The sequence below is a fragment of the Opisthocomus hoazin genome, chromosome 3 (assembly GCF_030867145.1).
Source record: "Opisthocomus hoazin isolate bOpiHoa1 chromosome 3, bOpiHoa1.hap1, whole genome shotgun sequence".
Classification (NCBI taxonomy): Eukaryota; Metazoa; Chordata; class Aves; order Opisthocomiformes; family Opisthocomidae; genus Opisthocomus; species Opisthocomus hoazin.
Genome location: NC_134416.1, coordinates 10884095 through 11172452, shown reverse-complemented (window position 1 = coordinate 11172452; position 288358 = coordinate 10884095). Strand labels below are relative to the sequence as shown.

Here is a 288358-nt window from a genome sequence, read left to right as displayed (position 1 = left end):
TGTAAGGAGGATCTTTTCAGTTTGGCAATGCTGGAAGGGAAAGGAAAAAGATGAGACATTTGTCATCACAATTCCTGTTACCATTGTGGGGCCATATGTGATTCTACATCAGAGAGAATGCTTGAATACTTACAGACTTGAAATACTAAAGAGTAAGATGTTTAGCAGTTACCACTTCTGCCCAGTTTTCATTGGATAGCACAACTGTCTTCTCCTTAAACATCTGTTTGCAATGTGGGAACATAAATGGCATATCTTAATTAACACTGTAAAATCTGAATATTCCTGATGGTCCATAAAATCATGATCCTCTAAACACAAGAAAGTGTTTTTTTTTGAAAAAAGAGACATCCTGTACAAATAAGCACCTGCGAAGCATAAACATTTCCCAAATGTAAAAAGAAATGGGAGTTAATAAGTTACAAGTTTTAAAATAGAAGTGGCTGATAGAAAAAGGTAAAGAATCAGTGGAATAGCAAAAATTTCCAGAATTAGAGGCAATAAGAACAAACATTTTAGGAGAGGAAAAAGAAGCTAAGGTTAGGTAGAATTCATTTACTGGATACAGATATAAAATCATGTAATAAAGTAAATACAAAATCTTAAATAGCAATGCAAAATGTTCAGCAAATATTCTTGTTCTGTATTTGAAGGACACAAAACAAAGAAGAAAACCCCAGCCCCAGTCATGTTGTGGATTAAAAATAATTTTTACTATTCATGTCAGAAGTTATGAAGCGACATTTACTACCCAATTTCTTCAAATAAACAAATTGAGAAAATAATTTATATTTAAGAGCCAAGAAGGGCTCAGATGAGTATTACTCTAGCCCTCTGTGGTTAGTTGGTAATTAATCCTGGTAAACACCAACACCATATCATCAGAGAATCTTCTTGTGATTCTTAAGGTTAGAGAGAAAAAGGATAAACCAGAGAAGATCAGTCAGCCCGCTGTTCCTTATGGGCGAGACAGTGGGTCAGTGAATTCAGGACTTGGTCAACGAAGAGCTAGAGCTTAGGAAGGTAATTGATGCCAGGCAAAATGGTGTTAACTGAAGGTCCATCTTGTTAACCAAGTCCGTTTTCTCTTTCTGATTAAGATTATAGGTTTGGATGATCAAGACACCTGTGCTCAGGTGATACCTTTGGATTTCTCCAAGGTGCTTCACTTACTGCTGCCTGACACACTGATTAAAATTTTGCATTAAAAAGAATCAACAGGGCACAAAATAGATGGATGAAAAATCGGCTCATTGACAGACCTTGAAATGGAGCTATTAATGTATTAATGTAGCTGCTCCTGAGTGCAGGCATTCATACAGGACTTGTCTGGACACCGGCTCTTAATCTGATACCATGTGATGTTTTCATCACTGATGTAGCAGTTGATAATAAATATTTGCTGTTAACACATGTTTTGAGGAGGATGTTTGGAAATGTCAACTGTTTTAGTTTTCATCCAGAAGATTAAGTCTTGTATGGCCTAATCAAGGCACAAGGACAGAAAGGAAAGAAAACGAATGCCTCCACAGGGCATATGTGAAAAAGGAGAGTACTTTTGTAGGAGAATGATACTTTCTTTGGACACAACATTGGGTGGTTCATTAACAAAATATTGTGTCCAACTGAGCTGACCATCCTTCCGGACGGATATGGAAAAAAGAGAAAAAGTCCAGAAGAGGTCAAAACATTAAATGAGTTAGAAAATGACCCTTCATTTAGAAGGACTGAAGAGCACAATCTATTCAAGTCGTTCAAGAGAAAGTGGGTATGAGGGATTTGGTCGGTCCTATCTGCATCCCCGGAGACTGTTAAGAGCAGACATCAAATGCATCAGCAGTTTAGGTCATCCGTTCCTGGAATAAGATGAACCAAGAGACCTCTCAGGGTCCCTCCCAGCCTTGACTTCTATGATGTTGTGACATGCTGAGTTACAAATTAGAAAAAAATGGCGATGTCCTAGTTTTGAGACTAAATAAACCTTGGAGCAGCTACCAGCAAAGGTGCTGAACTCGCCCTTGCTTGAAGTGTTTACAAGGATATGAGCTATCTCTGTTAAGCATATGCTTAGTCCAGTTTTTGGGAAGAACACAATGGCCTGTGCCACCCCGCAGGATCCTGGTGGACCCACTGCCTCCCAGTCTTGCAATCTGACTGTTAATCTATAGGAAGGGAATATTTCTGTCAACATGCGTTTGCTACTTACACATCCAAGCATCTTCTTCCCTGATCAGCTTTATACGTAGTACCTGAGCATCTCACTGTCTTCTATTAATTTAATATTCACTACCCTAAGGTTAAGTGTATTCATGATGCTTCTTCAATGTACAGCACTAGCTTCTCGAAGTTACCTTTAAAACTATAAATCTGGACTTTTCTCAGGGCTGAGGTAATCTAAAAAGCCTGATGGGGTGGAAAATGTTCAGCTGTATCTTCAGGCTGCACTGTGTATGTCTTGAGGTCTTGGACACATCTCCACTACTTCCTTCTGTCACTCTTCATGTATGGCTTGGGGCTTCTTGTAAGGTAGTATTGCAGATTTCTTCCAAAATGCTTGTGTCAGGGAAATCTTGCTACAGCTAGATGTTTTCAATTATTTTGGAACTTTTGCATGGTAAGATAAAGAATATAGATGTTAGAACTGAATCTTCCTTATTTAACAGAAGTGTGAATAGCGTGGTGGTTTTGGCAGACCTAGGGCTCAGCACTGCGCAGTGAGGAGGAGCTGCAGCCAAACTACTGCTCTGCACGTTGCAGCCTCTCCCTGTCCCTGCAATGGGCTGCCACAATAAACCACTCCCAGTGGTTCTGGTTTCCCATTTCTTATACCCATTTCCGCAAGAAGGACATATCTCTGACATTCTAAGAAAATTCAGTCATCATTGGTAAAATTCCAAGAAACTAAGTATCTTGGAAGAAAATTAACTTGCCTTTGCTTCTGAGTAGTCATGCAGTTATTATAATACAATCTTGTTTCACAGCTCTAGTTTACTACATTATTTAATGTCTATAAAGCAGGAAGTAAAGTGCACACTTCTATTCCTTTGCAGTACCCAATGATCAGAAATATTCTTACAGTCTAGTTCCAAGAAATAATTGCCTGATTTTAGTTTGTTTGGTAATAACTCAATCCTAAATTATTGTTATTTTTGCGTGAGAGAATTTTCTTTTCTTCTTGTGCTTTATTTTCTCAAGTGATATCTCAAGCAGTGTCATCCTGTAATAATTTAACAATATGGCAAGGCTAGACAGTTACACTCAGAAAAACATATGGTAGGTTTGGATAATGCCACAAATTGTGATGCAGAGAACACAATAAACAAAACTCATCCTCTCTGCAAAGACTCTTTTGCAAGATTTCCTCAAAGGAACTCCTGAGACTCAAATAATACTATGTGTACCAATACTGATTAAGGGGTCCAGCAGGCTAAGAGGGACCATTTTCTTTTCAATGCAGTTCCACTTGGCCCTTGTGACTCATTGAGAAAAGATAGAACTATTCTCATTAGTCTTTTGCCGTTTTTTCTGTCCTTGCATCAGCATTTTTCCCCTCAACAAGCAGAAGATACAGCACAAGGCTGCTCAGTTAGTAAACCTTTTTAAAAGGACGGATGCTGTCTAATCAGTGTGCATACTCATTTTGTTTTCTGAATTCATTAGTAGGTCTCTAAAGACAACTTTGAATTTATTACTTCAGGAATAATTATTAGAACTATTAAGGCTCATGGTACCTGATCTCCTGCTGACAATGTTTCCATTGTAAACATCTTAAAGCAAAGTTGATAACTTAGTCTATTGTGTACTACAAAACCTCATTCCCACTGATTTCAGTGGGAGCATGGTAGCATCAGTTGATTCCTACTGATTTCAGTGGGATGTTAGAAGCCATCTAAATAGGAATTAGCATCTTAATTACTTTGTTACAGCAGGGGCTTTAGGGAATAATAAAATGGATTTCTGTTATAAGCTGAGAGCTCATCAGCAGGAAAGAACTAAGGAGAAGAAAGGCTCGTAACTGTCAGATAAAAGCTGAGCATGAGCCACAAAAATGATGCAGCTGTGAAGAACACAAAGGCAGTCCTGGAGGATCTCAAGAAAGGTATTTCCATCAGGAAAGCGTGAATTTGTGCTGCATACTGCACAGTTCTCATCATCCATTATAAAAGGAAGATGAATTTATACTGCAGGAGTCACAGAAAGAGGTCGTGACAGACAGAAGGAAGAGTTCATCATTTGAAAAGAGTCTGACTGAGCTGGGGGCTTGTCTGGTCTTACAGAAGGAAGAGTGAGAAGGGATGTGGCTGCTAGCTATAAATACACCAACGGGTGAACACCAGGGAAAGATCAGAATGAATTAATCTGAGGGATATAACTAGAAGACCAATTAGGTACCGACTCCTTATGAAAAAGTCTGGGCTGGAAGTTAGAAGAATGCTTATAATTGTTGCTACAGGGAGATTTTGGAAAACCCTCCAGTAGTGGTAATGAGGACAAAAATCCCTCCTGTTATTTTTTAAGCTGAAATATGATCAGCTTGTGAACTGAACTCCATGATATGCGGCAGCTGGGGATGAGACTTGGCTCAGGAGATCCTTCCAGTCTCCTGTTCTTAGGGGATACTCAGGATTGTTTAAACACAGAATTTTCATCCTCTGTGTCTCAAGGAGGCAGGAATTTACAGTGGGGGCTAGTTCCTGACAGCATTTTGTATGTGAGAAGAGCCTGGACCACAACAAACCTTGCCACCATCTCCAGTGTGCCCAGTCCAGGGAGACTTCCCATTTTTCTGGGGTACAGAGTCATCCCTAAGGATGACTGAGGAAAGCTCAGGACTGTAAATAGAGGCCAGTGCCATCTTTTAAAAGACTCAACAAAGATGCTGCTGCAAGAAGTAGGACAAATGAATGAAAAATGAGGATGAAGCCAGTTCTTTCGCAAGAGATGGGAAAGAAAAACCTGTCCTGCATGTTCCTTTGGGACTATTTGTCTTGTAAAAAACCAGTGCTTTCTCTCACTATTTATTACTGCGTGTTCCTGAAATAAGAAATACTGAATCTGGAACCCAAGGTGGTAAAAAGCTTTGTATGTGTTGAAACAGTCTCATGGCTATCATTCTGACCTGCTGGTTTTTGTTCTGTTATTTTGGGAACATGTCACAGAGTGGTCAGGTCAACCCTGGCTCCCAAGCTAGCTTGCTCAGCTTGGGAGACCTGTGTGTGTCCAGAAGGAGACTGCTTGTATCTTCACAAGCTGAATATAGCTTGTGAAATCTCATCATTTCCACTGAGCCTTACAGTGCTTAGACTTGCACAGCTCAGGTGGCTGTCAAATGAGGCTTTAGGCAGAGCTGCTAATGACCTTGACAGATGGGCAGTACTAGACCAGCTCTGAATGAACAACATTTTCCATTTCAACATGTTTCACTCAGTATAGCGCAGCTCTGCTATGATCTCTGAGTTAAGGAGGCTGAGAGTGAGGCATGGTGGTAGCTTACAAGAGCCTTCTTTAATTAAAGAGAAAGTACCTGTGTGAAGGTATTATGGTTCTTGGTTTGTTGGACATATCTAACTACTATTTTCAGTCATCCTGAGCTGTAGCTCAGACTATTCAGCTTTCAGAAGCTGAAATTTGCCTTTAGTAATTACAGCTAAATAAATGATTTAATATTCATTGCAGTAAGGACATGTACAGAAGGTGTTCATTGTTGATCATATGATCAGACAAGTATCCACTAGGGACAATGTGCCTGGCCACCAGAACATTCAGAAAAAGAAAAAATTCCTTTTAATTATAGTATTATTTCTTAAGTAACACCCAGCGGGTCCTTAGGCAAACTGGGCTCATTGTGCTAGATTTTGTACAAACGCAACATAGCAGGCAGGAGTTTGGCTCAAAGGCCTTCATGATCCAAGCAATAAAAATGTGAAAGTGGGCCAGAGATGCTGGTAATTAGCCTATTCTGTGAGCCTTGCTTAGTTGTTGTAAGAGTTCCCCACTGTCTGTGCAGATCTTAGGAAAGGAGTCCTGATCTGACTCATTTATCACCCCTTTCTGTTTCAGACGTCAGAATTTTTTAGGCATCTGTTGCACCTGTACGTGGCTCTGAATGGGACTGTAACTGGACATAGATAAAGTGGGATTCACCTCTCCTAGCTTGAGACTCCTACACAGTAGAGCACTGCCCACTGGAGACACAACCTCTGCTCCTTGCAGTCAGTGAAAAAATACAGCATCTTTATGGCATGTCATGCCAGAATAGATGCCTAAAGCAGGCCAGACAAAGCTGTCCCTGGAAGTGCCCGTTTCTTTCTGTCAACTGTAAAGGGAATTCAGATGTTGACACCTGTGTGAGGGTGCCCTCCTCTTCTTTAGGCAAACTGTATGCTGTTGCAAGACTGTATCCAGATTTGGTTTGTTCCTTGATGGTAGATGCATTTTTCTTTAATTCCTTATAACTGACAGATTTTCTCGTAATGAGATGATCACTCGCATGACCTGGAGCAGATTAATACAGCTCTTAAACAGATTAAAGCTTCTTTGCGTGTTGTTGAAACCAGAAATATAATACAGAGAAATAGGCTAGAAATACAGAACAAAAAGCAACACAATAAGTGTCAGAAACATGCTAGTTGCTCTCATATAGCATGTGGAAAATAGTTGGAGCACAGACATTATGATAATGGGGGACATATAATTTGTCAGTTTGATATTATCAGCAAATTAAGCAACACAGAATTGCAGTTAAAGACCAAAGAGTTAATTGAAGCTCTTTGTAGCTCATAGAGGCTTTTCTGTAACTGCACTGGGCATATTGCATCAAGTTCTCACTACTGGAAATTAGAAGGCATTCAGGAGAGCAGTAAAAATGACTAGGGGCCTGAAATTACTGACCTAGGAAGAGATGGTGAGATAGATTAAAGCACATCCTTGAAAAGATGAAATGATGAGCTAATTGTTCCACAAAGGGCTCCACATGTGGTTTTCCACACCACGCAGAGCTTCAGAAGACCACAGTGAAGGTGAATGCCAGTTCTGATGTGCGTGTTACTAATGTAAAAATCCAGCTTAATCCAGAAACACAAGCTTTTTTCATTTCTGATGCCTTCTGACCCTGAAATGCTGTTTTCGTAACCACAAACCCAAGGTCTGGAAAATCCCTTTGAATTTCTTCCTTCAGATGCTTCTTTTCCAAGTACTCAGTGCCTTTCTCTTAGGACAGAAACTCAGATCATATTGGTGAAACACAATGCTTTTAAAATCTTTATGCAGTACTGGCACAAATGGTTCATTTCTCTTCAGGGGCCCTTGGGCAAAGTTCCTGTATATGTCAATAGAAATTCAGTGATTAGATTGAAGTGAAAATATTGTCCCAAGCAAAGAAACTTTTTTCACAACTCCGAATTTGTCACTGCTCTATTTTGGGGTTTAATTGCCACCTAGAGCATTTGGATGCCAACAGAAGTCAAAGAATTCATTTGTAAATATTTCACCAATGCCAGCAGCAAGAGCCTCTAAAAATACACAGTAGAGGACAAAAGGCCAGGCTGAACTCAAACTTAAATCTAAAAATGCCAACAATCCAGTGAATTAATTTCCTGGTTGATGGTATTGTTCTGAGCAATGATCGAACTGCAGCAAATCAAACTGGAGGACTCGGTATTGTCATCGTGCACGGTCCCTACACAGGTGGTAGAAAAGTGCACTGATAAACCGACTGTTTTTCTGGAGGGTGAGTAGTGTAGGGCAGAGAACTTGAAGCTGGCTGTGAATTCTTTGAAGTAGGAATTATTATTCACAAGAGCTAGCTGTTATAAATAAACTAAACCACATCAAAGCTGTGGAGGTTGTGTAAGTATCCTAACATACCCTTGGCTTTCCAGAACCCACAGGATCTGGACTGGGCAGGCCTGAGCCAAAATTACAAGTGCAAAGTCAGGCTGCTCTTAATGATCATGCCGTGTTTCAGCATGATGCAGGAAAAAGGAAAAAAAAGTTTTCAGTTTACTGTCATGGTGAATCCTACCTTTAATGTAAATTAGGTCCAATCCAATTCTTTTGCATGTACTTATGTCACTGTGGAGTTCACGGGATTTAAGCAGGAGTCATTCTGCAGTGTAAGCATAAGGCTTAGTGCTCTCTGAAATAGAGATGCTTTCCTGGAACTTGATTGAAATCAGAAAGAGAAAATACTAAGACTGAAAAGAAACACTATGATTAAATAATCTAATATTCTCTCTGCCAGATGCCATAAGATATCACCCACAGGATCCTGCGTCACATATGTACTTCTATGGAGAGCTGGAACATGATTTTCTTCTTGATTTAAAAATCTGCTGTGACGAAGCTCTGGCCTTGAGTTAATTATGTCAGTGATTAGTTATACTGTCAGAACATTATAAAGTGCCTTATTTCAGCAGTTGTTTGTCACTCTGATTATGAAAAGAAGAAACTGTTGCAAAACCTCAGTGCCTTTTAGGGACAAATGTATACCTTAAGAGGAATTCCTTGAACACAGAACCCACTAACCTACTCCTCCCTCCCTCCCTCCCACTTCCTCACTGGTCACACCTTCTAAAATCATTAACTCCTTAGACCTGGGTCTGTTCCTCTGGTTTTTTATCTAAACCATCTGACGTGCTTGGTCTGTTATATTAGTAAGAGTTGATTTCAAAGTTCAAGGCTTAGAGCCATAGCTCTAAATAGGAAAGAAACCTAAGGGAAGAATGATACAAAAGAATATTAATTAATGGACTAGTGAAAGTCTTCTGAACTTCCAGTAACAACTACCAAATAGCCTTACTCTAAATGTGATCCACGTTTAGATCCACATCCAAGCTCCCAAATAGCCTTGCTCTAAATATGATCCACATTGTACTTGTTCCACGTCTGCTGTGTAGAAAGCTTGGTCTGCTAGGCTTCTTCTGGGCAGTTAAAGTTCAATATCATTCTATAAATTTGAAATGTCAAGTCAGATCAAAGGGTCTAAAGCCATCCAAGGAGTGTACTGCAAACACTGCATGCTAAGTGCCCGCAGGTTTTCACAACCTGCCAGACAGATATCTTTTGCCTGTGCACACACTCACAAAAGCCAAAGAGTCATTAAGGAGGGAGGAGGAGGGATAATTCTCTACCAGATCATTCATTCATTCTCCAGGGCTGACAAATTTGCAGGTAGCGTCAGCAGATCCACTCTCTTCTGCAGCATCCAGTGTTAAGCACACTTACAGTGGTCAAAAAAACAGCGTGTCACTATAGTTCAACATCTTTAAAACGACAAGTGCCCTGCAGTCCTGTGGCAGTGAATAATAATAAATTCCTGTAAAGGCGAAATAGCAAAGAGTCCTTCTGTTAATGTTATCCCTGAGCTGGCTGCTCTGCACTGTGTGCTCTCCACGGACCTACTCCTATTCCTTCTTCAGAGGCATCAGCAGAGAATCTGTCTCCTTTTTCCCTTTGGAAGAGGACATGGTCAAATCCTGGCACCTGTGAAGCTTGTGGGGATTTTGCTGGGGTACTCTGAAAGGCTTTGGGACAGGGTAAAACAATAACCCAATTCTATTAGCTGTGTCTTTGTAGGTGCACTTCTGAAAGAGATTGATTAAACAAGTGTACTAGGTATCAAAGGGTTACTGCCAACATCAAGTGTGTTTGAAAAGTGACCTTTACCACTTCATCAGCTGGGAGACCTGAAAAAGGCCTGTGTGACTCATGTGGTGCTCCGGGAAAGCACAGCTACTAGTTTTTAAGATGACAGAGTGACTCAAATTCACACATCACCTTTTCCCTTTCATGTGTCCTGAGAAATTGAAACAATTTTAAAACATTAGTATGGTTTTCCTAGATTAACTTTTTTTGTCTTCACTTACAGAAGAAATCTTTAAACTGAATGTGATAAAATGTGACTGTCGGTTACTGAGTTGTTATTTTATTTGACACTCTGTTCTGTCTTCTCTGTTCCTTTCCTGCCCTGTCTTCTCTTTTGACTTCAGTTTCTCATTGGGTTTCCCCCTTTGATTCTTTCCCTGTTCCTCTTTAAATTCTTCCCAAAGTAAAGACTGAACACAAAAGGTCCAAATTCTAATCCAACATTTAAAATCACCAAGCTAACAAGAAAATGTTCTGCGAATACACTAGAAATATAAAGAAGGAAAAGAGAATGCATAGCAGCCCACCATTTAATGGGAAGAACAAAAAAAGGGGTTATTGCAGAAAAGGCTGAAAATAATTGACATTTTTGCTTCACTTTTCTCCACAGAACAGATTACCTATGCCTAGCTATATGACAAAATTAATTCTAACAGAGAGATTGAAATGCAAATGAGATCAAGGAGTGAACCAAAAGTGAATGGTTATTTATATGAAATAGGTGTGTTCAGCTCAGCGGGGCCTGATAAAATTGAGTGGATTTAAGGAACTAGTCGAGGCAGCTCTGAATTGTTGGTGATTATCTTTGAGAACTCAGCAAGGGCACTGTGGTCCCAGAGGACTGGAGGAAAAGCGTACATCGTATCAAGGATTTCAAGATCAGCTAGTTTAACTTTGTCACCTAGGTAGGTACCAGTAAAGATTATTAAATAATCAGTTTCTGCAGGCTTGTAGAATAATAAAAAGATGCTTAAAAAGCAAGGAACAGAAACAATAAATTGGGCCAAACTAATTTAATTTCCTTTTTTGAAAGAGAATTGGAAAATTGTGTGGACACAGAAGATGAGATCTGTTCAGTAAATTATATGTCCAGCTTCAGTGATGCTGTTGATCATCTCCCAATCACCAGAAGGACGTAAACTAGGAGAATACAGTTTAGAACCCTGACAGCCAATGTTCACCGGCACAGGACTGGGACAGGATAAATAATGTCTTAGTCTGTTCTACTTCATTTCCATCAACTCATTTTTCATTAAGAAGGTTCTAGGTTGGAGACCAGGGTCCAAATTATGTCAGTGGATGTAAATGCAGATTGAGGAGCCACGGAGATTTTCACTGCGAAAGAGAGCTTCAGGGGGGCCCAGTCCAGGCTCGTGTGCTTGTCATTGTTTTTGTGAGTGATTTTGATGATGAAGAGGCATCATGATCAGGACAGCTGAAGAGACCCCTGGATTGAAGTGGCCTGTAAGCTCTTGGTAGGAGATCAGCCTTGAAAATAGTCCTGGTGAATTGGAGAAGGTGCCTGAAACCATTCAGATGAAGTTCAGTGAAAAGTCAGGAGCTAAGTGTTGTACTTTGGGAAGAAAAATGTACAAATAATAAGTGGCTAATGCTTGCCTTAGTACAACAACTGCCAAAAAGAGTGTGGTGAGTATAGTGGATCACAAAATGAATCTATGTTAAAACGAGATGGTGTTGCAAGGTTAAAAACTTTCTTCTGTGAGGTATTGAGCAAGGTTCTTGATGTAACACTTAAGAGGTATCAGTTACAGAATAATTTAAAAAAAAAAAGTATAAGCAACATCAAAAGAATCCAGATGAAATTCGCAGAAACAAATGAAGTTGGAAAAGGTTGGAGAAAGTATGTTTGTTAATCTTGAAAAGAGCAGGTTAAGTCATGGTCAGTCAGTGTACAAAATGGCATGCTGAGGCCAATGAGAATGTCATCATTTGCACTTGTGGTAGGATAAGAAGAAATCACTTCACTTTAATCAATTTAATCATCTAGGAAAAACTAAATTACATATTAGGAAAATATTTCAAAATATGAAAGATGCAAAGCACAGACAGTGTGCAGATTCTGTGGGATCTTCTTCACTAACAATTCCAAATCGCAGCAGGACAAAAATTTTTCAGGCACGATCTAAATATAAATAGCTGTTCTTAGGGTAAAATGGTCTATTGTCATTCCTTCTGGTCCTATACTTCCATGCATGCATGATCAAGTGACGCAATGAATTTACCTATCCAAGATGGCTGCATCCATATAAAACATAGTCAGGATGTGATGAAGAAGGAGAGAGGATGGAGTGGCTGTGTTGCAACGTCAGGAAGGAACTGACTGTTCTCTGGCTCATAGGGATAAGAACAGCAGAGCCCTATTTCTTGAGACTTTTTAGGTATGGCTTGCACAGTGCAGCTTGTCCTGTCTCTGTAAACATTCCGTTGAAGCTATTGGGTTGGAACCGAAAAGAGAAGTTAAACTGAAAGCTTCAAAGAGAGAATAGAGAATACAGACAAATCCAAGCGATAACTCGTAGTAAGCCTTGAAGAATGAAAGGAAAGGGATAGTGCAGTGGAGGAGAGAGGATGAAAACAGTGGCCTTATGGCCATGAGCTGGTAATCAGGAAGGGTACAAAAGGAGTCATGTGATGTCCGTGTTTCTTCAGCATGGTGATTCAGAAGGTCATAAACTTTGGATAATGAAATAAAGTGCACACAATCTTTCCTTAGAGCTACAGTGTTCTTCCTGGTACCCAGCTTTGCCCAGTGCCCACACCTAATATTTAAGTTCCTGATCTTCTACATGTCTTGACTATCTGTACTTCATTTTAGAGAAAGGCCAAAATAAGCTTGGAAATACTTGTCAAATATGTGTCTATGCTAAAAGCAAAATACAAATACTGTAGTCATCTGTGGAGTTCAATATTCCAGACAAAAGGGGTGCAGTGGTCAGGCTCTTCTGAGGGACAAGGACCCCTTTAAACACCATGATTCAGACTCACTGATAGCATCGGAAGTCTTGGGATGGAGGGGTTGTAAGTAGGTATATTTTAAGTAGTTTGGCACATGACAGTCTGGAACAGAACATGGATCTCCTTACTCTGAGGATTAGCTCTGGTTTTACATTTTAAACTGCTGTGAAGTAGACCAAATCTAAATTTTTTGTAATGACTTTCCATTCTAGCATCAATGAAAATCCTTCACAACTGAGGTCTATTGACCTAAACCTATTAAAATTCTATTTCTATTCCATTAACTCTGAAAGTATTATTGCACTTCTACTGGCTCTTTCCTTGTAAGACTTATGTTTCAAGGCAATTTTTGAAAGCAACTTTTAATCCAATCTATTCTATTCTTGCATGATTTTTTTTTCTTCTCTAATGAATACTAATGCTGGCAAAGAACTCAAGGCTTGACCCAGAAATAAATTTATGCAAAACCAGCTTGTACACTCTTGCTTTAAACCTAAGGGGACAATAGTCAAAGTCACTTCACTTCGATTTCCACTACGCAGATTAATTAATTTGTGTTCACAAAGCATTCTGAATATTTTGGCTAGTGGTGCTTATATAAGTGCTAATGTTAACATTGTGAAAAATTTTTTTCCTAGTCTATTCCAGTAGACATCAGAGTCAGAAGGGAAACCCACTGAAATTAGTGGCTAGCTTGATGGTATTCTGGGACAGCTGATTATTACCAGTAATTATTGGGCAGGAAGGTGAGATGAAATTGTACTGAACACTTTCATTCTTTGATTGTTATTGACACGACTGGCACCGATATAACAAAGGTCTAAGATTTTCAGGTAAGTCAATGTCTCACACAGGTAGTGTTTGGGGGTAGAGCGGTTGATATTCACCTACCATTCTGAGATATGGTGGAGTAACTTACAGTTTCCTGTCATGTTCATGTTTTCCTATCCACAAATTCTGCACAAACCGCCAAACAATGTTTTCATTGGTCCCAGAGGACTGGAATTTAAGTGAATTGTTGTATTACGTTTGTTGGGTCAAAGGAGAAGGGACGCTCCACCAAGATGTCTTCATTAAGAACCCCTACTGGGAGAGAATTGTGGTGGAGCTGGGAGGTTTTTAATGTCTATCTTTACTTAGGGAGACCCTTGCTCCTTTCTCCAAGCCACAGCCATTTTTCAAGGGTAATACATTCTAAGTCTACTTAGAGTTGTAGTGTCCAGCTCTTGCAATGGTCAGCTTCCAAGACCACCCAGGCTGTGGAGCAGTGTTGAAAAACAACATCTCCTTGGCCTTTCATTAATGCAGGGATGATTCAAGCAGCTCAGATTTAAAAAAACTCAAACAAATCAAAAGCAACAAACCATGAAAAGCTCCAATGGACAACATAGCTGAAAAAAAATCCATGTTTTTCACACAGACATAGCAGATTTATCAGACCTCACAAGTATCTTCTCTCTAAGTGCACCAGACGTTATGCACTGGGTCATGGGACTTGGACAATATGCTGGGTTATGTGATGTTTGGCCTGGGCTGCCTTCTAGTGGTATATGTTCAGCCAGTCTCCGTGGTCTTCTTCAGCAAGGGGCTTTGACCCTTCTCATGAGGGTATATGTGTTGATACGTTGTCTGTTTTTTATTTATGCTGTCTGACAAGCAATGCAATGCTTGTATACAGCTGGTCAGAAAACACCCATGAAGCAGCCACAAGACAACACACCAGAGCACAAAGACTCTCAGCTCTGACTTGCCTTACTCACTAACCATTTCATTGTGTTGTGTTGCAGATTAGCTAATTGGCATTATGATTTGTTCCCTCACTTACAAAGGCAAATCACAATTCTGGTATATGCCCACCCATACAATGGTTCTTACTGTTGTTTCAAAAAGCACATAACAATGTCAGTTAAATTCCATGTATTCTGTTTCTGCTAAGCCCTAAATTGTAGTCTTAAGTCCTGTCCATGTTGGACTTCTCGAACTTTAGCATCACACACAAGATTTGTGTAACCATCTTCTCTGTTTGAGGAATTCCCCTGAAGAACAGGTTTTCTCACTACCAGGACTCATACTCATTACCAGGTTCACAGTCAGGGCTTCTTTTAACCCAGCTTTCTGTTTTCATGGCACATCAGCAGCTGTGGCACAAGCCTGTGCCCGTCTTCTACACTGTGGTGAAGCAGCGCATCCTGCATGGTCCCCTTAACAGGAAGGATGAACCTGGGAGGTCTGATGAAGGCAGTGGCTGGGAAGTCCTGGCTGTTATGTTAGGTATGTCCTACCTGTAAGGTGACATGAAGCAGCAGACAGTTGTGAGCCTCATGTTTAATATGTGAGGCTCTGCAGGTCTGTTGTAGCTGTGTATGCCTTGGTAGTAACAGTGTTACTTCATCTGCAGTAATTGCCACTTGGTCTAAGCGAGCTGATGGAGCTCATCTTCTTCTCTGACCTTATAACCTGGTCTGACAGAAGACATGATGTCTTCCCCAATATTTGCTTCCCCCTACGTACTTGTATAAACAACTGCGTTCCTATTTATAAACCTAAGTACTGCACTGCTCAAGAGCCTCATAGACAATTTTGGCTTGTATTTTACTTGGATGTAAGTGTGGTCTCCCTCATGTAGTGTCTCCAGGAAGCTCTTTCATGCGCAATATGGAAGACAAAGCAATATCATTCTGCTGTTACTATTTACCTTCAAGATACAGACACTAAAAAGGCTTTAAATATCAGCTTTAAACCAGCCCGTTAATTATTTTATTGCTGTAAACCAGCAATGGGGAACAACAGGCTGAAAGGAAGGAAATAATTAGAAAAAATAATAGAACAATTTAGTATTTCTTTATATAAAGAAAAACGGACTCAAGCTTGTCAGTGTGCCATTTATTAAATACTATCTTACTTTTGTTTTGCTATTTACGTCAAATGCCAAAGAACCTCTGACCTGGCAGCGATGAATGGAAGTTTTCTGGCATGCAGCACCACCGAGTTCAAAAGGAACAAATGTGATCAGGCCCAGTAAAACACGTTTCCTTTTTCATTGTATGCAACCTCTCCTGTGTGTTTATTTAACTTCCCTCTAGTCATACAAGGCAGACTTTATGAGATGTGAGGCTACCTGGTAGCCTTCTTGCAAAAACATTGCTGTTTTAACCCATCTCAGCAACAAGAATGTCTTCAAAAGAGATATTTGGCTTAATACAATCTTTACTTTCAAGGTAGGCCAAGGTTATAGCAAAAATGCTTAGATCTTGTATGGTGAATTATCTCCAGGCTTGAAAGCACTTTGAAAAAGAAAGATTCTTAATACTAATAAATCAGTTTTCAGATGGGGACAATGAAGCAAAAAAGAAATAACTTTCTTTGGTAAGCATGTCAGTGGCAGAGCCAAGAATAAGACTTATTAGCATTATACTCTGAGGGATCTTAACCAACATTAGACTATAAAATTCCTGAAAGGGGATAATTGTAGTTTCAGTAGAGCTATGATGTTTTACAATAGCTGAAGAGTGAGGCATTTCTGCAGAAGCATTACCTTGCACTTTGCACTAGGGAACAACTGATTAAACTAGGCCTTTGGTGCCTGTTTATGTTGAGTCATAGCAGACTTGTTAAAGCTTACCTGTTCCTGAATCTCAGCAAACTAATAAATAGGTGTTCTGGGGTAGCTTGGCCATGATCTGATGGACATGGGCTGCCCTCAGGCAGAACAGGCAGTTGGAAGGCGCTTGACTGCTGCTATAAATAACAAGTGTTATTGCAAGATGTCCTCTGTGTTTTTTATGTGTGAAGGCAATGCTGTTAGGATAGCAGCCCTAGCCTGAGAAAGTCTTCTGTAAATGTAGGGGTATTATGCAGTAATACCCCAAATGCACATGAACGTACTGCATTGTTGGGAAAGTAGCTGAAGTATTAGATTTCATCTGCAAAACTAAGGTGATGGCCTTTTTTATGGAATCAATGTCTGGGCAGTATAGCCTACTGAGAAATGAGAACTTTTGATGTGAAATTAAGCATTTTTTAGATGAGGAGCTATGGCTGAGAGTCTTCAGCTCTGAAAACAGCTTCCTTTTTCCTCCTGAACTTCTGAAATGGCTGGTCCTTTAGGGACAGTGTTATGTCCCTGACAGTTTCAAGCTACAATGAATTTGCAATTGGTGGGTAATTCCCTCCTTGCCCCTCACCCCCAGACAAGAAATTGGTGGTTAAGCTGAGTGACTTTTTTAAGGCTGCTCCCTGTAAGCCCACGGCAAAGAAATGGAGTGACAGTAGGGCATGGTTAGGATGTCCTTGTGCAAAGCCACTAAGTGTTGGGCTCTAGGCTAAGCAAATATTTGCTAAAAGAAGCAGTAATGGTTGTAAATGCCTGGAGCAGGGAGGGAGGTGTGAGAGGAGGCCTGACTATGAGATGGGGACTGACTGCCAGGGAAAAAGGTCCCGGAGGGACTACCTTGGTGTACCCTTTCCCACTCCATTTTCACCCGTCTCCCCATTGATGTGGCAAGCATACAGGTCATAATATCCCAGTTACTGTTGGAGACTGAAAAGGGCTGATATTTCCAAATTTGGGCCCTGGTATAGCAATGTGCCAACTCCTGTCAGCTGAGTGCAGAGATCACATCACACTAATTGTTTGAACTCTGCCACTGCTATGCCATCTTGTCCATATCCCTGAGAGAAGGTGGCAACTCAGCGTCCCACGGGCCTGCACAAAATTCAAGGCTGAAACTACGTCATCCAGCCACTGTTTCAGCCCACACTGCATCCCACAGGGTTAATATGATACCACAGATACATGGCACTTGGCCACGTGATGTTGAATTACAGCTTTAAGCAGTGTTTGACAAACCCTACCAGAAGTTAGCAAATGTGGTTTGGTCCTTCCAGTCCATCTGTCATAAAACAGGTTACACAAAATGCAAGCTATTTCTTAAAAGAGCCATTTGGGATATTTCTGAGGAAGATTTAGCTCTGCAGTGGTCACCTGAAAGTCCCTGACCTCCACTAGCTGTCACTCTGGTCTCTTATAGCCAAATCATTTCAAATCCTTAGAGAGAGGTTAATCGCCTCTTCCAAATCCTCTCTCTTTAGTCAGTTTAGGGCAACTTGGATGTCAAGATTGCCAGGCAACTGCTTGTGCACTTTACCATCTTGCTGAGTCCCAGGCTTTGACAACTTGCTGTATTACAGGGAAAACATCTTAATTGCATATGATGTATGAAAACCTTGATGATTTTAAATGTTTAGTTTTCAGTTTTGGTGAATGTCTGCTTGTTTTTGAGTGAGAACTGGCAGAACAAGCGCCCGTTAGCTTCTTTGGATGTAACATTATTTCTGCTTCACACCAGGAGTTACTTTAGCAGGGACAGGGAGGTGTTAAAGAGCACCCAGGTCCATTTTGGCAGCGGCAGTTGCTGCTGCACCTTGGCCAGAGTCTGCTTATATGACTCTCAGTGCAGCCATAGAGATACTAGCCCGTGCAGCCTGGGGGTCCTTCAGGATAACAGCCCCTGTCTCTTCAGCATCTCTTCAGATTAGGGTTTGACATATATATGCAAGGAGAGACCACTAAGAGATGCCCATTTTCCCAAATCCCTGTTTTGGTGCAAGGCAGCAAGAATGATTGCAGGCAAGTAATGGCCTGATTTAAGCAACCTGATAGAGAGGAATATCTACCTCTGGTGAGACCCTGCACCCTGCCATTGTCCCTGGCTCGTCTATGGGGGGGTCTGTCTGTGGTGGCCCTGTGGCAGCCTGAGGAGAGCAGCGGGGTTTGAAATGACCTGTGCTAACATCGAGGAAGAATGGAGAATGGAACAACAGCAGAAACAGGAGAAGACAGGAAGAAGCAGGAGAACTTGTGGTTGCCTTTCGTCATAGGGGGAGAGGAAAAGCATTTCTTTCTGAGCAGCCTCAACTGGCCCCAAACTGTTCTAACTCCACAGAAGGTCTGTCTTTATTTTTTTCAGTGCTTACTTAGGAAAACCGAATCACGGTCACCAGAGATGCTCTAAAAATATCCAGGCACATCTCCGGACTGCTCTGGGGAGTCAGTGCAGGAGATGACAAACGAGGCTCAGACCACAGCAGATCCCAGGTCAGGGCTGCCAAACGTTGCCTCCCTCATTGCTTTAAGTGTGCGAGCAATTCAGACGTGCTAACCAAAACTACGGAGCAGTAACTTGTCCTTCAGCTAGGTTGGAGGAAATTAAAAGGATAAAATTTCTCAGCCTATTGCTTTCATTTAGGCAAACTTTGATCTTCTGTCTATCTTCCGAAAAAATCACCTAAACCAAACAGTGACTTGTGGTAATTGTGTCTTTTTCCTGCACTCTTTTCCCCTTGCCCTGCCCTACCCTTTTCACTCTCATTTTTCCTGCATAAATAGAAAGAGTAAGTTTGTCCTTAAAGAAACTGAAATATCAGTTTGTACATGTACATCTTGGCCTCTACACCTTTGTGTTGATTCATACTGGCTGGTAAATCAATCTATTTTTCTAATTACTAGATTTAATTACTATACATGAAACCAGTTTGTAAAGACAACATTTTCCTGTATTATTACCTCTATGGGAGAAGAGTTTTTGATATTACTTTCCATACTGTTAGTTATACTTTTTAACAAATATATATTTATGCATGCAGATAAACACCTGAAAATGATCATAAAACCTGGGAGAGGGAGGCATGAGGAAGACAGGAGAACAATTCAAAACAGGGATGATCCTGTATGTGTGTCTAGTGACTGTTTTCTGCTTTGTTTTTTTTTGCAATGACTGATGCAGAAGGTCCCTATTAAAACATTTTGGCTGATGTACCAAGTCATAGACAGTCTGACAGAAGTGGCAAGTGGAGCTGTTTATCTGAGCATGCCCCATGTGAACAAACTGCCACAGCAGAATCAAGAAGGTGATATTGCACTCCCATGTGGTCTCCCAGTGAAGCTCCATGTACTATTTTGCTGCACTGACAGGCAGCCAGGTTTGTATTTGGGACCTTCGGCCTTGCTAAAGGAATTCCTTTGGCGTTCTGAGGTGGTGATTTCTTTGCATCTGCTAGCCAGGCTGGGAATGTGAGAACTATCAGATTCAGCTGATAGACCTCAGTGAGATGGCAAACAAGAGACTCCTTCTGGAACTGGTGGAGAAAAGAATGTCTGGGAAGGAATCATGGAAGAAAGTTCTCAGTCTGGTGCCTGGTACCACTTTTCCACTGATTGGAGAGAACCTAGAGTTTGTGATGGATGAAGTCATGGGAGCAGACTCTCACCCTTGGCACTAAGATTGAAAGAACCTTTGTCTCTGTCCTCTGTTCTAGTCTTCTGCTTGGGAAAGCAAGTCTCCAGTGCCCCAGGGTTGACACATGCTTTATCAATGTGCTGAACCTTCTCTCTCCCATAAGCAGTTGCACCTGTTCACAACTGTTTGTGTAAGCAACGTTTGGAGCTTTTCACTCCAAAACAGCAGCACTTTCTGTATCATGGACTCAGGCTTGCTTTGCTTTATGGAGGTTACTTCCTCATGGCTACCTTGTCAGCGTGCATCAGCTTGGCAAACAAGGTGTTTGTTGAAAGGAGTAACAGTGCACATATATTTAGAAGGAGGGCGCCTAGATAGATGGTTCTGATCCAAAGTGACTAATTGCTTCTGATACAGGACTGGGAGGCATTTGCACCAGTGGTTTCTGAAATTCTGCTGTTCCTGGTGTCGTGCTGACAGGTAATGAATGAGGGTGCTGCTGAACAGGGATATAAACAGAAAAGGTGGCAAGTTAAACTTTATCACAGTTAAAAACAAGGAGAGAAAACAAATAGAGATCAGGGCTTCAGAAATGTAAGAGGACAAAACTGTGTAGAGAAGAGAAATGTTACTGTCTGTCTTCCAGGATTGCAATAAAACAAGTGATAAAATGCACAGGTATTGTGTCATTAATATGAGGTTCCAAGTGCTGTATGAGCATTTTAATTAATAGCTCACAGAATCATTGTGAGCCAGAACAGCAGCATCAGCCTTTTATAACCCACATGCACAGGAGAATTCAATCTGCTGTTTGTCTCTTCAAAGAGGAGAGAGAGATGGTAGACACAAATCTTCGATGGGATTTTTTAACGTACAGAATTCCATTTTCCTGAACACAGGAGAAATTTCATGAGTAACAACATCCCTAGTCTCTGTTTAAGAACCACCCCAGCTCTTAACATAGAAGTTCTTAATTCTCTCTCCAGGATGACCTCTCGGACTCGTTCAGCATGACTCTCACTTCTTTATGCCCCTGGATTTCCTCCCTTAACCCTTGCTCTGCTCCACTTCTTGCTCAAACACTCCTGATATGAGAGTCAGTAAAATTTCACTCCACCTCAGTGTACCTGTCTTTCTTTCAGATAGTGATATATATGGGATGGAACTGTTACTGTTTTATCTTTTTATTTTCATAAGGAACTTAGGTGTTCCTGCCAGTAGCCTGCAAATAAAAAGACGATGAAGGCCCTATATTTCTTATCTGGGTCGAGTGATTTCCTAAATGCTTGGGTCACCTGCAAGCTTCTCAGTTTTTGAGTGGCTGGGAGAAATACCCCTGAAATCAGGATGTCAGCCCTTGGAAGACCTTTCTTCTTCCTCAGATTTCCAGATTTCTGTGCCTCACATTGCAGCCACACAGCTGCAGCGATTCCTGGATGCTGCTGGATGTTTCTGCTTTTCCACCTCCCTCCCAGACCACTCTTTGTTGCAGGAGCCATCAGATACAGCTCTGCCAGCCTCTTCTTGTGCTCTCTGCCTCCACTGGAAAATTAGGTCGTGAGGCATTACAGTTGTTACCCAACAGGTTCAGAAAACCCGAAGTGCTCTTACACCTTCCTTTAATCATTAACTCAGAAGACCAGTCTAAAATGGAGATGAAGAAGATCCTTACTTCGAGAAGCCTTGGTGTAAAAGCCTTTGATGTCAGCAAAAGTCTTGCTTTCACTGGGACTGTAGGGCTGTTTCTTTGACCCCTTCTTTAAGGCAGTCAATCTCGGACTGACTTTCTACTAGTGAATCATCTGTGTGCCCCCCAAAGGGCAATTTCAACTTAAACAAATGTGATGGATAATTTTAGGAATGACAAAAACTGTGTATTTCCTAGGGGCAATGTCCTCATCTGACAGTCACAAGGGCATGGAATCTTGCAGCAGGGGCAAGATGCTACTATGTTCCTCTTCCACCAAATAGTGCTCTGACACTCAGCTCACGCATAGAAGGTGCTTTAGGATTCAGGGTAGGGGGTTAAATCATGTCTCCTCTCAAGCCACTGCCATGGCCAGTAGACCACAAAACTTCTGAGCATGTGGGTCTCAGTCTTGTCAGTTGTTTGGCTTCCCAGGGCCTGAGACACATAACTGGCAACATGAAAAAAATGCTTGTCCAAACACTGTTTTCAGGGTCCCCCATATCTCAGTGCTGCACATTTTGGGAGCGCAGTTGAACAGCTGTACAGTCAAATGCAAATGAGATGTTAATTAAGAGGGAGTAAGTATGAGAATTTTTCTCCCCTCTTGTTGTAAGTCCAGGAGGGGGTGCTCCCCTTTTCGTTGGTGACGCCATGGCACCTCCCCTTCTGCATGCTGTACCCTGCAATGAAATGGCTGGGATTACATAAGCTCAGCACCTGTAAAAATAAGAACCGATCATTTACAAAAGCCGGCAATGAGTGCCTATCAAAGAGATTTCTGACAGCGGCCGTGTTGCGTAGGAAAGGGTTTGCATGGCACAATAATTCTGTCAAGTTGTCCCAGTGCTGTAGAGACATAGTAGACAGAAATGGCATTGACTGTGCTTTAGAAACGCAGCTGGTCGTGTTCCTCTTCCTGGCAATGCTCTCCAGGGATGCTGGAACAGGAGGGAGATGGCAGTGAAGTGTCAGTGCTGGTGTCAAGGCACAATCCACACTTAGCTGACGCCAGCAGTAGTGCTATCCACTGTGCCAGGAGAAGCCATCTGATTAAATATGAAACAATCACAGGGCATTTCACTGCTCAGTGGTGTTTGTTTGGGTGGAACAGTGTTGTTGTTTCAGAAAAAACCTTTTCTCGCTCTGTCAGGGCTTGGATGGGAATGAGACTTAAGAAAAAGATGTCATATCAGTGCTTGCCTGGTGAGAGCTCACGAACAGCACAGGAACAGTGGCAGCACACCCGGATGGAGGGTTGCAAGCTGCAGAGATGAGGGCAGGGCTGAGACCCTGATGGATCCACTTCCCTAGACAGCTGGCAGCTTCCCCTAAACCTGGTTCCTTTGGGTACCAGGGCATCCCCTGACTGCTTCTAGCGAGGGCTGTAAGACTCCTCACTGTGCAGATTGACTCGCGAAGATTTCCATCTCTCCCTGGCAGCAGGCTGGAACAGTCAGCTGTGTTACAGCCTGGGCTTAGCAGAGGAGCAGCAATTCCCGCGGCGAACCAAGGCAGGCTCCAGCAGCTCTCTTGCGAGCCCTAGTGATAGCAGGACCTGCCTGCAGAGACAGGGCCTCTGAAACAAAAATCTGCTCTAGCAGCGAGGACTTAATAGGAAATTATGCTTCCTATGCTAAATGGGTTTCTTTTTCCATCCTCCTCTTCTTCCTCCCTTCCCCTGAGAAGATCGAAATGCCAGAGCACATCACTGACCTCCACAAAGGTCTGCAGAGCCGAGAGACTTGTATTACATTCACACCCAAGATACGGATAAGAAAGGGGCCAAGGCAGTAAACAAAAAGGGAAGGCAGAGCTATATGAAATAAATATTTCTTCCTATGATATCCAAAATGCCACAACATTTGTATTCATTGTGGACCTGCTAGCAGAGCCATTTAGTCCCCCTTCCACTAAGCTGGACACATGCTTTCATCCCATGGAGAATGGTTGTGTAGAACAAGCATGGGCACCTCACTGCTGTCCTGAAGGGGGCTGCAGTTCCTAGCCAAAACCTGACTTTCTACCAGACTTCAGAGTAGAAACAACTTGATGTTTTTATGAGTTTTATTTATTTTAGAGGACTTTGCTCTTGCTTTTTATCATATATTCACTCTAGGCCTCAGAAATCACGATGCCGAGTAGTGATAAACACTGCAGGTAGCCCAGGTGGCTTCCTTCTCAAGTAATGTTTTTATAACTGCAGTTCTGCTCTACAGGCAAGTCTGGTTCAGGAACTATGTCTTCTCCCCCAAAGAAGGTGGCAAGATCAACAGGCCAACTGCAGGGCATCTACACCACTGCACACAGCATGGGCAACAAACAGAAGGACCTGGAAGCCACTATGAAGCGGTAAATCTATGACACAGCTGCAATCACGGAAACAAGGTAGAACGACTTGCATAGGTGGAGTGCTGCAATGGGTTGCTACAAAATCTTCAGAAAGGGCTGACAAGGAAGGAGAGGTGGTGGGGTAGCTCTGTATGTTAGGGAGTGTTTTGATTGTCTAGGCCTTGAAGATGATGATGACAGGATTGAGTGTTTATGGTAAGAATCAGGGGAAAGGCCACCATGGCAGACATGAGAGAATCACAGAATCACAATATCACAGAATGGTAGGGGGTGGAAGGGACCCCTGGGGATCATCTAGTCCAACCCCCCTGCCAAAGCAGGGTCACCTGAGTTCTGCCATTCAGCCAGTTCTCAATCCACCTCACTGTCCACTCATCTAGCCCATGCCTCCTGAGCTTCCCTGTGAGGGTGTTATGGGAGACAGTGTCAAAAGCTTTGCTGAAATCAAGGTAGACAACATCCATCGCTCTCCCCTCATCTACCCAGCCAGTCACGCCATCATAGAAATAGATCAGATTGGTCAAGCATGAATTCCCCTTGGTGAATCCGTGTTGAACATGCCTCATGGTAACCTTTTTTTCCTTGACTTGCTTGATGATGACAGGTACAGTGAGGTGTTCCATCACCTTTCCAGGGATGGAGGTGAGGCTGACCAGCCTGTAGTTCCTTGGGTCCTCCTTCTTGCCCTTTTCAAAGACTGGAGTGACATTGGCTTTCCTCTAGTCCTCAGGCACTTCTGTTGTTCTCTAGGACCTCTCAAAGATGATGGAGAAGGATTCAGCAATGACATCTGAACTCATGGGTGCATTCCATGTGGGCCCATGGATTTGTGGGTGTCCAGTTTGCCTAAATGATCTCTCACCTGATCCTCCTCAGCCAACAGGAGGTTTTCCTCTCTATAGGCTTTCTCTCTTGCCTTATGGTGGGAGTCTGTTGTTGACCACTCAACCAGGATGAAGAGACAGATGAAATATAGTCTATAAGCAACTGGGAGAAATCTCACAATCATTAGCCCTTGTTCTCGTGGGGGACTTCAACTTACCAGATGTCTGGTGGAAGCACAATACAGCAGAGAGGAAACAGTCGAGCAAGTTCCTGGAGCGTGTGGAAGAGACCTTCCTGACACAGATGGTGAGTGAGCCGACTAGGCAAGGTGCCCTGCTGGACCTGTTTTTTGGGAACAGAGAAAGACTTGTGGATGATGTGATGGTTGTAGTATGTCTTGGGAATAGTGATCACAAAATGACAGAATTTTCGATTCTCAGAGAAGTAAGGAGGGATGGTAGCAGAACCGCTACCTTGCACTTCCAGGGCGCAGACTTTGGACTGTTCAGGAGACTGGTTGACAGAGTCTCTTGGGAAGCAATCCTGAAGGGCAAAGGAGTCCAGGAAGCCTGGACATTCTTCAGGAAAGAATCCTTAAAGGAGCAGGAACAGTCTGTCCCTATGTGTTGAAACATGAGGCAGCAGGGAAGAAGACCAGCCTGGCTGAACAGAGAACTTTAGCTGGACCTCACTTAAAAAAGGAGAGTTTATGACCTTTGAAAGAAGCAGCAGGCCATTAAGGAGGGCTACAAGGATGTCATGAGGTTACTTGGGGAGAAAATTAGAAGGGCAAAGACCAGCTAGATCTCAATCTGGCTACTGCTGTAAAAAACTATAAAAAATGTTTCTATAAATACAGTAGCAACAAAAGGAGGGCTAAGGAGAATCTCCGTCCTTTATTGGATGTGGGGGGAAACATAGTGACAAGGATGAGGGAAAGGCTAAGGTACTTAGTGCCTTCTTTGCCTCAGTCTCTAACAGTAAGACCAGTTTTTCTTGGGGTATCCAGCCCCCTGAGCTGGAAGATAGAGGCAGGGAGTAGAGAGAAGCCCTTATAATCCAAGATGAAATGGTTAGCGACCTGCTACACCACTTTGACACGCACAAGCCCATGGGGCCAGATGGGATCCACCCAAGAGTACTGAGGGAACTAGTAGAAGTTCTCACCAAACCACTTTCCATCATTTGTCAGCTGTCATACCTAACCGAGGAGGTCCTGGTTGACTGGAGGTTAGCAATAAGGGCCGGAAGGAGGATCCCGGGAACTCCAGGCCTAGCAGTCTGACCTTGGCACTGAAGAAGGTTATAGGGCAGACCACCCTGAGGGCCATCAAATGGCACGTTCAGCACAACCAGGAGATCAGGCCCAGTCAGCATGAGTTTGTGAAAGGCAGGTCTTGTTTGACTAACCTGATGTCCTTCTGTGAAAAGGTGACCCACCTAGTGGATGAGGGAAAGGCTGTGGATTTTGTCTACCTGGAGATTAATAAAGCCTTTGACAGTGTTTCCCACAGTATTTCCCTGGAGAAACTGGCTGCTCACTGCCTGGATGGGCATATTCTTTACTGGATGAAACACTGGTTGGTTGGATGGACAGGTCCAAAGAGCTGTGGTGAATGGAGTTAAATCCAGATGGTGGCTGGTCATAAGTGTTGTTCCGAAGGGCTTGGTTTTGGGGCCAGTTCTGTTTAATACCTTTCACAGAATGGTAGGGGTTGAAGGGACCTCTGTGGGTCATCTAGTCCAACCACCCTGCCAAAGCAGGGTCACCTACAGCAGGCTGCATAGGACCGTGTCCAGGCGGGTCTTGAATATCTCCAGAGAAGGAGACTCCACAACCTCCCTGGGCAGCCTGTTCCAGTGCTTCGTCATCCTCAGAGGGAAGAAATTCTTCCTCATGTTCAGGCGGAACTTCCTGTGCTTCAGTTTGTGCCCATTGCCCCTTGTCCTGTCGCTGGGCACCACTGAAAAGAGTCTGTCCCCATCCTCCTGACACCCACCCTTCAGATATTTATAAACATTTATTAGCCCCCCTCGCAGCCTTCTCTTCTTCAAGCTAAACAAGCCCAGCTCCCTCAGCCTCTCCTCATAGGAGAGATGCTCCAGCCCCCTCATCATCCTTGTAGCCCTCCGCTGGACTTTCTCCAGTAGCTCCTCATCTTTCATGAACTGGGGAGCCCAGAACTGGACAGAGTACTCCAGATGAGGCCTCACTAGGGCAGTGTAGAGGGGAAGGAGGACCTCCCTTAACCTGCTGGCCACACTCCTCCTAATGCATCCTAGGATCCCTTTAGTGTTCTTGGCTGCCAGGGCACACTGCTGGCTCATGGTCAACCTGTCGTCCACCAGGACACCTGTAGAAGACTGCTACAAACTGGTTTTGTCTTGACGTTGCCATTGTCATCTCTTGGTGCCCACTGGAAAGAAACCGCCACAACGACCTGCAGGAAAGCACTTGCGCACAGAGTAGCGCGTGGACGGGCAAGAATGAACTTGTCTAACCGGGCAGCATGCATGGCACGAACTGCACATACGTGGACATGCTCTGCGCATGCACAAATGCCCCTATAAAAGGGCAGCACATGCTCCTCGCTGCCCTCTTGCTCTCCTCCTCACTGCCTCGCTGCTGGGCTCCACCCTCACTGGGGCCTCCACGTCTGCACAGAGACTGAGCCGACGGGACATTGCTGGACATCATCGAATCCTTGATGGTGGTAAATGATCCACTCCCCCTGCACTTATTTTCCTCGCCCGCTGGGGTTTTTCCGACTTTACTCCTTGTTTTTTCTGTCTTGTCTTCTCCCCGGCCCCCCGCTGCCGTCCTCGCCAGACCTCCGATTCCCGGTTCACCGAAAATAAAGTTTACAAGGTTGCACGGCATATGACTGCGTTTGCATCTTAATCTCGTCTCCTGGGATCGCATCAAAACCTTCCCAATATCGGATCGGGACAACACCCAGGTCCCTCTCCACAGAGCTCCTCTCCAGCAGGTGCACCCCAAGACTGTACTGATGCATGGGGTTGTTCCTCCCCAGGTGCATGACCCTGCACTTGCCCTTGTTGAACCTCATCAGGTTCCTCTCTACCAAATTTCCAGCCTGTCCAGGTCACGCTGAATGGCAGCACAGCCTTCAGGTGTATCCACCACTCCTCCCAGTTTTGTGTCATCAGCAAACTTGCTGAGGGTACATTCTAACTCTTCATCCAGGTCATTGATGAAGAAGTTAAACAAGACTGGCCCCAGTACTGACCCCTGAGGGACTCCACTCGTTACCGGCCTCCAACTACACTCAGCACCGCTGAAGACAACACTCTGAGTTCTGCCATTCAGCCAGTTCTCAATCCACCTCACCGACCATTCATCCAGCCCACACTTCCTGAGTTTCCCTAGGAGGATGTTATAGGAGACTGTGTCGAAAGCCTTTCTGAAGTCTAGGTAGACAACTTCCATGGCTCTCCCCTCATCTACCCAGCCAGTCATGCCATCGTAGGAAGCTATCAGATTGGTCAGGCGTGATTTCGCCTTGGTGAATCCATGCTGACTACTGATAACCTTCTTTTCCTCCGCTTGCTTGATGATGACCTCCAGGATAAGCTGCTCCGTCACCTTTCCCGGGATGGAGGTGAGGCTGACCGGCCTTTAAGAATGATCTGAATGAGGGGATTGAGTGCTCCCTCAGTAAGTTTGAAGATGACACCAAGTTGGGTAAGAGCATTGATCTGCTTGTGGGTAGGAAGGCTCTGCAGAGGGATCTGGACAGGCTGGATCAGTGGGCCAAGGCCAGCTTTATGAGGTTCAACAAGGCCAAATGCCGAGTCCTGCATTTGAGTCACAACAACCCCATGCCAAGCTACAGGCTTGTGGAGGAGTGGCTGGAAAACAGCCTGGCAGAAAAGGACCGTGGGGTGTTGCTTGGCAGCCGGCTGAACATGAGCGAGCAGTGTACCCAGGTAGCCAAGAAGGCCAGCGGCATCTTGGCTTGTATCAGGAATAGTGTAGCCAGCATGAGGGGGTCACCTGGTCATAGAAGGAGATCAGGTTGGTCAAGCAGGATGTGAAATGGGTAAATTTAAAAAGAAAATTGGCACTGGATTAGGCAGGTTGTGGTCTTGTGTAGTATTGGCCACTATATTTATATTTTTACCACAATAAAACAAACGAAAAAAGAGGTTATATTTATATTTGTACCATAATAAATGAGATCAGCATTTGGCAATAAAATATGCTCTGAATATGATTAAACAAGCCTCCAAGTCTTCTTTAAATAAATAGATATCTTCCATCTGGCTAATCCTAGGTCTGAAAAGGTAGGTTCTTTCCTGAGGAACTTCCAGAACTAACAAGTCTGTAAGTTCAGAGTTTCTGCTTTGTTCTCAGCCAGCTTCTTTTTTTATTGACAGTATCTGGGCTAGCTATAGGAATAGAGCAACAAATCTGTTCCTCCTGGATTTCTAATTGCTGCAGCCTTCTAAAAATCTGTCTAGCAAGGGTACTGAATTTATCTTCAAGAGTGAAATAAAAGTAGTTTGGAGAAAAAACAGTTGAACACAGGCCTCATTTTTCTTTTAATACAGGCAGCAAGATGCTTCTCATTGATCTAAACCCAAGGAAAACTAGATCTATGTAGAGCTATGGATATGCCTCATCTAGGCCTAGGCACAAGTATCCAAGCAGACAACTCATCATTCCAGGAAAAATCACCAGGTTTACTCCAAACTGAATGTGAAAAGAGACACAAATGTCAACTTCACTTCATGTCAAGACAGTTTTCTTTATTGCTGTGACCATCTTGCTCCTTACCCAGTGATAATCCAGCTCCTGGTTGAGCTCACTAATCTGGGATACTCTAAAGAATTTATAGACATTTGTTATATCTCCTAAAACCTGTATATGGGGAGCATAAAGTAACAGGTAGGGAAAATGAGGACAGAGAAATTTTAAGTTCTCAAAGCTACTTGCCTGCTCTGCTTTAAATCAGTGGAGGAAATGCCTGGTCTTAGTTCCAGCTCTTTACAAATTATCATCCTCTCCCTAACAGAAGGGCAGATCCCTTCAGCTTGTGTGAATTATCTCCATCCCACAGTATCCCAGCTGAACATCACCTCTGGTTCTCTGTTGTATCTCCCACAGTTAGCAACTAACAGGGAAGGAAAAGCAGTCCAGGCGTTGCTAGATGAGGCACATCTTAGTCCTGTCTAGTTGCACAGGGTTGACAGAGCGTACAACATCTTCCAGGGCTGAGTCAGGCCTCCGGTCAGCACTTGGAGAAATGGCTACTCCCCTGATGGCCCAGTCTGGGGGACCAAGGAGAAAAAGATTTGTGGGTCCTTCTCAAAACACAGTCTTGGTTTTTAGTTTTTTTGGGGGTTTAGGTTTATTTTAAGGTAAGAAAATGAGAGCAATGAAATTTATTTTCAAGAAACCGCTTTTATCTTGGTCTGGTTAAAATATTTCCAGGAAATTATACATAACAGGACAGAAAATATCCAACGAGTAGCATTTAAAGCTCAACCAAAGCCTTTAACATCGAATAATAATACAAATCATATTTAGCATCTAATGTAGCCCTTTTTACTTTCCATGTACTTTCATAGCATCAACTCATTAATCCTCATAACTGCCAAAAAAGTGATATATAGATGAGAAAACTCCTGAAGAAAATCTCTTAAGAGGTCAGATTTAAGGCTATGAGATGACTTTTGGCTTTTTTATAGAACTTTAAATACTTGAAGTGCCGTGACAAGATCTGCAATTATTTCATGAGTAAAATATCTGTTTATCAAGTGCAAATATGCACTTACATATATACACAGAGAAGAGAGAGTTTGAGGAGGAACGACAACATTTAGCAGCTTGTAAATCTCATACAGAAATGTATAGGGCAGTGCCACCTGCCTCGTGGCTGATTTGAAGGTGAGAGGTACAAGCCCTTGTCCGATCTTCCTTTCTGCAAGCCAGACCTAGAAACTGTTGTGAAATAACAATGAAATGGCCATTATCAGGCAGTATGAAGATCTGCTCATAAAACCAGCCTGTAGTTTTAAAATAGTTTTTGGCTCTGTTCCTCTTGTGGGATTCATATTTCTGCTAAATTAAAGTCTGACACAAACGCTGATATATTAAGTCACATTTTGTTATAAAAACCCCTTTGTCTCTTTGGAAATACAAAATATAGTCTCATCTACCCTTGTTATCATCGATTATTTTGGCTATTCATGAGCATAAGGTTTTACCTGCTTATGATAACCTCTGTCATGAACCTCCAAGGTGTTTTGCATGCAACTTCAGGCCTGGATACATTTTTCAAGATCTCATATTTCACCTAGTAGTTTTAGGGGGCTGTCAGATTTCTAACACGGAGCTTGCTTCCCTCCCCAGATACGAGCTATTTCGGCGTTCTATGTTTTTCTTACTTTCCCTTGTGAGCCAAGTTTTCTCTAACAGCCAGATGGCTGCTAGAAAACAGGAAGGCCTGTAGGTGGTCTTTATGATTAATATTTTAGTAGATTGGTACAGCTGCTTATTCGATGGTCACATAGAGATTATGTCAGGCTACAGACAACATGCAAATAACTAATAAACAGCGACTGCAAATATATGCATTTTTAAAATTTGTCTTCATTTTGATCTGCTGCTTATAGCAGGAACAAGAGCAAAGGACTTTATAACACTTCTCTTTTTAAAGCTGATTAGTTACGTTTATAGCTTCAGTCAATAAATAGATTGAACCAAGCTGGTCTTCTGAAGTCATAATTATAAATTAATCACGAATACTCAGCCAGGTGTGAATCACTTTGAGATGTGAGAAGTACTGCATTAATCCACTGACAAAGTGAGCAAGAGAGGGATTATTTTACAAGCAGGTATTCACAACTTCATATGAAGGATGTAGATCAGTTTAGTACCACTCCCTAGCACAGGTACTCCCTCTCTGAGCATCTAACAGCTGGCTGAATTGGATCCGTGGCCAGATGGTCAGCTCCTTAAGTGGGCAAAGCAACATAGAAAAACTCTGAAGAGGCACAAGGAGAGAAATAGTGCAAAATGAAGCAGATGGGATACAATCTTTTCACCTCGCTGGAAGATTCAAGACAGAAACAAAACAAGAAACTAAACAAAATTGCTCTTTGGAGCTCTAAATGAATCTTACTTGGCCAGATTGCAAAACATACAGCCTGTACTCCTATAATATGTATTTTGGTTTTTTTATGAAGTAAGAATTTCAGAATGGGTAATCTTAATCTGTATGATTAAGACTAATGGATATGTCATTTGTTTGTATAAAAACCATTATTAAAATTTAAGACAACATACATTCCCAATAATTTTTTTTTTAATATTTATAAAGGTAATTTCAGGGGAAAAGCAAAACATAGACAGCGAAACAGAAATGGACAGAAAATGCACACAAACCCCATTATGTCCATCTTTACCATTAAATAACTCTGTGATTATGGTTAGTTCATAAGTCTCAGTTAGAATTGCTTGTTAAAGAGGTCTATCTGAGGCATTTGGCTTCATGGTGGAATTAACGTTGAGGTTGCCTCCTATATGCAGTTTCGTACCCTCAATATCTACAATTCAGATTAGACTGCAGTTAGATTTAGCCCTAACTGTTAATCAACTGCTCTACTGGCTGTGGACTTAGCTGAACAGGAGTCTTGAATATTGAGCAGTTTTAAGTAGAACAGTCTCACTGAAGCCAGTGAAAGGACCTGTGTGCTAAAGCAGGTGTGTTAGTAAATCTAAGGTGTATCTATGTCTAGGTATGACATCCATTTTGTTCAGTGGATTAATCATGTTTCTGCTTTGGCCTAAGGTGCAGATATTCATTATAGCTGCTTGCTCAGAGAAAGTAAGCTTGATGTCTTGTTGAAGAACAACATAGGGATACCATCAGGCTGTGGTGTGTTAACAGCTGCCAGTCACCCACCAAGTTGTTTTCTCGCTCCCCCTCCTCAACAGGACAGCGGGGGGAAGTGAAAAAGCTCGTGGATCGATTTAAGGACAAGCTTATGGGTCAGTTGAGGGACAGAGAGATTACTTACCAATTACCCTCACAGACAAAACAGACTCAATTTGGGGAAGATTTATTTAATTTATTGCCAATTAAATAGATAAAGTAGGATAGTGAGAAACAAACCCTAAACTAAAAACACCTGCACTGCCCTCCTTCTTCCCAGGCTCATCTTTGCTCTTTCTGGACTCTTCTACCTCCTCCCTTCATGAGTGGCACAAAGGGCTGGGGAGTGGGAGTTGTGGTCAGTGTATAATGCTTCATGTCTGCTGCTCCTTCATCTTCACACTCTTCCCCTGGTCCAGTGTGGGGTCACTCCCATGAGGTATAGTTCTTCACAGGCTTCTCCAATTTGAATCCTTCTCACAGGCTGCAGTTCTTTGAGAACTGTTCCAGCATAGGTCTTTTCTGTGGGGTGTAGTCCTTCTGGACTGAACTGCTGCAGCATGAGTCTCTCATGGGCTGCAGCTCTTGCCACAAGACCTGCTCCGGCATGAGCTCCTCTCCTTCGGCCCGAGTTCTTGCCAGCAGCTTGCTCCAGATCAGAGTCTCCATGGGGTCACAACTTTCTTCAGGGCACGTCCGCCTGCTCCAGCATAGGGTCTGCCATGGTCTGCAGGTGGATATCTGCTTCACTGTGGACCTCCATGGGCTGCAGGGGGACAATCTGCATCACCATGGTCTTCTTCACAGGCTGCAGATAAATCTCTTCTTCGGCTCCTGGAGCACCTCCTGCCCCTCCTTCTCCACTGACTTAGGTTTCTGCAGGGCTGTTTCTTTCACTTTTTCTCACTCCTCTCTCACAGCTACTGCACAGTGCTATTTTTCCCTTGCAAAGATCTCTCTGTAATACGTTATCACAGAGGAGTCACCAACATTGCTGAAGGGCTCAGCCTTGGATAGCCATGAGTCCGTCTTGCCATGTCCTGTCTGACATGGGGGCAAGCTCCTGGTCTCAACCCACAGAGGCCACCCCTGCAGTCATCCACATGTCCCCGTCCCCTCCTCCAACTTTGCCATGTAAACCAAATACACAGGGAACAGTCTAGAAATATTAGCTTTGGTTGTCCTTCAACTGTCTTCTCAATCTTCTGGAATAAAAGGCTGTCAATCTAGTGGCCAAGTGGGAGATCTATAGGTTTTCAATCTGGACACATGCATACATGCTAGAAATAAGATTAGAAGTGCTTCTTCAGGTGGACTGTCTTGTGGACTTCATGTGAACAAGAACTGGTAGAAAGGGAGAAGGCAAGTGGCACTCTGTGCAGCCTGAAATCTTGGAAGATTTATAGCTAGAAAGTTGACTCACCAGTCAAAACTATGGCATGGGATTCTTGTTGTTTTTCAGATGTACACATACCTCTTTCCTGCTCTGAAAAAATAAATCTTGCTCTGCTGTGTCATTGCACTATCATACGGTCCAAACCCACAACAAGGTTCCCACTGAATGGAGGGCTGGGTAAGCCCTAAACAGTTTAGGTCTTCTCAGGATAATAGTCCACATGCACCACAAGGCAACAAACATAGATTTAGATATAGCCTCTACAGTGCATGCAGAACATGTCCAGTCAAAAACCAAATGACGAGTGTAGAGGCAGCCCTTTCTGAGGCAGCCACATAGAGACAGAGCACTCCTTCTTTGCACCTACACTGGATCAAATCTTCTGGAGAGCAATGATACCACACATGTCCTTGCATGGCTGGGTTTTGGCAGCATGCTTGAGAATTCACTGAAAGAGAGCCCTGGGGTGGCTGCAGTATAATCTGGAAGTATCAATTGGATATGACAGCATGGATCTCACTCTGAAACCCACATTTTTTTTTAAGCAATGACTGTTTCAGTTCATATTTGCAAACTGTCAGCTTTGCTGGAGGAGTCCCTTTCTTGGATGTTCTTTAGCTTATCATTTTCCATGACATGTGTTGCACTGTAATAGTAGAAGTGTTATCCTGAGAACAGTGTTTTGTGGGTGCTCTCCTGCAAAATGAATTTTCCTCATCCTCAGTTCTACTGTCACTTAGCAACCGAGAGGATAACCAATAAAATTCTAAATATTATCTTGTCAAGGAGATCAAAACACAAAAAGCACACTGGAATTGTTCGGGACATTATCTCTTTTTTTTTTTTTTTTCCCTTGCTTCAGCACCTCTCAGTGGCAGATGCACAAAAAATTGCTAGTCATAGTGCATTTATACTGCAGTGTAAGGATCTGGAAGATAGCTTCAGTGATGAATGCCTTTTAACGTTCTTTAAGTCAGTAATGGTCCAGGTAGATATGAAAGTGGATCTGCTGAAGGCAGAACTATTGCTTAGCATAATAGCACTTGTAATATCCTTTACCTCCTAATGTTGCGATGGGATCAAAGGTTTTGATCACAGAGATCAGGGAAACTTCACCTGCTGGAAGGGTTATGTGGAGAATATAGCAAGATTAAATCTGTGCAAGAGCTTTAGAGAAGCAGGATATAACAGAAGGGAGGGACTGTGGAAAAAGAGTTGGAAAAACTCAGTCCCACTGTCTTAACCCATTGTTACTGCCATGTGATTTGGCTTCCTGGATCACTCAGGCCACAGAATTTCACTCAGTGATTACGTTTCACAGAATGAGTTAAAAACCATCTTTTTAGAGAGGTAGAGTGGCACAGAGTATGCATTTAAGGAATGATGGTTATTTAATGGTGTTGTAAATAAAGGTTTTCAGTGCTTAATTATTCATCAAAACGTGCTATTTTATTTCCATCTGAATTTGCCTAGCTTTAAAAAAGATTGCATTCTGTCCTGGTCTATAACATTAAAGAATCTTTATAGTGATCATCTTTTTCTCATGGAAGCATTTATGCTGTCTTAAATCATCTGCTCAACTTCCTTTTTGTTAAGCTTCTCAGCCGACCTTCTTTAGTCTAGCTCCCTTGTGCGGTCTCCAACCTTTGCTTAGACCGTTCTGGAACCTTTGTTTCTTAAAGACTAAAGAAAATGAATAAAAAAAACCCCACAAACTTTATGGTTGGTGGAATCCACCATTCTCCAAGTGCAAACATTAGCACTGGGCTCAGTACCCTAGCACTGAGCTCCTCACGCAAAGATAACACTTTCTTCCTTTTCCTGATCAGCATTTTCTTTCCACAATTGGGTATGAGGCTTGGTCTCTTTAATTATTTATTACAAAAAGAGTCAGTGGTCATCTGGTTACCCTCAGGGAAGTTTGAGCTGCCTTTTTTAAAAACACAGTTCTTTATTATGAAAGTGCATCTTAGTCACTATGATGAACATTGATATAGCCTGTGTTAAATGATATATTGCACGAGTCCATCTTGCGTATGTTCTAAATCACTTGGTATAATTCATCTTCCCTTAGATAAACTTCTCAGATTTTGGGTCGTTCTACATCTTTACTGCTTGCTGTTTCAACATTTCTTCTGGCTAATAACCAGCGGTCATAGCCTATGAGGTTAGAATGGACTTCTGTAGGTCCATCCCACTGAACACAGGCAAATAATATCTAAAAAAAGTCCCACTCAGAAGAGGTTCAGTGGCTGCCTCACTGAGGACACTGCAGTTTTACAGCTTGCAGCAAGCAAAGGCAGGCAAAGGTAGGACCAGCATCTGCTCACCTTGAATTCTTAGTGCGAGCGATCAGGTACCTGTTTACAACTGGAACAGTTGGAGCTCACCTTCAGTACCAATCCCCAGCAAGATCCCAGCTCATGCTTTTGAAGTTGGAGGCTTTTGGGGACCAAACAATTTCACAGTTGTCCCCTGGCACTCTACTGGGATAGTTGGCATAATTTAAGACAGACAACAGCTCCCCCATGATGTGACTCCTAGATTACAGAAACCGGTGGCTCAAGCCCACAAGGCTTTCCATGACAGGAGACAGTTAAAAAGCACAAGCAGCTGTTGCCGTGGAAGACTATGTTGGCATCACAGCAGAGGACTGTGCAGGGGACTGTGCAGAGGCATTACAGCCTCAGGCCTTACAAGTGAAGTTGATGATCTCAGTGTTTTCTACTAAAATCCATGTGGCTAAGCTTAACTGATTCTGACAGAGTTGTTTCTTATTAAACCGGGAGAAAATGAATAGGCAAAAACACTTAGGAGTGTGTCTGTAGTTCAGAATGTCATTAAAGTAAATGAAGAAAAAGCAAAAGAAGACATTTCTCTCCGTTTTCCATTCCATTAATAGCAGTTGTGCTGCCCTTGGAGGCCCTGAGGTCTCTGCGAAGAAAAGATTACTGTCTCCTTTCTGCAGGCTAGGATTCAAAAGGCACGGAGATAAGATGACTTGGGGAATGTCACATGATCATCATTAAGTATATGAATTGCAAAAACCCACACAGATGTCTGACTTTCATTTCTATGCATTGCTTGATGGATAACTCCTCCATTTATTCAGGAAACACGTAGGGTTACTGTAACTGACAAGTGATTTACTTCAATTCCTATTTGTACCCACATGAAATACAAAATGAATCTGTATGCAAGAACTCACAGGACAATGTCATCTCACTTGTAAGATGATATTATGGGGGAAAACAGGCTTTCAGTACATTTTCCTCATAATTTGCCACAAAAGACCTGCCTGATCACTTCTTCTCTACTGCCTAACTTTGAGGTTCTTATACCCCTAAGCAGGAAAGAAGACCATGTTGTCAAATTTCCAGGATTTCTGGGTAAAGTTGTGATGGATTACCCTAAGCCGATATTCACCTCGTGTCAACCTGGATTCATCGTGGGATGCAGTTAGTATAACAGGGGTATGCAGCATTAAGAAACACTGGAAGCGTCCCAATTGCATGCCTTTTTTCTGTGTCTTCTGAAACTCCATGCCTAATCTGACATCTCTTCTTTCTGTTTTGGGCTTTTCTTATTTCCTCCCTCCCTCATTTTATTATTCTGCCACTCTTCGATTCTCTCCACTATTATTTCCCTTTGATTTTCTCTCTTTTGGTTGCTCCGTCTGTCCTGAGGGATGGCAGCCATTTTATTTCACAATTTGATTAATTCCTTCTAAGATCAGCTGAGCAAAAGATTTCTTCCAACTGACAGTTCAGTCCACCTAAGTGGGATAGTTGCATCAAGTAGGGCACCACTTGGTTTCCCAGCCCATGACCCTTAGGCAGTTGCCTCAAGCATGTTTCTTCACTCTGGGGATGAAATCACTTCCCGGAGATCAGTGTTTCTGGCAAACAGGACAGAAGCATGAACCACCAGGAAGAGCTGGAGAAGGAATTCTAAATAAGTACATCACAGCATTATAAGCTAGCAACAGATCCGTTCGAACTCCTTGGCCATTTCTGTTCTCCTACTATTTACTGACTCTAATGGGCTTAGATTCTTTGTGCGCAGTTTTATCTCCCCATGCCTTCCTCTTGGAAGCTCCTGGGAGCTTCGTGGCTCCATAGGTCCTGGGAGACCACTGTTAGCCTAGAGTTGCTAAATAGCTGTCACAAAAGAGCCAACTCCAGCAATCCTTACACACATAAAAACCCCTCCTACTGATTGCCTAAATTGACTCCTACAGTGAAACAAGAGAAGAAAATTCTGTAGCTGCTGTCCTTTCCACTTGACAAATACAGAGTGAAATAGTAAAATGGGAGCAGATATCAATAATATTAAGGATAAAAGGGCATAGCAAGTAGCAAGAAGTCCATGTGCAGGGATGATCCTTATTCCTGTTGTTTATATGGCAGCTGTGCTTTCCCCAGGGTGACCCATATTCCCATCAACCAGCACTTCCTAAACCTGGTGGGAGGAAGAACCTTCCCTCCTGAGATGATAATTTCATGCCTTTGTCTTGCCCTGCAGTCTGTCATCCTGTAGCACCTGTGATGTTGAAAGCCAGGGTGGGATATCTAATGTTCCCTGTATGTGCATTTATGAACTATGAAACAAAAATGAAAATTGGCATTTCTGTGCCGTTGGCTGGGGGTCACATTTTGGATGAATGGTGCCCTCATTTATAACAACTTTAGTGAAAAGAGCCAATATGAAACCTCATAAGAGGTTTCTGTCCCTTTTTGATAGTGGCTAAACAACAAAGAATGAGCAACTGATGTTCTCACATTAAACATCTTGTTCAATATTTAAACATCAAGGCCTAAATTTTTAACATGGTGCAGAAAGCTTCATCTGTGTGCCTCCCGTGAAAGGTATTAGGAGGCATGGAGCTAAATCCCACTGCACCACATTTAATATTTATCCCTAAATGCTTCTGCTGCTGCTGAAGAGATCTGAGCACATTTCACTTGCTAAGGCTTTCAGAGGCATTCCAATATCACCTAGCTGATTATGCTGCTTGCAAAGAGCATATTAACTTTCTGCCTTGCAGTGCAATAGGGGCGAAAAAGCAAAACACTTGTGCCAGGCTGCAGGCAATGAAAGAAGTTTGTAAGATATAAAGGAAAATCAGACATTTGAGTTAATCAATCCGGCCTAAATAATTTAATATACTAATCCAACAGGGCTAGATAAAAGATAAAAGACGAACAAACAGAGCCTGTGTATCTTGTATCCTGTATTTTCATATCTTGGCTGCAAGACATGCTTCTTTTTTTGTTATCCTTTATTTAAGTTAGGTGTGCCTATGCAGCTTCAGACCTCAGATTTTCATCAAATCTCTGACGAGGCAATGGCATGTACTTGTTCTGTGCTAGATCATTTGAGTCAGTTTTACAAGCTTCTTGGTTCCCACTAGTGTCTGGGGACAGCTGTGACAGTTTTATATTCAACACAGTGTATTTTTCCCTCTGCATTTCCTGAGCTGTGCAATTCACTTGATGGAGGAAAATCCATACCCATCGCCATCCCCCAGACGGCTGGAATAGAGAGAAGGAAGCCTGGTGTCCTCCATCACGGCTCTCCACCTTGTGATGCAGTGTCAGGCACGGACTGCTAGTTTGAGGATGCAGAGGAGCGCAGAGCAAGATGAAGGGTTGCCCCAATGGGTTAGGGTGTAAGAGGGAGGTGGGGAGAGGAAGTTTGCTGTTGTACCAGTATGAAGTCTGTGGGCTCTCCCACTTCAGCTTCTTTTAGTTTACAGATACACTGAGAAGTGTGGCTGTAGCACTACATGCTTCCCGTCCTGTGCTTTTCTTCCCCAAACTGCTGAGTGAATGGTGTAAGCTCATAGTATGGACGGTTTACAGGTCTGGTCTTGAAGCTGCATTCAGCAGTGCAGGTGTAGCCTATTTTCCTTATATTGTGAAAGATCCCTTGTGAAGCCTTGCCTAAATTTTCTCTCCTTGGAAGTAGGTCATCAAAGGTACCTTGATTCAAATAGTTCCTACCCTGTGCTGTTGAGACCAGTCGCAGAAGTAATCAGATGGCATTTGCAGATTACTGAAGAAACCATTATAGGGCTACAGCTGATTAATAAGATGTATCAATCAAAACAGTATATGGATTATTATCTAGTAACTGAGCTAGTGATCTATCAATTAAGAGATTTCAAGAGTTACAAATTTATGTAATCGGGGTTATCTGTGTTTTGTTAAATTGTGGTTAATGGAAACTCTGAGATAGACTTTATAATTATGCTGAATCTTCAGTATAATATAAGAGTAACAAACACTAAAACATGTGAGGAAGTGAGACAGGGCATTTAGTGGGGCTAATTGCTATACAGTATTTAACAAGTTTGTTTCAGGGTGTAGCTACTTTTTTATCATTATGTTTATAATTTTTTAAGATGTATGAGGAAATGAACATATGATTCTTCTGCATCCCTAAAAATCAGCATTTTGAATGAAAATTAATGCTTTTCATAAATGTATTAGTAAGTTATCCTGTGGAAGCGTCCAATCCACAAAGCCAAGGAAATACTACAATCTCAATCCCAAACACTGGGTGTTTTTCCCACAAAAGTGAGTCTGTGGGGCTTGTGCCCCAGTGCAGGGTGGCTACTTGGGTACTTACACATGAGGTGGGAAGAGGAGGGCTGATCCTACTACAGTTTCCAGGAGAAGACTTCCTTCCTCCCCTCAACTTACTCTCTCCTCGGGATTGTTATACCTCTGAGTCAGGTCAGCCTCTTAGAATCATAGAATCATAGAATGCTTTGGGTTGGAAGGGACCTTTAGAGGTCATCTAGCCCAACCCTCGTGCAGTGAGCAGGGACGTCTTCAACTACACCATGTTGCTCAGACTGCAGTCCAACCTGGCCTTGAATGTTTCCAGGAATGCGGCCTCCACTACTTCTCAGGGCAATGTGTTCCAGTGTTTCACTCCCTTATCATAAAAAATTTCTTCCTTATATCTAGTCTAAATCTACCCTCTCTTAGTTTAAAGTCATTATTTCTTGTCCTATTGCAACAAGCCCTTCATCTTTAGGTGGAGCCAAGAGACCACTAAGACATACCACTAATCTTGTGGTCTGACTGTTATGTATAGAATCTGATAAGATAATATCATTATCTTCAGTGGCAATGCCTGCAGCAATGAATCAAGAGGGGTATGAGCTGTAGTCTGCTGCTATGGTAGAGACTTGATATGGGATCTATCAAATAAAGAACAAAAAGCAGTGGGAATCAAATTATACCTCTGCAGCTGCAGTTTTTCAATCACTGCTAATAACTGTGCAACGCACTGTATTTCATTTTGCCCATGGTCTTCCTTACATGCTCCCCTTAGCAACTGGCAGTATGACTAGAATATGGTCCTATACATTCTAGCGTATTGAGCTTTACTGAGTGTTTGCATACACATTTGAGACTTGTGAGAGCACTGCTTTGTTTTGGGACAGCACATTCAACAGTACTCCTACGAAACCTTTCAGGAACCTGCATGAAGGCAGCAAAGGGTGTGCCGCTGTGGAGGAGAGGAACTAGCTAAAGCCGTAGCACTTTTATGTTGCCAAGCTTTCATTGTTCTGTAGTTGCCTCCCTGCAATGACCAAAGCCTGAGGAATTACAAAGGTCGTGAAAGAAAAAACAAACCACACACAGGCTGTCTCTGAAAAAATCTATGTGTGAAAGTGGAGAGCAAAATCCCCTGCTAAGGCCATTACTAAATTATTCGTCTGAATTTGAATTTCTATGGTTGGATCGAGTCTTTTGGCTCAGCCATATGGTTTGAGGGTGGTTCACTGAACCTCCTTAAAAGAGCCATGAGGAAGTTATCACATTAACATTGCAATTCCTCCTTTGCTGCTGTCTTGGTCTGCACAAGAAATAAATTGTCACATTCCTTTCTGGCATGCAGCAGTTCCTATGGGTGAAAAATCACTATCAAGAGGAAAAATGTGTTATTTTTAATCCTAAAATTCACAGAAATGACCACACAAAGTGAGGTTCCATCTGGTCTCACAAAGCCAGAATTGAAAGTAGTTTTAAAAGATCTTCTATAGTGATGTGCAGCTAAAATGTTCTTTTTCTCCATTCATTGTCATTCATTACTTTCACCTAAGATCAATCACATAACCAGTCAGTCACTCTTGAGAGCAAGGTCATAATTTCCTCCACAAGTGGAAAAGATGTTATATATCCAAGGAGGTGCTCTGAATCAAAGCCACCAGAAACTGGAAGGATAAGAGAAAGTTAGACAGACGGTTACTCTTAAACCACATTTTAATTTATAAGGTAGTGAGCTCTGCAAACTAGATTCATGTAAGACAGGTAAGCCATCAAACACAAGAGAGTAAGTAGCCCTGGCCAACAATGAAGGGCTGTTGACCAAAAATGGAACATCAGTCAGAGCTGTAATCAAAGATTAAGAAAAACTCTAGCTGCAACATCTTCTCGTAAGGCTGCTGATTGGAGATGTGGAAAATTATATTAGGAAGGCAATAAACAATTCAACCCTTAAAGGAGTAATCAAACTGTAAATTTTAAAATTAGTTTAGTCATAGCCTTGGTGAAAGCTCATTCCTAGGGCTCTGTAACTATCTCATATAATTCACTGTGCATTTTAAACCCACTTCATTTATTTTGATTTGTTTTATATGTTAGCAATAAATCATCATAGCTTTTATCTTCAGCAATAAAAGTAGTATTCCTGCAATCACCTGCTGGAATTGTTGCCCAGTTGAAACTGTTTTATCCCTGAAGGAATCTACAATGACTACAACAAGCTGTAGTTATTGCCACTAAGGGTAAATACTGTAAGGTACTTGTCTGTCTGTCTCAGTTGCTGGAGAAAAATCACAAAAATACTGGGTTGGAAGGACCTTGGTACTAATAAAGGAGCAAGTGTGTCCAGACTGTCCCTGACAGGCAGGACTGTACTGAACAAATAGAGCATGTGGGCAAAGCTGTGCTGGATGTAACAGAAGAAGATAAGCTGTAGCTCTAGTGAGGGGTTAAACTTTGACCATCTCATGGGAAAGACTTTTTTTTCCCAACCAGGCCTCGAAAAATCCATGGAAGGGGCATCCATGACCTTCCGCAAGTATCTGCTTCCTGTGCTGTGGAAAGGTTTTCCTCAGATTTAACTAGATTTCCCATGCTGGAAATTAAACTCAGGATTTCATGTGGGAGCATGTGGAAAACGGAATTAGGAGCACTGTCAGCAAACAGCTGATCATGATTCCTTCTAGTACCAACTGTTGTTTATTAAGTCTTGTCTGCTCTTGTTCATTCCCACTCGTTCCTTTTTTCCTTCACTTCTGTGCCTTCAGCATTGATCTTTTCTTTTCGGGACTATTTGCAGAATGTTTATCTTTTATGCTCTTCTCCCCTAGATTCTTACGGGCATTCCTGAGCTCAATTCTGTGATGCTTCAGAAATGTAAAGTCTAGAAGAGTGGCGATGTCCCACAGCCTACGCATATCACATCTGTTCATTCCTCATGGAAGGAAATTTTTGTCTTCATAGAGCAGCAGCAAGCGCTGCCCAGATGTGGTTTCCAAAGTCTATTTTTTCCATGTTATTGCTAATCCTGTTGATCTTCATGTTGTATTTCCATGCATTCTTTCTCCTTCAGAAGTGCAGTGTGACACTTCTCTTTATTGAACTTCATCTAACATGTAAAAAATCATGCGTATACTGTCCCTCCTCTAAAACTGTCCTAGCCTCTCAAACCAGGCTCTGAAGTCTGCACTCCCTCACCAGTTTGGTGTCATCTGTCGCTTTTACAAGTGTGTACCATTACATCAGCCAAGATGTTAATGAGAATCCTGGCTAGGACAGAGCAGAGCAGACCCTTTGAAACATGAAAGCTGTTTCTGCGTTACAGCCAGTTAATGATATGAAAATCTACAAGGCAGTTATCAACCAGTTGTTCAGACACTTTAAGGTGGATTAACGGAGACTATATTCCCTTTCTTTATGAGAATCTTGTGTGAGGTTTCAAATAACTTTCTAGTTTTCACATAACACACTTATGTGTGCTCTTCTTGGGTGCTAATTCAGCTGACTGTCTCGCTGGTGAACAGTAAGTTGTTTGCTGACTCCAGCACTTAGCCCTCTCCAGTTGTTTGCGAAGGACATCTGGCAGGTTCTTTTTCCATGGAAGTGCAAAATTTCTGCCTTTTGCTTAAAATGTTTTATGTCTTACTGTTGCTCAGCTTGTGTAAAATAATTTAGCTCAGTAATTATATGAAATTCTTATGCACTGTTTTTTTTTGTTTTTATTTTTCATTAACCTAGTAGAGCTAGTGAATTATTTCCAAAATTTAATCCTATAAATTTCACTTTCCATAAAATATGAACTTACATTAAGTTTTCAAGATGTGTATATTCTAGATATAACTAACCTTTCTTTGTAAAGAAAGATATTTGTGTACTATGAGCAGATATGCATCTGTGCGTGATGTGTGAGCGGAGGTTCTAACATGGTGTTGCTAAAGGCAGTACCTTCTTCGTAAACTAATGAGAGGAAACTTCGTCTGTTTCATCTGAAGATGCAGCAAAGTCAATCAATCACAGTTCTCTTGATTAGATGGCAAGAAGTATAATTGCTGTTCAAGTGAAATGTCTTCACTGATTGCTGACTATGTAATTGTGAGGGGTTGATAAAGCACCCTGGCAACACGGGCTTTAATGCTATGCAGTTTTTCAAGGATATTTAAGGAGGTATAGATATATGGATGGTAAATAATGGTACTGAAACAAGGTGTTCTGTTCTTTGTCATGCTGCACTTCTAGGAGCTTGCACAAAGTAATCAAAATGTTATTAAAAGACAAAGTTGTAAATCCCACTCTGTGTGGGTGAGGAAGCAACCACATTAATTGGCTGGGAAGGATCGGACCTTGGATCTTTCCTCTTTGTATAGGTCAAAACTGGTATTGTAAAAGGCCAGAGGGAGATTTCCATGGACATGAATATGCATTAAAAGCTGGTCCTGTGAGTAAGGCAACATCTCAGGCCTCAGGCTAGTTATGACTTTTACTACATTCTCAGTGATCACTCTCAAACTAGGCTTTTCATACATTATCACTCCTAAAGTAATATAAAGATATAACACTTCTCCAGTAGTCTCCTGTTTACAGTAAAAGTGCTGCATAGCCTCAAACGGACAAAAGTTAAAGGAGACTAATCCCATTTGGGGGTTAATATGCTGCTGTTAATGAAGAAAGCCCCCTGGCTGATGTGTCCCTGTAACACACCTGTACAGCTTATTTTCCTTGCCGAGGGTTTGACAGATACCACAAACTAAAACCTTTTTATCCCTAGGGATGACCTGAATAACTTTAGTTTGAGAAGAAGGATATTTTGAAACATTTTTTTATACCACTTCTTGTTAGTGGTGACAATTCTTTATGATAATGAAGGATAATAGAGGAACTTTTTTCCAGCAGTCTTCAGAGATCATATTTAATTTTCCATATAGTATCCTTAGGAAAAACCTGACTTTTTCTTGAATGATAGACATCCTATTAATAACAATGATTGAAAGGGAGTTTCTGAAGAGAAGTACATTAATATCAACTTCAACATTAGGTGGAGAATTAAACAAGCAGTTTGCTTGGTGAAAAGCAAAGTGGGAAGATAATGATCCATCACGCCTTGGGAAAGAAAAAAAAAAACTAGTAGCATTTTATCATTAGCTTTTATTGAGATGATTAAAGAGTGAGGGGAGGTAGGACTTTGGACGATCTGGTTCATGGACACGAAGTACTGAAATGCTGACCAAGCTCTCTGTGCAAAGAATGGGGCCAGACCTCTGACCTTGCACTTCTTGCACAGAAGAGATGACCTCCTCTCCAGGATCTTAGCTGAGCTTTGCTTTACGTTACCAGTAACTCTGCATGGTCCCCACTGCCCCCAAATGCTGGGTTGGAGGTATGTTTGGAGGGATTTATCCTACTTAGTTTTCTGACATGGAAATAAACCAGGACCAGAAGTCTTCCAGTAGAATTCTTTTCAACCAGTTTCTTGTGCGACTAAAATCTCTTGGAGTAAGTTACTACCAATGCTGTCATTTGTATTAAATTTACCAATGTTAAACATTAATCACAATCTCTTTGTAGCTGGTTGGGGACTAGTCAAACTATGGAAAGGCTCCAGATAGTTTTGCTGAGAAAGGAGAGAAGCCTTTAGTTAGGCATTAAGTGTGAGACTCTTTGCTATGAGCTGACAGGGGAGTCATCGTTTATATCCCTGTCATGGGAAGCCTTCTGTTGGAATAAAAATGAGTCCTCTTCAGGGTCTGTCAATTACTGATGTATTTCTCTAGAAAATGTCAGTCTGTTTTGCCAGTTCTGTAAAATACACATCCTTAATGTGCTAGTTGAGATCTCATTAGAATGTCTTCCTAGACTTGGGGTGCACAAATGGGAGCTTGTTTGTGAAGACATCTAAGAAAGATGTCTAGAGAAGTACATGCAAGTTTTTGTAGAAACTTCTCTCACTTTAAAGTGGAGAGACTTCTATCTTTTGAGCAAAGCTGGATGAATTTTCTGTGGAATACCTGCTGACGGCTAGTTCTGAGCAGATGACAATATATATCTGATATGTTTTCAGGAAAGCACTATGTTTGCCAGTGTGTCCTATGCAACAACAAAGAAAGAATAAAATTTAAATTGGCCAAGAGTACGAGAAGAAGTCACTGTTCAGAAGTTCAGAAGCACCTCCTGTGTGAAATGGCCATTAAAATAGCCTTAAATTTGTATTTGACCAGTGCACTAAGGCTCTAAGAGCACTGGTTCATTCTTCCCATAAACCTGTGTCTCAAGGCGGTAATTTCAATGTTGATTACATTCTTTCCCAATTAAAGCAGGTGGTTGAATTAGGGGTCTATTACACAGATCATTTCCTATTCTATGACTGGTAAATGTATAATTGTGCTGTAGTTCTTCAAGCCACGTAATCACAGGTTTGGAATTTTTTTTTCCACTCACAGGGCTGGGCAAAGATCTGTGCAGCCTCCTATTCCTGTGAATAAATAATTTCTCTGCTATCTGAAAAAACAAACTTCTCACAACCTCTATTTCCTTAAACATAAAATCAATTACGAGCTTAGAAGAATATCTCTCAAAATTAATTAGCTCTTCTTAGCCAAGTTCTTAAACCATCCTGTTTGAAGCTAGTGAGTCACCTCAAGGCAGAGACATCTTCCAGATGTGTGCAGCCCTTACTGCCCAGCTTTGTGGCTCAGGTAATGCAGACGTCAGCTAGAAAGCAAGAGTCTTGAATCTATGCTCTCTTTTTTATAACAGGCTGACCCTGAGGTATCCTGGCCTCATGCAAAGGTGACCGAAGGCCCGGGGAGAACAGAATCCCAGAGTCACCCGAGGCAAGCAAGCAGCTTGAGAGGTTCAGCTGCTGAGGCATGACCGCTCAGGTCCCCAGGTGTGCTCCACTTCTGAGAGCCGTGTATCATCAATCAGTCACCCACCTAAAGGTCATGAGATCTTCTGCAGCATCTCAGCAGTAGAACAAGAGCACAACAGAGCCTTTGCACTGCTTTGCTGAATAGTGCCTCTGAGTGCCGTGACTTCCTTCAGTTCCCATGTTCTCAGTGCCCAGATGGAGGGTCCAACTGCCCCACCAATTGTTATGAAAGAGTCTCTTTCTTCTTCTCACCTCCCTGAAGCTGAGATATGGTCAGAATGACAAAGAAATACATTCATTCAGGTGAATAACTCCATAACTTTAAAATCTTCAGACAATTGGGATAGCTTGGAAAAGGGTGCTCAGAAGATGAAGGGAAAGTGATCCTAGCAATTGCTGTTCCTTAAACTGCAAATAAAGTGATTGGAGTGTCCTGAAATAGAGAAAATACTGACTCTGTGAGCAAAAAAGTGTGGGACATGTTTTGAAGACTTGACAGAATTACATTGCAAAGTTTTGCCCTCTGCAGCTCTCTGTAAACATCAGGATCTGGACGGACGAAAGAAATGTGAGAATCAGCTTTGGATTTCAAGGAGATATTGTGAATGGTGTGTAAATAAATGTTACCCAAAACATTCATTCAAAATGTCTTTGCAGGCAAGTTGGCTAAAAACCACTGAAACTGCAGCATATTTGAAGACATGGCTGATGGATTGCCATTAGAGTCGATCTTGTTTAACGCCCGTGTTAATGGCCTAAGAAGGCTGAGTAGGCTGCTTGCTGATGGGATTCTTAGGCTATTAAACTGAAGGGGTTTGTGAACATCAGGCAGGACAAAGTAACAATGATAAAAAGACACAAAGCTGTTAGCAAATAAAAAAATGAAGTTCGGTTTAGAGGAAAAGAAGCAAAATGATCCGGTGAAAATGATTTTTATTTTAGGCAGTAGGTGGAGGAATATTAGAAATTAATGGTGCTGAATAAAATGTAGAGACAGAAATGCATCTGTAGGAATGTTACAGGTAGAGCTGACAGGGTTTGGGTCAGGAGGATGGCCCAGCTGCTTTCTCTCTGTCCTATTTTCTAGCACTCTCTAAGTTTTCAACAAGCTAATCCTGAAACTTCTGGTCTGCATAAACAAACCGAGCAAAGCAAAGTGATTGCCTATCTGACAGATGTCAGTCTTATCCATGTATCCAGAGCATCACTGAACATAGGGTTGTGCCTTCAGAATGGTGAAGCTTCAAAGAAAAAAAATTAAGTCATTCGTGAAACCAGAGGAATCAAATAAAATGGAAAAGATTAGACGGTAAATTAATCTAGCTAAATAAGGTCTTGCAACCAGGGCTGGGTAAAGCTGCAGAGGAGACAGACAAGAGATGCTTTTCCATGCCATGGCACCACGGCTCAGCCGTGACATTTCAGACATGTCAGCCCAATGTAGCGCAGGTCTCCCAAACATGGTGAGCACTTGAGAGATGGGGTGGGTGGGAGCCTGTGTTGGGTTTGTGTGGCAGAGTTTTGGCCATAGAGGGTCTACAGGGGTGGCTTCTGTGAGAAGCTTTCCATCTGCCCGCCAGAGCCAGTGCCAGCTGGCTTCAAGAAGGACCTGCCACTGGCCAAGGCTGAGCCCATTAGCGACAATGGTAGCACCTCTGTGATAACATATTTAAGAAGGGGGGAAAAATCTGGGCAATTGCAGCAGGAGAGAGGAGTGAGACGATGTGAGAGAAACCTCGTCATGCAAACCCATAAGAGGGATGGACTCAGTGCCCTTCTTTGTAAACAAGGGCAGCCCCTTCTTGAAAGCAATGGCCATAAAGAGAATAGACACTTTCCTTTACTCTCAGGTTGAGCCCAATCCATCAGTCTAAACTTCCCTCTGCTCTTGATTTTTCTCCCTGGTTTAATTACTCCATTTTGGCTCTTTCTTCCCTACAACACCTCACACGCCACAACAAGCACCACCACTGTAAGGGCAGAAAACGCTAGAGCTGCTTCCCTTCATACCCACACCAAGTTTGTGAAGATCCTTTCCTTTTAATCTGCGAATTTTGGGACTGAGATTATCCTGTAGCCTGTGTTACACTCCATGGATAACACATAAACGATACAGTTTAGAAAGGTGGAAAGGTAAATAGGTAAAAAGGACTTTCTCTTTGTTGGTGCTTGTGTAGGGCAATAATAAATGTATCTAATGGAAGGAAAATATATGCTTCCCTTCCCCCATGAGCAACACAAATGGGAAGTTATTGAAACAAGAAAGTAAGCAGTAGAAAACAATAGTGACTCTTCCAGCCATAACATAGTACAATATCATTCAGCAATTCATTAGATTTTGACAGATTCTGTTTTCAGGGAGCAGGGAGGGGGTGGAGGAGAAAAAATAAAGAAAGAAGAAAAGTAAAGTCCTGGAAGGGAGGTGCATTATTTTCCCTAGTGAATAAGTGTATTGTTAGTGTTCCCGGAGAACATAATGTGGTGAATTGACAAAGCACGAATAAGCAGGGCTGTCAGTACAGTTTGGCAGCCAGGACTCTTCCATGTGTCCCTGAATTGCTGCAGAGCTGAATGCATTGCTCGTTAGGGAAAATCAACAGGTCAGACACTAATTGGCATCACTTCCTTCTCTCGTCATTTATGCTGTGTGTTGTGGGTGTTAAATGCTACTGTGGGCTCAGTGAGTGGAAAACTGCGATTTGACAGTGAGTTCACTCATTTTGCCAGATTCTGTACGAGGACACAAGAAAAAAGATTGCAGAACATCAAGACCTGAAGGTGTTGGTTTGTATTTAATGCTCAGAGTGTGAGAGTGGTTAGGTTGTTCCTTAAATTAGACATAAGAAAAGTGATGATTTATGGGCTAGAATTTCTGCAGGTGTTAATTAATGTAGCATCAGTAGATGCAACAAAGCTATATCAACTTACACCAATAGGTGATTTACAGAAATTTGCATGGGCTTAGAATAGCATCCTAATTTCCTTTGCACACCTTCCCCATCTGTCAATGCAACAGGTATTTTTGCTCTTCATGTTTGGACTGTTTGTTAATGAGATATGTGACAGGCAATACATGGGTTTATTGAAGTGACACGGATTTAAATGAAACAGCAATTACTGTAGCAAATTACTGATGATAACATTTGCTTGGCTCCATCGTAAGGTAGTGCTTTCTCTTACTGTGTGCTATGGCATGGACAGATGAGGTAAAGAGAGCTTGGAGTTCACACGGGTGGAGAGCATCTGTGAATTGCCAGACTATTTTGCGCACTGAATAGCATTTTTCACCCTTAGAAAGGCACTGACAGCTAGTTATGCTAGGCATTACATGAACAAATGGAGCATTTTCTGGCCTCAGAGAATGCAAATATTATGCAGTGTGGTCAAGCGGGCAGAGTACTGGTATCCACTTCAAAGAATGGAGTTTTCTTGCCTGCTGGGTGACCTTGAATAAATTGATTTGTCTCTCTGTGGCTTAGTTTTCTCATCTTTAGAACTGGGGCTGTGTTGCTGATCTCCACTGGAAAGGAGATCCTGAAAAGGATGTCCCAATGATGCCTGCTTCATTATGCCTAACAGACCCTAGCTAGAGCGCTTTAAATTCTAGTGCCAAGCTCACAGTCAATGAATCCATCACATATTGCAGTGATTCACCCTCTTGAACTGAGGTCCTGACTCACAACATTTACCACTTTTGACAACATTTTTGCTACTGTTTCCTGCAAAACTAACAGGAAAGAAGCTGTTCTACATTGCTCCAGCATCATGAATGAATTGCTTGATGACTAACGTTTCCACTCCACCTGCTACATGTCCTTTTCTAGGATATGTGGTCTCCCCCTTTAAACTTTTTTAAAATAATTCAATGAATTAACATAAAGAATGCTGTTTATTTCTCTGAATGATCACAAAATCATGAACACAAAGCATTTGTATTTGTCCTGGATTTTAGAGTCCATACATATTAAAAACTGAGATGCAGCACAGTCCAACAAGAAGACCCATAGTGATACTTTCCTCTGAAAATAGCAAGGTGCTGATGTGGGTCTCTAAAAACATCCTCTGAGGTGAACTCACTGTGTTTTGGAACGTCAACATTGTATATAAATGTCTAATGTTTAGCCTTACTTCAGCAGTGACTGTGAAGTACCCCAGAGAATGCACAGGTTTCTTGAATACATCTGCTTGTGGGTGGGGTGGGGTGGGGTGGGGTAATCCCCCAAATCCATCTGCTTTAGGGCTGACATTTAGCTTACCCAAGGCACCTTCAAACAACTAACCTGGCCTGCTTGTACAGGCCAATGTTGCCCAAAGAGACAACTGAAAGGAGTCTGTGGTGGATTTACAGAAGAGGGCTTCTTCCTCTGCTAGGGTTAATGACCATTCCGAAGCTTTTGTTTGGTTTTGCTGAGAGGCTAATGACAGACCATGCCCAGGGATAGAGAGACTTGGTGCATCTTGCTAAAAACTGATAGGAAGAGTTTAGGGTAGTACAAACTGCCTGAATTTTGGAAATACCAGCCACTTCTGATGTATCTGCCTGCTTTTTATGGGATTCAAACTTTGTCTTCCTAAAGAGATGAATTTTAACTGGAGAGGAAAAAAGATGCAGAAATAATTCCGAGGTAACATATTTGAAGTGTCTCAGCTGATGCTGTTTTCAGTGCCTTAATAAGAGATCATGTCTTGTTGCAAAGTTGTACCTACAGAGCCCTGCAGTCCCACAGGCTTTCACAGCACTGTTTTACTGGGATGACATAAAGACCTTCAGGCCTCACAGGTTTATGTCACATAGTCTGTGGATATTTTCCTTGACAGGGAAGCAAGCTGGAGGCATTCTTCGCTGCAGCTCATCCAGGGATGATTGCATTATCTGCTCTGGGCCACCCTGTATTGGATAATAACATGTGGTTACTCGTAAATAAAGATCACGTGATACCATTATTCAGTGGAAATTGAAGATGTTAATAAACTAGTACTGTGAAAGGGAACCTACTATGGCTATAAAATGCAACGTGCGGGTCACTTCTTATGATTTACCACCATACAGTTGTACTGTATTTTCATGATGTCATTGGGAGAAGATATCCATAAATTGCCTGTGACTTTTCTCATTCCTACCAACTTGACCTGCCCTTATCAGATTTCACTGATTACTGTTCTGGTTTTTTTGAGGATTTTCTGTTCATTCCTTATTTTGGATGAGAAGAATATCTGCATAGAAAGTAATATGGTTAATTTTTACTGCCATATTCATACCTATATCCTTCATAATAAACAAAGACTTGTGTAATCTTCAGCATTCATCAGCTCAGGCAGTTCCATAAAGAGATGAATCCAAGAATGATCTTTCTTCAGTTCTTTTTTATAGTTAAAGCTGCATTACCGCAAAGAATAGATTTCACAGAATCACAGAATCACAGAATGTTTGGGGTTGAAAGGGACGTCTGTGAGTCATCCAGTCCGACCCTCCTGCCAAAGCGGGGTCATCTACAGCAGGCTGCAAAGGACCTTGTCCAGGCGGGTCTTGAATATCTCCAGAGAAGGAGAATCCACAACCTCCCTGGGCAGCCTGTGCCAGTGCTCCGTCACCCTCAGAGGGAAGAAGTTCTTCCTCATATTCAGATGGAACTTCCTGTGCTTCAGTTTGTGCCCATTTCCCCTTGTCCTGTCACTGGGCACCAATGAAAAGAGTTTGGCCCCATCCTCCTGAGACTCACCCTTGAGATATTTATAAGCATTTATAAGGTCCCCTCGCAGCCTTCTCTTCTTCAGGCTGAACAAGCCCAGCTCCCTCAGCCTCTCCTCGTAGGAGAGATGCTCCAGTCCCTTCACCATCTCTTCTTGGAAAATCTTGGATAACAGTGTGCTTGTAGAGGTGCAAGTCAATTGTAATGTGAGATGAATGCACTGTACAAGTGCCACTGAGATACTCAGAACTGATGGACTGCAAACTTGTCTTGTGACCTGAGTTTCAAGAAAAAACGTATGGCGCTCAAATGCAATGAAGGTTTGTTAGAAAACTCTTCATCCTCACTGGGAACTTGTGAGCATTTAATGTCTTCATCATAGATTGGTTTTTCATATCAGCATTTCCATATTTATGGAATACAAAATTAGGCTGTTGATCTTGTCTGACACTTTGTCTTTAAAAATCTGTTGTGGAACTAGTCTCTCAAGAACAGGATTGGCTTCATAGCAATCCAAGAATATTTTCGTTGTCCATTCTAGAAGTCATGGCAGTAAGAATGAGAATTCTGCTTGAGCTGCATTAGGTAAACTCTTATGTATATTGTATTTTCTCTATAGATGCTTACATATGTATATACGCATATGTATTTACATAATACCTGTGTATATAGTATATATAGGTATATACTGTATACATGCATATAGTATATCCCCACCATCCCAGCTCATTCAAGGAAAATTGTTCTATGCTGGTTTCATCTGGCCTGAACAATGATGTTTTGCAATATGGATATTTTACATTTGAGCTGTTCTACCGTACAAAGACTGGTACTGAAAGAAAAACTCCTCTCACGAATAATATGTATGAAATAAAAGAGGCTTATTTCAGACACCTATCTCTAGTCTAGGTGAATTTAGGTCAGGATATATTTAGGCGAATGAAGCCTTTTATTTTCGTTCTAAATGGACATTTTGTCTATTATCCCACCAGAGGGCAGCAAAGGAAAATTGTTGCCAAAACACGAGACAAAAACATTCAAGGACATTTAAGAATTTAAGTTTCCTACTGTGTTTAATAAGATGCTGAAAGTACCATTGTGTGGGAACTAGGAGAGCCTGTAGAAAGCCACCTGCTGAGAGAAAGAGAGAGGGGTTTTTTAAATGCTCTCCAAGCTTCCCAGTCTATTGACAGCTTAATGAAGTTATTTGCTATTACCTTCAAACATGCTCCCTGATCATGTGATGACAGCACAGCAGCTAAGCGCGGTCTCCTGGGTTTCAGCATCCTCATCTCTAGTGCTAATTGCTCTGTTCTCACAGAATTTAAGTGCTTTCCCCCAAATCCCTCCACCACTCTGCCTGAGGAAGCACTGATATAAATGGGGAAGGTTACACTTGAAGAACAACCTGGTGAAAACGAAACTACCTCACTTGTGGTTATTTTATCCTAAGATCCCACCTAGAGTTATAAAGGAATTCTGATTTGGGTGATTTTGTTGTTCGGCAGCCTTACCTAGAGTGATTCAGGCAGGAGCCATGGTGTTATAGCTGGTTCGAGTTGCTGGGGGATTGTCTGTGTGCCACAGTGGCTGCGCTGAATGCAGACACAGATTTACTCAAATAAGTGGTTCTGTGCCACACGCTGCATTTTCATTCATGCTTTCTCTAATCCCGCAGGCAACCAGGGCAACGGCATGCTAATTACTTTTAAAATACACAGGAGACTTTTCCCCATTTTGAATGTTTCAGCTTCTAAATAAATGACAAAGAGAAGGCAGAGGAAAAAAAAGAAAAAACCAAAAAAAGCAACATAAGAACATGAAGGCATCTTTCCAAGCGCTCTATTAGAACTTGGGTGCGGACCCAAATCTCAGCCATTTTCTAGCCTCAGGGTTGTGGTGATTTCTAGTACCACCAGTGCCATTTGTATCTAATAGAAAGTGTGCTCTGGATGGCACCAGGACACAAGTAAGAGGGACCAAACAGGGACAGGTTTGTTTATACAAAGTAGGATCCCACTCCCTGCTAGTTGCTTCTGATAAATGCGGTAGAATGAGATGTGAAATGCAGCAAGCCACAGGTGTAACCAAAAGCATTGCAATTTAGCTGAGGCTGAGGCCACAGATAAACTATTGCTTTAAATGATGTCCAAGAGCTATTGGGTCTGGATGCAAGACCTGAGCATTCTTCCACCATGCGCCCAATTGCCAGAGAAGAAACCCAAGCATCTGACCCAGGGGAAGAACCAATAAGGTCCCACCTGCTGCTCGGATCGAGAAGTGGACTGTGTCCTTACTGCCATCTGGGGTAGGTGCAGCCATATGGAGCCAATGTCTTAACTGGGACTGGGGTAACTTTGGCTGCCTGGAAAGTTGCCCTAAAGAAGGTTGTTACCTCTGTGTGCCTCTGCCCCACCTTTTTTGCTGCAAAATGGCCTATTTGTGATTTCCTAGTTCAGCCTTGCTCTTCAGACTCAAACTAGAAGTGATAACCACTGTGCCCTGTCTGCTGCTACTCATAGACTGACATGGTCCAACACTCACCGCAGACCATTATGCTTTATGCACCGCTGCAAGCAGCAGACTGGGTCCTGTCAGGGACTGCTTGCAGCTCTGCAAATGTTTTCTCAGTACATCCGCCTGGGAGCAGGGCACCATGTCTTTATGTGGTCTTTGTGTCTCGTTTCTGCCATCGCTTGCTGGGGTAGGGTATCTGGTCCTGTCCCTTCATGGTTGAAAGGATCAACCCTAAATCTATTCCAGGGCAGGAAATGCCCTGGCCAAGCCCCGATTAAGACCAAAAGAGAAACATGCATGGGATACAACCATGCACTCAGTGTAACCCTTTCAACCAAGAGAAAATGAAAACTTTTCCATGTTAGACTGAATGTCTGAAATAGTAAGTACCACTCAGCTCTCCAGAGCTCTAGCAGATGGATGGACTGGGAGTAGCTTTTAAGCCAATGTGCATCTCTGCAAACAAAATGTCACTCTCCATTATTCTGAGCTGGAAGAATAATGGAAGAATCAATCAAATCCTCTAACAGTGACAGAAAACAGACAAAAATCCATATGAATCTCTTTTGAGGCTCTAAGCGGATTAAACTCCTCAGGCAGGAACTCTTCTATCAGGGTTTGTTTATGGGCAGAAAGAAAAGTTTGACAGATGTGTGCGGTCAATTCACCAAAGCAGCCTATAAAAACCTTGTATGCTATCTGAAGTGACACAACCAAGGTCTTTAGGTCCGGGTTAGGATCAAGGACCTGAAATGCAATTTTGACTTTGATACAAACAAGTGAAGAAGCATCAAACAAATCCCTCTGATGCTTAGGGCTTTTGATTTCCTTCCCTATTCATCCTGTTTGTCTGCTTCGGTAGTAAGCTATTCAAGGCTATCGCTGTAGACACACTTCCAGAAGTAGCTAGTGAAGTGATTAATACAACCTGACACCAAGTCGAGGAGTCCTGTCTAGTCCAGCCCACGCTAGATCTGTGTGCAGTGAGGAGATAAGGGGTACCAAGGAATCCTCCCTTCCTTTAGCGGTGGTTTCTGGGCTGCTGGCACCCCACATAAGATTGTAGTAGTGCAAGAGCAGTGCTGAATACTTCCCCTCATCCACAGTGTGACTGCACCTGGACCTGCATCTGATAACATTTCCAGGGGCACTAAAGAGATAACTAACTCCTTTCACACTATATGGAGTGGAGCAAAGTGGGATTCCAATCTTGGCTAGGGGATGTGTTACAAGTCTTTCAAGAGTCAGGTGTAATATAAAAAAAGTGTAGAATGAATTAGCCAGACAGCTTGGACCTCACATTTTGTTCATGGAAGATAATGTTTTTGAGAATATAATGAATAGGATAGAGTTTTCGGGATTTTCTAGTACAAGAACTCTACTAGAAAGAGTTTTTAATATTAATCTTCTGCTTTAACATTAGGAAGTACTGTGTTATGTGTTACGCAAGGTGAAATTACTAAGCAAGTTTTCTTCTTCCCAGGTGACTGAAATGACTTCCCAATGACTGTTGCTATTCACAGACTTGGGCTGGGTCTCAGGCTACGTTCTCTTGATCAAAGACAACAGAGGTCCCAGAACTTTGTGGGTCGTACTATGCCATGAAGGTTATTTTAAACAAACAGGCTTTACTTTTCAATTGCCAGGGGCTATCAGCAGTCACTCAGTCAATGGCAGCTGGTACCTTTGTGGGGAGCAACAATTTGTCTGTGCAGCTGGAGCATGATTGTGTTGACTACTGCAGCATCTTGTGTTAGATACACAGAGCTATGTACACTGATGGCTGCAATTCTATGAAGTTGAGGGCTTACTGAGCCCCAGCAGGGAGAATGCTGGTGCCCAGGGTGTTATTGTTCAGTTACTTTCATATAAGTTCTCATGGCGTCACTGGCTGCTGTAAAGGACAAATATACTAAAACATTCCCTGTCCCAAGCTGAAGGAAAGCACAGGGAATGCTGCAGATTGCCAGGAAGAAATCAGGTTAGAAAAGCTCATCTATTCTCCCTGTTCTCCTCCTCATTTCAATTCCTATCTCATTCAAAGCATGATGATTTCACATCAAAACCAACATTTCCCAATAGATATACCAAACCTGTCTACGCTAGTTTGGGCCCTACAGCTGATCTGAAAACTTCAGAAATGTTATGTGACCTTCTGTGAAACTGCTGTGATCTTTGAGCAAAATCAGCTGATTTCCATGCACTTTAATTTGCACTCTGAACTTTTTTCTCAGCTATAAACACAGTAGCATTATATTTTGGGGCATATCTGCCTTCTTTATTGCAAGCAGAGGGTGTTGAGCGTGAGAAGAGCATCTGATTGTTATTTGGTAGAGGCCCACGTGAGTTAAGAGCTCCTTTCTAAAAATGATGCACTGTAGAGGACTGAAAGCAGCTGACCCTTCTGCACATTAGCATTCTGTGCTGGTGAAAGAGTGAGTGCTATTTAAGGGTGTCACAGGAAAGCAAGAAAGAGGGAAAATTGTTTGTAGCTACCTAAACAATGATTACACGGTAAATGGAGCTCTCAGGAAATACTGGAAGTGTTTCTAATGCTAGTAGTTTTCCTCTGCAAGCAGCATGACAGATTTTCAGATGAATTAAACTCCGATAGTCAGCAGATGTGATTGTTTTCCTGAGCCATTTTTAAGACAACCTTACTGAAATTATCTGATATTTTTTTCAAGCTTGCTGCCTGCAGCAGGAGCTCATATTGTCTCTTTTTTCTTCTCCCTCCCCCCAACATCTTAGGTGTTTTGGTCTTTACTGACTTAAAACTGAGGTGAGCCTTAGAAGCGTCTTGATTTCATGGCACCTTGTTTCAGATATCCAGGTCTGAGCCTATGTTTGCCCATGTGCATGTTCTGTATGAAATTTTTGCATCCTTTCTGTTTATGTACCTGTGGCTCTTTATAGCTTCTTTCATTCTGATCATGGGACCAGCTGTCCTACCAAAAGCAATGGAAGAATTTGCACTGAACTGTGACAAGGTTCAGGTAATGCCAAGCATGGGAAGTTTCATCTGCTTAATTCATTTTGTAGGAATGTCCATACAAGTGTTTCAGCACCAAAATTTATGACATACATCCAAGATCTATAGCAAAGTTTGGGAAAGGTATCTTTTATAATCTGATTGCTCTGGGAAAAAATCTCTTCAATTTTGACTGTCCCTAATGTGCTTTGGCAACCACAGTAATGAGCATCATGTTCTTCAGGGCTTAAATCCAGCAGGAGTAGAAGATTCAACATAAAAAATGCCAAGACTAGTCCTTAAAGTGGCCTTTTAATACTGGTAGGATTGTGATCATGATGAAAAGTCGACAGCAAAGATCAGATTAGGAGGAAAATACACAGGGCTGGCTGAAAAGCCAGTAGCCATTTTATGCTGTTTGATTTTGGGAAGAAGGATCTCAGCTGAGCTGGTTGGTGCTCCAGTAAAACTTTGGGATTATTTATTCCTATGGTTCTCCAATCTGTCTTGTTGTGACTGAAATTTGCAACAGCACACCAGGGGCCTGAACTGAAACACAAGTCTTCAGATGCAGCTGGGAGGAGTTAGGCTCCCAGCAATGCTTGAAAAAATGCAGTGTAAGTATCACTGAGGAAAGTACTTGCTGTCCCCCTGGTTGAGAAAGAAATTGCAGGACTTGGTAGACTGGCAGGCTCCAGGTTCTGATTAAAAGCATCTGAGGTCAAAAATAAATGCTAATTTTGTGCTGGGCCATAAAACTCATTTGTTTAGATTATCCAGCCCTACGTGCTTTCAATGCAAGATAATAAAAATCTTGGTCCATGGACATAACTTGCCGAAGGACTGTGCCCATGGGCAGTGCCCACAGCTCTGTATGCTTTGTCCCTGCATCTCCTTGTGGTGGGATTGTGAAGAGGGCACCTAGACAACAGCAGCTTCTGGCTAGCTCGTGATGAGAAGGTTGGATTTATCCTGAACAAGGTCACTCCCTGCTGTGGGAGTCAAAATTAGAATCTTGGTCAGCTGTGTGTGTTTCATCTTTTTCATTTCTCGAGCCAAGAGTTTATCCTACCTGCAGGTGCAAAAAGGTATTGCTGTGTCATTCATACTTGTTTCAGATTTTAAATGCTTTCTTCTTCTTTCAAACAGTAAGAAGTGAGTTTCTGCGTAGAAATACAATCTTAAGTTTTCTAGGTAAATGAATCTAGTAAGTCAGATGCATGATTCCCTGACAAACTGTTACACCTTGAATGTTTTCACCCATCAAGGCAGAGCAGGAGAGAGGAGAGGTTGTAAGTAAAGATGTGTCGCTAGTCCGCTGCAGCTTAAATCTCAAACTGGTTAGAAAGCAAGGTTGTTGTATTTCAGAACACTCCTGTGGCCTCAGCAACTACGCCACTGCCAAACCCCTGAGCTGTGCTTGCTGGTGTTTCCCACGAGTCACAATGATTCCAGCACACCATTAATAGGTGTCCAGCAAAGTACTTTCTGGTTGTCTGAAGAAGCTGCTCCACTGCCTCAAAAATACCATTCAAGACTGCTAGATGCACTAGGAAAAGACCAAACATCAGAACCTGTGGGATAAGCTGCGTAAAGAAAACCAGCATTAGGGAAAGAAGGTGCTTGGCAACTCAGACACAATTATTTACTTATACAATTAAAAATTTTAATTCTTTTTAATGGAGCCTCAGGGGTTTAGCAGCACTTAACTATTCTCCCTCCATTTAGATGATGTTGATAACACCTTCCAAAAATGACCCATGTGAAATCCTCATTTCATGTCCCTAAGCAGGACGATGTGTCTTTAAGAAGTCTGTCCTGCCCTGAAACTATCCCTGGTATGAAATAGCTGGGTGGACTCAAAGCAGTTTTAAAAGGCTTGCAGTACCCTGGAAACTATGCTCCTTTCTCCTGAGGCACCAGAAAAGAGAACAGTGTGATCGGCGTGTGCACTGCGGTGATACACTATTAATAATTCAAAGCAGCAGAGGCTTTTATTCTGCCTTGCCATTGTTACTTTCCCATACAAATCTCTCGCCTCTGACATTTGCTGGGAACTGCTAATCCAAGTGAAATACTAGGACTTAACTTATTCTCATCTTGGTGACAGAATTAGGTAACACTGCAGTATGGGGAGAAAAGGGGAAAAATTGGTCTTGTCAGCTTTTGTGAGAAGTTTGAGAAATGCATCATGAATTACAGGTTGCAAATAGGTAATTGGGTTATTTGGAAGATACTTTCTGAGCATTTAACATGCCTCTCTTTCTTCCTTCTACACAACTTCAGAGGAAGCTTTTATTTCCATTCTTCTTTTACTGCATCCTGTGTTTTCTGTTTCAGCAGAGGCTTTTCTGGCTGTGGAACAAAAGCCTCCAGAAGCCTTATCAGGCTGGGTATCTTAGGTACGTAATATCTTCTGCTTATATAAAAAAGACAGGGAGCCATAATGATAAAAAACCATTCTTGTAGTGAATTATTCATCCATTTAACTCCAGGCCATGTTTTTAGTTTTAAGAGAAAATATGAACACCCTCATTGTAGGCATGGTCACACAACGCAACTACCACAAAGATATCCTGAGATCTCGACAAATTCTTTGTGAACAGACTCCTGTTAAGAAATAAACGCTCTTCACCAGTGAGTCTTAGGGCCTGTATTTAGAAGAAATGCAATGGGGAGTTATTGCCCTGAGCGCTGGGGTAAATAAGAAATGGCACAGTGAGAGGTGGTGCGGTGGGAATGGTGAAATGCAGTTGGGGGAGTAATTCCAATTTCTTTCCTTACTCTTGACTACAGAGTTTTTTTGCTAAAATCTATGAAGGTGTTATGTAAGAGGTAGGGAAGGTAAATAGCTACGTGGAGTGTCTGCCACTGAGCTGAGACACTGGTTTGCAACGCCTCCGATGCCTTCCACAAGGAGAGACATATAAGCAATTGTGTTTTTTTCCAGGCTCTGAATCAGTGCATGAAATGGAAAAGGTTTGCCTTCCTCATCTTCAGTCAGTACTAGCAAGAGCTGTGAAACACTCCCAGAGCTGATGGTTTTGCCTTCTTCGCTTTTGGTTGTTTATCTCAGTGGTGAACAGATAATGCCAAATTCATGGATTTAGAAAAAGAAATGCTTGAAATATCCAGTCTCCCTGTCGGGACTTCACAGACTGTAGAAAGCCTCATTGTTCCCCTATCAGTGGACTCAGGCACTTGTATTTGAATAAAGAATAATTTCCACAGTGGTCTCTTAATCTTTTTTTGAACTCTTCAGGAGATAATAGATTCACTGTTTTTCATGGTTGTTTGTTCCAGTGGTTAATCACGTTTGCTGTCAAAAGTATGTGCTTAATTTCCAACTTGACCTTGTTTAACTTCACATCATCATTTCTGTTCTGCTTTCCTTCACCAGCTTAAAGAGGTCTCAAGAAACTACTATTTTTGGCCCATAAAAGTGTTCATATATCGGAATTAAATCAATTAACTCCAGCAGAGCCTTTACTTCCATAAACCACATTGTTTGCTCATTTCTACCACTGACCTCCAGAAGAATTTTTATGAATATTTTTTTCTCATCTCTGGATGTCTTGGGGAGCACAAAGTCATAAAATCACAGAATCATCAAGTTAGAAAAGACCTTTAAGATCACTGAGTCCAACCATAAAGCTAACACTGCCAAGTCCACCACTAAACCTTGTTCCTAAGTGCCACGTTTACACATCTTTTAAATACCTCCAGGGATGATGACTCATCCACATCCCTGGGCAGCCTGTTCCAGTGCTTGATAACCCTTTTTGTGAAGAAATTTTTCTTAATATCCAATCTAAACATCCCCTGGGGAAATTTGAGGCCATTTCCTCTCATCCTATCGCTTGTTACTTCGGAGAAGAGACCAACACCCACCTCTCTACAACCTCCTTTCAGGTAGTTGTAGAGAGCAATAAGGTCTCTCCTCAGCCTCCTTTTCTCCAGACTAAATAATCCCAGTTCCCTCAGCCGCTTCTCATAAGACTTGTTCTCCAGACCCTTCACCAGCTTCATTGCCCTTCTTTGGACATACTCCAGCACTTCAATGTCTTTATTGTAGTGAGGGCCCCAAAACAGAACACAATATTTGAGGTGCAACCTCACCAGTGTAGAGTACAGGGGGACAATCACCTCCCTACTCCTGCTATCCATGGGATAACTCAGAGTGTTAAGAGCCTGGCATCTAAAATGGACTTACACAGAAGACAGGTGCCCAAATCTGAAGTTATGACCTTGAGCAAAGATAATGATGGCTGTTGTCTAGATGTAGTTTCTTCCACCTCAAAGGAGGAACTCTGATTGATATCAGTCTCTGCTCCAAAGACAGAATAAGTGTTTTGTCTGTTGTGGTTTTTGGTTTGTTTATTTTGGGGGTTTGATTGTTTGTTTTACTGGTAATGTCTTAACCACTGGAACATGGGGCAACACCAACTTCTTCCCAATTTTGTTGATGCTAAGACACAATAATTTCTGACATCCACAAGACATATTCCAACATGGGTTTAAAGCAGAAAATCATAATAGGTTGGAACTGTAAGGATGCTTTTTGGATTTTTAATCAAAGAATACAAATTAGGGTGTGCCTAGAGTCTGCAAGTGGAAGTTCACATTGCATCTGTTGCCATCAAATTTTAATTTCATTTATGTTAATTTGGTGCTGCTCAGTATAAGCCAATAATACAAAAGCAAGGATAGCTATGCCTAGCAAGGACTGGCTCATGTCGATATGCTTTGCATGGGAACACAAGTTAAATGTGGAGGCAGCAACAAATAAGACCATAAAACCTGTGAAACTTTGTTCTAGGGGCAATGAGTGACACTGGAGCTCTCTGTGTTCACCGTGAGTTTAAAACTGAAAATAAAATCTTGACTTCTTTCTATAAAGCTCAAAACAGCTTGGTACTTGTTTCATTGAAAATTTTTCTTTTTTACATCATTCTCAGGCCCAGGAAGGCCCTTCTGCTCCAGTCCTCTAGCTGTAAAAGTGATGGGAGCAGAAAGATTGGGTGAATTGATGGCTAAGGCTTCCTTGCAAACATGCTGTATGCCAGCCTCTCAGTTCACAAAGCTGAGGGTGGAATACCTCTGGGAGGGAAGTATGGTGGAGATCCTTAAGCTGCAATGCACACATGACTAACCCTGTCTGAGAGGGTAAGAAGAAGGCGTGTTGTTGCTTAAATTAATTAAGTATTGGACACAGGTGTTTTTTGTTTCTGAATGAATTCCGAATGGATAAATAAAATGCAAACTATGAAAACACAGATTTTTGTTTGTTCCACAGGAAACAACAAAACCTATACCAATAAGCAAACCCGAAACCAAAACCAACAACAAAGGATCTGTTGGAGGTGGTTCCATGAAAATTTTCCTGCTAACATCCATACAATGCTTTCTGAGAAGTCCTGCCAAGCTCATTGCCAGGAAAGGATGAATTTAATGGGGCAACAGGTGACTGCATACTGCCATGTCAGTGGTGGCTTGGTGGAGGTATCTCCTGTGACCTCATTACCCTGTGAGCAAGTCTGAGACAGCCAAGCTGCTGAGTGGCCATTATTACAACTTGCAGGTAACTAGGCTGTTAATGAAGAATGAGATGTAAAGGCAATGTCTTGACTCACCTTGTAGGAGGAGTCCTGCTGGGGTCTTCTTCCCACCCTCATTCAGATGGCAAAAGCTTTGGGCTACAGCTCTCAGCCTGCACAAGCCCCTGGTCTTGCCTTTCTCAGGAACCAGGTTACAGGGAAAGAGCTGGTGCCACTGGGAGCCTTAGTCTTACCCATGCTGACCCCAAAGATGGGGATGTGACTCCTGACCCCTGGATGGAGTTTTGAAGCATCAAACTGGGCACGTGCAGTGGAGGTAATCACTCACCTGAAGCAAAAGTGGTTGGTGATTTATGGAAATTGAGAAAACTGACAGCTTGTCACAATAGTCTCTGTGAGGAAAGATGAGGCTGTTGTATTTTTATTATTTTAAGTAAGTGATGAGTTAATTAGAATAATACTTAATATCCTGTCACTATGAAAATAACCCTTGGTGTACACCATGTCACTGCTAATGGGAGTGGGTTTTGCAATCAAAAGTCGTTTCATACGTATGTCATTTGTTTTAGAATCTTAGATTTTCAGCAAACCAGCTGAGATTTCTTCTTCTTTTCCTCCATGTAGCAACAGTTATACTTTTTTTCTTTTCATATATATTGCAAAGCTGAAGGAGGCTCTTCTTTTAAGACCCTCAAAAGGTACTTGGACTATGAAACAGATAGTTCAGCATACAAATATTAACATATTTATCAGCCAGAAAAAACCTCCTTGTGTTGGGTGAGGTCTTGGTCCGGAGAAGTAGCACGAGTGGCATTTTACAGGAGATGCTGTCTAACCAGCCTTGCACATTGCTGTTATTTTTACGTGAAAGTTGAATTAATCGGTCTCTCAATGACTCTGTGACTCTGATAGCCATCACCTAAAAAAGGTCTTAGTGGAAAATGGACAGAAAAAAACATATATTTTTTTTAAATTGGGCCTTATTTACTTAACTTACATAAACCAAGGAAATAAATGATTCTACCAGGAGAGCTAATGAGACCATTCCTCAAATACTAACTGAACCACAGTAAGTTTCAAGTGCCTGGAGATATGGATATAGATTTTTTACCTCTTCCCTCACACCTGCTGACTCCTGCTCCTCTGATCATTCCACTGCATGTTCATCAGGTCAGCTCTGGAACCGGACTCTCTGCTCCCTGCGTTGCAGCTTGACAGTGTTCAGCGACAGGACACGTGGCTAAAAATCAGCCACCTTTGCTGTGTTGTGTATTTGTCTAAACTCCTTCACTCCCGTTGCACTTAGGAGAGGTAACTGAGGTTCTGCTAATAAGGAGAGGATTAGATGAGATTTTTTTTTCTCCCTGCGCTTTTCACAATGTGCAAATGACAGTGAAGTAATCAGGAATGAATTAAATCTGAGGACAATGAGTGTTTTTATTCCCCTGTGTGTAAGGACTGTTTTCTGAATTGCTTTTTTTCTCAGCACAGACTTCTAAATGATATCACACCTACCACACTGTTCTCAGTAGTGGTAAACTCTCTTCTGTCTGGAGTCTTAATGTGACTTAAGAGTAGATACCTTGACAGCTACCAGTACCTAACTGTGACTTTCTGGATGGATATTACTAAAATTAGTGAATGGCATAAATTAATCAGGTCTAAAACCTTCTCACTATCCTGCAAACAGATGCTACTGGTATGATCTTTACTAGAATATAGGTGTGATGGTTGCAAATATGTCCATGGAGCATTACAGAGTAACGATTTTCATACAGAACTAGTGTCCAGCTACTCAATGTTATGGGGCCAAGCTCTTTTCCGTAGTGCCCAGCAACAGGACAAGGGGTTAGCATCGATGATAACTTTCTGATGCAAGTGGTGGAGGAACCAACAAGGAAAGGCGCGCTGCTGGACCTCGTGTTAACAAACAAGGAGGGACTGGTGGAGGACGTGAAGGTTGGAGGTAGACTCGGCTGCAGTGACCATGAAATGGTCGAGTTCAGGATCCTGCGTGGAGGAAGCAGGGCGGTAAGCAGGATCAAAACCCTGGACCTCAGGAGGGCTGACTTTGGCCTCTTCAAGGAGCTACTGGGAGGAATCCCGTGGGCCAGGGCTCTCGAAGGCAGGGGGGTCCATGAGTGCTGGTCGCTTTTTAAACAACACTTCTTCCATGCACAGGAGCAATGCATCCCCCTGAGAAAGAAATTTAGCAAAGGAGGAAGGAGACCTGCATGGTTAAACAAGGAGCTTCTAGCGGAGATCAGGCAGAAGAGAAAGGTGCATGGCATGTGGAAAGAGGGACAGGCCACTTGGGAAGAGTACAGAAACGTAGTGAGAGCATGCAGGGATGCGACGAGGAAGGCCAAGGCTCACCTGGAATTGAAGCTGGCAAGGGATGTCAAAAACAACAAGAAGGGCTTCTTCAACTACATCAGCAGCAAAAGGAAGGCTAGGGACAACGTGGGGCCGCTGCTGAATGAGGCGGGTGTCCTGGTGACGGAGGATGCGGAGAAGGCAGAGCTAATGAATGCCTTCTTTGCTTCAGTCTTCAGTGCTAAGACTGGCCCTCAGGAATCCCAGGCCCCGGAGGTAAGAGAGGAAGCCTACAGAGAGGACGACTTTCCCTTGGTCGAGGGGGACTGTGTGAGGGATCGCTTAAGCGATCTGGATGTCCACAAATCCATGGGCCCCGATGGAATGCACCCACGAGTGCTGAGGGAGCTGGCGGATGTCATTGCTGAGCCACTCTCCATCATCTTTGAGAGGTCCTGGAAGACAGGAGAGGTGCCCGAGGACTGGAGAAAGGCCAATGTCACTCCAATCTTCAAAAAGGGCAAGAAGGAGGACCCAGGGAAGTACAGGCCGGTCAGCCTCACCTCCATCCCGGGAAAGGTGATGGAGCAGCTTATCCTGGAGGCCATCATCAAGCAAGTGGAAGAAAAGAAGGTTATCAGGAGTAGTCAGCATGGATTCACCAAGGGGAAATCATGCCTGACCAATCTGATAGCTTTCTACGATGACATGACTGGCTGGGTAGATGAGGGGAGAGCTGTGGATGTTATCTACCTTGACTTCAGCAAGGCTTTCGACACAGTCTCCCATGATATCCTCCTGGGGAAGCTGAGGAAGTGTGGGCTGGATGAGTGGTCGGTGAAGTGGATAGAGAACTGGCTGAATGGCAGAACTCAGAGGGTTGTCATCAGCGGCGCTGAGTCTAGTTGGAGGCTGGTGACAAGTGGTGTCCCTCAGGGGTCAGTACGGGGCCCAGTCTTGTTTAACTTCTTCATCAACGACCTGGATGAAGAGTTAGAATGTACCCTCAGCAAGTTTGCTGACGACACCAAACTGGGAGGTGTGGTAGATACACCAGAAGGCTGTGCTGCCATTCAGCGTGACCTGGATAGGCTGGAGAGCTGGGCAGAGAGGAACCTGATGAGGTTCAACAAGGGCAAGTGCAGGGTCCTGCACCTGGGGAGGAACAACCTCATGCACCAGTACAGGCTTGGGGTGGACCTGCTGGAGAGCAGCTCTGCGGAGAGGGACCTGGGTGTCCTGGTGGACGACAGGTTAACTATGAGCCAGCAGTGTGCCCTGGCTGCCAAGAAGGCCAATGGGATCCTGGGGTGCATCAAGAAGAGTGTGGCCAGAAGGACAAGGGAGGTTCTCCTTCCCCTCTACACTGCCCTGGTGAGGCCTCATCTGGAGTACTGTGTCCAGTTCTGGGCTCCCCAGTTCAAGAAGGATGAAGAGCTACTGGAGAGAGTCCAGCGGAGGGCTACAAGGATGGTGAGGGGACTGGAGCATCTCCACTACGAGGAGAGGTTGAGGGAACTGGGCTTGTTCAGCCTGAAGAAGAGAAGGCTGCGAGGGGACCTTATAAATGCCTACAAATATCTGAAGGGTGGGTGTCAGGAGGATGGGGCCAAGCTCTTTTCAGTGGTGCCCAGCGACAGGACAAGGGGTAATGGGCACAAACTGAGGCACAGGAAGTTCCGTCTGAACATGAGGAGGAACTTCTTCTCTCTGAGGGTGACGGAGCACTGGAACAGGCTGCCCAGGGAGGTTGTGGAGTCTCCTTCTCTGGAGATATTCAAGACCCGCCTGGACAAGGTCCTGTCCAGCCTGCTGTAGGTGACCCTGCTTCGGCGGGGGGGTTGGACTAGATGACCCACAGAGGTCCCTTCCAACCCCTACTATTCTGTGATTCTGTGAAGGGGCAATGGGCACAAACTGAGGCACAGGAAGTTCTGTCTGAACTTGAGGAAGAACTTCTTCCCTCTGAGGGTGACGGAGCACTGGCACAGGCTGCCCAGGGAGGTTGTGGAGTCTCCTTCTCTGGAGATATTCAAGACCCGCCTGGACAAGGTCCTCTACAGCCTACTGTAGGTGACCCCACTTTGGCAGGAGGGTTGGACTAGATGACCCACAGAGGTCCCTTCCAGCCCCTACCATTCTGTGATTCTGTGTAATGTTCCTTCTGCTATAATGATTAGGAATGAGTACTTCAAAGCTTGCATAAACTGCCCATGGTGTAGTTGATTGTACGTTGCGTTTCAGAGAAGAAAGCTGTGGATGTTGGCCTGTTTGTTTAGAAAACATTTAGGTCAGCATAGCTTATGGGTTGGAGCTTGTTGGAGGGATTGAGGTACAAATTTCTGAGCAAACAGCTGGCTGCTGTTTGTTTCTGTAGCGCACATTTGTAGAAATAAATAAGGTGACATCAAAGAGTGTAGTCAGCTTCTGCCAAGGCTTTCTTCTCTTAATGGGGAAGATCTAGGAAAGCTCTCAATATTGTCTGGCTAGTTTGGCCAGAGAATCACAATATCAAGTCAATTTGCCTTTATTAACCCAGGCATGCATGTTTTAAAGGATGTTAACCAGGTTCTGGCTTTATAGGTCCTTCTTGTCTGAGCAATTCTATGCTGTACAAACAAGAAGCCCTGAAGACAGAGTTGTGAGGGAAAGCTGAATACTCTAACGATACCCCAAGTTAATGGAGTAAAACTACAAGACTGAGAGCATAAATAAAAGCTGCTGCTCCACTGAAAACAGACGCTACAATGAGAAAAAAACATTGCTGAACCTCTAAGGTCATCACACTTGGAAAAGGAACAAGCTGTGTAATTGCTGGAGTAACAAATAGCCATCTAGTGTAGACAAATAGTCCCAAGCAGGGATTTACCTACTGCAGCCACAGGTGAAATTCCTCACTAAAGAATTATTCATGGCAATGAGCTGATTTAACAAACTCTTTATCTGGTCAACACAGACTCAGGCTTTCACAGAATCACAGAATCACAGAATAGTAGGGGTTGGAAGGGACCTCTGTGGGTCATCTAGTCCAACCCCCCTGCCGAAGCAGGGTCACCTACAGTAGGCTGCACAGGATCTTGTCCAGGTGGGTCTTGAATATCTCCAGAGAAGGAGACTCCACAACCTCCCTGGGCAGCCTGTTCCAGTGCTCCGTCACCCTCAGAGGGAAGAAGTTCCTCGTCATGTTCAGACGGAACTTCCTGTGCCTCAGTTTGTGCCCATTGCCCCTTGTCCTGTCACTGGGCACCACTGAAAAGAGCTTGGCCCCATCCTCCTGACACCCACCCTTCAGATATTTGTAGGCATTTATAAGGTCCCCTCGCAGCCTTCTCTTCTTCAGGCTGAGCAAGCCCAGTTCCCTCAACCTCTCCTCGTAGTGGAGATGCTCCAGTCCCCTCACCATCCTTGTAGCCCTCCGCTGGACTCTCTCCAGTAGCTCTTCATCCTTCTTGAACTGGGGAGCCCAGAACTGGACACAGTACTCCAGATGAGGCCTCACCAGGGCAGTGTAGAGGGGAAGGAGAACCTCCCTTGTCCTTCTGGCCACACTCTTCTTGATGCACCCCAGGATCCCATTGGCTTTCTTGGCAGCCAGGGCACACTGCTGGCTCATGGTTAACCTGTCGTCCACCAGGACACCCAGGTCCCTCTCCGCAGAGCTGCTCTCCAGCAGGTCCACCCCAAGCCTGTACTGGTGCATGAGGTTGTTCCTCCCCAGCTGCAGGACCCTGCACTTGCCCTTGTTGAACCTCATCAGGGTCCTCTCTGCCCAGCTTTCCAGCCTATCCAGGTCACGCTGAATGGCAGCACAGCCTTCTGGTGTATCTACCACACCTCCCAGCTTGGTGTCATCAGCAAACTTGCTGAGGGTACATTCTAACTCTTCATCCAGGTCGTTGTCTGAGGCTATAAAATGAATACATCTAGAAGTACAGTAGGACAAAAAGCTCTCTGCTAAACTCCTGCTCAGTACCCTCAAGAGGAGAAGAGGCCAAGACTGAGTATACCCCAAATTATTTGTATGCCAACACAGAGAAAGTCCTGCTAGGATGCTATAGTGGTACACCTAGGTGTTCACAAGGCCTGCATCAAAAGGAGGATAACTTTTCGGGGGGAAGGCTAATCAACTTTGTTAGCAGACTATTTTTCTTTGGAACATAGTTATTCTAATGGAAATTCTGAGAGGGATAACACAGAAAGCCATCTGTGTCTGATAAGAAGCAGGAGGTTTGGGCCCCTGCTAAAGAGCAGTTAAGTTACCCTCACAGCTTCAGTCTCCAGTCCTAGTTAACACCTTCCACTCACTGCTAATTGTCATTATAGAGGTTGGCAGCAGTGGTGAGAATTAGAAAACCAGTTCAGCTGGGATAATAGCAAGAATTAAATGCTTAGAGAACCAGGAGAATTGAACCCATCCAGCACTGAAATAAGCTGTGAAGGAGAGGACAGCTGTTAATGAGCTATTTAAACAAGCCCAAACTTCTTTCTTTAGTCCTTCTCCACTGCAAACATGAAATTATTTTAATTGCTTCAGATGCTAGCCCTTCCTTTTCTTCATCTCTTGCAGTATCAGCACGGGCTGGGATGAGCTGAGGGGCTCAGATTTCCCTAGGTAACATAAATAATTATATTTGTGGGGATTCAAAGGAATAATCAATTTAGAATGAGAGCTCAGTTACTGGTAGCATCATCACAGAGTGTAACATTTCAGACTTCTCTTTGCTCTCTGTGCTCATATCCATTGTTCAGTGACACAATTTTCAGTGGAATTTATTTGGTCATTTTTATTATTTTCTATTTCTGAAGATGGCACTCATCTGAATACATTTTTCTCTACAAACACATTCATCAAGTTATTTTAAAATGAAATGCATTGTTTTTATTTTACTGCAATTAAACACTTTCATGTTTTGGTGCCTTTTTTGTTAGTAAGCAATAGTGTCTTATAAAGTGTAGGAATCAAGATTTCCTAGCTGTATTGTCCTTCTTTTAAAAATGTGCTTGATCCAGTGGTGATGCTCTGAAGATATCCCAGTTTTCGTTAACGACTGGTTAACAGTCTGCAAAAAGCAAGGCCTGTTTTTACAAAGAATCCATGTGTTTCACTGTATTGGTTGTGTGGGGTCTCATCTGGGGATTTTTGTGTGATTACAGGTGCTGCTGCTTCCATCTGTGATTTACTTTAAAGATAGTATTTACTGAGACAAACCCAGCTCCTTTGAGCATATAGACTTGATAATGTAAATTTCCTTTGTGCACTTTACAGCTCAGTTTGAATCATGGCACTGATGCATATAGGAATCTGTGCTATATGTTTACTGTTTTCAAGGTGAAGTTGATTAGCCTTCCCCCCGAAAAGTTATCCTCCTTTTGATGCAGGCCTTGTGAACACCTAGGTGTACCACTATAGCATCCTAGCAGGACTTTCTCTGTGTTGGCATACAAATAATTTGGGGTATACTCAGTCTTGGCCTCTTCTCCTCTTGAGGGTACTGAGCAGGAGTTTAGCAGAGAGCTTTTTGTCCTACTGTACTTCTAGATGTATTCATTTTATAGCCTCAGACAACCCTTGTTTTGGTGAGAACTCACACTAGTGATGGGGTTAAGAGCTAAGCTCTGCAAAGTGACTCCAGAGAATTTGGTTAGTTGCTTGACTGGACAATAGACTCAGCTGTAGGCTCCAAACACATAATTCCACGTGTAATTCTGTCATCCATTCACAGGTGTCTTGTGCCAACCAAGATACCATACTGCATTTGAGCCCTTCAAATGGGACTGACAGATATGACATAGTGCCTACAAGAAAGCCTTGATCTCCTGGCTTCGGTTCAAGAGGTCAGGTGGGTACCAACATGCAATTTATCTGCCTACACTGCAGTCACCTGCTTGTGAGGGTTAGGCCATTTTAAGAGCCCACAGCCAATGGACTCCATGGAATTTTTGGATTTAGGGAAAAATCGTCTTTCCGATCTCCTAGATCCTCATATCTGGGCAGGTAGCACACCTTAAAATCCTTTGGCTGTATTGACTGGCTTTTCCCTGGCTGTTATGGAGACCAGGCAACCAGGTTAGATGTGTATAATGCTACCTGAAGGCAACTAAAGGTGAGAAGAACCTTCTTCATCTCCTTATACCTTTGCTTTCACCTGAAAAGTGTGGACAGTATTCCTTCCTTTCCCCATCATTAACTAGCAACACAATTTATGTTCTAAAACCCTCCAGTCAGAGGTTTATTCTTGCCCCTTTCTTCAGGCAGCTGGAACAGCAGAGTAGTGGCCTACAGCTACTATGTCTGAATATTCAGAGGTTAATCACAGCTGAGGGGAGAGATGCTGGTACCATTTGTTAAAATGTAGGAATTTGAATCTCATTGAAATATCACACCAGAAAATAATCACTCTTCTTATAAAAAAAATTAAACCCTTTTTATTTGTATATTTATTTTTATATATAAAAGAAATACAAAAAAAAGAACACAAACAAAATGCTGATCATGGCAATTCAGCTTTGTCAGTTCCCTCTGCCTGGGCTGCGGCCTCAGATCCACCAGGAGTGAGCAAAGTCCTCCGGTTATAATGTCCTTTTATGATTCCAGAATTATTGTTCTCATTAAGAATTTGCTTCTGTTTTTGTCTGTTAAGAGACTGTACAAGTCCTAATACCACAGCTGCTAGTGAATACTGTCCAGTCAGTTTTCTTGGTTGTAAGATTAAAGGATTTGGTTGAACTCTTCCTAGAAGAAAATATGTTTTGATTTTTCCCTCCTGTTCACTGATACCTTTGACATAAATCTCTCCTCGGTAGTCGAAGGCAAATCCCCGGTCCTTCAGGATCAGATACGTTTCTTCAGGCACTTGTATTCTGTCACTAACACCTGTGCTGTCCATTCGACTTGCTAAATTAACCGTTTTGCCCCAGATATCGTATTGGGGTTTCTTAGCACCGATAACTCCCGCTACGACAGAGCCATGGCTAATCCCTATTAAAAAAAAATAAAATAAAATTGAGAAGAGATAGCCAGTTAGACAAGAATGGCTGAAAACCATACTTGCGCTTAAGAACCAGAAGCAGCCTAGTTCAGATACAGTTATCTCTAAGCTTAAGGAAGAGGTATACATACAAAGAAAGCAAGAAAAAAAGCCAGAAAACCTAGAAAACATGAAAAATGATATTCACAGAGTTATTTTACAGGACGTCCATCTCAGTGGAACCACAGTTCTTAGGTATCATCTGTATTCAGCACACTATTGCCAAAGCTCCTGCAAACTGATTTTTATGTAGTAGGAAAGATCTCTTTGGACGGATCTTTCTCGGTCTACATTTGTTGAAGGCAACTTGTTAGTCCTATACAGTCAGGAAACTACATTCTTATGCTTCATGAACTGAAAATACTAAAGTATTCTATAAAGTTATTGAAAGATTGTATCTTGTAAGACTGTTGCATAAATTCGAAACAAGCAATAATATAGAAGAGATTATTTTTGTCTATAGCAGTGATTTAAGAATGCATTTAGTGATAGTGAAAGGCACAACTTTGGGAAAAGGATCTTTGGTTTTGAGACTTTTCTAAAGATTATTTTTTAAATTGATGATAGAAATTATTTCCAAATACTGTTGCATTCATGCTGTATGAAATCTTTGCAAGTGTTCCACATTTACTAAGAGTGGATGCACGTTCCCTGATAAACCTTAGGAAATGAGAGTTTTCTGTTCAAAACTGTTAGGAATTGCAGATCACAGATAGCGATGCTGCAACACTCCATGCTGTGACTGGTGAATATACTTTAGCATTTTTATGGAAAGGTTGTCCGTAAAGGATATGTTGCTTCTGGGTAGTTTATGGTTTTGGCCAGTGATCCAGTTAGCATGAGAGGCCATCATATTTGCTCCTGCTATGTGCCATATATTCAGGCTGTCTTTTCATATCCCATTCTACTAGGACATCCAGGATATCCCATCCAGGATAACAGGTTTCCTGTCACAGCAATTCAGAGCTGCTGCCACTGGGACAGGTCAGAACTGGAATTCAATTTTTGTGTGAAACCAAAGTACTACACACAGGGTTCAGGATAAGCTACTATTACCCCTTTACTGAAGCAGAATTTAAGACAGGGAGATTAATTAGAGACTGTGCAAGCCAGTAGCAAGCTTGAGGTTACATCTGGGCTGCCCAGTTCACTTTTTGTGTTATATCTATGGGCTCTTGACCAGACAGTAGCTTCATTATGCTACCTATCCACAATTTACTAAAACTTAGAACTCCTGTATTCCCCAAATCAGGGCCTATATTCTGCAAATGGAGTATTTCTGATTTCTAACATTGCCTGGGGTGAAGTTAATTTGAAAAAGACAATATAGTATTTGGAGTATCTTAAATTGTACATGTCCATGCAGTGGTCCTGGGCTGCACTTACAGAGTAAGATCCTTCCAGATAAAATCCCATTTTAATTCTCATGTTTGAACTATGCTTACCAATACGGAGTTCAAAGTTGTTAAATGAATGCTTGTTGATCTCTTGTATGCTTTCATTCAGAGCTATGGAGAAGTCTGCCAGAGCACACAAATGCCCCCATTTGTCTTCACATTGCTGAGGAGTAAGTTATAAACCACTCTGTTAGAAAAGTTTTGCATTTGCCCAGTTCCCACCCATCCGTACCAAGTGCTAAGTATCTGGATTTGGAATTTGTAAGAACAGTCTCAACATACTAGATCCAAGAGAGGTAGGGTACTATTAATGCTAATGCTTCCCATTTATATTATAACACTTGCATACCTGGATGCAGAGAAGCTTAGCATGAAGTACCAAAGAAAGTAATTTTCTGTCAATAATCTGACAGGCAATTTTGGGAATTAATAAGGCATGTGAAATCTATCTAAGGCTGAGAAAGAAAGTATAGAGAGGATCGAGGTGCAAGGGACAAAAAATAGTGAGAACAAGGGGTGACCCATGTAAGCAAGAAATAGAGCAAAAGAAGTGAAAGATGTAATTCTCCTTTGCTGAAACTTTCACCCAAGAAAAGCACTGATTCCAGTGCTTTCAGGGATAGATGGTGATAGGAACAACAGGACAAGCCAGACAACGTGGGACTGGTTAAGTGGGAGAGCTGTATCTGTATCTCATTAATCTCCTCTGCTTAGAGCAATCAAGTCACTCCCTGCTCCTTCCCCTCCATGTCCGTTCCTACAGGGCAGGTGATATACAGATAGGGACCAGGAGTGGGTTTTAGTGTTCCTAGAACACCAACAGAGCAGATGATGGGGCAGGGGTTCTCAAGCAAGGACAGGAAACTCCTGAATTGTTTCTCTGAGTAGGTAGTGGAGTAAGGTACAGTCATGGTTTTGGCCCGATAGTGGTATGATGTCATCTGTTCTATTCTGAAGCCAGGTAATTCTTTCACCACTTTTCCATTACATAGGAATGAAGCATTGCAAGCCCCTCCCTGGGTCAAGCAATCCAGCCTTTTGCAGTTTTAATTAGCCTCAGTGTTTAATACTGAACATAAGCATCTCCCTGGCATCACCCTGTTCTGTTCATGTCATACTTGGTCCTTGTCCTCAGCCTCATTCAGCTCACAGCATGCCAACCTTCCTCAGCAGCCCTCACCTCTTGGATTCTGACAAGGTGATAGATATGTACATATGAAGAAAAGTATACTTAAAACATACATAAAAATTCCTTTAAGCTATTAAAGTTCAAGAAAAAGGATGAGTTAATCAGTCTTGGAAATGCAGTAAAGATTTTCTCCCTTTGAATTTTTACCCACATCAAGAGTCAACAGAAGTGATTAGGAGCTGTGTAGCTATAATCAGCTACCTCCCTGATGTTCCGACCTTCTTTTCTCATCTCTGCACTGAAGCATTTTGAGTTGGAACAAACAATAATCTCATGCATGTCTAGTTTTGTGGATTTCTAGCTCTCAGCATCACTTGTTACTCTGTAGGTGGGAGATGCTCAGCTAGTTACATCCCACGTGTTCTATAATATATTCCAAACAAACAATGGAAATTTTCTAATTTACAAAGCTCACGCTAATCTGGCTTCTGCTTTTCTGGCAGTTGCAATCAATGTGGGCAGATCTGATTCCCACTCTGTGGTTGATCTGGGGCAGCACGGCCTTTTTTGTGGTGCTCTTCCTTGGGGAGAGTCACTGGTTGCCAAGCAAGACAGATTTCAGGAACAGCTGACTTCTCGATAGATGTATTTTAGAGCCTACTCTTATTCTTTTAGAGGCGCTGTTTCCAGGCATGTTCTTGGGTAGATTTATGAACAGTTTTCTCTCATCTGACTTATTTGAGGTTTATGGTTGTGACTGTGTGTGGGTCCTCTGTGGCTGATTTTTCCCTCAACTTGGTTTGGACCTTTGCAAGTGAGGGCAGCGTGCAGGCTTCTGGCTTTGTGATGTTGTTCAATTGAACTGATGGGTCTGCTTTGTTTTTGATGTGTATTTTATCATGCTGTCTGTAGATATACAGCTACATCATCACAGAAATGTATAAATGCAACCTTACACTTGCATAAGTATGCTGTCAGTTAATAGACCCTCTCTCTTCATACATTATTGGAGGCTGTCAGCCAGATTCCAGTCTGAGTTACAGTGGTAACTTTAGCGTATGTCCGAAGATATAGATAGACCCGTTCTATATTCATATCAGTGTGACTGAAAGGAGATATTTTTTTTCTCTCCTATGAAATTAAATTTGAGGAAAGAATCCATATGGTTCTTGTTCCGAGCACAAGATGGCATTTCAATTCATCAAGAAGTACAACTGTTGTCTGCCAGATGCCCCAAACATCTACTTTCTTTTAGCAAACACAGCTCTATGAACACCATACAGATAACACTAATATTCACTAATACGGATGGTCAGACACACCAATAGCTTTGCTGCTTAAAGAAAACTATTTACTTACCTGTTTTTCAGGTGATAATCCTGACACAGCCATGTATGTGCTGCCAATTGTTTTAATTTTTTCAATATCTTGAAATCTCTCTTCACCTAGTAACTAATACATACAATAAAAAAACAAAACCACAACACTGTTACTTCTGGAATTCTTCATGCAAAATGGTTCTACAGATATCAAAATGAATCATTCTGATCATGATAACTTCCAGTTGGCCACAGCACACAGTCCATTCTGGATTCTGGGGCACACTGAGCTGGGACTCTTGCAACATTGTCTACTCACAGAGTGCATTCAAGCTAAGTTCTGCGATGCTCTGTAAAGCTGTTTGGTAAATCACATAGTGGATAAGACATGCATATTCCAGCCTAATTTAAATGCAGATGAGTCCTGAGTTTCCTGCGGTATTATCACTGAAAATTAGTGAAGACAAACTCTCTGTGTATGTATGTACGAATATAAGAAGACCTGATCACTTACAAGTGTTCTTAAACCTCTTTTGGAGGAACTCAGTTTACAAATTAAGTGCTCCTACAGCAACAAATCAGGTGATGAGACCACTGTTAAAGGGAATTCAGTCCAGCTGAAATAGCCATTTTAACCATCTTGCACAATCAATGGAAGAAGTTAAATACCTCCAAAGAACTTCTGTGAGAGTTCAAGTTCTCCTATATCCCATGCTTCTCTACTTAGTGGCAGATCTAACATGGCTATGTCCATTGGGTCATTCAGTCTGCACTTTTGATATGTATTTTCCCCTTCTCCAAATACACAGGGAACCAAAGGGAAGCTGTAAATACCTGTATCTGTTTGGGATAGCTATAGATGGTAAGCAGGCATAAAGAACTTATCAGATTGAGATTCTGCAAGAGGAAGAATAGGTTTAGTCTAGTGACTAAAGCACTAAGTGGAATGGGAGTGACAGCTTGGTCCCTATTCCAAGTCCATATTCACAGTTTCACTTAGAATGTTCCATGAAATAGAAGCCAGAGTCTTGCATTCCTTGAGGGACCTAAGCACAATTCAGGTAGTGAACTCTGTCAATGACAATAGAGCCTTGTGTGGGATATAGGCACACATCACCTCATCACAGGCTTTAAAAATATGTGTTACTGATGTTAATAGCAAAATACCCTGGGAAACTTCATGATAAGCACTGTGGTATCTAATAAATTTATGTGTCAATATGGTTAGGCAGCCCTGGAAGAAAATAAACAGTTCAGAGAGAAAAGAAATTTCAAGCTTTCAGTTCTAAAGGCTCAACTTTGTTGGGATTTAAATGAAAAAAATTGTTTCTGTGGTCAGGCAAAAATTTAATGAAGCATTTTCCCTTTTTTTTTACACAGTGTTGTGTCATCTTTTTCCATCTTGTGGTTTGAGTTTCCTGTCAATTAAAAAGTAAAGGAATTATTTCTTTCAAAGGGAGAAACATACCAAAGACATAACATGAAATGTCCCCTGCCATTGAATTAACCACAGTGTACATCAGTCGGAGCGACGGGGTCTTGAAGCTTTGCTGTTCACGTACAGATATTGCACCATCTGTCTCTAATGGGAGGCTACACAGCATTGCACACAGGGAATACAAAGCCGTACGGTTAATGGCTCCATTCCAAGTCAGGAAAGTCCAAAAACTTGACCTGCTTCTCATTTTTCTTCAGACTGCCAGAAGAGCCCATTATCTATGTTTCCCTTCTACAAGGGCAGCTCTTCCTACTGCTCTCTTAAAGAAAAAGATCATTTCTTGTAGCTCTGCTTTTGTGAGCAGTCTGAGAGCACCAGGTGTGTGGGCAAGAGGAGAAAATGGTCTTGGTTAAAAACAGCCTGTATTTTCATTTCCAGATGGTTGCTGGAAGCAACAGCAAACAGCACAGTAATTTAAAATGTATGATAAATATCTAAAATTACTCCTTTTAAGAAAGAAAGAACCTATTGGCTGTGAGACAATTTAGAAGAATTAATCTCAAGTTATCTTTTTTCTTCTCATTCATTATTGTTTCCAAACGTCTATTTTTTTCCTGCTTTATCCTGTCTGTTAGATAGCTTCTTTCCTTCTTCAAATAATGGTTTATTTACCATTTACTTAGGTAGTAAATGCAAAACCCATAGGATGATGGGTTTTGATACTAGGGAAAGATATTCCAACTCAGTTTTAAATCAGCTGCTATTTGTTATGCCATTTTAGATAGGCTTGCTAATTTACCAAGATAGTCCAGGGAACACTTTCAAACCCTAGAATGTGGTTAGTATCTGAAAAGCAACTAATAGCTTGATGCCGCAGTTCGTGTACAGCCAAGGTTATATGGAGGTCAGACCCTGGGGTATGCACAAGCAATGAAACATGTACAAAGTAGTACAAAAGAGAATGTTCCAGGACATGGCACACAATTGCAAAGTAATCAGCAATATCTGAAAGCAGGATCCTGCTTTCTGCCGAAACCTCTATTTGTGGCAACATAATATATTAAAATCTGTTATAATAAACACTGTGTAAATCACTCCAGGACAAAGAAAATGGGTGGGGTGGGTGGTAAAGAGCCCATGAACTAGAAAGCTCTTATTAAAGCACAAATCACAACTGCACCATCACTAAGATACATAAATGCCAGATTAAAAAGGCTAGAAAGAATACCACATTTAAAAAAAAAATTCCTTCAAGACTCCTAATCTTCAGGAGAAATGTTCCAATATAATTTTTTTGGTGTAACCTGTCTAAGAATGGGAGATCAGCTCTGTATGTGTCTTAGGACTACAGTCATATATAAAAAGGGTAATTATAAAAGCACATTTGCAATGTTCATGTTTGTTTTTTGATGTATGAACTGTTCCTGTTAGCACCTCTGTGCTTGGGTACAAAGTAAGAAATTCTATATAACTGTATTCTATAATGATGCTGTATGTCTAATTTAAAAAAAAAATTATTTTTGACAGTCCAGAAACCAACATTTCCCATTCTCCTCAGTCAGCAGGAAGCCTGGATAATTTGGAAATCCACAGATTTGTGAGCCACCAGGGGAAAAAAAATGCTGAGTAAAGTCTGTGCTTTGAAAGGAGTTGATCACCTACTCCCCAAGACTGACTTTCGGACCAGGATCCACTGGGTCCCTAAGAAAGGCCCAGTCACAACTGTGGGCTCCTACCCCATGTAGTTGTTGGTGGCAGGTGCTATTCCACCGGTCACTATTATTTGTTAGACTGGTTTTGCTTCTCTAACATAGTTTGATTACCTGGAAAACAAAATAACAGATCTGGATTGTAAGCCTTCTGTTTTGTAGTAACAAGGAAATTCCTCTATAAAGAAGAAAAAAAAAATACAGATCTCCATATTGTGCACTTATCACATTTTCCAGGTATTTTTACCATTGCTTTAATTCAGAAACCTCTTCTTGGCCCTAGGGAAAGAGGATCCCTACTACTATTATTCAAGTAAGGAAAGGAAGGGACTTACAGTGTAGAATCTGACTTGACATGAGGAACTCAATTCAGTTGTCTAAACACAGGTGTCCAGTGTCATCTAGAGCATGCTTCCCTGAAAAACGTCCAATGGCTTGCTCTGGAACAGTGTGATTTGGGTTTTTCTGATGGTGCAGTATGGGACGTGATGATCCCATGTGGGTGTCTCAAATCACCTAGGATATCTCAAATGGCGCCAGGTACCGATATCTTACACTCCTATGCTAAGAATTCTACATTTGAGTATCTCTACAGAGATGTTCACATGATGCTGAAGAGCAAAGTTTTCCCATGGCTAACAAATCTGCTTTGTTCTCAAGCTGTACATCTTCATTTTGCTTCCAGGGCTATATTGAGACAGCAAGCAAACTTGTCAAGAAACATCATGAAAAACAAGTAATATTGGCTTCATGTAGTATCAGTCAATAGTTACATGGAAACATTACTGACCCTGAAACATTGTACCTGAAATGACTTTTGGTTCCATTTCCATGGGTAGGATTACTCAGTTCAGTTGTTCTGCCTGACATATCACCTTTCAGATTGCTTTGACAGAATAAACCAATGGCATGACCGTGCTGGAAGTAGGTTAGCAGTCAGCAGAGGATCGCATAATTTCATTTACTACCCATATCAAGAACATATGTATTTTTCAACTAAATGTGTCCAGGACGTAATACAGTCCCTAATTAGGTCCTTTATTAATTACAGAGCAAGTGTTTAGGGCCTGAATGTAATATTGCGTTAGGGCTTTTGATGAATACGTTGTCTGCCGTAACAGCCACAGCAGCAATGGAATTTTGTTGTGAAGATTATATGAGAGTGGATGATAAAATATCTTCAATTAATTCATAGCAATAGGCTTTGCATTAAGTTTGAGCTATAATAACTTTAAACAGGTCTGGAAAGAAAACCAAAACTATTAATCAAGAAGCGTGCTGACCACTGTGCAAGATCCGAGTTAAGAAGCAGGTACTTACACCTATATGGAAAGCAGTGCAGCAGCTTAGGACATTACAGAGCTCTCACAGGAGAGTAGTTTTGTTTTCTACTAAAATACATCCCCTGTGAATTCTTCAATTTCACACTAATAAATTTAGTATCTTACCAATTATGTGAACAAACTCTCAATTTCATTTTGTCTCAGAGTTTGTTAATCTTAGCCGTGGTCCAGTTTTTATGAGCTGCAACTCTATGAACATTCCCCATGCAGATGTCCGGGACAAGGAAGAATGAAGGTGCAGCTGAGGCCCTGATCTGGGTTCACATTTAAGTTGTAGTTTCTGGCATGGGAACTGGTTTCTTTGTTTTCAAAAAAACCCCAGGAAAGTCTTTGCTTTCCACTTATGAAATGAAGATAATGTGTGCTCCACCAGGAGAGCAAGCTGAGAATAAATTCTTCAAAACTTGCGAGACTTCTTAGGTACGTGTTGCTGAGGATGGAATAAAAAAAAAAAAAGAATTATTTTTTTCCAATGTCTTTTTCTCAGTCATAGGCCTTACACTTTCATCTTTTCCTCCAGTACCTTCTTCTGAAGTCCTTGGAGATAACTGCGCTTCAAAATAAAAAATCAAACCAAACCAAAAACTGTAGGCTAGATCCATAAACAGAGATAAATTTTTAAATTAGGACTGAGGTAGAGCTAAATAATATAAAATTTTAAAAAAAGATGCTGATTCTCAAATCTTCATTCAGCTGTATTCTAAACCATGGAGAGGTCTGAATGCTTTAGTTTTCTGGAAAGAAAAGTCTGTATGCTTAATGTAGGGGCAGAATCCTGGTCAAGATGCAAAGACTAAGTATGTCTTCTTGTCTTGTCTCACTATTTCAATCTTTTGCAATCTGACAATGCTTTTTGAGTTGAGAGCTAAAATGGTATAAGATGTTTCATTTTTTTCAAACCACAGCCTAGCTGGAGTCTTTTCCTTCTCTGTTGTAGACATTTGCTCCATGGTTACACAGCTCATGTGGGATGAGAGATTCAGATCCAGCTCCTTTGAGGGAAGAAAATCATTCCTTCTCTTTTCTGGGACTGCATCTTAATTTTAAGCTGACAAGACATTTATCACTTCTTCATTTGACACTTTACCACAACTGAGAAATGAATTAAAAATTCCTTGAGATAAAAGAGATGAAGAAGAACATGAGTTTCTTGGGTAGGACTTTTTGACTGTTTCTCAACATTTTCTTGCTATCCATGTGCCCTCTACCCTGCGGTACGGTTTACTGTTAATCTTTTCTTCCTCAGCAGAATTCTGAAAAGGACGTATTTTTCCCACTTCCTCTCTAAATCACTTCTCCAGAAACAGTGCCACAGACCATAAATACCACCACCACGATCCCCTTTCTGCTTCCCTTTTCCATTTGAATCATTCCAGTCCAATCCCACTGTTAAGTAGAGATGGGTCAGTTTCTGCTTCTGTCACTCGGGGAGCTCAGGAGGGCTACACACTCCTGAAAACTGCTTGCAGTGTATAGGTTAAAATTCCCCATGATAGGTATTTTTGACCTTACTTTTACACCTTTCCTTGTTTTAAAGTATTTTCTAAGCTCTTCATTGGTCTACCCTTTGTGTCCTTTTTTAATTCCTCTTAGGATCATTGCAGGATATGATACCACCTGTCTAAGCTTCCTTACTAACTGGTTGGCAGAGTATGCAATGCCGAGCATGGAACTTACTCCTGCCTTCCTCTTCACTTTCCAATTTTTCCTTGCTTCCACCTGCTAATAGCTCCATTGGGGATCTGTTTTTTTTTCTTCTGTTTATCTTATACCCTCCTCAGCTCCCTTTCTGAAATGAACTGGACAGGATACCGAAATAAATGTTTTCTGTTCAATATTCTTTCCTTTTTTTTTTTTAAATTTCCCTTCATCTTCAAATTCCTCAGTAAAGCAAGCAGCTTTTCTTCATTTAGCTCTGCATAACATACCTGACCAGACAAGTCTCCTCAGTTAATATGTCACGGCCTTTAGTCCTCGATCCAGCACTTGCTTGTGAGCGGTGTGCTTCACATTTAACTTGACACTGGTTTACCTTTAGCATTCATTGAGTCCATTCAACCAATGTCTTTGAAAGAATATCTTTATCTGTTTGGTTTTAGACCACTACTTTCCAGAACTGCTGTAAATATCTACATCCTTCTTTGATCTACAAAATTAAGGCAAGTTGTACTTCTAGATACACTGAAGCAGATTTTGCTTTTATTTATGTGTGTTTGTACTTAAGTAACTATTGATTTCAGTTCATATGTCACTAGGTCATTCAGATCAAAGTTTGACAACAGAAGTGCAAAAAAGCAAAACTGATAATTGTAACTGGAGTAAAAAAATCAGCCAATTATTGGAAGCAGAACAGTTACTAAATTTTATAATTTAGGATGACTTCTATGGTATTCGGGAACTCGTCATTTAAGGACTATCCGATTTTCTCTAGTAGCTGGTGTTACCTCATCAAAGTCTGCAATGATTTCATTCAGCAAGCGCAGACATTCTACTCCTTGGTTATTCATCTCGGTCTGGGAATAGAAGTCAGCAAATCCAGGAATAGAAGCAAACATCACACCAACAGCATCATAGGACTGAGAGTATAATTCCTAAAAGAAGAATGAAGTAAAATTAGTTGAAGTGGTAATATAGGCAAGAGAATGTAATTTGCTGCAATTCAAATAAATTTCTTGCTTGTTCCATGCATAATACCTTAATATCTGAGGTTAGATTTAGTATATTAAGCGTTAGTGAAGTTCAGCAGCAGGAGGTTGTCAGCTCTCACATTTTTATCACAGATTATATGCAGGGTTTGCCCTTTCTCTGAAAGCCTGCTCTTTCTGCTTCTGAGGTCAGGGGGCTACACCAGCAAAAATGAAATGGAATTTTTCATTTTAATTTTTATGTGGAACCACTTGAAGAAATGAAGGATTCATTTGCAAGTATGAATACCAGAGAATCAAACACTGTTAGGCAAGTAAAAGGAACCTAATATTTATTATTTAGTATTGTTTAAGTTGGCCTTGTAAATGTTTGAATTTAGCAATTTATTTCTGATATTGTTGCTTAACAGGGATCTGGTGGGACCACTTAAAATATCTATTATCATCTCTTTGTAAAGAGTCCTCCCAGTTACCACATTTTCTGGCGGATAATTTATACTTCACACTACTGCAGCTCTTCAGAAGTTTGTTTATTCACAGGTTTTCAGAGAGCCTTTACTCTATGGTGAACTATAGTTTTCCTAAGATGACTAGTCATTTGGCTGCCTGGATCTGGGAGAGGTTCCTGCTATTAGGCTTTGAAAGGAGGGAGAAACAGAACTGAGGGTGACAATGGAGTTACGAGGACAGAAAGCAGCTTATAAGGGATCAGACACAGGAGGCTATTAGGATAAAGTATGCCCTGGGGTAAATTTCCACTTATTCATGTAATTCATTCTGATACTGAATGACAGATTTATTGATGGATGGGTTCTTGTGATTACATATGTGAAAATACAGTCAGTTCTTCTCCGAACCCAAACAAATTTTTAGGAACAAAAATAAATTCAACTTTAAAACTGCTGAGGACATAGACCCTCCACAACTCCTGATGTGCTTTTCTAGTGGCTAACATATCACAACAGTGTGCATTACCCAGCGGCCCATACTTTCATTTCTGTTCTGGGACTTCTCTTCTGACATGCTGAACTGCAGTAGTTGTTTCTCATTGTTCTTGTTAGTATGCTTTAGGAACTTTTAGTGCTTTGCTCTCATCATAAAAGAACTTACTGCTGGATACCATACACCTAATGTGGACATCTCATGCTTCTCTTCTTCCTTCATCCTGCTTCTCCCTAGAAAAGCACCCTGGACGCCTGCCCTGCACTTTGCCGTACTGCAAATGCTGCTACTTATCTAGACTCTTTAACAAGATGTCCTACAGTAAAAGTGGGAAAATTCTGCTGGTTTCCAAGGACACTGCAAAGCTTTGATTGAGAAAAATCATGATTGATTTCCATCCTGCTCTTACACTTTATTTCACCAACAAACATCTACAGGGTCATGGAAGCCATACTCTAAGGACATTCTTATCCCCTTTCATGGGTATAGAAAAAGGTAATACACACATTAGTTCGTGGATTCTTTTGGAAGACTAGACAATATGTGCTAAGAGAAGTATATATACACTCAGGCATACTTTTTCTTCAGATTATGAAGATAGAAAACAACCGGCTGAGCCTTCAGCTGCTCAGTTTTTCTATTTTTGGTAAGAAGCATCAAGACAGAAATAACACATCCATGACAAAATGCTTACAGTACACATTTGGGAATTCATTTTATGAGAGCAGAGAAATTAACTTAATGGCCAGACATGAACTGCAGGATTGACTGTGCTGAAATCTGGTAGATGTTACAGCCAGCCGGCTCATGCATAAATCATCCCCAAGTATAGTCACTCTGGAAATTGCCTTACAAAAAGCAAGGGTGGTGGAATTGAATTCAGTGGCAAATTATTGAAGCATCAGCAGTGATCCATGGGGCATCTGCTTGTTTCTGAAGATTATTATGCATGTAAGCGTATGGGAATGGATGTGTAAGAGAGGACACGTATTCCCTGAGAATTCATGATGCAGATAAGCCAGAACACTGTCATCATTGGTATCAGGGTCCGCTCCATTTGCAATGAAGCATTTTAACCTGATTGCTTTCACACACACATAATTTTTCAGGTGCAGAGCAGTGTTTTTATGGCAGTTTAATACCCACAGAGTGTAAAATTCCTCAAGAGGCCAATTTCTAAAGTGCCTTGTCTTGTAGCTTCTCACTATGTCATCTTTCCTTAGGTTATATTTGAAATCACATCTTCAAAACACAATGATTCTTTATTGTGTGGTCTAATTTGTCTGGCTACGCCTTTCCAAAATGTACAATCAGAAAAGGGTAGCCTTGATTCCTTTTTGCTGCACAATGAATAGATAAGGCAGTGCTGGCAACCTAAATCTTACAACATTTGTAACATCTCCATTATAAAATGTAATTCCAACATTACATGAGAAAATTCCAGTTTCATCATACAATAGCCTTTATTCACAGATAATATTATAATATGCATTTGTCTTATTTCAGAAAAAGACTTACTACTGCTTTCAGAAACTAATTCTGGACTTCCCTTTAACCTTTCAGCAACCTCACTACAAACTCTGTCTTAGGAAGACCCAGAGACTCCATTATCAAGCTTTTCTTTGTGTACTACAACCACTCTCTAGGAACATAGCCACAAACTATTCTTCTGAAGTGGGTGTTTTGTTAACTGCCCAAAAGAGGCAATTCAGGGGTGATATGAAATGGCAAAAACATTCTCTTGGGTCTGAAGATGTGAGAGACCCTGGTCTGTTGCAGCCTATTGCAAAGATTCCTTCCATGATAACTGGCAGGTCTTTAATAATACTTTTGCAACACTGGGCTGTCTTAAGGTTGCAGAGACATTCTGTTAAATTCACAGATTTCTTTTAGGAATATTAGACTTTCATAGACTCATAGGTTGGAAGGGACCTCTGAATGTCATTAATTGCACTTCCCACTCAAAGTAAGGTCAGTTAAGTGAAGTCTCTCATGGCCTTGTTCAGCTGAGAGTTGAGTATCTCCAAGACTGGAGATGTCACAACCCCTCTGAGCCCTGATGCAATAATCACTTTCCAGGGGATTTGTTTTTTTGCCTTGTATCTAACTGAGATTTTTATTCCTGCAGCTGGTGTCATTGCCTCTTTCCCTTTCACTTGCATGTTGGAGAAGAGTTTGGCTCTGTCTTCTCTATAAACACCTGTTAGTGATTTGAAGGCAACGATGAGATCCTCTTTCAGCCTTTTCCTCTTCAGCTTGAATGAACCCAGATCTCTCAGCCTCTCCTCATATGTCATGTGTGTCTAATCATCTTGGTGGCCCTCCACTAGACTCGCTTTAATAGGATCATATGTCTTATACTGGAGAGCCTCAACCTGGAAACCCCACTCCAGATGTCCTAGAAGTGCAGAACCCTTTACTTTAAAACATTAATATTTTTTTATGTGGATCAGATAACAAATATTGGCAGTATTTGTGTAACAAATTCTATAGAGAACTAAGTTCTAACAATTTCCTAACAGATCTGCTTATCTTTTGCTAATTAGAAAAAAGGATCGGAAATAAAACTGATACATACTTCATTATCCCGATCCTTCTCCAGGAAGTGACGGGCAACATGACTGGGTAAAATATTCCGTAGCATATTTTCATTGTGCTCCCTTAACTCCTTCATTTCATTGATTTCTTCTTTTGCTTGAACACGCCACAGAAAATCCAGCCTCGCTGTGTATTCGAGCTGTAGTTCCAGAAAGAAAAATAAAACAAAAGTAGCACCTGACAAGATAAGAGTAGAGATTGTACTGTCATCCTGGCATGCTGCTCCTGCCATGTAACTACCTTCAGTGCTGCTGAGGATCTTTGACTCTGAAAGAATTTGATTTCATCACCAGAAAAAGAGATTATTTCTTTGCCTGATGTATGGTGTCTCAGAGGAATCTTGGGCAAAATAAGATTTGTAATGCTACTGCTGTGATCTGTGACTAGAAAAAGTCACAAAATTATTTTCATTTTAAACACCTTTTTATTAGTTAGATAATGGAGTCAGACAGGAGATAAGGTAGTGGAAGATATTGGTATTGGTCAGTCTAAACTCTTTGCGGAGGCAGGGAGTTTACTTCTCAAGGATGAGCATCTTTCAGCACAACTGTATGTAACAGCCCAACACACTCCCTAAGATAACTTTCTAATATGTGGCACCAAAATCAGGTATTTCTATCTTTGGCACATGCAGTTATTTGCAATTTAAGTCTTTTAAGAGACAGTGAAAGACATGCTATTTGATACACCCTCAAATACTCTGTCCCTGATGTACTGTGGATCCAGAGCCTGCAGTTTAATACATGCACAGTGGCAGTGCTTGATACTCTCAGATACAAACAAAAGTTACATGGTTTTCATGCTGTATGTGTACAGAACAAAAGGAAGCTTCCTGCACAACACAGCTTATATATGCATATATATGTATCTTGTATTTTTATAGATATACATATGAACGCATATTCATATATACATAAATGGCAACAATCTGCTAGCTGACATGGGGAACGTGTTGAAACATCGCGCTTTTTGCCGGAGAGGCACATGTGTCAGCACATGGACAAGACCAACACTGCCAGAACTTCTGGGTGCATTACAGTGGTGGAGGGTTTTAACGAGATTTTCAGGCAGATGATACTGTAGCTTGCACAAGAGGTGACTTATTAAACTACAGTCTTATTGAAAATGGTGGAAATTTATCTGTGTGTAGTAAACTGAAAGAAAATGTATTTATGAGGCTTGAGATGGTATAAGCAAAGATAATAATCTAATACTCAGCAGAGAAGAGTATTATAGCAGCAAATAAATGCAGTTTACAATTGGAAGAAACATCAAATAGTTTGCCAAAAGGTGCTGGGATTAAGGAAGTGGTTGGGACATAGCTCCTGTACCAAGCTGCAGTAAAGGGCAAGACTGCAGCGCGTGGGAGTGACTAAAACGGGGTTCAGGCATTGTTTAATGATTCGTCTGAATTTTTTTCACCAGCAGCATCCAGCGGCAAACTGTTCAGAAGAAAATGCAAAGCATCTTGCAAGGGGCCTTATAGGTTGACTGTATGCCAGGGAGCTTTCCTTCCTAAAAGCTAAGAGACTCTGGCTTGACATAAGCTTCCAAAGCTTGTATGTATTTTATCAGTGATTTACTTGCCCTCTGGATGCTGTTGCCACCTTTATAAACAATTAATCTCTTTTCAAGTTCTAGTATCTTGATCTTCCATCTTGTGATTCCCTACATTAACTGCACCAAAAAAAACCTGTCAGGAAAACATAATGTTAAATCATTTTTTCCAGCATTTTTCAGTTTCCTTCCCCCTTCTTTTTGTGCCAGATGACAGAGCCCAAACCAGATTGTAACTGACTTTTATCTCTACCAGCTGACTGAGAAGGCAACATTGACTATAATTTTGCAAGGACTTCTAAAGGTATTTTGCAGATTGGTTGGGAGCAAGAGCTGCTGGTGGATTCTGAGTTCTTTGATGCTTCAGACATTTAGTGCCACTACAATAAGAGCTTTGCAGAAAACTGTAGCACAGTTTTTCACAGCTGATTTTTTATGCTGCTGTACAGGAAAATTTCACATCTCTAAACCTACCTCTGAATAGCAACAGCTAATCTTTACATTTTAGATAATGTCATTCTGGTTATTTTTAATCACATTATGACATGAAGTATTTTTCTTGTATCATCAGTGGACAGCTGAGATGACACCGTCAGTTCGAAGATAAAAGGGTGTCTCACATATGAGGACTGAAAACAGAACATTTAAGAAGATGTTTTGCTGAGTTCTGGTATTTGTTAAAAATAACAGAATTATAGGGTCGAGGTTTGGGTTTATTTTTTGATTGTGCAAATAAACGTTCCTGGGCACAGTGGTGCCAATAAAATGACTGTCTGCAACATAAATCTTCAAATGTACAGGTTTTCTTGCCCTGATATATAGCTTTCAGAAATACCCCTAATTCCAGTAGCGAGTGACAAAAATAAAGATGTTTTACACAGAAAACCTAACACTGCCTATGTCCTCTCAACGCAGTACAACTCCATCTCTCTGCAGACAGTTACCACATGCAAGGAAAGCAAAAGGTAAGGATCAGCGTTTGAGAGAGAGCATATGAGAAAAGAAGATTTACATCCCAAAAGGACGCTTTCAACCACTGAAAACAGTCTAACTCTATATAAAACCAGCAGATAATCCTTTCTTCACTACTCTAAAATCTGAATATAGATAATGAAGATAATGAAGAAACCCGAACAGCACCAGAATTAGGTATGTTTCTTCCTCGCTTTTTTGTCTTCCAATTGGAAGAATCTCCTCTGCATTCCCTCATTCCTCCCCTTTTCCCCAGGCATGGAGAAGGTTCCGGGGGTCATTCTTGTTGGCAGATAAATTGCTGTGTAGTGATGTCAGTCCTTCCTCCCTTTCCACAAGGCTCTATAGAGCTAAGCTACAGCCCTGACATCCAGAGTTTATTAGGTACATAGCTGTCTGTGCCTGCCCTGTCAAAGTTCAAGTCTTCCTTTGTGCCAGAGAGTCACAGAAGCAGAGGAGCAAACCAGTCTGTTAGTCAACACTTCCCTACACCACAGCACTCACCTGGTGTAAGCAAGTTCTATGCTCAGATCTAAAAGAAACTAGAGAACTTTGCCCTCTGTTTTATAAGACCTCTTTTTGGGTCTGATTGATTGGGGTGAAGGGAGAAGAAGGACTGAGTCTACTGTGGGCGGTTTTATTTCCTCTTTGTAATGGTTAAAACCTTCCCTTTTAAAGCCATGATAGAAGGATTCACTGCGGGTTAATAAGCTATTTGTATCGTGCATTTTCACTAGAGATGTATTTCTAGCTAAGAAGACAGTATATGGTATTGTATTTTGATAAGATTTGAAGGGATAGTTTGTTTTCATTCAAAATGTTCTACCTAACTCATTAAAAAGATGAAGCAGTAAATGAACACATTTTACAATAGAATAAGTCTAGCCTCGAAATTATCCACAACGCTTCTGTCAGTGCTTGTTCTCGAGTAGTTTGCAGGAACGCTACTGTGAAATATATATTACTCACATTAAAAAGAGGTGCTTCTAGATGAAATAGAGTTTTTATTAGGGAATTAGCCTTTTTAGCCTGAAGTCATGTACCAGTAACAGAACAGCTTTTAATTATGGGTTTAGCACTCGAAACACTTAAGATTTATTGGCTGAAGTACAGGTAAGATTTTAAGAAAGCTCTGAGTCTGATTAAACAGTCTCACGCAACATCTTATTGAATCTAACTTAAATTCCGGGTGCAAAACCGGGGATTAACTTTAAATCACAACAGAAAAAAAACTAAAAAAATCATTTTTTGTAAATCCACCTGGAATGAGGCAAGTTTTAAGCTATTCTACTTCAGACTACTTTTGCAGCTTGTAAGAAGCAAAGCTGTGGTGGAGGACAACTTTATTAGATTTGCTGGGCTTCCCATCGATACTGACTATTGAAGAAATTTTTTTAAATGCTCTGGACAAAATTTTTATATATAGTTTTACCTTGTATTTTTACAGAGACCTTTAAGTTAACTCCATAATAGGAAATTAACCAATACAAGGAAATGTTCCTAGGCACTGCCATGGGATATTGTTAAACTGATAGAGTGGCACTACGAATCGTTTGGCAGGACATGCAGGAGTTGCACATCTCAGGGACCATTTCCAGGGGTAGTTTGAGTGCAGCCACTGTTTTATGGAACAAGGAAGATTAACAGGATGGGAGAAGACTGTGCTGTGCTAACAGGCCTCTGGGCAGGAATTACTTTTAAACACCTCAGATCAGGTTTCTGTAGAAGACAGATATTTGCACTCAGAACTGTGATCCCGTAGAGTATTGCTAGATTCTGCCTAATCCTTGCTTGACCTAAAGTCCTTTAGTGTTTTCTTTCTTAGTAATTCCTCTTGCTTTAGACCATTCCCAACCCTTTGATCTGTATCTTTGCATATGTTAAAAATCAGTGGGAGTGCTACAAGGCTTCAAAAAGGGCAAGAAGGAGGACACAGGGAACTACAGGCTGGTCAGCCTCACCTCCATCCTGTGAAAGATGATGGAGCAGCTCATTCTAGAGGTCATCATCAAGCAAGTGGAGGAAAATGGTGGTTATGGGAGACAGTAACTGACAGTAAATGACCAGCTGGGTAGATGGGGGGACAGCAGTGGATGTTGTCTACCTAGACTTCAGCAAGGCTTTTGACACTGTCTCCCATAACATCCTCCTAGGGAAGCTCAGGAAGTGTGGGCTGGATGAGTGGTCGGTGAGGTGGATTGGGAACTGGCTGAATGGCAGAACTCAGAGGGCTGTCATCAGCGACACTGAGTCTAGTTGGAGGCCGGTAACTAGTGGAGTCACCCAGGGATCACTACTGGGCCCAGTCTTGTTCAACTTCTTCATCAATGACCTGGATGAAGAGTTAGAGTGTACCCTCAGTGAGTTTGCTGATGACACCAAACTGGGAGGAGTGGTGGATACACTGGCAGGCTGTGCTGCCATTCAGCGTGACCTGGACAGGCTGGAAAGCTGGGCAGAGAGGAACCTGATGAGGTTCAACAAAGGCAAATGCAGGGTCCTGCACCTGGGGAGGAACAACCCCATGCATCAGTACAGGCTTGGGGTGGACCTACTGCGGCCTAGCTCTGTGGAGAGGGAACTGGGTGTCCTGGTGGACGACAGGGTGACCAGTGTGTCCTGGTTGCCAAGAAAGCCAATGGGGTCCTTGGATGCATTAGGAAGAGTGTGGCCAGCAGGTCGAAGGAGGTTCTCCTTCCCCTCTACACTGCCTTGGTGAGGCCCCATCTGGAGTACTGTGTCCAGTTCTGGGCTCCCCACTTCAAGAAAGATGAGGAGCTACTGGAGCGGAAGGCTACGAGGATGGTGAGGGGACTGGAACATCTGTCCTACGAGGAGAGCACGGGCAATAAACAGGAGGAGCTGGAAGCCATTATACAGCAGGACGGATACGACTTGGTTGCCATCAGAGAAACGTGGTGGGACAACTCGCATGACTGGCATGCTGTCATGGATGTCTACAGACTCTTTAGGAAAGACAGGTCAACAAGGAGAGGTGGGGGAGTTGCTCTATATGTGAGGGAGCAACTGGAATGCATTGAACTTGGCCTGGGGGCAAATGAGGAACGAATTGAGAGCTTGTGAGTTAGAATTAAGGGACAGGCTCACATGGGTGACATTACGGTGGGTGTGTACTACAGGCCACCTGACCAGGAGGAGGAGGTTGATGAGACCTTCTACAGGCAGCTACAAGCAGCCTCATAATCACAGGCCCTGATTCTCATGGGGGACTTCAACCACCCTGATATCAGCTGGGAAGACCATACAGCTAGGCAGGCGCAATCCAGGAGGTTCCTACAGAGCATCGATGACAACTTTCTGATGCAAGTGGTGGAGGAACCAACAAGGAGAGGCTCTCTGCTGGACCTTGTATTAACAAACAAGGAGGGACTGGTGGAGGATGTGGAGGTTGGAGGTAGACTCGGCTGCAGTGACCATGAAATGGTTGAGTTCAGGATCCTGCGTGGAGGAAGCAGGGTGATACGCAGGATCAAAACCTTGGACTTCAGTAGGGCTAACTTTGGCCTCTTCAAGGAGCCACTAGGAGGAATCCCATGGGCCAAGGCTCTCGAAGGCAGAGGGGTCTAAGAGTGCGGGTCGCTCTTCAAACGTCACTTCCTCCATGCTCAGGAGCGGTGCATCCCCCTGAGAAAGAAATCGAACAAAGGAAGCAGGAGACCTGCATGGTTAAACAAGGATCTTCCAGCGGAGATCAGGCAGAAGAGAAAGGTCCATGGAATGTGGAAAGAGGGGCAGGCCACTTGGGAAGAGTATAGGAATGTGGTCAGAGCGTGCAGGGATGCGACGAGGAAGTCCAAAGCCCAGCTGGAATTGAATCTGGCAAGGGATGTCAAAAACAACAAGAAGGGCTTCTTCAACTACATCAGCAGCAAAAGGAAGGCTAGGGACAATGCGGGGCCGCTGCTGAATGAGGCGGGTGTCCTGGTGACGGAGGATGCGGAGAAGGCAGAGCTACTGAATGCCTTCTTTGCTTCAGTCTTCAGTGCTAAGACTGGCCCTCAGGAATCCCAGGCCCCGGAGGTAAGAGAAGAAGCCTACAGAGAGGACGACTTTCCCTTGGTCGAGGAGGACTGTGTGAGGGATTGCTTAAGCAATCTGGATGTCCACAAATCCATGGGCCCCGATGGAATGCACTCACGAGTGCTGAGAGAGCTGGCGGATGTCATTGCTGAGCCACTCTCCATCTTCTTTGAGAGGTCCTGGAGGACAGGATAGGTGCCTGAGGACTGGAGAAAGGCCAATGTCACTCCAATCTTCAAAAAGGGCAAGAAGGAGGACCCAGGGAACTACAGGCCAGTCAGCCTCACCTCCATCCCGGGAAAGGTGATGGAGCAGCTTATCCTGGAGGCCATCATCAAGCAAGTGGAGGAAAAGAAGGTTATCAGGAGTAGTCAGCATGGATTCACCAAGGGGAAGTCATGCCTGACCAATCTGATAGCTTTCTACAATGACATGACTGGCTGAGTTGACAAAGGGAGAGTCGTGGATGTTGTCTACCTAGACTTCAGCAAGGCTTTCGACACAGTCTCCCATAATATCCTCCTAGGGAAGCTCAGGAAGTATGGGCTGGATGAGTGGTCGGTGAAGTGGATAGAGAACTGGCTGAATGGCAGAACTCAGAGGGTTGTCATTAGCAGCGCTGAGTCTAGTTGGAGGCTGGTAATTAGTGGTGTCCCTCAGGGGTCACTACTGGGCCCAGTCTTGTTCAACTTCTTCATCAACGACCTGGATGAAGAGTTGGAAAGTACCATGTGTGTGGTAGACACACTGGAAGGCTGTGCTGCCATTCAGCGTGACTTGGACAGGCTGGAAAGCTGGGCGGAGAGCAACCTGATGAGGTTCAATAAGGGCAAATGCAGGGTCCTGCACCTGGGGAGGAATAACCCCATGCACCACTACAGGCTTGGGGCGGACCTGCTGGAGAGCAGCTCTGCGGAGAGGGACCTGGGTGTCCTGGTGGATCAGGGGTGCATCAAGAAGAGTGTGGCCAGCAGGAGGAGGGAGGTTCTCCTTCCCCTCTACACTGCCCTAGTGAGGCCTCATCTGGAGTACTGTGTCCAGTTCTGGGCACCCCAGTTCAAGAAAGATGAAGAGCTGCTGGAGAAAGTCCAGCGGAGGGCTACAAGGATGGTGAGGGGACTGGAGCATCTCTCCTACAAGGAGAGGCTGAGGGAGCTGGGCTTGTTCAGCCTGAAGAAGAGAAGGTTGAGAGGGCACCTAATATATACTTACAAATATCTGAAGGGTGGGTGTCAGGAGGAAGAGGCCAAGGTCTTTTCAGTAGTGCCCAGCAACAGGACAAGGGGCAATGGGCACAAACTGAAGCACAGGAAGTTCCGTCTGAACATGAGGAAGAACTTCTTCCCTCTGAGGATGACGAAGCATTGGAACAGGCTGCCCACGGAGGTTGTGGAGTCTCCTTCTCTGGAGATATTCAAGACCCGCCTGGACAAGGTCCTCTACAGCCTACTGTAGGTGACCCTGCTTCGGCAGGGGGGGTTGGACTAGATGACCCACAGAGGTCTCTTCCAACACCTAACATTCTGTGATTCTGTGAAGACTTATCACAAATTTGGCATTCGGGGGCATTCAGTTCTTATGTATTGCATATTTTTCCTAAATGGGCTTTATGTCTTGATAAAGATATAGCAAAGTACATTGTCTTTCATCAAACTTAAATCTGAGCCCAAAGCACCTTTCATGCTTACCTTCCCCAACTCACTTATTCCTCATTTCCTCAGAAATAAGATAAAAAGGAGGCAAATTACCAGAATATTTATATCTTGCCTTCTTTTTGCTCTCCTATGGAAGGAATGGAGCCTGTAGGTACCTCCACAACTTATAAAGTTATTGTAATATTGTAATAAAGTGTATAATATTGTGTTATTCATCACAGCAACATTTTTCTCTCATTGGTTCATTCAAATTAGGATTGAAATGTACTGGTATTCATCAGCCTGATGCTCTTGAAGAGAATATCTTTAAGCAAGTTGAACATGCAGGCCAGTGTCTAACAGCAACTGTGTTTGTTTCATTCTTTAATGCAGTGGTCCCATTCGTCTTTGTGTAAACAGAAACTGCCAGAATTTGGCATATCTGACATGCAGCAGCCTAGAGGTTGCCAGCCAGAAACACTGTGGAGAAAACACTGCACTTTAGGTGGCTTTTACTTGATGCATTTTTTGTTTTAAACCTGAATTTGTCGTACTCCACTCTCCCTGTGCACAGTGTATGGATTCTTGAAACGCCTGGTTTCTCAGTTCCTCCTCGAGGATATAAATCTCAAAGCTCTGCAGCCCCTAAATCCTCCTGGTTATGATCTAGGTCCATATGAAAGAATTCTTGCAAGTGGTCCATGAGCCAAAGAAGTTAGTGTTGGTGCTTAACCACAAATTTTCCTGATTTCCTCAAATCTGGTGTTTTTCCTCTATGAACATAATAAGCTGTTTTATGGGAGTTTTATTATTTACTGTTTGTTATTCCCTTTCTTCAGTTTGGTTTTATGCCTACTCAAACTCACCAAAGCAGTCAGAATGCCACCGGAGTTGTACTTTACATTGTAAATGAAGTCCCGTTTGTTCCTTCAGTTTCTATTAGAAAATGCAGTATAACTTGTGTATTGCTGAATATAATATTGCACATGTTCTTTAAGAATGATAGGTGTTGTCAGATGTGGGCTTTCTTTAATCTGATTCTGCACGTGGTTTATTAAATTGTTAAAGGTCATATGCTTAAGTGGATAAAAAGGCAGTTGATATTTTGAAATTAATTATTGTCACATCCTGCAATTGCAAGTGATATACTGAATGGTTAAAGCAAATGTTTGCATTACCTGTTGACCATGATAAAATACGGCTAAAAGGAACATTGCCATCAGTAGTAAAGATGCCTCCTTTGTACCCAGGAAGTCTGTGCTGGAAAAAAAATCCAAAGTAAAATACAGTTATTGATTTCTCAGTGTTGTAATTGTTCAGAAATTTCATTTCATAATGCACCATGGTACTTTTTGTTGTTCTTTAAAAAATTTATTTGAAAATTTAACTTAGCAATAATTAGTTCAAGAGAACAGGAGAGTAATTAGAGTGATCACTGTTTGGAGACAAATTTAGTAAATAACTAAACTGCAGCCTACAGTAGGTACACAAAAGGTGATGATCTTTGTCTTTCAAATATGGTAGAAAGCTATGTGTCAGTCGTTCTCTTTTCCTGGGAGCCTGGTAAACAACCAGGAACACCACAGCCCCTGGAGAGTACAGAAGATGGGAGCTGAATGGGTAAAGGTTGAGGCTGGAGTTGAGAATCTTTCAGATTGTGAAAGTAAATGCCCAGTGAATGGGCCTAGGGGTAAAAGAAAAACCCAAAGGCAGGTGCTGAAAGATAAACATCCCCATGTTGTGAGAGAGGTTTGGAGAAGAAGACAGATGAGTTAAGAAAGGAGGTGTGGATCAAAGGGAAAGAAAAATTGGCAAACAGTAATTAGGACTGGTTTTACTGAACCACAAAGAGGAAAGCAGAGAAGAAATGTCTGCCTATGAAAGGGGAAGTAAAAGAAACTCTTGCAGACAGTAGTGAATCAATGAAGATGAACCAAGACGGTACCACCTATATGAAACCTTCTGTATGAAATCAGTGAGATACTGTGTGTGGAGCACGAAGAAAGTGTGACATAAAAAGGTGAAAGCGGCCCAGAGCAGTTAAAGTGGGTTTCAAATATGAGAAGAAATTAGTTCTGTGGAGAGGTGAAAAAATTGAAGACATTGAGTGTGTGTCATACCAGAGGGTTTAAAAAGGCATGTTTCCCAGGAGGGAAGACATAAATAGAGAGGTGGGGGAACTGGTAGGGCAAATGTTATAGTAAACCAGAAGGGAGAAGGAACAAAATACGGAGGCAAATGAAGTGTGGATATTTGACAACTATTTTGTTGAAGGGAGATTAGTAAAGATGAGGAAGTTGTTAAGAGGTGTCTAAAGCTTGAAGTTCTGAAAAAAGCTGATAAAGGAGTGAACAAGGAGGAGAAGCTGGAAGAGACTTTCAGAAACTCTTCTGTCTGCCTTGAGATTTAAGCATAAAGGTAAGTCCCAACTCTGAATCCATTTGTCATAGTAATTCTGAAAAAAAATATCAGGTGGTATTTGTCAGAGGAAGACTCCTGTGACAGAAAAATTACCAAGGAAGAGCAGAGCTTGATGGAGGCTAAACTAAAAGGAAATTTTCTTGTGAGTGAGCTAACTGAACTGACTTTGTGGGCCTAATGAAGACCTTACCGTGAGGAAATATGCCACTATGGGATGAGTAATCAGCAAAAGACAGGCAGGAAGCACCTTTGTTATCTCCAAATATTTTGGAATTCAAATGTTTCCCATTTTGAAGTTGCCTGCAATACAACCTCCCAAAGATTTACTTCCAGAAGGAACTCTTTTACACTGGCTAGGAGTAACAGCCTCAGAGGTCTTCATTATGAGCTCATCTGTTATTGCATATCGTGTTAATGTAGCTATAGCTACAAATATCTGACCTAAATGAGGCTTGTAGTGAGCTGTACAACCTTTCATTTAACTAATTGGCATAGCTAAGAAAACAGATAAGTTTCTGGGCACAAAGCCTTGAACCTCGTGCTTCCTAATGACAGAGCTGAAGTTCAGATTCTTCTCTTGCGTGTGGAGCACATCAGATGAGTTCCCTATGTCATGGGCTGTTGGCTACTCTAGACGATATTCCTTGCTCTATCTTACTGTTCTGTGATGAAAGTCACTGGGGAGTTTCGTTGGCACAGGGAATAGAAACTACTCTGACTTCTTGAAGGTTTTCATACAAGGGAGAATCTTTCTTTGCCATGCTTGATTAGTGACAAAAATTAAATACAATGACCATGATTTCTACTTCATGTTACTTAGCCAAAGTATTGCTTACTGCCATTTGTCGTATTTGCTGGGCTCTGCTGTGAATATGCTAAATGTCGTATCATTCCATATTATCACAAGAAGGACGTGGAGCTGTTGGAGCGGGTCCAGAGGAAAGCCACACAGATGATCTGAGGGCTGGAGCACCTCTCCTACGAGGAAAGGCGGAGAGAGCTGGGGCTGTTAAGCCTGGAGCAGAGAAGGCTGCAGGGTGACCTTGGACCAGCCTTTCAGTACCTGAAGGGGGACTATAGGAAAGATGGGGAAAATCTTTTCAGCAGGACTTGTTGCAATAGGACAAGGACTAATGGCTTTAAACTAAGGGAGGGTAAGGAAGAAATTTTTTATGATATGGGTGGTGAAAAACTAGAACAGGTTGCCCAGAGAGGTAGTGGAGGCCTCATCCCTGGAAACATTCAAGACCAGGTTGAATGGGGATCTGAGAAACCTGGTCTAGTTGAAGATGTTCCTGCTCACTGCAGGGGGTTTGGTCTAGATGACCTCTAGGAGTCCCTTCCAACCCAAAGCATTCTATGATTCTAAGATTCTATGACTAGTCTGTAGGACCATAACTAGCATTAGAAGAAGGAACTGCATCCCAAATCTTTAGTACCTTGCTACTGTAGGAAGCTAGTGTGAAAAGGTATGCGTGCAAAGCCTTACTATATGTAAAGCTGTGGCTGCTGTGAGAACTAATTGTGCTGCATATTCATGCTTTTTTGTCATTCTGAGGATCTTCATCTGGCAGGCACTTCCAAGCACAAGCAACTGCAATATTAAATTGGTCAAGCATCAAAAACTGAAGAAGGGTTTTTCTGAATGAGTTAAATCACTGCTGCTCTAGATTCAATTATTGCGACACTTGGTGAACCCTCTGACTTTGCAAATTACTGTGGCTCTTCTGCACTCCTCTTCAACTCATTTTTCTGGGAAGGAAGCTCGAGAGGAGCAGACTGTGCTCCAAATGCAAAAATGGAGTCATTCCTGTATTCCTTATATTACTTATATCTTTCACAACTACACATTATAGTTTGCATTTTATTCAGTTAAAACCCTTTCCCTAAAAAATCAGGTGTTCTTTCCTTAAATTGAGGTGAGAGTTTCAATCAGTATCTCTGGAGTTTTCAAGAACAGAAGCAATCAATATATATGCGGCATAATGCATATTTTTAGCAATATGGATAGACTATGGAAGACATAAAAGACAAACCCGGCTCAATATTTAAATGCCCTCATGAAATAAACATTTTGATAAAAACACCTGAGAAAGAATCACACTATAATTCTTTTTGGATTAGTCATTGCCTCTTGCCACCATCACTCCATATTTAACTGTGGTGCTATCCCATACTCTGACAAGACTTGTCCAATCACCTTATTAAATAGAAGTTCCTAAAGGGAGCTGTGAACACTTACTCTCCATTGTGGTTAAAGTTGTCGTATTGCAGAAAAAGTGAAGCATAAATGGTCTCAGTCAGCAGAGAATAGATTGCAATCATGATGAGAAGTACTGCCAGCTTCAGGACAGAGTTGAGACGAAGAAAGACTGCACAAGTCACCATTGCCAGCACACCAGTGAAGACAAAATACTGAACAGAAAACAGCAGCGGTTACTTTCAGTGATCAGTGACTACCTATTCACTCCATAAATATCTACATAATTGATCAAGTGGTTAGAACTATAAAAAAAATTGCCCTGAATTTCAGTGCTCAGCTAAGTCTTCTTAGGGTACAGGGCACTCTGAAAATAAGGGTTTTGCTAAAACAGAACGTGAAATTACAAATTGTCTATTTTACATGGCACCTCCGTGTTAGCAGAAATACTCCTCTGTGCCTTTACGGTATTTCATTGTATTAGAATGGAAAGGGTATCCTGAAGCGTAAAAAGAGGACACGGAGAGATATTGCATGCAGTGGTTTGCTAATGAAAAGTCAACTGACAGAAAATAATTTTTGGATTCTGAACTTCCACAAGACCCACATTAATCAGGATGGGAGAATCGTTAATCCCTTTCCCATGATACTTGAACAGAGGATAAAGCCACAGGTTTGGGTGGGTTTTTATTTATTTATTTTTTAATTTTTAATATTGCAGATCTAACTTAGTTACATTACTCTCTTAAAATGTCATGCTTGGAAGTTTTATTCGTATTTCATTTTCTAATCTTTTCATTGTCTCATTTTTCTCAATGATTAGTCATCTGTCAAATGCAATCCATACAGCTGATACCGGATATAGAGAGACAATCCTGGCTATGAGCTGTCGAGGTTTAAAATAGCAACACCAACACCCACAGTGCAGATGTAGTTTAAATTAACTCCTATCATACAGCTTTAGGAGAGATATCATTCATTCTTCTGAGTACAGTTTTTCTTTAGTTTAGTTCCTCTGTAGGAAAGTCTGCATGCCTGCAATTAGTGGCGTATTGATGCCAGCATCATGACACTGCCATATGACTTTCTAAGCAACAAACTTCTTATATCTGCACATGACCAACCCATTGATCTTGTTGCCTGCTTGCTCATCATAGAGAGGATTTTTATTTTCTCCAAATGCAAATTTAAAATAACTACAACAGAATAACTGCTGGTTTTGCTGTGTAAGAAGTATCAGCCTGCATTAGCTTCATATGAATTCAGTAGTGTGTTCTATTGCAGTAGGTTCATTGAAGCATTGCTGGGTGTGTTTCCAGCATAAAGGTTCTGCATGAAGTTCAAAGGTGGAAACTTGGTTGCAATGCCCCATTAGACCATAAGATTGATTCCTTCTGCAACCTGCCTCTGTTTTTTTTATCAGCATATGGATAGATACAAAGCTTCAATTTCACAGTGTTGTTGAGGCATTTGACTCCACCACCAGAACACAGGTCACTGAATCCAGGTAGAGGTTGCTGTGTAACCTTTGTGGATTCGTGCCTCAGATTCAAAAGTTCCCTCAGAAATACCTCAGGATAGGAACAGATGTCCGTAAAAGACACAGATGAATTGAATGTCTGGTTCTTCAGGGCTACTGGTTTGTCAAAATCACACCATAGCTGTGAAGAAAGAAAAGAAAATCAGGGCTACATTGTGCACTGATTGCTAAGTGCTTGTGTGGCTGGCTGGCTGGCTGGGTTCAGGGATGGAACTGGCTGATCTGCTGCTCCCCATGCCAGTTCCGTAACTGGCACCAAGGGCTAAATGGACAGTAAGAAGACATACTGTGCAGATGAAATGGAAAGGGGAAGCTGTTCTTCTTACAGACGTCATCTCAGTAGGCTTCCTATGCTTTCTTGTTGCCAAAGGGGAAAGATGAGATCCTCTGGGAGTTCCAGAGGACTGATGTTGGACTCTTTATTAAGACTTATGCTCTCAAAGTGTTTATACTTTGCTATAAACTCTAGAGAAAATTATTAAATTGGGAGTATGAAATCATACTGCACATGTGTACTTGTCTACAAGCAGGTTTTTTCCTGCTACATTGCTATGGACAGTGCGAAAGCATACTGTGGGCCCAGAATTGCAACTGTCATGTCTAGAATAGAATGGGATGAAAATTCATTCATGATACAATGGTTTTGAGAATGTAATACTGCCTTTTGCTGTTATGAACTACCATATTAATGGTATTTTAAACTAGCTGTATTAAATATAAACAAACTAGCAGTGTTGAGTTGCAATGCATCATGTTCTTAGAACACAGGAAAAGAATCATTAATGGTTTTGTATTTTTCAGTTAAAGAAGACCGAGTCTCCTGTTACACGTACTAAACCAATCTGGGTGTTTATACTAGTCTGTTTCACCAACCTGATAGTTCCCCTATCTTTCTTTCCAACAGAGTTAGAAAGCTTGTTTAATTAGGCCCAATTTCTTGTAATTAAATTCTAATTTTTAACTTGGAACTCTCTTGTTTGTTCTTTCAGCAATTCAGTCATCTCTGCAATGCAGCAACATTTTCTAGGCTGTCTGTGCAGTCCTACATGAGAATGGATAGTTAATGGTACCTTCTGCAAGTTGACAAGGTGTACAGCACCTCTCTGCAGGGCAGAGTGCCCCGAGAACCACTCTAGGTGTCTTTTTAAAAGACCTTCAGGATCAGAAACTTTATTCTAATTATATAACAATAAGTACGCTCTTGATGTAAAGAGCTACAAGACTCATTTGCCTTCCTGGTGAAGCCAAAGCCTGAAGGGTCTTGTTAGAAAGTATCTGAGTCTTAGTCCCTTCCAGCTGGGGGCATTTGAACTCAGTGGATGCATATAACTGCAAGGCTGAGCTATATTACCTGTTCTTAAATGCATGCAAGTCCCTCCTGAGCAAACTACTATTATGGCAGAATTTTAACATATGAAATAAAGAGGTTATATAAATGCTGTTATTTCCTGTAGAGGTCAAGACTCGGTGACTTGAGTCATTGCCATTCTAAATATATGACAATAAATGTAACTGCTTACAGATTTATAGAAACCCACTGGTACGACAATAAAAAGAATTTTATTTCTTTTGACTGTTTTCAGATTAGCCATCCCACAAGATTGCAGTCGACACAATCTTAAAAAAAAATCCACAACAAGTCAAAGGAAAATCTCGTTATTATCATATTTATAGAAAATTGGTATGGATAGCCCATTAGACATCATCTTGTTTCAAGAGCAAGATTAATTCTACCAAAATCTTTCCTGACAGATATTTTTCAAACATGATTTAAAAAACTCTAGATTCTACTGCACTCCTTAGTGACCTATACTGTAACGTACCACTGTCCTTATCTTCAGGAAGTTTTCAGCCCTATAAAACTTCCTGTAATTTACCATATTTATATTTTCTCTCCAAGGACAGCAATCAGTGGCTACATTCTTCTTTCTCTGACTGACACTCCTATCAGTGCCTGCACGATATCACTAAAAAAACCCAGACAGAAGCGGAGTCCTTGCATATTGGCAACCTGAATTCAGTCATGGAAGAATGACAGCAGCAGAACATAATGAAATCTCATATCTGTTAGCAAAAGACAAGGCAAACCTCCAAAGCAGCAAACTTCAGCATACCTACTCCAATGATATAATAATCATAACTATGATTAATTATTACAGAATAATTATTGCTGCTGTTGTGTTATAGTTATTATAATTGTTATTGTTATTACTGTCACTAAGTGCTTTCCTGATCTGATCTAGAAGGAAATAAATATTTAAAAAGCATAAAGTTCAAATGAAAAGGCACTGCTACATACATAGCCAAAAGGTGTTCTACAAGAAGAAAGAGTGATGAAAATGTTACTTGTAGTCTATCAGTGAGATATTTACCTTCTTGGCTCAGGCTTCAACACCCGCCAGGTTGTCTGACATGATAATCTGCCTACTTGATGCAAAGCTGTCTCATTTTTCTGAAGATGTCCACATAAATCAGAAGTGTACTGTATTTGCATACAAGCCCCCACGCTTTTACCCTGTGATATTGTATAGAGCCAGGCCCACGGTATTCAATTACCATTATTTTCATCTAAGTACGGCTGCTAAGCAAAGCTTGGTACATGCCTTTCCTCACAGATATTAGATTTGTCATGCTTTAGAGTCTTATTTGAGATGTGTAAATCAGGAACCAAATCAGACTAAACTCACTGTGTGGGCAGTGGAGTGAGAAAAATCTCTTTATTGGGACCAGCATGACTGAAAGCAATTTTTGGGGATGCCTGTTTTTCTGCACTGAGTATAGAAGAAGCTGAAAGTGGCTATGCCTATAGTTTCATGGTTTGGTACTTCAGCTAAGGTGAATCTGGGCCGAAGGGGTTTGTCAAACCACTAAACGAGCAAGGCAAGGTATGTATAGAATTTATGCTTTTTAACGTCTTTTTACATGCTGTGGTTACAGGCTCAGCTTGACCTGCTCCATTCATTCTTTGAAGATATGTTCTGGGTTCGTTGACACTTCTCATTTTTTTATTAATGTAATTACTGGGAGAACTGTGATATAAGATACTTACTATCTATAGGCATTACTTGGATTGACAGTGTAGAAGAAAGAATATCAGAATGGCAGAAAATTACAGATGGTCCTCAAAGATTAGATATATTGACAGAAAGTAGAAAAAGGGTTTTAAAAATAGGTGATACTCATGAAGGACAAATAATCAGATACTTCAGAAATACATAGTTTGAGCAACAGATTGAATTTCCTGAAGTTGTGGTATTTTGCCTTTTATGTTTCAATCATAGCTGGCTTATAAACATATTAGTTACCGAGTCCTGTAACAAGCTAAATAATTCATAAATCATCTTTTCCTGTATGATATTCCCTGGTTCCCTGTAAGCTTACAATATTGATGATGGCTCCAAGAAAATTAATCAGAATGGATGCAAATATAATGACATTCCTGGCCAGGTAGGTTTCATTAATCCAGCAGCAGGTTTTCCGGAGCATTAAGGGTAAACATTTGTAATCCTCTGCTGTAGTGATTAGCACAAGAGCGGAGTGCAGCATAATCAGAATAGAAAATTGAATGACCATTGGTATCACCCTGGGAAGAAAAAAAGAAGAGAACCCAGTATTAAACCTCAACACAATACCATCTAATCAAAATAAATGTGTAAACATTTAAGAATATGAAAAATCAGTTGTCATAAATCTGAGATGGTGAGTCTAGGAAATAACCCAGAGAAAGCAGAGATTAGTTCATGTTCCGTAGGTTTGCCATCGCTTCACATGGTTTCTTGCTGAGAAAATCCTGCTGAAGAAACAAGCCAGGGAAATCTTTGCCAGTGCCCATATCTGTCTGTATAGACTCTGAGCAGCAGGAATGCCCTTTCTTTTGGGACTCAGCTGTCCCTTAAGATTCCTTCAGAGCAAATCTATTCAGCCTACAGGATCTTGATGACACTTATGTGTGAGCTGGTTACCCCTCTAGCAGGCTAGCCTGGGGGCAGTTAGGAGAGTGTTGTTTTGTATACAGCACAACATAGGTGTCTTAAACTTAGACTATACTGACGGTCATAGACTCTAAAGTGAGTACAATAAATGCAGCCCGATTTCTGGAGTAAGTCAGGATATAACAATTGCATAAATGCATGATTCCCCTTCTTTTAATTAATAGTGGACCAACTGCAGCTGAGAATCTCATTGGTTTCTAAAAAAGCAGAAGAACTGTTCTACTGTTTTTGTGGAAGACCTTTAAAATATAAAGCAGATGATAAGGTGTTCTATGATCCAAACTAGTTTAAATAAAGCATGTTGTTAGGCATAACCTATAAACATTGTTCTTGCAAATGTGATCCTTAATCAAGTCTTGTTAAATGCCTTTGCAGAACAGGCAGTTCAATTCCTTTGAATCAACTGTTAAAAAACATATGTTTTGCTAGTCAACTTTTGTTATCTTGTTCTAAATCTATTCCTTTTTCTTGCTTAAATCTGGGACCTGAAGTTAATCAAGTAACCCACATGGCTGGGAAATGCAGCAAAAGTTTTACTTTGCCTAGAAGAAAGCACTCCATACTTCACAAGTCAAGTTTTTTTGTCCCCATTTGTGCCAGTCATTGTCCTTCTGGGTCTCTTTTCCCAAAGATCAAACTCATGCAAATTAAAAGTAACTAATTCCACTGCTCCTGAAAACCTCTCCCCTCATCACTGTGCTTCCTTTGCCCTTTTGCCATAAGAAGAATGATTAAACCTGAGGCTTTGAATTAAGTAATTAAAATTTCTAGTAACCTAGTTGTATATATGCCAGTGCACTACAGTGATTTAATCACACTGTCTCACAGAAAAAAAATCTTTCAAAGCTGACTGCCAGGGTGCTCCAGGGAGACTTCTGCTCTTGCAGGTGGCTGAATGTAGGTAAGGTGTACTCCACGCATTAAGCCTTCTGTAAATGTATATTTTGTGCTATTGAAAACATGACATTTCAGATTTTGCTACACATAACCTATTCCTCTTTATTTTGGGCAGGGTGCAATGCTATTCGTACACTTGCGTCCTGCAGTAAGACAAATTTAAGGGTGTAAGGTGGAAATAGAAGTGAAAACATCAGTACAGATTTTCTTTCCTCAGTTTTCAGTAGGTCAGCCAGATCCACTCCCTGAATCTGAACAGACTGTATCTCAACTTACCTGACATTCTCCTCAGTTACAGGCTATTCAAATTTGTCTTTAGAAGAACAAATTCCAAACTCATACAGATTTGAATTCAGATCTGTGATTTGAACCTATTAGCTTCACAAAGCCTTGACTCTAGAAAGTTTCACCAGAAGCTAATACGTATGTAGCCAATGAGAAGAGGAAACCACACTGAGATAATGGCAGAAGAGCATACATGGACATAGCAGGACAAGCTTGAGAATCAGCCTGTGTTGGAACAGGCATTTCTTAGTTCTGGCCCTGTTTGCAGCTGACGCATAGAGCCCAAAATATTTGCCCAAAGGAGACACCAAAGATGCACTGGCTAGTTTGTGTGAAAACTGTGAGTACCTCTTCTTCACAGTACCGATGTTTTTAGAAAATACCTTGAGGAAACAAAATACATGAAAATGTTTATGTTCAAAAGGAAATACGATTTTTGGAAACAAGTAGGCATAAGTGAGAGTATAAGTGGGGAAACCTTGATCATGCTGAGGGAAAAGACATCAGTAACATATGCAGCACAGGTGTCAGACTGGAAGACAATTTAAGTGCAGAACTGTACTCCTGTATGCTTTAGACTGCTTAATTTTAAATACTTCTACAAGAATATTCTGATTTTTAATGCCCTAATACAGCTGTGATGACAGAGTCATATGCATTAAATCTGATGATGTTTTAAAGACAAGATTTGCATAAACATTATTCTTTTCTGATCATCCAAACAGACTTGCTGTGACAATGACTCCTTTGTAATATCAGGACGGAGTAACATGCAATTTTTTTCAAACTTTCTTTTCTATCGCCTACTAAAATTAATCAAGCTAACACAAAAGGATGATCAAGGTATAGGATTTTGAAAACAGCATGCAAGCCTCATAATAACTTACAGTCCTCATAATAACTTACAGTAATGCAGCTATGGCTTATATGTACAGCTCCTACTCTCGCAACCTCAAAATTAGTGAGACTTGCAGTGTAGGAGTCCAGAAAAGAAAAAGGTTTAAACAGATAAGCAGAAAATGAGGCTGTAGTTAAAAGAGAGTTTTTCTTTTGGAACATGTCTGAACTGCTATAAATAAGATACATATGAAAAAGATGATATTTTTTGTAGTATGAATTTATGTTACAAAACATTTTGAAATAAAACGTGAAAAATATCAGAATGGAAGTTTGCTTCCCTAATGAACTGAAATAAGATGAATTATGCATTAACTTCCCTTGAGAGATTCCATGTGATAATATTTGCTTTGACACTGTTTTACTGATGTGCCATTGGTATGAAATGCTATCTTACACTTGGGTCAGCGTTTCACTTCATCAAGCTTTGTCAGATTTTTGTGTGTGAGTTTTAATACAGGACACAGTGGAGCTGCCCAAGAAAGTCCCATCCTCTCCAGCAAGTTCACCCAGAAGTAAAGCTGATTTTTGAAAGAAGGAGCAATGTAGCCAGTAAAAACAAACCCTGTTATGAAGGGAAGAGTGAATAATGAAGAAACAAACATTGGAGCAGGAGCCACAGATTTCATCATGTGCAACTAAAACTTTGTGGGAAGAGTCTCAGGACGTGCTGAAAGTCCAAATCTACCAAGTAGAGACACAATGCAACAAAGTCTGGAGAGCAGCTTCTCTCTGCGAAAATACACAGAAAGCCAAGCGAGAGACAGGCAATAAAGCCAGGGAAAAGCTGGACAATATATTTATGGAGAGCTAGTCAAGGGAGTCAAGAGGCTCATCAAGAGGGCTGTGTAGTTTAGAATATAATTTATCTCACTGCACAGCAGTCATAGATGTATTCAGATAGAAGGCACCTTGAGATCCACTGATTGACCCGTTCTCCAGTGGCTATACTTTGAACCCAGGTTATTGATGCTGACAGATAGTTATGTGAGATTAATTCCTTCAGTTTCCCACACTACAGCAGTATTCTGAAATCACCTGCTTGCTTTCCGAAGCCAAATGACTGAGATCCTCTTTGGAATTGATAGATCCTATCTATATCTCAGATATATATAGACAGTCTGTATGTGCAGATGTCACCTCCCAATTCTGCAGACCTAGCCTGACCCAGCTCTAAAAGAAACCAAATTAAGGCTTTCAAAAAGATTAGGGTCAAGCCTCAATAGGTCAGACCTGAAGACACTAAACATGAGTACTTATTTTGGACTACCAAACTCTACATGTAAAACTCAGTGCTATTGAATTAAGGTACTGTAAAGGGAACATCTAGGGACCTAAGTCTGGGATATCAATCTAAAATGCAACATAATCTGCTTAGGTGCCGAGAAACCATGGCCTTGTATTTGTTCATTATAAATACATAGCTGTTGAGTTGAACATTGATGTGTTTGTCTCTTGTTTATACCTTCTTGATATAAAAACAAAACTGAAGTCTGCACACCTATGACCTCCTAGATGATCAGCCGAGTATCTGTGCTGAGATTTTGTTGGCAGCATGCTGATAGGATCAAGTAGAGCAGAAGACATAGCCAAGGCTAAAGCAATAACAATAAACAGCCATAATACTCTTCTGTCCATGAACTTCTCCTAAAACTAGGACACCTGGGTTGCACCCCTCTGCAGTCAAGAAGCAATTCAAGACCAAATGCTTTTCTTTCTAGCGGTTCCCCTACTATCAAGATCAAGTGAAATTTGAAATGGAGCTATTGCCTTCCCTCTTCCTTGTGTACAGTTGCAAATCAAGAGTTCAATAAGAAGGAAAACTTACATAAAATAAAATATGTAGATATTTAAATGAATAACTGTTTGAAATCTATTTTTCTCCCCTCACAAGAATAATGCAGTGAAAAACTGACAAAATTAAGAGTAGTTCAGCATTCTACTCTAGTATGATCTATTGCCTGTGTGACCATATAGAAAGTTCATTGCAGGAAATGAATCAAACTCTCAGGCCTCTCAGACGGAGAGGATGAATCACTGCAAGGCTGGCAATGTAACTTAATGGCTTTATAGAGGATAATTACAGCAGAAATATGACTTTAATTTATGTCACTTAGAGTAATTTCCCCCACTCTATATTTCAAAGAATGAAAGCTATGGCAAAGATTTTTAAATTCTGTGATGTGCCTGCCCTGTCAGGAAAATGTATGAATGGATCAAATATTTATCCTGCAGGAGACAGCTATAAGCTAAGGTAAAATTCTGAAACTCCCATATACAGCAAATGCAGTAATAAAAAGATGATTCCCTTCTTCAACACAAAGATTAAGGCAACCTATCTGGGAAAGTCCCTGAAGAACCTTAGTAAAATATATTTTACGATCATTTAAATAATGTTTTTTTTTCACTGTGTTTCCAGAAATCCCCAAAAGACTCAGCCCATGAAACCATTCAAACATGTGCTTAAGCAAACACAAAATTCCATCCCTGTTCAGCAGATTTCTGAAGCATGCACTGAAAGATACTTGAATGTTTTCTTAGGAAATGGGTAAGTTACTATGAGGAGTGTGAATTATAATTTGTTAGCTGTTCCATGGAAATGATGTCCATGGTCCTTCACTGTGGTAGTTTACTTCTGTGATATCTACTAGAAATGTAACAGATGAGCATGCAGTTATCTCCAAGACTCTGAATTCAAATCCTGCCTAACTTTGTGATGGCTTGTTCATGTGCTCATAGCTTGAATTTGAACTTCCGGATTATTTCCTCATTCACAGATTTAAGTATATTGAAACTTTCTCACTCAAAACCCCTTGTCCTTTTATTTTAGGCTTTCTCAGCTGTTGAGTGCTACTCATTTAACAGGCCTGCTTTTTTAAAACTGAAAAACATTTTTTGAAGCAGAGTACCAGAACTTGAAAATCAAAGACCAAAATTTGCCTTCTTAAATCTTCACAGTAATCTTCAGCTCCTGAAAGAACAGAAGAACTGCCATAAAGCATCTGTGTGGCTCCAAGTCTTCTCTCTCAAAAGGGACAGCAGTAAATATTCTTTCCCTAAATATCTTCTCTTGTTCCAACAATCAACCATTAAGAACATTCTTGAGGTCAAGGTTCTATAATTTTGTTTAAAAACCTCTGCTGACCTTATATGTTAGGAATTTATCTAATCTTTATCTGATCCTATTTATATTTACATCCTCTTTAACATTCAGTGACAAAAAAGGTCCACAAAACATTTGTGAAGTGCAGGGAAAAACACAAGACTACTGTGCAAGATGGGAAACCGGAAAGTGTGACAGCTGCAGGCAGTGTGGTTATGTGACTCCTTCTCTCCTAATTTCAATGACACTAGACACCCTCACAAGAACTAACAGAGATGGATCAGTGCAGATAGAAAAAATGTCATGTTTTTTTGCTAATATAGCAGTGATTGATATAGCAGCAGAAATCTTTTCGGAAAACAGTTTCTATTAATAAGATCCATAAATCTTCTTGTTCATACTGAGAAAAAACCAAAAATAACAGCTACCAGAAGTGAAGAATTTTGAATGCATATTAGGAGAAGGCCTGCAGAAAAGCAAAGAAATTTAGTATTAGAGCAATATAGCTCATAAGGAACAGCAGAAGGTTAGGTACTATGGGTATATTCCCGGCTGAGAACAAATACAAAGTACGTGGCTGGGCTGTCACCAACCATACGAAATTTAATAAGAGTAAGTAAAGGATTCTCCACCTGGGACAGGGTAAATCTGGTTATACATACTTATTGAGGGGTGAAAAGCTGGAGAGTAACCCCACGGAAAGAGATCTGGGGTTTGGGTTGGTGGCCAGTTGAATATGAGTCAACAGTGTGCCCTGGCAGCGGAAAGGGCCAACCATGTCCTGGGGTGCATCAAGCACAGTGTAGCTAGGCAGTCAAGGGGAGGTGATTGTCACACTCTGCACTGCAGTGATGTGGCCTCACACTGAGTACTGTGTGCAGTTCTGGGAGCCTTAATATAAGAAGGGCATCAGACTACTAGAGTGTGTCCAGAGGAGGGTGACCAAGATGGTAAAAGTCCTCAAGGTCAAGACTTACGAGGAGTGGGTGAGGTCATTTGGCTTGTTCAGCTTGGAGAAGAGAAGGCTGAGGAACGACCTCATCACAGTCTACACCTTCCTCACAGTAGGCAGTGGAGAGCAAGGTGCTGACCGCCTCTCTCCGGTGACCAGCAATAGGATGCAGGGAAATATAATGAAGCTGTGTGAAGGGAAGTTCAGACTAGGCATTAGGAAAAGGTTCTTCACTGAAAGGGTGGTTGGCCACTGGAACAGGTTCCCCAGGGAAATGGTCACAGCACCAAGCCTATCAGAGTTTAAGGAACATCTGGATGATGCTTTTCGTCAAATGGCTTAGTTTTAGGTAGTCGTGCGAGGAGCAGGGATTTTGACTCGATGATCCTTATGCGTCCCTTCTAACTTGAGATGTTCTGTGATTCTACTGCTGCAGAGTGCAGTTGCCTTTCTGCATCTTAATACCTTTTTGGTACTCTTATACATAAACATTCTGAACCAGGTCTTCCAGAGATAGTCAAAGAAATATTGCTTCATTACTGTAACACAATAAACATCTTATTTCTTATACAAGTACTGTATTATCAAGATTATTCTACAGGCAGCCATAAATTAATGTGCATCTGAGTGTTAGAAACCACCAAAGAATTATGTTCATCCAAGCACTTCTATTTCAGCACTTGCTCTGCCAAAGACCAGACGGGACCAGGGACATATTTTAGTAGCATTCATGTTCTGCTGGCTCTGCTATGATGCTAGAAAACTGACCATAGTCCTTGTATACACCTTTGTGCTCTCACTATTAAATAGTAGACAAAAATACCAGTTGATGGATTTGACTGTGTGAAATGCGTGAACACAGAGGTCACAAGAATGTCACAATTTCGTCACCTTGATAGGAAGTTGTTGCTTGGTCAGCCTCAGATAAAAGAAGAAGTAGGAAAAGATCTACCAGATCACCTTCTTGCTGCTTCTTATTGGCACAAGATTGCTTTCTCCAGCTGGGTAACATGTATCATTAACAACAAAGCAGAACAATTTTGTCATGTAGCATGTAAGAAACAAAACCAGAACAATCACTGATTCTGAGTGTTATTACCAGTCACTTAGTAAAGAGGCATGGTTTTCAGTCTGGATCATGTTTTCCCTCTACACTGGAAGCAGCAGGGCATACCGTGTCAAACTTTGGTAACCCAAAGTTCCCACTTACCTCAGTGGGGGTTCTGCTTAAAACACATAACAACATAATGTCGGTAGATGTTGCTGTCTCACCTGAAAACATGTAGCTGCAGATTATGTGATAACAGAAGTAGATAACAATGAGAAAAAAGTGAAAAAATATTCCCGAACGTTTTGGAGGACAAGCAGATTTTATTGGCTTATTCCACACCAGTCCTAGCAATCTTATCGCACTGCTTCCCCAAGAGCACCTTCAGATATATAGCAATATCTTTCTGTATTTACCTGGAAGAAGGAAGTAAGCTCTGGATAGCGGTGATAAATACAAGAACAATAAATGCGCACACCAAGTTTGATTTGAATACTTCATCCCGCATTTGAGAATACTAGAATAAAAAAAGAAAAGAAGAGTAAATTAGCTGTTAACCCATGCAGGAGTTTCATAAAGACTGATGTGTATGTGGAAATTACCAGGAAATGTTAAATCAACAAACCTGAATGTTTTTTTAAAAATGAAGCACAACAAATGAATCACTAATAAGCTGGTAAAATAATTTATATAGGAGAGCAAAACTCGGTAATTTGCAATACAAAATTGTTTTACCTGGTTGCCTCTTTTGCAACATTATTTGCTTTTAAAATACCCAGGTAGATATTAGAGGCTTGTGCTGCTGAACAGAATACTAAATACTGAATGGCTTAACTAGAGGAACCATGGGTTTCCTCACCTGAAGACAAACGCTGAAGTCAGCTGTGACTGTCTGAATGCGTGACGTTATGGAGGTGTCTCCATGATTGCCACATTGAGGCCATTCTGTTTTCTTTTACTTTTCTTCTTAAAGAAAAGCACGTAGTTTGAGACATTCTGTGACTGTTTGGGATGTGGGTCTGTATACTAACTTATCCAGAGGCTGTACAGAATCTTGGCAATTTGGGCATGCTCCAAGGAGGAAGTGAAGGTGTTATTATGTAAAAGACAATTTGAGGTGCATTATTATTATTATTTATTGCAAATGCATTTTTCTTCAGCATACCAAACCACTGAAAATGCTAGCAGATTCCCCTTTTAAGGCAGTTGCTGAGAAAAGGAGTAACAAATACACTGGTGAATCACGGTGGATCAGTTAAAGTGGAAACATTACCCAGGTTCTCAGCTGATATTTATCACTGTTAATTCAGTGAATTTCCAATTGTTTACAGTAGGTAAAGACGGATCCATAGACATGTTTTTGTAAATCTATTTATCCTACACTGAATCTGCTAGACTTTCTTCACTTAATAAAAAATCCCACAGATGCCTGTCCCTGTCATTTTTCCTTTTCTGAACAATAATCTGTTTTATTTAATCTCTAGCAGCTTTGAGGGAGCTAAGAGTTACAAGTACAGAACAAAAAGGAAACCAGAGTCAAAGAGAGATCAGATACCAGAATCTTTCTCCAGCAATTTGGAAATAAGGCAAACTGCAGTTATAAATACCTAGAGAGAATTATAATTGAGAAACACGAAAAAAGCCTAAGAACACTTCCACAGAGGAATATCCACAACTCTGGGCAATCTGTGCCGGTGCCTCACCACCCCTACAGTAAAGAATTTCTTCCTTATATCCATTCTAAACCTACCCTCTTTCAGTTTAAAGCCATTACCCCTTGTCCTACTGCTACAGGCTCTTGTAAAAAGTCCCTCTCCAGCTTGCTTGTAGGCCCCCTTCAGGTACTACTGACAGGCTGCTGTAAGGTGTCCTCGGAGCCTTCTCTCCTCCAGGCTGAACAGCCCCAACTCTCTCAGAGTTTCCACAAAGGAGAGGTGTTCCAGCCCCCTCATTATTTTCGTGGCCCTCCTCTGGACCCGCTCCAACAGGTCCATGTCTTTCCTGTGCTGATGGTTCCAGACCTGGATGCAGGACTCCAGGTGGCATTGCACCAGGGCAGAGTAGAGGAGCAGAATCACCTCCCTCAACTTGCTGGCCGCATAGGATACAGTTGACCTTCTGGGCTGTGAGCACATATTGCTGGATCATGGTGGGCTACTCATCCCCCAGACCCCCCCAAGTATTTCTGCTAAGGGCTGCTCTCAATCCATTCGCTGCTCAGCCAGTATTTGTGCTTGGCATTGCCCCGACCCACATGCAGGACCTTGCACTTGGCCTTGTTGAACTTCATGAAGTTCGCACAGGCCTGCCTCTCAAGCCTGCCCAGGTTCCTCTGGAATGCATCTCTTCCCTCCAGTGTGCTGACCACACCACACAGCTTGATGTCCTTGGCAAACTTGCTGAGGGTGCACTTAGTCCCACGATCCATGTTGCCAACAAAGATGTTAAACAGCACCAATCCCAGTGCTGACAACTGAGGAACGCCACTAATCACTGGTCTCGACTTGGACATCAAGTCGTTGACTTTGAGTCAACTCTTTGAGTGTGACCATCCAGCCAATTCCTTGTCCACTGAGTGATCCATCCATCAAATTCATGTCTCTCCAATTTAGAGACAATAATGTGGTGCAAGACAGTGTCAAATGCTTTGCACAAGTCCAGCTAGATGACATTAGTTGCTTTTTCCTTAGCCAGCAAAGCTGTAACCCCATCATAGACGGTCACCAAATTCGTCAGGCACAATTTGCCCTTATTGAAGCCTTGCTGGCTGTGACTAGTCACCTCCTTATTTTCCATGTGCCTTAGCATAGTTTCCAGGAGGATCTGCTCCATGATCTTGCCAGGCATAGACATGAGACTGACTGGCCTGTAGTTCCCCAGGTCTTCCTTTTTTCCCTTTTAAAAAATGAGGATTATGTTTCCCCTTTTCTAATCAGTGGGAACTTCACTGGACTGCCACAACTTCTCAAATATGATGGATAGCGGCTTAGCAACTTCATCCACTAGTTCCCTCAGGACCCGTGGATGCACCTCATCAGGTTCCATGGACTCGTGCACCTTTGACTTTCTTACATGATCTCAAACCTGATCTTCTCCTACAGCGGTCTGTTCTTCATTCTCCCTGTCCCTGACTTTGCCTTCTGTAACTTGGTCTGTGTGGCTGGAGCACTTGCCAGTGAAGACAGAGGCAAAAAAGTCATTGAGTACCGAAGCCTTCTTCATATCCAGGGTAACCAGGTCTTCCATTCCCTTCCAGAGAGGGTCCATATTTTCTCTAGCCTTCTTTATATCTCTGACATACATGTAGAAGCTTTTCTTGTTGCCCTCAACATCCCTGGCCAGATTTAATTTTGTCAGGGTTTTAGTTTTCCTGACGTTATCCCTGGCTGCTTGGACAATTTCTCTCTATTCCTCCCAGGCTTGCTGTCCTTGCTTCCACCCTCTGTAGGCTTCCTTTTTGTGCTGGAGTATGTCCAGGAGCTCCTTGTTCGTCCATGCAGGCCTCCTGGCATTTTTGTCTGACTTCATTTTTGTTGGGATGCATGGCTCCTGAGCTTGGACGAGGTGATCCTCGAATATTAACCAACTTTCTTGGTCTCTTTTTCCCTCCAGGGCTTTATCTCATGGTACTCTACCAAGCAGGTCTCTGAAAAGGCCTAAGTCTGCTCTCCAGGGCAGTGATGCCCCTCATTTTGAATCGCACTCTGCAGTGGTTTTACCCTGTGTCTACCATTGGCAGAAGCAGTATCTGCATGATTTTTGATGGTGCTCACAGGCAATTCCATTTTGCTGCTGGAAGCACAGAGGCACTGACCTTAATTTCACATGCAGGAGAACAGAACTGCATCAGTCTGCCTAAATAATGGACCAGGGCTTTTTTTTTTTTGTTGCAGCACAAAAAGAACCAAAGGGAAAAAGAAAGCTACACTCCTTAAAATATAACAAGAAATCCCAACTATTCCTTAGGAAAATTACAGAAAAATAATTGAATGAAACATGAACATGGAACTGAATGCTGTTTTGAGCTTTATGTCAAAAGGATGAATGCTGTGGTCTAATCAGTAACAACGTTGTGATCAAAAATTGTTAGCATCTCTGAGGCAGCACAGACACCAGTGACAAATGTAGCACTTCTGTAGCACTCTACCCCTTAATGACTTGGAGAAATAATTGCAGGATAGACTAAGCCTCAAGGCACTTCCACAAGCATGGGGAGGCATGTAGCCAAATAAAGTCACCTAGGGTGGTAGGAAGAATCCTGATTCTCATACTCTGCTATGAGAACCTTAACCACAACCTCCTAGAGACCTACCTGCATTGGTGTAAATTGCTCATAGCTTAGCAAAGTCTTGCGCTGCTTCCCATGGGGTTTGATCCATTTGGTTGTGCTGTTGCAAGGACACTGTTTATCCACTGGCTCACCCAGCCAGCTAGCTGAAACTGAGTTTGCTTAAGAAAGGCCAAGTTTCCTCTGCCAAGTGATGCTGCTTATTCCCCATCTCTGCTCACTTTTCCCAAGGCTCTTTGAGAAGGGAGTACCGGGGACACAACAGGCTTTACTTGTCTGTCTAGCAAAAGTGTTTGTGCACTGAGGAGGAAGGTTTTTGGTCTTATCCTTAATGTTGCTTTTTGACTCATATAGGACCTTATGAATGGCAGGGGAGACCATAGCTTTTTTCCTCAGAGCAACGGTATTTGTGCTGCTGGAATACTTTCTGCAGTACAAGAGAGGGACAGAAGATGTATCACGAAGCCCAAGGCAGGAGAAGAGATGGATGAACTCCTCAGAAGATCAAAGTGTAAACAAAGACACAGGTGTTGATCAATGACAGAAAAGAAGATGCTGAACAAGCCCAGAGTTTGCCCAGTGTTTCTTGCAGACCATCTTGCCACTGGAAGTTTCTTAGCCAAAGGCAAGAGATGACGCCATGGTTAAAACATGCAGGAAGGGCAAAGTTTGTTTCCAAGTTGTATAAATGCTATTTATCTCATCCATCAGAAATTCTGAAACAAAGAAACTCAGACATTTAGGTCTAATATTTGACCTAAGAAAACCTGTACTGTGAAATTCAAAGTCCTTTTGATATTTTCAGTGTGCTCTCCTCACAGTAAATATGTAGACACTTCACCTGTAAGACCTTTCTGATATATGATGCCAATACAAATATGCTGGGAGACTTGGAATATCTTTATACAAACCTTTACATCGAAACTTTCCTTAACAAAAACCCCATCAGCATGTAATATTCTCTGCTCTGTTACTGTGCTTTATCCTGCATGAAAGTACATGGCACTGGTAATTCCAAGTTGCTGCTCTTATGGTAGAGCATCATGATGGTATCTTTTAATTACTGGAAATTATTTAAAGTATTGTCAGATTTTCCTTATGAGCTATTACATATTTGGATACCCTTATTGTATTTTCATGCTACCATTAGAAGTACTCTCCTGTGATGAGTCTTTTGCTCTTTCTGCCTACATCCTATTTGTGAAAATAACCTCTAGCAAAATTGAGAGTGAATTAGTCTCTAAATTAGACATCAAGTACTAATGAGTGAAATACAGGTTAGTAATGACTACTCCGTTTGGGTAAAGAATCTATAAAATATACTAAGTGGAGTTCCCGCATAAATCCTCTGAAAAATTAAGTATTACAAAATTCATGTGGAAATATGCATACTGCCTCAGGGAGACAACCCATTCGCTAACGCAACTGTTACTGCTTGATGGGGAATCTACGTTTATTTCTTCACCAAGAAGGACACCCAGCAATGAGATAAAAGAGGAGTGGGAAGATGTACCAATGGCTTAAACTGCTGTGATATATCCTTTGTTTAAATCATTGTAAAGCTGGAGCTGTGCTAGCTCCAGTGGTAGTGTTGGTCATGCTGATTCCAGATTTTTTGTTTAAACCTTTTACTACCTTAAAGGAAGAAAAACAGAACTTTCATTGCTAGTGTAAATCTGCTGTCTGCAACCATTTTACAATGAAAAAAACCCAAACAAACCAGATTGTTTAAACAGAAGTCCAGCATGACATCTCAGATGTATTCAAATCACCTCAAAAGATTTATGATCCCACATCATGGTAGACCTGATACTAATGCAAATGGAGGAAATATAGTTAATTGTTCACACGGTTACTCACTGCTCTGTGGTTTGAGGTATAGAGCTTTAACACAATTCTTGTTGAATGAGATTAACATAACACTTCTTGATCTGGATCTCAGCTATGGATACTGGTTGTTCTGCCTACTGAAAAACTGTAAAGTCTGGGGCAAGAAGAACTTACAGGTAAAAGAAACAAGTATAAGGCAGATGTCATGGCTGCCTGAAAGTGTGATGGCTAAATGTGAAGGCACAAGATTTTACATAAGAGAAGTTACTTTACTTCAGAGCTACCTCTGACTTGAAGCTGCCACTGCATTGAACAGAAGGTGAATGGCAGCAAATAAAAACAGCTGAGTGAGATGGGAGGTCCAGAGATATATACTGTCTATTTGATCAGCAACACTGCAGGGAGCAGCTCAAGATGCTGATGTAGAAGGTCATGTAAGCAGCTGCAAAATGTTAATGACTAGAAGAAAGCATAATTCCAGACTGAAAGGTTAGAGGTGGGGAGAGCAGAGGGAAGAGACTTCTGAAACAGCTTTATGTAACTCCAATTTAGATCTGAGTTTGTTTTGTTTCCTGAATGGGCAGGAAGAAGGGAGAAAGGGATAGTAATATAAGAAAACATGGAGGAAATAATTACTTTCTGTAGCAAAACAGTTCACACATGATTTTTTTCATGACTGCCTGTAGACTGTGGTTTAACACCAAAGCTACCAAGACAAACCTGTTGTTACTGCACAGGCAAACAAGGAGGAAACGGACATTTCCCACATTGTCCCATGAGACATTGCCCAAGAGACATTGCCCCTTCTTGTGAAGAAGAGGACACTGATTCATCCATCCTTAATCCACATCATCCATTTTCATCCTGGTGCATTCCCCATACTTCTCTGAGCAGACCCATGGTGCCCCAGCACCCTGAACACCATCAAGGAGGCTGCTGGCCAGCAGCTATACAGCTGCTGGAGGTGGATGAACCACAGCAAGTAAAACAGTTCTGATATTTTTTAAAAATTTACTCCAATGTAATGCTAAATTACCAGCCCAATTTAGAGGACAGAAGGAAGATTCAGTCCCCTTTACGGAAAAGATTTTGTGTTTGTGTTGCCTGTGCTTACTGGCTGGGACTAGTACCTAAGCAAATATTAAATGAAAGAACCATTGTCTAAGCTTTGCAGCGCAATGGCATTGGAAATGTCATACTGAAAAGAAAATGTATCAGAACTGCTCAAAATGTCAAATTTTAAACAGACTTTTTGTCTTTCAGAAGTAATTCAAAACGTTATTAATATTTAAAATTTGACCTATGTAATGTGATGGATGAGAGCATGGGGGTCTTCCCCCCTCTTGTTTAAATTGCATTTAAATGAAAGCTCTGTAGATTTTCCTCGTGGCTGCTAATTGTGAAATCTAAAATGACAAAAAATTCATATTCTAAAGACAGGATCTGATTCTGTGCAGTGTCCCTTTACTCCAGTCTGTGTTCAGGCCTCATTTCTTTTAAATAGCAATATAAGACTAGGTGAACCATTGACTAGCATGATCATTCAGGATATTGTCTGTGACCAGTCCATTTCCTCCTGTGCACAAAAAATTTTGAATATACCACCCCCCAGACTTCTGGGTTAAATGTTATTTTGTCTAGACTTTTTCACCTTATCATAGTTCCTTGTGCCTTGAAAAGATTAAAGATTGCTTATGACTTTTGGGCCTTTAGATGGTAATTCACAGGATATCAGAAATCTTAGATTCACTTCCTCTGGGTCCCTGTCAACTTTGTGTGATGACTGCACCAAAAGAAATATCGTCATGTCTTTTGTGCAGCAGTAGTGTCTAAATCGGTCTTGTGAAAGAAGAGCTTAGATACACTTCAAGTAGAATTTTTCTTTTCCAGTAGTTTTCATTAGGCTCTCACCACTGATACCACCTGAGGACTGGTCTCCCGTAAGTCAAGTAAAAAATCTGTTTTCCAGTGAAGGTTAAAGTGACCATGCAGACGTGGGCCTCAGTGCTTCCAATTCTCTGTTATTTTTATTTCTTTGCAGTCTAAGTACACATCCTATTGCAGACCTGCTGTTGCTGCACTGTAATAGCATACAAGTCAATCAAATAATATGAGACCTGTGCAACCCCATCCAATGTCATCAGTTTGCAAGACAACTTCTCCCATTGCCTTGTGTTTTTTAACATATAACTTGCGTCTGGATGTAGACTGAAATAGAAATTAGTGAGATCATACTGCTGTTGAGAAGCAGCAAAGACATGAACATTATTTACCTCTTAGAAGCAGATGTTAAAAAAGGGATTTTTAAAACAAAGAATTGACAAATTTGTTTTGACTTGAAATAAACATAGCAGCTGCCTAGAGGACTTCAGATGGATCCTATGACTAAATGAAAGAAACATATCTATATAAATATAGATATATGTTTTGAACAGAAGTGTCAGTTTATTAAAAGGCTCAATCACTGTTTTGTGCCAAAGCAACCTGTCATCTGACAGAAAACTCCTTGTACTAGATAGCAAATGAAACCCGGCAAATGGCTGTTGTTTTCAGAAGCAGTTTGCTCAGTGTAGGCATTTTCCAACAATGAAATGTAATCATTGCAGCATTAGAATGCCTGCATCGTGACACCGTTATGACCTCTAGCTCAGTCTCAGCTTCTGAAAACTGAAACAAAATGAAAAACAAAACCAGAAAACAAACAACACAAGCTAGAACCTACAGCTTCACTACTTCAGTGGACATTTATTACAATTTGAGTTGCGAATAATGCAGCTACCAAGACCCAGCTACCTTATGCTCCAGGCTGGAGTCTTTAAACATCAGTGAAAAAGGCTTGATATGCTCTCTTCTCAATTTATCGCCACTCCGTAAGTCGATGGTGTGCTCTATTCGCTTGTTAATTTCCTCAGGCCCAGACTGGACATGCAAAGCTTGTGCAAGATGGTTTGGAAGCAGATTTATTGAATTTCTTGTTAGGGCAGCCAGAGTCTAGGGGAAAGCACATGCAAACAGAATAAACCTGCTGGTCCCCTTGGGTTAAAAATGCAATGTTTTAGATCATGTTGCATTGCAAACCATTACAGCATTCCATGCAATTCATTCAATGAAATCTACAGAAGTGTAAAATAGTAAGTCTGTTCCACTAAACACATACAGTACATTAAGCGGAGTAAGTTAATGCCCTTTTTTCTACAGACTAGGAGGTTAGCTGCTGCACTGAACACTAGGAATATATATTCCCCTTTCCAGATTCTGCTAATTCTGCTAACTCGAGCATGCATGAGGGGAGTACACACCAAAATCACAGCAGGGTGTCTAACTCAGTGGTGTGTTTTAACAACTAAGAATGGAAGCTAAAGAAAGCAGAAGTCACAAAACAGAAGTAATGAAGTTTTTCTTGATCTCGAAGTTACTGGATGTGTGTAGTTAGGGAACAGATCGGTTAGGCAGGAGTAAAGAAGGTGACATTTCTGATCACTTCAGCATGGGTTTTCAAATAATATTTTCTTCTTCACTACTGATGTATTTCAGCCAGTCTAGGTTACAGTTAGGCTATAAGATTTAAGTTAACTCTAATTCATGTTATTATTTTAAATATTATCTCAAATGCATTATTCCTTCAGTATTTCATTAACTAATCAAAGGAAAAAAAAAAGAAAAGTCTTTTCCGCAGCTTTGCAAAGGAAAGGTAGCGGAGATAGTACGAAAGGTGCTTCACCTTCAAGAAAGAGGTAGAATTTGCTTTTATAAAGAGAATAACTCAGTCCAGTTTCATGGTATCATTTCATGACACAAACCACAGTGAAGCAGCACTTTCCCACTTGAATGGGCAAACAAACTCTACTACCTGTGATATTTTTGAGGGTTAAGAAGTGTTAATGAATGGAAAGGATACAAACCGTCACACATCACAGTGTCAGACATTTCAGAATTATTATGGACAAGATATACACTGCTGCTCGAGAAATGTTATCGCATTGGTCCTTGCTGGAAAGACTTTCTGCTATATCTCCTACTGGGCGTTTTTGAGAACAGGAGTTTCGGATGGATTTATAACTAGATTTCCCTGGAAAGCCATTTCTTTTGGATCATGGTATTGTGTACAGCAAATGATATAGGGAGATTTCCCTTGTTCGTATTTGAAGTATAGTCAGCAATTATGTTCTAATGAATCTTGGTGAGCACATTAAAACACAGGAAGGGTCTCAGATACCCCCTGTCAAATCCCATGTGACAACTTTCTTTACAGTCCTAAAATAAATTCCAAGGACTCTATAGTCACAGACAGTCACTTTTGTTGAGTGACTTAAGAGCCCCAGTGTATAGGCAGAAAAGTGTATCAGGACGGAAATCTTCTGTCAGTTGCAGTAAAAAGCAATCTTCCTGTTTGCCTTCACAGAAAAAGGACTTCAGTAGGGAAGGTATGGCAAACCATTCTACTCAAATGTCTCCATCTTCTCTCCACAAAATCAATACCATCAAAATTTGGAGAAAAAAATCATCAAGGAAACTTTGCTTATACTAAAGTTTCAGATATGCCTGAATCCATATTATAGTCTTGGATTTAAAGTGGAAACTCTAAGGTTAGAGCCAAAACTCCAGAAAACAATCCATTGAACTCACTGGATAAATACTCTATTACTACACACTAAGGCACTAGTTAGGTATTCGTGACTGTTTAGACACTGAGCTATGTAGAGAAGTTAATATCAATTTGTGGTGGCTGAAATCGCACAAGAGAGTCTGAGGTTACAGTTAAAGGACGAGAACGCACCACACGCTGTTATGCGCATTAATTCCTCAGAATTAGTTTGTATTGCTGTATCTCCACTGAAACTGAGGGTGCAGAAGGTGCCTAGTGTTTTAACTGGGCATTGTGTTTTATTTATGTGAGGGGAATGATCTTAGTACATGCTGGTAAGTGACTACATTTTGCTTCAAATTATATTTTACAATTTGATTAATATGAAGAACTGTGTCCTTGCTGAATGTATGAAGTAGTTTACAATTCGTGGTAGATGAACGTGACATAATATCATCACACTGGCAACAGTGCCTGTAGTATTAGTGGGAAAGTGGACTCTAAAGTTGTATTTATTTTCAGAGGATAACAAGGAAATTCATATTTGAGTTTAGTGGAGTCTTCTTTTCCTCACACCCATACACTTACTTCAGAAAACAACTTCTCTGTAACTAGTGATAATAATAATGAAGAAAATCGTGCAAATTATTGTTCTAGGAATATGTTTTAACCACATTTTGTATCTATATTCCCCTCTTTGCTCTGCGTCTTTTAAGACTGTGTTATGCCAATGTAAGGAAATATTGGTTCTACCTGTTACCCCTCATACATGTTTGTGAACAGCAATATGGAAGCTACAGTTGTGAATCCTACAATGGGCTTTTGAACTTTCCTGATGCTGACAATGACCATTCATCATACAGGCACATATACAATATACAAGGTTCTGTTAGGAAAAAACCCAGCTAAACTTACATCTGATACTAAAAGATAGGATGAATTAAAATGAACAAAAAATAAAACTCCAACTTTAGAGATAATTATAGAGATTTAAAAAAGGTAGCTGGGATTAGATTTTCCTTCCTTCCTGCAGTTTTCATGGAGCAATTTCAAGCATCTTGACCTAAACATGAAGGGAAAATTTTAATTTAGAAAACTCTAGGAAGGCTTCAGATTATATTTTTCATACTGCAAACACCAGATCTTCACTGGAAATAAGGAAATATAAGACCACAGGTTTAAAGAAACAGGATACAGGTAGGATTCGGTTCAAGAGGAAGACAACTAAACGAAGGTGTCTAGGTGTTTGGTGTCTAAGCTTCTGCTACTGGCAATATACCTTCTGGATATCTGCAGTTGCCTCCAGCACCACACACAGTGACTATATAATGCTTTCAGCTACTTCTTTTGGAAAGCCCAGAGAAAAAATCCAACTTCATCAGCTATTAATTTAATTTAGAGAAGGAGACCTTAGAATAATAGAATCACAGAATATTTTGGGTTGGAAGGGGCCTTCAGAGGTCTAGCCTAACCCCCCTGCAATAAGCAGGGACATCTTCAACTCAATCTGGTGGCTCAGAGCCCCATCAGACCTGGCCTTGAATGTTTCCAGGGATGGGGCACCTACAACCTCTCTGAGCAAATGAACTTTCACTCTCTTCAAGTAAAATAACTTCTGTCTAATTTTCTGTACTTTAGAAAAGAAGCCTAGACATCTGTTTCAATAACAGAATACTCCATCCCTATTGGGCATGGTCTGAGTTTCACAGCAGACATTTTCATCCTTGGCTTAACTCACCACCAGAGCTAAAATGCGTGGTGCTAACCGTGCTGTACACAGCTGCAGCTTTTGTTAATGTCTGTGAATGCATACATAAAGAGTGGCTATTCTGTTCCTTGCTCATCTCAACACAACTCTATTCACTGTCTTAGGCTGCCCATGGAAAATGAGGTTGAGGTAGAGAATATGGATTGTGATGAATCTGAGTTTGGCAAGAGAACACACCAGAGACTTTGTCATAACTACAGCTAAAAGTAAGACGTGATCAGAGTTACTCAAATTTTGTTGTAACTTATATTTAGTAAGGAAACTATTTAAATGGTATTGGCAAATATTCAAACATGTGGAGTGATTCATTGTTGGGTTGCTGCTACTTGGATTATCAAAGTCTGCTGCTGCCAGTGACCTTTAGGTGGCGTAATTAATGTTATTAAATGCTTATTCTGTCCAAGGCTGACACACCTCTCGAAAAAGCTGCTGGATCCTAATATAATTTAAATTTATCATGTGAACTTTGAGCAAAAATGCATCATTTACCAACAGTAATGCCTATTGTCTCAACTTTAAAATTGTAAATTACATAATAATTGAATCACACATGGAACAGCAGATTTTTAAAATCTTGTCTCCACCAAAAAAAGCTTATTGTAAAGCTGTCTAATGTAAAATTATAGTTATTCACAGCAGAACAACAAGTCCTTAAAAAAAACAGTGAGAAACTATTCTAAAAATAAATTGTTTATTGTCACAAGACATACATTTGCTTTAAAACAACTGTTTAGTTATACATATTTCAACAATTTTCATGGGCTTTTTACTAGTTTATTTAGTGGAAGTTGTTCAATAATAGAATAAAAAGACTTATTTATTCCTCCTCTTTGTTAGTATCAAGGTCAGGTTTTGCTGAGAAAATTGTCAATGAGATGATAGGCTACTCTGCGTAGATTTCTTGGACCACAGAAATTGGGACGTCTTAAAGGGAAAGAAGAATCAACAGAGAGAGATCAGAAGATATCGACAGCAGCATGCATGCGTACCTCTATTCCTCATGAAATGAGAGTATAGAGACAAGTCAACAAATTACAGTGAATGCTAAAAGGCAGCGTACATGCAGATACACAGATATACAGAACATATATAAAACAGGTGTTTTATATAACAGCACACTATGCCATGCTCCAGTTCGATTTGAAGAGACAAAGAGACCACCATGGGCTGGTTGATTGTGAAGGCTTATCACTTCTGAGCAGATTTGTAAGCAGCAGAAGACGGTAGACAAAGCAAGACCTCCACACAATGCTTGAAGTTCAACAGACAGTGCAGACAAGTTGGACTAAGGATGTGCAGCAGAAGAAGGGATATATCATGTCATTACAGACCCCTCCGAAAAATAGAAGAAAACTCCAGGTGACCTTGTTTCATACTCATCAATCTTTCAAATGCAGTGAAGAGTGGTGTCTGAGGGCATTTTAATCTTTACATCTTTAATTCCTCTAAGCAAGCAGGCTTTACAAGTGATTTTTATGACTGTACAAGAATTGCTGGTTCCCTGGGTGTTAGTAATTAGCCATAAAATGCTTTTGGAAAACATCTGATCAGAAGCAGTTTTTATTATCTCATATTTCTATTGAGCTAACATGACCTTAGAGTCTAACTCACCTGCTAGTTAAACTTAATCATGTCTCAGAATCTCAGTATTTCATTTTTTTTATTACAAAAAAGAGTGAAGAATTGACAGACTGTTTTCACAAGGTGCTTTTTTAAGATACACCTTTTTTCCTTCCCTTGTACATCAATAACCTACACTCTGCTTTTTCCTCTGGTAAAACATTAATTTGCTCATCCCTTTACTTTGATGGTGGTGCAGTGAAGCTGTGCAGTGAGAGACATGCTCTGACTAAGAGATCCCAGCTAGTTTAGTAACATTAGCTTTACTTTTAATTTACTTCTTTGTGGACTGGTTAAATTAAAACTGTGTAGCATTGAATTTCATTTGGGAAATCTCCAAAACCTCTGGTCCCTCGGCTTTTCCCCAGTTTGGATACATGATTTATTTCTGCCCTGAAACAATTTGTTTAATCCTCTACTGTTATAGTATGTGTTGGAATAAAGGTCAAAGATGAATTTGTCTCCTCTGAGGCTTCCATTATTGAAATGCACTCAAACATGAGCTCATACTTGGTGACATTAAAGGGAGTTTGACTTACGTTCTGTTTTCCCACTATGTTATCAAATGGAAGTTCAGGGCTCCAGGATCCTTCAGTAAACGTTGCTCCACTGTTTCTCCTGTCGGAGGAGCTGACGGCCTCTTTCACAATATCTTCAGGTAAAGTCAACAGACTCTCCTCAGGTTGTTTAATTAAATAAGTTTCAATGTTATGTTTCCTCAAGAATTCATTACGTTCTTTGCCATGCCCTTCTTCAACTTTGTAATCCCCATTCAGGCAGTCCAGAGTGGCTTTGGAGATGTGAATTCTCCTGCAGAAGTGAAACAAGTAGCAGCAAATACTGATTGTGCTCTACTATACAAAGGTAAGAAGGAGTTTATGAACTCTGCATCATTATTAACATGCTGGATGAACAAAAAGTTTTTTATTATTTATGATGATTTCTCTAAAAAGAGTGAATAGTGTATTCAACAAATGTAAACTTATTTTGGGGACAAATATTCTCAAGGCATGTTCACATCATTAGGATCCCATGAATGCACAAAGTCCTGTCTCAGGAAAAACATTCTGATATTCATACCTGATGATAACTTTTCTCACTGTTACAGTTTAATGGGAGACCTTTCTGAGTAAAACACTATTCAGAGTGAATGAAGATTGCCACTCCAGGTAAATATAGTGAGAGGAAAATATATGGTTTGCATTAGAGCAGTTTATGTGAAGCTCTTCAATTTCCTTCAGTTACCAGAGGTAGCTTAGACAGTTGAAATTAGTGGTCTGATTGCATCTGAAGTGAATTAGGGAAGTAGGGAAACTATACAAAGCCAGGTGGGGTGATAATTTCTGGTAAGACTAAGTGATGAGTTAAAAAAGCTGTTCCAGGAGTGAATTTAAACCTAAAGGATGACATAAAAAAAGCTCAAACTTTGCAAAAGTATGATAGGGCTTTGGATGTCTTCCAACACAACCTGGAGGTGTTTGGTGTTTGGTCTGTCTTAACCATAATTACGACTGCTTGAGAAGGACAGAAAGAAGTTCAAATAAAATAAAAAAAGTAAAAAAATAAGTGGATCTTAATTATTTCTATTTTTAAGAATACCTACACGTAGGGTAAATTGCAGTACAGCCACATGGTTAGCCTTGCTATACTTTAGAATGCAGCACCGTAAATGCAGTAAGAGGAGATGTTCATTAGACATCTAGCAAACTCAAGCAAATAAATGTAGCAACTCCATGACAATTGGCTCATATTTCAAACTTTGGATACACGGCACTTTGTGAAAGTCAGACTTGCAGACAGGTTACTAAAATTCAGAGTCAGCTAAAATTCTTGACAATTTCTTGATGACACATGCTGAGGCATTCTTCTCCAGCAACAAAAATTGTCTTGTCTCCACTGAAGGAAATGGTCCTAGCACGCCTCTTGGGAACTTTCTTCTGGAACTTAAAGGATGCCATTACAGAGTTAAATTGCATAAAATATTGATGGAGTAAAAGGCACTAAGTAAAAAATTGCTGGTTGTCTTTAAGCGGTATGAAATACCCAGGAGTATCAGAATTTGGCACAGACTGGGTCTAGGTGGAGTATTAGATATCAGTATCTAACTAAAAGATCAAAAATTTGTCTCAGCTATTTTTCAACCTGTCTCAGCTTCCTTCTGAAGTCAATGCAGGTTTTGTACAACTTTCACTGTATTAAGTCATGCTGTTATAATGTCCACAGAGATTAGTACCCTTTTGTAGTCAAATGTCAGTAAAACTGACAATAAAAACCAGTAAAAATATTCCCTTTAGCCTGGACTTTAAAACCATAGCATATGACCTCTCAGAAAGACAGTTCATTTCCTAGCTCTTAGAAATGCAAATAGACTACTTAGATAGAAGTACTAATTAAAAAAATAAAAAAGAAACAGAAGAAAAAAAGGAAAAAAAAAAAAGAAAGAAAAAGAAAGTGATACATTAGTTGCCAGGGTGACTATCTTTATCCTGACTGTCAACTAATATAATTTGGGAAGACTGCATTATAAAGCCCTGAAATAAGGATTTTATAATGGAAATGATAACAGCTTTAACTAGAGTGTGGAGCTGGCTATTGATGTAATACCCTTAAATGGACCGAGTAGTAATAAACAGTTGGTAGATTAAAAATATTTTCTGGTTTCACCTTTTGTACAGCTTGCTTAGAAAAGCTTAAAATGTGTAATGGAAAGACGTCTTTCTAATTTTATACAAATACAGTAAATTGGGAACCTGAGTACTGAAGTCAGAAAGCACAGCCTGTCCTACTGTTTAAAAAGTATCAGGTCAAAAGCTTTAGATGATACCTGTCATTGATACATCCTGGAAACTTAACTATTAGCTAGGTTTTATGCCAATTCAATACCATAGATTAATACCTAGATACACCAGGTGAAGCCTGCTAGAAGATGGGGTCCTGACAGAAGAGTGTCTCTGAAATAACACTGTTGGATCTCATAAGATTTAGTTCTCAGGTGTTGTGGACACATTTTTTGCCTCTCAGAAAATCAGAAATGGTTGCTCTTTCTCAGTGCTCCCAAGTGCTTCCTTCCACGACATATGGGCTGCCCACTCATGCTCCTTCACTCGAGGGCAATCTGTCCCTACATCCCACAAGCTTAGGAGGTCTCAGGGTGATATGTGACTGGCGAGGGGAAGAGTTGAGCCCCTTCTCTCTTGCCCCTAGACTGGTGGAGGGATTCTCCCCATCCCGGGCAGGTGAGCTGCCTCCCTCCGCCCTGCGCTCAGGAAAGGGCTGTGGTTCAGCTTTGATCTTGTTTCACACTGTGGGAGCAGGACCATTCACAACCCCAGGGCAGCTTTTCTGGCAAAACAGAGGAAAGCACTGCAGCTCTGGGAATGGGAATGATCTCACTATTGAGGCAGGCAGGGGGATTTGAATGCTGGCAACAGGGAGAAGTAAGGAGAAGCTGATATGAACTTAACTGCTCTATTAAATCAGCTCTGTGCACTACGAAAGCCTGATGTAAATCACTGTTTTGAGGGACTTAGAGAATCGCTGTCACATACAGGCTTTGTCTGTGGGCAGTCTGACATACAGGAGTGGAAACCTCTCTGCTCCAATAGACTGCAACCTAGCCAGGCATTTTATCACAACAGCAAGGTGATGTGTTATCTGGGTTAATCATTAATAGCCGTGCTACTTGCATGCATTAACAGCAACAAACTAAACTTTCTGCAGGGGTGGATGTTGAAATTTAGATGATCGATTTGCTCATGTTAACAAAGCAGCATATGACCTTTCTTAGGCATCTGGGTCTGTCACATGGTATAAGCAGCAGGGAAAGAAAATTTTTTGTGCAGTTTTATACACTGGTGACTTATACAGAGTATAGAAGTTATTTTGAGAACATGCAATGTTTAATTTTCTGCTGATTCTAAGAATATATATTAGTATAAAGATGTACTATGGGGAACAGTGGAAGGGGCTCGCATTTGTTAATACAATATAAAGCAAGTATGTTTCTAACTTCCTAGGAATATCAGAGCTCTGGCAGATCCTGATGTGTGTGTAGGGAGTACAACACGTCTCAGATTTGATGACTTAAAACCTCTCTCACTCAAGATGACAGCATCACTTAGGCTTTTTCCACATGAAGAGGTCTGTTGCTACTGCTTCTTATGTTCCATGGCCAAAAATTGAATTGCTGTAGAAGATCTTTTGCTACATGTTTCATCGGTGGAAGTTGGAACTGAAAGTGAACAGAGGATTCCTGCAACCGCTACTGTTGTTTCAAATTTAGGATTTACATCTTCCAAACTATCACGAGACACAGGCCATGTCAGGCAGAAATAACATTCTATCTTCCAGGTGAATCAGCCACCTCAGACAAAGAAAAACTAGGCAGCTCAATGGAAAACCATATATTTTCACATATAGAAAGGATGACATAAATGTCTCAAAACATAAAGCATCAAATTATTTTAAGACTTCCTAGGGAGCCACTGTCCATAACGCCTTGCTGTTAAGCGTAATAACCTATGAGCACATAATTCTTCCCACGCTTTGTACATTATGAAACAAAATAAATTACAGCCTTGTGCCTCACAACAGTTTTTGAATGCACAAGACTGATGAATGAATTCTGGAAAAACTCAGGAATGGACAACACCTGACTGGGAAAATTAGCCTAACTCTGAGTATTATATGGGCTGAACACAACCACTGAACATTTTCAGAAAATCATAGCTGGCAAAAAAATAAATATTTTTGTCTTTTCCAATGCCTGCAAGCTGACCATTTCTACCTTTCTTCACTACAGCCTCACACATACTTGCCAACCACAAAACAGGAAAAAAAAGGTCATAGTTGATGATATAATGTAAGACAGTTAATCTGTTGGCAGGGTTAACAGAGTAGTGTGTTGGCAATGTTTTCTGACTGTGGGAAATACACGTTGCCTTACCCAGGAATTCCACCTGACTCGAGTTTGTTTGCGATATCCACGTCCCATGACCAGACATCAAACTGCCACTTTCGCAGGCCCAGCACTCCACACAGAACTGATCCCGAATGTATCCCTATTCTCATGTCAATGTCATGCTTCGTTCTTGACCTAACATATCTGTTAAACAAAACAAAAAAAACAAAAGAAAAAAGGAAAGAGCAGCCTCATGAAAGTCTATGCCACGGTTTTTCATATCTTTTAGAAAAGCGCATGATGTAAAATACAATGTCATTCATTATAAAGAACCATTTAGTCTGTAAAATGAAGAGATAAGTTTCTAGGTAGCAAAGTACATGTAGTGATAAAATGACTTTAAAAGCCAGATTATCATTAAGCACTTAATTGCATGCAAGGTTCAGTGGCACATGTTGTTATTCCTATGAGACAGAAAGAGAAAGATAGGCAGAGAAAAAGATGTCTGAGTGAAGTGTCTGGACTCCTTGAGTCCTTTGGCTTGGAATTATAAAAGAGCATTCAACGTTACAGATACTATTATTATCCAACCTGAACATATTTTTATATTCCATTATACTTTTGAATAATTTTCAATATTTCAAAAATGTTACTTTATTGACAGAAATTTTGCAGAGTTACTCTTTGTCCAAAGGTGAATTATTTTCAGTAGATTTCACCAGAACACAATTTGCACTGTTATGGTAATGATGTGATTCTAAAATCACTTTCTTCAATTCTGTTTAATGGCAAAGACCATTTCACCTCTTCAGAAGTGAACACTTGTGGGCATATTTCTTAACAGTCTCAAAAAAGGGACTTTGTCCCAGCACAGTTTTCAATTAATGAATCTATCGGTTATGAAGGGAATTTTACTCTGTTAAAACAGTATCATCCTTTTCTCAGACAAGACAACATATATCATTTATAACCACAGGCATCTTAGTATTGTCTTAGAACTGGGACTGCCTCTTGCAAATCTGTATCGAAACAGTCCAGACATCACCATGGGAAGCTTTCAACTGAAATAATTGAGCTGTATCCACTGGAATGACAAAGAGACTACATTTCCAGTTCTGCCTGTGTGACAACAATTATTTGCACCAGAAATACTATTAGAGCTAGTGTTCATTAATATTTAAATAGCATACTCAGGATAGGAAAAGTATATTGCTGCTGTTGGTCTACAAACAAGGCTGCTGCTTCTCTGTAGAGAGTCCCAGTCTTATGGTAACTGAAGTCAATAACAGCACAGCAAGATCACACAACAGAGCAGGCAAAGAATAAACAGCTCTATTTTAACACTCTGAAGCTAACTACCATTGCCTAAGATGCCTCAGCCGTGACCTTGACAGACCCTCTCTAGAGGAGAAAAAGGTAAATTGCTCACTGCATTCAATACTTGGCCTTTTGTTGTCATAATGGGGCATCAATTCAGTTTGAGGTGGGAAATAAAAGAAATTAGTTTAAAAATGGCGAGAAACTAGCGCTATAAAAATGTGAAGAATCAAAAATTAGCATTTCATCTTTATTTCCCTTTCCTGTATATTATGAAACCTTGGAGAAATACATGTATCTCATATGTCCTGGTGCAGCTGTTTGACTACTACAGAAGACCTGTTCATCAAATCAGGAAGCTAATGTGTTTCAGATATCTAAAAGAAAGAGATTATTAAAACGTTAATCATAAAATAATAAAAAAAAAGAAGCTTTTGGCAGGGATTTATCTGTGTTCTGATACTCTGAGTTTAGAAATTCTTCTACAAGTTCTTTACTGGCTTGCAAGCAAGAGGAATTGAAATATCAAAATTGAACAAGTAAACATCTGTCTCTGGCAGACGGGACATGGAAACAACTCCTCCGTACCAAAACAGTGCCTTAAATGTTGTGAGAACAGCTAAGAGAAGTGAGAGCACTGTAATTTGTAATGCGTTTTGAAGAATTCTTATAGATAGGCTACAAAAATATCTAAACTAACACTCCTAACCATCAGAGGAATTATCACACGGCTCCCCACATGATCGTTTCCCCAGTCTGCCTGTTTCTTTTGTTCAGACTAAGATAATTATTTCTCATTTTATGTCTGATTTCCTTCTTTTGAAATCAAAAGCTAATTGGATCCAGAGGAGTAACTGAGCGAAAAGGTTTGCATTGAAAAATATACACAATAAGAGGACCTTAAATTTAATAAATTGGTCTAATAGCATATATTTATGTAATCTCTTTCTCTACATATATATACACACACCCTATTAGACCAATTTAGTTTTTAAAAGTACTACAGTATTTAACTGCTAATAAATACTAGCATTTAACATCGGACAAATACAGGAATTGAGAAATCACCAATGGTATGAAATTTAGTAAGTCCAAGTGCTGGGTTCTGCACCTAGTATGGAGTAAAGCCGGGCACAAGTCCAAACTGGGAGACGAGTGGCTGGAGATCAGCCCTGCAGAAAGGGATCTGGGGCTGCTGGCCAGCAGCAGGGTCAGTAGGAGCCAGCAGCGTGCCCTGGCAGCCCAGAGGGGAAACCGCAACCCAGGGTGCAGCAAACACACCATGACCAGCCGGCCAAAAGAGCTGATCCCCTCGCTGTGTTCAGCATTGCTGTGGCCTCACCTGGAGTGCTGTGTGCAGTTCTGGGCCCCACAATTTAAGAAGGATGTGAAGGTCCTTGAATGTGGCCAGAGGAGGGCAACAAAGCTGGTGGTAGGGCTGGAAGGAATGTCCTGTGAGGAGCGGCTGAGGACTCTGGGTTTGTCTAGCTTGGAGAAAAGGAGGCTGAGGGGCGACCTCATTGCTCTCCACAGCTTCCTGAGGAGGGGAAGGGGAGAGGGAGGTGATGAGCTCTTCTCTCTGGTACCCAGTGCCAGGGCATGTGGAATGGTTCAAAGCTGCACCATGGGAGGTTCAGACTTGACTTTACGAAGAATTTCTTTATGGAGAGGGTAGTCAAAGACTGGAACAGGCTTACCAGCGAGGTGGTCAATGCCACAAGCCTGGCAGTGCTTAAGAGGCAGTTGGGCAATGCCCTTAACAATATGATGTAACTTTTGGTCAGCCCTGAATTGTCAGATAGTTGGACTAGATGATCGCTCTAGGACCCTTCCAACTGAAATACTCTATTCCATTCCATTCCATTCCATTCCATTCCATTCCATTCCATTCCATTCAGTTAAATACTATAAATTACGGTCTTGTATTTGCACCCTATATGAGAACTAACACACAAAGATCTCACTGGACAGACCAGGTACAAATGATGGTGCAAGTGGGCAATGCATCCCTCTGTTTCCAGTATGTTCACAAAGGATTGCTGTTTTTTAACTTTTCATTTGTCACACAAATGTGATGATGGCCTGAGAAGGCTTCGTCAGCCTCAATCAGCCACACAGGACGTCACAAAAACTTCACATACCTGTGCCGTCCACACTGCCTCTTGCATGACACTGCAGACCCTTGTCAAGGTCCTATCTCCCTTGCCTCACCTGTTGTCTTTCACAACCTACCAGCAACTTCTTCCTGTGTGCCACTTAGGTGATATTTCATCTAAGCTCTTCATCTGCACTCAGTGTGGATTTGGCTACTTGCCTGCATCCTTTGACTGAAGGCTGTTCTGTTTTTCTGTCTGCTGCGGTGCTGGTGAACCTACAGGGCCCCATTCTTCACATCCTCCTCTTCTTTGCCCTTCACAGCAATGTGCTCTTATGTTGATAGGTAGGAAACTAGTTTCATGAGGGCACCTGACTGAATTGAGCCACAGGCAGTCTGAGATATATTTAAACAGGCCTTGTCCAGAACATGAATCAAAGCAGAATAGTGATCTGGTTCTGCACCCGTTGCTTTATTATTTGCAGCGCAAGACTGAGAGCAGAGTGGCTGAGAACCTGTTTGTGAAGATGCTGGATTTCACCAAACGTCTGTTTTAACCTGAATAAAGCATAAATGGTTGTAGTTTAAAAGTGAGGTGGTTGATTGGTATGTGAAAAGCTATGGAATTCTTCTTTAAAATTTGGAGTGATGTGAGGTGAAACAAATTTCTGAATTATGTAGAGAGGGGGACTTAACCATAGTCAAATCAATCTCCCTAATAGTCAGACTACCACATACTTTAATGGGTCTTTTTTATATACTGCTATAGGAAAAAAAAGCAATTAAAAACTTTGAATCAACAAACACTGGATCACCTTCATCAATAGGGGTAGTTCTCATTGGTTCGGAAAAAGAGTTCTCATAAATAATAGCATGTACTTGATACTTAAAAATGAAGAGTGTTCATTTTGCATCAGCTCAGGTGTTCCAGATTTTTTGTTTCTTCTGCTTCCTAAATTTATTCAATTATCAATGAAGAGTCTAATAAAAAAAAATGCTTCAACTGTTTTACAGGCCCTCTGCAAATACTTTGATACAGCGTGCGCATGAAGCTGCATTATTGATGACCTATAAAGCAGCCCTGTTTACCTCACAGACTGTCTGATATCTTATCCAGATTGAGGCAAATATGATTGATGCTATTCATGCCATATCTCATTTCAGTCAAGACAGTGATAATAATTTCATTTATTTTAATTGGATCTTGGCGTTTCCTTCTGGCCAGCATTCTTTGATGGGTCCTTGATTTTTGTGCTATTAAACAGAGGCTTTCCTATTTGCATGTAGAAGGTGAGCCAAAAGCCAGAAATCTGCTTTTCCTGAATGCCCTGAAATTCACACCTTAGAGGTTCAGACCTTGACACACTGTCTGTGCAGACCAGTTTTACTGTGCAAGGTTCTGTCTATGCTATGAGATACTTCAAACAGCCCCCAGATTAAATTTCCTAGCTAACTAGCTCTCTCTCAACCTGTCCACAGGTTCAGGAGTTTGCATGTGACAAAGACCATTTACAGTAGGCAGTTTGCAACTGGTTTTGAAAGCAAAAATAGTTTAGAAGAATGGAGTTGGCCAGTCTGTGCTACTTCTTCATGTTGACAGCTAACATTCCGTGGGGCTGTTTAATCTGCTCATCAAGACATAGCCACTATCATCCTCATGCAGATGTAACAGGAAAGTCTACGGAGTCTGGTTGAAGTAAGTATGGGTCATAGCTGACCCTGCTTTGAGCAAAAGGTGGGACTAGTGGTCTCCTGATGTCCCCTCCAGACTGAACTCTCCTATAATCCTAAGGTTCAACTACATGGACAACTTTTTTGTTGGACTCAGCAGATCTGTGGAATTTTCCTAAATGAACGCAAGTGCTTTTTTGTGCTGACATGAGATGGTAGTAGGTGAACTGAGGTAAGCACTCTTTCTGGTGTGATTCTGGGAACTGTGTGATGCTTGCGAAGGAGATATCCATTATTTTCGAAAAGCTGTGTAACAGGGTGCGCTAAACTACTGAGCAGTTCGAAGAAAACAGCTCAGGTACTATGACTCACAGGATATAACACTTTGTAGTTGGACTTAACACAGCACTGAATTTACGATTTATGGTATATATTTATGGTATATATTTATGGTATATATTATCCCAAGAAGCCAGGATGAGTTTACCTTGGAATTAAAGCTGGATTCCAATGTCAGCAGAAACTATTATCTGCAGAAGTTTCGTATCATTAGACTTATCACCCATATAACTGACTTGCTGAGTTCAGGTGGATACTGTAGCAATATGAACTGGGTTAAACCACTACTATATTCTTGTTTCATGTGTCTGCCTGCTCTCAGAGGCAGGAAACTAATAAAGTACAAGTGACCACAAACAACATTATAAGAAGTCTGCTTTTTCACTTGAAATCTAAGTGTAAAAAGCTATATAAATACATACAATCCTAAACCATCCTGTCAACATAGCTTTGATTGTATTTGGTGGCACATTCAAAGAAAAGATGTCTCAAAGGTACATGGACCTATTAATCTCTACCCAGTACAATTCATATAGTAACCCAACAGCAAAAACAGGGAGAGGTATACTGGTCTTACGCTCTGTCCATTCACAGTCAGTGGCTGAAACAGACACATGGACGTAATGATGTGATCCAGTCCCAGTGTGAAACTTACTCACTGTGTGGCCTGTCTGAAAATTGCTGGCTAAACTTGTGAATATCTTGCAAAGCTCCTTTCTACCATCATACAGAAATAAAGGAAAGCAATAGTTTTTGGTTTTGTGAAGCATTATTCCATCTTCTGTGAATCAGGGCTCATTACAACATAGGCTGAGCCTTGTACCTTATACAAGAAATAACTTGCAGAAGGAACCCAGAATTGGATCAATTATATTATATTATTATATAATTAAATAATTTTTTATTAGTCATGGAATATGAAAGCACTTCCTGGCAGTTTCACTGCCTAAATAACTTCTTGAGCAGGCATAGATTACTTTATGTTTTTTTTAACACTCGACAGATGAAGTTAAAAGCAGATTTTCCCGAAAAAGGAGGAAAAATGCCAGGTCGGTCACTGAGATCATCCAAAATACTTGTGGTGTTTTGGGTTGTTCTTTGATTTTGGAGTTTTTGTGGGGTTTTTTTTGTTTGGGTTTCTTTTATTTTTTCCTGTCTCATGAACTGATGTTAACATTAGTAGTTAATTACAGACTTTTAGTGAAGACAAGCTGTTATCTAATTTCTGGAATTTAGCTTACATTGTATGCTGGGGCTATTTTTTCTGTCACAATAATTACTCTTTCAGTTGGTGTTTTAGTGGGAAATAATCCATGAGATTAAATAAGAACTCCTTGACTTACCAAACAAATATACCAGCATAAAGGTTTGTTTGAATTTCCACTGTTATGTGAGTTGTTGTTGGATTTCCATCTTTGTACTATCTGAGTGAGTCCTTGAGGAGTTGGGCCTCACACAATCTCCCTCTTCCCTCTCTCCTCAGTCACAGGGATTTTAGGAATAAAGACATTTAAGAAGGTGGTGGTGGAAGCAGTAGCCTTTAACCCCTGGAGGCATCCCCTGTCAATTATGCTGACACGGTGTCCCAAGCTGAAGAGCAGAAGGGACAGTTACATTGTCCACCTTGTTACCCCGTGCCACATGGGCTAATATGTTTTACCCATTTGTGCTTGTTTGTATTCTGGTAACTTGTGTCTGATGGAAGTATTTAATCTAGGAAGAAATTCAGTTTTGATCTGAAAACACTGAGGGACAGATAAGCCATCGCTTCTCTTAGTGGCACCGTCATCCATTTTTAAATCTACTGTTTTCTGCCCATAAAAATTTTTATGTGCTGCTACCAAATAACTTCTCAATCCTTTTTTTCGCTCAGCTAAACAGACCAAGCTTCTCAATTCTTGTATTTTAAAGGCACTTCTGCTTCACAGATTATTTTTGTGAATTTTCCCTGCACCCTTATAAAAATGTTTAATAAGCTTTGTAAAACGAGGCCACCACATCAAGATTCATTATTCTCATCACAGTCTTGACATTGACAGACTATGGTGGTATAATTTCCACTTTGGAAGTACTCTCTTCACTTTTATAAGAAAATTTCCTTCACCTGTCTTCACAGTCTTCCACTTTCATGCTTCCTCTCCTTTCCTGTTCACCTCACTTTCCCTCTGAAATTTCCTCAAGATGCTTTACATAAATGTTTTTCTCCTCACAGCTCAACCCAAAGAATTTAAAACCCCAATGAACAGGCATGCTAATCTCTGTCTGGTGCATAATGTAATATTTAAAAATTATCTCATTTCAGAATTACTTATGTGTTCTGTATGTTTCTCTTCTCTATTTTACATCTATTTTAATATATTTGAGAGAACAATCTTTTTACCAAATCTAACCTCATTTTATTTTTAGGCCTTACATTCATGTCCCATATTTGACTGTCAGTAAATAGACAATAACTACATCTTGAATTTTATCACATATCCCATCTATAATGCCATCCATCTGGCACACCAGCACAGCTTTGGCATTTCACTACAATGTAATGAAAAATGTCAATGACTGCTTTCTTCTTATAAATCTTTCTTTCTCTATATAGACATAAAGATAGGATGGCTCTTTCTTGTAGGTAAGAGCAGCTGCAGATTTAGTTTCCCTGAGTGTCAATTCTGACACCCATTTAGCTTGGGTGATAACTGTTAAAATGGAACATTATAATCTGATGACTAAACATTCCACTAGCATCTCGTTTCTATAAACTGTCAGTACAGACAGGCATTAATACAATAAAATTAAATACAGGAAATATTACGCTACACGTGAAAAGATATGAGAATCAGCTGAATAAATGAACCTTTGTGAAGAGCTTGTGGTTTTTTGTTTTAATTTACATTTCCATCTGTAACTAAAGACAGTTTACAGGAGGTTGGGTTTTGCAAGACAGCTAGAGTTAGGATTCTTGCTCACACACAAATGTGATGAGACAAAACTCATTGATTTAGAGTAATTATTAGGTTTCATAGAACCTTCCTGTGTCTGAAAGCTGTATTTCAATTGTACTCAATGGTTAAGGGAGCAAAGTACAAGAAGACAGAGAGGAATAACAATAACAGAGTTTCTTTTATAAGATCTGCAACAAGACACAGTGATGCAAAAAATCATTACAGAGGAATAAAGATCTTGGATTGTTTTGTTGTGTTCTGAACAGTTTCTTACAGCTGCAAAGAAAGAAGAAGAGCAGCAAGACTCGGATCTAGATCCTTGGTGTATGATCATAAGACTATATTGCGGAGTCTCATCTAACAATAATTTAACACTTTAACTGTATTGATACGAGCTGTATTAAAACATTCAGAAGTCCCTTGTGAGTCAATCTGTCCATGTAGATTTATTTTACGTGTTTTGTAATGAATAGATTTGAATTTCTTGTTCAATTCCTGCTGACTATGCAGTCATCAAGAAGACTAGAAGTTAAATTTGATAAAGGTACCCTGGGTTGGTAGATTTTTGGGCACTGAATCACCAGAATTGTTGGTACAACTCCTTGCAATGTTACCCGCTACCTGGAGAGAATAGGAATCTTGGAGAATCTGCAGAGGAAAATCTGGTTTGCCCATTTTAAAGCTTCCTTCTACATTAATTGCATAAAGAATTTAAACCAGTGCAAGAGTCAGGAGTTCTGAAAGTACCTGGATTTCTCTCCACAATCTTGGTGTCTGAATCCCAGTTACAGGTGGGATGCTGTAGCATAAATACTAGCCTTTTTTTTACTGTCTAATTCTTAAGCTAGGCTGCATGCTTGAGCTAAAATATAGCTAAGAATTGAAAGCTAAGATACAGCTCTGCAAGAAGGAGAAGAAACAACTGTTCTTGCAGGCTTTCTAAGTAGTGAAATTTTTGGAAATTTCCTGTAAATATCCTCTGAATTGCAAGAAGGCTTTGAGTTCATCTATATAAATTCAGTGTAACTACAAAATCTGAACGATGGTTGCTCAAATCTTGGATCATCTCACTATTACTTTGGACATACAAAATATTTTGTGAAATCTTCAGATGAAGATAAAAAATTCTATAATCATCAAAATGTCATTTTTAGCAGGTTTCAGATCTGATCAAATTCTGCACTGTACCAATATGGTAGAATAACAGCTTTCTAAAGAATTTTTTTAACTTTCACTGTGAGACATATTTACTAATTTAAGTGCTAATTAATAGACTGTAGATAACTTCAAATTCTCTCAGAAACATGGGCTGAAGTATTTGTAATATCCCATGAAAGGACTGGCCCGCCTTGTCAACTATTTGAGCACACAAAATAAGTAACACAAGGCTCCTATTCTCTGAACAGAAAAGCTTGGGGAAAAAAATGATACTTGTTGAATGGCCAGAAATTCAGATACTAAGATTATCAAATAAATTGGAGGCAATATGAACTGAATTAGCCTAGGATGACCAAAGTCCTAATAGACTGTGTTATCTCAGCTCTCACTGAATATAACTATAATTTAAAGTACTGGAACTACAGTAGCATTTCTACTGGATTTCTGCCTTTGAGACCTGGTTCATAAAAAGGTACTGGGATGTTAGAGACATCCAAAAATGTAAGAAGATTCAGAGAAATTTACTATCTTAGAGGAAAAACGACTTACAACGGATTTTCTGCAGATGGCATTACCAAGAAAATGGAAATGATTTTATGTGTGTCTCCAGGAATTTTTAACAATGCTGGTGGCTTTTTTCATTTGTGTATGTTCTCTAATTCATGTTTCCCTTTCACTGTGGGGATTCCAAAAGAAAAATATTGATTACTTAGTCCAACATTTAGTCTGTGATAATTGAATCTAATCTTTTTAGGGATCGTTGTTGCATAATCATTATTCAGCTACATTTTCCATTAAATAATTTTTGTCAAATTCTTCCTCTATTAAGATCTCAGTGGTATAGCTGCAGTACACATTAACTCTTTCATGTACATAATGAGACACACTCAGATTAAAGGTGGAAAACAGCCTGGAAAAGAAGCAGACAAAGAGACTGGACAGCAAAACACCCATGTAAAGAGGAGAGTGCTCAGATTAGGCAACACTGCTTTAGGGAAGACAACAACAGAAGAAGGATTTGGAGGAGGGCAACTCAGCAACATTGAGATAGAGAAAAAATGGATAAAAAAAATGGAGAAAACCTCTCTTGGAGCATTAGATCTTGGGCAATGTCAGAGTAAATTATTGGACAAGCACTACACATGGACTGCTGAAACGTTGCTATTATTAGTCCTGATTGTATTAAAATACAATAATCCTTTCAGAAACGCAACTATATTTACATGATGGGAACACATCCCTTAATTAAAATACTTCCAGCCCTTGTGGATTTAAGTGATAAAGCAATTTAAGTAAAATTTGCTCATCTGGCAAATCTTAGTGCTTATGAGTTTGTCTATGACCTAGTTTCCAAGCTAAAATATTGCCGTAGCTCTCTGTTTAGTCTTTATACAGATGGGATTTATATAGAAGGGATATTTTTATTTAGAAAGGATTATTGGAAGCAATTCAGTTGCTTCCTCATCAACCTCCTCTTAAAAATGGCAACAATATAAAGTGAGAACTGTTAAGATCTGTGAAAACTATCACTCGCAATGCACGCACAGCTATCATGTTACATGCTCTGAAACAGCACAAGTTAGTAAAACGTATTTAGTATCTGTTCCCACACATTACATGGATCTACAAAGTCCTGCCCTTTTCACAGTGACAGTCCAGAGGTCTCTGAACCACCATGGGAAGTACTTGTCTGGCAATAGCTTTCTCATATAAGAATTTCAGGACACTGTCAGAAACAATGAAACAAGAAGAAAAAGGAAAAAAAAAAAGCATTACCTGATAGTTTTGATCATGCTGAGACCCATTTCAACACAGCAGTGTGCATGGTCCTGGCGAGGTTCTGGGAGCCCTGACACACAGTAGTAACAGTCCCCCAGGATCTTTATTCTGAGACAATGATGTTCCTATATGTAAAAGTATGAAAGAGAAAGCAAAGATTTGCAGTTGTTTTCATAATTTTAAGATGAATGTGAAAGTGGCTGAAAAAAGTACTGAAGAAAAAAAGATTTAAAAGCTTGTTGCTGGAGGTTTCCTGCTTGTGATCAGTACAGTCTTGATTTATTTCACATTTAAAATAGAATACCTTTACATTTTCAGTAAAAAAACCGTTTGTGTTATGTTAGTCAGAGATGTCCTTGCTGATGGTGAGAAAGGTTTCATCAGAGTTAGGCTGAAAGCTAGGCCAAGGATTCAGAAACACCAGCTGAGATAATGAATTACCCATTTTAAACTATATTCCTCCAGGGCATCCTTTCTGCCACATTTTTACACTGGAAATGAATGAAAAACCTCTTTTCTCCAACAGATAATCCCCTCCCACCTGAAGTTTCTACCATCACACTCAAACATTCCCAACAGCTATAGGAGCAGATCAAGCATCTACATGCCAAGGATATCACAGGAGGTGTCTCGTGTTAGGCTTGCACTGTGGAGAACTGATGTATATTTGGCATCCAGCTAGAGACATCCTTTATCCTAGGAGCAAATACTGAATTTCGTTTCTTAAATATGTATTAACACCATCCTTATAGACTGAAACAATGTATTGCCATGCAATGCCATCATTATTTTAGAAGATTCTTTTTTAGAGAGTGAAAATATCTGTGTTGCCAAAACTTTTGCAGTTCCTAGGCAAGGAAAACAAGTCAGCTCAAGATCAGCTGTAAACTTTCCCAGTGTATTCTGCTGGCTTGGCACCCACAAGAGACTATGCACAGGAACAGAGACCACAATAATTTGAGGACAGAGTTGCAAGTGTCTAGGGGCGGACAGTATTACAAATTGAGTCAGGGAAGTGTTTTCATGATGGAGAATCACTGAAATAGTAAGTGCGGTACTAGTGCTCAATCTGTAAAGGCTGCGATGACAGAACATTCAAACGAAGACCAGTTGTTACTGGGGAGTAGGTTAATGATTTGTAAAACTGGTTCATCAGATATTAGCAAAATATGGCCTGTGGCATTTATTTCAGTTTTTCTCTTCTCTCTCTCTCAGGCAACCTGTGATGGAGGCTGCACTAACCAAAGGAGTGGGGATACACTAAACTCACTGGGGAAGAGAGAACTTCAGGTACGGTGCAGGAGCAAGTGTGAATGCTGACTGTGTCTTGGGAATTGAGTACTGGTCAAGTGAATGAAATTCCAGGTTATTATTAAAGGTTTTCCCTAGGAAGAATGAAGCTTTGTAGTCAGCCTCAGACAAGTCTTTATAAATCTTAGACCGGCACAGGGAGTCTACACACTTGTACCCAAAGCCCTTGCAGAAGGGAGCTGAAGCTTTAAGCATGCCGGAGAGAGTAAAATCTGCTCCAGCCACAGCGCCAAAGTAATCTGATTCACCCTGAAATCTCCTTAAACCATCAGCAGAAGCTGACTGTGTTTGAAGCTTTGGCTAAGTCTCCAGTTAATACCAGTGCCGGCTCTCAGAGTGCAATGCCTAGGTGCCCAAGGTTCACAAGGAAATTCAAGACTAAAGTCAGGCTTCTAAAATGTCAGAATTCATATGTAACTCTCCTCTTTTCTTGTCCCCTTCTCTTCAAACCCTCTGCAGATCCAAACAAGTGAACACTGGGTATTATTCATATGGTTCCAACCAAAATAATTCATCTTAAAATTCACAAAAACATTCATTTTTTACATATTTTCACCTCAATGGAAAGAGTTAGAGGTTCAATTGTACCACTCTTTCCACCCATTATTTTTATAGAGAGAAAACTACGAAACATTACAGTTAATCAACAAATAGGAAGGACTCAATGCCATAAATCAGTGAACGTTAAGCTGTTAGTGGGCTTCCTTATGCTTCTCTTTGTGTTCCTTGTTAAGACAAAATGCGAAGAGATACAGATACAAAACACAGATTCTAAAGTTCTTTGACTTTTCTAATAGTGTCATTAAATTGATTCATATTATAATTTCCATTTGATTTTACATCTACAAAGTAAAAGAAGCAGTTCTAATGTCATATAGGTTTGACTGAGGTAGAATAAAGCAAACGGCAGCACATAACTCCAATCAGACCCACTACAAGTACATCAATCACAATGATGTACTCATAGTATCACAATGATAATCTCATAATTTAATATAGAAAAAAGAAGGGAAAACAAGTCAATTTCCAGGAAAGAGAGACAGACATGTCTCAAGTAGCATTGTATTTTAGTATTATAATTACTTTTTTGCATGCAACATTTAACATGCAGTCTTGCACCTGTAGTACCCGTCTATCTGACGATGTGGGAATCCCCTGTTAAGTGAGCATCTAATTCAGCACAGTTAGAGAACACAGTCTGCAACAGAAAAAACCCTCAGCTGTTTGTTTGGTTCTTAATCATTCATTTAGACTGGCTAAGGCATTGATTCCCTTGAAGTCAGATGAGACCTCTGGCTGTCTGTCTCCTCATTTGCTGAAATTCAGAACAAGCAGACCACTTCAAAAAGATGTCATTTTTATAGAAGTGAGAAAGAAGAATCTTGATTCCTAACATGATCTGCTAATGAGGGTTTGATGTATGCAAACGTGAATGTATGTGTGTGACACAGGAAATCCTTTCAGCTGCACATGACTGTATACTTTTTCTTGTCATGATACGTCATCTCTATACTCATTTGCCAAAGCTCAGGAAGTCATCTATGGAGTGAGATATCCAAACGGAGATGACTATATGTAGGTGTCCATATGTCAGCCAGCAGTCACGGCTGTCATTACAGTCAAAGCAGAGCCAGGCAATGAAGTCAGTGAAGCCTAGGGACTAATTCAGCTCATAGATAAAGCTGTTGGCTGGGCTTCAGTTTAGTTGCCTACACGTAAGCTTATGATGCATCAGTAAGACCTCTGGGTATGTGAGGCACCCACACAGGGCTAACAGACACAACATAAGATATATGCCCCTCTGGTGCAGTGCAAGGGCCAGGCAGGTGGTCTCTATCGGCACAAGAAGCCACAAGGGGCACTTCAATGACTCTTTGCCTTCCTTATTTTTCCTGTTAGGTAAATCACTATGACCATCAAGTGTGAACGATGTTAGAGTCTGGCTATATTGTCCTTAGCCTTTTTATTCTTCCTGTATTATTCCCATCACACCTATTTCGAAAGTAAATTGTGGATTTTTTATCAGTGGAAATTTTTCAGCTCGATAATTCAAAAACTGCCAGGAAAGACAGGGGACTAATGGTATCTGCCTTTGGCAGAGGATGACTGTGTGGTCTCTGAGATTCCCTCTGATAACTCTGTAGTTTAATCGCATCAACGGTTTAGACTAGATGCTTTTTTGGGCTGGTTGTATTAGTATATTAAGGTTAGATTCATGGCTAAAGTGGGTAGCCATGCTGTAGCTGTAAATAGGAGAATGAGTTTTGTAAGGCTCTACATATTTTTCCATGGTATAGAATGACAATAATAGCATTCAATATTTTCCTTACACTCTAGAGCTCAAGTGCACCTCCTAAAACCACCTCTGAAACAGTGTCTAGTAGTTGCGAGTTGATATTAAATGAAAATGAATGCAAAATATAACCATGTATGATGGAACTCTCAAATGAGCAAATTATTTACAGAGGAGAAAATGGCCATAAAGAAACTTTGATGCAGCATATATTACACTACACTGTTAAATCCTTACACTGTTGTGAGGCTGTTACGGTCTTCTCTTCTTGAGCAGGGAAGTGATCAACCCCCTGTACTTGGCACAGGTGAGGCCGCACCTCAAATACTGTGTTCAGTTTTGGGCCCCTCACTACAAGAAGGACATTGAGGTGCTGGAGCGTGCCCAGAGAAAGGAAACAAAACTGGTAAAGGGTCCAGAGAACAAGCCTTATGACGAGTGGCTGAGGAAACTGGGATTGTTTAGTCTGGAGAAAAGGAGGCTGAGGGTACAGGTTGCCACTCTCTACAGCTACCTGAAAGGCAGTTGTAGTGAGGTGGGTGTTGGTATCTTCCAAGTAACTAGCAATAAGATGAGATTAAATGGCCTGAATTTGCATCAGGGGAGTTTTAGATTGGATATTAGGAAAAACTTCTTTATTGAAAGAGTTGTAAAGCATTGAAACACGCTGCCCAGGGAAGGGCTTGAGTCACCATGCCTGGAGGTGTTCAAAAAACATGTAGATACGGCACTTTAGGACATGGTTTAGCAGGCATAGTGGTGTTGGGTAGACAGTTGGACTTGATGAACTCAGAGACCTTTTCCAACCTTAATGATTTTATGATTCTATGATTCTGTGATTCTCTTTACTTTTTTCTATTCCTCTTCCCATAGGCAATTCCAGAAGATATCTTTGGGAATGTAAATGACAGCTGGTATTATACAGACGTTCACACCAGTATCCATCAGCCTCACATCCTTCCCCATGCTCACTCACTAATGCCATTTCTGAAGGTATCTATCTATTTCTTAGCATGTTGCACACAGGGCTTTTTTCTCCCTAATTTGCAGCTTCTCATTTTCTACAAGTGAAGATTAAGGGGCCTGATTCTACCAAGTTCAATTAAAATAAATAGAAATGTTACATAGGGATATTGAGCAGACTCAAACCCTCAAATATTATTAATAATAATTCTACATTAATTCAGTGGAAAATGACAAGAAATCTTTCTCCAAACCACCTTAATCCAGAGCAAAAGAAAAATGCATTTTTTTCATAAATAATTACCTCGTACACGTGAATGATTTGTGCTTAAGCTTATTAAACACACCCTCAGTGACTGGAAAGGAAGCAAGCCAAGTTGGTGTAAAGTGGACCTGAAGAAGTGAGTTGCTCAAATATCAAGTTACTGAAACACACAATCAGAAGCTACATTAGTAGTTCTTGTTTCCTTGGGCTAAATTTCTGACGAGGGGAAAAAATTTATTATCTTTTATAAGTTATTCCACTTTTTATATTCTGCCTGTGGTGAATTAATCACTTCACCTACTTTTGAAGGGAATCCTGTAGGCTGGAGAAAAGCCCACAGAAAAGTCCACATTTGTAATTTTTATAATTTCAAACTAAAAATTTAAAACACTGTGGATGGGAAATTACTATGGCTGAACTGCAGAACAAAGAGATCATACACATAAATATCCCTTCAAAAGGTGGCCAGCGTGGGAGGAGGCAGGGACTTGGCCTTTATCTACAATAGCTCAGTTCCTGAAATGTTTGCCAAAGGTATAGGAAACCTAGATAAAAGGCCTTTCTCAGCATGAATGGGGTATAGGCCAAAGCTCTTAATCAGCAGGCTGTTTTGGGGTGGACTGGAGAGAGAAGTCCATCCAAGTTCCTCTTATTGCAGCTCTGTCACTTTGGAAAATAGATCTGGGACCTTGACAGAAACAGGTACAGACAAGTTCTGAGAGTCCGTTGATTGAGGCAGAAAGGAGGACCAGACTTGGTTCATGGCTGCAAGGACTGTTTGTACTTTTTATATGCATAAGCGGAGAAGTGTGGCAGCATTTCATTCTATGTCTGGAACATGGAATACTTAAATAGAGTCCTATTAAATACTTTTTACATATTTTAACGGATCATAGAATCATAGAATAGTCTGAGTTGGCAGAGACCATTAAAGGTCACTTAGTCCAAATCCCCTCCAATGAGCAGGGACATCTACCACTAGATCTGGTTGCTCAGAGCCCCATGCAACCTGACCTTGAACACTGCCAGGGATGGGGCATCTACTGCTTCCCTGGGCAACATGGTCCAGTGTTTCACCACCCTCATTGTAAAAAATTTCTTCATTATATCCAGTCTAAATCTGCCCTCTTTTAGTTTAAAACATTTACCCCATGTCCTATTGCAACAGGCCCTGCTGAAAATTCTGTCCCCATCTTTCTAATAAGCCCCCTTTAAGTACTGAAAGACCACAATAATGTTTCCCCAGAGCCTTCTCTTCTCCAGGCTGAACAGCCCCAATTCTCTCAGCCTTTCCTCATAGGAGAGGTGCTCCAGCCCTCTGATCATTTCTGTGGCCCTCCTCTGGACCCAATACAATAGGTCCTTGTCTTTCCTGTGCTGAGGGCCCCAGAGCTGGACTCAGGACTCCAGGTGGGTTCTCACCAGAGTGGAGTAGAGGGGCAGAATCACCTCCCTTGGCCTGCTGGACACCCTTCTCTTGATGCAGCCCAGGATATAGCTGGCCTTCTTGGGCTATGAGTGCGCATTGGTAGCTCAAGTCCAGCTTTTCATGCACCAATACCCTCAAGCCCTTCTTGGCAGGGCTGCTCTCAGTCCCTTCATGCCCTACATCATCCTGTAAGGAATGCTTTCTTTTTGAGACTAGCCTACAGCAGGCTGGTTAGGACTTTTCCAGGTTGTTAGAAAATATGGGCTTGGAGTCTCTCATACTGCAGAAGGAAGTGAGGCACATTCATGCATGAGTTTTCTAATGTATTATATCACCACTTCTGTTCCCTGCCATACTGTGGAAGAAGAAAAGCTGTGGCTGTTGTGTCTAGTAAGGAACAATCCTTCCCAGCTAGTGTTAATCAATAGATCATGCCATAAGTGGTTTTAGGCACAGAAATCCCCGTTAAAAAGATTCAAGGTGTGTTTCTTTCCGACTAAGGCAGGAGCAACTCTGCATGGAAATTCTGCCCCTTGGGAATTTCTAGGACTGCATATATATAAAGGGTGAGGGTGACATTTCTCAAGAATATACTTGTGAAGCCTAAATTTAATTCAAATCCCAATTTAGTCAACAATGTGGGGTGTTTTTTTTAGGTTTGGATTTACATAACTCTTAGGTCCTAAATCGCTGAGAAATTCTGAAACTGAAATTGTATCTAGTCTGTCATTTTCATCTAACTTGTTTCATGAAATGGCTGTAGACTATCACTTCCAAAAGTGTTTTGCTGACTGAGGTTTTATTTGACTGTGCAGGTCTTTTGGTGACTTCCTGGGCTTGTTAGCATCTGAAATACTACAAACTTAATGAGAACATTGTTTAATAGTGTTGTTTAGTCACTAGTGTTAGACAGTTATTTATTGACATTCATGAGGAAGGAAAACACCCTAGAACTAAGCACTGCAAAAAGAGCATTCACTCCCTCCCATTACTACAAATTTATACAATGTCCTTATACTGAACTAAATTGTATACACACATATGTACACTCATAAGCCAGTTAACTCTGCTTCTTAATACAGTACCCCAAACATATATGCATGAAGAAATTCACACCTTTATTTATTAGTGTATATGTTTAAACAGACAGGTTTTACTAGGGAGTCTCTAGAATCCTGTGGGTTATGTGCTTGAAGATCATTTCATAAAGGAACAAAGCACTGCCAGCCCAGAGGTTAAACGTGGCAGGGAACAATAAAGCACTGCAACAGGACTGTCTTTATTGAGGAGACAAAAGAGTCTTTAACGCCTGCCACTCCTTCCTCTTTGATACCAGCTGGTGCAGGTACTGTACTGGGGCAATACAGTGATGCATTCTTGTGGAGACTGCTAGTTAGGCTGGTTTCCACTACTGGAAATGTTAGTCACAAGGAAGACTGGTAATAAATTGTTGGAGGAATTTTCGGCAGGTTGTCTGCAATCTCCCAAGAGAGAATTTAACCAAGGTTGCAGAAAAATACCACTTCCCTTAGAAAAAAAGATCATCAGTTCTTCAATAAGCAAAAGCAACTTGTCATTCACATTACATAAATAATTGTCCTTCTAACATCAGACTAGTGAGATAAAGAGAAAAAAGGCTCATATTAAAATGTGAATTTTCCATTCAGCATCTACAGTTCCTATGAGTAAGAAGCACTGTTCCTCTGGTTTATCGTATGAGAGCTGATGAGACTGTAAACAGATAAAGTATCTTACAGGACATTAATTTTATTCTTATGTGAAACCTATGGATTTTAATCTTTCAGGGGAAGATTTCTGTTTCAACATCAATGTTTCATTTTAAGAATGAGTCCAAACTCAATGTGCTTGTCTCTAAACTAAAATGCTGTGCTTGATTTTATCTTTAGTTTTCAGTGATGTTGGAGTACATCTCAGCTGCTGTTGTGACAAAGCTTACAGATGTCTGCTCCTCTATTTAGGGTTTTACTCTTTCCTCTTTGTTGTATCTGAGACTGAATCTACACACAGTGTAGATACGTTTAGAAATATGACAAAATCACAGTATTTTTTGACATGTAGCACTGCAGAGAAGGCAGAGAAAAAATAAATGTGAAAAATAACTATTATTTCATCAAAGCAGGAACTTTTTTGGCTTAAGTATCTTAAGTAATGTCATCTTATTTCCCTTCTCTCCTCAAAATTTCTGCCTAAGGAAAATATTAATTAATTTTCTGTTTAGGCCTTTCGGTAGATGCATACCTAGGAAAATGTTTTCTTCAGTTCTTTTTCATGTCAACTTATTTTCATCCCTTTCTAACTGTCACTGTTCTCTTTAATAACTATAAATCTTTTACAAATATCATAGAGTGATTAGAAAGGGGAAGTAGCTGTACATAACAATATTATATTTCTTTCTTATAAGAAATATTGAACTGAGTTCTAGTTTTTATTCAATGCCTTCCGTGGTAGTCATACAGATATTATGGAATATGTTGTTATTAATTATATGCATCAACATATGCCATAATACTTGATGCAACTGACTGAAGATTAAAAAAATCTCAGAGTTCTCATTGCTTCTACATTGCACAAGAAAAAGGAAGGCTGTAGAAGAAAACCAAGAAACTAAGCTATGTTCTTCAGTAAGCTGTGCGATAGTGTCTTCTTTGGTACTATAAGACTTGTATAAGACGATAGAGCAGATCAAGAAATCCTTTATATGGGTTTATAAAATACTGCTTGTATTTAGAGGTAAATAAGGATTTATAAGGAATTTCCTTAAACTCTAAAGAAACTGCCTTAAGCTTTCTGCTATTGATCTCTTAGCTTTGATGATAATAATTAACAAAACCCCGGAGTCAGAGTAACGGTGTGTATTTTAAAGGGTTATGATAACTCTAGTTAAGCTGATTAAGAACAAATTAATTGATAGATCTGAAATCTAGATGTGAATGTGTAATCTGCATAAGTGGAAGATCCTTCTAGGGAGGTCTTGAAAGGACCACTTTCCAAAAAGCCTGTTAAAAATTTACAGACAAGTATGAAACTATTGCTAATAACATTTGCAGAAGGAGTAAGACTGGTAGATGGTCAATTACCATGCAGGCAGGGTGCTCATAACGGGTCTGGAAGACTGTAAAGCCCCAAACAAATATGTCTCAGTACAATAGTGTCATCACGGTATGTTCAGAAACATGATCTTTGGACAGTGAGCAAGGAAAGAGAGAATAGGAGGAAGTGTGATGATCTGCCTCCACCACACTAATGGAGGTTAGTCCAGGAACACTGCTTTTGGTGCTGATACCTATGTCTTAAAAGAGATTCTGAATAATTGGAGGTGGTGCAGAAAACTAGTCCCAAAAATTATTTGAATGAATAAATCTTACAGAGAAAATGCCTCACAATGAGCTTGGTCTGTTTCCTTCATAAAAAGGAAACCTGAAATATGGTTTGATCAAAGCACACAGGTATATTCCCAGAGAAATTCAGTGGCTACAAGATGGTTCTTTTGTCTAGGAAAAATAAGTCACAGCAAGAATCAATGAATGTAATTCAAAGTCAGAAAAAATCAAATGAGAAACATGCCATTCTGAATTAACAATAAGAGTGTTAAGGCACTGGAATAGACTCCCAAGATGGACAATTATTTCTCCATCTCCTGAGGCCTTCAGGTGAAAACTAGATTTTGCCAGAAGATACACCTTTGCCAGGTGTGAAAGTTGCATACGATATCAGTTGGGTAGGTTGATAGGTCCATGTAAATAAAAAATGCTTAAAATTTGGATCAAGGACCAGTCAGTGTCCACTTCCAAAATTTTCTGGAGGCAAAGGTTAAGCTCAGTACAAGATACAGGCCCTTATATTTTAGGGAGCTGGCCCATCTATAGGAGTTCAGAACCCTGAATGAGGAGTTTTAGTTTCCTATAAAGTACAGAGGGACAGTTCATCTCCTCACGTTGGACAGAAACACCAACAGCCATGTCGAGCTTCTCTTCCTCTATAGAGCTGTTCGGCACCTCTGTTGTCAGACCATCAGGCAGGCATCATGACATCTAGGTCTCAGAAGCCACAAACAAGGAACACGGTCTAAATGCCTTTCTTTGTAATAAATTTTAGTCATGGTTATATCACTCTAATCTTTGTAGTCAAATATGTGCAGTTTCTGCAGTGATTCTTCCCTGTGTCTTCTGCCTTTCAGAAGATTGATCTAGACAACTGGATTAGCCTAGTCAATGAGGTGTAGAAGAGAAAAGCAAATTCACAGACTAGGAAAGAAAATGAGTGAAGGAGCCTAGAGTCTTGAACTTAGTGATGGGAACATTTACTTGAGAGGTGACTGTCCCAGTGATGAAGTCCTGCAGACAGAAAAGTTCTTTCATCCCAAACTCTGTGAATTTCTGGGTAAGAAATTTTTGTCTGTGTTGGACAAACTGGCATATTTTTTACTGCTTCTTTAAAACAAACTCATCTACATTTTTGGGATACCCACTTATATGTGGGCACGTACAGTGTTCTACATTAAGATTTATGAGTTTAGGACCGCAACACAAAAATTTCTAGAAGGTTTAAGTAGGAGGTGTACGACAAATCACAGTGAAGGGGAAAACCTCTGGGCATTTAAAGAAGCAAAATTTTCAGTTCCTATAAAATATTAAAACCAAGCAGGGAAGTGCCTTCAGGGTTAAGTTGCAAGTGAAGGAAGATTCTCTGGATTACACTTCTAAATGTAAATGCCTTCATTGTTTTTAACTCCTTTAATGAATCTAGTTTTCTATACAAAATCTCTATTTCTTAAATGTAATTTAAGGAATGATTAGAAAATATGGTTAATGATCACGAAACAAGAATCTGTTCTACTAAGAATGCTAGGCAAAATTGAAACGTAAAGCAAGGCAATAAATCATACTGTATACATATTCTTCCTAAAATACTTCTGTGACATACATACATTTAGTTTGGTTTAAAATATGTTTCTTCAGTTAAGGTAGCTATTTTTGTCATGCCATACAGAAGCAGAGATTACTCCTACAAGCTTTCTAAAGGACAGGACTGAGGTAACTTCTTCCACCCTGCTTGATTTTTAATGTAGGTCAGAGATGATGAGGTTTTTTGTTTTCAAAACAAATATTGTATATTGCATTTACCAATTTGCCAGTGTCCAGGCAACAGGTTATGGCATCACTCTGTATGTGAGAAAACACATTGCTGTTTGAGATAAAAATACTCGACTCAAAAGAGCTTTAAAAAATTATGGAAGTCTTGCCTTTCTTGGCTTTAATTTGAAAGTTAAGAAACAACACCAGGAGCCTTACTGATGCCTGTACACTACATGCACAAATACCTCATGTGCCTGAACCAGATATGTGGAAAAATCAGGGAGGAATATAGATACGTAAATATACATAGATAAATAGAGAGCATGGTTAATGATATTCAGTATGTAATTCCTGTTTCCCACAGCAGGTACCTAGATTTTGTTGGACAAATTATAAACTAAACTCCATTAGATGTACTTCTTTGCCTACACTAGCAGCCTTATTAACCAGCTCAGATGCTGACACCTAAAGATAGCCACATGAAAGGACACTTTGATGAAAAACACATAAAAAAGAAGACAAGAAAATTGAAGCCTCACAAAATTGAGCATGTCTTCTGCTTGTATTGTTCTGCTTTACTTTCTTTTCTAATCAGTACTAATTAAGTAGCAACTAATTTGCCTAATGTAATAAATTCCTCTGCTGTGTCTAATTAGTTTCACTGTTGAATTAGATAGAATCCATCCTACAGATTGTAAAACCTGCTAGTAACTAACCATTGCAATGACTGTGGTGGCTGACTATACAACCTGTAAATGAACAGATCTTTTAACCTTCCTCAGTTCTTAGAAGAAAAGTCAAAATAAAGCTATGGTCTTCATTCATTTTCCATCAAGGACAAGAACTATAAAGCTTCCTTAGAAACTGTTGTTTGTGGTCTGCTTTCATACCATTCTTGGTCTAGCACTACAGAAGCAGGAAGTTCTGATGACTATCTGAGCTTTCACTTGCTATCAGAAGTCATCAATTTTGATAAAACTTGTCAGTGTCTTCCAACTTCAATGGCTGTATAAAATCCCAATGGGGAAAATTTGGATGAATGTTGTTCAAAGTGATCAGAGGGTATTTCCCAAAGCTCCCAAATACAGAGCTGACTTCACATCATTTTGCAAATAAACTGTGTTTGACTCACATGTGCTAGTCGATCAAATCTGGCAAAGAGTTCATTCAGCATTCGGACCAGCTCCTGGGCTGACAGAGTTGTGGAGAGGTTGGTGAATCCTTTAACATCTGCAAAAAGAATGCTAAAAAAGAAGAGAGGTTAATATTGCAGTCATGGGGCCAAGCTCTTTTCAGTGGTGCCCAGCGACAGGACAAGGGGCAATGGGCACAAACTGAGGCACAGGAAGTTCTGTCTGAACATGAGGAAGAACTTCTTCCCTCTGAGGGTGACGGAGCACTCAACAGGCTGCCCAGGGAGGATGTGGAGTCTCCTTCTCTGGAGATATTCAAGACCTGCCTGGACGCGGTCCTGTGCAGCCTGCTGTAGGTGACCCTGCTTCGGCAGGAGGGTTGGACTAGATGACCCACAGAGGTCCCTTCTAACCCCTACTATTCTGTGATTCTGTGATTCTGTGATTCTATTTCCTTTGACAACTGAGCTGAGTGTCCTAAGTTACCTTCTGGTAATTTACTAGTGAAGGATCATTTTGAAGTCATGCTGCCTTTTTGAAGACTCTGGAATACTGAATATAAACATTGAAGGGACTGAAGAAATACTGCCAAGTATGAGAAACAGTTTTGCCAAAAATGTGTGTCATGCAATTTTGGATTTTGAAATAATTCAGGAAGATATAGTGGAGGCTTAATAAGCCCAATTGTCCCCATTTATCAGTGAGAAGACTGAGGCATAGTGCACCCATAATATAGAGGGCTGTATAAACAGATAGACTTGGCACCCCGCTGTCTGTTAGTATCTGACAGTGTTCTTTGAGGGTGGGTTTATATATAGCTGGTTTTTATAGCGGGTTTGACTTCAGCAGTTTAAATTTTTAGTGTGATTTTCAGGTTTTACTTGTCTATGTGCCATACAAGACTCAAATCCTAAGACAAAGACAGATTCATGACAGTTTTGATATATACCAGGTTCAGGCTGGCTTTATTGCATTTAGGTTTAGAGACTTGACAGAAGTATCTGAGTTAGAAGTGTAGTACCCTTGATTTAAGGAGTGAGTATTTGGATGATTCCTTGTTTGTTCCATTGACTTCACAGGAAGCCTTGTGTGATCATACTTTGAATTTAGGTGCATCAAATTGGGTGCCTGAAGTTGTGGTAAGATCTTAGTCAATAAACTAGTTGCAAACAGAGCTCTAACTTATTTTTCAGCAGCAAGTGAATTTTCTAACCATGAAACTTTGACTATTCACTATACCTACAATAAGCACATGTGAATACAGAGAAATAGACACACGCACACACACGAAGTCTGTGGTGTGCAAGCTATCACCCAGACCAAAGCATGTAACAGCTCAGGACTTAGCAGCTGAAGAAAGGAAAGTATTGTCTACTTTAAAAAGTAGTGATGTTCAAAAAGAAACATATCATTCTGGCACAGAGTGGAAATAACTCAAATGAACCTCATTCGCACTTCAAAGTCAACTAATAACTGGTGTTACAATCTGAGTAGCTGAAGATCTTTCATTTGTGTTGAACAAGATTACAATTTGACAGTGTCTGAGAATCACTAATGTAGCCAATAATAAATATAGTAATAACCAGGTGGACATTAAAATATGACTCATGATAATTCAACTCATCTTCAAACGTATGGGCTGATAAGCATTTGGGTGAGGATTAAAAGGCTTACAAACTGGGTAAGGTTTTCAACAGTGAGAAAAAACAAAATTAAAAGGTAAAGTATCAAAGTACCCTAAGAGGAATGAATATTAAAAATAGCCTAAACTGATAAAAATAATATTTTCAAGCAACTAATATCTACAGATTTCATTATCAAAACAACAAAATACTCCAACTGGATACTAATTTTAAGGATTCACATAGCATTGATTTAGGTAGTGTTCAGTGCTCAACATTTAGGAAAATTTCGAAAAGTTCTAGTCCCTGGCAGCATTATGCATGAATCAATCTGTATCTGTACTCTAAAGCACACAGAATCTTCATTTTAAATCTCTTTCAAGCATATATTATGTTTTGACTTTTCACCCCTGACTACAGCGCTCTTCCATTCAGACAGAAGAGCCTGAAGAGATCTTCTGCCTGTTTCGATTTTTCTACAGAAACATACACTCTGAGAATAAAAAAGGGTAAAGGAAGACATTTTAATTTAGTGCAATTCAAACCTTTTGTAAGGCTCCTTGATACTTTCCACCAGATTTAATAAAATAATATGTCTGAGCTACTGCACAGCCACAGCAGAAGCAGATAATCAATTTACTCTTTTGCAGAAGTTCAAATTATGTTTATTAAACTTGCCCAGACAAAGTTGTGTTTTGGTTTCATCAAAAGGCAAAGTACATGCTTTCCTAGCAAACTACCTCCTGTCAAAACCAAGGATGGTTATTCTTCACTGCCTTCAGTGATGGCCACTCAATCATTTCCCTTGCGGTTTGGGACAAACTTGGGGAAAATATTTTTGGCTTAGCTCAATATTTGGATGGTCGGGAAGCATCATAAAATCAGAGATTCTGTAACAGCGTGGAGTGGAAGCTGAATATCCTGGTATAAATGTACGATTAGGACTTACTACCTTGAGTCTCAGGTCATAGGATAACTATCACCTTCCTGCCAACTAATTTTAGGAGAGACGAAGTAAAGAAGTGATCATGCCCCTGTACTAAGTACTGCTGAGGTCAATCCTCAAATACCGTGTTCAGTTTTGTGCCCCTCACTACAAGAAGGACATTTACTTGCTGGAGCGTGTCCAGAGAAGGGCAACAAAACTGGTCAAGGGTCTGGTGAATAAGTCTTACAAGGAGCGGCTGAGGGAGCTGGGATTGTTTAGTCTGGAAAAAGGAGACTGAGGGAAGACCATATTACTCTCTGTAACCACCTGAAATGAGGTTGTAGCGAGGTGGCAGTCGATCTCTTCTCCCAAGTGACTAGCTATAGGACAAGAGGAAATGGTCTGAGGTTGCATCAGGGGAGTTTTAGATTGGATATTAGGAAAAATTTCTTTTCCGAGGAAGTGGCCAGACATTGGACCAGGCTGTCCAGGGAAGTGGTGGAGTCATCATCCCTGGAGGTGTTCAAAAATTCTGTAGACATGGCACTGCAGAACATGGTTTAGTAGGCATGGTGGTGTTGGGTTGACGGTTGGACTTGGTGATCTTAGAGGTGTTTTCCAAGCTAAAAGATTCTATGAATCTATGATTTTAAGATTTAGAGAGGTGAATGAAAAAGGGAAACAGAATTAGAAAATAATAATAAGGACTGAATGAAAATGACTACTAAACAGAGGAGCCACTTGACACGTCTACATTTGTGAGAGCATCTTACAAGTTTCCATCTCACTTCTCAGCATGTGGGGTCAACAAGAAAGTTGTGGCAGAGTATGTGTCCACATGCAGGCAGGGCTCCCCTTTCTGTGCAGCCCTCACCACTTAATTGAAGTGAAAAAGCACGCAAATGGTCCAGACCCAGTGTTCAGTTCAAATGTGTTTTGCCATGGCAAAAGCATCCAGACATCCTGATGAGTAAAAGAAGGCACTGAAGTGCTTATGTGCTCAGGGATTAAACAAGGGTACGCTAATTTTCTAGTTTACAGATGAATAAAGCAACAGAAGGGAAACTCTCAAACAAGAGACACCTAGCAGCCACTGAGACCTTTAACACTAAGGAGGGGCTCCTCCACCCACCTGACATTCTCATAGCGATGAATGTAGATCTTATGAAACTGGTGTTGCAAGTGTTCATCTTCTACATTGGTCATATCATTTATCATTTCCAGGACTACAAACCGGGGTAAGACGGAGAGCACCAACCGTTCCTGAAACAAAGAGTAAGCCAAAGTGTTAGTATCAGTCTAAATCAGTACTTCGCAGGTAACTGATTGAGCTCTACTCTATATAAAGCTCCAGATAACTGACAATTTAATATGTGACCCTCCCTTCTAAAAATTCTAGCACAGACCATTTGTGGTAATCCACATTAACAACTGAGTCCAGAATAAAGACCCTCCTCTCTCCTTCCCTTCCTTTACATTCTTCCCTCTAATGTTTTAAGCTTACTTGTTCATGATTTAAAGATCCATCCTTTATATTACCTCCATTACAAGCTTCTCACTAAACATCACTTACGAACTTATCAAGCACTGCATTTCAGGCAGTGGTAGCTTGATTAACAGATATAGGCCAGAAGAATTTGAAAGTCCTCAGCAGCAAGTAGGATCAGATTTTTATTGCTGCTTGTTCATCAGAACTTACAGACTGTGAGTTTAGCATTCATAAACTATATAATTAGTAACTAAGCTGGAGAATAAAGAAAGCAAAAGATATGCGGAGAAATCAGACTCTTCTTCACTTAGTGAAAAGGACAGCATTCAGACAAAGGTTAGCTGTATTGTGAGAGATTAAAGACAGGGATAATATAAACTAATGCACACCTAAGAAATGTTTTATGGGAAAGATTTAGCCATAGATTTGTTTGTATGTTAATAGGGATACAAAAATTAAAAGGAACTAAGTTTCAAAGTGACGTTGGAATCCTAGAGTCTTCTCAACAGTCTGTGACTGCCCAAAGGCATGTGAGTGTGGGGAGAATGGGTTGTTCTGCAGATCACAGCCTGCTCCTGGCCATCTTTTAGGTCCTAAGGAAGCAGATAGGCTTTCAGTCATTCATTTTGTGGACATTCATGGCAGAGTGCCTGATCAGAAAGAAGAAACTAATCTACCGGGATGTTTGTATGGGGTGATGCTCGGATACAGTCTTATCTCCTGAAACGGACATTTGGTTGCTGATGGTGGCAGGAGTCTCCATTGCAAGGGTCATCATGGCTATGTCTTCAGCTAGGTCAGCAGAGACTCCTCACGTGACTGTTCTGCTCAGTTCTTATAACCTGGCTGCCCCATGACCTCATATGACAACCCCAGTCATACACAATTCATCATTGTTGGTATTAACCACATATTAAACATTTCTTAAATATCTAAACTACCTACAAAAAACTAGTTCCATAGGCCATTTCTGCAGAGAGAGTTTCTATTGGGTATTTATAAATGTCTTATCTATGCATAGTTTAATCATTTCAACAGCCGGAATCACCTAGAAAAGGTCCTGGATGGGACCTTCCACCCAGGATATTAATTTACACACTTCAACATACAAATGAGACTAGAAAAAGCAGGAGTTACATCTGGGAATTTCTAGAACTGCCCAAATTTCCTAGCTCCTGTAAGAGTCCATCGATGTTTAATTGTGAATTCAGTCAATCTCCTGCTTTCAGAGTGGTTTCAAGTTAGTCTGTTGTGTCCAGCCAGTTCATTACCTCATCTATACAGATGACCAAGAAGCCAAGAAGCTGCTGGATCACACAGATAACTGGTGATGTAAGTCTACTGTGCGAGCACACACACACGTCTCTGGTGCTAGACCAGAATTATCAAAATCAGTTCTTTAGTTATACTTGTAATTTGAGTCCCTTAGCTTTTTCCACACATGCAGGTATGTTATACAGTTCTTCTGAGAAGGGCTGACTTTTCTGCTCATGTGCAAGTGTGCAATAGGTCCAGTCATGTGCTCTGCTACTGGAGGAAGGTGCATGAGCTCCCTGAACTGGCATTTACAGATTGAGCATCTAGGACTCAGGGCTAGCGTGATTTAGGCAAAGAAGAATGCAAATAAATTTAAATAAAGCCATTCAAACTGACCCTTTCTATTTGAAAGACTGGAGAACATTCAGCTTTTCTAATGAGCTTTGTCCGTGTCTCAGGAACTCCCAGGAAGAGTAAACATTCGAGACAAGTTGAAGTGACATATAGTTATATACATGAACATGTTTATTAATAATGTCTATTATTAATGTATATCAGTAGAGTATCAATGTATATTAGTGAGTATATACAGTACATCATCGCATATTAGTCTACATATACATACAGTATTAGTGTATAAGTATATATATACATATACACAAAAGTACTGTTTTCAAGCCCCTGTCACAATATAACGACTAACCACCTTTAAGTAGGGCCAGGCAAACTCTCAAAAGATTATTGAATTCTTTCATGAAAGTCCTAGGTCTTCCCCTGAAAGATTTTATAGTGTCCCTGTTTCAGTGCCTCAGTTTGACAGCTCTGGCAGATTTTGCAAGTATCCCACCCAGAAATGTTTCTCGGCAAATTAAGCTTTCTTTCTGTCCTTTCAAAGTGGGTATGGATAATCATTGATTGCCGCCTTCTCTGTAAGAATCTTTCTGTAGTGAAATACTGTTATTGTGTCCTCTTGCCCTCAGTCTTTTTTTTCTAAATTAACCGGATTTGTCCAGTATTGGAATGTATCAGTTCAAATCACTCTGAGGCAAAGCTAGAAGTTTTTCACTGAACTGACTCCAAATTATTAACATCTTTTGTTTTACAGGATTGCAAAGAGTGAAATCTTATTGAACTAAAGAAGAGAATGTTAGTTCTGTAAGCTAGTTATCACTGAATTTCAGATGATGTTTTGGGGAATAGGATGTCTAGGGAAAGCCAGATGTGAACTTCCAAATTAGGCACATGTGGAGACTGTAAAGAGTTAGAAAATAATGATGAAGAAAGTCCTTTCCGTCCATGTCCATGGAGGAAATACAGTGCAGTATGAAACTCTGTTTTTTAACAGCAGTTTAGTGACACTACTGTGGAGAAAGCACTTATGTGGTACCAAGCCATATGAGGGTAGAGTTAGTTTCCAGACCAACTCTTCGCTTTCATACTCAGGAAAGGCAGCTTTTTCCATAAATCCATTCTCCATGTCACCCATCACACTTTAAGAAGGGCCCTTTGCAAGTCTGGGATCTGAGATCAGTGTTGAACCCAGACATGAAGTCGGAGCAAAAGGTTATCAAGAAATTAATTTCAGAAAAGAAAATGTCCAAAGCTTTCAAAATCTCTTTACTGAAAATAGGAATATGGAATAAAATAAGTAACTGAAAATAATATCATATAAATATTTAATGAGAATTAAAAACAGTCCTGGAAACGGCCTTATAAGTTTTAAGATGTTCAGAAATTCTAATAGATTGCAGATCTTTAGGGTCAAGTCTTACTCAAGCTTTTAAACTGTAAGGAAAATTCTTCATTACCACTATTGTCAAGAAATCCTTAACCGAGAAGGAGCTGCAAAGTAGGACATAAGCTCAGTTCCAGAGATGCCCTGGTGCAGGACAGAGTCCATCTTATAGAAACTAGTCTGACGCTAAGTTATCACAAACATGGTAAACAGAGGTATTTTATTTATGACTATTTCCAGGCAGGCTTGATCCAGTTCTTGACAATAATTTCTGGGTTCTCTTGGTCGGCTAAGCCACTCTGGTCTTGCTTGGTGTCCTGTTCTAGCCAGTCAGGTGAAAAATTTATTCTTGTCATCACTTCTTGGCAATGGCCTTTTTCTTTGATTCCTACTGCCTTAATTTGGGCTGAAGATGATAACTTATAGAGCATTTGCATTTTCTATGCATATTTCTTACTTATTCATTATATTAGGAGCAGTCTTTTGTTCTGTTTGTACCTCACCTCTGAGACTTCAGAACAGTTTTGGTCTACTAAAGGTCTATTTTTTGTCACACTCAGAAGAAATATAAAAATAAAAGGCAGTTTTAGGTTGGTTTAGAAGAATATGGCTAATTCTTGTACCAGATGTAAGGAAAGCATCATGCCTACTGAGTACCATAGAGTAAATACAAGTGAAAAAGCACTCCACAGGCTATACAATGGTCCTTGGCATTGAAATCTTAAATCTTACAAAAGGCAAAGGGTTTGATTCTGAGCATTCAGGTCCTCCTACCACCATAATTATATCTTGGCATTCAGCTCAGCATAGCTTAGCTTTCTTTCTGGAGGCAGTTTCTTACCCCCATGGTTGTTTTAGCAGGCTCCAGTGAGACAATATTTCAGGATGAAGACTGGGCCACTTTTCTCCAGTGCCAAAGTACAAAGCACCCAGGAGTCCTGGCTTCAGTTCCTCCCTATACTATCAGTTTTTGTGTGGAAAAATAAACATGTTGTATACACTTTCTGCTTTCTACCAGAGAAACTGATGCTGAGGTTGTTGTAAGGCAACTTGATATTAGGAGGATATAGCAGAAACTAGTATTATCCAGGCTATGGGGTATGTCCCTTCTTGAGGGGAAAAAGTTGTTCAGAGGGAACAACACAGAGCAAAGAGGGATGATAGCTGTAATGAGAGAGAAAGATGAAATAATCACAAAAATGCTGTTTTTCATGCCAGCAGAAATAGACGCTGTGGATGAAAAGTAGCCATAGATGAAACATTTGAAAAAATGAAGGAACCACTCCCCAGCATTTGTAGAAGGCAATATAATTTCTAACTTGAAACTTTTACAGTGAGGATCATGAAGAATTCCCACTCTGAGCAGTCTTAGTCAGTAGTTAGTAAACAATCCTCTGCTGCAATGAAAACACATTACGGATAAACACCTTCATTTGTTTAGATGGCAGCCCCAGCCGAGGTGAACTGTACATTTACTTAAGAAGGCAAAACACATGTTGCTAATAGCTTCTGCTGGAGTGGAGCTGTGTAGCACTCCACTCTGAGATGCCAGCTTTCTCCTGGGCTCCTGCCTGCATGACATTCTAACACAGAAGATGAGAGAACCAAGATTCCACTAATCTTTAATCCAACTGTTCTACAAACTTTTACTAAACCAAGGGCTGTCATCAAGAGGAAGGGAAAAAAAATTATGCGAGGCAATGGTAGCTATAATAAAGCAGGCAGTGAGCTGTCACGCAATGAGCTCATCCTTTATTCTGCTAAAAAGCCCAGCTCAGATCTTCTGTTTCCCCCACGCAGGGTGGTACTAATTTCAGCACTTCTGCATTGTCTTGACTTTCTTTCACCTTCCCACCTAGGAATTCTGCTGTCTTGCAGTCTGCTTCTGATATGTAAACACTGGAAGAGGTGCTTGTGATAGTAAGTAGAAAACCAGTCCCTCAGGAGAACTTTTACTCTCCTGCAAACCCAGGTTTTCACAGGATTGTCTAGCCCTAAGGTAGCTCCACTCTCAAGCAAATGTCCCATGGCATCTGAAGATGGTACGTTTGGGAAGAGCTGCTGATTGACATTCCAGGAACCATAAATATGTGTGATATTTTGTGTCCTTCAGCTTCCTATAACAGAAGGCACTTAGGCCATGTATTCTCCTATTCCTTCACTATTAAGATACATTGCTCAATATGACCATATAATAAATCAACCTTTTGAATAAATCAGATCAGTCTTTCAGGGAGCCATGTGATTAAAGTGTTTGATGAATTCCTGTGAAGATACTTTCACAATAGCACAAAATCTTTTCACTGTAAAATGAAATACGTTATTTCCTACCTTATCCTTATAAGAAGACAAATAGGAATACAAATTCAAAAAGATAAAAAGATAAAAGAAGGAAAACAAAGAGAAACCCTGGTTATTATTGAACTGCTTACAAAATCTGTGATAAGAGAACATTAAAAAAGTCATTTCTTCATAGACATACATCTAAAACAGAGAATACTTTTTTCACAACAGGAAAAACTTACATTCCTTGGTTGCATTCATTTTAGAAAGTATCAAGCAATGGCTCTAGAATGTTTATTTAAAATAAAACACAGATCACTTGGCACATGTTCACTAACCTGAGAAAATCGTGCCCGGCACATTTGATATCTTAACCTTCATGCTACTCATTAAGGTAAGTCAAATGTTTTTGGCTGCAGACAAGATCTGGCAATGACCCATAAAAACAGAGGTTAATTAGTATGCCTCTGCGGCAGTCCTCCTCTATTAGCACTGTAACATGTGAAGAGCCCCTGTCAGGATCACAACTGAAAGTGCATATACAGCTCATGTTGTTATTCTGTATTATGTATGTCTTGCTATGGAGCAACACTACAAGAAAATAACATATAAGTGTGCATGGTTGTGAGTGTGTGTGTGTCTATAATTATTTTTACAAGGCTCTCCAGCCACCAGTCAATTCTCTGGTGCTGAAACATTCAAAGGACAGAAAATTCTTCCCTATACAGGCACTACCTGTCCTTTGCTGTTTCAAGCTGCTCTGACACCATGCCAGACTGACAGGGTGGTGGGGTGACTGAACCAGGCCCTTTCCAGAAATCGAGCACAGAGAGATGGACTCCAGTGTAGGTCATGTCCATCCTTTCTTTCCTACAGATGATGCTAGTGTTCTATGGACCAGGATGTGTCCCTCTTAACTGGCCTTTCACATCACTTTTCTTCAATCTAGCTGTTAAAAATGTTTTTAGTTATTCAAGAATGAGTGTCAGGTCACTGTTCCCTTCATATAAAGATCATTACCACATAACGCCCCTTTAAACTAGTCAAATATTATTATTCCCCTTTCACAGACTTAGATACTGTCACACAGAAATGTGGAGGTCATGTGCAAAAGAGCAGCAGCAAATCACAGAGAAGAAAATTGCCATTTTTTTAAAAGTCTTCTATACCTTACCATCTGCATCATTAAAATGTCCTTAAATTTCTAAGTCAGTCTCTCCTGGAAGGTATTTTCAGAAGAGGGAAAGACATGAGAAAAAAATATCTTCTCTTTTTCAGAGAAAGGCCCAATAAAGAAGTGTAATGAACTCTAGGGTGAAGGAAACTACATTATCCAGCTTTGTTGAAAGCTTCCTGGTTGAGCAATTGGCTAAGTGGAGGCAATTCAAAGGTGAGCAGCAGTAGTGGTAAATGATTTGGAAAGGAACAGAGATATATTTTTTAAAGAGAAAAGACACAGAAGAAGGAAGACAGCAACAAAAGGATGTTATAAAAGAGCTGATGATCTATTCTCATATTAATGATTCATGACATGAGTCAGCCCTAGTCTTTAAGATGGAGCAGTCAGAGTTTAGAGTAAATAAATGAAAAAAGAACTGCTAACCCAAAGAATAACCAAGTAAAAGAGAAAAGACCAGCAGAAATCACTTAATGTAACAAACTTATGGTAGAATTCTGGTCCGGATTCAGACACGTGAATTTTGGTGACTACAAAGTAGGTATGCCTAAGCTTCCATCTTTTCCAGTGAATCTGGAGAGATACTCAACAGACCAGATGTAAACGATTACTTTGGTGTCACTACAGGTGTCTCTGGGCTCTGTTGTCTGTATTGACTAGATCTCAGCTCATGGCAGCAGGAGCTCAGAGGTGTAAAGAGCATGTAGTCACCTAGTTTAGGAGGTGTCTAAATATGGAGCTGTCTCCTACCCAATCTAATACTTCAGGAGCTCCTGTTGGAGTGGGTCCAGAGAAGGGCCACGAAGATGATCAGAGGGCTGTAACACCACTCCTGTGAGGAAAGGCTGTGAGAGTTGGGATTGTTCAGCCTGGAGAAGAGAAGACTCCGGGGAGACTTTCTAGCAGCCTTCCAGTACCTGAAGGGGGCTGCAAGAAAGCTGGAGAGGGATTTTTACAAGGGCACGTAGTGATAGGACAAGGGGTAACGGCTTTAATCTGAAAGAGGGTAGATTTATATTAGATTTCAGAAAGAAATTCTTTGCAATGAAGGTGGTGAGGTCCTGGCACAGGTTGCCAAGAGGAGCTGTGGATGCCCCCTCCCTGGAAGAGTTCAAGTCCAGGTTCAAAGGGGTTTTGAGCAACCTGGTGTAGTGTAACCTGTCCCTGTCCCTGCCCATGGCAGGGGGCGTTGGAACTGGATGAGTTTTAAGTTGCCTTCCAAACCAAACCATTCTATGATTCTATGAACATTTCTCAACAGAGAAATAAATCCTGCAGTGATAAAATAACTTCACGAGTCACATGTCTGTTTAAAGTGTCAAGACTGCAACATCGATACTTTCTCTAATGCAAGCTTCTTATTTTATGCATCTGCAATAATCATTCCTTTTTGAACACCTTCTCCATGGTCTGTGTGCACTGATTCCTTGGGTGCCTCATACTGAAATCGGGGGGTATCGGCAGTGCTTACCACTGCACTGGCACATCCCTGGAAAAGTGGGACATGTTCCTGATGAGTAAAAAACGACTTTTGGAATAATTTTTGAGAAGAGTCAATTAGCCAATGCACAGGGTCTCAGTCTTGTGAGTAAAAACTGAACTAGAGACCTTTCCACTGGTGCTGATCAAAGAAAACAAAACAGGAACAAGCACAAAATATCAACAAGCAATCTGGGGCCTTCAGGAGGTTGCCAAGAGGAAGGCCAAACTCCCCAAGTTTTCCTCTCAGATCATATGAGGGCATCATCACTCCAGGGTCTACTGTCTGCATGTGCTCCCTTCACCAACTTCCCTTTGATGGTACACTGCAAATGACAAAATTTGCCCTGGGATTTTCTTTTGTTTCTCAACATCTTTATTAGAGTTGGCTTTGCCAAGGGATGAAAAGCCCCTCTTGAATGACAGTTCAATTCAAACTTTGTTATTCCTTCTCTATACATAGTTTCAGATGGGTGAACCTACATACATCTTGTGGGAAGAAATGTTTGGATCTCGTAACAAGTTGCTTATGGCTATTTCCAGGAGAGTTCTGTAGAACTGGAGTGGGCATACCCCAGAAATATTTAACTTGGCAGAGACTCTAAAGAAACTGCTCCATGCTTCCCATCTTGATTTTTAAGAATCTTTTTGCCAGAACAGTCAAGCTTGGCTTTAACAACTTTTATGATTAATATCATTGAGGCTTTATTGTCTTAATCATTGGACTTAATAGGACAAGTAAAGAGCTATTCAGTGCAGTGGTTTTAGCGTTCCCGGAGCACATTTAAAGGAAGTAGATTAAAATGGTATTATGACAATGTTCAGAATAGATGTAATTATTGTAGGTGCCACTCTAGAAAATGCGAATTAGCACCTGTCATTATGAGGAGCAGCTCTGATGAGAAATTCCTTCATTCTTACTTACTGCACAATGGACAGTCTATTTGCAGCTGTTCTTTCTTGTGCATTATCTAGACAATGGCAAGTAATTAAAAAATATGGAAGGAACTACAATATCTATCATGTTTAGACTTGTGGGATTATGAGGTTGCCTGTTAGATCTTACTGTTTACTGCTGCAATATGCAATATGAGTTACATAATTTTTCATTTATTTGAATTCAGGCTGTTACCATTCCCACTCATTTCATCCTTGGCTTCATGATATATTCAGGCATCTGCTGCTCTCAAAGATAAACAAGGCCAGATCACATAGGAGGTTTTGGAGTCTCCTTTTATGTCACTATTGGCTATGAAACATAACTAGGGTCTCATCCAAACTGATAACCCTGTGTTTAGGAGAGTCATGACTTTTTATAATATGCCTAATTATTTGACAAATGAGAAATAAAATGAAGTTTGTGGTAATGTGAGGAGAAAAAAGCTTCTTCCACACGCTTCTTGTAGGATGCATATTTTATCCAACCGCTTCCTCTGTTCCATACTATTGTCCAGAACAGCATGAGGCAATATACGTAGAACACACTGAATGGAAGGACTGCAAGATACTGCTGGTCCTTTTCTTTGTTTGGGTAATCAGTGGTTTAAAGATTCAAGTACCTGAAGCCACACAGCAAAATCTTGGCAGGGCTTGATGATTACCAGTCTCTTGCCAGGTGTCAAAGGAGATGCCTTTCTCAGGAGCCAATTTGCTATGTAAGAATATTGCAGTCTTCATTCCTGCTTGCCCTGTGCTCCCTGAGCAGTATAAGGCTGATTCTAGAGCTGCCAGTTTGTATTTTCATGCCTTCCCAGTATCATTTTGGCTTCTTAAACACTTAGCTCATCCTGTAGCATGCTGGGAAGTGGTGGAACAACCCTCCCTGCCCATTTTTTTGATGTGGTACCTGTTACTGCTTCTGCTTGTATCTTTTAAGCAAAAATTTGTATTCCTCCATACAATACTTAAAAAAATATTTACAAAAATATTTATAAAATTATTTTTTAAAGTAACAAGTTTAATCATGAAACTAAGTGCAGCCGATGTTTACACTGTGTGGCATGGGTGCAATGAATCAGATCACCATAAAGCCACACGAGCACCACTCGCTTGTGTGGCAGTTGGGTGGGAGCACATATCTGGGGATAAGAGCTGCAGGGAGCAAGTCTGTGTTGATCGACAGCAGTGGCCAGCTTTTAGTTCTGCTAGGCTACATCATGCAACAATCTCCTGACACTGCTTTCTCTTTTGCACTGTCTTTTAGCTTAGGCAACAAGAACTACAGGTTTCAGATTCAGTGCCAGAGTCTGTATTGAGTACGAGCAATGGTTAATAATCCCAGATCTTCTGGATCTGAACACGATTTTTTAACTCCTGAATGAAGAGCACGTTATACTTACACCCATTGTGAAACCCAACCGTGTAACAAATACAAGTGGTGAAAAGCAGGAGTTACAAAACTATTTGTTTTACCACCCTATCTTGTTGACATGGACATTTATGCTTATAAGTGACACTGCTCAGCCCCACGGTAATCCATTAGACATACCTAATACATGGAAAGGCAAATTTTACAGTTTTGTAATTTTGTTTCTTCCAAATCTCATGATGGTATTTTTTAATTTATTCAAATGATTGCAGAGAAGAAAAATATCCAGAAGAAAAACACTTTTATAGAAATACAACACATTTCTCAACAAAAAGAATTGTACTGTCTTCTGGCATATTGGCTTCCATAAATTCCAGTTAGTTTGAACGGGAAGGATGGAGCCATACCTTAAGAACAGGGGAAAGACCTACTGCAGACTGATTCCATAATGGCATAACCTCAAGCCATTCTTTATTTTACAGGAATAGAAAATGAGCCCAAAATAGGTCCTACAAATCACTTTTGTCCTAAAATATCAGAATGGTCCCATCTGACTTTAATGTCTGTAGTGCTGTGCCCTGGTATACTTTCACTTCTCTAGGACTGCTTTGACTCATCTGCTTTTGAGTCTTCATGTAATTGTTCTGCACTCTTTGTACTTCCTATTCATTTAGGTGTTTCTTTTCTCATTTTGCTACTTTTCCACTGTTTCAGAAATTACTAGACAACATCAGCAAAATATACGTTTCTCAACAGTGCTAGCTATTGCATCTAATGACATGGAAAATGGCAGAAAGCAAGCTCATATGCCATCTCTTTTTCAGCTTTATATGACTAAATCACTGCAGAAAAAGATGTAAAAGGCTAGGAGGTTGTCTATTTTGGTCAAAATAAGGAATACATCTTGTCAGACACTTACAAGACTCCTATACTTTATAGCACAAACTGGATAAAACTTCCCTAGGAAGTTTCTCTAGGTATGAGTAAAGGTCACTTTCTGAAAATCAAACCCCTTTTAATAGGCTTGTAGGTGGCTACTTCAATACTGATGGTGTGAAAGATCTTCAGGCTTTTTATGAATGTTCATCTAAAAATTTTACTTTACCTTAAATTACCTCAATAATGACATCAGTGACTCAATTCTGGATAGCTTAGAATTGGTACTGCTTGTGGTCAGACAATTTAAAACCATTATCTGGACCACAGAGTCTCTCTGTTACTTGTGAAGCTTGTAAGGACATATTTAGAGTCCTTCTACAGTTATTTCAGGGTACTAAGGAAAGTCAGTATAAACTTTCCTTAGTACCCTAAATATTCTGATCCTGAACAAGAAAGAAAAATGACCTTAAAAAGACTAAGTATATTCAGAGCTCAGGAAAGGTACTAGCCTGATGAATCTGGAGCCTGGAGCTCTTTATTCAAGCAGAGATGACGGTACTGCAGACCAGCTGGCAGAAGTGTCTGGTGTGCTGTAGGGGGCTGAAACTAGTTCATTTCCCTTACTCATTTCACCTTTGTCCACTTCCTTAAGACAATCAGCAAGGGTCACAGTGGCAGCTGTGAAAATGGCTTTTTTTTATTAGACACCTCTCGCTTTAGCAAGGAGCTGAGAACACAGAAGACACAGGCCACCAAAACCTCATCAATGAGCTATTAGTCCCATTGACTATGGACCACCACAGGATTTAAACAGCCTGGTTTAGAGATGAAAAAAACCACACCGATCTCCAGAAAATAGTTTTATCACTAGTGAATCCAAAAGCCATCTACTAGAGAGGGGAAGCAGAGGTTTCCTTCTCACCAATTTCTTCTAGGGAAATATCAGAAGTCCTAACAGTCTTTGGGACTATCTTTCCCCTGCTTAAATTGCAGCTCAGGGTCTATTTCTCCAGCATTGGCTTCAAACCTCATTATTCTGCCTGAGTCTGTGTGACTACTCCAGATTTGCAAGGAGCAGAAGAGAAGGCAGATGACGATTTTTTATCATGATTTTACATCGGATATTTACTTGAAAGCAAAATGTAGGGGTTATGCTTTGATGATAAGAAACATACATCAGCAGCAAATGTGAAAGAACAGCATCTAAAATATGACGTTACGTTTTCTACTGCAAGTGGGCTGAGTAGATGGGGTGTTTTGAGACAAGAAGATGTAGAAAATGTGTATGCTGGTCCTGTGATGTGTTCCTTGGTGCATACAAAAGCATAAATGCATGTAAATATTGCTTCTCCTCACCCCAATAAGTAGAAGTCTGTCAATGGACACAGGAAAAAGATAATCTTCTGAATCACGATGTGGATTGTAAACAACAATATAAAGTTTGCATATTCCTTTGCTTGTTGGATTAACCAGTATGTTACACTTTGAGTATGATCTTAGAAGTACCACAGAAGCAATTCTGAGAACAAATTTCTTTTGGGATCATGGTTCTTTAGAGACAGGCACTGAAATGAAAGAAAGTCTGGATAACCGTGAAAACTTTCTAAGCATCTTACATTTGACAGATCATTTCCTATAAAGAAGCAAGCTGGCTAAAATGCAATATCTAACCAGAGGTTTGCACGGAATTTGTAGTAGGGAGGTTATTTTTTTCCCTTTAAAAGTAAAATTGTTGTGACCAAAATTTTTATTTATGAAGCATTTTAAACTACTTCAAGAATGAAGAAGGAAGGTCATGTGACCTCTAAAATTCAGATTATTATTTTTTGAAACAAAACCTGAACTTTATCCTCATGCCACTTCAGAGGGATTTTCATATTTTTAGCACCAATATAGCAAAAAAGATTACTTTCTAGTGTTTAACCCTCTTAAAGAGTCCTTTCCAATCCCAGTCCAATCTGCTGTTACATTAGAGGTTGCAAAGTACTGATGGTTGATTAAAATCTAGATCTGTAAGAGCCTGATAAAACCTACACAACATATAAACTTCTTTAAAAAAAAAAAACAAAAAACAACAGACTTCATCAATCTGCAGAGAGTTTCCTAAAGCTGTAGGAAATAGAGATTGCTGCAGAGTGAAGTGTGAAAAAAATACTCTGGAAGTAGAGGTAGAAGGGAAACCGATGGTCAAAGAGAACCGTTTTCTAAAGGAAAAAGAGATTAAGACAGGATTACAGTTTTTCTACAGATAACAGACAGGAGGGACTAAATATGCCAACATCACACTGTTCTGAAGACTAAGGACTGTGTTCTATATCTCTCATACCCACACTGGAAAAATAGCATGTGTTTTCACAGCCAGACAACAAAATAAACCTCTTCTCACTTGGACAAATGGTTCTTTAGGGTGGTTGAGCTCAAATTCTTTGTGGAAATCAAATTAAATAATATAAAAAATGTTTTAACTTCCAAAATGAGCTTTAATTGAATTTGTAGAATCCCCTATGAGAAAGAGATTAGCTGGAGTATGTGCCCAGTAAACCAGTGGCAGGACTTGCAGGGAGGAAATATCTGCTGGGGTGTTCTCATAGTGGACTCTACTCATTAGAACATTTAATGTAGAAAAGGTTTTTCTTCTTGTTCCCCACTAACCTGACCAAACACATAATTATGCCCACAGATTCCTTTCTTCACCCCACCTTGCTGGGAAGCATCCACAGAAGCCGAATGGCTCAGGTATGATGCCAACCTGGACCTTCTCACCTGAGTACTGCTCACAAGACAAGAGGAAGACAGTGGTTGCTCCCCATCAACTCTGTCTTAATTTCCTCTTCTTCTAGCCTCTGTCTCCTCTGCCAGTGTGCTGGACATCCAAGAAAATATTCATAAAGCTTAGGAAAGACATTGAGAAGGAGTTTTATTTCCATACAAGAGGACCTTCTCTTGGTGGAATTTGAAATGATGCCTGCAGGGAAAGGGGTCTGCTTGCCAAAGACTGTGTTGGAAAGCGGATTTAAAAATTAGAGTTAAAGATACCAGTGCATTATGGCTTTAGTGCCTTCTAGCACTAGCCAGCTCCACTGAAACTGCACAAATGTAGTGCTAAAGTAATTTTCTCTATTTGGCTTCTCAGGGCTTAAAAACTGGAGGATTTCTTTCTATTTGAGTTTTAGTCCCTCCAAACAGTTTAGCACAGCAGTAGCAATGTAGCTTTGCTGGTGAGCTCTGCACACTAGGTAGGAAGTTTTCTTTTCATGAATGTTGCAGAAACTGCTTTAGTGAGAACAAGAACAAACACCTCACCAGAGGATGGATATAAGCATCGCACAGATCTGGACTGATTTCACTTGTCATCTCAAACAACTGCAGAGAAGATCCTTCTTTCGTAAGTTACAAACAGGCGCTCTAAGTCTACCAGAAATAATGCAAATAAAATGTTTCAGAGAGGCTGTATCATATTTTTTGAACACTAATACAATCCTCAGGTTATTTGTGTTAGTAGGAAACAGTCTAACAACTTTTCTTGTTTTGCAAGCAGCCTCCCACTCATATTTCCCTATTGCTTTATCCAGACTTCATTACTCTCCTTGGTCTCAAGAGGCGTTGGATGGAGACTAGACGTGTGGCCATCACATAGGAGAGGTGTCTTAATTATAAGTAAAATTATCTTTCTCTGCATAGCAGTCCTGTAAGGTTGTAATCTTATTACAAGATCAGAGGTAAGTGCAGGACTGCTTTTTAAAGCTATTTAGCTGCTTAACTTCTGGGATGTTCCCTTCCCAGTTGTTTTAAGACTCCATTTCCAGCTTCAGTCATAAGAAATTTTGTAAGTCAAATATTAACCTCCTTGTAGATATGTATAACTTGGCATACGTATGTGTGGTGAAGGAAGAGGCAGAGTGACAAAGTTATCTGAGAGACTCTTTATAATTAAATGGTAATATTTGAGGGTTTAGAATGTCAGACAAATTTCAAGCAAAGATGGGTTGCTGGAGCAAGAGCCAGTAAGGACACCAGAGATAAATTATGAATTCAATTCTTCATATGGTCATAATTTCAAAATGTGTCTGGATTTAATATACCATTCATTTAAAACATAGGGATTTTGTATGATGAGAAATAGAAATGAAAATGAAAATTAATGCAGGCTCCTGCTCTTCATTGAGGGCAATTTCACAGCATTTTCACAATGAGGGAAATGACATGTTCTTTTTTTTTGAAAGTTTTGCAGTAACTAATTAAGAAAGTAAGTTACACTTTCTATTTTCATTGCCCTGATATGATGAAAGCAGAATTAACTGCTGTGTTCTTACAATAAAATCAAGGTAAAAGGGAAGACAGTGTTTTTGAAGTAGTTATTAACAAGGTACAACACTGGGTGTGAACCTTTGTGAAATACATATATACCAAATAAAAATATTGACACAAAATTTCAAACATGTAGTGGAAAGTGATGATATTCTTGGAACAAAATGGACTTAAGAAAACTGCAAACCTCCTGTTTATTGTTTATTCTTAATTACAATCTGTTGAAAACAGCACTGGAGAACATTTTGTGGCTGCCATTTTTGGTTGATACAACTACATATATCAAGCAGAAGCAGCTAACTACATTTCATTAGAAAATATTTAAATTATTTATTTGATCAGTAACTGGTAAACCAAGAATTTATTTACAACATATTATTTTGTCTGTGCTACCTTCTCTAGATTGCTAGAAAGTTATTTCTCTCTTTCTATGATACAGTTTTTGTGGCAATCTTCAGCAGTGGAGTCTCATTTAACTAAGCCAAGCTCTGAAATGTTTTAGATCTTCATCAGCGTTCTAATTTTGTAATAAAAATTGGGAAAGAAGTAGACACAGATGTTCCCTCTGTTTCACAGAGTGCTGGGATTTCCAAATGATGTCACACAGATAACACTATACAGTTAAATGCAAGTGCATAAACATAATTTGCAATGACTGCTGAAGTAATTCTCCTTTGTATCCACAGTACTGTTCACTTGTTAACAGAGTGATTAGAGTTAGAAAATTCATTGTAATTGAAAATGCTAATATGTATTTGTTAACAAACCCAGGTATTTAAAAATTAAAAAAATATTTAAAAAATCAGATCCTTAATGAATTAGACACTTGAAAATACAACTAAATCTCCTAACTTTCTGAAATACTTTTGAAAATTTTACTCAGAAGGCTTGTTGAGAGTAAATCATGAAGGTGATGGTGATGAAAAAAAGATATAGGAGATTACTTGTATGGAGGTTTTGGAAACACGGAAGCTGGAAATCAAGTCACTTAAAAGCTTTGAAAATGTTTGGCCAGCCTCCTCAAAAATCTTTTCCATCATATAGGTCTGCACTTTGCCCTTTTCCTTCCTGTGCATTAAGTGAAAGAATCGCAATTAGCATAAAAGCTGAACTTGCACCTGGGAATATTTTCTGTGGACAATGAACCAATGGAGCTTATTCAGATTTACCAGTATTCAGCTGAGGTCATAACATGGAACACAGACATTTTGACAGACCAAAATGGGTTTGACTGTCAAACCAGAAAACCCCTCAGCGATACTGAAATAGAGCAAGTTCTTAAACCCTGAAAACCCCACATAGGCTGCTTGAAAACAACAACATCTAGAGAATAAACTATCACGTCTAACTGTCAAAATTTCAGCTCAAAGTAGCACAAATGACAGCAAAAAATTTTTTTTCCCCCTTAGTGGTATTTTGGTGGTTTCACCTTCTATTTCCATCACATGCAATAAAAAAGTATGATAGCACATGAGTGAATGAAACTGCTTTCATTGAAAAAATTTCCACTCGAAATTTTTTGAGGAAATACAGAACCTTCTCTTTCTGAAGAACCTGATATTGTAGTAGCTTTTATATTTGTATTCTAGAGTCTGCAAATACTCATTAAGGGATTGTTAAAAATCTCTGAAACCCAAATACATCCCTACTTATCAATATTATTGTTCTCTTGTACAGCTCCCCATGTCTGATGATACCTCTTGTTTGTCTATGACACATAGATTATAAAATGTTTGGCTCACATTTGGGTGCCTTTCCATGACTGGCTCTTTCAAGCATTGCACAATGCTGAATAATGATAGCCATAGCGTTTGTAGAATGACAGATTATTAGAGATGACAAATCTAAGGGATACTGAGAAATTGGAAGGGTCATTTTGAGAGTGCAGAAACTTGATTTCTTAGTTTTAACAATGCACAGTAACGAACAGAAGTAAATCTGAAGCATTTATATAACCTTTATAATTATAAAAAAATTTAGTCTTATTCTGCAGTTACTTATAAAACAGCATATAATTCCTTGCTGCATTTTTAAACTTCTGTTGTTTTTTCTTACTTTAATTTTACTGGTCTTCCAATTTAAACAAAGTAAGGACAGAACTAGACCCTATGGGACCTATCTGGCAAGCTGTCATGCTTCATATGATGTGCCATATGTATGGCATGTCAATGCAATTACTCATTGTAATTATCTATTATTTTCAGTTTACGAAGTGCAAGATGTGTGGGGTAGAAACAAACTCCAACCTTTTAATTATGTCTACCACCACTATAAAAAGTACCAGTACCACCACTGAAAGCCACAAAAAGCTTGACTCTGCTGTAGAAACATTAAGTTCAGGCAGTTCATGAGAAATAAATCAAAGTGGAACAGAATTCAGAAATCCTGGAATTATTATCTGGAAGAATTACACATACTATCATTCCTCTATTTTCTCTGCACATTTTTAGCTTCTCAGATATATTTTTAGAATTTTTGAGAAGCCACATCACAACTATTGCCCTGCACACACTTTTTTACCCTCTTCACATAACAAAGTTATTTTCTAGAATGCCATAGATTGGATTTATTACACTTAATTTGGATTTAATCCTTACTTCTTAAAATGTGATATGCTTTAACAGATAATATGATTTTTGTGTTCATGTGAACTATAGCTCCCCTGTATGATGATATATATGTCTTCAGGCTAGAAAAATGTTAGCAGTCACTGGATTACTGCCTGCAGATACTGACCAAGTGAGCACGAACAAGCTGCTCAAGAAAAGCAGTCACCTAAAATGTGACATTGTCAGTCTTCTTGTAGAAGATACGTTTAGAAATTGCTTAATTGAGCCACTGCTTCAGAAGCAAAGGGAAAGTGCACATGACTGAGGGAAACAGGCTCTCCATTCCTCAAGACATTCCTGTATTGGAATACTTTGTCATTGTTGTCACAAATACAAATGAAGAACTGTAAAGTCTATTAAACTTTTTTTTTATGTATATATATACATATATATATATGTATCTGAACATAAGAACACCCTTTCAAAGTTCCAACAAAAATTATCAGAAATAATTCAAAATGCTTTGCTCCTAAATTTTGGGTTAGTTTTTATCATTGAATTGAGTTTTAGAAGAGATCTTTCATTTGATGTCCTAATGTCCATATTTTTCTTTTGTGGATATTTCCCTTGGCCTGAATACATTTTTCCTTATGCATTTCCAGTCATATGATGCCTATGACACACTACTTTGTTTGGTTATAGGTAAGTTTGAACTGCAGTGATGTCACTCTCCAGAAAGTTCTGCCTTCAAGGGACAGCACAGACCTAAATCTTTGCAAGGCACTGGGCCAAGACAAAATGCACGGTTCAACAAATACTTCAGATCCAGCCCCTACCTTTCCGCTTACCAAAAAAAACCTGTTTTTTTTTTTTTAAACCAACCCAAATGCAATCAATCTGTCTCCATTTTCCTAGTAGGAAATAAAGTTTCAGGAAAACTGAATTTCTCAAAAAAAATGTGCCTGTACAAATTGCATTTTTCATGAGAAAATAAAATGATTCCAATGAAAAATCCTCAGAATAATCTGGAGCAGGGGAATCTTTTGCTAGTGTTTATAAATATGAACCCTACAAAACAATGATCAAAGTAAAGCTTACAAAATATCAGTTTAGAAAATATTAGACAAGAGGAAAAACACCAAAAAACCCCCAAAACTCATATAAAATAAAAGCCATAAAAATGTGGTCTGACGGTTAAAATGAGAACGGAGCATCCTAGATAGCATCCCTCAAAGTCTCTTCAGTCAGCAAAGGCTGGAGAGAAGTTCTGGCATAGGTGACTTGCATGACTCAGCAGAGTCATGCATTCATATTGAGTCATTAGTAAAGTCTAGAATATGACATCTTCCTAGATCACTGTACAAGAGCATGGCTTTCGAGAAGTACATGAAATAATATTGAGAAGCAATGCACATGTCTATACTACAGGACAAAATGAATGGCTAAGATAATTTTAGAATGAAACAGCAGTGTAACATATCTATATATACAGGTTGTCCTTTTATCTTCACGCAAGGTTTCAAACAGCAGGTGAACATTCTGATATTTCAATGTGAATACAAAACATGTATAATGTGTTACATCTCATTTCTACTCCCTTGGTGTACAAAACACTAAGCAACACACTTCTTTTTATTCAGTGCCTCTTATTCTGGATTGGAAAGGATGGTGTATCCAAGAACAACCATACCTGCTCAGATCAGAAGTTCACCTAGCCCAGTATGCTATTTGGCACAGTGACCAAAAGGAGATTTTTAGGGAATACTTTAAGAACAGAGAAAGCTTACAGTGATACTTCCCTGCAGTGACCTCCCAGATCCAAATATTCAACTGTGAGCCGGAGGCGACATTTTAATATTTTCTCTGCCTAGATGGTGTTCTCCTCCATGAGCTTGCTTAGTTTTCACTTGACTGATACAAGTTTTAGTATCCACATCACTCTGAAACATGAAGTTCCCCAGTTTAACCCATCTTGCATAAAGAACCATTTTTAAACATCTGTCAGATTCTGTTTCATATGATGGCCTCTTCTTCTTGTATGGGAAAGGACAATGAACAGCCATTTTCTATTCATCCTCTTTCACAACAAAAACCTTTAAGATGTCATATCAGATTGATGCAGACCAGCAAAATAACAGCATGAAACTCACTTAACCTGCAGAAATCAGGTGGTATCACATTGGAGTCAGCGAGGCTACAAAAGCCCAGTCTTGTGCAATTATTAATACCAGTTAATATAAAAATAAGGTCATTTCTCCAGTACCTGTCGCTGATTTTCTGTCTCTAGTCTCAGTCTGGCTTCTACACATCTTCTGGTCTCCAGGAAGGCTTGACGTTGTGCTCTGTCTGATAAGTAGCTAATGAAGATTCCTGCGGTGTTCATACACATAAATAACACTGCCTGAGCTGCTATCTGCAATGAACAACAAACAGGATTTGATCAGACAGGAGAATAAAAAATATCTGTTCAAAAAGAGAAAGAGAGAGAGAGAATGACAGTTCTGCAGTCATGTAGGCTGTAAAACTAAACCATTTGGAAGGTTTTCATAAAAGAATCTCTTGGATCTTAATCAGAGGCATCAAAAGTGTAAAATTCTCTCTGCCTTGAGGAAGAAATATGCAGTATTTGGGGGCATTAAACTCTAGTTGAACCACAAACGATGTTTCCAAGAACTGACTCACAGGGCTCTAGTCAGGAATGATTACAAACATAATTAACAATTTGTTTTTGCATTGCCTCTTCCGTAAAAGCAACTTTGTGATTCGTTCCACAGCTTAGTTTGAGAACAAAGCCATATTAAGGAAAACAAAGAGTGTCAGTTACCGAAGAATTAATATCAGTGCTAATAGTTATTCTGCTATTATTGGCCAAATTAAATAAATTCGTTCTCTGCTCGTGCCAAAGCACAAGCTTGCACAATCTGAATCCTGAACAATGCAACAGGGGAAGCTGAAAGGATAACCAAATGCTTGCATAGCCTGTGCCTGTGTACACAGACCTTTTCTTCACTGATGCCTACGTAAAGATCTGCACTCTCTTTCCTTGTAGCAGGTGCGTCACAGCTTCTTCCTTTGCCATATGAACTTAGAAGAGCCAAATGGGAGTGGATCCTTAAACAGTGTAAATTCCAGTGGCTTATTTGTCTTTCACTGATACTTCCTTGTGCTCTGTGTGTTTGTAAGGCAGAACACATCAACACTATTGAAGTGAGGATTGTTTGGGAAACCTAGTAAGAAACATATAATATTTGCATTCACTAGAGACAGAACACAGACTTTCAGTTTCAGCAGCTTTGTCCTACACGTCATCCTCCTGTATGTTACAAATTCGTGTGAACTCCTCTCAGTTCCTACTTTGAAACATAGAATTATTTAGGTTGAAAAATCCTTTTAAGATCATTGCGTCCAACCATAAACCTAACACTGCCAAGTGCAATCATAAATCTAACACTGTCAAGTCCATCGCTAAACCTTGTTCCCAAGCACCACCTCTACACATCTTTTAAATACCTCCAGGGATGGTGACTCAACCACTTCCCTGGGCAGCCTGTTCCAGTGCTTGATAACCCTTTTTGTGAAGAATTTTTTCCCAATATCCAATCTAAACCTCCTCTGGCACAACTTGAGGTCATTTCCTCTCATCCTATCACTTGTTACTTTGGAGATGAGACCAACACCCACTTTGCTACAACCTCCCCTCAGGTGGGTGAAGAGACTGATAAGGTCTCCCCTCAGCCCCCTTTTCTCCAGATGACTTAACAACCCCAGTTCCTTCAGATACCTCTCATAACACTTGTTCTCCAGACCCTTCACCAGTTTTGTTGCTCTTCTTTGGACATGCCAAATTCTTCATTCTGGGTTTTTTAACTTGTGAGAGGGTCAAGAGTACAAAATAAGCCCAGAATTCATTAGCATTCCTCATATGCAACACGTAGGGTGAAACTGCTCTGACTGCTGCCTTAGCTAGAGAAGTCATCAGGGTGCAGTGAACCAGCTGAAAGTGTGCAAAGTGAAGCTCCCCATCTTCCTGCCAAGATTTCGTCACAGCCACCGTGCTGATGGGGTCCTGCTGAGTGCATCCTGTCTTGCAGGATCACACCTCTCTCACAGAGGTAGACCAGCCATGGAGCGGGCAGGGACTACTGTAACCTGCAGCCAGCGTTGCCTGCTCAGCAGAGCTGCCCAGGCTCTGACAACTATGGACCATCATGCTATGGGTGATACCTACAGGATCATAACAGCATCAGAACAACCATGCCAGGACAGATCAAGAGTTCATCATTCAGGATCCTGTCTCTGAGAACAGACAATGGAGTGCCTAGGTAGGAGTACAAGAATAAACCAGTAGAAAATTACAAGAATAAAGCAAGCATTCAGTGATGTTTTGTGAAAACAGTCTTGAACATTCCAGCAGCCTGTGGTTGTGGAACATTGCAGGCTAGAGGTTACATTTTTGTAGTATGAACTGATATTCAGTCTCCCTAAAATCAAAGTGTTGTTTGTCCTAGTAGAAGAGAGAAAACATTTAGCAAAACTCCCTAACCTCATATTGATGCTGTGCCTCAAATCTGCAGGTCTCGCTCCTCACATTCACATGGGTTTGAAAGTGAGATTTGATATGAAACCAAAATGCATCTGGCAGGAACTTCAGCTTTAGATATTCCCATATTTCTGAATCTGAAGTATTATTCTACAATCGTACAAAGAATTAATTTACAATTTATATGCCGTGATTAAATAAGAATGCATGTCCTGGCTCCAGGTGAAGTTTCGTTTAACCTTTGCCAGTAATAGACATCTAGGCAAAGCCTGTGAGAAATAGAGCAAGATTAGCATGATCTTTGCCACTTCCTGGCTTCCAGGATCCTGTGGTTTACAGCACCTCTGAATAGGGGGTGGCATACTCTGTCTGTCTGCTTAACTTTTTCTGATAGCTGGAGGACAGGAGAGGTGCCCGAGGACTGGAGAAAAGCCAGCGTCACTCCAATCTTCAAAAAGGGCAAGAAGGAGGACCCAGGGAACTACAGGCCAGTCAGCCTCACCTCCATCCCGGGAAAGATGATGGAGCAGCTCATTCTAGAGGTCATCATCAAGCAAGTGGAGGAAAAGAAGCTTATCAGGAGTAGTCAGCATGGATTCACCAAGGCGAAATCATGCTTGACCAGTCTGATAGCTTTCTATGATGGCGTGACTGGCTGGGTAGATGGGGGGAGAGCAGTTGTTGTTGTCTACCTAGACTTCAGCAAGGCTTTCAACACGGTCTCCCATAACATCCTCCTAGGGAAGCTTAGGAAGCGTGGGCTGGATGAGTGGTTGATGAGGTGGATTGAGAACTGACTGAATGGCAGAGCTCAGAGGATTGTCATCAGCGGCACTGTGTCTAGTTGGAGGCCTGTAACTAGTGGTGTTCCCCAGGGGTCACTACTGGACCCAGTCTTGTTTAATTTCTTCATCAATGACCTGGATGAAGAGTTAGAGAGTACCCTCAGCAAGTTTGCTGATGACACCAAACTGGGAGGAGTGGCTGATACACCAGAAGGCTGTGCTGCCATTCAGCGTGACCTGGACAGGCTGGAAAGTCGGGCAGAGAGGAACCTGATGATTATAGGGAAATTCACTTGCAAATTCCTTGTAAACCCAGTTCAGCCACCCGTCTGCTAACACTCAAGTCTAGTGTCACTCACTTCATCAAGTCTCTTTAGAGACAATGCAGTAGAATTGAGCCTTTAATTAGATTTCATGAGCACATAATTTGATCTGGAGAAAGGAATTATGGAAAATATGTTACAGGTAAGAAAATATGTTACAGGTAAGAAATTAGTATCCTTGCCTTGCAAGGATACTAATCTGTGGCTTTTGTTTAGAAAAGAATTAAAAGACATATGACTTGAGACTCTCCTCGCAACTTCCTTTTCCTACAGCTTACTGTGGCAAATTCCAGAAGTCTTGCAGGATTTTCCACTTCCTGTCAGGGTCACAAGAAAGAGCAGGCTCTGATCTTCTTAGATGTACACAGTTTCATATCTTTTTGACTGACCTGAAGATAATCAATGCTCAGAGAGTAGGAAGGATGAGGTACAAGGTGAAAAAAATCTTTTCATAGCATTTATAAGCTCTTTAGTCTGTTTGTACCTTGCACAGCATTCAGATAAGCAACAGTAGCAGAGACAGTAAGTGATCTTAAAAAGCCATGAGTGATGTATTTTGATGTTAAATAGGGGTATGGGGACGTCTGCTTCTCAAATATTTATAAAATGCAAACAAGAAAGTACCCATCATCATGCTGCTTGGGAATATCTGTGTAACAGGTTCTGCATTGTCCCTACTGAACCTGCAGATGCACATACTCATGTAACAGGATGAACAGAGCTAAAGAAAGTTACTTTACAAGATCATGCAGGTAGCTAGAAGCAGCCATTAAAATTTTTACTCCAAAACTCTGCTTCCCATATTTCTCATAGGAGGTGATTAATACCATTGTCCACAGTGAAATCGCTTGTCAAATAAATTTACGTTTATAAAGTGTCCTTCATACTGGCGCCTTGGAGCCCTTTGCAAAATTGATATGAAAACTAGTCAAAAACAAAATCAATGAAAGAAGAGAAGGCAGGCCAGACAAGAAATCTAAATTTAAATTTTACAATACACATTGATACATACAATTTCTTTTTTATCTATCACTTTTTGTACAAAATGTGCTGTACCAAGACAGCTGAAACTGAGGTAATGTTTTGAGTGGATTTGGGAACCGCCAGTCTCAGACAAAGAAACAAAAGACACTGGGCACAACTGATCAGGAAGAAGTATCAATCACTGTAGGTACAGTATAGTCAAGTAAGAGAACAGGAAAAGGATAATTAATTGAAAAGACAATAATGTAACTCACAAGTCTGTTGCAAAGTGGTAGGTGAACCAGCCACACACCGTTTTTCAAGACAGAATTGAACATAGTTCAGGAAACAGGAAATTCAGAAGGGTACAGCTGAGTTACTGAGAGCAGAGCTGGGCTAAGCGTAACAAAATTTTGTAGGCATTTCTACTATTAAGGGCACCTAATTTAGTTTGCCTTGATTTGGACTTTACACAGAATCCTGTGAGTTTATGAACAACTGGGAGCAACTTAAAGAAGAGTTTGCAAACACCAGAAGTTTCAAAACTTCAAAAATCATAACTGAAATATGTTTTAATTTTGCCACGAATTTCCTCTTTGAAAAGGTGCAATTGTCTGTCAGGGAATATAAAGTCATAAGGGCAGCTGCAGAGTCTCCCAATTCAGTGCTTTCTAAGACCTGCCATTAATAGACATTTATGGAGTGTATAGTGATTGACTGAGTTCAGCACTTCCAAAGAGCCCGTAACCTGAGCAAAATGGAATACTTGGGAACATTGAACAAACCCAACAGATTGGAAATATGCTGATAGACAGCTAGCCCTAAAAGATAGTAATTGCCACAGACAAACTTCATCATGAATAGCTGAACCAACGGTAGCATACACTCACATAGAAAACACAGTGGAGGTGGAGGAGAGAAACCTGAAAAAACCCAGAAACTCTTCTGAAATCCAGGAAGACACTGAAGTTGTGTGTTACTACCTCATGTGCAAAAAGCAACCCTTGTGCTCTTCAGAAATAAACCTAATAACCTCTTCAGCAGGTAATCTTTTTCTACTGTGTAGAAACAGAGCTGTGCTGGGGATGATCGCGCCAAAACACATCTGAAAAGTAAAGAAATTGTTTTCAATGTAATCTCCAATTAGATGTTCTCAAGGCAGATCAGTACTAAAGAGCAGGAATTTCATTAATTCCTGCAGTAAGCCTGTGGGAAATTATTGAATTCTTTTCCTATTTTGCTTTCTAGTTTTGGATTAGCTTCAACAACAGATTAGAGTAGTTCTTGTCTGTTTTGGGAAAACTGGGAAAGTAAAGCTGTTGTGCTTCTTTAAGAGTGTTTTCTGCATGTGCCACATAAAGAACTGGTTGCTATGGTAATTATTTTTGGTTAATTAGGTTTGGAGAAGCATTTTGATTCATCATTAGTTGTTTAACTAAAAATAGCAGCTTGCCACAAGGTTGTTGTTTGTAACTAAAATGAAAAGAAATTTTATTGCCCCCCTGCCCCTTCTCCATCACACCCTTGCTTAGGTTACTTCGAGGGAAAATAAATTCTACTTTTCTAAGAACCGATCACCAGGAATGAACTGAGGGTTGCATGAGAAGTGTGGGATTTGAGACCAAAATTCTCTATTTTGTGTAGAATAGGAACATCTGGCAGCACAGACTCTACCACTCTCTCACTACTGGGCTGCCGCAAGCCTCTATCTCCAACTGAGACCATGATTTTATGAATCAAATCTCCTGGCAGTGAAACTAGTAAGAACCCTATCTCTGTACTGCTTCTTGCCCACCTTGATCCCTCAGCACAGCTTTCCCTTTGTCATGCCAGATCAATTATTTGCAGGACCATACTGTGAACTATATCAGGGAACTTGGCCAACTTAAAAAACAAACATTTGGCATTGGCGGTAATTTTCCTATCTGGAGCAGTTGTCTGATTGAGTTCAGAGCACAGCCTCCACAGGGAGAGGAAGCACATGAACATTCATAGTTGCACTGCTGCCAACTCATTAAACTGAAGTCATTGCTGCCTTATTGTTAAATCACCTTGTAAGGAGTTTTTTTATTCCCCAGGAGTTTGTTTATTCACTCCTCCTGACCTCTCCTGGGTTTAACTGCTAAATGCCAATGGCCATGACAGAGGATTTTTGTTTATATTAGATTGTGGTTGCTTCTTCATCAACATTTATTGGAAACCAACATGTCCCACAAAGGTGTCCAAACTGCTGCCATGACTTTCCAGAAAGCTCATCTGTCCCCTGATCCTCTGTATTGTCCAACGCATAAGTACAGCAGCTGTTTAACTCCCACTCACATCTGGAGTGAGTGCTTACTCTCTTTTCTGATCTACATATACAGAGTTCACTGAAATAAAGGAATATACTATACACTGGAGAAGACAGGGATGGAGAAACCATATTGTTTATTTATGGCAAATTTGGTCAAGCACATGGTTAAGGGCAGTGCATTACCCCACCCGACCCAATCTGCTAAATGTGAAAGAAGCCATTTGTGTCAGTGTCACCTCCTGATTTTGTGTTTAGAATCAAGTTTTGTAGTTCAATTGTGCACAGCTGCCATGGGAATACTGGCTGATTCTTCAAAAACTCAGATCTTATTTATGCCTCTAGGAGAGTTGAGATCTTCTAAGAAGCTTGATCTTCTTGTTTCCGGAGCAGGCACTAGAGGACTTCACTATGTACTTAGCGACAGAGTCTGGCCTTTAATGTGCATAAAATCTGTAGTATGCAAGGCAGGTTGGTCCTATGAAAACACAGGGTGTACCCTAAGAAGTTATTAGATCACCCTCAGTGAGAGTGACTGGTCTCAGACATGGTTTTCTCCTTCCTATTGCAGAATACCTAACACGCCTATTGGTCCTGCACTGCCAATATTCCAGAAAACAAAGATCATTTTCCATCTGAACAATGACACGTTTGTATAAAATCCGTTGTTCTAATTCAAGATAGGATTCAGCAATATGTATCTTTAATATTCAGAACGAGCGTTTCATTTGCTCTTAGAACTTCTTGCTCTTCCTCTCATTGAATGCATTAAAAATGTAGACGATTGCATGTCTGATCAAGTTTTTCATAGGGAGCTCAAATCATACAATTTGGTAAGTCAGCTATCAACTATAGCAAGACTTTCGCAACATGGTGTAGTACAAGACATCTTTCAGGAAAATCATATCATATCGCATCGGATCAGACACAAGGGTTGACATAACTTGAGTGATCTACACAGCCAGTCAAGCAAATACATAACCCTGCTAGTGTTGTTGAGCAGCCTCAAATGGCAAACAATTTTCAGTGCATCTCCTCTAGCTCCCCTTGAGTTTGTTGCAAATTTAAGATTCAGGCATAATCTTCATTAAAAACCCCATCTATTCTAGGGTTTTGGATAACCTTTTCTGGGTGTTTTTCTTTTTATAGGAGTTAAAGTCACTAGACATGTCTGGGACAATGTCAGTAGCAGGGTCATAGACCGTGCATACAGGCAAATGAACAGAGAAGGGTGGATGATCTTCAATTTTTAGTAACTGTTTTCCATGGCTACAGAGTACTCTGCTGAACTCTCTGACCCTCATCTAGGAACTGATCCTGAACTAAACAAAGAAATCAGCTGATCCTGTCTCCTGTTCACTGAGCAGCAAAGCACTCTTTTGTAATCATTTCACACATAGGATGTTATTATGGATACCTGAAATTTTCCTATTTAGAATGAACAATCTTATCTTTTGACATGAATAACCCTCCCTGTTCAGTGTTTTCTGTGTGCCGATTTGGTATCTTCTGAGTCTACTCTGAGACAGCTGCATTGCAGGGTAATTACTAGGAGACATCTAAAGCCAAATCTTCCAGATGTCAAAATTTTGTTGTCCAAAATCTTCACCTCATTTGGTGTGTTTAGGTAAACATAAAAGGCTCAGACAAGAATCTCTGTTTTCTTCTTCAAATATATGTAACCTTGAAACTATAGCACATGTACTACAGAATTAGTTTAAATTACCTGTGCTGCCTAACCAAGAGAAGATCCTGCAGCAACACATAAAAACCAGCAAAAACCAAGACAGAGCACAAATGTCTGTGCAACAGAGAAACACACTGGAAGCAGGCCATGGCAATCAGGGCAGGTTAGGAAACTGTTGAAGTGGTGGTGTTGCCCTGCTCACTGATGAGAAGGGAGTGTCAAGAAGCTGTGGAGTTTCTCAGTCTGACGCTAAAATTATCCCTACAATTTTTTATGCAGAAGTTGATCTCCCTTACAAGCTGCACATTTACTGTTCAAAAAAAATGCCAAAGTAATTACGTTCAATAGAAACCACATTCCGTTAAAAGCCACTAGAGAAATAAATTACTCCTAATAAAAGTTGCAGCACCTAAACAAAGATTTATAAGAAATGAATCTGAAATGGAGAAGCACACTCACAATGTCCTAGATATTAAGAAATAAAAGTAATTCCTGGCGATTTTTTGAAGCAGCCCTTACCAAATGCTAATTTTCCCCCTTGCATTACGCACATCAATATCTGAACCGTAAACAACTGTCTGCCAATTCAGATGTACCCGTATTTGGGGACCAGGCATTAGACATCACAGATAACTTCTCAGTGACAAAAAATTCCAGCTGACACCCAGTCTGGAAATGTCTGAGAGCAACACCGAGTTTTAGGGTGAACATGGACACCCTAAAAGTACGACCTTTAAAGTGAAAGTCACTTTTGGAAATTTTCCTCAAATTATCTCAGTAGTTCTGCCTAAGTCGATGAAAGATAGCCAAGGCAGAAGGACTCCTAGTACTTCCTTTAACAGGTTTGACAAACGATTAGGAGTAACGGTAGAAAAAAAAAATTCATCAAAGCTGATTTGCAACATTGGAAAGAGTTTAACTACATTTTAAGGAAAACAGAATTAGGTATTCTGCATTTCTGCTAAGTGAGTTTGGGGTGGCGCTCTGCACAGCTGTTTTTATTGCTTTAGATAATGGCTCTTATCTGAAGTAGAATGTCAAAACTGAGCAAGCAATAATTAAGTTTGTAGGGCTGACAGCAGTTCATCTTTTTTGACACACTTTGTTGCTGTTTTCTTCTGATCAAATGTATGTGTATCCCAGCAATTACCTGCAGTACTTACTCCATGTTTCTTCTCAATGGAACTGGCAATCATCATGATTTGTGTACAGGTGACCCTGCTTCAGAGCATTCTGCAGAGTTATAACAACAGCCTGCACAAGCAAAGCTTTTCATTTCTCATCCTAGCTATGTTAGACCAGGTCATGTGTGTTTTCCTCTGAATTATCAAGCTGTGGCCATAGGTGGAGGAAAGAAGCTAGATTTTGGAAATCTTTTTTTCCCCTTTGGTATTGCAATGGAAAAAAAAAGTAATAGCAAAACATAATGATCTTAAATTACTCTTGGACTTTTTATCAAGAAGTAAAGACAGTCTTATGAAAGCCACTTCAGTCCCAATGAGACTGAGTCTAATATCTATTAGAAAGTAAATTGGTTTAACTGAAATAGTACTGAAAATACTGGTAATGAAAAACAGAAGAGGGATATCTTAGTGTTGAGTGTCCTTTTCCAAACAACCCATGTCCTTTAAAGCCTGCTTCTACTCTTATGGAAAGCTCTGCTGATCAGCTATTTCTGTTAATCAGCTATACCTGCTGGCAAACAAACCACCCCCAACAGCTGTTTGTTTAAACTATTCACTAAAAAAAACCAAACAACAGAACAGTGCTAGAAATAAAGGCTCTCTATGATTTATTATCAGCATTTTTAGCTAAAGGTCAATAGCAAGTCTAAATTTTTCCCACAGTTGCACCTGCAACTGGCTGTCATTGTGCACAGGTGTCATTAGAAACAGAGTTTGCACACTGAATGTACAGGTGCTTGATGTGTGAGACCACAAGAACAGACTTACAGTTGCCATATCAGGCTGTAAGTTTGGTAGCCCAGAAATAATAAGGAAAATATCTCCTCTCTCCAAATTTCTCATTACAGCTGCTCTGCTTCCATTCTAAATTATTTTTGGAAAATTGACCTGAAAACCCCAATAAAAAAAATTTAATATACCCTGTGTATATTTTTTCCCTCAGTATCTCCTTTTTTGTTGACTATAAAGATTCTCTGAAAATCAAGAAAATGCAGAACTCTGCAACAACATTGTTAGAGTCCTTTCGTAGGAAAACGTTTCTCAAAAAAAACCAACAAAACCCCCAAACACCTCCTTTCTCAGCTATCCCTGATGCTAACATTGAGCTCTAAACATGGCAAATCATAGCACTTGAGCCTGCTCTTACTCTGGAGAAATCTTGTGTAGCATGAAGGTGGTGGATTGTAGTCTGACTTCAGTGTACACAGGATTTCAGGTGTCCTTAACCACACAGAGACAGTGCTGATATGACCTTGAGAGACCGCAAGAAATAGAGAGCCTGTGAAGATATGGGTGAACCTGCAAGGGAATCTTTAGGACGGTTGGGGACGGGGTAATAGGGCCCAGGAGCCTTCACCCTCCAGAGCTGAACATAGCTTAGGCATAGCAGAAGACAGGAATCACTCTTTTCCAAGGTTAAACTAGAATTTTATTGATATCTATCTAGAGTTACTCAATATTCTCTTTAAGTCTGCTTTGTCTCAAATTTTTTAACTCTCAGCTAGGAACTATCCTGGAGACAAAATAAGCAAGGGATGTGGGAGCAAATGGAAATGTACCAGACAAAAGCCATGAGGGTTACAGCATTCCAGACCAGCTGGTTTAAAACTTTATCACAAACTTTTAGGCGAGGACAAAGATTTTTCTCTGTGAAACCTGTGGGTGTTGTTTTGCTATTAGTCATGGTGAATGCTTCAGTGTGGTGAGCTAGAAGAAGTCAGACTGACATCAAAAGTACAGAGAGTGCTGTGGGAAAAACTTGACTCAGTCCTTTGGCTGGCAGAGTGCGCCACAGACAAATAATGAAGGATTAGGTTTCTCATGCCACTTTGCTAGCAGAGGAGACATATAGAGCAGGATTCACCATTGACACTGGTGTGACCTATGACTAATTCCTTTGAAGGCAGTGGTTTATTCTGGTGTAAAACAAGAACGGGATTAACATCAAATCCTGATATTTACCGTGGGCCAAATTCTCCTTGCCTAACAATACAAAGCCATGCCTTTGTTTTCACTGCTTGTGTAAGCATTAGAAGTAGAAGCTGGACTGCTTGTGGAATACTAAATAAAGGATACAAGACAAAATGACCACTGTCTCTGATCTTGAATAATGAATCCTGCTGATACCAGTGAGAGCTGCTGGAGAGTATTAAATCTTGATGGACATAAACTCATAAGACAAGTCCCCCACATGTTTTACATCAGCATAGCTCTGCATAAGTTTATACAGGCTTTGGTCCAATGCATGGCCATGAATGCTGTCCACATTTTTGCAGTTCAGGTTCTTCAAAGGCACCCACTCAGGAGGAAGGACAGTCTTGACCTGCTCACACAGAAACTCATTGGTTTCAACGGAAAATTTTCTCAGGCAAAGCAGTATTTGGTCTTAGTCAGTATCTAGCTCATGTATCTAGTATTCAGAACAAAGTAGCAGAAGTCCCCATACACACAAACATGGTTCTCTTAGGAACACTCAGCAGATGAGTGCTTGAAAAGAAACTGTGTGTGGCCTTTAACATGCTGGGATATGAATACCAAGGCTGATGATGCTGTGTTTCATAGCACAAAAACTCCACTCCAGAATTCAAGTCAAGAATCAACTGACAAAATGGATTTCTTACTGGAATTACAGGCAGTGGAGAGAACATCACCTCGGGGCTTTAAAATAGAAAACCAAAGACAAACAGTTGTAGAAAGAGACCTGCTGAATTGGTTTATGTTTTTTGGAACCACATTGCACTAATTGTTACATCTATGAAAGGGGTCAGAGAGAAAGGACACAGTTAACAACAAGGGTGAGACATTTTCTAGTGTTTAGTGCTTGATCCCAAGCCTTATTCTCTTTGATGGAGATATGCCTGTTGGCTCTGATGGCTTTTTAATCAGTTTCCTTCAACAATCTTGCTTTAACAGCTGTCAGGACATAAGTGAAATGAAGAAGTTCAGACATCCAAGGGAATTTCTTATGTCTCCTTCTTCACAAGAATTCGATTTTTTTTTCCCTAGAAGGATGAAATCAGTTCTTAGAGTGTAATTTCTGCCACCCAGCCAGTCAGTACAGTGGACAGATGCACCCTTTCCAAGGTATGTACCAATGATTCAAACTGCAAAAACATTATATCTTCTGTTCTTAAAGGAAAATGAGGTCCCAGCCAGGCCCCACTGTTCAAGTTCTCTTCTTTTTGTTTAGATAGTGCAGTACTGAAATCAATTAAAACCATGTCTATGGACAGCATTACAAACGTGCTAGCTGTCAATATTAAGCTGACGTCTGATGGCCGATACTGTACAGTAACCACATGTGCAACCTATATTAAATTCTGGGTAAAAACAAGAGCAAGATCAAAAAATTTCTTCATGTTACCTTCTTCATGAACATCCACATCCATTTGTTTAAATCAGCTCAGTTAGTCATTATGTGAGCATAAAACTAACATATCCTTGCAAAAAACACAATATGTAGTTGTATTGTAAATAATTTTTTGTCATGCACTCTGGCCTTCTTTCATGTCTTCTGACATGTTCCTATGTATTATTTCCACAAAGAGTTTATAAAAAAGCAAAAACCTCTAAGTCATGCTGTTATTTTTTCTAAAGACAAAAATATTAACAAAAAAAGTAGAACCAGTCAGACTAACTATCTCACAGGATGATATTAAAAATAATGATAATATTTGGGAAAAATGTCTGGAGACAGGCAATAAAAATTTGGAGAACCAGAAAAGTTTTATGAAGGGCTATTTTGAAAAATTGCTTTAATATCCATCTTGCCCTTGACCAGCTGTGTGATGACACACCAAGGTTAGAGGGAAAGGGTGCTAGCAGGGGTCCCCAGGCTGTTATTCTGAAACATGCTGACTATACCACAGCACACTTGAAGTCTTATGGAGATGAGCCAGGGGCTCCTGGGGTAGTAGGGGCCAACACGGAAAGACCAGTGAAATACCTCAGAAGAGTTAAGGGGTGTTCCTCTAAGAATGTGACATAGTCAACAGTCCAGCTGAAGTGTCTCTACACCAATGCACACAGCATGGGCAACAAACAGGAGTACTTGGAAGCCACCATGCTGCAAGAAAGCTGTGACCTGATTGCCCTCACTGAAACTTGGTGGGATGAATCCCATGACTGGAGCATGGCTATCGATGGCTACAGGCTGTTCAGAAGGGACAGGTGAGGAAGGATGGGTGGAGGGGTTGCCTTCTACATCAAGAAATGGATAGAGTGCGATGAGCTGTCCCAGAAGAATAGCCACGAGCAGGCAGAAAGCTTATGGGTAAGAATCAGAGACCAAGGCAAGAAAGGGAACCTGGTGGTTGGTGTCTACTACAGGCTGCCTGATCAAGGAGAGCCTGCTGACAAAGCTTGCTTCCTCCAGCCACAGAAGGCTTCATGCTCACAGTCTCTAATCCTGCTGGGGGACTTAGCCACGCTGACTTCTGTGGTAAAGTAGCACAGTGAGCGGCAGGGAATCCAGGAGACTCCTGAAGTGCATTGAGGATAATTTCTTAAGCCTGGTAATAGGCAGCCCTACCAGAAGGGATGTGTTACTGAACCTGTGGTCACCTACACAAGTGAAATAATTGGTGAAGTCAAGACTGGAGGCAGCCTGGGTTGCAGTGATCGCTCACTGGTGGAGTTCGCAGTCCTGAGGAGAAAGAGCCAGGTGAAAAGTGAAGTCAGGACCCTGAATTTTAGGAATGTAAACTTCCAGCTGTTCAAGCAATTAGTCAATAGAAGCCTCTGGGAAACTGCCCTCAGGGGCAAGGGAGCAGAACAGAGTTGGCAGATCTTTAAGGGTGCTTTTCAAAGAGCGCAAGAACTATCAATCCCCAGGTTAAGAAATCAGGGAAGGAAGGGAAGAGGCTAGTGTGGTTGAGTGGAGACCTGCTGGTCAAACTAAATGGCAAGAAGGAAATGAATAGGCAGTGGAAGCAGGGACAGGAATCCGAGGAAGAATGTAGGACACGGCCTGGTTGTGTAGGGATGGGGTCAGGAGGGCCAAGGCACAAATGAAGCTGAATTTGGCAAGGGATGCTAAGAAAAATGACAAGGCCTTCTACAGGTATGTCAGCAAGAAGAGGAAGATCAAAGAAAGCATACTCCACCAATGAACAAGACTGGCAAACTCTTAACAACAGATGAGGAGAAGACTGAGGTACGCAAGAATATTTTTGCCTCAGTGTTCACTGGCAACCTCTTTTCCCACACCTCTCAAGTCAATGGACCACAAGACAGGGATTAGGCAAGGAAAATGCCTCCCACTGTAAGAGAAGGTCAAGTTTCTGACCACCTGAGGAACCTGAACATACATAAGTCTATGGGACCTGATGAGATACATCCCAGAGTGCTGAGGAAATTGGCTGATGTCACTGCCAAGCCACTCTCCATAATGTTTGAAAAGTCATAACAGTCAGATGAATTCCCTGATGACTGGAAACATGGAAACATTGTGCCCATTTTTACAAGGGATAGAAAGGACGACGCTGGGAACTACCAACCTGTCAGGCTCCTCTCTGTGCCTGGGAAGATCATGGAACACGTCCTCCTAGAAGGTATCCTGAGGCACATAGAGGACAGGGAGGTGATTTGAGAAAGCCAGTACAGCTTCACCAAGGGTAACTCCTGCCTGACCAGCCTAGTGCCTTTCTCTGATGGAATGACTGCATCAGCAGACAAGGGAAAAGCAACGGATGTGATCTGGACTTTTATAAAGCCTTCAACATGGTCCCCCACAACATCCTTCTCTCTGTACTGGAGAAATTTGAATTTGATGGGTGGACCATTCAGTGGATGAGCAACTGGTTGGATTTTCACATCCAGAGGGTAGTGGCCAACAGCTCGATGTCCAGATGGAGATCAGTGACCAGTGGTGTCCCTCAGAGGTCTGTATTGGGACCAGTACTATTTAATAGCTTCATCAGTGACATAGACAGCAGCATTGTGTACACCCTTAGGAAGTCTGCGGATGATACCAAGCTGAGCAGTGCAGCTGATGCCTGAGGGATGGGATGCCATCCAGAATGGCCTGGACAAGCTCAAGAAGTGGGTCTGGGTAAATCTCATGAGGTTCAACAAGACCAAGTCCATGGTCGTGTTTTTGGGTCGGGGCAACCCCCAGTATCAATACAGGCTGGGGGATGCAGGGATTGAGAGCAGCCCTGCCAAGAAGGACTTTGGGGTACTGGTGCAGGAGAAGCTTGACATGAGCTCACCGTGTGCTTGAAGCCCGGAAAGCCAACCATATCCTGGGTTGCATCAAAAGAAGCGTGGCCAGCAGGTCGAGGGAGGTGATTCTGCCCTTCTGCTCTGCTCTAGTGAGACCCCACCTGGAGTCCTGTGTCCAGCTCTGGAGCTCTCAGCTGAGTTTGGATGCGATCACACAGATATTCCTGGAAAAGTGCATCCTAACACATAAACCATTGATGTGCCTATCTTAAAAACTGTGATAATGACAAAAATAAATCAGGATGACCTACCCCTACTTACCACCCTAATTTCACTAAGAACAAGAGCACCTATATTCCACACGTGTTTTATGCCATCCTCTACTCTGAACAGAAAACCCAGCATGAATTTGCAATGTATTCATCATTACAAAGACATTCCTGTATTTGGCAGGAGTCAAAACATCTGTCTAAAAATCTTTCATTAAAGGTTTCTGTATAGTTGCCCTTAACTGCTGATAATGATTTTGTAGTCTCGAAATAAAGGCATTATGCTGAAAGACTGAATTGCCCTTCAGAACATGAAAAACATGATTAACGTATCCTAGCAAGGTCAGAGTTTATTGCCCTTGAAGAGAACATTAGCCACCATGTTCCCTGAATTAGAATTGTGTGCTGCTAAGGCCTTTTTCTTTATAGCAGAAGGAAGGGAACATTTTATGCCTGTTCAAAAGTAAAAGCCCAATTCCCTGCTGTCTGGCAGGGTGGGATGACTAGCGCTAGGAAAGGTGCTATGCTGCTCCAGTAACACAAAGCAGCCTCAGGTCTAATGGACCTATTGTGGGTGTTACACAGTGAGAAACTTTACATGAGACAAACTATCCCATGAGGCTTCCCAGTGTGTAGGGTTGATACGGATGCAAAGAGAGAGCCAGGTTCCTTCCACCTCACAACGATGTTCCAGCTACTCAGCAAGCATGAACTAATCACTACTATTACTTATGGCACTGTATGCCCATACTGTTTCCATTATTTTTATGTATACCATATATCTAAGAATAGTTCTAAAGTCAGCTTAGTTCCACAGACTTCAGAGACAACATCCATTTCTTTTAATGTACACAGGTACTTTCATACTTTGCTTAGAGCAGGAACAACCAGGATAATTCTTATTCCTTTTAATTTAGCGGCATACGCACCACAAATGTATATAAAGAACAGAATCTACAATAAAGATTATTATCTGAATATATTTATATATATAATTAATAAATATATATTTTTATGTATATATTTATAAATTAAAAAATCAGGCCAGGTTTATGACATAAGAGGAAGAAGATTGAAGTTCAAATAAAATGATCTGATTATGACCTGAAATACATATTTCACTGGGTAAAATTGGCCCCTCCTTATTTAGCAGATTTACTCTTACCTGTTTCTTTGCCTTCAACAGGACTTTATTGACAATACCATCCTTTCATCAGTTGTTAGTCTCTTGGAAGAGATGATTAGATTCTGTCATTTTCTTACGCCATCGCCAATATTATTGGCTAATTGTTGACCCAACTTATCCTTAGCAAACCACAGATGCAAATCCCCGAAGCTGTGGCATTTCAGGCTACATAAATGAAGCCAATTCAGACTAATCCTTCAGCGTCAGTGTAGCAATCATTAGAAAGACAAAACAGTTTGCTTCTTTGGAAACTGGGGGTTGAGAACACTTTGCATCATAGCCAGAATTAGGAGCCAGTATCATTTAATTATAGAAAGTAGGGTATGAGAGGACCTTGGCAGGTCTTTTAACCCATGCTCCAGGTCCTGGATATTATCTAAATCACTCCTAAAAAAATGCCTCTCTAAACTGCTTAATCATACCTCAGTGTAAAGCCTCCCAAGCAAAATGACGTTATTTAAGCTATTGGTATTAAGTTATTGTTACAAGTTTCCTCCTAATGACTAATATAAATATTCCTTATAATAACTTAAGCCCATCATCTCTTGATGGCTGTAGATGAAACAAAGAACAATTATTTTCTTCATCTCTGTACCAATCCCATCCATATTTGAAAGCTGTCACAGCCTCCCTTCAGCTTCCTTTTCTCTAGAGCAATCCTCTGCCCTACAGCAGTAGTGCAAATGAGCAGGATCCACTGCAACTGAAAACAGCATGTTTAAAGATCATCAGTGCTTTGTTGGACGAAGGTTGGTTTCCAGCTTTTTAGGAGAAGGATAGTGCCAGTTGCTCAAAATATTGTCCTGGCATTGGTAGACTGCTTAAGGGTAAATCTGTCTCTTGCTTGTTTTGGCAGCTAAGACTGCTGAGAAAGCCATAGTGAGACCACAGTTCACACACAGCTGTATCAGATATCTCCTAACACTTACGTAGCAATCTGACCATCTGAAACTGAGTGTTTGCTACTGGTGGAGGAGCTCTTCCTGCTGGTGGAAAGAAAGGACATGTATTACTGATATTCTTCAAACTCTCCCACCTGTAATGTTGCACATACCACAGAGATCTAGCGGGTGGAGACAGAATTGTTCCCTAAAAGAAGCACAGAAAGTGCATGTGTCTGATGTTTGCTATAAGTTTGTGCTCCAGGACTGCCTGATGTCACCAGAGAGGGATGGGGAAAGCAAGCATGCTACTTTGCACTTTGGACCATAAGATGGTGATAAGACCATAGAACAACTCTTCTGAAGAAGTGGTGTGCCAGGCCAGGTGATGACATGCAGTGGACTTGGCAGTGTTAGCTTCACGGTTGGACTCTATGATCTTAAGGTTCTTTTCCAACCTAAATGGTTCTATGATTCTATGATACACGCCTGCAGTGAAGTTCCACAGTAAGACTCAAGGCTGGAATGGGCTGAAATGAGTGCAGAAACCATGGCATGTATATTAAACCCGGTCTCACACTGTAATCACAGGAGCTGTGCCCTGCACTCTCTGTGTGTTTGCTTGGGACTGGATTGGGAGATGTTAGCTCTGCCCTCCAGATCCTCAGCAGATCTTTGAACCTGTCTACTTGAAACAATACCTGTACTGCTGTCACAGAATCACACAATAAATGAGTCTGGAAGGGACTGATGGAGATTGTATCAAACCTCCTTCCTCAAAGGAGGATCACCTACAGCAAGTTGCTTGGTGTTATCTCCAGTCAAGTTTTGAATATTTCCAAGCATGAAGACTCCACAGCATCTCTAAGCAAACTGTTACAGTGCTCAATTACACCAATTACAGTAAAAAAGGTATTATTATGTTTAAGTGGAACATACTGTGTTTCAATTTGTGCCATTTGACTCTCATCCTGTCATTGGGCACTGCTGAGAAGAGTTTACCTCTGTCTTCTTTACTACCCCCTGTAATGTATTTATACATATTGATCAGATTGCCCCTCACACTTCCACCCCAAACCTTCTCACATCGAGTTTGAATGGTCCCAGTTCTCTCCGCCTTTTCTCATTTGTCAGATGGTCTTTCATAGCCTTTCTCTGGACTCACTCCAATATGTCCATGTCTCTCCTGTACTGGATAGCCCAGCACTGGGCACATCACTCCAGGTGTGCTTCACTAGGGCTCAGCAGAAGGGAAGGATCACTTTCTTCAGCCCACTGGGAATGTTCTGCCTAATGCAGCCCAGGAGGCTGTTGGCCTTCACATTGCTTGTTCATTGTCAGTTTCGTGTCCACTAGGATCCCTAGGGCCTTCTCTGCAGAGCAGTTTTCCAGACAGTCAGCTGCCAGACTGTACTGGTGCATGGGGTTATATCCCCCAGGTGCAGAATTTTGCATTTCCCCTCTGTTGAACTCCGTGATGTTCCTGTCAGCCCATTTCTCCAGCCCATCGATGCCCATCTGAATGTCAGTGCAATCATCCAGTGTACCAGCCATGCCTCCCACTTTTATATTGTCTGCGCCTTGTAAGACTGCTTAACTCTGTTGAGTTTGGTGAGAGTTAGTGTGACTTAAAAAGTCCCACGAGATACTCTTATAACCACTTAAGTGATTTTAGGAGTCCTGTAGCTTGTGGAGTGTTGAAAATCTCGCTTGCTACCTCCCTGTATTTTTAAGTCCCTAGATCACTCTGAAAAACAGGCTCTAGGCCAGATGATTGTCCTAGGAATAATTGCTATGACGACCTATCATTCCATGTTTTGTAGACCACAGGGTTCATACAAAGCCTGTGAGAATTTTTTTGTGTGTTTATGATTTAGATTTTTAACTCTTTCCTTATTTGTAGGATGCTCTAGCAGTTTCTTTTTTTGTCCGAGACTCTTTGAATTGTCGTCATATGGTAAAGGCCACCAAGATCTGACTTATCACCTTGCAAGTTCTCTGCAAATCTGCTGCTGCTGAATCCATATTGCTGTTAGCCAGGAGACTACAGTTTGATTTCTAGATTATAGTTTGAGGTTTTGATGATAGTAATTAGAAAAAATGTCTCTTAATTAATGGTGTGTGTGTTTTCCATTTTTAAATTGCACATATAAACTCTCTTAGATATACACAAACTTTAGGAATATAGTAAATATTATTTTGACTTGCAAATGTAATTACTGAACCTGAAAGCAAGTTACAAAAAAAAGAATAAAGCATAAAATTCCACCGCATTGCCTGTTCTGAGTATTTGTATGTATCTAAAGCAAATATATGTAAATCTATGAAGTGATTTCAACCTTTAGAAATTTAAATATATGATATTACTCTATTTTATTAGATATATTGGTTGCTTATGGATTATAAAATCAACTATGTCAAGTTAAATTACAGAAGTCTTGTGTTGCAGAAGAAAACCAGAAGTGATCTAAAATACTCTTCTTTCTTGTACATCATCAAAAGAGTTCTTTAAAAAACGGCACTTGAATAAACCATTTGTAAAATCAACAATGAATTTAGCGTATTCTGGTGCAATGGAAAGCAATCCAGACAGCAAAAGCTTTGTTAGCTCCTTGAAGAGGAAAGAACAGCTACTTTAACAATCTTTGTACTAAGTCCCAAGGCCTCAGGCCAGCAAAAAACTTATACTTACACCCACCTTTATGCACATGAATACTTTTCTTGAGTTTAAAATAATTGGCATAATGTTAAGATGCATTCTTTCACACTCTTTCTCTAAAGTCACATTACCTCCGAGAGTCCTCTCTTTAAAGCTTTTAAAATTTGTGTTGATTGTTGATAGGATTTGGAGTAACTGAATGCTTGCATTACATATGCTACTATGGAGGAATAGCAAAGAAGAGTGGCTACCATCAGAAAATGTACATAACTATCCCTTAAGAATAAGTAAACACAAATACATTTTTACAGGAAAGAGACTGATAAGTCATTGGAAAAATAATTTCTAAGCATGAGGAGCTATTAAGACTATAAGAAGATTATTGGAGTCCCTATCATCCCATACCCTTAATGTGTTCTTCTACCGTATCTTGTAGCCTCTCAGATGACTAATAAAACATAGTAGACAAAAGCAACTGTATTAGCACAAATGAAATACATAAATTCTTCTTATCTTCACGTTATTGTCAACAAACTGTTATTACTCTCAGGATTGGGGAGAACATGGAAACTATCATAACATCAGAGTGGCATTTAGCTACATTCTGGAAATGTCAAAAAAATTCTTACAGTAACTTCCTTTGGCAAGATTCAGCCAACCATATCCTGGGCTGCATCAAGAGAAGCATGGCCAGCAGGTCGAGGAAGGGAATTCTGCCCCTCTACTCTGCTCTGGTGAGACCCCACCTGAAGTCCTGCCTCCAGCTTTGGAGCCCTCAGCACAAGACATGGAGCTGGTCCAGAGGAGGCCACAGCAATGATAAGAGGGACGGAACACCTCTCCTACAAGGAAAGGCTGAGAGAGTTGGCGCTTTTCAGCCTGGAGAAGAGAAGGCTCCAGGGAGACCTTATAGCAGCCTTCCAGTACTTAAAGGGGCCCTATAGAAAACATGGGCAAAATCTTTTTAGCAAGGGCATGTTGTTGTAGGACAAGGAGCAATGTTTTTAAACTAAGGGAGGATAGATTTCAACTGGATATAAGGAAGAAATTTTTTACCATAAGGGTGGCAAAACACTGGAAGAGATTGCCCAGGGAGGTAGTGGGGGCCCAATCCCTGGAAACTTTCAAGGTCAGGTTGGATGGGGCTTCGAGCAACTTGGTCTAGTTGAAGATGTTCCTGCTCACTGCAGGGGGGTTGGTCTAGATGACCTCTAAAGGTCCCTTCCAACACAAAGCAATCTATGATTCTACAATTCTATGACTTAAGTTCTGCCTACATCTCGCAGAACAGTTTTCACTGACTACTGTCAAGGACCTTCAGATCTTGGAGGAATCTGCTACAAATATCTCTGTCCATTTTGGGATATACTGCTTTCTTAAATCTTCAGGTATAGGCTACTATATAGAATCATGAAACCATGGAATCGTGGAATCATTTAGATTGGAAAAGACCTTTAAGAACATTGAGTCCAACCATAAACTTAACACTACCAAGCCATCATTAAACCGTGTCCCTAAGCACCATGTCTACATGTCTTTTAAATACCTCCAGGGATGATGACCCAACCACTTCCCCAGAGAGCCTGTTCCAATGCTTGATAACCCTTTTGGTGAAGAAATTTTTCCTAATATGTAATCTAAACCTCCCCTGGAGCAACTTGAGGCCGTTGCTCTTCTGTGGACATGATGGGCCCAAAACTGTACACAGTATTCCAGCTCCAGCCTCACCAGTGCTGGGTATAGAGGGGTGATCACTTCCCTACTCCTGCTGGCCACACTGTTCCTGATACAAGTCAGGATGTCCTTGGACTTCTTGGCCACTTGGGCACAATGCTGGCTCACGTTCGGCTGGCTGTCAACCAACATCCCCCATCCCCGCATCCTTTTATGCCAGGCAGCTTTCTAGCCACTCTTCCCCAAGCCTGTAGCTTTGCGTGCAGTTGTTTTGACCCAAGTGCATGACGCAGCACTTGGCCTTGTTGAATCTCATACAGTTGGTCTTGGCCCATCGATCCAGCCTGTTCAGATCCCTCTGCAGAGCCTTCCTACCCTCAAGCAGGTCTACACTCCACCCAACATGGTGTCATCTGCAAACTTACTGAGAGTTCACTTGATCCCCTCACCCAGATATTTGGTAAAGGTATTCAAGAGAACTGGCTACAGTGTGCTTAGTACCTTGATCAGGCAAACTAAGTATACACCTCCCACTCTGCTTCACTGCAATTCAGAGGAGGGTAGGCAGGCAGGGAGGCTGCATTCCAGCAGTGCACTAAACAGCTTCGAGGAACATCTTTGGAACACAATCATCTACCCTGCTAAACCACCAAAACAGTCGCAGGTACTGTCCTGGCCTTGTTCAATCAGCCCTCCCTCTGCAATTCTCATGTGTATTTCAGTAGTCATCATGGACCTGCTTTTCCCACCTCACAGGTTGGATGCAGGCACCCTGTTTAAGAGGAGTTAATATTGAAGAGGGATGGACTGAATCTTGAAATGTGTCCTACCTTTGCTTAACTCTTTGGGCAGCACAGAGCTCAACCTGAGACCTACAAACTTCAGGCAATTTTACGCAGTGCCCAGGAAGGAGGGAATTTCTTCTTGCTCAAGGATCAGGACTTGATTCCTAGTTTTCCCTAAGTTCTAGGTGAGGCAGTTTGAATGTATGGATCCCAATCCCAGGGAAGAGACCTGTTAAGGCAACACATTAATCAAGGTGGGAATCTTCTCCATTCCTCTCATTGAAAGTAGTTCATTGCAGGGATGTGAAAGCAAGAAGCATGGGATCAAAAGGAGGCCAGCTGAGGAGATGGCTGGCTCTGTATCTCAGTGCTGCAAATGCAGCCTTGTCTAAACTACGTGGCGTCTACTTTAAAGTCCTCTTAACATGGATGGTAAAGGGATCTTGGAGCCACTGATGATTGGGGAAAGGGAAGGGAAGGGAAGGGAAGGGAAGGGAAGGGAAGGGAAGGGAAGGCAAGGCAAGGCAAGGCAAGGCAAGGCAAGGCAAGGCAAGGCAAGGCAAGGCAAGGCAAGGCAAGGCAAGGCAAGGCAAGGCAAGGCAAGGAAAGGCAAGGAAAGGAAAGGAAAGGAAAGGAAAGGAAAGGAAAGGAAAGGAAAGGAAAGGAAAGGAAAGGAAAGGAAAGGAAAGGAAAGGAAAGGAAAGGAAAGGAAAGGAAAGGAAAGGAAAGGAAAGGAAAGGAAAGGAGAATAGTTCAGTTGGAAGGGACCTACTAGTCCAGAGGTACTAGTGCTGGCTCAGGCTATCGACCACCTCTCTAGCCAGCCTGTTGCAGTGTTTGACCACCCTCTCAGTAAAGACATTACTCTTAATGTCCAGTCTGAACCTCCAGTGACTCAGCTTTGAACGATTCCACGCTTCCTGGCACTGGATACCAGGGAGAAGAGCTCAGCTCCTCCCTCTCCACTACCCTCCTCGGGAAGCTATAAAGAGCAATGAGGTTGCCCCTCAGCCTCATTTTGTTCAAATTAGACTAAACCAAAGTAATTAGCTGCTCCGCACAGGACATGCCTTCCAGCCCTTAAGACAATTATGTGGAACCAGGTCTTTTAAAAAAGAGCAAAGTTATATGCAAACGTTCCCACTACACTCAGCGTATTCACTATTTAACAGGAAACGTGTGTCTCTGACAGAAGTCAATACAGAAATCCTCTTTTGATGCATCATGGAAGGTGATGTGCATGTTTTGCACAAAAACCTCAAAGCAATTGAATGTATTAGTCACATATTACAGTAAGTGCAAAAAGCAAACAGGCCAACGATAAATTTAATGATGAAAAGGGAAGGATACTTATTCCCAGTCCCTAGCTGAAATCTCTGGTGAATAACACTCCTTCGTCTAAAATAATATGCATGTCTGGCACATTAAATTAGATCCACACTGAGCACATGTGGGGTGATTTCTGTGTCAGTTATCTAGCAGAAAAACCATAAAGTAATGATTAAATCAAAACTGAAAAACAAAACTGAGTAGACAAAAGTATTAATTTATTAAGCTTATTCAAATAGTCTTTCATTCATACCAGGGGCAAATCTTGTCCAGATTAAAACTAAGACCAACGTAGAAAATTATAACATCAACATCAGACTGTTTGGGAGAAGTACAATTATTTGTTGGGGTTGTGAAAAAAATCGGCTTGGGTTAGTTTTGCTTTGTTTTTGCACACTGATATGCTTCAGCTGTTTCTCTGACTGCAGCAATGGTTAATTAATGAGCTCATCAGTCTTCCTCTCTCCTCTAGGGCTAACTGCCTGAAACCTTGCAGCAGAAGAAGCTGGCAAATGGAATAGAAGCACTTCTTAAAATAGTTGTTAATAAACAATACTTGCATAATGAAATATTACTCTGTAAGCCAATGGGTGCCCGGCTTTGCAGTTTGCCCTGTGCATTGCATATTTCCTGATACTTTTTGTTTTGGATTAGGCAGCACCACAGTAGTATCTCTGTCTGCAGACCTAGTGTTTGGAGAGATAAGAGTGACAGAGCTCACTCCAAGAGATTCCTGGAGGAGCTGGATGCCCATGTTTGTGTTCTCTTTGAAGAAATTTGGAGTCAGAGCAATGCTTCCCCTAAAAGAGTCTTGAGAAGTGATCTCCTTGGTTTACCTAAACATCCTAATGTCTATGGGATTCTTTATATTACACTCTGTGGGTTTTAAATCAGGTCCATAAATCAATATGTTGTGAGTCTCTGAGTCGGTCTGGCCCTAATAAGGTCCTTTAGTAAGATCCTTACTTCCAAGAAATGCTAAGCACTCTGTACTTTTTGTGCTTGATCCCTTTTGACCAGCCAGGTCTCTTTTATCCCTGGTTTGAATGTGTGAGGCTGGTACCCAAATGCTCAAGATTCACTGCACCACTAACTCAGCGATTTGCATTCACCTCCCTTCCTCGGGACAGACTGCAACTCTATAGTCCCTTCTGCACTGGGGATGGGTATGAGCTGCACTGCACCAAGAACAGAGCAAGAGAAACAGAGTTTGTCACTGAAGGAAGGGCTAGATGAAAAACAAAAAAGGCTCAGAAGCCACAAAGCAAAGCCGCAAAGCAAGGTCCTTTTGCACGTCATTTGCAGACACGACTACTACAGTTTAAGTCAGAAGCCTGTGCTGAATGCTACCATGCCTTTACGGGTCCTTACACAACGTGCAAAAAGAATCTAATGTCTCAGACTGCATATAAAATAGCCAGCGTGATGAATGGGAGGAGACCTAACAAGGAGGGGACTATGAAAGACAGGGAGCACGTCTTAAACCTCTCTTTTTCCGGAAGATTTAGAGATTCACTGTGAAATTTTTCCTCTATATTTGGGTTTCTCAGCCCCGAGCCCCCTTCCATTCCACCCCCGAGGGCACTGCCTTTATCTTTTTGTTCAAAAGCTGAACAGGGACTACCATTGTCTTTTGAAATAGCTATATATCTTCTGTATAGCAGCTCAATGACTGGAGGCTCACCCCTCATTCAGTATCTCCTGTCTCCTTAGGAAATGTCTTGCAGGCTGCATTTGCTTTTGAGAAGCTGGAGGGGCAGAAGATAAAGAGGGAGAGAAATTATGTGGAGAAGCTGCACCACTCTGAAAAACAGAGTCGAGATTCATTGGGTCAGAGAGAGGGGACGAGATCGTACAGTCTGCTGGTTGGCACACGTGCTTAAGGGAATGATTTAATAGCATTGCATGAAACACTAAACTGTTCAGCAAGGACACCATCAGAGATTAATTCCTTAATCAGCTGGTTACAGACTCAGGATCGTTCGTTCTTTCTTTTATTGGCCCACTGGGTCTTAAATTTTTATCTTCCCAGAAGAACAGCTGTGGTAGGAATGGGGGCAGGTTTGCTTTGGAAACTCTCTGATGAGGTAAAAAAAGTGGATTTCAGTCTCCTCTGGGGAAAAGGGGATTTAAAACTTGGTCTGCCACATCCCAGGAACATCTTCATCACCACAATTGTTACACAAAGGAAGAGCACAATACCCTTCTCATCCAGCTTTGACAGTGTGTGTAGCACAACCGCAAAACGTGCTCCCGCTAGAACAGCGTCTGGATTCTGGCTAGGGTGAATGGTAACTTCAACATTGAGTCATTGAGGCACTTCACAGGATGCTCAGAAACAGAAGTGCAGTGAAGTACAAAAAGACGGCACTTCAAGAACTGTGATGCTAATGAGGTGCCTGCAGGGATGGTGCGCTAGGCAGCAGCTGAGTAAGCGTTTTCGATTTGGAGTTTCCATCAGCTTAAGCATCACTTTAAAAGCTTAATTCCTTTCTGCTTACTAAAATTCACCTTTTACATGAAACAGTCTAGTTTTTCTTGTGTTTAGCCAGATATTCTGGAAACAAGGAAAAGAGAAGAAGGAGTTCTTCCACTCCACACATTCACTGCCCTCTGGGAAAAGAAGAATCCTTTAAACATTTCTGGTTTTACCCTCTTCTGTTTCCTGTTCCGATCACTTCATTGCTTTGACAGGACTGAGAAGTGCAGTAAAAGGATGGACTAGAGATGTTTATCCCTTTCAGTTTTCTGTACAGGCTAATAAGGATCATTCCAGCAGGCTCTGTTGTTAACTGTCAGCTGTAAGTGCGCTGCTCCGGTGTGTGATGATTTTGCATTAGATGCTGCTATTTTAGAGCATATGCTTCTTTCTAGGCCACAAAAAAAAACAAGCAAGCAATAAACAAAACCTTAAAAACCACCCAGAAGTGTCCTGACAGCAGAAAAAATGTCACATCAAATCTAGCAAAGTAACTTTCACTGAGAACAAGTGTACTGACTGTTTAAGGCTGAAGCTCACTGATGGTAGCAGGTTTCATTCATGGTTCTGCCTGAGTTCCTCCATTTTGGAGGAAGGCAATTAATCATCAAATTGTAAATATAACTAATGCATTTGCCCTACTTAGCACAACAATGATGCAGCTGCTGCAGAGAAAAGTGTATCCAATTCTAATCTAATTATCCTGTGACCCACTGGTACTGGTCAGGTGATATTACAGGATATAAAAGGAAACCAGATTGTAATTCAGTCTAAAATCACACGATCAGGTTACAAGTCACCCACAATGGAGTATGAGAGGAAAGCAGATGGTAAATAAAGCTATGAAAGCAACCATAGGGATAAAGGTGGAGTGTTTTGATTCTGATTCTCAAATGGTAGCCAATGTTGAAATATGCTTATACCTTCCAGATTTAACAGATTTAATTCCACAAGTATTTGGCAGAAATTTTGAAGAGATCAGTGTATTTTGTACATACTCATATACTGATATCTAAGATCAGATTTTTGAAAACACGGAGATGAAATATGCATATAAATCTATCTGTTGCTACAGTATCCGATTTATCTCTATAGGACTCCTTGTGACTTCATGAATTCTGCCTATTCCTCTATCAATAACCACGAGAGAAGGTTTTGGGAAAAAAAAAACAAGCAAGCAAAAATCACTGCATTAATTCACAGAATCGCCTAGACTTGGAAAAAAAAATTATAACTGAGGGAAAAGAATCAGTTTCCCCACTCTTGGTATTACCCACTGCAAGGTTATTTCTAAGTATATTTCTGAAGTTTGATTTGATATGTGTAATTTAGGACTTGATTCTTCAAAGTATCCATTATGCAGGTGACTTACAAGAGTAGGCTTACTGACTCCAGTGGAATTTAGTCATTTGTGTGAAAAGTGCACAGGCAGAGGATTAAAATCCAGAGTATGTTTGTAGCTTACATAATTCCAAGCCTGTCAAAATTCATATCTATATTATCATCTGCCTACGTTACATAACACTGAGGAGCTCTAAGTTGTTTGTTCTTCCCCATATGCCTGAAATACATATACTGTCTTAGAAATTTGGGATTGTACACCACATTATTACCACAGAAAATTTAAGAATGAATGCAATACAAATTAAACATTCATTCTGGGGCATGTTAGAGGCAAATGCCACCCCAGCACGGAGGTGCTGACTGGGGCACACATCAATGCACTTTAGTATTTTATCAGTAAGATCTTGTATTTGTCATTTGGTTCCTGACAGAATCTCTAGCCAAGTCAGCATCAGTGTTGCCTTTACCTAAATCATGGCATCAAGCTCTTTTTCCCTGGCTCACCCTTGGTTGAGCAGCAGCGCATTGCTCAGCATTTCAGGCTAGAGTCAGTGGAGTGGAAGTGTGGTCATTTGTCCTCAGAATCCTTGGCAGGATTGAAACATTTGTTTCGTGTTTTGTTGTGGGGTTTTTTATAATCTAATTTCAAGACAGTCTTTCTCCTTCACCTTTACCTAGTATGCCAGCTTGTGTTAATTTTGGAGATGCAAGGCAAGAAAAATCAGATAACCTCAGAAGTGTTACTGCCAGAAAAAATGGTAGACCGTGGGTATTATTTGTATTCATGATAATGTATACTTTGTTAACTTCAACAGAAAGCTGAATCAGGAAGCAGTACCGCCTGCTTGTGTTCAACATTAGTGATGATTTAAACTGCTTATGAACATATTTATCAATGAAAACTAAGATTAATTAAGAGATTAAGGGAAAGCAGATCATGGCACTTGATTCTCTTCTTGTATAAATTGTTGCAACTCTATGAGTTTAGACAGACTTATAACTGATTTGTAGGCATGTGACTGAGAGGAGGATCAGAACCATTGTCCCCATGGATACTACTGGGTACAGTAATGAACTGACTCCAAGGCAGGCAATTCTTTCTGTTCAGAACTGAACTCAGCATTTTCCATGCATGAAATCCTCATCTCACCAAAATCAGTGGAAAAGCAATTATGTGTCCCACAATCAGGGTTTTGCCCTCTGTTTTTTCTGTCATCGTATATTTAAATTCCTGGGTTTGGTCCAGTGTAAGCAGTTCTCTGCATCCTGAGGAACAGAGAGACGGTCACAGGTATTGCCGCATAATCATACAGTTAATTTAGTCTTACAAGGCTTGTCTTGCGCCTCTCTCTGGGCGGCCGCAGAGCCCCGGGGCCGAGCGCCGGGGACGCAGCACCTGGCGCAGGGAGGCGTGTGGGGGGAGCGCGCAGGCTCCCGCCGGGGCCGCTGGAGGGAGCCCCCGGGCCGCGCAACAACCGCGCAGCGGCCGCGCAGCTGGAGGCGGGTTCAGCACCGCGCCTGGCGGACAGCGCTCGGCGGCCCCGCGCAGCTGGCGGCGGGTTCAGCACCGCGCCCGGCGGACAGCGCCCGTCGGGTCGGCTGCGGCTGTGCGGGGGGGAGCGGGGTCCCGGCCCCCTCCGAGCCGCCCTTTTGCACCGGGGCGGGGAGCGATCCCGCCTCTCCCACAGCGGGTTGGGGGCAAGGGGCCGAAGCAGCGAGTCACTGGCGGCGTTAGGTGGGCTCTGGGAAGGCGGGAGCCTGTGTAAGTCAACCCCGACCTGTGGCAAGCTGTGCGGGTCCTGTTAAGTAGATTTCTATGTGTAGTTCACAAAGGCAATCATCTGGTTGGTAATCTCATTGTGCACTGCTCAAAGGCAGTTCATTCACACAACTGGTAAGATACAGGGCTGCAAAATGAAGATATTAGTATCTCTCCTGGGAACTGCCTTTGACAGGAATGCCTGTGGGAAACGCACGTGTGTGGGGGGACCGGCTAAACAGCTGTGATACCTGTGCGTAATGAGCCAGCAGCGCTTTACTCATAGCTCCAGGATAGGACATGGAAATAAATTAAGAGATTAACACAACTCACACAGCGTTTGACCCAGCACTAACACCACCAGCAGTGCATGGGAGCGGGCTGCAGTGCGCAGCTGCAGTTCATTCATCAGAGCATTACGAATTGCTGGGGAGCAACTCTGCACAGTCTAATTATGTCGCATCCATAGTGCTCAGCCAGGCACAACACACTGAGACAGCTTTTCCCAAAACACAGTGAGCCTGGCCGCTGGGGAGTGAGGTCAGGCAGCCCACAGTTAACAAGTGTGGGGAGGAAGGGAGTGGACAGGGGTGGGCAGGAGTTTCCGTAGGGGCAGGGTCTGAGGGAGGTAGATGTGTCCCAAGGACCACCATCATCAAAACTTCCAGGTGCAAGATCAACCACTTCCCAGTTGTGCATCCTGGCACTCATGTAAGCAACGTGCCACCAACAACACATTCCTCTGCATGCTCTCTCCTCTGGGGATTATCTGCCAGTACCTCCACCCCCTTCTTCCCGACTCCCTGGAGCTAGCCAAATGGAGAGGATAATCTGCTGTGAAATATTGGTAGCACAGAGACATGACAGTCTGGAAAGGGGGAGGAAAGGGAGCAGAAAGAATCTCTAGGATTAAGTTGCCCTAGAAAGGCAGTGTTTTCTTGCCTGGCAGGCATGTTGGGAGTTCAGTACATTCTCATTTTTTTGTGGAAGAAGCCAGATGAATGAGAAGTCAGATTAATCCTGGTTTTAACTCCTCAGACCCATGTCTTGCCCAGTGCGTCTCAGCAGTCTGCATTACACCACCACTCCCCGTGTAACCAGTACCCTGTCCTAGACACCACTTTTAAGGACGCAGCACAACAGTGTTTGCCCCATGACCACCAGCAGAAGAGGCTGCTTGGTGCCCTCCAAAGTCAGCCCAGGATCTCACACCAAACGTTTGGGTGGAGCTTTCCCCTGATCTCACTGGGGCATTGCTTTGCTCTCCTGGCAAACGAGCAGCATGCTTTGCTCCTGTTTTCCCTCAGCCCAGATCAAGCTGCTCTGCACATATGAAAGTACCAGTCCTCCCAGCAGATTCAGAGTTAAAAAGCATGAGCAAGTAAAATGAGAGATGAGCAGTGGGAGAGATTGGCCAAGACAGAGTCGTGGCATGCCATGGACCACTGCTGGAAGTAAGGGAGAGGAATGACAAATGACCCATCCTCCCCTCTTGCCTCAGGAGATCTCCTCCCCAAAGCTATTTCAAGGGACAACCATGAAGTGAAAGTACAAGGAGAGGGGACAGAGTGGTTAGGAAGTGTCATCCACCCCAGCTTGAGGTGAAACCTTGGGATAAGCATTGGTGGAGCAAGGAGGGGGAAAGCAGAAGGCTGCATTTTGCCTATGGTCTCACCTCCAGGTAACAAACCTCTGAGCACCTGACTAAAAGGGATAGGATCTCTTGGGACACCCCACACCTCCTCGCACCCATAGTGATGGGGAAAGCAGAAGGTTCCCACCCTTTTCTCACCACAGTACCTGATTGAGGGAAGTCACGGCCAACCTGGGGATAACCAGCTGCATGACGAGCTGCAGGACAGAGGTGACGAGGCCAGCCAGGATGGCCCAGGTGAGAGGCAGCGGGAGCATGCTGTAGGTTGCAAAAAGCGTGAAGAGCACATAGCCAATGCCGTCCCCAAGGAGGCCACAGCCCAGGCCGGCTGCCAGAATCTGCGTGGCCATGGCCACCCAAGTGACCACACCACTGTACTGCAGGTAGGTGTACGAGGTCGTGTCCTTCCTGACCACCACTAAGGCACAGATCACCACCTCGATGCCGGTGAAGAAGCCCAAGAGAATGCCCTTAATGGGGTCCATGGGAGCAGAGGCCAGGGTCAGGTGGAGGAACAGCAGGGTCAGCTTGGTCAGCACGTCCAGGATGTTCATGACCACCTCGGATTTGCGCCGCTGACCCAAAAAGTAGCGCTGGTAAAGGCGCTCCAAGTCACGAGACTTGAAGGAGTTGCGGAGGGTGGGGAAGATAACCCCGCGATAGGTGTAGCCCCAGTTGAGGAAGAAGTCGGAGTTGCTGGGGGCACAGTCCAGAGGCAGAAAGCCCAGGTCCCTGCTGCTGCTCGTGCGCTCAGGGAAGACTTTGGTGCCTCCGTTATTGTGCCGCTCGCCACCCAAACTCCGGCCGGCCGACTGTCGCCGGAGGTGGCGGTGGTGGTGGTGGTGGTGGTGGTGGTGCGGGTGGGGGTGATGGTTGGGGCAGCAGGTCTCCTCGGAGCTGAAGCCCTTGCCCCCACCGCTGCTGCTGCCGCCGCTGCTGCTGCTGTGCTCCTGGAAGAAGCGCTGCTCGGTGATGTGGCGCACGGCCGTCTGCCACAGCAGGCGCTGGGGTCTGCCGCTGCCGGGGGGGGTCCTGTTGATGGTGTAAAGTTCATCGCTGTCGCTCAGGCACCGCACCTCCGAGAGCTCCATGGCGGTGACTGGCGGGGGGCAGAGCACCGGCGGGGGGGGGAGGGGGAGGGAGAGGTGGGGGCACACGCCGTCTTTGGGGAGGGGAGCGGGGGGAGGGATGGGGCCGCGGGAGAGGCGGGAGAGGATGGAGCAGGGCGGGCGGCGGCGGCGGGGTAGCGGTGGGGGGATCACATTTATAGGCAGGGCCGGCGGCGGCTCGGCTGGCGGCGGGGCCGGTTTGCCTCTGGGGTCCGCGGAGCTCAGAGCAGGCGGCCCTCGCCCCGCACCCGCGCCCGCTCCCGCGGCGGCCCGCGGAGCCGCATCCCGCGGAGCCCGGCTGCGGAGCAGCCCCGGAGCCCCGGCGGGCTGGGTGCGAGCCCCGCTCGGGGCGGTGGGCAGGGAGGGAGCCGAGCCGCGGGTCCGGAGAGGAGGAGCGAGGAGCGGAGCATCTACGGGCGCAGCCCCGCTGCCCGGCGGGCGGTCCTCGGCCCCATCCGGAGCCTGGAGGCGCGGGGAGGGGGGTGGGGGCAGGGAGCCGCCTTGCAGAGAGCCGTTCACAGCGGGCGGCTTCCCTCTCCGGGGATCCCGGGGCTCCGCTCCGAGCTCTGGTCCCCGAGAGCCGCTGTAATCCCCGCGGCCGCGGTCAGCGGGAGCCCTGCGAGCTCGGGCGGGTCGCGGGCATCCTCGGTCGCGGCTCCGGAGCCGCCGGCCGGGGGCTGCCCGCCCGCACCCCCCCGGCGGCGGGGCATGCCCCAGCGGGCGCGCAGCCCGGGCTCACGGGACGCCTCTGCCCGGGGGAGGCTCGGGGCTGCCATCCATCGCAGGCGCTCGGCTCGCTCGGTGACGAGAAAACAAGGAGGGAAAGCAAGCAAGCAAACAAGCAAGAAAGGGGAAAAAAATCCCACAAAAACAAACAAACAAACAAAAATACCAAAAACAAGCCTAAAAAAGAAAAAAAAAAAGCCAAAGAGAGGGGAACGAAAATCCCGCCCTAAACTCCGAGCTGTGGGAAGACCGCTGGGAGCATCCCAACTTCTCCGCGGGTCGGGGCAGGGAGGGCTCCGGCTCCGGGGCTTCCCTCGGCAGCAGCGAGGAGGAGGAGGAGGAGGAGGAGGAGGACGGGGGGGGGGGGGGGGGGGGAGGAGGAGGAAGGGGCGAGCGGCGGGAGTGCAGGGAGCGCGGCGGCTGCGGGGCTGCGGGAGCCGGCAGCGGCTGCTGCCCCGGAGCCGCGGGGACCGGCCCGGCGGAGCCGCCAGCCGCCGCCGGAGTGGAGCTGCGGGCGGGCGGCCCGGGAGGAGGCAGAGCCCGGCGCGGTCAGCTGATGCCCGCCGACGTCGGCGGGGCTGCCCGCACCCCCCACCCCCCCCCGTCCGGTTAAAGCAGCCGCAGCCGCGGCGCCGGGAGGGGGTTGGGGGGAGGATGGGTTGCGGGGGGGGGAAGGGGAGCCCGGAGGCTTCTCTGCTTGTCGCTTCTGTTTCTCCAAACCGCGCTGCTGTACGTGCCCCGGAGCGTCCCGCAGTGCCTCGCAGGTTCATCCATCCGTCGGGTTAAAGGAGAGCTGATGCTGAAGTCGGGCATCCCTCCGGCTCGGCGCAAGTGAGAGGTGCCTCAGGCCTTGCTCCGGAGTTAGACCCTTGCCCTGTCTGGGGGAGCCTCGGCAGCCAACCCCACCTCTGCCCAGGCGAGCTCAGACCCTCTGAGAAAGGTGGTGTCGCTGCCAGGACTGTGGCTCTTAACCACCCTGCGTTAAGCGAGTGTTTGTATGTCCAGTGGCTCCCATCCTGTCAGCATTTACGTTCAAGGCACTGGATAAGGAACAGAAACTGTCCCGTGCACAGAGACTGGAGTTAGAATTAACCCTCACTCCCCCATGTTGGCAGATGAAATTGTCCCTGCTCCTCTGCTTGTGGGTTCTGTCTGCGCCCGCTAACCTCGATGCTTTGTGCGTGGCGGCAAAGCCTGGAGAAGGAGGGTAGGAAGTATCCATTTTTACCTCTCCCATCCCTGCTCTGCCCAGAATAAATCTTATTAAAGTGACTGAACCCTGTCCTGGAGCAAAGGCAGTTATGGAGCTGAAACCCTGCAGCTAGAAGCAGCTGAAACAAAAACAGTCTACACATTAGACTACTGCAAATTAAAGGAGAGGTGTTTTCTTTGTGTTTCAAAAGACGAGAGTGATGTCTGCTGAATTCTTTGAGATGAATGTGCAGCTGCCTCCTGTCAGCAATGAGGATGTGTGTGGACAGAGGCATTGCCGGGAAGGGAACTGTGCTATATTGCTTGGAGCTCTGCCTTCTGTTGGGAGTCCGGGTGCCTGAACATGGCATGTGATGCTTGACTTTCAGAGGGCCTGAGCCTCCATGAACACCTCTCCCACTGTCATTACTTGATTCACCTTTTATTATTATAGTAAGGAAGGGAAAGAGATTTAGGAAGGATTTCACTGATCGTTTCTGTATTTGCACTACAATGGATGCGGGGACTCCAGCCAAGTCCGTGTCCCATGTGTGAAGCAGGTTTTGTACAGATACAAGCAGAGGAAATTCGTGTCCTTGGGACCTCAGATAAGGAATGAGTGGTGCTTTTGTGAACAGGGATGGGTCTTTCCTGTGGTTCAGCACAACCCTGCTAACCTGGAAAGGGTTAATATTACTTTCACAATAATAATAGAGACACATATCTTTACTTCTCAATAAATCCCATGGAAATCACAGCACTACTTGAAGATTAAAAAATTTACTATAAGTGGGGAAGTCTTATATAAAGATTTCTATATTTCTTTTATGAAAGAAATTATAATTATTAGTGGTATTACCCCAGAGCACAGCAAGAAAGCATCTTGCTCATTCAAATTGCTCAACACAAATCATGCTAAATCAAAGGAAAAGGAGACAAATATGTAATGCAGCTTAAGGAGACACCCATTCAAAAGAGATAAGATGAAGCCATGATGGGAAGTTCTCAGTTCTCTAATGCTACTGTAATCATTGAATCACAGTGCTGAAAGGGTCCTTGGGCCCCATGGCAGAGTGAGCTGTACCCTCACCGTTGTTCCTGTGATGGAGGCTCTGTACATCCCCAGGCAGTCTATTTCTATGCGTCTGTATCTTCATCATTTCCATATCTAACCTGAATTTTCCCTGCAGCATTCACTAAGCAGATCACTTCTTGTCCTGTCCGCCATGGACAGGGAGAACAGATTATCTTGGTAGCAGTCTACACATATTTAATGTATGTCTCTTCCATTCACTCCCTCTTCCCCTTCTTATTTCTTAGGCTAAGCAACCTAATTTCTGTCATTTTTTTTTCCCCCATGGGTCACATTTTGTAGGTCTCTGATCTTTCTTTTTGGTTTATTCTGGGTTCTGTACAGTTGTTTCATGCTTTCATTTCCCTTTTTCCCCTTTGTGAGATGCCCACAACTCAACTCAGCTCCACAGTGAAAAGATTACTAACGAAGTCTTATGATCTACACTATGATCTATTTATACATCCTGTGAGATGTCTGTCGTCCTCCCATCACAGGCTTATCCACAACTGATGACCTACCGAAACTTCTTCGCCGTCCTCAAGGCCTGAGCAGGTGTTACTTGCTCCATATGTGCATAACAGCCTACACGAAGTATTTTGCATTTGCCCTCGCTAAAATGCATTGTAGTTCTTCCATTCTGTATGCTCAATTTGCTCAGAACATGTTGAGCACTAAACCTGCCCTCCTCCATGCCAGCAGTCCTCCCCAGCTCTGTGCCATCTGTGCGTTTGGTGAGCTTACTCTGCCTTCAGTGGTGCTGGCAAAGTAGTGCAGTGCATTTAGGTAATGGTTGGTGTGTAAATTTCTTGCACGTATTTCTGAATCTCAGCCTCAGAAGTACTGGACATCTTTGTGCAAGGCTACCAAGAGGTGACAAGACCTTTCTGAGCATAGGGACCCACTGCGGCAATGCTCTGAGCTCTGCAGAGCAAGGAGGAGAGCTGACCACCATAGGGATCTGGAAAGCGATGGGACTGCGGAAGCCCTGGTTGTCGCTGCAGGGTGGATGAGCTTGGGGTTCAGAAAGGTAACTTCACTCATACATCCTGAATCCTGTAAGTCCTGACAGGGCTCAGCTGGCCCTAGATTAGCACTGTGCAATATTCAATTTTTGTTGCTATCGGATTTTTTTTCTTCCAAATGGAGTTAAATGACTTGGCAGTATCACAAAATCACTAAAAGCCATATAAAAATAATACTGTCACTAGAAGGCTTTTGAAGGATGAAATCAGACAGAATTTATTCCTCTTCTGTCACCTGAAAGTTTATGTCACACTCCTCTCCTCCTTCCCCCTCTCTACCCACTGCAGTAACATTTATGTACAGTTTAATGTTATGATATTTAATCACGCAAATAATGATCTCATTCACTTTAGTGGGACTATTTACGTCCTCAGGATTGCAAACCTGGCACTGTGCTCTGCAAAGCACTCCAGGGTTCTCCAATAAAGGTAGGCTCAAGATCTAACACATTATGGAGGAGCACTTGTGCTACTATATATCCTTTTTATTTAAATACAGATTTCACAGAATAATAAAAAATAGGAAAAGTGAATAATCAATATATAGACTATCTATCCCTTCACGCACCCAGGAAATGTGAAACTTCAGTAGTGATGGAAATGACAGAATATGAGTAAATTAGCTTTCATTTTCTCCTTACCTGTTTGTGTTTTTTTCCCTATAACTCCACCTTTTTTTTTCTTTTCTCCTTGGCAACAATTTAGACGCTCTAATAATAATGAACAAATAAAAGAACTTCTGGTGTTGATTGAGTCTCCTTTTTTGAAACCTGTCTAACATTTTTCCCAAATGAATGTGTATCTCAATATGATGTCTGTATGAAAGCAAGAACAGGACATAAGGGAATGGATTAAAAATTGTAACACTAGCTAGTAAAAGCACTCAGATTGACTAATGACAGCCATACTATAAGAAAAATAAGGTTTCATGGACTGGAAGGTCAGAGAGAAAGAGGACGAGGACACATAGACTAACAGATGATGGAAACAATCAACATTTGCTGGGGTTTGCTGGTGATTTTTCTCAGTACAGTGAAAATATCAATGAAAAATTTTAAAGTTTTCAGGCAACGAAGCTAAATTATTGCATACCTCAATGATACCATATGGCAGGGAAAAAAAAAGAAAAACAAAAAGGAAAGGAAAAAAAGGAATGAAAAAAGAAAGAAAAAATATTTTTTAGGTCAGTTATAGAAAAAAGAGGTAGCAGGAAATGTCAATTTTAATGTCTATATCTTAAAAGAAGATTTTTATTTTTATTTTTACTTTTATTTTTTCTTTTTTCTGTGCATGCTATAGTTTCTCCATGTTGTGAACCAACATTTTCTTCAAGTGCAAACTAATTTCTTCTGTCTCTCTCCCTTCACAGGGAGACACACATATCCACACACAAGGGTCAGCAAACGGTCTAAGCATCTGGATTTTACAGTGAGAGATAGGAGACCAGAGATGAATAATTCACCTTTTAACCAATGTGTGGATCTGTGTTTTCCCCCTCTCTTCTAGGTCTACTTCCCCACCCACCCCGCTGCTACTCTAGTTTTTAAAATGGATTAGCAGCTGAGACCATTGGAAGTCTTTTACTTATGACTTTGTGGGCACAGGTTCTGACAAGGAATATATTAACCAGGCTATTTGAAGTGAAATACATTGGACTGTCTATTCATGCAATTGTTGCAGTTCCCCTGAAAATTAGCCTTCAATGAGGCATTAATATGATGGAAATTTCCAACTCCTAGGAAAAAAAATTTAAAATAGAGAATGTAAGTTTTTAATTTTCAAATTATTCTTTCAAATTTTCATTGTGGATAATATTTTTTTTTCAGAATCAGAGATTAAACTTGACGGAGTCCTTAAAACAAACAAGATTGATTAGAAGACTATTCCTCTTTGTTGGGAAAGGAGACCCTTTATCCTAATATGAGATCAAGTGTAGCTTCAATAATTCGAAATAACTTCCCAAACCAGAACTGCTGCCCTTTGCATTGCTTTGTAGACCACCCTGAAGTTTCCCCCCATCCTTTCACCCTTTTCCAACCAGGTTTCAGAGAGTAGCCATTTCTTCACTCATCTCTTTCCTCTACACACGCCATCACTCTCCTGTAATGATGTTAAGACTAGTGAATCCCTTGGGCACCTGCGTTGCTGAATGAATAGTATTTTTCACAAAGCAGTAGATGGTTCTTGATGCTTTATGGGATTCCTTTGAAGAAGCTTTTTTTTTTTTTTTTTAATGCAGAAGACCTTTGACTTGCATGTAAATTACAACAGAAGTTAAAAGGAAATGAACTATTAAATTCACCTCTCAATACACTACAAGTGAAACCTTTATAACCTACAGGAGATAAGACCATTCACAAGCATTTTATTCTTAATTTGCTATCTGAAGCAGCAAGTGGTAGGAGTGACAGCCTGATCGGTGAAGCTACAATTGAAATTAATACTAGAAAGGACACTGAAATTTGAGACATTCAAAAGAAACTAAAAATCTAAAAAACCACACATAAAGCTATTCAGTATAACATTTTCACTTGGAATAATAATTCTCAGCTTTATGTAGAGGTTTTCACAAGGAGATCTCAAAGTGTTTTTCTTGTTACAGGATGGAGGTGTTTCCTGTGGATGTATACAATAAATCTAATTAGGCTGCAAATAGGGAGCTGTTATATTGTATGAGACTTTAAATCCATCCAGATCAGTATCCTGCAGTTACTGCAGTGTAAGACATATACTAAAAGGAAATCCCCCTGTCAGCCAGATCAAAGGGGGGAAAGTCTGGTAAGGTTGTGTATGCATGTGCTTATGTGTGTGTTCCAAACCTTGGAACAGGAACAAAACCTAGAAGCATTGATGTTTCCAAGGGAAAGGAAATTTCTTTTTGTTTCTTCTCCTTCTTCTTCTGTCTAGGGGAAAATAATTCTGTTCAATTTTTAAACAAAATGTGAAGACAACTTTTCAGCTCCTGGGAACTCCTCTCTTTGCATCCCTGTTTCTTTCACAAACCATGAAACCTGGAAGACCTGGGATTGTGTCTTGGGCTTCCAGGGTTGTTCACAGAATCACAGAATCACAGAATGGTAGGGGTTGGAAGGGGCCTCTGGGGATGATCTGGTCCAACCCCTCTGCCAAAGCAGGGTCACCTACAGCAGGTTGCACAGGACCTTGTCCAGGCGGGTCTTGAGTATCTCCAGAGAAGGAGAATCCATCACCTCCCTCAGCAGCCTGCTCCAGTGCTCCGTCACCCTCAGAGGGAAGAAGTTCTTCCTCATGTTCAGACAGAAGTTCCTGTGCCTCAGTTTGTGCCCGTTGCCCCTTGTTCTGTTGCTGGGAATCACTAAGAAGAGTCTGGCCCCATCCTCTTGACACCCACCCTTCAGATATTTATAGGTATTTATAAGGTCCCCTCTCAGCCTTCACTTCTTCAGGCTGAACAAGTCCAGCTCCCTCAGCCTTCCTCATAGGACAGATGCTCCAGTCCCCTCATCATCCTCATAGCCCTCCGCTGGACTCTCTCCAGTAGCTCCTCACCTTTCTTGAAGTGGGGAGCCCAGAACTGGACACAGTACTCCAGATGGGGCCTCACCAGGGCAGAGTAAAGGGGGAAAAGAACCTCACTCGACCTGCTGGCCACACTCCTCCTAATGCACCCCAGGATCCCATTGGCCTTTTTGTCAACCAGGGCACACTGTTGGCTCATGGTCAACCTGTTGTCCACCAGGACATCCAGGTCCCCCTCAGCAGATCTGCCCTCCAGCAGGTCCGCCCCAAGCCTCTACTGGTGCATGGGGTTGTTCCTCCCCAGGTGCAGGACCCTGCACTTGCCCTTATTGAACTGCATCAGGTTCCCCCGTGCCCAACTTTCCAGCCTGTCCAGGTCACGCTGAATGGCAGCACAGCCTTCCGGTGTGTCCACCACTCCTCTCTGTTTTGTGTCATCAGCAAACTTGCTGAGGGCACATACTAACTCTTTATCCAGGTCATTGATGACGTTGGGGTTGCGAGGATGGTAAAAGCTACAGAAAATCTGGGAGTCTGGGCCAAAAAAGACTTGCATTGTCATCTTAGATGCAGAGCCCCTGAACGGAGTTCTCGAGCAGCTCTTTCTGCAGCTGACAAGATGCCAGGCATGTTTTTGAAAGAACCTGGCTTAGGCTTGTGAAACATTGCTTCGTCAGATATTTTGCACATACGAACATTTAGGACTCTGTGTTTTGCTGGCCTGTAGATAAGAACAGGTTTTTAATCAGTTGGGTTCCTAGGCAGTACTTTTCCCCAGCAACAAAACTCTTGCCCCCCACACCCTTGTCACCTGTATGAAGGTTTCTTGCATTAGAAAACGCAGAGTATGTAGAAAAATCCTTTAAGTGACTTGCCTTATCACAGAGACGACTGATGCCTGGTGTGCTGATACTAACGGCAATTTATTATTTCAGACTGAGCTCCCATCATAACTGAAGCATATTAATCTGCTCATTGCCAGTCAAGCTGGGGATGGTAGGTGTTCTTAGACAAAATGTTTAGGAGGAATTGTTGACTCATGGCAATCTTTAGTCATTCTCTGAAATGATACTATTAATGCGTATCGGATCAGCTGAGTACTTGTTTCTCCTTTCTATTATCTTGTTTTTACATTCAGTAACATCTTCCTTGGCATACGAGGAAGATAACAGATCCTTGTTTGAGCAATCTATTTGATATTTCATTTCTCTAAATCACCAAAAACTGTCATTTTCTAGTGTTGCAGGATTTGCTGTGGCAGATTAAATCTTGTCTCCTTTTGATAGCAATGGCAGGTTGTTGGTGTTCCAGACAAAGATTTAAAGCTAGCCTGTAGGTGGTCTACCCTACACATGAGATTAATTTGGTCTTCTCTTACATGACTAGAAAAGGCAATATCAGCCTCAAAGGCTGAATCTACTCTGTTGTCAACATCATGAGGTTACTAAGAGTCAAGGACAATATCATCTCATTGCCAGGTAGCACAGGGATCTACAGAACATCCAAAAGCCTTTTCCAGGAAACAGTCATGGAGGATGCCTGTGACACCTACAGGGCTCTAAAGCCAGGTTAAATAGCTTCATGTTAGAATCAAACCACAGGTACTATTATGGTGATTAATAGTATTTATAATGGCAACATCAATAATTTACACAGAGGATGGTTGTGGCTGCTCTCAGTTGTACAGGGAAACAAACAAAATTATTTGTTCTGGAATTATAACAGGACTTTATAAGGACTTTATAACGGGACTTTATGCTTTGTAAGGAGGAAGCTCCACATTACACTAGACTCGGCTGTAAGTTTTTTGGCATCTCTCTAATCAGGACATTTCCAGTGGATGTTTCCAGCATGCAGCAGGTCAGACATTGTGTTTTAGCAGTAAAAGAATGCTATGGTACCAAATGTTACTCCAGTATGGTTCACATCATAATATATGAGAGAGACCTCTGAAAGTCCAGTGTGTTTTTGTGTTTTTGATTGCTCTAATCTTGTTTCGGTTTCGGTTGCCGCCGGCAACAAAAGCTCCACGCGGCCGCCCCTCCCCCCGCCGGCGTGCGGAGGAGAATGGAAAGAAAGAGGCAGAAACTGGTGGGTCGGGATAAGGGCAGTTTAACAGAACAGCAAACAGAAGGAAACAGGAACAACAACGATACAAATAAGGAGAAAACACAACCACGAACCGTACAACAGCCGCTCTCCCGAAACAGGACCGACGCTGCGCCCCCCCAAGCCGCGAGAGCCTTCCCGCTGCCCCGCCCCCCCCACCGGAACCCAGCGTGACGTCACATGGTATGGAATACCGGGCTCTGTTTGGCCAGGTGGGGTCAGCCCCCACCCCCCGGCTGTGCCCCTTCCTGGAGTCCGGTGAAAATTAACCCTGTTCTGGCCAAACCCAGGACAATCTTTTGCACTTATTTTTTTCTTTGAATTACAGTCTCAACTTGTGACTACAGCCCCATTGCATAAATCTCTCTACAAACGTATAACAACAAAAAACTTCTTCTTGCAATGGATTTTCAGGCCAGGATGGGATACAGAACTTAGATGTAGTGAAGGATCATATGCAATTACAGATAACAAGAGAAGTATGTGTGGGAGAAGTTGTGACCACTTTGGTAAGCAAAGGCCTTTACAGAGCAGTTGACCTCTTTTGAGATTTCTGCAGGAATTATGGAAGGGAAATATTTAAATATCTAGTGGGCAAGATGATAGCTTTTGTCATTTTTACAGAACCAGATTCTTAGCAAAAGGCTGGCAAAATAGTGAAGCTTTAGTGCCACTATCTCAAGATAGAAAATTGAAGTCTTTCTCCAGATTTGAACTAAGAGTTGTCCAAAACCACTTCAGCAGTAAATGTCCTCGTGATCATTCAACTTGTATATTTTTGTCAGATGCAATCAAGAATTCTTAACAAACATCCTGGTGGACCTTTTTGTCTGTGATCATGGATCATTGACCTTTTTTTAAGATCAGTAGTATTGACCTTTTTTTAAGATCAGTAGTATTGCATTATTTACACTTTAAAACATCTACCAGGGATAAAAGCCTGGATGATAGAATAAGTGCGGTTCTTACTTAGAGTACCAGGCCAAGCAGGAGCACCAGTAGTTGAGGGGCACAATCAGATTTAAAATTAATTTTGTCTAATTTGAGATATGGTCTAGAAAAACAAAGAAAAGAACGGAATATGTGGTTCAATAGGGCCAAGTGGAAGGTACTGTATATAGGCAGAAATAATCTGTTACATTAGCACGTGATGGGGAACAGCAGTTCTGCAAGAAATGATCTGGGGTTTACTGAAACTGAGCCATCAACAACATGCTGTTGCAGGAAAAACAAACTTTCTGGTGCATAAGCAGAAAGGTAGTATTTTAAGGCTTGTGAAATAATCCTTTTGCTCTGTTCAATACTGGTAAGCTTGTAGCTGGACACTGTCCAGTTGTAACACTACAGCCTGGGTCAGAGACTCTCTGGCGGTTGAGTACAGGAGACCCTCCCTTGGTGGGGCCACGGTCCGAGCCCAGGGCATCAGGCACCTCTGTGAGAACAGAGACAGTCTGAGGCTGAGACTTCAGCCTGCAGAGCTGGGGACTGGCATCTTTATGACACTGCTGGGGTGGGGATTGAAGGCCCTGAGATGGGCTGTGATGCGGTCCTGGGCCATGGGCAGGGCTGGGGGAGGCCCTGGGTGAGATGGATCAGTGCCAGCAAAGAGCTGTTGGTGTTGCCATCAGGGCCCGGTCACCAGTTTCAGGAATTGCACACCAAGAAATATTGGACCTTTCAGAAACTGTTAAGAGAAGCGTAATCTGAGATGTAGGAAATGTAACCCAGCAGCAAAGTTTGAAAGGAAAACTTGTTTGGCTGTGTTCAGGTGTTGGCTTCAGATGTTGTCTCCTAATAAAAATAAAGAACAATATTATAAGAAGAGTAAAGAAGTAAAGCAACACAAAGCAAGAAATAATGTACTTTAGAGGATACTTCTATTTTGGTATTTCTATCTGACTGATACATATTTCACTGAAGAAAGAAGGCATTCAAACTGCATTAGTAGATTTCTGAAGAGTGTGGTGGATGTCACTTAGATGTGATGACACTTGTCATCACCACATGTAAACTTTATGCATAATGTATTCTTGACTGATATTCACCTTTGCATTTCAAAACTTCATTTACTCTGTGTTAATTTAAATTTTACATACAGCAGTATGGGAAGGGGAGAAGTTAAGAAGTTAAGAATTTCCTTTTAAAGAAACATCAGCTTCTAGCATCTCAATTTTAACAATTTCTGCAGCACAGGGAGGAATTCTTTATTCATCCTTGATGGGCTATTAACCATTGAAATGTACCTGTTCATCTTCCATTATTTCAATAGCTCAGAGTCATAGATGCTTGTACTTTTACTCTCATAATGCTTTGTATCTTAGCAGACCTCAGTATTTTGTATGAGCTGAACATACAAGGCCACATTCTCATTCCATTGACACTCTCTTGACTCAGCAAAGAGAGAGTCTGGCAGAAGTCCAACCTCTTCTCTCCAGTCTGTGTTTGGCATAGGGTCAGACCCAACACAGTTGCCCATCCCTGGAAGCAGACTAATCCCCGGAAGGTAGGATTTATCCTTTGGGGTGCAGTGGGTGTTTATATGTATTTTCTGTATCTTAGAGCAGTAGTGTAGCAACCTGAATGACAATTCAGCTGGACTTCCCTTTACCACCGCTCATTTGCTGTAAGAGTTTCTCAGAAGCAGCAGAACAAAGGTTGCTGAAAGACTGCACTGAATCCTTCAGCTGTTCTGAACTCATCCGTTCCCAAGCCAGATCCACTGACACCTGTTTTGGCCTTCTCAGTACAGAAATGCTCTCACTGCGCTCTCCTGGGAAGCACTGTTTTTACCCAAAGACTAAGTCTATTCCACCTTGCCAGCTTGTCTCCCATTTTATTTTTATATAGCCATGGGGTATCAGTGCTATGCTGAACTCCAGATGCCTGAAGCTATAAAACTCTGACATTTATATCCTTCAATGACTGGTGTCATTACTGACAATCTATGCTCTGAAACTCAGTTACCTGGACACTGTGGAATGGGCCTTCCATGCAGGCAGCGCCTGTAACCAAAGAAAAGCAAACTTCAAAGGTCTTATGGTAAATGAGGAGCTTTTGTTGCCTCTTTGCAAAGTAGCAAGCAGAGTCAATTTTTTCACATATTATAAGTGTGACATTAGGGAATGCTTATGACTTCTGCATCTCTGTTTCAGCCTGGCTCCTGGCTATACATTTGCTGAGGACACTCAGGGAATGATCTACTAGGTAAATCTTAATCTAGGCTAGAACTTTCTTTTTGCCATCTCTTTTTTAATGTAGAATGATGTTTCCAACAAAGGAGGTATTCTGAGGAGGTGGATTCCCAATAAACGTCTCTTAGCTGACTCCAGTATCATGTTGTCGATGTTGCTTTCCTTTGTCATGGCTTTACACAAGCTATTGGTGTGGTGAGACTAAAGCACACAGGGAAATTCTCACTCCAACAGTCTTCTGAGTCATATAATGATTATAGTGAGAGTCCAGAAAGGGAGAGAAAGAGTTGCTGCCAGCTTGGGAAGATTGCCAATGTAACACCCATCTATAAGAAAAGCTGGAAGAAGGATCCTAGGAACTACATGCCTGTCAGCCTGACCTCGGTGCCGAGCAAGGTTATGGAGCGATTCATCCTGAGTGTGCTCACCAGGCATGCAAAGGACAACCAAGGGATCAGGCCCAGACAGCATGGGTTCATGAAAGGCAGATCATGCTTGACCAACCTGATCTCATTCTATGACCAGGTGACCCGCCCAGTGGATGAGGGAAAGGCTGTGGATATTGTCTATCTGGCCTTGACACTGTTCCCCACGGCATCCTCCTGGAGAAACTACCTGGCCATGGTTTAGATGGGTGCACTCTTCGCTGAATAAAGAACTGGCTGAATGGCTGAGTGCAGAGAGTGGTGGTGAATGGAGTTAAATCCAGCTGGTGGCTGGTCACGAGTGGTGCCACCAGGGCACAGTTTTGGGTCCGGTCTTGTTTAACATCTTTATCAATGATCTGGATGAGGGGACTGAGTGCTCCCTCTCTAAGTTTGCAGATGCCACCAAGTTGGGTGGGAGTGTCGATCTGCTTGAGGGCAGGAAGGCTCTGCAGAGGGATCTGGACAGACCGGATCGATGGGCCAAAGCCAACTGTATGAGTTTCAACAACGCCAAATTCTGGGTCCTGCATTTGGGTCACAACAACCCCATGTAGTGCTACCAGCTTGGGAAAGAGTGACTGCAAAGCTGCCCAGTGGAAAAAGATCTTGGGGTGTTGGTTAACAGCCAGCTGAACATGAGCCAGCAGTGTGCCCAGGTGGCAAAGAAGGCCAACGGCATCCTCGCTTGTATCAGGAATAGTGTGGCCAGCAGGCATAGGTAGGTGATTGTGCCCCTGTACTCGGCACTGGTGAGGCTGCACCTTGAGTACTGTGTTCAGTTTTGGGCCCCTCACTACAAGACGGACATGGAGGTGCTGGAATGTGTCCAGAGAAGGGCAACGAGGCTGGTGAGGGGTCTAGAGAACAAGTCTTATGAGAAGCAGCTGAGGGAGCTGGGGCTGTTTAGTCTGGAGAAGAGGAGGCTGAGGGGGGACCTAATTGCTCTCTACATCTACCTGAAAGGAGGTTGTAGTGAGGCAGGTGTTGGTCTCTTCTCCCAAGTAACTAGTGATTGGACGAGAGGCAATGGCCTTAAGTTGTACCAGGGGAGGTTTAGATACGATATTAGGAAAAATTTCTTTACTGGAACTGTGGTCAAGCTTTGGAATAGGCTGCTGTAGTTGTTGTCCAGGGTGGTGTTTGAGTCACCATCCCTGGGGGTGTTCAAGAAATGTGTAGATGTGGCACTTTGGGATATGGTTTAGTAGGCATGGTGGTGTTGGGTGGATGGTTGGACTTGATGATCTTAGAGGTCTTTTCCAACCTATGATTCTATGATTCTATGATCTTTGTCCCCTGGAAGGTGCCAAGGTGTTAAGAGATTCATGAGAGAAGGAGGTCAGCGGCATGAACTTCTGCCACATTACATGAAGTAAAGAAAAGAGCCCAAAGAAAAAATTCCAGACTATACTGTCCTATTTCTAGGAGAGGAATTTGAGGAAGGCGTGCTTCAAACCACTGAAAGGAGATTGTAAATTGTGAGGAAATACCAGAGAAGTATATGACAGGTATGGCCCAAGGCAGGAGTCTGAGACAGCACCGAAGAACAGTTCTGGTGTTTCACTCGGTGCTAGTCATAGTATAGTCAGGCATGTCTGACCAAAGATTTTTTTTTCCCCACAAAACTCTACCAAGAAAAGGTTTGCTGGGTTTTCTTGTCAAAAAGAGAAAAGCTTTCAAAGATATTCCTAACACAAATCTAGTGGTTTAGATACTCATCTGAAGTAAGGGAAATAAATCTTCCAATTCCTATTCTGTCTGATTCAGGGCAGGATTTTAAGCTACATCTTCAGACCTTTTGCTGGCCCCTAAACACACAGGTGCTGAGACAATCTTTGTCTGACCCGCTAAGTGTGGAACCATTTGTACAAAGGAGAATTGCTTGAACAAAAGCATGAAGCTGACCCACCCAGAGTGACTCCACTCTTTCCCAACTACCTGTGACTGTGTCTCACACGGAAATAGCTAGTACCAGAAGTTGTAGGGGGATACTGCAATTTCATTCAATCCGCTCTTTGGCATGTAGGTTTCATTCACCTAAGCACTTGATTCACATCATATATTCAGTCAGGATCACCAAGATAATTTTGATAATATCTTACTTGAAATCACTTCAGTCTCTGAATCCTTCGGATGTAGGAAAACCTGCTGGGCACTCTCACAAATTTTCCATGTATATTAGAATAACTGCCTCAGAACAACAGAATGACGTTTATGTTTTTTCCCCCTAAAAGTACAGTGCAGCCAGAGGAATGCTGGATGGGCTGAAGACAGTACAATTGGTATGGCTCATGCCATTAAATTTGGTAAAAACAACAGGGATGATATATATATGCAACGTCTTCCCTAACATCTATGCTTTGACATCAGAGGTGTTTACTGTCCCCACAACAATTTGGAAGCCTGGAGCTGTATTGTACTAGGCCTTTGATTTTGCTGCAATGAAGAGGCTGAAATGCAAATGAATATTTCTAATGCAGAATAATAATCACTTTAGTTGGATGAGCAGTAAATGTGCAGAATGATCTAGGCTGAAAACAGGTGGTTTCAGCAGAGCTGTGGGATCCTAAAAACACCAGGCAGAGTTTCAAGTAAGCAGATTAGAAAAAGATCATTCTCTATGTCACAGTTAAATTCTCCCATTTATTTGAGGAGGGTTGGTGGCTAACTGCCAAGACAGAGGACGCACTCAAGAGACCCTTTCGCTAAATGAGATCTGAACTTCTATAGCTCCACCACAGCTTGATGAGTTGGAGGTGAAAGCTACGCTTAAGTGCTGGGAAGTGGACGATGAGGACTAATTGGGTGTCCATGGAGAATGGAGTGAGTTTCTTGCATTTCTGCTTCATACTTTTAAGGAAAAAAGGGGTGATGTTTCTCTGTTCAGAGAAATGAAACTGCCCATAGGGTAAGAGGCCCCTCTGTGTTAAGAGGAGCAATTAGAGGAGGAAGGTTGCCCGCCCTTACAAAGGCCTGAGAACACAGAGGAGTAGAAAGTGTCTGGGTGAAGAAGTGCTGCACAAAGGCAGGAGCAAGAGGATATCTTGGTTGATTGCTCCATGACACATAGCTAGCAGAAATTTTTTTTCTTCTAAGGAATGCTTTCCTGCTCTCTTCCCTGGGTTCTCCCAGAGCTGCTTGGAACTGTGCCTATGAATGGGCTGTTTGGTCTGGAACATCCTTTATTTGCCTCTGCCTCTCTCTGGGTGTCTTGCTGATGGCAGCTGATGTGCGGTGACATGCTGGCGTGCCACCCACAATGACAGACACATCATTAGGGAGTCTCTCAGCACAGCTTCCAGTTGCCTTTGCAAGTCTGGAACAATCTTCCTCATCTACCCCTACCACTCCGTCTAGTGGGTAGGGACAGAGAAACCCAGACAAAATGAGGAGCAGTTCAGCAATCACAGCAGTACTGTAAAGGATTTAGGATACTGTGATGGTTGACTTTTAAGTGCTAGAAACACTAGGTCAGCCCAAACTATCCAAACATTTATTTGCACTTGTTGAATGAATGTTGCTCTTCTTTAGTCAGTAACTATGTGCAGCCCAAGCTCACAGGGATGTGCGCTGCAGTCCTGTTACCAGTATCCATGACTAAACTGGGAAACACAGACCTAAAAGCATATCTAAAGATGAAACTCAGACTGGCAGAGAGATGGGCTGATTATGTCCCCAGGCTTTTACCAACTGTAGTAGCAGTTATTGCAGCACCTTTAACAGGTCTGTTTTGACTGAGATCTAGCGACTTTTCTGACTCAGCTGCAATCAAAAAAATAATCCGTGATCTTTATTTCCTCTCTTTGAATAAAAGAGTTTCTGTTTCCAGTTGCCAAATGCGAAATCAATCCCACACACTTCCTTCCGAAGACAATGAAACTTCGCATGCATTGTTCTACTACTTCATTTCTGACTGTCTGTCATATTTTCAAATAAGAGATAAGACTGAAGACAAAGTTTTGTTATTAAGTAACCTCCTCCATCTCTCTGCTTATGCAAGATTGACTCCTTGTTCTGTTTTGCCCAGTCTTCAATGACTAAAATGAAGCACTGCCTACCATGGGCATGTTTCTCTCTGGCTAACGGTCATTGTCATTAGTCTATTTCTTAGAGGTCAATCTACAGGTATTTTTGCTCTGTGTCATTCTATACGTTCTATTTCTCTTCCTGCACCATAAAATAACTCCTGTTCTTCCACCTCCAGAACAAAATAATAGATATTTTTGTCTCCTGTACATGTACCTATCTTTGATCAATTATCACACTACCTCTTCAATTTTGTTGTTTGTTTGTTTGTTTGTTTTAAATAGTACAAACCCTGTTTTTTTTTCCTTTATCTTGCTTCAGTAGGCATATTCCCTGTCTTTGAGCCCCACAAATTCTTCAAGACCTTAAACATGTTTTAAAAATCAAATCCATTGAGCATTAGAATACACAGGACTACCAAAAAGACCCTCCAATTTAGAGACACTCTTTGCATTTTAAACGTCTCCTCAGCATGCAGCAGAGCAGGTGGAAGGAGTTTCAAGGTTTGGAAAAGAACAGCTTGTGTGTACACAACATTATATTTATAATTCTCTTGCCTCCAAAACAGAGGTTTCTTGGGATAACTATACCTCTGTTTGCAAGGATAAGGATGAAAGCTGAATACATTTGTTCAGAATCTGTAATATTTTGAACTGTATGTTGCCTCCCAGATGCACTGGCAGCATCTAGAAAGAGGAGAAGTCAATAGTTCAAGGAAGTATTCTATCAAAAAGTCTTGATATCTTTATCCTACTGCTGTGGTTCTATTTCTTTGGTTTTCTAATTAGAGTAAGCCACAGTAGGTCCAAAATTAACAGACCAGGACAGGTCACTTCTTCAGGACATCTCCATTAACTCCTTCTGTAGCTGAAGCAATGTGCATTTCCAAAATGTAAAGTTTTACTATCATAGAATCATAGAATAGTTTGGGTTGGAAGCGCCCTTTCGAGGATATGTAGCCCAAACCCCCTGCAGGGTCATCTTCAACTAGACCGGGTTGCTCAGAGCCCCATCCAACCTGACCTTCAAGGTTTCTAGGGATGGGACATCTACGACCTCTCTGGGCAATCTGTGCCAGGGTTTCACCACCCTCATTGTTAACAGATGTCTTCCTTCTATCTAGTCTAAATCTACCCTCACTTAGTTTAAAGCCATTACCTCTTGTCCTATCACAACAGGCCCTACTAAAAAGCCTGTCCCCATCTTTCCTATAGGCCCCCTTCAAGTGCTGAAAGGCCACAATAAGGTCTCCCCAGAGGCTTCTCTTCTCCAGGCTGAACAACCCCAACTCTCTCAGCCTGTCCTTATAGGAGAGGTCTTCCAGCCCTCTGACCATTTTTATGGCCTCCTCTGGATCTGCTCCAATGGTTCCATGTTCTTCTTGTGATGAGGACTCCAGAGCTGAACTCAGGGCTCACGGTGAGGTCTCACCAGAGCAGAGTAGAGGGGCAGAATCACCTCCCTTGATCTGCTGGCCATACTTCTTTTGATGCAGCCCAGGATACAGTTGGCCTTCTGAACTGTGAGCGCACTTTGTCGGCTCATGTCCAGCTTTTCATCCACCAGTACCCCCAAGTCCTTCTTGGCAGGGCTGCTCTCAAGCCCTTCATCCGCCAGCCTGTACTGATACCAGGGGTTGCGCCAACCCATTTGCAGGACCCTGCACTTGGCCTTGTTGAACCTGAGGGTGTCCAGATTCAGATATCTTTTTTGTGTTGTATGTAAATTAAAACTTCCACCTCAGTGAGGAAGACAGGAACCCTATCACTGTGATAGCTACCAGCCTTATACTTCAGTACTCTCAGGCTCCTGCTGTGTGTGAGGTTGTGCCAAATTTTTCATATGTGTGCTCTGTTATTGGCTAATTTAGGCTTTAACAAATGCTAGAACAAAGCATGTTGTTTATTCTCCTTCCCAGTGGGCAGTGGTTTCTTGATATTTGAAATTTTGGCTCATGTATGTCAGGAAAACTGATGATGACTCCCCACTGTTGTGTTGTGTGTTAAAAAAAGCTTCACTTTCCATGTCTCCTTCTGTCAGGTACTCATCTAAATCCTTTCCTTCTTCCCATATTGGAATACTTAAGCTAACCCTGACACGCTACTGTGTTATAAAAAAGATTTTCTCCTCTCATGTCGTGCAAACAGCAGAGTAGCACATGTTGACAAGTAATTGTGAAGATCTGCTGGCCCACAGGTGTTAAATAATTTTCTTCATTCAGATACATTCTTCCTGGCTTTCTGTAGTCTCAGACAGATTATTTTCTGCCTGATGTTTTCAAAGTTTTCAGTGCAATCTTACAGAAAGTAGGATTTTTTAGAACAATTATAAAGCTTCTCACACAGTATTTACAACCCTATTTATGCTATTTTATGGGAGGAGATATCTTCATTGGTGTCTGTGATCTGTGTTCTCTGATTTATAAATATTTAGCTAGATCATGCATCTGCCATAGGTCCTTGAGATGAATAGCACCTGAAATATCAACCAAATGTGGTTTGTTGTCCGAGAGTGGTGAGGGCTGACTGTTCTCTAAGGGAGAGAGAGATGGGACCTGAGGGTTATCCTTGTGCAGGCAGTGTGACCAGTAATGGGGCAGAGTCCCTCAGGGTCTTGACACGATGGACAGAGTTGGGTACAGGTAAAAGTGTCCACTGGCAGCCCCAGACATGGCAAATGATGAACCAGAGCCAGAGTCCATGCAGGAGTTTCAGTGGTAAGTAGAAGGTGATGGAGCAAGGGACAGAACTAGAGATTGGGCTACAAGATTGGGCTCCCGGGTTCATCCAGTAGACAGCACTAAAGCTAGGGCTAGAGACAAGGTACGGTATACATCTGAGGGGTTTGGTCCATCTAGGAGTCCAGGCCAGAGACAGGCTAGAGACTGGTACCCCTATGACAGAGAGCACGTAGGCACTGAAGGTCCAGGGCTGAGCTGAAATGGGAATCCTGGGCCCATGGTCAGAGGGTGCAGGTGGAGACCCCAGCCGAGACTGGCCAGTGGCATTTAGGTCTACTAGTTCCCTCAGGGCTCTAACACTCATCTGCTCAGGACAGCGATTGATTGAAGGTTAAGGAACCTAAACTTTCTCATCTGTGTGCACGTATGACAGTTGTCCAGGCTCCATTACAGCTGCTATATACCAAGGGCTTAATATGTGTGCCTAAACCTAGGGCACAGGTTATTTGTCACGCACAAGCATATCTGAAATGTCTACAGGAAGCTGGCTGAAGACCATGTGCACATCTCTGAAGTGCTGGAGGCCAGGTGGGAATCCCTAGGGCAACTCAACTGGCCCCAGGCATCCCTGTCAGACAGTCATGTTGTCAATGGCTGTTGCAGACATACTGAGCTGAAGAGTTCATAACATTCAATTCAGAGGCCTGTATCTAAGCTCATTTTAGAAAACATAGATGAGTTGTCTGACACAGTCAACATGGAGATGGAACTTTCCAAGCTGGTATAACAGTCCTATCTTTTTTTTTTTTTTTGTCTGCCATGCTCAGCTCTGGAATTCTCTATCTCATAATGATTTTGGCAGATGATTCATTTTCTTCCCTTTTCCTCTCCTTTCATCATATGCACAAACCATCCAGTGAACTTAAACTAGGACAGGGATTTTATAGGAACATGGACAGTGAGTGGGTAAGAAGACCATGTTTGTCCTGGAAACTATTTGACCCAATCCTCTTCCTTTGTCCTCAGTTATATGCACTCGAGCCCCATGTTTGCCTCCATGCTATAGGCCTCACTCTAATCTTCAGAACCAGCTTGTATGATATTGGCAGTACATCCTTGACTATAGAAACCGGGATGCTGACACATAAACTTGTCCAAAAAGGAGAACAGTGCACTTAAGCTATAATCATCATGAGTCATTACAGCAGCTTTTTAGAACCAGGGGAAGTATTTTGATTTGTGCTTCATTTCCAGTAAAAAGCCAGAATGTTCTGAAGAAATCATACACTATAAAAAAAAAAAAGAATTCCTTCATAGTCAAATTTTCTTCTACTAGGTAGTTTTAATGCAAATTTTCAGGTAGTAGTTGGAATAATCTTGTTTGAGACATGATTTTTTCAAAATTTTGACATGAGGGAAGGTAAAGATGGGATTAAAAAACCCAGTTTAATCAGTGGGAACACAATTGTGCCAAAGCTAAACATTTTAAATAAAAAATTCCATGCAAAATTTTCATTTGGTCTTTCCTTGATGAAAGTTTTTATAGAGCATGACTGGTTTTGGCCCCTCTTTATTAAAGCCTATTTGAGACACACAGTCATGTTAAGAACTATAAAGTATGCCATAAGAAGATGCTCTGTTGAGGAGAAAACTGTGTTAGTGAAGCCTGGCATTTTAGAATCTCTTCCTAAAAAACCTTAAAAGATGAACAAGTATGAAAAAAATTGTCCGCAATAGTGAGTTGGAAGCATGTAATAGAACTTGTTGGTTTTTGTGGAGCAAGGCTGGAAAATGTCAAAAAGCAGTTATAAACAGTTTACAGCACTGGGGAAAGGATAAAAATTGATCATAGATTTTGGGACTTGCTTGATGAAGTCATACTCACAGCTCATCATGTCTGACATCACATACTCATCGTACGTAGGTGAAATACACACAAATTGCGTTTGCACTGTATAATCTGTAAGACATATACTGGCATAGCCAACAAGGTTTCACCCAAATGTCTGCCAAAGGGCAGGGAAGACTCTTTGTTGCTTCTGACGTTATATATCTCAGAAGATACGGCAGCAGCTGTGTTCCAGATTTTTGGTCATTAGTTTCAACGTTCTCTTCAGATAAGATTCTGCAGAACAAAAATAAATCTGGAAGAACCTCAGATATTTACCTAGGAAATGAAAGGAATAGCAGACTAATTGGCCTGAAACAGCTGCACGGCAGGACACAGCTGCTTTGACGTGAGATAGCTCCTTTCCATCAGGGACCAGCCCCTAATGTTCACAGCTGTCCCTCAGAACTGCTGCACCAGAGCTCACTGCTCTGATCCCCCTGCATAGTGAACATCTGTGGCAAAGCACAAAGCCTGGGAACAGTTAGCACTGAAATCAGCTAATCCGGGGGTGGGGAGGGGGTGCTTTTTCATTATTTGTCCTGCCTTCACTCTTACCTATTTGTGGCAACACTGGTCCTGTTTTTCCCCATTCTTAGAAATGGGCAGTAAAGCTTACTAGTTTTGTACATGCCAGCTCCTCTTTTTTCAGGATTTCTATTCTTAACCACTCCAGCTGTAGAATTAAAAAATTGTCAGAATCCTACTCACCTTTTACCGGTCAGAAGTGTGCGTCATCTTGTTTCTGTCATTGCTCTTAAAGCAGTCTGGAAGCTGGAAACTTTGCAATAAGGAGTTGTGACTTTTCTCCCAGAGGAGCTCAAAGGCAGTGCTAATGTATTTGAACCAGATTTTAATTCTTCACAGTTGAACTGCTACCTGAGGCTGCAAAAGTCAATGAGCAGACAAGATAGGCCTGTTCCTGAGGAACATTCCTCCTGCCTCCACAGGGGGAATGGACCAGCCTCTTTACAACCCTTCAGATGACTTCAAGCTGTTCTGAAAACAAGCTCTGTTCCATATGGCACTCTAATTGTACAATAAAAGTGATTTAATTGGAAATAATTACTTTGTTTTCAAAGTACCATAATTATTTCAGCTCACAGCCAGCTTTTGGAATAGTATATTGTAAAAGAGTTCATAGATGTTGGAGGTGCCTGTTTCATTTTTAACTGTTGTGTACATCCTTCAAATTACCTACTTGGTATTGTTTATATTGGCACAAAAAAACACAGACAAAGGGCTGTTGGTAAGAGCTGTCAGAAATGAAACAAGCGCAGAGATGAAATATCTTCAAAGAAAATATCATAAGTCCTTAAAAGAACAAAGGAGGCTTTGGGGAAGTGCCTATTTTTATGGCTGCAGCCAAGTAACACAGACAAGGTTTTTCTTCCAATGTTGGGGTCTAAGACGAAAAAATAAGTGAACTCTTACAAACCGTTTTTATAGACAGTTTGGTGTGAAGCAGGAGCTGGCTTAGGGGAGTTAGTGAGGCAGCAATAAAGTTACTTGAAGAAGACGTTGCAGGAGTGAGACCAAGAGAGGCAGAGGAGGACCAGGAAGCTCCAGGCAATGAGCCCGGCTGTTTGAGTTAAACAGCAGCAACCTAAATTTGTGAGGAGATTGTGAACTTTAGTTAGACTCAGTGAAGCTTTGCTCTTGGGCTAGCCCTCTCCTCTGGCAGCTGTTTGAGTAAATAAGCAATGCTTCTTTTTGACAAAGCTCTTTTATATCACTTTCTGCAGCAGCTGGTCAAAAGCTTCCCGGAGGAGTTTCTTGGAGGTGTAAGTGTGGCTGAGAGAGCGAGATCAAGTTCTCAAGTATCTGTACCTTGATAGAAGTGAAAAAAAGAGCGCTATCGCTTGACTGCAGTGTTTAAAGGGACTAAAGGGGTGTGATTCAGAGTTTGGTTTGTATCATGATGGAGATTTATATTTTAGGATAGCTTTAGAGAAAGAGTTATTCCAAAAACAGCTCTAGCAAAAAGCTTACACCTTTTAGACCCAGTCATAAAATAGTCTAAAGTAAGCAATTCTGCTGCTGAAATATGTACTCACACAGCCTCTGGAATTACTTTAGAGATCCAGGTGTGACTCCACATTAGCAGCTGTACGGATGCAACTTTCACCTGGACAGCAGTTTGTGGTGGTGTCTGCATTTCTGCTGTCACTCTACATCCTGGCTATGCTTTTACATCTCTTCAGAGGCGTGATCTCATGCACTCGCTTATCCTGGTGTAATGTGAATCGTTAAGGTCATGCTGTTGTTAATTAATTGGTAGTGCCACATTAAAATAGTCTCCCTGAAGTCCTCTGCATTACAGATTGTGAGTTTCTCCACAGACCTAGCAGTTTGAAGTGTCTCACCAGCAATATAAATGACACTGACGTGCTGGGTTGATAGCTTTTCTCTGTATTGCAGGAGGAAAAGATTTCAATAACATTTCAGCTGTGTTTGGATGTCTGTTGCAAATGCTCTCTCTGAAATACTAAATTAAATCCATGTGCTATAAAGAGAATAAGTAGAAAAGTGAAGACCATTTGGCTGTGTCTGAAAAGCTCATGTGAGCCCACAGCATTAGCAGACGGATGATGAGAAGCAATAAAATTATTGTTTTTTAAAAACACGGCTGAGAGTCTGGGAAGCCACCTGTAGGGAACCTCTAAATGGCTGGCCTCACTAAGAACTGACCATATTGTTTTTAATAATCTCCCAATGTAAACTTGGGGAAGTTCATTCACAAACACCATTGTAATTTCCATGGGCAATTTATCACTGCTATTATACTCATGCCCAGATGCCGCTGGCTGCAGCTAAAAATGGAATGCTGGATAATTTTTTTCCCCATAGTTTGTTTTGGTAATTAAGATTCTGAAAATTGGAGCATTATTCTGAGAGCAAGAAGCATGAAAACTTTGCAAACCTCACCTTATGATCGAGCTTTTAGTCTGAAAAACTTGGCTCAGGGCCTACTGATGGGCAGGATTATTCCCTGAGACCTCCACTGCTCTTATTCTTCTTTCAACAGTCTTTTCAGGACCCCAGAGCGCCAATACGAATGGCTGCTTCCCTTGGCAAGCAGCACTTCAAGCCTTCGCTCAGCACCCTGATTACCTGATTTCTCTAATCAGCGTCTCCCCATGAACTGCACTTGTTTTCCTGATTATTGGGAACTGTTCATCATTCAGTTAGGATATGAGGAACTTAAGAACATAAAAAAATAACCACCTTGAGAGTAATTAAGCACTGGAAGAATGGCCCACAGAGATGGTGGAAGCTCCATCCTTGAGGATGTTCAGACCTGGACTGAACCCTATCTTAGGCTTTGAGCTACCTCACATAAATTTGAAGTTAGCCTTGCTTTGAGTAGGGGGGGTGGGACCAGATATTTCCAGGAGTCCTTTCTAACTTAAGTTTTTCTATGACTGTGTTCTTATTCTAGAGTGTTTTTTTTCCATTTAGTACTGAAATGCAGAAAAGTTCACTCTATCATTTAATCTGAACCCTTGCAGAGTTTTGGCTAGGAATTCCTGAACTGAATCCAAGAAGAAATTCAAGTCTCAAGCACACATCCCCATACATATGTACGAAATTTTTATGAAGTTGGTGGAAAATATTATCAAACCAGATGGGGACACATCTTAAACCCGTATCATCAAGAAGTGTAAGCAGCTCTTGGTCATAAACTGAGCTGGTGCTGCCTCAGCACAGCATAAATTCAACTGCATGTCACTGGGAAAGGGAAAAAGCTTTTCCTTTGCTCAGGAACCACCATAGACCAGTGCTGTATCAGGTTCTACATATCTACCCTTACAGCAACAGTGCGTCACTCAGCTGAATCAGACAAAATTGATTGATAAAAGGTAAAAAGAGCAACTTTTCTGTCTAAAAGTGGGGGTTCCCAGGCACAGAAGATGTTATATTCCCTAGTATCCTTGGAAATCTTCAAGTGTGTTTTACAAGATAGTAAAAAAGTGGTGGAGTTAAGGTTATGAAGTCCATAATTCCATGGAAAGAAGCCTGTAGGTTCCTGAACTCTATGGAGACCTTTCCAATCAGCAAATGCCTCAACCCAACAGGGACTCTCAGAACAGGATGTTTCTTGGTTCCTTAGTGAACCAACAGTGGTGCCCAGCACGGTCCTCTTCACATCCTTATATGTAAAAGTCAAATGATCAGAGGATTTGGCACTGAACGGGGGAGGTTCAGCTTGCATTTTCTCCTCCACCTTAATAGTTTGAAAGTTAACAGCCAGTCAATTTTGCTAAGTAAAGGCATTCTCCCCATCCTGCTAAAAAGGGGCCTCTGGGCCCAGAAAAATCAGACAAATGAGGACATAATTGTTGTATTGTGATTACAGCACACAACTGGGTAGGAGGAAAAACTTGATTCTGCTCCTAATTCTCAAAAACTACTTCTAGGTTTTATTACTTATGTTTCTGTAGTAACAATTGTTAGGCAAAATACAGGAAAGTCTACTAAGATAGTAAGAATCTTATGCAATTCAGAATGCAAATAAAACACATGATTGTACTTTGCTTAGTCTGTAGGCTGTCTGAAAGGCATAAATTAAAAGCTATGTGAAGCCTAAAGACGAGATATTAAGATTCTGCTTCAGTTCTTCCCAAGATTTTTATTTAAAAATTACTTGAAATAAAGGAACATCAGACAAATTAATTTACATATAAACTGATGTCTGCTTGGAATTCTTTGATATTTGAGCTGTTGACGAGATAGTTCATTACAAAAATAAGAAAGAAGTAAAGTTTACAGAAAAAAAAGGAGAATCTTTTTGTTATTTCAGCTGATACTCTTGGAAAAAATAAACAAGTTCTAAGACAAATAAAACCTGCTGCAGAACTGTAGACAGTTATGGCTACAAGAACATCAATCATAATAAAACAATAATAACGAAGTTTTAATTGTAATAGCCTGAAAATGTCAACTGACAATTTTGGGAAAAAATAAATGAAAGACCTACAAAACCGGCTGAATTTCACAATATCAAAAAAGTAATTAGATTTTTGATTTGTTTTTTTTTTCTTTTGAAATGTCAGAGAAACTTGTGTTGTTCCAGAACTTAGAGGAGACTTTCTATGTTTATTTACTTTTTAAGTGATGACTCTAGTGAACACTACTGAATAATCCTGAGAGTAAGCACAAACAAATCCAGCAATCTGAATATGAGATCGATACTAAATGTAATGTGGTGAAAGAGAAAAGATCTAGATATCTGAGTAACAGAGCGGTAAGTTGCTAACTTTCATCCTTATTTTACATGGGATAATTGGACAAAGTAAAGCCACTATTTTCAAAAACAATATGCAATTTTGGATGCATATGTTTCAAGTGATTCTTAATTAAGTTCCTTTTTTTCAGAGTTAAAGATCTAACTGATGTGAGTGCTTGAATAGTCCTGGAATTTGATCTTGCATGCATAAAGTGTAGATCACAGACATTGTGGCATCAGAAACAATAAAAAACCACAACCAACAGTTTTTGATGTTTGACCCATGACCTTTCTTAGTGTTCTTAAAAGTCCACAATGCTCATGGCCATACTCCCACTCAGCTCATTGGCAATACTCATTTTAACTTACATTGTCTTATATCTGGCACAGAGACATAGTAGAATTTTATTTGTATTTTTATAGTATTTGGGAAAATAAGATTGCTTTCTCTAATGTGTTCATTGTGTACAAAGTGAACATACACATATCAAAAAGAAAAAAAAAAGAAAAAATACACACTTGATTTCTTTCATTGTCAGTTTACATTTTCCATTCTTTGATAGTGTCAGTGGTCCTTGGGACACCTGGTGTTCCTTCAATGGTGATAGATTGGTGATACTATTCCCTTAATAATAGCCTAGGGCATTCTTTTTTATTTTCCTTTCTATTTCAGACATTTTATTAAGAATCAAACTCTGTTTTCCAGTGCAGGCTTCCATTTGATTAAAAGCAAACGATTCTCTAAGTCAGATTTGTCTGATTGAGAGCCATTTCCTACACCCATGCAAGCAGGTCTGTCAAACTGTGACCCTTCCTCATCCCTGACATATTTACGTTGGCAAGTTCACAAAGATAGATGTAAATTGTTTGGTTTGAATAAAAACAATCCAAACACTTAAATCACATGCAGATCATAACCTGGTGACATGGTAATGGAAATATCTCAAAGTGCTGCCCACATTTTTCAAATGAGATGCTGTTATAGTATTGATTCATAGGCAGTGATATTTTAACAAAAGAGAAGCTTGAAAATATCTGCATCTGGCATTGGTTAGGGGATGTCTGCAGGCATCTGGGACTTTTGTAAGCCCGAGCTACATCTACCCTAGTAAACCACCCATGTATAAAGTCATCCTTTGGTACTCTGGCTGACAGACACAGAACAATTCTTGTCCATACTGTTAACTTTTCTTGCTCTGTAAAGGGTGACTTTGTACAAACTGGTTCCTGAGAGCCGTTTGTTCCCTCTGCTAGGTCCTAGAGGAAGTGCTAGATATCCCAGACCAAGCCTATGCCAGTTTGAAGAATACAGCAGTACATACAGTCTGGGTCTGGTACCCATTGATGTTCCCTCATTCTGTTTAATTTATTAAGAAAGTCACTATAGCCTTTGAGTGTTTCTTGCTGTGTCCTATAAACTGCATTTCCCTTGGTCCATATTCATTACAGCTAGTAGGCACTTAACTGAGTGTTTTAATGTAAGGCAGGAGCTGAGATGGCCCCATTTTCCCTTATGGAGAGAGATGGAGTCCATCATATACAAGACAGATAAAAAACACTGCTTTCTTGGAGGTACTTGTCTCTCTTTCCAGAATACATGGGAGATTTAGATTGACAGCTCCCTGATGTGGGCACCTCTGGCTGCTGCCTGCAGTTAGCTAGTATTAATCTGAGAGTCTGTGTTTCCTTTCTTTCCCATGGGAGCTGGGAAATGTACGGACTCCGTGAAGTTTGATGCTCAGGAAGCCATGATCCAGTATCTTTTAAGCACTTAAAAACAGTTTAAGCAGGTGTGCTCAGTGGAAATATTCACCATTCAACATTCCTACTTTCAGATTCAATTTTAAAGTATACATTTTTAAACTGAAAATGCGACACAAACCCAGACACCATCTAGACTGGTAGCAAGATCAATCTAGCTTCAGACAGGCAAAGAAAATTGAGTATTCATATAAACTGCTGACTTACTAACTGGAGTTGATTATCAATGTTGCATTAAATATGTAGGAAAAGCTGAAAGCCAAGTAAGATTTACATTTACATGACTCTTGCTTACAGAGGCATAATTTCTAGTAAGTCTCCAGATTTGTGTTAAAGGCTACCTCCAGCTGACCAACTTTAAGATGGATAACCTAGTGGTTTAGTGCAATTAGAAGTGCCTAGTTATTCTTTACATGTCATCAGCATCACAAAATGGTATACCTTCACGTCACCAGCCCATAAAGCTCAGGAATATCTTAATGTTACCGTTCACATTTCGGCAAATAAGTTTTGTCTTGTCCTTTGAACGAGTAAAAAGGAACATAACTGTAATAGCACAAAGCTGAATCGAAGCTAACAATAAACTCTTGACTTTTGGTTTACTTTTCCTTATTTCACCAATCATTTTGGTTCTTCTAGTCCAAGAGGCCCGCATGTTTTAGGACAAAAATATGATGGAGAGAAAAGACATCTGTCTGACAGTCTGACAGGAAAATACTGATAATAATAATAATAGCAATACAATCACTGCTCATGCTGGAGTCCACTGCTTTCATCTTCTAGGTGAGTGAAGAGACACAGGGCAAGGCTAAGTGCCTTTTCCAATGAGAAAAATGTCTGGGCTGTCAGAGCCCCCTGTTAGCGGCAAGGAGGGAAGAAGATTAAATCTCTTCAATCCCCTGTTCCCAAAGTGACTTTGGTTTAGACAAGAGGTCAGGCAGGAGCCTAAGTAAGTGATGCCTGATGCATTGCCTTGAAGGAGAGGAGTGGGGCAAGTATTGGGGTAGCCTACTCCTACTTTAGTGCTCTGTAAACTTTCCAGATGATGGCTCATCCCTTTCATGTCCTCCTGCCTGGCATCCAGGAGTCAGGAGACAGACAGTGGGAAAATACAGCACTGCTTTAAGCAGCTAGGTATTTTGAAACTGAAGGAAAAGTAATAGTATTAAGATTTTAATTCATCTTCTCATCTTCGAAATATACAGCACCCTTCTATATTCAGGAGGTCGCTTTTATTACAAAAGGAAAAAGAAAAAAATAATTCTAGGAATTAGGGCTTCAGGAAATACAAGATATTGTGAGACGGGTAATTAATCACTGCAGTTGTTAACATTGCACTCACATTGCAGATTTGTTATCTGTTCTGTATGAGGAAAAACACCCGCAGCACAGCTACATCCACTAAGGCAGATACAAAGCCCATGAACTTGTACTTCTTTCCGATTTGTGGAGGCTAAGACCCTGGTTCTTCTGCAGTGAAATCCAGGGATGATGTCTCTGGTACCCATTAATCCTCCTATTGAATTTAAAGTCTTCTTGGATTTCAGACCTCGGTTTTCTTCAGTGAGCAATCAAATGCAATATCCCTCCATAAAGCCCTGCTGACATGGCTCTAGGTCTTTTGAACCTTCAAAACTAAGATTCTTCATTTGCTCTATCCTTTTTCAATTTTCTGTGGGGGTTTTGGCAAATCTTTTCCTTGAATAAGTCACAAGATGAAAACTCCAAGCACCGAGTCTGGTTATTGTGAAATTATTGGTATAAACACAAGGTTTAGCCTATCATTGTTACCACTGGCTAGAAGATAAATTGTTGTTAGAGGGAATTCAGCACTACCTGTACTTTCCAAGCACATTGCGTGTAGATATCATTTCCCTCTCATTTCAATATCAAATTCAGTATTGTCCCAGCTTCATCTCTTTAGAGAGTTTGGAAAAAATAATTTCTTCTTCTCACAGACTTTTTTTCTCTCTCTTCCACCTGAGACCATCTCTCTGCCAGACCTTTTCTCATGCTTGAAACAAACTCTCCATTCCTCTGGCTGACACATACATTGTCTTCAACCTCCCTGACACTTGCTTTGCATGTAGCTTTCCCATGCTATTTGCTCTCAGTAGATGATTTGTTGCCAGAAGGACCAGGGTTCTGGGCCACCTAACAAAACAAAACAAAAGAAAACTAAACAAAAACAAACTCATAATTTACAAATAGCTGAACTTTTATTCCAGCTTCATTCTGTGTCCCCATCTGTTAATTTAAGAGGAGAGCTCTCTGAGTGAAGAATGATTCCTGTAGAGACAGTTGCTTCCACAGCCCTGACAATCTCAGAAGGTCACTAAAGGACACATCCCAAAAAGATATTTAGTGAACTGTCTCCTGCAAAGAGCTGATTAAACTTTCATTCCTACCATCCTCAGTTCTCCTGGGCCTGATCCTTTACTGTGTACTGCAGGAAATAAGAGTCAGATTGTTCAGTGTTTACCCAGACACCCACAGAGGCCACTTGGCCCATTCAAAGCACACCCCACATGAATGACTGAGGCAGCTGGGAGCTTTGCCTAAAGAATGACCCCTTTCCTGGAGTCCAAAAGGGTAAATATTATCCTAAAAAAAAAAAGCCAGAGGGAAAGAACAAAAAATCATAACAATATGTAAGTTATTCTATCTTTGACTCACTTATCAAACCAACATAATAATAATAATAATATAAAATATTACCTTCAAGGTAAAGGTAGGTCCATTGCATCTTGAAATGCCACTGTCAAATGCAAAATATTAAATGTTGTATATGAAAAATCAGTATGCCCAGAAGCATAAACAGTTTAAATTTTGTTTTCACTGTTTTCCCCAGTTAATGTTATTTGGAAGAATTTAGGCTGAACTTGCAAATAATTTCCTTCACTTCAGTCCTACGAGTTCTTGTTTCTGTTTTTTTTTTTTTCAAATAAAGTACCCAGTTTAGTCCTTTTACCTGTCTCCTAGAAGAATGATCATGACTTTCACCTCCATCATACAGCCAAGGGACCGACGGATGGGTTGTCCTGCAACAGCCCAGGAAGACCAAGAAGTTGTACCTCCTGGTCTCAGGGTTTTACCAAATGAAGCTGGTGTAGACTGACACACCTGGGTCACCTTTAAAATAGCAGCAGAGGCTGGCCAGCCACTATGGTTTTAACTTGGCTCCTCGGCTGTGCCGGATCCAGGTTAAGCTGGTTTCCCTCCTGCGGTTGCTACAGGGCTAAGAATCTCCTGTTTTTAAAACCACCTTGAGGATGACTCCATGAACAACTTTTGCCTTTCAGTACACTACTGACCTCCATGGAAAGAGCCTCTGGGCAGAGATGACACCTTCCTATGTGCCATCACAAGGCCATGCTCATCTGTCTTGCACTGCTCTATTTGAGGACTAATTCTGGTTGTGGAACATTTTGTTGTTCTTTGGTTTAATTCCTGATTGACTAACATATTTACATGAAGCCAGATCTTAGTGTCTGGAGTGTTTATCCACTCATCTGAAGTCCTAATTGCTTGTTAGTCACTTCCTAACTGATTGCTGTGGAATATCGATTAGGAAGGCTCAGAGAGAGGATGATGAATTCAGGTGGGATGTACATCAGAAAGCCTGAGTAATATTACACATTCATGCAAATCATTCTGTTCATAATCAGGAGCTAGGTCAGGGCCAGCCAGGAGGAAGGGGTGGTGGGGAGAAGGACCTTCCGCCGATCATGTGACTTCATGAGCTGACTGACAGGTCCAGGAGTAACACAGACCCTTCAGTGACACCCTGCCTGTGGGGACAACTACCTTCAACGTCTCCTACATCTCTTTCACACTTTTTTTTTTAAAACACTGCCTGTACCACTGACTATGTTTGCTTGTGGCCCTTGTCCAAGGCACAAAAAGGAAAGAATATTCCCTGGCCAGACTCTTCTCAGTGGAGCTTAGCGACAGGACAAGGGGCAATGGGCACAAACTGAAGCACAGGAAGTTCCGTCTGAACATGAGGAAGAACTTCTTCCCTCTGAGGGTGACGGAGCACTGGAACAGGCTGCCCAGGGAGGTTGTGGAGTCTGCTTCTCTGGAGATATTCAAGACCCGCCTGGACAAGGTCCTGTGCAGCCTACTGTAGGTGACCCTGCTTCGGCAGGGGGGTTGGACTAGATGACCCACAGAGGTCCCTTCCAACCCCTACTATTCTGTGATTCTGTGATTCTGTGATTCCCTCTGAGGGTGATGGAGCACTGGAACAGGCTGCCCAGGGAGGCTGTGGAGTCTCCTTCTCTGGAGATATTCAAGACCCGCCTGGACGCTGTCCTGTGCAGCCTGCTGTAGGTGACCCTGCTTTGGCATGGGGGTTGGACTGGGTGATCCCCAGAGGTCCCTTCCAACCCCGAACATTCTGAAGCCCAGGAGGGAGCAGCAGCAGAGGCAGCCCGAGGCCGGAGGAGGAGGAGGAGGGCAGCAGGGGCTGCCGGCCCGGAGCAGGGCTCCCCGGCAGCCCTGGAGAGAGCCCGCTGGAGCAGAGCCCCCCCCCCGCAGCCCGGGGAGGGCCCCAGGCCGCAGCCGGGGGATATTTCCTGCAGGAGCTGCGGCCGGGGAGAGCCCGGGCGGGAGCCGGTTGGCCCTGAAGGGCTGCAGCCCAGGGCAGGGCCCGCGATGGAGCAGGGAGCCGGGCGAGGAGGGAGGAGCGGCCGAGAGGGGCTGGGAGGGACTGACCGCAGCCCCCAGCCCCAGCCCTGCGCCCCGCGGGGAGAGGAGGCGGCCGAGGAGGGGGAAGGGGGGAATGAGGAATGGGGAGTGGGGAGAATATGGGATTTTAATGATTGCCTTTTTTTTCTCGCTGCCTGTATCCATTTTAAATGGCAATGAATTAAACTAATTTTCCCTGAGTGTGGTTTGCCTATGATGGTAACTGGTAAGAAATCTCCCTGTCTTTATGTTAATCCATGAGATTTCATCCTATTTTCTCCCTTGTCCTCCTGAGGACGGGCAGTGATAGAGCCGCTGGGTGGGCGTCTGGCTGCAGGCCAAGGTCAGCCCACCACAGTTGCAGCCCCTCTGTGTAACATGAAGCTGACTGTGATTTGATACAAGAGGCTCGTCCTATATAAGCTGTTGTTCAGCTCTTAGACAGTTCTCTATTCTAAATTCATAGTATAGCCATTATGGTACATAAACATGACCATAGTATAAAATATTATATCATTTGTTAGATTAGCTATTAAAACTGGAAAAACAAACAAAAAAAACCCCAGACGAGGTTGCAGGTATGCTAGCCTTTCTTTAGGTCAAGGATCTGTGTGTCTATAAGCTTGTTCTCTTTCTCTAACAGAATCTAAATCTCCAAGAAAAGAAAATCTAGATCTTCTAAAAAGCCTGACTCACTATCTGAGATCAACAACTTTCCTCCTCCATACTTGTTGGAGAAAACCAACTGTCTCTGGTGGGTGACCCAGGCCATCTTATGAGTGAAGTAATACAGCAGAGTTTAATTGCTTTTCTGAATTGTTTTTTTCCTATCACTTCAGAGGAAAGTTAGACAAACTTAAAAAAGATGTTTACCTTTTAGATGGCTGAAGTTACGTGTGATGTATCCTACCCTTAGCTCCAGCCGTAAGCAATAAGGATAACGAGGTAGGCGTTTTGACTGGGATGGAGGGTGGTACTCACACCATCTGGCTATTTTAGATGCAATGCAGGCAACCAGTATGAGACATCACATATAGCCAGTACACAGGTGTCTACAAGGGGCAGTTTCAAAGCCCTAAGTCAGCTGCCAGCCTCATACAGGGATCCATAGGAATATGCCCCATGGGTATCAGAAGTCCTGAAAGAAGCGACTCTCTGCTGTGTACAGGGCCTGGACACTGCATCTGGTTTTAAAATGGGACCTTTCTGCAGGACTCTGGAGTGTTTAAGCATCTTAAAGTTGTCTGAATGATTTGCAAAAAAACTCTATCTAGGTAGACATTAAATCTCATGGAAGGTAAAGGGGAATCTTATTTGAATGCTATAATATCTCTCCCTTGACACCGTATCTTTAGAGGTCTAGATACCGCTGTAAATCTTGTCTGATTGATAGGTTTAGAGCCATACAGGGAGTAAGGTCCAATATCGCTTCACCAGAAGCTAAAAATACAGTGCATCTTTATTTTCTCAGCCTTCTTTGAATTGCTGTTTGTCTCATCTATTTGAATCTGAAGAGAAGACTGCCATTTGCGTTGTCCTTGTACTGGTTTAGCACAAAAACAGTCCCCGAAAGTTGATACTGTTGTAGCAAATGGCAGCCTGAGCCTTGGTGGCCAGGCAGTCCAAGCCGTGTGCCTGTTTCCTGCATCCAGTGGCACAGAGGAGAGTAACAGGGGTATCAGACTCCTAGGCTGAATGACCAGATGCCCGTTTACAGCTGTGAAAATCGAGGATAATTAGCACACACGCTGTTGCCAATACCTATTGCTTTGTTCCTAGTATGTGAATGCGCCAAGCTTATCAACAGCACCATCGAGAAGTTAATTCAAGGCTACAGACAACAGATGCTGAGGCATCCTCCACTCCCCTAAAATCTGTTTATTCGTCACCAAAGGTAAAACCTGTGCTGTGCAAAGAGCAAAACTCCTGAGACAAAAGCTCTCAGCAGCATGGTTTGAGAGAAAGCTCCTGGTTTAGAGAATGTTCAGCTCCTGCCAACACAACATGGTTTCTTCAGGCTTTCCTATGTTTTTTTTTTGTCGTGGACATCATTTTAACACCCACCTGCTCAGAATCAGAAGGTGCTTTGGTAGACTGTGAGGAATATATCTTCATTACAACCCATTGAGCTAAGCAGCAGTCCATTTTGCAAAGGCAGAAGTTGGAGCACGAGCGCAAGGAAAGACATGGTCACCTCCAGGACAAGCGCATGCAGTCTGTGCAACCACCATGGGAGGCACAGGAGGAAGACATACATCCTACCTGTGACCAGGTTTAGATTAGTTTCTGTTTTTGAATCTCTGGGGTGGGAAGAATGACCTTTTCATCTGGGCAAGGTTGTTCCAGGTCCTTTGCAGCAGAGAGAAGCTGAAACCTGCACTTCTTCCCTTGCCCACACAGATTTGTACTTTCTCATAGGTTCCCACCTCCAGATTCCTCCTCAACAAGGGAATCACCATGCTGGAGGCTGCAGGTCGGTGCAGCACAAGGGAAGCACCGAGAGGAACCTGTCCTCTGCCCGCACTGCCAAAAGTGCATCCCAGCTTCACCGGCTGAAGGCATGTGGCCGTGTGTGATGCCACCTCACTCTGGGCAGCTTGTAGACATTTTCTGTTTTTGGCCATGTGCTCCAGCTGTTCCCCTTCCAAGCTCCATTGCACCTTTAACCCAGTACTCAGCTAAAGGATAGGAAAGGACGAGCAAGGTCTGCTGACCATGAGGGCTGCACTTCGATACGTGCAGTTGCTTTTAAAAAGTAATGTGTAAGCACTCAGTGACACTGCCCGTGCATCTCTTTATAATAGTATTTTTCCTAGTCCTTGTTTCTCCAGTTTAACTGGTTTGGATTTTATCTTTTCCCTTCAGTATTTTCTCTCTGTGAGCCAGCTCTGAGTTCACAGCTTCTGTTTGTGCCACCATGGTCTACCACTGTAGGATAGTAGGTAGGCCTTTGCTCACGTGTAAATGTATCTGTTGCTTTATGAACTCCACCCACACTGGTTCTTAAAAAAAAGTCAATAAATACCAGTACCTAATTAATTTTTAAATTCTGAGGTGGTACCTTCCTAGCATCTGGTTACTGAACCTGGGTGAACTTCCTCAGATCCAGACCCATGAGTTTCATTTGCTTATACAGTTATTCACTTATTTATGAATGAAAGAACAGAGCAGATAAGCACCATCTCCTGCCCTCAGTTGGCAGAAAGCAGTTGAGTGCAGCTGAAATCAGTCCAGTTAATTGATAAAAAAACAGCTGAGGACCAAGCTAGATGAACCGCTGTGAGTGCTCACTAGGAAAATGTTGCTTTGTCCCATTTCCAATTTTTATTTCAGTTTTATATTAAAGCAGCTACACTTTTTTGGAGTAGTGGGAGGTTAAAAGATATTGACTGCTACAGCTTTTTCAGGACCACTATGCTTCTGCACTTCAGCTGGGCTTTTCCCTGACCTGACTTTGGAACTAATTAGGAACAAGTCAGAAACAGATATTATGACTGGTTTTACTGTAAACACTTGTATCCTCAGGGCTAGAGAGCTCTGCTGCTGTCTAGGAGATGTGGGGAACCAGGTAACTGGAGAAGCATTATCTGAGAATCAGGTAAAGCTGTAGTCTCTGATGCTTGACCTATGATGCAGGGAGACGCTGGTTGTTCGTTTTCCTTTGGCAGAAAAGGAAAGTAGAACTTTTAATGTCACGGATGATTAGGCAGCTGTGAGTATTTGAAGAAAGTGCTATTGTGTTTAAGATCCTGGGAAAGTAAGTATGAAAAAAGGGGAGGCAAAATCATCCCCAGCTGTAGGGAAGAATCATAGGATCATATAATGCTTTGGGTTGGAAGGGAACTTTAGAGGTCATCTAGACCAATCCCTGTGCAGTGAGCAGGGATATCTTCAACTAGATCAGGCTGCTCAGAGCCCTTTCCAACCTGGCCTTGAATGTTTCTAGGGATTTGGGCCTCCATTACCTCTCTGGGAAATCCGTTCCAGTGTTTTGCCACCCTCATTGTAAAAAACTTCTTCCTTATATCCAGTCGAAAGCTATCCTCCCTTAGTTTAAAACCATTACTCCTTGTCCTGTTGCAACAGGCCTTGTTAAAAAGATTTTCCCCACCTTTCCTATAGGCCCCCTTTAAGTACTGAAAGACCACAGTGAGGTCTCTCTGGAGCCTTCTCTTCTCCAGGCTGAACAGCCGTAACTCTCAGCCTTTCCTCGTAGGAGAGGTGTTCCAGCCCTTGAATCGTTTTTGTGGCCCTCCTCTGGACCCTCTCCAACAGTTCTATGTCCTTCTTGTGCTGGGGGCTCCAGAGCTGGACACAGGACTCCAGGTGGAGTAGAGGGGCAGAATTACCTCCCTCGACTTGCTGGCCATGCTTCTCTTGATGCAGCTCAGGATCACAGAATCACAGAATCACAGAATGGTAGGAGTTGGAAGGGACCTCTGGGGATTGTCTAGTCCAACCCTCCTGCCAAAGCAAGGTCACCTACAGCAGGCTGCACAGGACCGCGTCCAGGCGGGTCTTGAATATCTCCAGAGAAGGAGACTCCACAACCTCCCTGGGCAGCCTGTTCCAGTGCTCCGTCACCCTCAGAGGGAAGAAGTTCTTCCTCATGTTCAGATGGAACTTCCTGTGCCTCAGTTTGTGCCCATTGCCCCTTGTCCTGTCTCTGGGCACCACTGAAGAGTCTGGCCCCATCCTCCTGACACCCACCCTTCAGATATTTGTAAGCATATATTATGTCCCCTAAATATATGGTTGGCCTTCTGGGCAGCAAGCCCAGAAGACAGGTTACTCATGTTGAAGCTTTGTGAATAGTCCTAGATAAGTGCCATGGAAGTATCAGCTCTCATTACATCCTGGTGGGGAGGCTGGGGAGTGATTAAGTGGTCAGTGGGGACATGTACAAGAGAGGGTCTCTCCTAGGCATAACACAGGAAAAGCCTGAATAGGTGGTTTCACTGACACACTCTTTAATCCCACGTATTGCAACAGATCTAGATCTCCCCACAATAATATACTACGGTTCCTTGCCTGCTCATTATCAATGCTTCTTGTTGGAATCTCAGCTGCATTTCCCAATTACTAAAAACTCTTTTGTCCTGAGAGGATTCTCTCTGTTCAGAAATTTAGGAGTTTCCTTTATTTGTAGCTCATAGCCTAGAAAATCCATTAATTATATGCATCTATACTTTTGAATGCTCTGCATAGAATCATAGAATGTTTTGGATTGGAAGGGATCTTTAGAGGTCATCTAGCCCAACCCTCTTCTTGAAAGGAGCCATGACCACTGATCTTTTGTCAAACTTTTCTCTAAGAATTGCAGCCTTGGATCTCTACTCTGTGGGGAGAAAGAAAAGATAGCAGAATGAAACCAGAATTCGTATGCCCCATGTGAGCAGCAGCTGTTTGATATGTTCAGGGGTGCAGCAAGAGATAGTAGAAACTGCAAAACTTTCCCATGAGAATTTTTTGAGGGCAGCTTTTGGCAGGACGTACTTTTCCCTTATGAAATCTAGTCTGCTCCCTTGCTTTTCATGTTTCTTCATTATGATGAGATAAGCAAAAGGCATTGAATTAATATTTCTGAATTCTATTCCTATCTCTATGTGTTACCTACCACATACTCTACAAAAAAAATTTTGCCTTTCTAAACTGCCCATTATTTTTGCCTTCCTGGATATTTAGGTCCTGGATCTAGGACAGTTTTGTCACTGTAGGTAAGGTAATGCAAAACTGAGTCATTGCCTACCTCTCTTGTAAATTCCTGTTTTTGCTTACAGGGAATCAAGTGTATGTTTTTATGTGTGTGTTGGCAAAGCACAGATTGCAATCAGTATTTTTTACAATACCTGCTATTCTTTAAGCTGTTATGACTGGTAGCAGATAACTATTTGTACAACATATTCAACTTTTCATTCACTCAGCTCACTCACACACAGTTACCCAGTTGGAGCAATAGCTGGGAAAACAACCCCGGTTGCTCACTCAGAAGCAGAGTTATAGCTTCTCCGTAAGTGTTTAAGTCCCTTACAAGGCCCTTTGTTTTACAAAGCACATATATACTCCTGTAGTCTTTGTGTGCTTATGGCTGCCACTCACTCTTGGATGCGGCCTGAGTTACACAATCTGTGGTTGCTATTAGTGTGTGCTCGTGTCCTTGTACTGATACAGCAGATTTCGGTGCTGTGAGTGCATCAGCTCTTGCAAATTCAACAGGAGATTCATAGTGTCCAGAGCCTGTCTGTCCACTGCAAGCTTTCATACAAAAGTCTTCTAAAAGTATATTTTTTCCTCTTTCTGGCAACTGTTTCTCCATCCACACATACAGACAGCTACAAGATTCATTCACTGAAACAGAAAGAGCCTTCATGAACTCTCTTCCCTTGGCCATGAAATATTTGTCTCTTTAGGTCATAGCACTGAATGTGCATGTGCAATTTCATGTTGTACTTCAACTGATCTAAAGTCAAGTTGCTGCCAGAAGAGCAGATCTCCCACCTCCTCCCCTGTGGTGTATCCTTTGATGCACAAATCTGATGTTTGTCACCAAGTGGCCTTGATCCATTTGTTGACCTGAAGGAAATTGAAACTTTTTTTTTTATAAATTAACTATTTCTCTTGTAAATCAATGAGATGGCAAAATCAACAGATTGAAGGCAACAAGGACTATGGGAGTTCACACCTGGGATGCATGGGGAAAGGGATGCCACAGTCTTTGGATCACATTCACTCTAATGTTAAACTTCTCCCCATGACCTACACGACAAATCCTTGAGGTTTTTCACAGCACTGTGTTGATCAGCAAATGAATGTAATCATCAAAACCTTCTGTGAAAGTTTTTTTTTTGTATGTTCCCTCTACTCTGCATTCACAGATTTCTAAAGCTATACAAATGTGATTGAGCACCTCAAGAGAGTGGACTGTGTCACAAATGCTCAACACACACAGCAAAGCTAAAAGCAAATTGCTTCATTATTAACAAAGGAGTAGCAGCATGGCCTCACTAATTTGTGGAGAGATCAACTTGTTTTTTTACATTTGAAGGAGAGAGGTGGAACAAACGCATGAAGAAGCAAACATAAACCGACAGAGTTAAGGATAAAAATAAAAATTCTGTAAAACTCCATTGTCTGACAAGCCCTATACAGTCAGAGAGGACACAAATGCAGAAATGCTTGCTGAGCTTTTAGTGGTTGTTCTACAATTACACCACTCAGATGAGACTGTCAAATTCCAAATTGAATATGCATCATTCTGATGGAAAATTGGAAAGTGGGGGAAAAAAGAGAAAATATAGAAATTACCCTTTCTTTTTATGCCAACGGGGCTTTAGGCAGAATCTTACTGGAGAAAAAATTTTTCAGCTTAAAGATAAGATTTTACTGCTTTCAGGCATTTATTCTAACCCCGAGAACTCTCTTGCTCACACTCATTTTTAAATCTATCCCAAACAGGAACCAGTGTCTCCGCTGCAGTAGAGTGATTCACAGCTCTGGAGTATTCAAGTACCCCTCTGCAATCTTAAACTGCTGTTTCTGGAGACTACTCCACAATGCTGAGGAGCTCAGCTGAACTCAGAGTGATCTGGTAGCCCTCATGAAGATTTATTTCCTAATGCTGATGTAAGAGGGTCAGTACGCACATCTGAAGGCTAGCTTGGTACTGTCTGATATCAAGTCATTCATATGAGCAGAGACAAGTGGCAGGTCTCAATTGCTATAATCTGAAAGAAAGATGTTATGGAAAGAGGAGGGGCCCGCACAAGACTTCTTGCTGGCTCTGTTGAAGTGCTTCTGCAGATCACATGTCAGCTCAGATGTGCGGATCCCAGACACCCTCTACTGAGCTGTGGACAGGTATTTATAGTTCAAAGGAACTGGAAAAGCAAGAAGCAGATTCTTGACTCATCTGCCTTCTGACTATCAGCCCAATGGAGACATTTAATACTTCTTTTGTCTGAGATTTTTAGATTATTTTGTTTGTTTCTCTGCTAAAAGCATAGCTTGAAGTGATTTTGGTAGCAGCTGTGAGCACTCAGCATTTGAGTAAATCAGACCCTGGGGTCTGCTGTTTGGCGCCTTCCCAGTAAAAGAGTTGCTCAGAGAACAGTGACTTCCGAGGTCGTCTTGTCCAGCATCACATGAAATCTATAGCAGAGGGAAAGGAAAGATCCTGTTCTTCTGTACAGCCTGTCACCCTATTAAAACTGTCTTCTGCTGCAACAAGAAAAGAAGGTTCTTGCAGTAAACCCCCAAAATTCCTCTCCTTTATGAGTCTGGCTCAATCTAAGGACAAGCAAGCAAAATAATACATGATCAGGTATTTAAATATGATACTGAAATGCTTATGCACAAATCACCATTTCCAGGGCCATATTGACTATGATGTTTCCTCATTTCTGAATGCTTTACTTTGCACCCTCAGGCATTCACCAGTCTGCATTGGAGTCATTTCTGTACAGACAAGGAAGGGAGTAAGTTATCCTAGTTTAATTGCTTCTACCTTAAGGACTGAGAAGTATAAACTATATCAAGTGAAACTTTATGTCTGCCAGAAAAAGTCCATAGGTAGTTCAGGGCATAGACTTCTTGGGTTTAGTGCTCCAGTGCTCCACATCATATATAGACATTAATACCCAAGCAAAATCAACATCAGGTGTGCAGAAGGTTGCACTGAGATACATAAGAAATTATAGTGTTTTCATTCTTAATTTAGTAACATGAATTGCTAAAGGCCTTTAGGCCTGGTTTCCCGTTACTTTTTCTGTCTGCTTGTCCCACAATCATGAGTTTCTGTTAATACACAATGTTATGTACTTTTGAGAGGATGCTACTATATGAAAATGGATCTATAAAAATGTACATGGAGATGCAACTCAATATAGGAAAGAGTAAAAATAGCATAGCTTCACCTTTCTGCAGGGCTAAATTTCAGGAAGTCTGAGAGATGATTTAATCGTACTACTTTCTGTAGAAAATGCTAATAAATACTGCAACAGGTCTGTGAAATTGACTCTTCATCCTGGCTTGAAGATAGGCATGATTAAATGATGTCTTCCTGATCCCATGGACATGATGCCAAAGGCAACATTGAGTAGCTAATAGAGCCAGACAATGTGTCATATGTCAATAGCGTTGGTTAGGCTGGCTCAGGTCTAGCCGCGTAATGCCTTGGCACAGTGCAAATTCTCAGGTCAACATTAGGAAACTGCTTCTGCCCAAGCTCCTGAATATCCTAAAGGAGGGAGAGCTCAAACACTTACAGCTCTGCTACACTCATGGCCAACAATATGAATGAGAAATTAACAGGTCATGGCAGGCATACTTACCATGTTAAACTATGTATCTTGTTCATGAGAACAATCTCCTTACATGGGATTCAAATTTCTTCTCACATTGTCTTCATTCTTTCCCACTTACTTCCTTTCTTTTTCGTCATTGAGGAGGAGAAATAATGAAAGAAAAGATTTCTCAGGCAGTTATTTACAGCAACAGAAAGAGAATTGCCATTTCCAGGTTACTTAGAATCGTAGAATAGCAGAATAATTTAGGTTGGAAAGGACTGTATGTCCCTCCCCATATGTTGGGAGCTCCAGCCTCCTGATCATCTTGATGGCCTTCTGCTCTTTGTCAATGTTTGGGAAGCCCAGACTGGGCTCCCTCCTGTTTAGTGTCACCCACCAGCTTGCAGGGAATGCATTGCATCTACCCGGCTTTGTTCTTTACGAAGAGTCAAAACAGTGTAGGCCCCATTACTTGTGGTCAGAGGTTTGTAGAAACCTTACCAGTTTTACTCAGGTGATGATCCCCCAGATAGTTCCCATTGTTGACAATCTATCCGGCATCACTGATCATCCAAGTTCCCTCTTAAGGGGAGCAAATTGCACTTCCCAGTGTGAAATTTCCCAGTCACCCCCTGGAGACTCCAGTGAGCTGATCATCTGAATCCCTCACATTTTCATTATTACATATTCTTTAATGAAAACTGTAATGAAATCTGTGAAATCTAATAGCAGTGTACAAAAAGGATGAAATTTCCAATCTGGGAGAAAGCAGCCTCATTTCAATTCTGGCAGCAAATATTAAAAATAGAATTAAATACAAGAGAAAGAAAAGTACGAAAATGTGATTACATATGTACACAACAGAACTAGAATCCATATAATGTCTCTAACTATGTTTTGTTAGGCTTCTTCAGTGAAGGGCACATGAAGTTGACAGTGTTCTTTGCAAAACTTTCTGCTGAAGTGCATCTATTTTTTTTCTACCAAAATGATACTTGCAGAGTAAGAGTTTAAGCATGACAAATACATCAATAAACAACTGTAAATCAACGCATATGCGTGGCTTATTGCAGACATAAACTCTGTCTTTGGAGAGACAAAGTGAATTTAGTAGACCATTGACCTGTGGCAGAGTCCTTAGAAAATAAAACCTTCCAGAGATGGTTTATTTTACTGTATTCAGAACTTGTTATTTTATATCATATGAGATCTTGGACTTAAGCCATTCACATTCATTTCCTGAACCTTCTCACATCTATACTTGTTGCTTCACCTTTACTGCAGAGAGGAACTCACCACTTCAATGTTTAAAAAAAAGAATTCCAGCAGAGGCAATACTACACAACAATTAGACTTGTGTTCCAATGATTTAACAAGGATGTGAACAACAATGGCCAATGGCAGTGTGCGACCTAAGCAGACGAGATTGTCAGAACCAAACAAATGAGATTTGTAGTGGTTTTGGTATTTTTCTATGACTATTTATTTTCTACTGCAGGTAAGAAAATTGCAAGACAGGAAATGTACTTTGGAAAACAATTACTGTTGCAGTCAAGAAAACATCAGTGCAATGTGCATGTACTTCAGATTCTTTTCCAAATCTAAATTTTGATCTGTTTCCAGTGTTAGTTTCATATTCCTTCAGATCACACATTAGAAAAGAGAAAAAGAAAAAAAGTTTAAAAAAATGGCTCAGCCACAGAGATAACACCACTAAAATAAACCTCCATGCATATATTATTTTAAGTGTTACTTCAGCCTAAAACCAAGTAGGTTGAAATATTTTGTAAACATATGGGTTGAATATACTAGAAAACTTCAGCTAATGCTTAAAAAAATGAGCTGACATCTACGGGGAGAAAAATAAGGAAGATGTGATCCTTGGTTTTCTATTTCCACCTCTGGATGTATTCACACTATCTAACTGTAGGCATCTGTATCTAGATGCCAAGTTAGAACATCTTTCCTCGGATCTGCATAGCTCTGTGGAGATGAACTGACTCTTTGGTGCTGGTCAGTGCATATGTGTTGGGCTTTAGCTCTTCATCGCTTGCTGCAATAGATGACTTTTCTGTCTGTGTATACAGACTGAAAGCAGGGGGTTTTGTTTCCTAGTATGGACCACTGAGTTTGATGTCTAATGCGAGGTGGTGCGAAGACACTGATTTGTGTGGATGGGGCTCATCTGACCTAATGTAAATATCTACACATGGCCTGGTCATCTCCTGCTTGCACAGCCAGTGAGAGAAACATGGTACCACACACCTCACCCAGAAAGGAGGAGTCTGAAAGTGAACACAGAAGTTTTGCTCCAAAAGTGCTCTGTCTCTTTGCTAACTAGATCAGGAATTTGTTATTTTAAAATCATATATATTCTTTTTTTATGGTGTGCACAGCTAAAGTTAAATGAGATTACGTCCATCCTATGTATCCGGCATTAAACTCCCCACCTAATCTTACAAAACTTTTTCTAGCTGGTTTACAGACAGGCTCCGATTTAATCAGAAACATAATTCCCCAAACAATTATTTATCAACTGCGATCTTTTCAATATTGAACAATATCTTTGCTAAACACCATGGGTTAACCTGTTCTACTTCCACTGCGAATTGCAAATCCTTTAACAGCTCACTGATCAATATATACTAACCTTGTTTTAAATAACTTTGTATAATCTGAAAAGATTCCAGGGTAGTGTCTAAAATAACTCGATGAGAGCTTCATTGATCTGCCCAAACATAAAGCTAAATAATGACTGAAGTAATCCACAGATTCTGTTAAAGTAAAATTTTCAAACTTGGATACCTAAAATGGAGGCATACCACCCGTATTCAGATACCTAAATAATTTATTGAAATGCTTAGCAAATTCAGGTATTTAAATTTGAGTGAAACGTGATCCAGGTGCCCAAAGACAGACATGTGGTGCCATTTGAGACATGCTATGAAGACATCAGCTTGATCCCAGCTCCTGTGCCACAAGGTCTATGAGAAACTCTTCTCTCCTGACTGGACACTGGAAACCAATCCTCCCAGTCCCAGCACGGGGAACTGACCTCAGCCCATGGAGGCAACACAGAAGACAGCAGGATTTTCAGATAGGGCCTGGAAATCATGTCCGTCTCTGTAGATGCCATGCTGTATGCAACCAACTCAGAAAATTTTAACCTCAGCTATTGGAGTAATGCACTTAATGCCTTAATGTAAGGCACTTTGGAACTCTGTGTGGTCTCTTATGCTAATGGAGATTGCTGGGAACATTTAATATCTTTAGTAAAGCATCCAGTCTCTGTGGGATTGCAATTATGCATAAAGAGGCTAAAGAATGAACAAACATAGCACACACTGCAGGCAAGTGAGATCAACTTCAGTTTGTTAGAGATAATGGAAAAAAAGGCTGCAGGTCAGACAATGCACTGCACTTTGCTGCCAGGAATATCTCACTTACCCGTGTTGTCTCTCACCATACAGGGATAGTCTTGAGACATTTTACCAAAAGGGAAAATTTGATATGGAAGTACTGCCGTCACTATAGAATAGAGCAAGAATTATTTCACAGCAATCCCACAATCATATTATGAGGTAGTTTAGACTTGGGAATTACAAATAAAACACTCTTTGCAGACACTTGTGTGGTTACTAGTTGCTAGTTAGTGACAGGAATTATAAATAAGCATAGGTGATAAAGAGCTAGACCATTGGTTAGCCATCCGTCAGTAACCACTTTTTTCTATCAATGGCTTTTTATGTCACTTTTCACATCACTTGATTTATGCCTGATGGGGATTTGTACAATGCACTGAAGTTAGTAATTCAATTCACAGGCAAAATTATTTTTGAGGTTACTCAAATATTTCATCCTTTCCCCTCAGTCTACTCCTCCCACTGCCTTACTTCTTAAACCTTCAGGTTTCTCTTTCTTAGAATCATGGAATCATAGAACGCTTTGTGTTGGAAGGGACCTTTAGAGGTCATCTAGCCCAAATCCCCTGAAGTGAGCAGGGCTGTCTTCAACTAGACCAGGTTTCTCAGAGCCCTGTCTGCCGAGTTTCAGCATCCGTGCAGGGACAGGAATGACTCTCACACATTGATGCAATGCACAGTCAGTTCACTTTATTGCTCCACTTGCATGGTTATATACATTTTTCATATCTGTACATGCGACCACACTTATTCGGATAGGCTACAGACATAAATCACGTGCTGTTCACGCCCCCCATATTCCCTTATGATTGGTAACTATGCACTAGTGCTAATAGCAACAGACCATCTCCACGTCCTTGAACACATCTTGTTTTTGCTAACCCACATCATGTGCACTGTCAGAACTTTCTCAACTGTTATGAATGACTGCCCTTTCCAGCGGCCTGTTCAGTTATGTTAACTGTTTTGCTTAAGCGGCCTAGTCATGATAACTCTCAAGCTACATCAACCCCAACACCTGTCCAACCTGACGTTGAATGTTTCTAGGGATGGGGCCTCCACTACCTCTCTGGGCAACCCGTTCCAGTTCTTCATCGGTCTTTTCTAGTTCTTGTCTGCAGCAAGTACATCATGCTACTACATAGCACCATCCCTCAGTTCCAGTGGATCCTCCTTTTGCTTTCACCATTCTTGTGAACAAACACAATTTTCTTCAGTTTGACTCTTCTGCTGCCAGCCTCTTCATCAGTACTACTCTAGAAAACAGTTACTGATGAAAGAGACTGGTATTAGATGAATATTCCCTTTGTAGGATGGAGAGGACTTGCTCAGACATCCTTGTTTGCATTTAAGAAGATGTTTACAAAATTCCCATTAGTTGCCCATATTGATAAATAATCATTATTGTCTCAAGCAAAGTGTTGTCTTAAGCCAACCTGCATTTTCTCAGACAATGTCTGTAAGGCTTGTGTAGGCCAGGGACCATTCCCAGTGAGCAATCTGGATCCAAAACCTTCTTCAGGGTCAATAAGTTTAGCAGTATGGATGCAAACCAAAATGTGTCTGACACTTATGCGCCAAAGAACAACATTGGTGCTTTTAATTTAATAGTACCGAAGTAACTCTACATTCTAGAGAACAGCCAGGTCAATGCCTCCCTACAAAATTCCTTCAATACACAGTGAAAGTGGAGAAAGTCTAATACGAACTGGACACTGCACTCTGAGATGATAAAGTTCTGAGGAAATCTTCTGTGTGCTCTGGCTGAGTTCCTTCCATATGGCTTAGCTGGAGGTATCATGGTTTTGCTACTAAAGGAGATTGCTGGGTGGATTTCAGGGACTTTTGAAAGTCTGTGCATAAAAGTCCATTGATGTCCTTGTGCCAGCTCCTCAGAAATACAGTTCAGTTGCAGCCCTTGCTTATAATTGAACTGGTTTTGTTTTGTTTTGTTTGCTTGTTTGTTTTCCATTCAATTTTGAAAGAAGAAAGGGGATAATGTTCAACAAATCATCCTAAACACTTATGCTTTTCCCCAGCATTTCAATCGTGCTACCACAGCTGGAAGTCCAAGCACAACCCTGTCTGCTTCAAAAAACCTCAAAACTTCACTCTAGACTGTATGTCAAAGCAGAAGAAGAAAGAAGAGCAAACTTGACAATCAGACTCATAGTCACCAATGATTAACATGCCCAAATGAGCCAGATAACAAACTCATGCCTGGCCAATAGGGACCACGAAGTTTCCTTTTGTACCTCATTTCTTGTGCTTGTTCAAGCAGATCTGAGTCCCACATCCTGTGATCATTTCTGCAAACATTGAAAGACTGTGAAAAGTCTTGATTTCCTACAGCTAAGACAACCACCTACTTTGTTTAGTCTAAGATTAAGCCTATATTTATCACTCTCTTGAGAAGAAACATCTCTGAACACCATGTAAACTGTATAAGATACAAGCCAAGATTTTTAAGTGTCAAAATCACATTTAGGACATTCATTCACTGTCCAATGCTAAGCATATTGGGCAATGAATGTTTTTTTGAAGTCTCAGAACTGACGTTAGCATTGATATTCTATTATTTACCTCATCACCTAGCTTAGGTAAAAGTTTCAAAAAATTCTCAGAATAAGTTCTTCTTGAACCTGTTAAACCTAAATAGGTATGTGATATTATGACCTCACCAATACCACCCCTTTCCAGGAAATGAACATTTAGTTTGCAATTTTTCCATTTACACTATTCCTTTTGTTTCTGTTTGTCATTTCTTACAACTCTGAACACTGATGAACATCACATAGGAAGATGAATATACCTGACATGATTAAAGATGCTGTAACCTTTCCATTAGCAACATTTAATAAAGTACCTAAACCCTTCAGGTCTCAATATCTGCCAGTCAGAGCAGTGGCTTTGCTAGCTCCCAGGGATAACTGTATTCTTGAAGAGAAATGCTGAATAAGCCCAACGAGTGCAATGTTTTCTGGATGCACCTGACAGTGTCCTACAGTAGTCCTAGTGCAGGGTGTGACATTCATGTGTGCAAAGCATGCGTGGTCTAGCCTGTCCTCAGTGTGTCAGATCCACTACTCAGGAAGTCTACAGCAGAGTTCACCAGCAGAAATGAGGGAACCCTAAATATTCACCCTGACATTAGTCAGTCACAGCCATGGCACTGAGTAACACCCAACCCCCTTCATCCCCTGTGGATCCTGGTGTTTAGCCTGTTCCTGCTCTAAATATTTCTCAAAGACCTTTCAAAATGCTAAGCGTTAAGTCTTAATATATATGTTGCCATAGTGATATTTCCTTTATCCACTACACTAATGACATATAGAAAAGTCCAAGGGAGTAGGGTGATGTAATTTTCTTCTGCAATGGTTAGGCTGGTTGGTCCCTCTCTTGAGACACCGTCCTGATATTTGTTATTCTGGCTATAGTTGTTTACATATGACATTTACTACCTTCTTCTGGTCTGGAAGAGTGGGTATTTTGAGGACCGATTGCATATTTTTGTAGATTTTTTTTTTTTTTGTACTTGAGCTCCCTTAGAACTCCCAGGTATGTCATTTGGGTCTGATGAATTTTATCACTCTGTAAGTTATTACTTCTTCTCCTGGCATTTCAATATGCAAAAATATTTCCTTTTCCATGCCAGGGAAGAACAAATTCACGGTAAGTATTCACCTAGCAGTCTCCTTCACGAAACTTACACAAAAAAAGTTTCTAAGCCTCTCATCAATGTGCGTATAGTGCTTCGTAGATCCCTTTAGTCCCTGATGATTCAGTGGAATTATTGATCTCTTGCAGACTTCCTGATTTTCATTTGTTTTCACACCATTAGCTATTTATTCTTTGAAATCCATCTTAGCCTTCCTAATTTTCTTCTTACTTAATAGCTGTTTACTTAATTTATCTTCCTGTTTATTGGCTTCATTAGGGTCAGATAATAAAGGAATTTTGTTTAACTTATTTTGCTATTTGAAAGTTGCCGTTTAATCATGTCACACAACTTCTGGCCTCCCTTCTGTTCCTCCTTTCCCCTTTTGTTTGTGCCTTCTAATTCTACTCCAGACTTCATTTGTAGAATGTTTTTTTCATAGCTGCCTTTGCCAGTTGCTTTATTTTTTAACAGTGTAATATTTTGTCTAATTTTCTAGGAGTTTTTTTAATTTTCCTTGTAAAGTTTTGAGCCGTATTTGTCCTTTTGAGAGTCTTCCCATGTCCTTGAGTGGAAAGGCACCACACTGTGTGGGCAGTTAATTTAGAGGCTCAGGACTTTGACTCATATTGTCTAAGACAGTGTACCCCAGAAGTGACTCCCCACAGCCACATAGTCTGCCCTTCTGAGGAAGGACGCATCCCGGATTTGGAGTTCAGAGAATGCCTAAGTTTCAGCCACTGCAGTTCACTGTCTGAAATTTCAGTAAAAATTCACCTTCTTCGGTGATTTAAGCCACATCTTTTCTCTACTAAACTATGAACTGGAATGATTTAGTAAGTATTGTCCTTCTATAGAGATGAGGCAGAGAGGTAGAGAGAACATTTTAAGTAGATTACTGGAAGTCATCTCTCAGAGTCCTCTTATAATGACACTTCTTTAACTATTTTCTATATACTACTTCAGACAAAGACAGAAACTTGGAAGAGGGAGGATGCCACTTGCAGGTCTGCATATTCCACACTCCCCTCTGTCAGCCCAGGTTTCTAACAGACTCTACCTGCTGCCTCAACAGTTTGTAACTGTTATGTGGACATCATACACACCAAGACTGTGCTGACACAGTCTGTGCATTTCACTGAGCAAGTCTGTCTCTCCTTGACGAGCCACAGTTAGGGTTGGTGGAAACTAGAAGATGCCATTTCCCAAGACATATTCAGAAAATAAGCTCTGACCTCAGGGGTCACCTAAGCAATACACTGCTCACCAAGGACTTTATGTATAGTCTAAATATGATGGCATTGCTGTTTCCGTCCCCTGAATTCTTAAACCTACACCTCTTCTTGCTTGGGCTTGAAAAAGTTAATGGCCTGTTTTGAAAAGGGAAAATATGTGGTAATAGATTGTCCTAATGGTCATTAAGAATGACATATTTGCTTACAGTAATTTGTGCAAATTGGAAATCCACTTTTCTCCCCAGGAAATGAAATTATTCCTGGTGTTGACACATTTCCCTGGACAGCTGAAATAAATGGACAGTTCATGTTTCTTGAAACCATGCTGCAGGCTGCCTGCAAACTTCTCTGTTATTACCTACAGGCAGTCAATCAGTAGTGAACTGGCATCACACAAGATGAAGGCTTTGGAGTGCAGTGGCTGTGTATCTGTCTGCGCCCTTAGAAAGCTATGAGAATTGCTGCAAAGAAAGCTAACCTTAAGCTAATGGAGCAATCCCCTTTCACTCAGGTGCAGAAGGAGCACATATCTAGCCTCACTCCATCACTGTGTATTTGCCTTACGTAGTTATTTTGCCTGGTGTATACAGAACATCGGTTCGTTTAACTATTATAAATTTCCTGACTCACCCACTTCTCCCTTTCAGTTTAATTTTATTTTTCAGTCTCACATCATTTATCTCCAAAGGTATGTTTCATTACCATAAGTGGAAAATATTCTTAATTGATTATGTCATATAATATGTCATATAATTATGACACAAGTTAGTCATGCATGCAACTTTATTATTATAAACCTGACATGTATCTACAAAGTTGTTTATTTTCAGTCCTTGATTTCTTTTTTTTTTTAACACAGACTATGCGGAGAAATTACAAATGCACATGGTAAATGTAATTTGTCAGATACTGCAAACCGTAAGGCTTTTTAATAAAGAGAACACTTCCATTTCACACAGTTCTGTCTGCATACAGACAATGTATCAGGAACTTTGCAACTTCTCAACATACTTTAAAATCCCACTTTTTTTTCTGAATAGGAACAATGAACAGAAGGAACTGAGAAATCTGTGAATTCAATATATTTTCAGTGACATGAATATTATAATTTTTTATGTTGCATATTATTAGCTGTTTAGTCTTGAATAACAATCTTTTTGATGGTCAAAAATACTTAACCAGAAACAATTTTGTTGCATGCTAATTCTAATTATGAAATATGAACGTGATTATAATTGCATGCTTTCCATGAGGAAGCATCAATAATTCTGACTGAATATATTCAGTATATTAGAAAAGCTATTATAAATTATGCATAGTAAAAGCACAATTAAAACATTACCCAAAGGCTTTTTGTCATTACTTTCAGACTCATCTCTTTCCTCAGAGTCTTTGCCCTTCTCATATAATTTCACATCTACCCACATAAGAGGCTATTGATATACTTTTGCTAGGATTTCAGTAGCCGTTCAGCACTGCCTCCATTCTCAAGACTCTCAACTGAGTATGACAGATGATGTTGGCATTGACATGTTGGTAGACAAGTGATTCCTAGGAAAGACTGTAGACAGAACAAGGAAGATCCTAAATCCTGTCTTTGTGATCAGTTGAAATAAGGGTATCTTCTCTTCACTTTTTTTTGTTTGGTTTATTTTTTTTCCTTGTTTTTAAATAAGGTAGCAAAGGTAGCATGCTTTGAAAGGTATGTGGTAGCTCAGTCATTTTGAACAGTGGCTCCAAGGCCACAAGGAAGTGGATTCTCCATCTGTGGAGATGTGAGCACAGCACAGTGTGCTTTCTGTGGCTCCTGTTGTGACCCACAAATACCAGTGAGAATTCTGGATGCAATGGGGAGAAGTGGATAGGTTTGGTTCCCCCTGCTTTGCTCATCCAGAAGCCTAAGGCCCAGTGCCTCTGGGTGAAAGTCCATGGCTTGTACTATGCAGATGTTCAGTGTAGCTCATTGAATGGTCTTTTAAATGAACAAAGAAGAGACTGGTAGCATTTATATTCCTTGATACATAGACAGATAAAAGGCATTTTTGTATACGAGCAAGACGTATATACATCCTGTAAGGATTTATTATTTCCACACCTTGTGAACTGCTGTTTGCTATATTAAAAATTATATTTATCCTTTTCTTACTTAGGGGAACAGATAGGAAATGGAAATGAGGGAGACCTTCCTATGTATCTGATCCAGTAAGACTTACCTTTTGTACCTGCTGCAGTGTTCAGATCCTACCCTCCTTGTCACCAACACCTGTAACTGAGAATAGGAAAACACAGTCTGCTCTTCAGAAATCAGTGCGCATTACACCAAGGACACCATCACAGGCAGATTCATCATGGCGTGCTAAGTAGGAACATGGAAGAGGACAGGCACTATCAGGAAGATACGGCTCTGCATGAAATTCTGTCCACAGGCAACCAGACTCAAAAAGGGAAATCTACTGCATCTTTAAAAGGGAACTGTAGCGTAACTTTGTGCCCACAAGAGGAACATAATTAGGATCTGTTATTAGGAGACAAATGTTTTTTCCAGGGCTCCTTTTAGTGTGGGTTAAGATCCTGCTGGTTTTTGCTCAGGACTATGCCCAGAGCCTCAGATCAATGCTATGAAATTAATAATAACAGTAAAAAATTTCAAAAATATTTTGAAAGTATGCACTAGATTTTCCGACAGTTCATTTTTACTCAGTTTAATTTCCATATGATTTAATTTTTGAAAAAATAAATTATTGTTCAGGGAAAGGTATTCCACTTGTGCTTGTACTCCACTTGTGCCAGGATTTTTGGTAAGTGATGGAATCAGTGTCATGCATTGATTGTGGTAAGAATTAAGTTTTATTTAAAATGAAAAAAAAAAACCCACCAAAAAATACACCTAGACTAGTCTTTCATGGTCTGTTTATCTAACCTTTGGGAAATTCACGTTCTTTTTTAAAAATGCATTTAGACGAGAAACAGTGTAGCTATTATTCCAACACAAATAAAAATAAAAAAAATAACAAACCCTTAAATCCTTGTACATCTAAGAAGTCCACGACAATTGCAGTTTTTCTTTCCATTCCTTCAGTAATAAGCTCAATAACAATGCCTAATTTCCATAGACACAATATTTCACTTGCTATTTGACAGGACCGTTTTAATATCGCCTACAAATTAGCAAAGACATTTACTTCTCCCAGTGTTTTCCTTTAAAGGCAAATGTACCTGTAGAATGCCTTTTCCATAGTAATTTTTCATCATTTAAGCAAAGAAATGGAGAAGAGTGATCTAAAATCTAATGAAGTGAATATGCATCAGCCAGTCGTTCACTTAGCCAAAACAGCATGCGCTCTCCTTGTGCCCTCTATATCAGCACTCACTTGTGTGTGCCATCAGCTCACACTGATGCTCTCTTGTAGCTGTCAGAGCGAGTCCATGTGTGCTGAAATCTGAACATGTGCATCTGTGGACGGCCAGAAATGCCCCAGATGTGGAAGTGATCTCTACTGCCACATAATTTCCCACACTTGGGTTAATACTTTTGCTTTGATATAATTTGTCAAAAAGATGGTAAAACACTGAAGATAACTGCTGGAGAATTTCTATGTACCTCTTACCCTACCATCCTGCAAAGAGCCACCTACATGAGGGACTTGATCCTGTATTTATTGCTGTTGGAATAGAAAATTTACACAGAAATTTCAGATGTTTTGCAGAACCAGGCATAAGAAGCTGGTTTTGGCTGCCTGCCCTCCTGCCTTCTTTCCTTCTCTCTTTCCTTCGTACCTCCCTTCCTTGCTTCCTTCCCTCCCTCCCTCTTTTCCTTCCTTTTATCATCTATCCATCGTTGTGTATTTTTGAAGAACACCCAGTAAATACCAAGTACCACAAAATTTATGAGGAGGTTGCTGATATAGCAGTAATGAGAACATCTTGTAATTTAAGAAGAAAACAGAGAGAACTTTGAAGCATGAAATTGTATCAGGGCTGCACAGTAACTTAGCTGCTCATAAATCACATCTTTGAGCACGTTACACCATAGCAATGGAAGGTGAACTGGGACCACAGCCACTTCAGCTCTCCCCTTCCTATTCCCACTCCTGGGACTATAGTAAATACTAAAATTTTTTATATCGAATTCAAAGATTTCTTTGCCAGGCTGTTCTGTGATGAAAATTCAGCTAGCCTGAACTTGGGTTAAAAATGGGTGTAGTTTTGGTTGGAAGTCTGGAGAAGTATATTTAAGTTCAACTGAGTTTTTCTTTAGTTGTTCTGAAGTCCTTCCAACACTGAACTGAAAGTGAGATGCTTTGAGTAACTAACAGAGCTTTAAGAAAACATACTGAATTCAAGGCACCATTCCCATACTTTCTTTTGGCTTTGGAAATATCATAGCTCTTTGTAATTTGTCGGAAAACAGTAATTAGGATGGGCAAACGAAGGCACTGCAGTTACTCAACCATCCCAAGACCACATGGGACTGAATGAAAGAATAAAGCAAAACAAACAAACAAATAAGAAGTCCAGATCTCATCTCCGCATCCCCTGCTGTAAGCACTAGAAAATGATCCCACACCCGAAATTTTCTCTCGTGTGTTTGCACTCTACAGTGAAAGACATTTAAACTTCAATTCTCCTTCAGCTATTTTCCAAAGCTTTTTTTTAAATTATGTTTTTTTAAATGCTTATCAGTCCTTGGGTCTGTTTGAAATTATTTTCTGCCATCTGACAAGTCTTATGTGCATAGGAAGATTTGATAGCAGGAGGGAACGTTCCTTCAGAACAAAAGAGGTGCTCAACACATTGGCGTGTCCTTTGCTGCGATTGGTGCGACGGTATTGTGTAGAAGTGTATTTGTAATGCAATCTTTCCTATTAGCAACTGACCTTTCTTCCTGATCAGACCTTGTGCTTTTTAGCTTTTACGTGAAGTGTGCAAAAGAAAAGAAGAATCTTCAAATGTCTTTTCAAGCAGAGAATTGAAAACTAGAAAAGGACTCTGTGATGATGAGGAAAATCTAAAAATATGTACAGCAAAGCTGGCATGCTATAAAGTAGTTTTCAGGAGAAAACCCAGTGTGGGAAGAGTAGAAAAATGATAAAGAGAAGCACACAAAAAAAGGAAGTCTTAAGAAGAAAAATTTGAAGTTTGGAAAACAAAATGAAGATGAGAAAGAGCCTCAGTTATGAAAAATGACTTGCAGAAGCTCAGGTATAGAAAGTAGCCAAATTAAATTAAAATTGTACAATAAAAGACACTTTTCCTTCACCAGAAAATTGTGCATAATTTATTGCAAGGTTACTCAGTGCAGGCACTATTCTTTATTAAGGTTGTCACCGGTATCTTTGAAAGTCTGTCCTGGCAGGAATGGGATGCTAGATTAAAGATTTGACCAAAATATTCCACTGTGTTTTCAGTCAAGAAATCTGCCCTATAGTCTGGACCATGCCCACAGTCAATTTCACTGAGATTCATTGCAGTTCAGCATTCTGTCCTTTGGGGAAAAAAAACAGTTCAAGAAGCTTGGCATAACAGTAGAAGTGTGATATAGCAGTACTTTGTAGTACAGCCTCTTTGCAGTGATTTGTGTGAATAAAGTCTAATCTAGCAGACTGTCTCAAAACCTGCCAGCTGCCCTGCTTGTGAAACATAAGATTTACCACAATGTCAGAAATAACATTTGTCAACTCATTTATCCACTCATGGACTAGGGCCAGCACCAAATACTTCAGAATAAGATGAAATAGCTCTCACAGGAGACAGCTATATGATAATCTGCCTGAGTAATGCTCTTATCCTAAATCTTAATAGTTACTGTTTGTCTTGAGCTTTGTAGCATGAGGATTCATCTGTCTTTCTTCATCTTAGCTGTTTTCTTTACCATCGCTATTCTGTGCCTTATTATTTATGAGTGTATGCACTCCCCCCTTACCCTGTCTGCATTCTTGGTCTTGAACACTTCCAGTGGAAACATATTGCATGTTGAAATGGTGTATTGTGGGAAGGGGAGAAATGGAATAGTTATGTCAGCTTTTGCCCTGCTACCTTTAAAAGGAGACATATGAAAGTCTTCTCTTGACTTCCAAAATGTCACCTTTGCTCACAATGTAAAAGATGTTTCTGTAGTTTGCTGTTATGTGGCATGTCCTGCGCCCATGGCTGGCCCCTCATAAAGGTGAGTGGGAGCATTGACTCCACATTGTACATATCCTGAGCCGTTATTTGTCTTAAAGACTACTGAAATCCGAGGTACTAGCTAAACTTTGTAGCTTAGCAACTCCATTCATGTAACGATCTGCATATGAGGCTGCATGCCAAATCTAGCTTTCTATACAAACAGAGGAGAGAGCTTGTTTTATGGGGGGTTTATTTGACTGGTCAGGATGGAAGTAGAGCTGGGAAAGGTAATAAACATTATGATCTGAGACAAGTCTGGAAAAACACCTTGTCTGAATCACAGATGACCTTTTATTTTATCATTTGGCTGTCATTTTTAACATTTTAGGCCAGGGTTTTGTTGGAGCAGGAGTAAGTGGACAAAAAAATGAAACTGTGAATGTGGATGTTAAAGACTGAGTGAAGGAAAAGTGCATGGGGAAACAGTTTAACACTACGGTTAAGTGGGAAGAAAGTCAGATGGCAGACAGAAAGCAATGTCCACAGCCAAGGTGAGGGTGGCATTGGTGAGACCCTGGAGTCCTCCACTCTCCTGTTGCTGCTGACTTATGCCATTGCCCACTATGTTCCCCAGTTTACTCCACTGCGGCAGTAAAAGATCATACTCTTCCCTGTGAATTCTTGTTTTTCTCATTCTGGAAGCAGGTGGGGGTCCATACGAGCAGAGACGGGAGGAAATAATCCCGCCTGGATCATGATTCCTCTTTCCCCTCTACAGTCTGATTACTTTTATGTGCCAGCTCGGCTGTGTATGTGATGCTACAAGAGGTACTTTTATGGGTGTAAACTTTACACTTTTTCCCCAAGGATCGTAGTGACTGGCTAATTTTATCATTAAACTCTCTCCAAAAATGTGAACAAAATACTCGCATGATGGAGGGTTTTTTTAACCTCTTCACTATGGCTTACTGCCACAAACTCCTCTGATATTCTCTGCAATGACAGCTGATCTCTGATTCTCTCTCCCAAAGGACTGCAGGCTAATAGAACAAAACACTGGGTTTTATTTTCCCCAAGAAAAAGACAAAGGTTGATCCGTGTGTTTAAAGGTACAGTGTTAACAATTACAAGTAGTCTTTTTTAATGAAGAATATAGGCTTAATTGTCTTATAAAGCACATTAGTCCAATCCCTGAATTTCAATGGTTTCACGCAAGTGTAACAGAGATGAAAATAAGACCCAGTATATTTAACTTGGTGTAACAGCACACATGGGGATTATTTAAGCATAGACTGTTGATATGACTAATGTTCCATCCTGACAGCCTGCTCTGGTGCCTCCCTCGACTTTACTTCCAGTCTTAGAGATTGTGAAGCACAACAGTATGCTAAGCAATGAAGAGTTCCTGAAAATAAACTCAATCTCAGGGACAGATCCCTTCACTTTTCTGTACCTCTGTTTTCTTTCTGGCCCTTTACCTGTTACAACAGCAGTTAATTTGTTTGTTTATTTGTTTGTTTGTTTGTTTTCACTGTAAAAATTAAAATACTGAAAAAATTGCGGAGCCCTGAAATATTTCAGTTTGGAAACACTTCCAGGGTACTTCACAGGGAGTATAGAATCACAGAATCACAGAATCACAGAATGGTAGGGGTTGGAAGGGACCTCTGTGGGTCAGCTAGTACAACCCTCCTGCCGAAGCAGGGTCACCTACAGCAGGCTGCACAGGACCGCGTCCAGGCGGGTCTTGAATATCTCCAGAGAAGGAGACTCCACAACCTCTCTGGGCAGCCTGTTCCAGTGCTCCGTCACCCTCAGAGGGAAGAAGTTCTTCCTCATGTTCAGATGGAACTTCCTGTGCCTCAGTTTGTGCCCATGTGTATAGCTTTGATATGTGCGTATCTCGTTCCTGTACGTTAGCAGGCTATTTTAGGTCTTGACTGATGGATCATACGGTCTTTATCAGAAAAAGACGAAGTGTATTCTGGGTGTTCTCAGCTTCAGTGAATCATGGGAGGTGAGGTTTGGCAGAAAAAGGTGGAATGGTGCAACTGGATTATAGTTATCATGAGGTACTCTGGCAAAATTCTGAAATACAGACCTTTGAATTGTTGCATCTTTGGGCAATTTTTGTGCTGCAGTGTTAATTTGCATTGGAAAGTAGATGCCACATTGCCCCCAGAAAAGCTTGTTGAAAATCCAGTTTTCCTTCAGCCCTTCTGACCAAAGAGCTTAAATACAACACTTTCAGCCAGCACTCCTTGCTATGCCTGTTCACAGTGACTAGATCTCCAGCCTCTGCTCTATAAATAACCACACAGCCCTAATAAGAAGGACAGGCCCACAGAAATGCACTGCAAAATCTGGAGGCAGCCAGGCTTATCACTGATTCTCTGTGGATAGAGGGATGCAGCTGCCTTGTCTGTGCGTAAGCCCTAATCCTGAGACACTGAATTTGCAAATTCAGTTGTATTTAAGTCTCTAAATCTGTATGTTTCACAGAAGAGCCTGGGACTTTAAAGCTCATTTCCACGGAGCGAGGTTGGTGGATTACTTTTTCAGAAGCCAGGAGGAGCCAGGCAGTTATGTAAAACCTTTCGAATGCTTGTTTTGTGTATCTAATCATTTTAGATACCAAAAGAGCCTGTCTGTGCAGGAAAACCAGATTCTTAAAGGCAAGGTACAAATACAGACACAGATCTGATCTGGTGCCCCTCTGATAATGTCTGCCTCCTAGAGACAGTCAAGTCAGGGCACAAATCATGTGCTCATTCAGTGTCTACCAAATTTTCCCCCCATCACCCTGTTGTATCTGTGTTTTATCCTCATTTCTAAGCACTTTTTGCCCTCCCTACAAATCATGATAATTTTCCACAGTAATAAAACAAAACCTTCTTCAGACAATATTCAGGAAGCCTTGCCTGCTCACACAGAGACTGTCTCCGCTATTCACAGGAATAGGAATAGGAGAGTTCAGTATATGCATCTCTAAGTTTGTCACTCATATTAACCTGCAATAATGACAAATAAAAGTAAAATATATTCTTTCATCAGTCATTTAAATGCCATGATCTATTGATTTAATAAAGAAAAGAAGAAACCAGAAGGCTTTATATTTGGAGCAGTGTCAAAATGAAAGCTTTCTTCCTCTTTGAAATTAAAGGTGTTTTTTTTCTTTTTTTGAATGAACAGCCACTGCATTTCTGTGTCATGCTGTCATTTGCATGAATGACTCTGAACTTAGGAAACTGAAATGTCTGTAAGTTAAGGATCAGCTTCTATGACGAGACTAATGATTTCATTAGTAGTAAAAGCTCTGCTAGGTCATGCCTGTGACTCTGAAACCACAGAAAGATTTCCAAGAAAGATAGACATTACAAATACAGGTCTGAAGCCACAAGCAGTCAGTGTACGTACTGAAGCAAGTGGATACTCTGGTTGGATGAGGACTATATCTAATTCCAGTGCCCATTACCTGCCCCAACATCAGGTTCAGTGTGTAGATGAGGGGACAGATACCTCTCCCAGGAAAGTGTTTGACTAGGTAGCATTGATCAAAAGGTGAGGTGCCAGTAGGAGGAATTCAAGCATATGCAATGTTGCTCCTTAATTTTGTATTATTTCCAATAAAATTTTTAATTGCTCATTACTTGGTTTCCTCTGTTCAGCTTTCTACTTGATGAACGTAATAGGGTGGGTTATTAAAAAGATCTGTTGTTTTTTTTTCACTGAACAGAGGTTTTGTTTTCTCTGCACCATTATCTTGTCACCTCTCAGCTCTATCATGGTGTACTCCTGGACAGAGCTGTTTGCCAAGCCAGTCATTCAAAAAAAGCATAAGCTGAATAAGTTTTTCTGAAAAATACTGATATTTGGGATATACTAGCACACTGGGGGGAGCTGTGCTATTGTGTGCAGTCAAAATCATGGTTCCAATCCTTTTCTTTGCAATTTTAGAGGCATACATTAAATATTGCATAGTCTACAATAAAAGCAAAGGTGCACTTAGTATAAGGATAAAAGGTGTGAGTAGGGTAATCCTTTTATTTCAGTCATAGTGTTTTATCTAGGTATCTCTGCGTCGAGTCCATAACCTCTGTCTGGCAAAAATATTTCTTTCAAAGAGGCATCCAAACTTGATCTGACGATATCAAAACATGATATCTCAGCTAGATCTGTGCTACAAATCTGGAAGGTTTGATGGTGAAGAAAGATAAAGGTAACATTCATGGACATCTGTGCTGGCTCACCTGTTATGCGTTGTGTTAGATGACCAACATGAAAGTATACCTGAGAACAGGAAGAGGATTGTTTTTATTATTTGGAATCTGGTAATCTCTAACTCCCTCTGTTGTGCCAGTTAGAGGCTCTGAGATAACTGTCTGCAGAATTTCGCAGATATTAGTCTTAGCCTATACTTTGGATGATGAGCACACTAAATGTCAAAATAGGCTTTGTTTGCACGTGGTTGCCCGCCATGTCATTGGCAGGATGCATATGCTCTGCCCATCTATTCAAGCTGATGTCTTTCTCCACAGGAAGAAAGATTTCACTCCATTGCACGGCAAGTATCGTAAGTCACTGGAGACTGGTCTACTGCAGCTGACACCAGCTGGTCTGCCTAAGTTCGTGCCAGCAGTGTCTTCCACAGCTGCTTCTCAGCTCATGCTGTGCCAAGGAGCCTGTGTGCACCTGATACTTTGAGATCAGGGGAGTCACAGTGCACCCTGAACAGTTATTCTTCCTGCCACAGGCCTATTGTCTTGGCTCATGCTGCTGTGGCTTGTTCAGAGGCAACCTCATACCTCTTTAGACCCTCTCAAGATATTGCCTCAGCAGCTGTGGCTTCGAGGTAGAGTCCTTAATGCCAGAGTCAAATCTGACCCCAGTTTCCTTACTGCACTTGCATTTGCATGCTGTTTTCTGCACAATAATTGCAGGATGAAAGGGGAGTAGATGGCAACAGGATGGATTGGGGAAAAGCAAGTGAAAAAGCCTGCACTTTCTCACCAGCCCTAGACATTCTTTTCTGGGAAATCTTCATAGCTATCATTGCTAACTTGAAATTGTACATATGCAGGTTTCAAGAAATAAAGCTTATATTTTCTTGACATAATTCAGTGTTCTCCTCTGTAGTCCCTTTGGCCTAGACTTGCAGGTCTTGCCATCCTAGCTCCTTGAAATTCCATCTGCAGAATTAGTGACACTTCTGGTGATACCTTTATCATTTCAGTAGCAAGTCTACGTCTTTCTGACTTCACAACACTGTCAAAAATTTTCTGACCAGGATTTTATTATATCAAGAAAGACTCAGTAAGTATGTACTGTCACACTTACAGCAAATCCATGAATCCATGGGAAATACTGAATTCTTGGACAAGAAAACATCTGAAGGACCATCAGCATAAAAGCTTAGCATTTTGGGACCTGCCTGGAAATGCAGCATCACTACCTGAAACCTTATTCAGTTTTATTAACCCTGCCTTACTAGTCAAGGATGACAAAGCACATAGGATCTGGCTGAGTGACCAGAAATATGTCAGAGCTGACAAGAGGTTGGGGAAAAAAAAAAAATCATAGGTGTCATCCATCCTAATTATGTCACTGCTGTCCTCACTGGCAATAAATCATGTAATCTTTTTGGTGATCATCTTTTCCACAGAGATCCAGAGGATATTCCTTTCTTGTAACAAAGAAACTGGCCTCAGAAAAAGTATTGGGATGTTCAGCTTCAATATCCTTTTTTCCATTTAGGATGCACTCACTGTAGTGACAGTCCTTGCAGCACCACAGTGGCCATTAACAACCTTGTCTTTCTTACAGACTTTCTTTGCAGGAGGAGTCATAGGTATAGTCTGTTTCTAGTCCTTTTGGTGTTTACAACATAGCACAGATGGTTATACACATGCTCTTAAATGTGTCCACTCTAAGGAATAATTCCTGGCTGTCAGGCCAAGAACCAGAGAGTGGTTGCAGCTCACAGTGTGGGGCTGGCCCTTCTACAGTGAACTTGCCATATTTTCATTCCATAATTATTGGAACAACTCCATGAGTCCTCGTGGTCCTAAGACACAATTTTCACTTGTTATGTATTTTTTCAACTCTAAGTATCAAAAACAACGTGGGATCTGTGCTGTATCCTGTGAGAAGGTATCCTGCAGGATGGAAAACCTGCTGGGATAATGTTAGAGGACCATATGTTCTGTGACACAAATCCCAGTCTCATCCTTGCTACTCATTAAGAGAGGTTTCTTTGAAGAGCTCTGGACCACACAAGCATGTTTTGTCTGAGAGGGGTTTTGTTGGATCACTCTAAAGGAAAGCCTACCACCAGGTATTGAATGTTGATGCTCAAGGAAACAGGACTTGGATTGAAACTGACAGGTTATTTGACAGTGGACTTCAAAATGCCTGGCATAGTAGACCCCATCACTGAGCACATTGCCAGTGGTAAACTTTTATTACAACTTCCCTCTATTGCCTGAGGTCAAGTATTTCCATGCTTGTCTGGCTTGGATGTCAATGGGAATAAATGGAATTGAGTGACAAAGGAAGCATCCACGGCACTGGTCTGCAGCTTGTACAGGGGTGATTATCCCATTGCTGTCACATCAAAAACAATGTTTGAACCAAAAATCTAATGCAAAGGGAAAATCCATTAAAATGTAGTCTTATGCTGCATGGACTGCAAGGTGAAGGGCCAAAGTTCAAAAAATTTTGACTGAAGTCCTTTTTTTATGAGCAATCTCAAATATGGACTTCCAAATCAGTATTTAAAACAGTGCTAATAACATCCAAGGACAGGGACTGTTATGGAAAATGAGCAGAGAGAGATTAAGAAAGCAATGGTGTAGATGGACACTAGAATAGATGCAAACAAGCAGAACAATCCTGTCCTGGCTCAGTGCTCACACATTGTAGCACGGATGTTACGATTCCATGACTCTGTGATCTGCAACTAGTAACCCTACAGACAGTTTTAGAGTGTCAGCCAACCATAACTAAAGCAAGCAGCATCTCCTAGAGTTTTAAACTACTGGCTAATCAACCTCATATTTATAAGTATGTGCCAAATTTCCAATTTCAATTTATGTGGCTGAAGCTTGTAGTCATTAATTCTTGTTATGCTTTTCTCTACTAGATGACAGAGCTCTATTTTCTCCTCATTAATGCAAACATTTTGTAATCAATTCATCTCTAAGTCATCTTTTGATGAGCAAAAGAGATTTGTTTCTTCAGGTCTCCCACAGCAAGGCATGCACTCCAGCCCTCTAATAATTTTTTGTAGCAACTTTTTGTATCTGTTTCAGCTTTGCCCAGTCTAGTACACATATCTGGATACAGTGTTCCTCTCATGGTTTTTCCTGTGATGTATGCAGAAGTAACAAATAAATAAATAAGTAAATTAACTAAATAAAGGGTCTTTCTCTTCCTTCTCCATCACTACTGGTTAAAAATCCTACTAATGTATATTATCTATGGCATCCAATTTGAAGTTAGCACTAAGGGAGTTCTGCGTGACGATGCCTAAATACTTGTCAGAATCAGTGACTTTTCGGGATACAATTCTGCCCTCCTATGCTCTGGCTTTTATTCCTCTTCCTAGGCTGGCATTTGGATATAGTGAGATTTCTTTTTGTCTTTTTGAATGGGTGCAGGTAAGCCAGGGACAGAAATTGCTCCACATGACAGCCTCTGCCTCACTGTTACATATCAGTCAGGCAAGCCTCAGGGCACCTGAAAACTATAGTGTTATTTTAAAAGAGACAGTTAACAACAGGAAGAGAAATTATGCAGGAGTGAATGGGAAAGGCAAGGAAACATAGCTTTCCCTCTTTCTGCTTCATTAGAGTGTGTACATCTATGCATGACTGAGAGCTGTGAAGGGCTGAAGGATAGTGGTCACCTCAGGTTTCTCCGTAGTCATCCCCATATTAACACTAACCTCCCTTCAGGAAGCGTTCTTCTACCTCTTTGCCCCTCTCCAGACTTTTACCATATCTTGCAAAAGTCCAATTATTAGCAAGGCAATTAGGCACTGTGCTGGTCATGGTAAATAAATCAATGTGGTTCACAGGAAAAGGAAGAAAATCTGTGGATGAAACTAGGATTTTTTTAACATACAATAGGAATAGAAAATCTGTGACAGATTCAGGTCTTGTAATGGCAGAAGGTGGTATTCATTAGAAAGGTTATCAGGCACCACTGGGATGCATCTTTATGAGGATCAGTGAGTTAAAACAATGGCTTTCTTTGATTCTATGCAAATCCAAAAGCAAATAAATAAGTAAAAAACAAAGGTCATTTATTGCATTTTCATGTTCTTAATTTTTCGGAGAAAAAATCCTGGAGTTTGATGCTTTGTTTTCAAACTATCACAAATATATTCTAATGGCATTTTAGGTTTTACTGCAGTGCAGCATGAATTCTTCTGCCTATGTGTGTTCAGCAGCAAAAATAAAACAGGTTCAACCCACAGCAAAAACACCCTCCCAACAAAATTTGACTCTCACATTTAAAGCAGAATTTCATTCAAATAAAGCAAGATCACAAGACTGAATCTAATTTCCTCAAATCACTTGGAGAACATGATGTTCCATTGCTCCCATTTTGAGGAAAACAAATTTGAAAGATTTTCTAGAAGAGTTCAACACACATATTTTAATAGTAAAATTAAACAATGGAATAGTTAAACCAGTTCAGCTGCAAACGAGTATGCAACAAGCTTTATAGACACAGAGTAGGCTCACAAGTGCATTCACATATACAAATTCTTATCTGTAGAATCCTAGAATCACAGAATGGTTTGGGTTGGAAGGGACCTTATAGATCATCTACTTCCAATCCCCCTACCATGCACAGGGACACCTTCCACCAGACCAGATTGCTCAAAGCCCCATCCAACCTGGCCTTGAACACTTCCAGGGAGGGAGCAGCCACAGCTTCTCAGGGCAATCTGTGCCAGTGCCTCACCACCCTCAGAGCAAAGAATTTCTTCCTTACATCTAACCTAAATCTACCCTCTTTCAGTTTAAAGCCATTACCCTTTGTCCTATCACTCCATGCTCTTGTAAAAAGTGTCTTTCCAGCTTTCTTGTGGGCCCCCTTCAGGTACCGGAGGGCTGCTCCAAGGTGTCCCGAGAGCCTTCTCTTCTGCAGGCTGAACAGCCCCAACTCTCTCAGCCTTTCCTCATAGGAGAGACGTTCCAGCCCTCTGATCATTTTTGTGGCACTGCTCTGGACCTCCATGTCCTTCTTGTGCTGAGGGTTCCAGAACTGGGTGTCTAGGTGGGGTCTCAGCAGAGCAGAGGGGCAGAATCCCCTCCCTCGAATTCCTGGTCACGCTTCTTTTGAGGCAGCCCAGGATATGGCTGGCCTTCTGGGTTGTGAGCACACATTGCTGGCTCATGTTGAGCTTCTTATCAACCAACACCCGCAAGTCCTTCTCCTCAGGGCTAATCTCAACCCGTTTTCCACTCAGCTTTTATTTCTACTTGGGATTGCCACGACCCAGGCGCAGGACCTTGCACTTTCCCTTGTTCAACTTCACAAGGTTCACACAGGCCCACTTCTCAAGCCTGTCAAGGTCCCTCTGCATGGCATCCCTTCCCTCTAGCGTGTTGACCATACCGCACAGCTTGATGTCATCAGCAAGCTTGCTGAGTGTGCACTCAGTCCCACTGTCCATGTCGCCGACAAAGATACTGAACAGCAGCGGCCCCAGTACTGACCGCTGAGGCACACCACTCATCACGGATCTCCTCTTGCACATCGACCCATTGACTGCAACTCTTTGAGTGTGACCATCCAGCCAATTCCTTATCCACCAAGTGGTCCATCCATCAAATCCATGTCTCTCCAATTTAGAGACAAGGATGTCATGTGGAACAATGTCAAATCACAGAATCACAGAATCACAGAATGGTAGGGGTTGGAAGAGACCTCTGTGGGTCATCTAGTCCAACCCCTCTGCCGAAGAAGGGTCACCTAAAGCAGGCTGCACAGGACCTTGTCCAGGCGGGTCTTGAATATCTCCAGAGAAGGAGACTCCACAACCTCCCTGGGCAGCCTGTTCCAGTGCTTCGTCATCCTCAGAGGGAAGAAATTCTTCCTCATGTTCAGACGGAACTTCCTGTGCTTCAGTTTGTGTCTGCTGTCCCTTGTCCTGTCACTGGGCACCACTGAAAAGAGTCTGGCCCCATCCTCCTGACACCCACCCTTGAGATATTTATAAGCATTTATTAGGTCCCCTCGCAGCCTTCTCTTCTTCAGGCTGAACAAGCCCAGCTCCCTCAGCCTCTCCTCGTAAGAGAGATGCTCCAGTCCCGTCATCATCCTCGTAGCCTTCCGCTGGACACTCTCCAGTAGCTCCTCATCTTTCTTGAATTGGGGAGCACAGAACTGGACAGAGTACTCCAGATGGGGCCTCACTAGGGCATTGTAGAGGGGAAGGAGAACCTCCCTCAACCTGCTGGCCACACTCTTCTTGATGCACCCTAGGATCCCATTGGCCTTCTTGGCAGCCAGGGCACACTGCTGGCTCATGGTTAACCTGTTGTACACCAGGACACCCAGGTCCCACTCCGCAGAGCTGCTTTCCAGCAGGTCCGCCCCAAGCCTGTACTGATGCATGGAGTTGTTCCTCCCCAGGTGCAGGACCCTGCATTTGCCTTTGTTGAACCTCATCAGTTTCCTCTCTGCCCAACTTTCCAATCTGTCCAGGTCACGCTGAATGGCAGCACAGCCTTCTGGTGTATCTAGCACTCCTCCCAGTTTGGTGTCATCAGCAATCTTACTGACGGTACAGTCTAACCCTTCATCCAGGTCACTGATGAAGAAGTTAAAAAAAAATGCTTTGCTGAAGTCCAGGTAGATGACATCAGTTGCTCTTCCCTTAGCTACCAATGCTGTAACGCCATCGTAGAAAGCCATCAAATTTGGCAGGCACGATTAGCCCTTTGTCAAGCCGTGCTGACTTTCACTAATCACCTCCTTACTTTCTGTGTGCATTAGCATAGATTCCAGGAGGATCTGCTCCATGATCTTGCTGGGCCCAGAGGTGAGACTGAGTGGCCTGTAGTTTCCCAGGTCTTCCTTTTTTCCCTTTTCAAAAATGTGGGCTAGTTTTCCCCTTTTCTAATCAGTGGGAAGTTCACTGGACTACCACGACTTCTCAAATGTGATGTATAGTGGTTTAGCAACTTGATCTGCCAGTTCCCTAGTGACCTGCAGATGTACCTCATCAGGTCGCATGGACTTGTGCATGTAGACCAAAGTTTACTTACATAGATTTATGGTAGATCTTAAATGTTTCTCTAAGGTTTTTTGCTTTGAAGAGAGAGGGAAGGAACAGGGAAATGAAATCTCTTTAACACTCCTGTTTCCTCTCTGCATGCACCTCCAAATCTTTTTTTTGCTTAATGCCAGGAGTTACTTGTGTCACTGACTTCAACTCCAGCTGGTCCCAGAGTACCAAGAGCAAAATAATTCTGCCTATAAGACCTCCTGCTCTTGCCAGGCTGAAGCAGGCAGCACAATGCCAGTGATTACCCTTGCCTATGTAATACCCTGAGGCAGTTTGGCTGTGAGAACACTGCCATGATGACTTGGAAATTACATGCGTAACAGGAAGAGCTGACCCAAAAAAGGGCTCTGAACTTAACAGTTTGGGTTTTTTTCAACTTGTACTAGCTGGCAGAATAAAAGATAACACATCTTCCTGCAAACCTTGGCTCTCTTTTATACACCTTTAGGTGAAAGAACATCATGACCAATAATATGACTCCAGTAATGTTCCATCATTTGAACATCTCTTCTTGTTGGCAGGTTTTCATCCATGTTTCATATGAGAGAATTTCCCTTTGTTACACTCATTCCACAAAAGCTATAGGATGCTTTTGAAAGGTGTAGCTGAGTGAAAGTTATAATAATATTCATCCAAAAGTTGCTCACAAGACATGTTTGCTGTAGACCAGAGAACTTGTGCAGAATTTCATAAACTGGCTAAGAATCTCCTTGAAAGTATGTCTGGTTAGGTTTTATGGTGTCTGTTAGGATTCACTTTAGTTTTCCTCAAAGTTTTCTACTCACAGTAAATGTTTTGCTGTTATTACAAAGCAAAAGTTGGATTTTGTTTGTTTGCATCTGGAAGACAGAGAAAGGAAACAAAAAGAAGCAGAGAGAATGCTAATTCCTATTTCTAATTCCTATTTCCCGTTGTATTTGTGAAAGAACTCAAGCTATTGATTTGCAGTTTTGAAGCAGGTCAAGAAGAGAAATGCTTGTTTTCTGGTTCAGAGCTTGAAACAGAGCTAAAAATTCATTTTGCATTAAAGTTTTGTTTTGCTCCACGCTTCCTGTGTGACCCTGGAAAGCTGCTGGAGGATGCAGGAGATGAATGGGTTATGACAGACTTGACTTGCACCAATATCAGAGAGGTTGACCTCCATAATGGAATCATGGAATCATAGATGGTAAGGGTTGGAAAGGACCTTAAAGATCATCTGGTTCCAACCACCCTGCCATGAGCAGGGACATCTTCCACATCATCCTCCTGGAGAGCGTGCCACAGGGGAGCTCAGCTGAGGTCCTTGACCTCTACAGAGTTTATTGGGTGAATGATGGTGATCTTGTAAAGGAACCATAAAGAAAAATAGTCTGTAGCTAAAGAAAAGACTTAGTTTCTCAGATCAGGAAAATGAATTTAGGAATACTTAGTTCTATTAGGAAATATTGCTCACTTTCTGTGTGAAAGAAACACAAGATGCTTTTTGGTGCTAGATCAGTCAGACCATGTTCAAGGAACAAGCTCTCCAGAAATAACATCACCCTCCAGCAAATAACAACTAGCACTGCAGAAAAAATACCCATAGATAAATTTGCATACCTACAGCTATCAGGTGCTATAAGGTCCTCGAAACATTCAAAAGTGCTAGTCGAATGATGTACCATGAATACTACTTCCTACAGTATTAGTAATGATAACACTGATACTCTCACTTCTAGACTGAGATCTTACCGTGTTTGACACTACTTGTATCATTAGTGGTCGCTCAGAAATCTCTTCAAGTTCCCCATTTGCTCATCTGCCTACTTCTTTTCTAAGTACTGTATCATAGTGTTTGAGTATGACATCAGCAGTAGATTGGAGAGCAGATTCAAGACCATTCAGGTTTTTTACCTGGGCCCAAATGATTGTACCAACATAAGTACCCTTCAAATTCAAGACAAGTGTCATCCTTGTATTATGAATTCGGACAGCATCAACAAATGAAGTAAAAATAATAATACCAGTTAGAGAGAGGTGTTCATGTCTGGAAATGAGCAAGAATTTGTGGATAGTCTCTGACATTTCAGAAAGCAATTGTTTTCTGTTCATGAGAGAACAAGTTATGCCGCACTGTAGAGGGTATTGTGCCCTTTCTGTTCACTATCCAGAAAGTCTATTTAAGTTTTATTCACCCATGCCAAATTTCTGGTAAGGTTTGAAGGGAATTATCTTGGGGCATTTTGTCATCATCCATTTTTCCTCATAAACTTTGTGGAATTTGTTCCAAATAAAACAGCACCTGCAGCAAGTACCGATTCCCAGAGAGTCTGAAAGGAGGATTAACAATCAGGTGAAAAAAAGCTCAGCAGAAGTCATCTAGCTGTCTTTTCTGAAATGTTTGTGTGCTTGACTGTTTCGTGCCTCGCGCCTACCTGAATGGTTAGTCTTCTCTTTCAGCAGAAAGGAAAAAGCATAGAAGAGAATTCCCTTAAGAACAGAGCAGGAACATGTGTTGCCTTCTCTAATTTTGGAGTGTCATTGCCAGTAGTGAGAGATTTGTTACAAAACAGCAATAGCTTTTCTGCAATGTTGAAAGGAAAAAAAGAAGGGCAGTAAAACCACAGGCAGAGCCTTAATATTTTGATTTCATTAGATACTTTTCTCTCCATGTGAATAATGAATCAAGATGCAAGCAAGAGGTAGGGAAGTTGGCAATCCCCTTCAGCGACAACAGCAGCAGCTGCCTCACAAAATTGTATCTAAGTCAATGGAGCACAACTTTCTCTAATGGACTGTGCTTGTGAAAGGAAAGTTTATTCAGAGCTGAACAAAGAAGGAAGAAAGGCTTGAAATTGACTTGAGTAAGCTGTAAGAGCACAGGGTGAGAGCCAAGTTTCAAAACATGCGTGCATCGAGGGAAAAACATAACCTGGGGAATCATCTAATCTGGGTTGAAATCCTCCTCCCACTCTCCCTCAGACCCTCATCAGTAACTCGATCGACTAGATCCTTTACCTGCTGGTTACAGCCTGAGCTGGTGCAGGAGCACTGGCCACCTACACCGGTGATTCCCATCCACGGCAATCACAGGCAAATATGTAACAGATGCTTTGCATAAAACAGCTCTCAAGATTTAATGTGTTCACTCATGCAGCCTACAAGCCACACAATACTACCCATCCTATCAAAGCAAATATAAGGCGTGGAAGGAAAAAAATGGCCCAGAGCATTTAAAATGTTAAAGGGCTAAGGAGAGAGGTGACAGAGGGCATGACTGCATTTACACAGATGTGATTCTACTGAAAACAGTCTTCTTCCCATATTTCCATGTCAGTACATGACTTAATTTCTTTTATCTCCTACTGTCATCTCCCTTTTTCAGACCATAAAAGCACAAGAACAGACCTATTAATTATGATTCTTGCAGCCTGAAACTATTTTTATCTGAGAGGATTTCCTGAGGATGACATGGGTTTCAGTTTAGGAATACCTTACAGACATCTCTTTCAGCCTTCTCTGGTCTCTCATCTTTGGCAAAGAGTTCCATAAATCTATTACACATAACTTGAAGAATTACCCTTTGTTTCTTTTCAACCAGAGTCCTTTTAATTTCATTTGAAATTAAATCAAATTCATTTACCCCTCTTCACATGTTTGTCGACCCATTCAAAAAGCTCTTAGATACACTTAAGTTTTGCTACTCTCATTTTCTAATGCAAGCTTCCACAGATGAACTTTCAGAAGTCCCTGGTTGACTTCAGAATCTGAAACAACTTGTTTTGCAGTGGCATTTAGTAATTATACCATTTCAGACCCAGACAGTTTAGCTTAGCAAGTTAGCTGAGTCTCAAAGTAGCTAGCTATCGAAAAGCTGTGCAGCAGAGCGTTAGCTGAACACTTTGATTCCTTTTTCCATCCACAGGCACAACAGGGCATAGAAGCGCAGCACTCTTGAAGGCACATGCATGCTGGTTTATATTCAATGCCTGCGCTCCTTTTGTTTCAGTCACTGGCTGCCGGTCAGAGGATGCACAGGGCTACAGGCATGCTTCTCAGCCTGGAGCTCCACTGCATTTTTCAGTCCTCACAGGTAAGTGAAATTAAAACAGTTCTTGGACTATGACCGGGGATGAAGGAGAGAGTCGGGAGATCTGAGCTTATTAACCCTGCCTTGGCCATAATTCATGCTGGCAGGGCTGGGATGAGAAGTAGGTGGTAACTGCTGCTACGAGTTCACCCACCACAGACACCGGTGCAAGTGCAACAGCAGAAGCTTTCAGGCTGGCTGTACTGGCAGGAGACATGGTGGCTGAATAACACAATTCCCTGCATGTGTACTGGAGGTGGGGCGGCAAACAACCTTTCCCAAGGCTGCTGCCCTTGTCGTCTGTCTGCTTAGTCTGAAGCCAGGCTCTCTGTATCTTTTTCGTTCTGAAGGAGGGTCATATTGAGAAAGATTTCCCTTTTTGTTACTGATAAAGTGACAAATTATTTAACAGGCTGAATTAATGTGAACTAACGTGATGGAAAAATGCTTATGGAATTGCTGCATGAAAAGTTTCTTTCTGTTGCAGCCAGTGAGGAAAGCAAGAGTGCAATGGGACAGTCAGTTCATACAACTTCATAGCTACCTGCTCTGATACAGAGAAGCTTGAAGAAAGACCATTTTATGTGATACATAGCAGTTTAAAGAAAGATTGTTCTATCTAAAAATTATTTGCTCCTCAAAACCAAGAAAAAGACCTGTCCAGTTTGGAAAGGAGCGTGAAATTTTCACCCAGTATATCCAGATCCTTTAAAGCCATGAAAAACATTGCTTAATTTAGCCTGGTGCTATCTTTCACAGTGTGAAACTCTGGAGGGATTGTTAAGGAATCTTAAAAATGAAAAAATATTAAGAAGAAAGTCAATAGAACTCAGGCCTTGATCCTGCTTGCGTGGGACTTCATAGCAAAATCCCAGGTTTGTTCCCCATGATGAAAGCTGATTAGTTTTTCTACCAACATCACTGTCTTTCTCATTAGATTTACAGGGAAAGGTGAATTTTAAGGAATCTTCAGAAAAACCCTGTAATATTTCAATGTTAAAAGTGGGTGACTGCTGAAGAAAACTGGCCATGGAGATAGTTAAGACACTGAGAAACATTTATCTATGATGAACTGTAATTATATAACTGATTACTCAGATGTCAGCCACAACCAGGGGACATTGCAGAGATAAAGCTGCCATCATAGCAGGCACTCAGCTGGCAGCGGTGTGCTCCATGCCAAAGTAAATGAAGAATCAAAAGGGGAAATAAAGACATCCCAAAGTGACATTGCTTCCTCATAGTCATAGAAAACATTGCTGGCAGCACTGGTCTCCTAATCCTGCCCTAATACTTTCACCACTTTGAATGAATCGACTCCATATTTGCTTTCAATTCTTGCCCACTGACTTTATTATTAATTTATTAACATTTATCTATTATTGATATATATTAATTATTGACAATTATTACTTTATTAATTGTACTTTCTCAGTGAAATACTGCAGTAGATCAACATTCAACTTGAACACATGACAAAAACATTTCTGAATGGAATAGGAAACCCAAAGAAGTGAATATTAGGAAGTAACTGTTAAAAAGGCATTTAGCATGGAACCATAAACTGCTTGAATTGTTTATCTGTTGCAGAATTCACTCACATAGCCAAACCTTTGATTAAATTTTTGCTTTGGTTGGGTCCACATAGCAAACCCAGTGCTTTTCACGTAGTAATCCAGCACAACTAAAAGGTCCAATACTGCAATGAACTGCTCATGAACAATTTATTAATTGGTTACTTTGTAAGATTATGCACACTCTTCTGAGAATAAAAAAAAAGCTACTTCTTAGTTTATTAGTTATAAATTGTTCTCTTTGTTATGTTCTAGAGGCTCTAAAAAACAAGCCATACTGGTAACTGCATTTTCCTTTCACATTTCCTTTTGCATCAGCTATATACAGCCTTTGACTTCTTTCCTTAAATTCTCGAGTTGTGCCACTATTACCCTTGTACCAGCCCCAGGCACTGACAGAGCAGTTTTGTGTGAATTTAGTGCTTCCTGAGAGGCTTTTTCCTGACAGCCTGGAAAAACAAACTCCTCTTTATAATATGGCTAAGTGCAGCATGGAAGTGATGCTACAAGCTCCCTGAACAGTCCAGCAAGAGATAAGAATATACATCCTTCATTTTCAGTGTCTTTTCCTAAATATCTTTCATGACACTTCCAGAGAGTCCAATACTTGATAGGAGAGTGTTTTCTATTCTGATCACTGGGAGGTGAGTTAACATTACTGGTTATTTCAGTCCTGAATGTCTTTTAATTTCCACCAGTATGGGCTGAATCAGATCCATGGACTTCATTTTGTTTTTTGCGCTGATGGTAAATGTTGTA

At 41.3% G+C, this 288358-nt stretch overlaps 1 protein-coding gene across 2 annotated transcripts; it reads right to left on the bottom strand.

The window, feature by feature from the left end:
• Positions 1–72926: 72926 nt before the first annotated feature.
• ADCY8 (adenylate cyclase 8) lies at positions 72927–214121 on the bottom strand. Of its 2 annotated transcripts, XM_009941668.2 has the most exons (18): positions 212483–214121; positions 180644–180793; positions 160049–160179; positions 156366–156477; positions 143874–144001; positions 132627–132785; positions 128221–128491; positions 122502–122699; positions 114007–114107; positions 105798–105999; positions 102448–102537; positions 100919–101091; positions 97434–97515; positions 88032–88190; positions 84311–84457; positions 77417–77509; positions 74977–75091; positions 72927–73482 (listed from the first exon to the last, which is right to left on the bottom strand). In XM_009941668.2, the coding sequence occupies exons 1-18, from the start codon at positions 213425–213427 to the stop codon at positions 72995–72997; spliced, it is 3744 nt and encodes a 1247-aa protein (XP_009939970.2). In that variant the 5' UTR covers positions 213428–214121; the 3' UTR covers positions 72927–72994. The 2 variants fall into 2 exon arrangements, with proteins under 2 accessions (XP_009939970.2, XP_075271658.1); XM_075415543.1 differs by lacking the exon at positions 122502–122699.
• Between the last annotated feature and the right edge of the window lie 74237 nt (positions 214122–288358).

Bases quoted from the DNA above. Each gene is read 5' to 3' on its own strand.
- ADCY8 (XM_009941668.2), bottom strand. From the start codon at position 213,427: ATGGAGCTCTCGGAGGTGCGGTGCCTGAGCGACAGCGATGAACTTTAC. The intron at 114,108-122,501 runs GTAGCTGGGTCT...TTTTTATTCTAG, and splicing joins ACTCCAGCCTGGAGCATAAG to TATTCTCAAATGCGGGATGA. The intron at 75,092-77,416 runs GTAAGTAAATAG...CTTACTCCTCAG, and splicing joins GATTATCACCTGAAAAACAG to CAATGTGAAGACAAATGGGG.